The sequence below is a fragment of the Xenopus laevis genome, chromosome 4L (genome assembly GCF_017654675.1).
Source record: "Xenopus laevis strain J_2021 chromosome 4L, Xenopus_laevis_v10.1, whole genome shotgun sequence".
Lineage (NCBI taxonomy): Eukaryota > Metazoa > Chordata > Amphibia > Anura > Pipidae > Xenopus > Xenopus laevis.
In genome coordinates, this window is record NC_054377.1 from 51,267,934 (window position 1) to 51,556,291 (window position 288,358).

The 288,358-nt window shown below is 39.1% G+C and overlaps 10 protein-coding genes across 18 annotated transcripts; 3 read left to right on the forward strand and 7 right to left on the reverse strand.

Moving 5' to 3' along the window:
* Positions 1–268: 268 nt before the first annotated feature.
* On the reverse strand, positions 269–11,420 carry rnf166.L (ring finger protein 166 L homeolog). Its single transcript, NM_001096309.1, is given in 6 exon segments — positions 269–432; positions 852–959; positions 2,417–2,531; positions 2,696–2,808; positions 4,807–4,963; positions 11,199–11,420. Coding segments are annotated over 6 exon segments (726 nt in total). The 5' UTR covers positions 11,366–11,420; the 3' UTR covers positions 269–366.
* A 412-nt stretch (positions 11,421–11,832) lies between these two features.
* On the forward strand, positions 11,833–22,420 carry ctu2 (cytosolic thiouridylase subunit 2 homolog). 2 transcript variants are annotated; one of them, XM_018241483.2, is made up of 15 exons: positions 11,833–12,060; positions 13,179–13,253; positions 14,121–14,199; positions 14,976–15,035; positions 15,168–15,228; positions 15,755–15,864; positions 15,970–16,259; positions 16,428–16,563; positions 17,090–17,221; positions 17,305–17,396; positions 17,484–17,584; positions 19,467–19,623; positions 19,727–19,793; positions 20,887–20,942; positions 22,109–22,412. In XM_018241483.2, the coding sequence occupies exons 1-15, from the start codon at positions 12,002–12,004 to the stop codon at positions 22,167–22,169; spliced, it is 1,536 nt and encodes a 511-aa protein (XP_018096972.1). In that variant the 5' UTR covers positions 11,833–12,001; the 3' UTR covers positions 22,170–22,412.
* Positions 22,421–26,879: 4,459 nt separating this feature from the next.
* On the reverse strand, positions 26,880–123,369 carry piezo1.L (piezo-type mechanosensitive ion channel component 1 L homeolog). 4 transcript variants are annotated; one of them, XM_018241504.2, is made up of 51 exons: positions 122,515–123,369; positions 95,591–95,686; positions 87,290–87,412; positions 85,853–85,895; positions 85,135–85,279; positions 82,034–82,214; positions 80,027–80,240; positions 77,240–77,408; positions 74,854–74,949; positions 74,294–74,384; positions 70,585–70,676; positions 68,832–69,092; positions 67,433–67,544; positions 65,605–65,783; positions 63,422–63,570; positions 62,467–62,643; positions 62,279–62,379; positions 61,591–61,751; positions 59,591–59,767; positions 57,757–57,882; positions 56,572–56,772; positions 56,225–56,429; positions 56,019–56,123; positions 54,688–54,841; positions 53,268–53,511; positions 51,692–51,788; positions 49,577–49,745; positions 49,278–49,367; positions 48,868–48,944; positions 48,586–48,660; positions 47,796–47,899; positions 47,579–47,693; positions 45,645–45,716; positions 44,665–44,837; positions 43,621–43,733; positions 42,981–43,151; positions 42,350–42,608; positions 42,008–42,196; positions 40,468–40,642; positions 40,120–40,225; positions 38,976–39,123; positions 38,654–38,868; positions 36,378–36,536; positions 36,132–36,279; positions 34,812–35,000; positions 34,561–34,653; positions 32,427–32,599; positions 31,654–31,776; positions 30,915–30,994; positions 30,478–30,673; positions 26,880–28,494 (listed from the first exon to the last, which is right to left on the reverse strand). In XM_018241504.2, the coding sequence occupies exons 1-51, from the start codon at positions 122,576–122,578 to the stop codon at positions 28,245–28,247; spliced, it is 7,425 nt and encodes a 2,474-aa protein (XP_018096993.1). In that variant the 5' UTR covers positions 122,579–123,369; the 3' UTR covers positions 26,880–28,244. The 4 variants fall into 4 exon arrangements, with proteins under 4 accessions (XP_018096993.1, XP_018096995.1, XP_018096994.1 ...); XM_018241506.2 differs by having other exon boundaries at positions 62,279–62,382; positions 74,315–74,384; positions 122,515–123,368; XM_018241505.2 differs by having other exon boundaries at positions 40,486–40,642; positions 62,279–62,382; positions 122,515–123,368.
* A 13,455-nt stretch (positions 123,370–136,824) lies between these two features.
* LOC121403145 (lamina-associated polypeptide 2, isoforms alpha/zeta-like) lies at positions 136,825–139,023 on the reverse strand. The gene is made up of 2 exons (XM_041591038.1): positions 138,222–139,023; positions 136,825–138,127 (listed from the first exon to the last, which is right to left on the reverse strand). Exon 2 carries the CDS (start codon positions 138,121–138,123, stop codon positions 136,825–136,827), a length of 1,299 nt encoding a protein of 432 aa, XP_041446972.1. The 5' UTR covers positions 138,124–138,127; positions 138,222–139,023.
* A 16,727-nt stretch (positions 139,024–155,750) lies between these two features.
* cdt1.L (chromatin licensing and DNA replication factor 1 L homeolog) lies at positions 155,751–167,071 on the forward strand (the record flags this gene model as incomplete). Its single annotated transcript, NM_001088269.1, is given in 10 exon segments — positions 155,751–156,203; positions 158,325–158,465; positions 159,260–159,486; positions 160,220–160,414; positions 160,498–160,643; positions 160,756–160,859; positions 161,695–161,883; positions 165,141–165,287; positions 165,503–165,704; positions 166,007–167,071. Coding segments are annotated over 10 exon segments (1,863 nt in total). The 3' UTR covers positions 166,171–167,071.
* A 4,087-nt stretch (positions 167,072–171,158) lies between these two features.
* aprt.L (adenine phosphoribosyltransferase L homeolog) lies at positions 171,159–176,509 on the reverse strand. Its single transcript, XM_018241502.2, has 5 exons — positions 176,351–176,509; positions 174,681–174,784; positions 174,159–174,292; positions 173,313–173,391; positions 171,159–171,735 (listed from the first exon to the last, which is right to left on the reverse strand). Exons 1-5 carry the CDS (start codon positions 176,431–176,433, stop codon positions 171,593–171,595), a joined length of 543 nt encoding a protein of 180 aa, XP_018096991.1. The 5' UTR covers positions 176,434–176,509; the 3' UTR covers positions 171,159–171,592.
* Positions 176,510–181,285: 4,776 nt separating this feature from the next.
* Positions 181,286–200,262, reverse strand: galns.L (galactosamine (N-acetyl)-6-sulfatase L homeolog). Of its 2 annotated transcripts, XM_041589378.1 has the most exons (15): positions 200,069–200,148; positions 199,548–199,563; positions 199,250–199,373; positions 198,886–198,960; positions 197,366–197,468; positions 195,779–195,922; positions 195,604–195,670; positions 195,299–195,426; positions 193,411–193,550; positions 193,228–193,331; positions 190,878–191,014; positions 190,496–190,598; positions 187,650–187,771; positions 186,860–186,977; positions 182,437–182,906 (listed from the first exon to the last, which is right to left on the reverse strand). In XM_041589378.1, the coding sequence occupies exons 3-15, from the start codon at positions 199,371–199,373 to the stop codon at positions 182,820–182,822; spliced, it is 1,452 nt and encodes a 483-aa protein (XP_041445312.1). In that variant the 5' UTR covers positions 199,548–199,563; positions 200,069–200,148; the 3' UTR covers positions 182,437–182,819.
* Positions 200,263–200,342: 80 nt separating this feature from the next.
* On the forward strand, positions 200,343–205,523 carry trappc2l.L (trafficking protein particle complex subunit 2L L homeolog). Its single transcript, NM_001095239.2, is given in 5 exon segments — positions 200,343–200,386; positions 200,657–200,829; positions 201,118–201,205; positions 203,365–203,444; positions 205,152–205,523. Coding segments are annotated over 5 exon segments (420 nt in total). The 5' UTR covers positions 200,343–200,353; the 3' UTR covers positions 205,198–205,523.
* A 6,104-nt stretch (positions 205,524–211,627) lies between these two features.
* Positions 211,628–221,512, reverse strand: pabpn1l.L (poly(A) binding protein, nuclear 1-like (cytoplasmic) L homeolog). 4 transcript variants are annotated; one of them, XM_018241486.2, is made up of 8 exons: positions 221,397–221,512; positions 219,532–219,674; positions 219,297–219,450; positions 218,334–218,401; positions 217,484–217,590; positions 215,765–215,852; positions 212,099–212,223; positions 211,628–211,958 (listed from the first exon to the last, which is right to left on the reverse strand). In XM_018241486.2, exons 2-8 carry the CDS (start codon positions 219,604–219,606, stop codon positions 211,919–211,921), a joined length of 657 nt encoding a protein of 218 aa, XP_018096975.1. In that variant the 5' UTR covers positions 219,607–219,674; positions 221,397–221,512; the 3' UTR covers positions 211,628–211,918.
* Positions 221,513–228,377: 6,865 nt separating this feature from the next.
* On the reverse strand, positions 228,378–241,049 carry cbfa2t3.L (CBFA2/RUNX1 translocation partner 3 L homeolog; the record flags this gene model as incomplete). The annotated part of the gene is given in 10 exon segments (NM_001171986.1): positions 228,378–229,007; positions 229,754–229,944; positions 230,098–230,166; positions 231,038–231,242; positions 231,341–231,411; positions 232,141–232,376; positions 233,357–233,541; positions 233,768–233,857; positions 236,643–236,884; positions 240,901–241,049. Coding segments are annotated over 10 exon segments (1,668 nt in total). The 3' UTR covers positions 228,378–228,749.
* Positions 241,050–288,358: the final 47,309 nt, after the last annotated feature.

A 288,358-nucleotide genomic window follows, 5' to 3' on the forward strand; every position in this document is an offset into this window, starting at 1 on the left:
ATCGCAGTCTTTTCCAAGCTATTAGAGATGATAATGTCCTCTTACAGTTTCCTTGAATTGCTTCAGCATGGAAAGGGTGCATAAAGTCCCAAGTGTCAGTTCACTGGTCACACCCATTTCTGCACACTATACACCTCAAAACGCATTCCTTAGAGGTCCTCTTTAAATCTCCTGCATTGCACATCCACTGTGGCCTAGTACCTCCTCTGCTGATCAAAAAATGAAAACTTGCTAAAATGATTAGTAATTAAAACTTAAAAGGCATGGGGAGAAGGAAATGTGATTGCTATATTTTGGAAGGAATGTACAAGCCTCGGCTGTTGGTGGTAGCACCGAGAAGAGGGACATCGGGTGCAAAACGTTTTGTCAGTTCTCTGAAAGAGACAGAGCAAGGGCTGCTTGAAGTGCTGCTTCCTCATCAATGCTGTAATCCTAAAAATGACAAGCATGGATAGTGCAGTATGATTAATATTTGTTTTTGGCATCCTGATACAAAAATAAAACCAACAAAACTCTTCGTTGATTTAGCATTACCCTTAGCAGAATGCAAAAGGGTTTGGTGGTTGGGACCAATAAGAGACCCTGAGCCCCCATACACTAGTCCAAAACATTGGTCTGTTTAGGGTAGTAAAATATGTACAGTATATAGGGAAGTCTTTGAATACACACAAAGCTGAATTGTTACATGACTTCCAACTCAAAATAATTTCCAATGACTCCATTTCCTTAGTCTGTATTTTCCCAAAAATGCAGCATGCAGCATGCTTACTGTATTTGTTCAAACAGTTTGATTTGCTCAAGCTATAATATTTTATAATTTGCATGCTGAGGAAAAGGTGCGAAATACATACCACAAATGTATCATAAGAAAATTTATGTCGATGGAGCAGATGTTGGAGGAAGTTGGCACTCTTGTAGCTCGGGTCTCCCCATGGCATTGCTGAACAGATGGGACATACCTGCAAGACAAACAATGGTACAGACAAAAATGCTTCTAAATTGCAGCGAATAATAAATAGGAGCAGGATTTCTAAAGAACATCCATGTTTAACTACAATAACCCTATCTACTTAAAAAATCAGAGGAAGATTCTAATTCAGAAAAATATCAGACACTTTATCACAGTGTGCCATTTAGGGTCAGTCCACACGAGCAGATTCGGGAAGATTAGTCGCCCCATCGACAAATAGCCTCTTCTTTGTTTCCTTGTGAGGCAACTTTGGGCAATTTTCTGAAAATGAAGCACCATGTGTGAATTGCCGCAGGAGATTTACATTTTAGCCGGCGGAGGGCAGGGGGAAGGCAGTTAGGGGAAATTGTCGCCCAAAAAAGAGGCAGTTTGTTGCTGGGGCGGCTAATCTCCCCCAATATCTGCTCGTGTGGACTGACCCTTAACTGCTTGTGTTTATATTGTGTTTATATGCAGTCATTTTTATGACAAGGTTCCCCTGCAAATTCACCCAGTGGGAGTTCTCTTATTTAATTATATGACAGAGGTCTAGTGTATTGTAAAAGCAATGAATACTGTACCTAATACATGAGTGTTCAAATGCATCAGCCAGAAGTGCAGTTTTTTTCACTATGCCTCTGACCTCTGTACTGTGACTTTAAATTAAAATCACTGATAAAAACTAAACTGTCAATGCAGGCACAAGAAAATATATAAAAATTTTTAATTTAGCTATTAATAAGAGCAATTACAAACAAAGTTCTAAGCATTCCTATTACACGTATATGGAGGTTATATCCCCTAAAACACATACATATACGTTATAGCTTTAAATACATTAGAAGTCAGGACCGCCATCAGAAATCGCAGGGCCCCATACAACAACATTTCCTGGGCCCCGTGGGCTGCGCCCACCGCAAGCCCCACCTACAGGTCCGACCTCCCACCCCACAGGTCCGCCCCCCACCACACAGTAAAAAAACCAAAAAATATTGGTGGCTAGGGTTCCCACATGTTAATAAAAAATAAAAAGATATTGGTGGTCAGGGCCCCCCATAAAAAACATTTGTGGCCAGGGCCCCCATTAAAAAATATTGGTGGCTAGGACCCCCACATAAGAAAAAAAATTGGTGGCCAAAATTGTTGGCCAGGCCCCCCCCCACATTATAAGAAAATTGGTGGCCAGGGCCCCTTAAACGTCCATGCCTTCCCAAAGTCAGCAGCTCTCAGAAAGATGGGGGGCCCAGCTAATCAAGTAAGTGTGGGGTGGCCGGACCCCCTTACCCTACAACTTTCCCCCCTGTCCCCCCCTGATGGCTGCCCTGTTAGAAGTCGACACTATATATGCATGTGTGCTACTACATTCATATATACAACAATACTATCCATTAAAACTTCTGTTTCCCCAGCTTGGTTTAGAACTTACATAAATAGTGGTTTTACCAGACAATAATGTTTTGCGCTTACCACTTTGTTAGGGTCATTCCGATGATTCTCCATGCAGTGCTTTACAAGTTCCTGTTGGTCAAGGTTACGGGCTCCACAATATGGGCATACAAATGTGGACCGATTGGGGATATTGCTTAAGACAGAAGATGACACAATATACAAGTTAGAGTAGATCCCATACGTATTAAGACTCTTCTGTGCAAAAGAAAGTCCTGAAGTCCTATTACATTTTTTAGCAATTATAACCAAGAATCTAATGATTGAGGAAATTGTATATGAAAGAAACACACTGCATACCTGGGAATGGGTTGGGATGTTGGGAGAACTGGAACAAACTTTGGGCAGTTCGCCATCTGTTCTTGTACCTTAGGACATGAGGAAATGTGAGCTCTCATCTTTGCAAGGGTCACCTGGATTCAATACAAGATTACAGTCGATTAAAAGCAAATTCCTGCTGTACTTTATACAGCGAATTTCTGGCAAAAGGGTAATTGAAAGCTGCTTACTATAGACTAACACAGTGAGAAGTTTCTGTTGCAGTATATGAAAACAATTAGGTATTCTAGATATAGCAGAGATGTAATTAATTTTTTCAACATCTTTTTTGGCTGATTAAAAAGAAATAAAAACTCGTGTTGTTATTTACTAACAAATGTCTCCTTGTCTGATTCCAAGTCAGAGCTTTGCAATCCACATATGACAAATCTGAAAACAGCATGGTTACGCCAATTGCAGTAGGGACAAAACGTGTTTGATTGAAAAAGCACACTAATACACATTTTTGATCTCAAAATGTTATTAAAACACAATCAAACGTATTTGTAAAAAATAATTCAACATCCACTACAATTTCATTGCATGTTTGTGAAAGGATCAGTTCCCCCCTTTCAGTTTGTTGCATGGGGACATGGTCAGCACTGGTGTCCTAGGTTAGATTCCAGCTAGTCAATACATGCTAGAAGTCTGTACGTCTCCCTGTGTTTGTAAAGGTTTCCTACAACACTCCACAATGACAGTTTAATTGGCTCTTGATATTCTTGACTATAGTGTATGTGAATGCGATAGGAACTTAGATTGTAAGCTCCACTGAGGCACAGAATGACATGACTAAAGTCAATGACGTGCTGGGGAATATATAGGTGTGATACAAATAAAGAATTAAAGATATAAAATAAAGAATAATAAAGACAGTTTCTCTTTAAGTAAATAAGGATCATTGTTTGATTGAGATGTAATAATTGTCGCAGGGAAACTGCTTGCTGTTAGGGTGATGGCACACTGGGAGATTAAGTTGCCTGCGATAAACCTTCGCTACTGTGGGCGACTAATCTCCCAAAGTGTCTTCCCACCTGTAAGAATCCCAATCATCTGCGGGATGGCATACATATCACTTCAGTTTTCGGGAAGTCGGCCGAAATTTCCTTGTGAGGCAACTTCAGACGACTTCGGAAAACCAAAGCAATGCTTATGCCATCCCACTGGCAATTCACATTCTTGCCGGTGGGAAGGCACTTTGGGGAGATTAATCGATCACAGTACCGAAGGTTTAAAACAGGCGACTAAATTACCCAGTGTGCCATCACCCTAAAGCCTGGGGATCACTACAGATAAATGCCCAGATGTTTATCCAATAACTTAATTCTCCATGTGTGCAGCAATTATGCAAAACATTAATCTGGTTTATTTAGCAGAGTTAAGTATTAAAGAGATACTGACACCAGAAATGAGGCTATGACACACAGCACAAATCTATTTTTTCTTTGTTTTGTTACCCAAGTGACTAGTAGCTCTGTAGAAAACATACTGAATCGCCCATATCGATTTGAACCCTTGGGGGCACTTGCAGGTCAGGCAAATGTTATTTGGAAAGGCAATAGTCAACTAGCCACTTTACTAAAGGTGGCCATAGATGCAAAGATCCGCTCGTTTGGCGATGTTGCCAAACGAGCGTATCTTTCCCCGATATGCCATTAACAGGCATGGCTATATCGGGGGTAATCTGATTGTTCGGCCGTATGGCCGAACGATCAGATTACGATGTGCCATGAGCTCCGGCAGGATCGGTCGGGTCAAAATCAAACCTGACCGATCGACCAAACGACCGATCTCCGCCAGGCGAAAGATGTCGGCACACGCCACACACGATCCGAAAATCGTATGAATCCTCGATTCGTACGATCCCATCTGTGTGTCTATGGCCACCTTAAGAGTGAATCTTGCTGTGTAAAGGCACTTGACTTGCTTATCCAGTAAACAAATTTCTAAGGCCACCCAGTTCGATTTTATTAAAATTAAAAAATATAAAATGATTCATCTTTATTCTACTTCTACGTCATTTGCCATTGCTAAACTGAACTTTTTCTGACAAAGTTCTTGATGAGGTTAAGATAATAAATAGATAAACACACCTTTTTACTGCAGCCTCTGCATGGAGCTTTGTATGAAGAGAGTTGTTTATCTACATTGGAGGCTTTATCTACCTTCTTTGGGTCAAATGGCATGCGGCAAAGTGGGCACAGTGGGGAGGAGACCTGGAGGCATGGCTGCAAGCACTCACCACAAAACCTGCAATGAAGGGAAGGGAGGGGGACACAAATCAAATAATTAAATCAAAAATGCAATTCCAGATTACGGGTTAAACATAATAGATACAGTACGTCTTGGCATCATATACAGAACAAACGGGCTTAGAGTATATGTATCACAATCCAGCTTATATACCAGAGCATTTCTAAAACACAAACAAACCTAGCATAGGTTAGCTGAATAAAGCATAATAGATGGTAGGAAATAGACGGAGTACAATAGGATTAGAGGGCCCTACACGTGAGAATTTATAAACTAAAGGTTAGAGTCAGGCCCGGACTGGCAGTCTGTGGGTTCTGGCAAATGCCAGAGGGGTTGCTATAAGATGCCATAGAAAGTCACAGTGGGCTGGTGGGGGCTCTTTGTGCCACGGTGTACTAGGAATGCCAGGGCCTATATTGAATCCCAGTCTGGTCCTGGTTAGGGTACAATTGAGACTTTAGGATTTTAGAAACAACTTTGTGATTTATGATACAGCAATGATTGATTAATAAAGGTACATTGAATAAGCTTCTTTAAACAGGTGGGTCTTTAAGGAGCATTTGAAAGTTTGGAAAGAAAGAGAATGTCTGACAGCTCGAGGCAGAGAGTTCCAGAGAAAAGCAGAAGCCCGAGAGAAGTCTTTTAGACGAGAACGGGCAGAAGTGATGAGAGGAGAAGCAAAGTAAAGGTTGGGTGAAGGAAAGTATTTGGAGATCAGAGATAAAATATAAGGAGGGGCTTCATTGTCAAGGGCCTTGAATGTGAGTGTCAGTAGTTTGAATTTGAGATCAGAGATGAAATATAAGGAGGGGGCTTCATTGTCAAGGGCCTTGAATGTAAGTGTGAGTAGTTTGAATTTGATTCTAGAGGAGATTGGGAGCCAGTGAAGGGACATGCATATGGGAGCAGCTGATATTGAGCGGTGAGATAGAGGAATGAGTCTAGCAGCCGTGTTTAGAACAGATTGGAGTTGTGAAAGGCGACTTGTTGGAATACCTGTGAGGAGTAGGTTGCAGTAATCAAGGCGGGAGATGATAAGACACTGAATAAATGTTTTGGTTGATTCTGAACTGAGATATGGTCATATTGTGGCAATGTTATGAATACAACAAGATTTTGCAAAAGGATGTATGCTGAAAAAGACAGGATAACTCCTAGGCAGCATTCCTGTTTGGTGGAATCAAAGGTGGTGTTGTTTATTGTGAGTGATAACAGGGGAAGATCTTGGAGGATTTTGAAATATTTGGTTTCAGATGGAGCTGTGACATCCAGGAGGAAACAGCAGAGAGGTAGTTTGTAACTGAATGGTAAGTTATCACACTGGCACATGGACTGGCAGGGTAGGTGACAAAAAGGTCACAAAGTGGCTTGACTGTCTAGATGCAGTTCCTACACCAGCTAACCCCAACCCCTATGCCTGGCTGACATTATGGGGCCTATTTATCATACCGTGTATACTACGCAAAAATACCCTGATATTATTTAAGTACAGAGCAGATTTGGTCACTTTGAGAATGAACACATATACATTTCTCTTTTTCTTTTTTTTTTTAAAATATCATGGTCCCCCTTGTTCTTATTATGACAATATAATTGCAACTCTGTTGTACTGGCCTGGGTGTTTTGATATGTACTTGGGGGAGTGCATAAAAACACTGATGTTTTGGATGGGCTACTACCTGTATTAAGCCTGCTATAAAAGTCTGGTCATTGTGAAAAATAATTATTTTTGATGCCAGCCAAGCTGAGAAAGCAGTAGGGCCTTATGTGATTATGTGTATAAATTTTGTAACACATTTTTAATATAATCCTCGATGCCTTATTGATGGGTTTAAAGGACCAGTAACATCCAAAAATTAAATTGTTTTAAAGTAATAAAAATATAATGCAGTGTTGCCCTGCACTAGTAAAACTGCTGTGTTTGCTTCAGAAACACTACTATTGTTTATATAAATAAGCTACTGTGTAGCCATGGGGGCAGCCATCCAAAGGAGAAAAGGCTCAAGTTACACAGCAGATAAGCTGTCTGTCTAATGGTGTTATCTGTTATCTATCCTGTGCCATTTAGCCGTTTTTCAATTTCCGCCATTGCTACACAGCAGCTTGTTTATATGAACAATAGTAGTGTATCTGAAGCAAACTGATCAGTTTTACCAGTGCAGGGCAACACTACATGATATTTTCATTACTTTAAAACACTTTCAGTTTTTGGTGTTACTGTTCCTTTAACCACAATATCCGTATTAGTATGGAGGGTTTTCAGTAGACATCATTCGCTTTTAGTGAGATTAAAGTGTCTCAGAATAAATTTTGTGACATAGGCAGAAACAAAGTCATTTAAAATCAGATTATGACACCGTGGAGACCTAGGCTGAAAATGAGGGCACTCCATAAGACCTCCAGGTGGTATTACATTTGTAACTGATCTCTATGTCTGATCAAGTATTTTCCAAACTGGACTTCCCAGGTTTGTTTGATGTTTGACAAAAATGTTTTTTTTGTTCTTTTATACAATACATATAATTGGAGGGATTATTGCAGTTTGAGTGATGGTGTGCGGACAACCAGTGGGGCTTCCCACAGCCAGATATATTAGTGTATGCGGCCACATCATTCAAGTGGTTAGTGAGGGGCAAAGTTGTTAATTGTAAAGAAGGAAGCTCACGTATTGGGGAACTGAAGTCTGGAAATTCCCATTACTCACTGCATGGCCCTTATGTTTGAATTGGCGTGGAACTGCAGATCTTGAAATCGGTGGTCTGCAATATTTTACACTAAAAAGGGGAGGGGTTATTTATCAAAGGACAAATATTAGAGTTTTTTTATACCTCAAATAAACTCACAACTCAAATGGTTTCAAATTTAAGAAAAACTTGAAACAGTGAATTTGGGGTCAACAACCTGAAATCTTAAATTGATCTTTAATTGACCCTTAAATTGCTCTAATTGATTAAGTTTTCAGGCAAATCTCAGAAAAAACTTCCAACATCATGAAGACTATTAACATCTTCCAATGGTTCAAAGGACCTCTGCCATCGACTTCTACATGACCTCAACAGGTCAGGTTAACCTGAAAAATCGAATTTTAACTCAAAAATAACCTCAAAAAGATTTTCTTTCATTTAAAACACAACTTGTTCCTTAATAAATCTGCCTCTAAGTATTTGGCAATTTCAACTCATATATTTCATTTAAACATCAGTGGTTTTATGTACTTAAAAGGGGGTTGTCCACCATCCAAACACTTTTTTTAGTTCAGTTGTTTTCAGGTTGTTCACCAGTAATAAAAACCTTCCAGTTTTTATTTTTGACTGTTTTTCCAAAATTGAATTTTAAAGTTTAATGTTCTTGTCTCTGGTGTTTCCGTCTGAAAACTCAGTAATCCAGGTGCAGATTCTGAATGATTTGCTACATTAATTGATACATTTCTCAGCAGCCTCTGTAGAATATTAGCAACTACTGTATCAATTAGAACAGCCTTTAATTCTTTAAACTCGGGGATTCTGCTCAGCAGGGACAAAGATAAGAAATGTATCAACTAAATGTATCAATTTAGAACATTTACTACCCCCCTCTCTGCTCTGCTTCAGAAAGACACAAGAAGGTTAAAAATGAAACTTTAAACTTCAATATTTGAAAACCAGTCACATAGAAAATAGAAAGGAATTGCAATATTGGCATTATTGTTAGTGGATTTGCACATAAACCACAATGTATCAGAATTAATGACACTAGTATTTGCTTCATGATAATTTATATGCATACAATATGACTATGGCATCTACAAGTCTGACACTGAAAGTTGGACAGTTGGATTGAGGTTTAACATTTATTTATTACTCATTATGATATATTGTGTACATCATTTTGTGCCACTTTGTTAGGGATTCATTTTTAAATTTTCATTCAATAAATGTAATAATATATTTAAGAAAACTTGGCCCAGAACACTGATCTCAACATGGAAACTGCTTAGTTTTCGCACTAGGGTCCCCTTCTCAAATAAATCCCTGCCACAGACAAACCATCTAAACATAAGAATAGAAAACAATTCCCAAAGGCCTTAATGTAAATATCTAGACACATTAAGAATGCAACCTGTGTTTAATGTATGTGAATCCACTATCTTTCCCTGCAGTTTATAGAATTGTTACAGTCTGGAGTTCCACAACAGTCTGGATCATGGACAAGTTCCAGCACATTTTATGACTAGATTTCCACAGCAATTTATTACTTTTTAAATTAGTTGATACGTCAACTCATTATATGATCTACACCCATGATTAACAAAAGAAAATAACAAGTTAAATACATAAAAAAGAGACACATGGAACAACATGATCACACAATCCCCCTCTCTTTTATTTAATTGTGTAGACAGCACATGGGGATGGACATCAGGTCCCCCATTCTGGTGCACAAGCAAGATTATGAGATGATGCAAGGCTTGTCTTAATAACAGTGTCCACAAAATGGCTGCCTGCTTGCTATAATACTGAATTCCCAGACCAAAGGAAACAAGATTCAAATAATTTATATAGTGTAATGAAAGTTTATTTTTCTTGGGTAACTTGATAAAAATAGGATTTGGAATATTATTTTTGGGTGAAAGGTCCCCTTTAAGGAAAGTTGGAATGATTCCATTCTTCAAGAGATAGGGTTGCCACTTATTTGGAAACGAATACCGGCCTTCCAATAAATTTAGATTTTTTCCCTATTAATAACATTGGGGTCAAGCATAATTTTTACTGGGCAGTCCGGTAAAATACTGGCCAGGTGGCAACCCTACCGAGAGTGCTTTATCTGTGAGAGCTTCAATTATTACTAGCCAGTGTTGAGAACAACCAACTTTTACTGAATTTACCACAAATACAAACAGTGGATTCACTTCAGTTCTTTTCAAAGAAGTTGCTTTCTGTAAAGCCAAGATTGTAAGCTGTAGGTAAAATGATTTCATTCAAATACAGTGATAGTATGCGGCACTAAAAAAAAAGAAGTCTGACAGAATAATATGTGGGTTGATGGGTTGCGTTCCTTGCCCAAAACAGGACTGTCCTGCCTGTAGTTATCTAGCTGCTCCAATTGCCAGCATGAAACTGACTCATGGTGCTGTTTTTCTACTAGGGAGCAACAAGTGGGACCTCCCTGGGCCTATCACTATTTGGTAGCATGACATAGTGAGGTTACATGGGGAATGTATAAGGCACAGCAGCACTCTAGCATAGAAACAACCAATGTACCTAAACCCAAGGGGACAAAAGTAGATTGGCGTGTCATTCTTGAGACTTGAATGTCATGGTCCCAAAGCCCTGTGACACAAATTCTGTACCGTGCCTTTCCTGCCTAAAACACAGTGACAGGAGACCGTCCTGCCTTACAACCGAACACGGCCCAGCACAGGGTTGCCAGGTCTAATTTTCAAAACCAGCCAAAGTCAGCTACAAAACTAGCCAAGAAGCACTTCAAAAGTAGCCCAAAAATAGCACAATATGTGCAGTGAAAAAATGTCTTAAAATAAATGAATAGATGTGAAAATATGCCTTTTTCCCAATTTTCACGGATTTGCAAATTTTTCCGTGAAGCAAAATGGGAAAGATTTGCCGTCTTCACCAGTAACTACAGAGGGGAGCCCAGGAGCCTCAGAAGACCCTAATACAAATACAATTTCAATAACAATTGGTAAAACAGGTCAACCTCTAGACATTTTGGTGGACAGCAGATTTTTTGCCCCCAAATTTTCTGAAATTGAGGAAAGTCAAGGAAAATTCAAGAGTGATGGGAGAATGGGGCACAGAGCCAAACATGTGATAACTCCTGAATTCTACACAAGTCAGTCTCATTGCACGCTGGGTATTGTAGTCGTACATTAAATTTGGCAGTCGGCAACAAAAACTACATTACCCAACATGCACTGGGAGACGCAGGCTTGGCACATTTGGGCAAGAAAGGACCAAAAAGTAGCCCATCCTCGTACCTTGGCTAGTTTGTACTTTCAAAACCAGACTGGGCTTTAAATTAGTAGCCCAATTTGGCTGGAACCAGGCAACCCTGGCCCAGCAGCAGCAGCACGTTCGCACTAAGTATCCACTCAACGCGGTGACGTAACAGTGCAACAGGCTTTCCAATTACAATTGGAACTGAAGCATTCCAATTACATGACAGGGCCGGTGTGCGACGGGCAGTAAGGCAGAGGGCGATTTTATTGCCAAGGGCCCCTTGACCAGTCACTCACGTGTGTCCGCAGCTCCCGATCGCCACAGGCTTATAATAAACCTCCAGACAAATGGGACAGCCAAACTGAGTCTCTAAACTGTCTGCGGATGAAGGAGTCGCCAGTGACTGGTGAGAGTGATGTTGTCGGTGCTGCGAAGAGGCCACCAGGTTCCGAAACATAGCCATGACCGTGACAAGCCCGTTACCTCAGCGGCTGCACGACATAAACACAACACGTCATCACCACGCTACGCAGAAACATCATCGGCGCGACAAGGAGGCCTAGTGTCACCATGGAGATGGTATTGCTTAAACCGGCTCAGTTTACATCATTTTTAATGGGGAGCATCCCCGGTTATTCATTGTGGATAGGTGGGTTAAAAGGGGGAAACATGAAGCGCCGCGGTAATGTCAAATGCGAACAATGACAGGTTGAATAGTAGTGAAACTGTCTTCGCCATTTTGCTTACGGGAAAAGTGCTTTTGGACCACATATAAGCAGTGCCGGGCATGTCGCACCCAGCGCGGGCGCGCGTCCCCGTGTGCGCACGCCCGTGACATGGCCGGCCGGGTTGTGACACAACTAGGAATACAATGAGACTCTCCTTCTGGTTTTGAAGAAGCTACAATGGAATCTTTCTTGTTGTGCGGATCACTATTCATGGTGGAGTATAATTAGGGTTGTCAAAATAGTTTTTCCCCATAATACTATGACGTCTTTGCGCATGACGTCTTCTTTGCGCGACGTTCGCGATATAATTATCGTGCGCCGGAAGAAGCTGTCTGCTCTTGGTTTGCACGTTAGGAAAAGTACTTTTGGCCATGTGTGAGGAGGGAGAGACTTACTGTCCTGAAGTAAAGGATGCAAAACAAGGCAAAAGGTGAGATGATGATAGTTTCTGTTATTAGTTTGTTAGAAATAATAATAATCTAGGAAAATCTGCTGTGAAGTGATTTGTAGTTGCGCCAACCCTCATTCCTGGTACACAAAGTTGAAAGAGGAGAGATTCAAGTAATCCTAAACTGGCCATAAAGCAATATGTCTTAACTGGTGAACTTGAGTTTGATGTTAATGTTTTACTTTCTCCAGAAAGGGAAAACATAATCACAACTTCTGAAGGTTTCATTCAGTGCAGCACAAATCGAAGGGCCTTCCGAAGTAGAACTCCACCCAACAACTATTAAGCAGCTCTTCAGTGTTCATTCATTAAATATGTTGAATGGGTTTCAGGTTATTTGTAAAAGGAATTGCTGTTAGTTGCACTCCTGGCTTTGGCTGCTGAAACAATGTTGCGAGCCAGCAGAAAAGAAGTGACTTCTGGTACACGGTTTCAAACGTAAAACCAGTGAAACAAATGTGCAATACCTTTTAAACCAAAGGAAGTATTTAATTTATATTGGAAAGATGAATTAACATTACATTTATTTCATTGTGGGGGGAATTGTTTAGTGGAGTGCCCCTTTAACAAATAAAAAGATGTATATGGCCATCATTTATGCAAGGCCAAGCCTAAAGACTTAATCTAGTGTTAATCTCAATCTAATTTGCAGTAGACTGCAATTTGGGCAAACTGGCTGCATACTATACAGTTTGAAAAGTAAGGAGAATTAAGTGGATTTACCATGCAGTATCTGAATGGATATATTTGGTCAATACACTTTCATGAACTCTTGTATATCTGCTTGCTTTAGCTAAATGTATATTTAAAAAGAGAAACAATGTTTAAAAGATGAGCACGGGAAGTAAACTAATACATGGAAAAAAGTTAGTTTATCTGGTGAGTATCAATTATTGCAAGTATCCAAGATATTTATTGTTGCCCAACTGCACAGTGCAGCCAAATAATAGTTTAGATGTTTTGTATATCGCAAAACATCTAATGTGATACACCTTTAAGAAAACAAAGAATAATGTTATTCAATTGGCATCATTGTTGTCGTTATTTTGCTTATCTGTGTGTAAACAAGTTAGTGTGACCTTTTTTTTTTTTTTTTTTAGCCTTGGAAAAATATGTATGAAATGCAAGGAAAGTTCTGCTGCCCTTCTCATCCGAGCTGGAGATGCATTCTGCAAGTAAGATGTTCCTGGCATTTACTCCAGAATTGTCTTGTTTTGTTTTTTTAATACAGAAACTGATGATTGCAGTGCTGCTTCTAGAAGTTGCTCGAAAGTGGGTTCTTTTAGGGCAGCGCGCAAAGATTCAGGGAGATTTATCGGTCGGCAACAAATCACCTCTTCTTCTTGCGACTAATCTCCCCAAACTGCCTTCCCGCCTGCTAGAATCTAAATCGCTGTCTGGAATGGCCATCAGATCACTTCGTTTTCCAAAGTCAACCTAAGTTGCCTCACGAGGAAGTTAGGGCGACTTCGGAAAACGAAGCGATTCGAGTGCCACCCCCCCGGTGATTTAGATTCTAGCCAGCGGGAAGGCTTTTCAGGGAGATTATTCGCCCAAAGAGGAGGCGATTTGTCGCCAGGTGACGAAATCTCCCGAAATCTTTGCGTGTGTCTCAACTTACCTGTATCTAATATATATTTATCTTGATTCAGCTGCAGAGCAACAAATATTTCTGCAGCTGCTGTCATTTGTTATTATAATTGTCAATATGAGCTTTCACTGTGAGGCACAGAGGATAACCTTATGTGTGAGATGTTTCCCATCCCTTTAGATTGTAAGCTCTTGTAGACTCTTATCTTACTCCATCTCTAAATATGATTACAAGGGTTAAAGTCCCCTCTTTGGTAAAATATTGTACGTTTTGTGTAGATTAGAGACACTATATAAATAATGAAAAATAGACATTAGGTTTGAATAACAATAGCATTTAGGTGCTATCTAAGCAGGACAGAATAAGGGCTGAAGAGACGACTGTAAGAATGAATAGCAAAAAAATAATAAAAGGGCATTATCCGTTTTCAATATATTTATATGTGTTTTAGATCCTGCTTCAAAGAGTACTTTGTGCACAAGTTCCGGGCCACTCTTGGCAAGAACAGAGTCATCTATCCAGGGGAAAAGGTACAGAAAGTTTAATTCTGTATTGTATGCTTATAATTATGCACAGCCACCATTTGGCAGCACTGTACAATAAGTGGTTGTATACATCAAACATACAGGTTACATTTACTGGTATAAAACCAAACATCTAATTGGTTGCTGAACCTGGGCAAACATTGAGCCTTTTATTACATATACCACGGCTGTTGCCTATAGCAACCAGTCAGATTTTTGACACATGTTTGGGTGGGTGGGGGAGAAACTCACATTGCACTCAACTGAAGGAGAACAGAAATGGAAGCTGCACAGTACATTCATTGGCAATATGCAGTGATCTAAACTACCTGACCTTCTGGTGTATGTGTGTATACACACCGTGTTTTGGATGGTTCTCTCATTGATTTAAACGAGACTGCAATATGAATTGGAGAGTGCCTGAATAGAAAGATGAGTAATAAAATGTAACCATAAATGTGTAGCCTTAAAGAGCATTTGTTTTTAGATGGGGTCAGTAACTTCCCTTTGAAAGCTGGAAAGCATCAGAAGAAGGCAGCACGTTATTTTTATTAACACAGCTTGCCTTTCTGCATTATTCATATGCAAGAGGATGAGTAAACATGGCAACACTTCAGCTACACTTACCTTTGAGTGAAATTAAATGCACTTTTGCTTAGAAGAAAGGAAAGTACACCTTGAAGGCCTTTAACAAATATAGCTGTAAAGGAACTGCAGCACTTGTCTTTAATGTTGCAACCTTCCCTACTCTATTTTTTTTATATAATTTGTGTATCTTTTAGGTTCTCTTGGCTTATTCCGGTGGTCCCTCCTCCAGTGCCATGGTCCGGCAAGTTCAGGAGGTAATTGTTGACTTTGTTTTTTGCTTACCATTTTCACTTAGAGATATCTTAATTTTAATTGCATTTGTTCCAGATCTTTATAAAAGAAACCAATTGCTTTGTTGCTGAGCTTCTTCTATTTTTGTTTCTTAGGGACTGAGTCGTGATGCCCCTAAAAAGTTGCGCTTTGTTCCTGGAATCCTTTTTATTGATGGTAAATGCAGACTGCTATTTATGCAATGTATATACATGTTATATAGCAATTGTACCACTGGGTGTGACAGTTTGCAATTTCAGCAGTCTGATTGCCAGGGTTCAAATTACCCTAGCAACCATGCACTGCTTTTGAATAAGAGACTGGAATATGAATAGGAGAGGTCTGAATAGAAAGTTGAATAATAAAAAATAGCAATACATTTTTAGCCTTACAGAGCATTTATTTTTCAGTGACCCCCATTTGAAAAAAGGAAAGGGTCAGAAGAAAAATTAACTTAAAAGCTATGAAAAATAAATAATGAAGACCAATTGAAAAGTTTCTTAGAATTGAACAGTCTATGACATAATAAATGTTAAATTAAAGGTGAACCCCCCCTTTAATAGAAAACTCAGATCCACAAATACTGCCTCAAAGTTCACTTATATTGGTTTCAGCTGGTGATTGCCTGTGGGTACTTTGATTGCTGTAACAATGTTTCCAAATACCTAATGGTGTCCATATGCTTTATTTCATGATTGATTAGAAGGCACAGCATGTGGCATGAGTTGGGAGGAACGTCAACAAATTCTGTCTGAGATTTGCAGTGTCCTTCAACAGACAAAGATTCCCTTTCACATTGTCTCTTTGGAGCAGGTATGTAACTGGCAATGTAGAGGATAAATCGAGAGTGTTTTTTACCCTCAGCGTATTCACCATTGTTCCAGCTTACGTATCTATACATCTGTTATTCTTTACCAGGTTTTTTCCTTGCCAGGCTCTGTCCTGCAGAGAGGTGTGCCTGAACAGAGACCAAATTACAAGGAAGAAGTGGATCGTTTCTTGGTGCAGGAGCGGGAGCAAGGAGATGCAGGTTGTTCAGAAATGCTAGAAAGGCTTGAGGTCACTGACTCAGATTCACCTGGAAGTAGTGATAAAATGTACCAAAGTACATGCAGCCGTCCTCCTGATATGCACACCCAGAAACTAAAACAACTCTTTGCTTCTGCCAAGACATTGACTGCTAAACAGCAGTTGCTTCATACTCTGAGGTAAGAATAACACCTTCTATATTTTCCTGTATGCAGCTACCATTACCACAGCAAGATTGTTGTTGCACAAAACTGTTCTGTGTGTGTGGGGGGGGGGGGGGAATGTATTTAGTGTTTTTGTTACACCAGATCACTTCATTATTTCACTGGCTTCTTTTTCTTTTCTAGGAGCCACCTAATCTTGCATATCGCGCGGACTTGTGGTTATTCCAAAGTGATGACTGGTGAGAGCTGTACTCGTCTCTCTATCAGGCTGCTTTCCAACGTTTCACTGGGACGGGGAGCCTTTCTACCACTGGATACTGTGAGCTATTCTCAAATGAGGATTCTCCATCTTTCATTGTCATCCGTTATCTAAATAATGAAAAGCTACCCAGCATTGTGTTGCCTTACAACTAATTTATACTTACAAACAAGTGCTATGGATGAAGTAATAGTATGTACTATAGCAACAAAATTGCAACTACTCTACTGAATATTTCCTATACATATTCCACAAAAACACTTGCTGCCTTTTTTTTTTTTTTTGTTTCATTGTAGATCTAACAAACCCATAACCAGTCATTTAAATTTAAGAAAATCTGCTTTCAATCTGTCTAAATTGTATTTAGATATGCATTACATTTACAGAAACGTTTTCTAAGGGAAAAGGCATGTGCACTAAAAAAAATCTTACCATTTAGCTTTGCTGTCTATGGCACAGAGAGATTTAGGAAATTAACCAAGAGCTCCTTCATATCTAAACTGCTAAACCAGTGTATCTCTCTTTCATATCGGATATTCTTTGCCGTCCGCTTACTGTATCCCCTCTCATCTTTTCTGTGTTCAAGGGCTTCTGTGACAGCAGATATGGGGATGTTGATATCATCCGTCCTATGAGAGAATATTCTTCAAAGGAAATTGCCTACTATAACCGATTTTTCAATGTCTCGCCAATCTTCATCCCAGCATTGGACACTAAGGTACAGAAGGAAAATCTCATGGCTGGATACAGTAATGCTTAATCCTGCGGAACTGATTCAGATCTTTTGTTATTTTCTCTCAGGCTTCAGAGAATAGCAGCATTCAGCACCTTACAGAGGTTTTCGTCAACAGACTGCAGGCAGATTTCCCATCCACTGTGAGCACCCTGTACAGGTAACTCACAAATACATCAGCCTTGTGTATAATAATTGTGATATTATGGAAGTGTTATTAGTAACAATGCAAATCTGTATCATTTAGGACCAGTGAGAAGCTGAATGTATCCAAAATAGACGCAGACCAAGAGACCTGTGCAAAAGATAGATGCTTGTTATGTCTTTCCCCTCTAGACACTCAAGCGGGTAGGTTTCTTTTTGAAAAGTGCTACAACTGTACTGTTTTCAGTTGATGACGTCTTTCATTTCAGTGCGTATTACAGATGAACTTCATGCAATGAAAAGCAAATACTGCTTGTAAGGTTTTTTTCCTTTGCTGTAGACTTTTTTTTTTTTTATTTCAACAAATTTTTATTGAATATCAAGAATTACAGGTATGGGATCCGTTATCCAGAAAGTTCTGAATTACAGAAAGGCCGTCTCCCATAGACTCCACTTTATCTGAATAATCCACATATTTTTAAAAATAATTTTCCTTTTTCTCTGTAATAATAAAACCGTACCTTTTACTTGACCTAAACTAAGATATAATTAATCCTTATTGGAAACAAAACCAGAATATTGGGTTTATTTAATGTTTACATGATTTTCAAGTAGACTTAAGGTATTAAGATCCAAATTACCGAAAGACCCACTTCAGGAAAACCCCAGGTCCTGAGCATTCTGGATAATAGGTCCCATACCTGTATAGACTATTTTAAAAAGTTACATTGTAAAAACAATATATAAGGACACAGGCAGCTGGAATGCAATATGGAGCAATGTGTAAGTAAAGCATATGGATAAAAGAAAAGAGTAAATCACTTTTAGCTTTTATGTAGCAGTCTGGTAAAATCTAAAAAAGAGACTTCGGTTTAGTCAATAGGTATAGAGTATGACCATTAATCAACTGTGTGACTAGAAAGTGATAGTCCATAAATAACTAAAAGAGGAAAAAGAAACCAAAATCAGTAATTATAATACAGGTATAGGATCCCTTATCCGGAAACCCAATATCCAGAAAGCTCCAAATTACATAATGGCTATCTCCCATAGACTCCATTTTATCCAAATAATCCAAATTTTTTTTAAACAATTTCCTTTTTCTCTGTAATAATAAAACAGTACCTTGTACTTGATCTCAACTAAGATATAATTAATCCTTATTGGAAGCAAAACCAGCCTATTGGGTTTATTTAACGTTTAAATGAATTTCTAGTAGACTTAAGGCATGAAGACCCAAATTACGGAAAGATCCGTTATCCCGGAAAACCCCAGGTCCCAAGCATTCTGGATAACAGGTCTCATACCTGTAATAAAAAAAAAAATCCCACCGTGACTCATTTGTGCCAAACAACAGAACATCAGAGGCTAGGTTGTAGACTAAGCTAATCTACCAACATAATAAACAGATCAAGAGTGTCCAAGGCCATTGTCCAGTCTATTCTATATCTGAGAGATTCAATAGGAATGTTATAGTCTTTCAGGCCTTGGCAATTGTCCGTTTTGCAGCCATTATAATCACCGTAAAGAGCTGATAATAGAGCTGTAGTAGGATGCCTTTTTTATTATTTACATAATGAAGGAAAATGTAATTCTAAAAAAATTCCAGTTGTTTTAAAGTTATTTCTAAATGTTACTGCAGTTGAAAGGAGTGTTTCATATATCTCTTTATGTTCTTTAGTTCTGGGTTTTCAAATGATGAAGCAGGAGTCCGTTCTTCTCCAGGTCAGGAGGCTTCTGCTGCATTGTTTTAAACAGCTCGGCAGAGTTTGCATTTAATAGCAAATACCTTTACAATGGTACAACTGCTAAAAATCTGTAATAATTGTATATTGCTTAGAACTACATTTTCTTTCAATATGAAAATGTTTTGGAGTGAAGAACCCCTTTAAAGGGCTATGGGTTTTGGCTTTTTATGTTGGTAGCTGTATTATATTATAATAACTTCAAGCACATTACATAGTATGCTATGTCCTTTATCACTGGCAGTTTGAAGCAGTTGGGAGAATATTGTCATAATTAATATGGGAATGAATACTTCTTCATTAGGTACTCACTATTAAGTAATCTTTGTTTCTCTTGACAGGCAAGGCCTCTGCTTTCTCTGCCACGCAGCTATCGCATCACCTTTCTCAGAAGATTCCTATGAAATCAAATGATCTTGCAAACAATTCTGACAAGTCTTGCTGCCAAGGGGGTCAGGGCTGTAAAGAAGCAGGTTATGGGGACACCTGCCAGTCACGGTGCTTAACGTTTATCAGTTTGACAAAGTATTTAAAAAGTCTCTTTCAGATCTGCTGTCCTTTTCCCACAATTATCTCACTGCTGCCTTCCATTTATTCACAGGGCTCTCCAGACTCCCAGCTTTGTTCACATGTTATGCTATAGTTGCAGGCTTACAGTAAAGGACATGGTAAGCTATTTTTTGATTTACTGTAAACATTTGTTGATATTAAGGACAGTGATGGATTTATTTAGAATCTGTTGCAAAAGCCTGCCAAGCTTTAGTCTGGACACCCCTTTGGCACCCAACACAAATGTCAGCTGAGGCCCTTCTTGCTGGCATCATCATAGTTTAAGATTTCGGACAAAAAGGATAGTTATTCCTGGCTGCACTGAAGTTGTCAGACCGTTAACTACTGTGAGCTCTTGGGTGGTCTGACTAACTACCTGGTCTCTGCCAACCTACATCCAACAGCTCAATCCTGCAGTACCTCAACAAAATAACCGGGAAGGCATAATGTCAGAAACAGAAGTGCTGTAGTTGGATAGCAGATGGAACACTTGTTTGTAGAAAAAGATAGTGGGGCACTTAAAGGAGAAAGAAAGGTCCAATCAATGGGTGTTCTAAATGTTAGGGAATCCCCCCCCCCCACAAGGATTGTAATCACTTACCTGATACTCTGGGCCGGTGCTCCTGTTCGCAAAAAATGGCACAGACTCTTTCTTCAAAATCCCGCGGCCGACACATGCACAGTATGTAGTAGAGCTTTTCACTGCGCACATGCATGAAGAAAGGAGAAAGAGGGGTCGCTCACTTGCAAGTAACCCAGGCAGGTGCAGTTTTCTGCAGGCAGTAAGGACAGGATTCCATAACCAGCTTTGCCCTCTACTGCTCATTAATTTGCATATCTGAATGGCCTGCAAGTTAGGGGGACACTTATTTGCCTCCATCCTTCTGCCCCTCATGAATATCATGCATGCAAATATAAGCACACAAGCCTGCAGCAGTTAATTTTTATAGGTAGGCAGTGTTAAAAGTGCAAATAAATGGCCAACTGTTTATTTGCACATTGTCTTCCTGCTTGTCAATGACCCCTAGTGTTTTGAGCCAATAATGATTGCAGAGGCCTACTTTATGGCAGTAAACAAATATATTTTTCTGTTATGAAATTCATTTATAGCCATGAGCAATGTCTTAATCTCTTCTTGCTAAGAAGCCATATGCAAATATAACTCTTTCTGCTATGTGTACTTGACATTATTTTGGGATCTATTTCCAGCAGTCTCTTGATGTCTTACCCCAGTATGTGCTTCATGAAGCAGAGCACCGCTGTCACAGGTAATTCATTATACAAAATTCCCTTGATTTTGGCCTTTTCGTTGAGCTTTTATCTCGGATGCATGTAAAATTCCCTTTGGAACCCAAGGTGACATTTGTTTGGCTAGGGCCAGACAATTGCTGATACCGGCCTGTGGGAAAACGCTTCCCATCTGCTCCAGCCTGCCTGTACCTGGAAGCATTGTCTCTGCTCGGGTGCAGGCAGATTTTTGGCCTTAACTTGAACAATGTCAGATTCCCAAAAGAAATTTAAGACATAAAGGGGCCCATTTACTCGAGTAAAGGAATAGAAGAAAAAAAACTTCGATTTTCGAATGTTTTTTTTTGGCTACTTCGATCATCGAATTGGCACCTTCGAATCGAACGATTCAAACTAAAAATCGTTCGACTATTCGATAGTTGAAGTACTGTCTCTTTAAAAAAAAAAAACTTTGACCCCCTAGTTCGCCAGCTAAAACCTACCGAGGAAGGTCCCCATAGGCTTTCTAACAATTTTTAGGTCGATCGATGGATTAAAATCCTTTGAATCGAAGGATTTAATCGTTCGATCGAACGACTTTTCGTTCGATCGGTCAATCAAACTATTTGCGGTAAATCCTTCGATATTCGAAGTCGAAGGATTTACATTAACCCTCGATATTCGACCCTATGTAAATCTGCCCCTAAGGGGTCAATGAAGGAAACCCTGAGTTGGTTAAGGAACTCTCATGGAAAGTTTTTTGACTCCCGCTGGCTTTCCTTCATGACTGCTTGAGACAAAAGGTTTGAACATAAATCATAAATCTGCCCCTTAATTGTTATATGTGCCACTTACATGAATTTTCAGTATTATAAGTTTCTTTCAAGAATGTCACATTCAAACAGATGGAATTCAGCTAGGAAAATTTACTCCAGCTTTTTGATTAAAAATTGGTGTAGGGTGGTGTGCCCTTCAGATGTATGTAAATTTGTTGTTCAACACTTTTGTGGCCTAAACAAACATTAAACACTAAAGTCCTCTTCATCTTTACTGCCACTTTAAATCTGCTCTGTGCTGAGATCAGTTTCTAGGGTTGGCTCTGAAGCTCCAGAATTGAATCACTACAACCTACCAAACACACTCAACTGATGTACTTTCCTATGAAATGTCTGCTGTGAATCTGCCATGTGTGTGTTTTATTTACTAGGACTGAGATGAGGAAGGAGATACAGGAGTTTCTGCTTGATGAAGACGATGGGGACTCATGAACGTAATCTGCACCATTTGTGGTTAAACGCCAGGAACTTGATATATTGGCCGCAAGCTTCCAGAGACGGCTTTTAGGATACTGCGTTTTGGACACTTACCTGGAATTCAGACTTCAGTTGTCTGTGACGGGGTTAAGTCATCTTTTACAATAAACACAAAATTCAGCATCAAGTTTGTTTTTACTGTGCAATTTTAATTGGAAATGTATCTGAACTTTTATCTGAATAAACGGAATAAATATATATTGCAATGTATGATGGTGTCATGTATTTAGCAGAATGTCTGTTTTACTGAAATGATAAAGCTAGAAGGGCCATGTCACAGTAGGACTTCACTTCACTGGGCCAGGGGGGCAATGCTGTCAGTGCTTATACAGAGTGGGGCTCAAATCCACTGGGGCTCATTTATCAACACTGCGCAATTTTGCCCATGGGCAGTCACCTATAGCAACCAATCAGTGATTAGCTTTTTAAAGCCAGCTGCAAGAAGAACAATGAATGCAAAAATCTGGTTGCCATGGGTTATTACCAGTGTTGATATATGACCCCCAGTGGATTTGGAGGTGGAAAAGCAATAGAATACATTTCTGAGCTGAAACCCATCAGCTGTGCAGTGGCAGACAAATGCTGTGCTTGTTGGGGCAGCAGTACATATGACAACAAAAAAACACCTAGCATAAGGAATGAGCCCTAATGGCACGAGGAAGAGTTAAAAAAAGAATAATCTATTTGCTAAGAGGTGTCCACTATGAGCCAAGTCATTGTTTGAAGGGTTGAGCAGCTCCTAGTATACCCTTGATGTACATGGAGCAGTGAGGGAGGATCAAACTAGATCAGAGGAGCCAAATGAAACATTTCAATCTGTGGGCACAGACTGATGGCACAGGAAGATCAGGCCCGGATTTGTGGAAAGGCCACCAAGGCACAAGCCTAGGGAGGCAGGATTTTAGGGGGCGGCATGTCACGCAACCACATCCACATTGGTTAGTAAGTTTTGGGGCTGCTTCAGAAGATACATTTTTTTCATTTCCTATGCACCAATCTCCATGTAGACAAATGGAAGGGAGGGGTGACGAAGTAAATCCGGCCGTGAGGAAGATTGTTCTTGCATCCTCAGCCAGCTATTGTAAGCACTTAGCATTGTTTTATTGTCTTTTACTAAAAAGGTTTACTTCTGCCCCCCCCCCATCAGTTGCAGGGTCTGTTTCCTCTAGTTAACCCTGTCCAAACCGCATTTCAGTAACATGAGTTGTGAGTTTGTATCATAGTAGCTATGGTTGTGGAAAAAACACGAACTTCATCCTTTTGTCCTGGCAAAAAACGATGTAATTGCTAGTTATCTCTTGTTTAGCACATAAATTGCTGCTACTGTTCTCTAAATGCAAGTTATACACTAAATAGCAGTGTGTTGGGAGTTTCCTTAAATGAGAAGGATCTAGGGGTCTTTGTAGATAACACGTTGTCTAATTCTGGGCAGTGTCATTCTGTGGCTACTAAAGCAAATAAAGTTCTGTCTTGCATAAAAAAGGGCATTAACTCAAGGGATGAAAACATTAATATCCCTCGTTATAAGTCCCTGGTAAGGCCTCATCTGGAGTATGCAGTGCAGTTTTGGACTCCAGTCCTTAAGAGGGATATAAATGAGCTGGAGAGAGTGCAGAGACTAAGTGCAACTAAATTGGTTAGAGGGATGGAAGACTTAAATTATGAGGGTAGACTGTCAAGGTTGGGGTTGTTTTCTCTGGAAAAAAGGCGCTTGCGAGGGGACATGATTACACTTTACAAGTACATTAGAGGACATTATAGACAAATATCAGGGGACCTTTTTACCCATAAAGAGGATCACATACCAGAGGCCTCCCCTTTAGACTAGAAGAAAAGCAACGTAGGGGGTTCTTCACAGTCAGGACAAGTGAGGTTGTGGAATGCACTGCCGGGTGATGTTGTGATGGCTGATTCAGTTAATGCCTTTAAGAGTGGCTTGGATGATTTTTTGGACAGACATAATATCAAAGGCTATTGTGATACTAAACTCTATAGTTAGTATAGGTATGGGTATATAGAATTTAATTAAAAGTAGGGAGGGGTGTGTGTATGGATGCTGGATTTTCATTTGGAGGGGTTGAACTTGATGGACTTTGTCTTTTTTCAACCTGATTTAACTATGTAACTAATACACACTTGTTTTCATGGGATGGTCGACTCTAGACAAATGACTAAGAAGCTTCTAGAATTCTGTGGCCCTTGTACCCCTGGCCAATGCATTTTTCAGTGAAGGGGAGAACTTCCTAGAATGTAGGCTGGACATAGAAATGCTTTAGCAGCTTCTCAACAGTTCAGTGTTGATAAGATCAAGCAGGTCTGTATTGTTTGAAAGCAAACTTGCTTTTCTTGTGTCTTTATGGAGTAAAATAAACTTACATTCATTCTCATCTAGCTTCTCACTTCACCACAACAAGGCATCCAATCATTCAGAATTCTTGCCTTTTTGCTACATTACAAAGTTGTGTGTCTATAACAGAAATTAACAGAACAAATAATACACTTCCCCCTTATGTAACTAAAGGGATACAATTTGCTCTAATACAGTTATCCATAGCAACCAATAAAGAGATGACCAGTCAATGCCACCTGCTGATTGGCTGGTATTGTAGATTAGACCTATAGAAAACACCATTTATTACATAATTTCCTCACAGTGCAACACAATGTTTTTTATCACTGTATAAACATGAGCCCCTGGCTGCCCAAGCAACTTACATATAAATGATATGAGTTTCTGAAGTTTGCACCAGGAAAGGGTTATAATATATCATATTTCAATGTACAGGCCCTTTTATTGTTTAGTAACCAGTACTTTAATTAGGAGTTTCTTCTATGGTTTTACCACTAGAGAGAGCTATTCCCATGTTTTTCCTGCTCCCTATCATATTGCCTAGAAACATAGCCACCCCCTGTCTCTGTATTCACTAGGTGCCTTGTTCTAATCTAGGGAATGAGCTTTGATACTATAACTGTAGTGTCCTGAGTGGCAGAGAAATAATCCTGAATTGCAGCATTGTAAGGGTAATAATTACAAAAAGAAACATTTTAGTGCCTGAGTAGAGAAGTGCTGGTAGCCTGGAAAGTCACAGGATCTGTCTAGAAAAATACTTTTTCCAATGACTTTCTATCTGTCACTTTGTAATATTGAAGTGTAAACTGTCATTTTTTTAGCAGCCCTGGGAGGGGGGGGGGCGCGGACCCTGTAAACTGTTCTAAATTGATACATTTATTTGATACATTTCTTATCTTTGTCCCTGCTGAGCAGAATCTCTGGGTTTCATTACAAGCAGCTGTTAGAATTGATACAATAGTTACTAATACTCCAGAGATGCTGCTGAGAAATGTATCAACTAAATGTAGCAAAATTGTAACAGTTCAGAGTCTGCGCCTGAATGACTGAGCTGCCAGACAGGAACATTGAACTTAGATTTTTGAAAAACTGTAAAAAATAAATAATGGAAAGTAACTGAAAAAAAGTCTTTATTTCTGGGGAACAATCTGAAAACAACTGAACTTTTAACAACCCCTTTAAGACTTGCGAGTTTATTGTTAGGATCATAATTTCATATATCTATAGAGTTCTGATCCTGACCAAATAATGACAATATTGGGGGGGGGGGGGGGGTAAAACCTGAAAAGCTGTGTTAGAGCTACAATGGGAAGCTTAAAGGGATTCTGTCATGATATTTCTGTTAGCTGTAATATTGGTATGGAGGGTGTCATCTCAGTACATTGTGCCTGATTCCAAGCTTTTAGAAGGAGCCAGCACTCCAGGATGACAGCTATTGTTTCTTCCCATCTTGTACTTCAAGGCGACCCAGGTCGTGCTCCCACATAGTGGTAGACATGAGAATGGCACCCAAGCAGGAAAAAGCAGGGAGCAATTTTAGCAATGCAAACGCATCTTCAGCAGAGGTGTCAGGTAACTGCTTTCTGGTTAGCTCTTCATTGTGTTGCTGATGGGCTGCTGGGGGGGGGGAAGGGAGGGGGTGATATCACTCCAATTTGCAGTGTAGCAGTAAAGAATGACTGAAGTTTATCAGAATATGAGTCACATGGTTGGGGGCACCTGGTAAACTGACAATATGTCTAGCTCCATGTCAGATTTCGAAATTAAATATAATTTTTTTTCCCGCAACAGAATCCCTTTAAGCTCAATGGACAGTGTATTCCCATGATTATATCTGTACAGAGAGATACAGGTATATGAGTTAGAAACTCTGTTGCAGTAATGTGATTTTGATTCTGTCAGACACTCTCTGACATTAGACATATCACAGTGCACTAGACCCATTGTATTGTTTTAGCCCTTCTCACCTCCCAGTCCAACTCCAGTTTGTTCAAACAGAGATAATGAGCTCTGTAGAAAGGAGACCCTCTCGCCCCCACCTCAGGCTGGCTGATAAGGATTTCTATATATGGGGTTTGATAAATGGGTTTTCAGTTTCACACTGGTCAGCGCAAGAAATAATGAAGCCCATATATTTACTGTAACTGAATCAAACAGGAGGCAGAGAGTATGTACAGTATAAGCCTTAACGTGGCCATATTTGTTGCCTGGGGGACCATTTTGGGTGCAGATATCAGGTGGGTCAGCAGTCCACAGAGCCCCATAAACAGATGAAACTATATTTTAGGAAGAGTAAATAAAAAAGAATGGTCGGTCTCTCCATTGAAAGCTTTTTGCTACTCATTAAACAACACTTGTTTTTACTTCAAATAAGCTTTTTATTTTTTAATAATAAACATTTTTTTGCTTAAAAATCTCACTGATTTTGGATTTGTTTAAAAAAAGCAGGAGATTACAGGAGAAGGAAACCCAGTGTGTTAGGCATCCCCCAGTGATTACCATCTACCTTAGGCTGGTACCCACCATCATTCCTTCTCCTGGCTGGAGGCATGTGCAATAGAATCGTTTTTTCAGACTTTATCAAGGGGCCTATTTATTATTCTGTGTAAAATAGAATTCACAGAAAAAAAAGTTTCTGTAATATAAATGGCAAATTTATCAAGGTGTGTTTCATTCTACACTGTGCAAACGCCAGATTTGCCGCCGTTATTTTACGCCAATTCAGACTTTTGTAAGTACATCCTGGCGGAAGTTGCTCTAAGATAAAATGTGCAGGAACACGACAAAGCCTGGCAATGTGTCGCAAATTTTGTTGCTGTTTTTTACGCTGGATAATAACTCTGCCCCTAAATGTGCCCATCAAGGGATGAAGATGGTGGCACCATGAGCATCTGGAATTGACTCCAGGCTGGTGTATTCAAGAGGGCCACAGGAGCAGAGTAGAAAGTATCTTATTTTAGTCACATGGTGGTGCTGCCCAGTGATTTGGGTTTCCTATCCTGCAGTATTATTGCACATATAGTATAGTCATTGGCACAGTAACAGTGGGAGGAGGCATAGATACCAGCCATTTTATTGATCACCATCGGCCCCATCCATCTCCAGGTAATAAGGGCAAGGATGGATTTGGAACAGTGCATACAGTTTCTGCTGTAACAGTCGCTAAGTAAGGACTCTTCTCTACAAGGTGCTTGGAACAGTCACATGTAAAATGGCTCAGTTCATTTCCAAGAGAACCGTCCAGGTCAGTTTTTTTTTACTTTTTAAAGACATTTTTGCTTGAGTGAAGTCCTCTAAAATCAGGCAGCATTTATATATATATATATATATATTAAGTGAGAATCTTCCAGCCTTGCTGAGAAACACAGCCCACCTTGAGACACCAGCAACTGCTCTCCCTTTACATAAGTTAATAATATCGTCCCAAAGACAGCACTGCAAAATGTGCAGTTATTGTAAACTGAAAATACAAAGTGTTCACATGAGCAGTTACACTTGGACTTAAGTGTTGAGTAGAGGTTTAGAACCCATATCTTCCATTAGATCCAACTTGTAGTGTCTTTCTTGGCATATCAGCTTTAGTGCTTGACCCCACTTTCTCTCCTTTCCTGTAAGATTCATACAGCTCAGTGTTTTTATCTGTATTAGGTAAATGCTTCCCCTGCACCGGTATAGAAAGCCTAATCCTTCTCTGTAGTCCACTTGATCATGGTTTCTGGTGAGCGATACAGGAAGATGAGTTTTGCGTACAGTTCCTCTTCCAGTCCTAATTCCCCGCGCTCGCGCACCACATAGATATCCTGACACAGCTTGAGAATCCGATCCACACACGGCAGCTCCTCAAACATGATGGAGTGAGAGACTTCACTAAAGAACCCACGCACAAACTTCCCAACGACCAGCACAATAGACACATACAAACCCATGATCCTGCAACAAACACATTCTACATTACTGACCAACACAAATAGTGTACATGCATAGAATCAAATAGGTCACGAACTGCTTTCAATAGCTGTCACATCATTTCAAATAAATCTTAACTACTGAAAACTTGCTTAAAATTATATTTTGTTTTGTTATGCAAAATGTGAAGTTCCCCTTTAATTTGTGATTTAATTTAAAACAAACCATTTTTTACAGGAAGCTTAAAGCAGTGGTTCACCTTTAAGTTCACTATTACTAGGTTAAAGAATTGGTCTTCATTATTTAGTTTTTTTAATTATTTGCCTTCTGACTATTTCCAGCTTTCAAATGGGGGTCACTGACCCCATCCTAAAACAAATGCTCAGAAAGACTACACATTTAGGGGCCGATTCATGAAGGGTCGAATATCGAGGGTTAATTAACCCTCGATATTCGACTAGGAACTAAAATCCTTCGACTTCGAATATCGAAGTCGAAGGATTTAGCGCAGAAAATTCGATCGAACGATCGAAGGATTATTCCTTCGATCGAACGATTAAATCCTTCGAATCGAACGATTCAAAGGATTTTAATCCAACGATCGAAGGAATATCCTTCGATCAAAAAAACTTAGGCAAGCCTATGGGGACCTTCCCCATAGGCTAACATTGACTTCGGTAGCTTTTAGCTGCCGAAGTAGGGGGTCGAAGTTTTTTTTAAAGAGACAGTACTTCGACTATCGAATGGTCGAATAGTCGAACGATTTTTAGTTCGAATCCTTCGATTCGAAGTCATAGTCGAAGGTCGAAGTAGCCCATTCGATGGTCGAAGTAGCCCAAAAAACACTTCGAAATTCGAAGTTTTTTTACTTTGAATCCTTCACTCGAGCTTGATGAATCGGTTATTGCTTTTTATTACTCATCTTGCTATTCAAGCCTTCTTCTATTCATACTCCAGTCTCGTATTTAAAGCAATGCATGGTTGCTATGGTATAGCTAAATTAAAAACCACAAATGATAAAAAAATTTAACCAAATGTATATTGTCTCAGAATTTCACCCTCTATATCATATTAAAAGTTAATTCAAAGGTGAACAACCCGTTTAAAGGGAAGCTACATTTCCACTTGTTTAGCATAAAGCAGTGTATATACAGGAATGGCAGCATGAGGTCTGGATAAATGCTTATTTAAAAGGGACCAGTTGCAATAAACTGCAGTGGATATTTAATAAATCTGATTCACAACAGTTGTTATATTTTGTATTACAGTTATTTATAATTTTAACAAAATTGTATTTTTCCTCAACCCAAACATTTTCCCAGACACACACATGCTGACAGGTTTCACATGCCATGATTGGTTGATTTATTTGCAATAAGAGAATCCACTATATTGGGATTGGCCGAATCTTTCATGAAGGAGTCAATCAAATTCCGAACCAAGTCCTAATCCTAATTGGTGGAAAGGAAGGGTTTAGAGGAACCACTTTCCCACAATTAGCAATCCACTTGTTCTTGTGACCAAAAGTCACGTGATTTTAAGGGTTCAGATTCGATAAAATTCATCTGAGAAAGGCTCTGATTTAACTGACTCCGGGATTTGCCGCAATCCTATTTGAAGAACATCCCTGACAGAAAGCAGGGTTGTGTTTCTTGCAATAGGAGGAAATGTTAGATTGAGAAGACACTACTAAACCATTTATGGCTCAAAAAGAAAGAGAAATGTAAAAAAAAATGTCAGTGATCTATGACTAGAAATGCACCCCTTTTGTTGTGACGGTTTTGGTTTACAGATAAGCAGGAGTGCAGGGGGATCTTCTGTGCACTGGGAATTTACGTCACAAGGACCAAACACAGAGTAGTGTCAGTGGAATAACAAAAAAACATATCTTTTTCATGATTAAAACAATAGTAAAAAATTAATTAAAGCACAAGACCTAATTATTGAACACATGTTGAACATAGGGTGTGCTGCCACTTTAAGTCTTGTAAATTGTTTAGAACTTACCCATATCCAGCCAGGAATCCTAAGCTAGGAGGGCTGACCTTATCATTAAAAATCACCATCGGTAGTATGTTGCAGTCGTCTTTGCAGTCTTTCAATGTAATTACCCACCACTCCACAAAACTGCTGGTGCCATTTCCCTCTGCAACGCGCATCCGATTCAGCTGCACCTCCACATCCAGGTAACTTTCTTCCTCATCTGCCCAGAGAGAATATCTTTAACAAACTGGATAATTAAATGCTGCTTGTTACAATCCAGCAATACTCAGTGGTGCTCATTTTCTAGCACTTTTTCCCATCATTAATACTGGCCTTCCTATCTTTACTTTTATCTAATTAATAATATCAGCATCAAGATGTATAATGCCAAACTCAAACGCAGTGCTGTGAATGTCATGTGACAGCCAGAAAACGAGGTTGCTTGAGGTGCATCTCCTTACCAGGCTGGAGCTGTTTCACTGGATTTGCTTCTGGGCCATTAGGAGCGCGGATGTACTTTGGAAACAAGTGCTGAATAACGCTGTAATAACAAGTTACTCAATCAGTTTCCCACATATCTATATAACATATCTATAGAGCAGCGTTTTTTAACCTTTTCTTTACGTGACCCAAATGAATATGCTGAATCTGGTTTGTAATTTCTACACAGTATTCTTATGGCTGTTTAATGTTATAGGAAGAAATGTCACATAATTAAAGAATCCCTATCTGTCACCACTGGTAGAAGTCCTGTTAAGGTGGCCATACACGGGCCGATAAAAGCTGCCGACAGACCGAGTCGGCAGCTTATTGGCCCGTGTATGGGGGCCCCCGACGGGCTTCCCCGATCGAGATCTGGCCGAAAGTCGGCCAGATCTCGATCGGATGGGACTAAAAATCGTTGGGCCCACGATCGGATCAGCCCGATATTGCCCACCTCATGGTGGGCATATAGGAGGGAGATCCTCTCGTTTGGCGACATCGCCAAACAAGCGGATCTCTCCATGTATGGCCACCTTAAGGGCCTGGACTGCTCTGAAAGGGCGGGGTTACAACTAAAGGGGTGGGGTCTGACTGGATCAGGATGACATTGTGCTTGGGATGTGGCCAGGAAAGCATATGAGGACTTTAAGCTTTACTATGGCAGCAACTCATAATGAAGAATCACAATAAAACACCGTATAACATGTGGTAACTCACACAGGGGTATCTCGTACTCCTAGAAGAAGATCTGCCAGCTCCATCCTCTCCTGGCTCCCAGACTTCAAGTCTTTAGTGTGCTTCTCAGATGTGTGCTCAACAGTACCACCTTTTGCCAAGTCCCTGTTACAGAGACACACATTACACTTTTTACACTGCAAATAATTCACTCTACAATATAAAATTTCATTCCTGAATAGCGCATTTATTTTTAGTTCTAATATTGGTGTGTAGGCAGCCATCTCAGGTCATTTTGCCTGGTCATGTGCTTTCAGAAAGAGCCAGCACTTTAGGATGGAACTGCTTTCTGGTAGGCTGTTTCTCCTACTCAATGTAACTGAATGTGTCGCAGTGGGACCTGGATTTTACTATTGAGTGTTGTTCTTATATCTACCAGGCAGCTGTTATCTTGTGTTAGGGAGCTGCTATCTGGTTACCTTCCCATTGTTCTTTTGTTAGGCTGCTGGGAGGGGGGTGATATCACTCCAACTTGCAGTAAAATAGTAAAGAGTGTCTGAAGTTTATCAGAGCACATGTCACATGTGCTGGGGGGCAGCTGGGAAACTGACAATACCTGTATGTCTAGCCCCATGTCAGATTCCAAAATTAAATATAAAGAAAAAACAGTTTGCTCAGTTTGCTCAGTCCAGTGCAGAAGTCTGCTGGAGCAACACTATTAACCCATGATAGTATCACTTTAAGTAAGTCACTTGTACACAGTGATTTGGATGTAGAATGGACCATGGAAGCTCAATGAATTCTAAAACCCTCACCTCTGAAAATCCCAGGTAAAGCGCAGTGTGATGTCTGAGGATCCATTTTGTAGCTCCTTTCTCATCTGCTCACGGCTTGGAGGACTGATTCCCCACACAGATCCTGAACTTCCCTCAATTCTCGCAGTCACTATGTCCTCGTAGCTATACAATGTAATGAACTGCATGGCAGTCTGAAATAAGAACAGTGATATTGCTTCATGAAATCACATGCTGCCACTGCGACTATACTGAGGAAAAATCATGGCATACATTTTAACCATTATATCCCACATATGAAGATTATTATTTATTTCACACCTTCTATTCTATAACTTCTAATCCTGTCTTTTAACACATTCTCACCAATCAGAATACAGTTTAATGAATGCCCATTCTGTTCTGTAGCCCACCTGGCTGGCATTACAACTCTTTCTGGTTGCTAGGGTCTTTTGCTGATTAAATGATCTCACTGCCCAGTTGTTCATTTTAGGTTAAATTCTGTTTAAATCTACTTGACTCTAGCTGTCGGAGAGTCCTGGGTTCTATCCTGTGTCAAATCGTTGGGGAAGTTCCAGCACTAAACGTATATTATAAACTTACACTTGGGAAAGAGAGACTCCTGTGCCTGAAAATATTCAGTGCTCAGCACTGAATATAAGACTTAAAATGAAATGCAAACTGAATTCATATGTAACGCTGCATGAGTTTACAGTAGGTATTGTTGCACTGGTCTGACGATGGATAGCAGCACTGAAAACAGAACACACACACTACTCGCTGTCTCTCTAGTGTAAAGCTTTAGAAATATGCGCTGATCTTTCCAGTTAGGACTGTACTTTGATAAGTTACAATAGCTCTGCATAGTTATGTGCACTATGTACAGGTTATATGGGGTCAATTCAGAAATAACATTGTACTTTTTACAGTGGAGTGGTAGCTCATATAAATCAATCAGAATTTGGCTTATATAGTATTCAGGAATATGAAGAATAAGTGGTAATTAAAGCCTTCTGAATGAGCCCACGATCTGCAATATCATGACTCATGCTAAAAACCTCTAAACTGAGGCTAGTGTTTAAATTATAAAAGTGAGATATATATAACAAATATCCAGTCAGAAAAATGCCTTTTTTGTAGGAAGAAGTGTACCACATGCACAGACAAGTACCAGTTTGTATTCCACAGAGGGGGACACAGCACACTGTGAAATCTTATGGAACGTAACCTGATCCACAGCTGCTTTCTCACTCTGCACAATATAAACAGCCTTTCACTTCTACTCCTGTGAGTAAAATCATATCAGCACTGGGAGCAACAGCTTTATTCAATTAAGGACTGTATCCTACCATTTTCCCACACTCCTTAACTTACTGACTGGCTGTACGACAGTACAGGTATGGGATCTATTATTCGGAATGTTTGGAACCTGGGGTTTTCCAGATAAGGGATCTTTCCATAATTTGAATCACTATACCATAAGTCAGCTAAAAATCATTTAAATATTAAATAAACCCAACAGGATTGTTTTGCCACAAATGTGGATTCCCGTAGTTTAGTAAGGATCAAATACAAGACACTGTTTTATTAGAATAGAGAAAAAGGAAATTATTTTTAAATATTAGAATTATTTTAAAATAGACAAGAGAAATGGCCTTCCTGTAATTTGGAGTTTTCTAGATAATGGGTTTCTGGATAAGGGAAACCATACCCATGGATATTTTTAAATAGGTAATAAATGCAGAGATGTTATCGTTATCTGACAAATTTTCTAACCCCGATTGACTAATCGACCAATAACCAAGGTATAAAAATTGTCAGGACGAGTATTTGGAGCCCATACACTGTACTGCACTTTCGTGCAATTGTACAAAACTAAGTTTATATCAGCAAGTGCATGGCCAGCCTAATACACAATCTGACTAATTTTTTATTATAAGCATTTCCATTCCTCCTTCTCTTATAAATACTGGGCAAGCTTACACCTAGGTGCAACCCACAGCAAACAATGATTAGCTTTTTTCAGGCAGCTGCAGGTAGAAGCATAAAATCCAAATATCCGATGGGTTATTGCCAAGGTGCAAATGTGCCCGGTGTTTACAAGTGTCCTTCAGTGTTTTGTGGTTGTGAATCTTTGCATATTATTAGGACGTACCGGCTGTCTCTCAAACCTACAGGTGAGATTTTCATATTGCCATGAGGTAAATGGCTGGATGGACTGTTGTTGAGCGCTCATTGTGAATAGGGGCTGAGGAGTAGAAAGAAGAAGAAAAAAAAAAGGTTACAAGTGTAAAAACAAGTGCACCAACATTAAAAAACATTATTTAACATCTGCAATATTTTATTCATCCTAATTACTCACTGAACAATTCAGTTGACCACAGCCCACCACCATTCCTCACTTACCTCATAACCCCCGAGTTTAAAAGTAACCGTGACGTCTATAGGGTGGTTGACAACTCCCACCACCGAGCGCACCAACGACATGAAGAGCAGGGGAAACCAGATTATGCAGATAAGAAAGACAATGATCAAACCGCCCATTCCATATTTCACTATCTTCTTTTTCTTCTGCCCTATAGGCTGGGGGTATTTCTGCAAAGATAACATTGGATAAAAAGTCACCCCGGGAAAACAAAGAATATTAGAACATCTTACTTCCGTGCTGTTCTGAAATGGGCTTGATGAAATGTAGGTTAAACAAAAAACCTCAAAGTCATATTAAAAGTAGATTTAAAGGAGAATTTAACCCTTAACTAAAAAAAACCCTACCCCCCACCTCCTCCCCCCCAGCTTAGCTACTAACCCGGGGGAAATGCACCTAACTTGTTACTTACCTCTCGTTGCAGATTCAGGAATTGCAATTCACGGCAGCCATCTTCCGGGTCTTCGGTAATCTGAGACTGGCAAAGCGGTGCATGCGCAGTTGGAGCAATTTCGCGGTTTGCGACAACTACGCATGTGCCGAAATTGACTGGGGGGAGGAGGCAGGGGGGCCTACGTAGGGTAGGGGGGTAGGGTTTTCTTAGTTCTCCTTTAAAATATCACCATTCATGCAAATTGCAAATTATAATCCCAAATGGAACTCACACAATAACTTCAAAGTGCAACAATGTGTCTTTCCTTGAGATCCCAGAAAACATTCCATGATCAAAGCCCTTCTTCAAGTGCTCTAAACTATCCACACCTGGAATGTTTTTTCATATATTCTATATTTTCCCTGCTCAGCTGTATGATCACTGGTCTATATGTAAGCAGTAGGTCCAATTTAGACTGCTGTGTGATTCCAACACAGTCTAACAAATGACCCCCCCAAAATGTGTGTAGTCAGCCAATATGACCATACAATTGGACAGATCTGTGCAACATGGCGATCCACTTGTCTGGCTGAAATAATGCTATATTAATAAAAGTAAATATCCATTGCAAATTGGATATCACACTTTACATAATGCAAGTTGTTAATTACAAGGTAATGATAATGAGTAATGATTTAAGATTATTTTTAAATGATGGATCATGTGAAGAACTTTCGTCAAGCCAACAAAATTCAATTTCAATTTAGCTTTAAAGATCTGAATGAATAAACCATATCTACATGTTTAACAGAACATTTATAGAAAGTAAAACTTTATACTGCCTTATGTTTGGTAATGTTTCAACATCAACTTTGTAATGTGTGTAATTTTAATCACATGAGGAACAGTAGCAATAAAGGTTTTTTACCTTCTCAGTCTCACGGCTGCATTTGATAATGAAGATATTAGCATAGATGTCTTCCACGCACATCCAGTTGGACAAGGACAAGGTGGTATCAGTCCAAACCCAGTCCATAACAGCCCTGAGCTCTACTAGAAAGGGAACCATGCGAAACCTGTGAAAAAAATAGGAAAGAGCATGACATCTCTTCCAGGAGCATCACTCAATTAAAGCCTTAATGTCCCATGCTGTGCTTAGGTATCATTTTCTTACCCTTGAAATAGGAATAGGTTGAGATGGTTGTACTTCTTGGTAAGGAAGTTGCCCAGGATGCGGGTAGGATACCCACAGCGGATCTGATAGGCAGACAGGGCAAAGTAAATGCACTTAACGAAATACCAGAGCTGAGCCACTGTGTTCTGATTGAACATCCTGCAGGTAGAAAACAGCAGATAATTTATCATGAAGCAAAGCACGTAATATGATGTTACCCCCAAATTCCCCCCAAAATTCATGCACAGAACACCTCAATTACAACAATAAAGAGGTGCTCTCTGTTTGGCAATTCAGTCACATCTACAAAATGTCAGAAACAACATCTATATAATATTTGTTTTAATAACTAAGATCTCATTACAGTAAAATAATACACTAACTTACATTTTTGCAAATTTTTTAAACTTTTAATGTTTCAGAGGATTTAAATCACATTTGCAGGGTTTTAATATGAACCAACGTGCTTTATTACTGAAGCTCAAATCAAATTGTATGTGCACATAAATGACAAAACTTCACCGAAACCAGAAGGGGCCGACCCTAAAAACTTTTTCAGTTGCAACCTCTTCTCTCACCTTTCCTCATTTCTCCTTTAGCTACTCCCTCTTACAGGTTTCATTTTCCTTTCTATCCATTAGGTTGTACTTAATGAACAGAAAGGAAAACCAATGGAAATAAACTTTTTAAATAATTCGAAATTAGTATGAAATGAGTATGGAGTCAATCTACAAGTCGAAAAAATCTTCTCTCCTCCTTCAGGTTATGGTTGGTGTAAACTTAACATACAAACACAAGCAGCAGGTATGGCCATTTTCGAAGCAATACCATTGCAAACAACATACTTTGTTGTTAAAACTCCTCAGGACCAAATTTCCTATGACTGAAGAAATGGGTGTCAGCAAAAGTGTACTGCTTTCAGTGGCTTTTCCTTCCCAAGTGGAGAGCTCAATAGGCACACTCTCAAAGATAGTCAACATGTCATCCTAAATAGTAGGTTTGATATTTAAGGTAAGCACTAAGGGTACGGTCACACCTGGAGATTCGGGGAGAATTAGTTGCCGATGACTAATTTTCTTTTGGGCGACTAATCTTCCCGAACTGCTTCCCCCTGTCTTCCGCCTGCTAGAATGAAAAAACACCTCGTGAGGCAACTTCGTGCGACTTCAGAAAACGAAGCGCCGTGAGTGCTTTGCCACAAGCGTTTTTTCATTCTAGCAGGCGGAAGACAGGGGGAAGCAGTTTGGAGAGATTAGTGGCCCCAAAGAAGTGCTGGGCGACTAAATCGCCCCTAATCTCCAGTTGTGGCCTTACCCTAAGAGTTCACCACTGATATGTTCTGAAGATCTGAAAATCAAGTCCTTCTAGAGCAGAACTAGACCAGCAAGATTGCTGAAAGCATCTAGTGTCTCCTGAGATAAGCTTGAATTTGCATTTTAACATAATGGCATTCATAAAGAATTTGTGGCTCTTGATGCCTGGTACAGTATTTGTGTAGTTGAAGGGAGAACTTATGTGTAATCGGCTCAAATCATTTCCTGCTAGATTGTTCTGTTTCAGACACAATTTCAGGGATTTCAATTTAAGGGATTATTTGGTTTTCCTGGCCAGTATTAAGACTGAGCCAGAATTTTGCTAAAATTCCAGTTGCAGAGTTCTCATCAGAACTAAGGGAAAGGGATTTCTATGGATGATATTGTGAGGGAAAGTAGTCTCCCTATCATAATAAATAGCTGTGATTGGCTTCTTTATTGCAGTCTGCAATTTTTGTGTTTTTTGCCCAAAGGGGGATAGCTGATGTGCTCTCGTGAGTTAAACAGCACTCCCAGAAGTAGATGCACTCATTTAGAGATACTTTTATTTTGAGGGAACCAACAAACCATGTTTCTCTGGAGAAAAGGTGCTTACAAGGGGGCATGAATACTCTTTATAAGAACATTAGAAGACATTAAAGTCAGATAGCAGGGTTTTTTTTTTTCCCATAGAAAAGAGGAGGATATACTGCCCCTTAATGAAGCAAGTAAAAAAAACACATTATATATGGCTACAATAACAAAGTAAAAGTCCTGATTATCAGCTCAGTCGATCACTAAGATTCAATGCCATCAATATTTTTCTTTGGAAATCTGTGCATTAGAAATGATTACAGTGATTTGGCTGTAAACAACGCACTGTGTATAACAAATAAGATATGTTCTGTTGACCTTGTGACCTTGCACAAAGTAAATACAAGGGCTTGGATGTTGAATCAAAATTTTACAATTGGAAATGCTCACCGTTCTGTGACTGCAGGCAAAATAAAGAACATCCAGACATGTATCCCAATCACTAGAATAACTTGAAAGATGAGCTTTCCAAGCACAGTCTTCCGCAGGTACAGAGCACGATCTATCACCATGGTGGAAAACTGGATGAGGACCATAACTAGGAAAGCTTCTGGTACTTGGTCATCAGAGAGAGATGATGCAATGTCAGCAGCAGCAGAGTGTTTCTGGAGAAGACAAAGCCATGAAATAAAACTGTCCCCAATTCTGAAACCTAAGGTCTCTACAAAAAACAAAAATAGAAATGTGAGACAGGACTGCATCTAAGACTTACTCCAAAAGCCCAAAAACCAAATACGATGATCACAAAGTCAACCACATCTGCGAGGAACATGAACGCATAAACATCTGTTGCAGCACGGTCCTTAGTATGTAGAATATCATGGAAGAAACCTTTCACTGGCTGATATACATTCCGGACACTGTAACAGAAAGATTTATTAACCACAAATGTACTCTGTACCAGCATTGAAACAGAGAGAGAGCAATATAATAAAAATACTGTATGAACAATGCTCCATGTTCCCCATGTGATTCCTTCATAAATACAATATATGATAATTATAGTCAGCTCTATACAGATAATAGACACGTTTTTGAAAATAGATTTCTGTGATAATACAAAGAATGAGAATGCATGGGCTTGAACCACCCACATTCCCATAGTCTAACTCTTTCACACCAAATAGAAACAATACCACAACCAACTCCCATTTTTAATGTAACAGATAGATGCCATTAGCACAAACCTGTATAACTACCATATAGTCCCTCTAAATCTCCTTACACATTTTCACAAAGCGCAAAAATAGTTTAATACAAAAGACCATAATCCAAGCTTATCCCCAGCACAGAAACAGGAAAAACAATAGAAATTAATGTAACAATGTTTTATGGTTGATGTTCAAACTCTACTTAAAGAGCTGCACTGCAAACAACATAACTGCACAAAATGAAGGAAAGGTCCAGTGCAAAGCACCACTCGAAATTTGACTTATTGCAGACTACAACGACTCCTACTGTATGTAAATAATTGATATGTATTAGCCTCTCTGTATTATAGGAAGTCTATCTACCACAGAACCTGTTTCAAGACTTCCTATAGCAAATGGGCAGTATTGTAAACCACTCCAGATGAAGCCTCCAACACTTGCACTGCTGGAACAAGAACCAAAGGCCAAAATGCTCAAAAATAAACACACCCCCATATATAACAAAAGGAACTAAGTTTGCCCAGGAGCAGTAACTCATGGCAACCAATCAGATGTTGGCTTTGAAACATGTGACCAGTAAATTCTACCTGCTGATTGGTCGTTATGGGTTACTGCTCCTGGGCAAACTTAATGCCTTTTATTACATAACCCTAATGGGGCACTTTCAATAGTGAAAATTATTCCACCCAGCACCAGAAAACTCACATGCAGTTAAAAAACTGCTGTATCTTCATTCCCATCACTTTGATTCTGTGAGCAGATCTTCCTTTTCTCTTCTTCTGCAGATCTGTTGATCTCTCTTTTAAAGAGACTAAAAAAACAGAAGAACATTTAAACAAAGTCTTACATACACAACAGGGGTACTGAGAATTTCAAGACAAACAAAATAGTAATACAAAATAATAATATAGGTTTACATAATGGTCAGGCCTTTCCTTTCCTGCCCAAGATGCTATACAGACACATTTTTAAGCTATAGATATATAGAAATGAGAAAGGATTGACTCCAGCAAGTTGTAAATTGTACAATACATCTCCAGCTTATATCAGCACCTCTTTCTTGTACACTACCCTGGGACTCTTTTCTTTTGCGCTGACGCAGGGAGGAGCTGCTGCTTCCCGCTGGCTCTAGATCCTGGGATGTGAGAATCTCCGTTTTGCTCTCTTTATCCTTCCCTGGTGTTCTCTCTTCAAGGTCAAAGGCTTTACGATCCCATAGACCATAACTCTACAAATACAGGGAAGGAAGCAAAGTTACTGCCATGAAGCTCTGAACTATATTTGAATATGAACTGATTCACAAAAAGATACTTGTTTCAACAGTTTGCCATATTTAATCTACAATTGCTTCTTGAAATAAGTTACCTGGTGCAAAATCTCAGTGTAAAACAGTCAGGTAGAAAGATAAATTCCTTCCTATAGGCTGGTTGAACAGAATCATAGCTAAAATGGCTTCTTACCATAAGGTGATTTAGTGATATATATTTAAATGTGGTAAAAAGCTCATCCATTTGACCTTAGCTGGAGGTAAACATAAAGAAGACTATGCGGCATAATTCTCAAAAGGTGAAATATGGCTCTTGCATATTCATCAAATAGTGAACTCACTTTTTAGCTCTTAAAATCCCATAGGTGAATAGGCAGCAGTGGCATTTCCCTTTGGTAACCTTAGGTGAGCATTTTTTCACCTTTTTGTAAATATGCCCTTATGTATGAAGTAGATGCATTAAATATTCACTACAATATAATTAGGGGGTTATGTAATAAAAGGCACTAAGTTTGCCCAGGAGCAGACATCAATCAGCAGATAGCATTGACTGGTCAGTGGTTTAAAAGCAAACATTTTATTGGTTGCTATGGGTTACTGCTCCTGGGCAAACATAGTGCCTTATATTACATAAGTTTATTTATGGTGGGTTCCCTTTAAATAATAAGTAAACCTTTTGTTTTAAAATCCATACAACGACTCTAAAAAACCCCCAAAATGACACTGAGTCTGATGTCATTTCTAAGATAGAAGCTGAAAAATGCTGCAGAAACCAGTCACTTACTAATCTGGTGTGAAGCTCCGCCCCCTTTGGTGTAGTCTTCTTTGTCCTTTGAATAAGTTGGTCAGAGAGCTGTCTATTTGCTTGCTGCCTCCTGCTTCAATGGAAAACAGTCAGGCATCTGCAGTAGACAGTTCTTTGACCAACTTCCTGTTCAAAGGAAGTGACTGGTTTCTGTAGCAGGTTTCAGCTTCTATGTAAGAAAGGACATCAGCCTCAATTAAGGGAGATAGGTATGGCATTCTGGGGATATTGGATCATTTATGGATTTTAAAATAAAAAGGCATAGTTCTACTTTAAGGGACAGAATAGTTAGTGCCGAGTTGTGACTCAAGAGGCCATAAAATAAGCTGTAGTTACTACAGCATTAACTAGAGCACAACTTTTTTGCTCTCCATGCCAGATTCGAGGTGCATTTTAGGGAATAAACATGGTGCTACAAGTTAAGATATAAGGAGAATTTTAATTCAGCACTGGTTGCCACAGTTAAGATGCACTAGGATATTAATAGAAAAGTGATTTCTGTGTGTGTGTGATGTCTGTACCATAAGCAGAGAGCGATGAAAAAAGAGCATTAAGAGCTGGATCAGATCATATTTGATGTACGAGTCACTCTTCTCAAGTCCAAGGACACGCGGAGGAAAAAATGGTTTTCCTTCATTGCGTACCAGAATGGTATAATTATTCCATGGGAAGAAACCGAACTGGAAGAGGTATTTTATTACCACCATAACCTGTTAAAGAGACAGGGAATACATTTAGATTCATAATACATGTTGCAGCCCATTGTCTAAACAATTAAAGTCTCACATACAAGAGGAAAGAACAGAATAAAAGGCACCAAATAATAATGAGTATATTTTTTCAGTGCAAGGTAGGTGACATACCTCAGTAAAAATGATGGCAGTCATCCAGAAGCTCTTGCTGGGTTTGTGTATGGAAAGCATAGCCCACAGGAAGATGAGAATTGGGAGGAAGAGTGATATCAGGGAGGCGCTCACCATGTTGTTGAGAATGATAATGAAGTAGCAAAGCAGCTCAGAGTGACCAGCCACAAAGTTATAGAGGGTCAATAGAAGCCTCAGAATACGACTCTGAGACTGAAAGAAGTGCTGAGACTCTGACAGCTCTGGGAAACAGAGTGGCCTGTGGAGAGAACATGTAAGCATTTTCTTGAGTTAAAGTAATCTGAAAAAAAGATATCAAGGTATCCGCTCCCTATAATGTAGTAATCTCCAAGTCTGCATCATGTGGTCAGAAGGACTGCACAATGTTAGTGCTGGTCTCTCTCATCATGCTTATTCATGACCATCTAAATGCAAATTTCCTCTTATTAAGATTTGTTTTCACTATATCCTTTGTATTAACAAGCAACATACAGAAATGTGTTATTTCTTTAGCAATATAATAAACAGTATAAAAGAAGCAGCACACAATCTCAACCGGGAAAACCTAACAAGGAGCAAATATAGCAAGTCCATAAAGGGGAAATGGCAGAATGCAAGGATACCAGCACACCTGGAAAGCAGCAATTCACTAGCAGTACGAGAACGATGAGTTGGCTTGATTTCCTCAGACCCCCTAATAGAGTCCAAGCTGTTGCTTCGTGTGTTGTACCCGGTGCTGAGTTGCATAATATTTTCTGTACAGTCAGCTGTGCTGCAGGTAATCTCCTCTTCCTCACAGCAACTGCAGAAAAAAAACAATTCACACAATTATCCTATTTGTTATGTTGCGGAATTACAAAACTGTGATGCGCCATAAAACTGACTGTGGAAATGATGAGAGTTTCTCTTAAATACCCATTATTTGTTCTACTCTCCTATCCTATATGCCAAATGTGAGAGCAATCCAGGCATATTAATGTTTTAATAGATTTTGCTTTATCCTGGTGTAGCAGCTGTGCGGATATCAGCTTATAAAATGTGTGTGTGTTTTACAACAAGCGTATTATAGGGTTTTATATAGTAATGATTTGGCAATTTTTCTCCACCTTTGAACTGTGCAATACCTGCCATAAAATGCCACACTCAGATATAGCCCTAAGAGTGAATGATATCTTACCAAACAAGAAACGAAAACATACTGGTATGTCATTTACAGTCATTGAAATGGGGGTTTCTTAAAAGGGAGGGTTGCTTCTGTCACATGTACTTGCCTTGAAGTGATGCTTGTTGGAGAATCAGTTGTGGGAGATGATAACTTGGGTGCCCTAAGATCCTGCCCTGTGTCATATACATTTTCCAAATCCCTGCGCTTGATGTCTTCCCCCTGAAAAAAGCACAAACTACATTGTCAGTGTCACTAAAAATAAACAGCTCTGAATGTGAGTCTAGGCCCATAACAACTCCCATAAATATTTATACTATTTATTTATCATTTATAAAACAATATGGTACACACAGTAGCACAAAGTAGCATGAAGATGCATGCAGCATTTAGAATATTTAAAAAAAATTAATAAATAAAACAAAATGAGAACCCTCTACTATTCCTTTAAGGGTGAAGACAGGAGATTAGTCGCCCCGCTATTTATCACCTCTAGCCAGGGCTAATAGTCTACTCTGAATGCTTCCCCAGCCGATGCTGGGGAAACATATGCAGCATGAAGTTTCCCGAAGTTTCCTCGCAAGACAACGTCAGGTTACTTCAGAAAGTTGTGGTTTTGCAAATGTTTCCCCGGCTCTTCTCCTATCAAGCATACTGCGGGACTAATTAGGGCTGACTGTTAAGGATACATGCCATCAGAATGCCACCTTAAACTGTGGAGCCCTTAAAAAATAAAACTTTCTTTTAATAAAATAAATTGTATAAAAATTGCATTGCATCGGGACATCAGAAATAGTGGGAACTAATTGACTCCTTGCTTGCAATGGTTGATTCTCTGTAATATTTTTTTCTGCAACTGACTTATTTAAACCCCTTATTTTTGAAGAATTCTCAGTTACCAGCAGTAGCAAGACAAACATAGCTCAGACAAATTATTAAAACGCTCAGTTTCCTTGCTAACAAGTCTCTGTGCCTCTACCTCCTGACTGGTAGGATGCAGAAGAATAAAACAAGATATCAAATTTAAGTCAGCAACAGGCAAACTGATGTTGACGCAGCTGTGCAAGAGAAGTATAAGGCAATGCAATAAAATGACCAATGGTCTAAGTTTTTACAGCTGACCGGTTATGTCTTTTTATTACTAAAGACTCACCTTAGACAGTTTTTGAGTTATGAGGTACCTCTCCACCCACAGTACTGTGGACATATCGACATGCTGCTTTGTAAGGGTTCCTAGCCAATCGGTCAGCCCATCCACCATGGCAAGCAGAAGAACCCAGAGAAACTTCAACACATCAAGGATACGCTGTACCACATTACTTCCTCCTGTTAAGAACAAATCAGCAATGAATATTGCTAATGTAAAGTGTATTAACAAGCAGGTACTATGATTTTTAGGATAATATTTATAAATTCATATTTCCTGGACCAATGAAATGCAAAGTGGTTACTAATCTTTGTATATTTATACTTAAAAATGCAAAGGTTATACATACATTGTTCTTGAGCAGCTGTAGCAGTGAAGCTTTAAAACTTTTTTTATTTTTTTCTCGATTTGTGCGGATAGTGGCGAGAAACCAGCATTGCACTGCCACTGACCACCATTTTGGCTTATCATGTATGCTCAGCTGTACTCTATCTGAACCCTTATCAAAGTGTGAAACCAGAATGTAACAAGTTTTCTATTCATTTGTTTAAGATTTTTCAATGGTATATTTATCATGTGGTGAGAGCCCACCATTTCATAAATGTCTCATCCCCATATAATGCTTTGCAGGATTTGCAAGATTAGTTTTGCCGAATCACTGATAAAAACATTTAACGATGCAAATTACCCTACTCCATGATAGTTATAATGTCATTTTATGCAAACTGCACTCGTTTATTAACAGAAATTAAACAGTACTAAGCACTAATGTTAATAGAGGTATCTGAATTTGGCCACATTAAAAGCACTTTTTTTAAATGCCACCACGAAAATACTGATTTTTTTTTGTTGAATATGTAACATTTGGTAGAAAGGTCATAAGTTACAGAATTAAGGATACTTTTCTAGAAGTCCAAAACAAATGACAATGGATGACCTTTTGCCATTATGCACATCTTATCACTCCCATCCATACCACTGCTTACCTCTCTCCTCATTCAGATCTTCATCCTCTCCCTTCTCTCTTGGTTCCTGTGTATGAGACTCTGCCTCCCCTCCTGCGAATGAAATAATTATATAAAAAAAATAAAGATGCCATCACTACTTCCATACATTACAATTATATACACATTGTATAGCATATACAAGTACTGTATATGTATCAATAATCCTCATAAAATCTAGGGAAGCACCAAATGCAAAGATATTATGGCATATTATGAGATTCTATGCTGGAAAGGACCAATAATGAAAGGGCAGTGGCATAACTACCGGGGGAGCAGGGGGTGCGAGCGGGCCAGGGCCCGCACCCCCTCAGGGCCCCCGGCAGCTCGCGCACCACTCAGTTCTGCGGCCGTTTCCGGCCGTACGGAGGGGGCGGGGCCCGGCTGCACGTCCCACGCCAGGGCCCGCCCCCTCTAGTTACGCCGCTGTGAAAGGGGTTAAAAAACTGGCAGAGGCTATATAAACAAGCTGCTGTGTAACCATGGGGTTAGACATTTAACTTGAATAATACAAAAAGAATCATGTTTACATAGCAGATAAACTCTGTAGAATAAAATGGTGGTGTTCACAGAAAACAAACGAGTAATTTAACTCTCTCTCTGCTGAAAATAATAAAGGGGCATTGCACTATACAAATTCATTAGAGGACATTATAGACAAATAGCAGGGGACCTTTTTACCCATAAAGTGGATCACCGTACCAGAGGCCACCCCTTCAGACTAGAAGAAAATAAACTTTCATTTGAAGCAGAGTAGGTGGTTCTTCACAGTGAGGACACTGCTTTTAAGAAGAATGGCTTGGATGATTTCTTGGACAAGCATAATATCCAAGGCAATTGTAATACTAAATCTATAGTTAGTATAGGCTCAGTCTGTGTGTGTGTATATATATATATGCTGGGTTTCATTTGGAGGGCTTTAATTTGATGGACTTTTTTCAACCCGATTTAACTACTGTATGTAACTATGTAAACACCTCTATCATAAAAAAAATCTGTTGACAAGAAATAGCTTAATTATGAGGGCTCGGTGCTGGTCGACAAATGCAAATGTTTAATGTACAAAAACATAATAATCACTTTTACTGGTCCTTTAACAAGGTATTTTATCTTATTTGTCAATTACTAAAGTCACATTCTCCTTTTGGTTTGTACCAGAGCAAAACAAATCAGAACTCTACTGAGAAGCCCTCTGTATAACCAAACCAACTATAGTCTAAAATACTTTAGCTGGGGAGAGCTAGTTTCCTAATTAAAACAACAGGTAAAAGGCATGTTTAGAATAAGCCCTATTCATTAGAATACTCTTGAAGAACGGGGTATACTAACCCTTAAAATAAATTTGCTAGTGCAAGACACAGTTTTGTATGTATAAGGATATTACACTGCTCATTTTGTTCCTATGCATTCAGCTTGACTCATTCACTTTTGAATTTCCCCCTGGTGGTAGTTTACTGGAAATTTCAAGGTGGATTTTCAGGACCAGAGACTCTCCACTCTCCTGAGTGTCCCCTGGTATTAGATTTTACCCATTGTAGTAAGTTTCTAAAAACTGCACAGATAGCCCAGTGGAAAAGTCTTCAACCATATGTTGGTAAGGAAAACAGACAGAAGAGAGTGTTTTTCAAATTAACTATGTTTGGAAATTGGATTATTTCAATGTGTTAATATTTGAGTGCATGTTTTCATGTATGGGTGAGTGTTGCTTCAGGGGAAGAATTGCCTCAACAGCTACCTTCTTAGATTCAGTTGGTCAGCTCCAGCAGATAAACTTACTATGTAAATGCCAAGGGAACCATCCAGGACTGTGCCACTGGTAGATATTAATATGATCCCAGAAACTACAATTAAATGTAAAATATATTTGTTTCAACTAAGTAGCATTTCTGCAAATAGAGACACCTTTTCTGTCTCACCTGTTTCACTATTATCTACCACGACCATTTCCACCATTCCAGATCTCTGTTTCTGATGACTCTTTCTTTCCTTCAGCGCAGACTTAGCACTTGTAACCCATGCCTGGTATGCAAGCTGATCAAAAGGCAAAAGCTTGGTGTTTAATATATTTAATGCATTTAAGATGAATGCTTCTGTATTAGGAATGGGTTAAAATTATTCATTATTTGCCCCTACCTGAAAACCACTCTGCTTGGGTGGCCTCTGATCCTGCTCCAGTAAAGAATCTTCATCCTCTTCACTGTCCGATTCGAACAGAAAATAATCTCCTGAATGCAGCACTGTCAGAAAACATGCCAGAAAAGACCAAAACAAATTATATAAGAAAATGGTAAAAAGAGCTAACTGCTAACCTCTGACCCAGTGTCCCATAATATGTGACACTGAAAAGCAAAAGGCTATTTGTATGATAAATCCTCAGTTTTTGCTTGATCTCATTTAACCAGACTAGGATAGTGAACTGTAGAGATGCTCCATGAAGAATTTTTATATGGCAGCACAAAAACCTGTTTAAATTTAGAAGGTCAGGAGAAGTAGATGTTTCCTGTGCCTATTCAATTCTCATAATCATAATTATGTGTTTTTACTCTTCCAACATGAGGAGACAATGCAGTAATTTGAGAACATATGCATACCACCCAATTATTTTGTCTCTCCTCTGAGAAATATGCATACTACCCAATCTTTTCGTCTTTCTGAGAACAAATGCATTTCACCCAATGGTCCTGTTTAGACATGACAATCTTGAACAGTGGACCTCAAAAGAAGCATGACAGGTGTTGCCATTTCTGATGGATTGTGGCATAAGTGAGCATGCTCCAATCAGGTTGTTGGCTAATTGTCCAAACTTTAGATTTTAAAATGTTGGGAAGTATACATACGAGTTGATGGATTATGGCACTAAAATATCTTGTAATTTATGATAATCTAAAATGGGTTTCTGCTTGTAAGCAGCACCCATAGGTACCTGAGGCGTGGTCTAACCATTGACGGCTCCAATGGATCTTTTGCTTAGGGGACCCTTTCTTGCTGCCAGGCTCATCTGGAAAAGAACAAGTACATATTTGGGAGGTAGCAGCCTGGTCTGAGACACAGAGGCAGGTATCATGCAGACAAAACAAGGTCAGCATGAGGTATAGGCGAGGGACCAGATATAAATACAGTTAGCCCAATTGTATATATTAATAACAGCTCAAATCCTCTATTGACTTTCTTTCAACTTTTTAAAGCAATGGTGCAAGGAAATTACCTTCCTTTTCTTGATTGTTTTCATTTTGTCTCCTGCCTTCATGATACCGTTCTTGCTTTGCTCGAATCCTCTCCATTCTGTGGAACAAACTCGATCAGTTCAATTACTACCTTCACAGTTTCAGGATATATAAGCTTATTTGCTCTGCAAACACTACTAGGATCAAATGATATTTGACTGAGAAAGATGAACCCCCAACATGAGCTACCCCATCCAGAGATGAAGGATGAAACTACACTGATCAAAAATTCTCAGAGAAAATAACATCCAAGCTTCTTATCTTAGTGTTAAACAGGGACCAATGGTCATGGAAGGTGGTTTAACGTTCATTCATTATGTGAAGTGAATTCAGAAAACTGTGACTGCAACAAATACAATTCCACGCCATTAACCACCAGCTAAATTCTTACTGCTTCTTAAGCTGCTTGAGAGATCGTTTCTCGGATTCCTGGTGGAAACACATATTCTTCCTGATGCTGGCCATGAAGAGCTCAAAACCTCTGTAAAGATATGTTTTCTGGAGTCGATTAAATGGATTAAAACATTTAATGATGAAAGGCTACATTTCTTTATTGGTCATATTACAATTGTCAATGTTTTCATCACTGAAATATATATAGCATATTATGCATGTATTGTTTCTATCAAGTAATTGAAACATAGACATGCCTCTACATATAATAATAATGTCAATATAAAGGGCACCAACCTTGAAGTTTGAAGGGAAGATGCACAAAGGTCAAGAACAACATGACGAAAGTAGCAACTCAGAAAAACTCTTCGCTGTAGGAGGAGAAATAAGAAGCAGATGCTATCCCAAATGATTCCAGCCTCTTCCACTGGCAAAGAGCAATCCCGGTCTTTATCCATTTCTCGGGCTGGAGAAAAAGTTAAGCACTTAACCAAAGGCTGCTGTCTATGATGATTGGATGGTTCCTAACATAATGACACTACTCAGTGCTTAACCTTTCCTTCTCCTTTATATTCTGTTAAGCTTGAAATGTGTAGGGCTTTCTTTTGTGCCCTTCTTTTTTTTTCTTTTTTGTTTTTGGTGAGTCAACCTTCAAACTACTAAAATCATTTAAACATTAAATACACCCAATAGGATTGTTTTGCCACAAATATACTGTATATTCATGCCGCTTAGTTGTGATCAAGGTCAATCTTTTGTTTTATTATTATAGAGAAAAAGGAAATTACTTTTAAAAAAAATAAGAAATAATTGCTTAAACTGTAATAAATCTATGGGAGATGGCCTTTCTGTAAATTGGAGCTTTCTGGATAACAGATTTCCAGATAACGGATCCTATACCAGTAAAAGCTAAAGCTAAAGCATGTAGGTGAGATTATAGATCTGAAAGGCATGGGTCTACCTTTTTTGTGTAAATACATTTTTTTTGTTTTTTTTTAGCCTTGGGGGTAAATATTCCAACACAAACTGTGATATAATTATATTTACAGTTTGAAGCATAGTGGAGATCATAGCGACAGTCTGTGAAAGGAATGAAAACTTTGGAGGCTATTTTGACTGCATTTTGATTACTTCTTCAAAACATTTAATTTTTGATTTGGGACACATTTTTGATTGTTTAGTTTAAGGGGTACATTTATGAATGAATTCCGAATGAATTTCGAATTGATCGAATTTTTTTTTATGAAAGCAAATCCAACCAAACTCCCCTTCCATGATTTTAACTCATTTATCATATAATCAGCTCAAATAAGTCGGGTCGGGAAAAGCCTTGACAAATTTTGGGCTTAAGATATGATTTTAAATACTTCAAACATAACAACCATTGCCTCCCTCCCTGACATAAAGCCAAAATGATCACTGTGAATTAGGTTGCATAGTAGTGATTTTTGCTTGTTAACCACATGCAAAATTATTGACCTAGTACCAACATTTAAAAGAGAAATTGATCTATAACAGACACAGTTGGCCAGCTCCTTTACAGGTTTTAAGATCAATGTAATGGTGGCCTCAGGGAATGAGTTGGAAGAGGGGAGTGTTCTCAGATTGAATTTAAATCTACAAGCATGACTGGGGAAAGGAGCTCACTGAAAATATTATATTGAATAATTGTCAAGGCTAGGGACTTTTGCCTGAAGAGGTAGATAATATAGCCTCTTTAAATTCTTCTGGTAGAAATGGTTGGCCAAATGTAGTTCTCATTGCCATTTTTTTTGTTTTCTACTACTTCCCCCCCTTCATATATTTATGGAGATTGTTATGATTAAACCAGAAAAACAATGACAAATCAATCAGATATAGGTATAAACACAGGGGCTGATTTATGAAGCCTGTGTAATTTTTTTACCAAATTGTAATAAGGCTTTTCAAAGTAAATCATTAATTTCCACTTTAAAAGTTGTTCCAACTTGAAGTTCTTTGGCCCAATCCTTTCTTCTCACTTGTATTAAGCCATTTAGTAGTAAAAATTAAGGAAAGTGATAGTGCTTTGTGCTGCTGCTTAAAAGTGCTGAGCACGACCATACAATAGATCAGAATGGCATACAATTACTCAAGAAGTCACAAATTCCTCAAAGAAGAACACATTCTGAAAAATTGACACAGGTATCAGCTTTGTTAAAAATGTTCTGATAAACAAGGTAAATATTGCACTGGGATGATTCTGGATTCCTCAGACTGACATTTGATAAATTAGCCCCATAATGTTTGACATCCAATATTAAAGTGATAATTCTTTTTTAAATCATACTTTGTTAGTGACACTAACACTTCTCTTTGATGATAGTGTCAGACTGGAATAAATAGCAGTATATGAAGCCCTTTATTTCAGACTCTATTAAAACAAATACTCACGGTTGTAATAACCCTTAACTGTGCAAACGAGACTGAAGAGTTGGATCACCCAGCAGAAGTTGGTTTGCATTTGTTGGACAAATACACAAGACAAGAGCTGGAGACGAGAAGGGAGTTAAGCATAGAACAGATTTTTTTGGAATGCATTCTGTTGATATACAGTATTTGTTAAAAGTAATTTAATTTTGAATAGTGGCACAGACAAAATTGAGATAAGAGAAGCATAGAAATAATGTGATTTTATACTCCTGGTTCAATGGAGAGGGATAAATGGAGTTATGCTGAAAGCTTGCTTCAGATCAGTTGAGTACGCTATAATTCATCAAAATAATATGGATACTGTTTGGTCTTAAGTTCTGGCACGTACTGTTAGCTTAGTCAATATGAGGGCTTCTTAGTCTTGTAAAATTGCAACTGTGAGGCCACACTCTGCACTTTGCCAGCTAAAATTAAAGCCATATAGGTTAAGCCTGGCATGCCCATCAATAAGAGTGTTTTACTGGTATACAATTTACTTGAAGAATAATACTCAGATAAGTCAAATAAGTGTCCCTTAGTACATGATCTTTTTCTATAGATAATATAATGCAAATAAAATATACAGAATGGACTCTTGCTTGGGTATTTTCTGCAAGGAGTTTATATTTTCTTCCTGTGTCTACATAGGTTTCCTTCAGGTATTCCAGTTTCCTCCCACAGTCCAAAAACTGCTAACTGGCTCCTGATGAAATTGCAGGAAACACCCTGCTTGTTTATTGTGTCTATTTTTCATAGACCAATTGTGAGGTTGCTGATCCTCTAAAATTGTGCACAGGGTGTGCGATTTTTCTAAGTTGCTTATGTGGTCCTGATGAAATTGACCCATGTGTGTAAAGTGTGATAAGGAACTTAGACTGTAAGAGCAAGGGCACACTAGTGTTCCCTCTGCTTCTCACCACAATGGAAAAAAGTAAATGGGCTGAAATCAGCACTGCAGTTAAAACGACAGTTTCAGCTTGTATAATATAATGCAATGTTGCCCTGCACTGGTAAAACTGCTGTGTTTGCTTCAGAATCACTACTATTGTTTATATAAATAAGCTGCTGTGTAGCAATGGGGGCAGCTATTCAAAGGAGAAAAGGCTCAAGTTACACAGCAGATAACAGATAAACTCTGTAGGACATAATGGTGTTATTTGAAATCCACTATTTAACCTGTGCCATAAAGCCTATTTTTTTTTAAAATTTCCGTCATTGATACACAGCAGTTTGTTTATATGAACTATAGTAGTGTTTCTGAAGAAAACCGATCAGTTTTACCAGTGCAGAGCAACTGTACATGATATTTTCAATACTTTAAAACACTTATTTTTTGGTGCTACTGTTCCTTTAACCTCTTGATCAACCTTATTTTAGATGCATAAACCTTTGAAAAAACAACATTAACACAAATTAAATTAGATAACTTAAAGGAATTATAAATGACACGTTTTGATTGCAGCAATCAGTAATGTCTATATATGTCCATTATAAAAAAAAATAAACAGAAAACATGAAAAAAACTTCTAATGAATTTGCTAAACAAAGCAAGTCTCACCGCCAGCATGTTCTTGGACAGTACAACAGTAATGTTGTAGAGAATCAGGCAGTCCCAAAGAACCAGCTTTGCTTTCACTGGCTTTTGCAGAAGGGTTGTACCAGACAGGAGAAGGTAGAAACAGGACAACAAATATCCAAGGCCAAAAACACTGATGCGAGTGGCCCCTGTTATAAAGACCACAGCCAAGACAAACCAGAAGAGATACCGAAAAACTGCTACTTTTACCATATCCAGATAAGACCTGCAGAGGCAAAGGGCAAGGCTCATAAATATTATATACTATATATATCCTGATGGTGATCTCCTACAGATTGAAATGCGTCGATATATTTTAATGAGTGATTAAAATAAAATATACAATTTTATTTTCACGCTTCTCTAGACCTTCATTAAGACACTCTGCTAAGAACAAATGATGGCCAAACAGTGTTATACTAGCAGACTTCAAGAAATATTCACCAGTGAAGAGTACATGGACCCACACTGATGCCTTTATTTTTAAAAGAGAACTAAAGAATACAAAGGAAATAGCCAGAAATGCTGTAATTTATATATTAAAGCAGTCCAGGGTTTCTGCAGCCCTATAACAGTAATTATCCCTACTAAATATGGCTAAAATGCCATATTTAATTTACTGACCCTATTGCATCAGCCTAAAGTTTCAGCTGCTCAATAGCAGCAATGATCCAGGACTTCAAACTTGTCACAGGGGGTCACCATCTTGGAAAGTGTCTGTGACACTCACATGCTCAGTGGGCTTTGAGTAGCTTTTGAAAAGCTAAGCTTAGGGGTTGTTGCAAATTATCAAGCAGAAAATGAGGTTGGCCTGTAATATAAGCTGATGCTACAAGGCTGATTGCTAATTGCACTGGTTTCTGTGCTGCCATGTAGAAATTATCTGTATTAATTATTAATTATTAATCAGCCTTATATTGTGCCATTTATATTCTATGTGTACTGTATATTTTGAGTTGGTCCCTTAACTCAGCAAGTGACAGCAGCACAGAGCATGTGCAGTGAATCAGAAGAAAAGAAGATAAGGAGCTACTGGGGCATCTTTTGAGGCACAGATATTTACTGCTAAAGGGCTGTGATTGTCTTAGGCCGGTACAAAAACACAAAACATTATGTTCTACATTTCTAGCCTGCTTCTTTAGTTAAGCTTTATTTCTCCTTTAAAGTTGTCTACAAGAGCTTGCCATTTTAGCACATGTACTTACATAAAAAGGGGCAAACAGGAGGTTTTATGTATGGAAATTTGCAAATGGAAAGCTTTGCATTATTTCAGGTTATGGTGATAATAACAGGCTTTATAATAACGCAATCTATATGGCCACTTTATTTTAGATGTTAATAGATGCTATTGATGTCATGTTGTTATTTTCAAAAGTGAGCCCACAGCCAGAAAGATACTCACTTGCAATTGATGAAGTTTGGTACTGGGTTGGGCCTATCTTTTGGAGCTTCAAACTCTTCCACATTCTCCCCTGCCATAGTGTACCATTCTTCCTTCTTCTCATTAATAAACACCTTCCACTGCTGGGCCACCCCAATTAACAGAACAAAATCATCTACAAGCAAGAAGAGATAAGGAAAACATACAATTTAAGAAGAGAGAACATATAAAGACATGGGTATATATAGACATATATAAACATGGGCACCATCACAGATATTCAGTTCTAAATCGTAAAGCTACATAAACTATTTAGGACAACTAAAATATCAGCACTTTGTAAGACTTCACAAAAGAATATCCAGGTCACAAACATGTTATCCAATAGTCAGCCAACAAAATATGTGTGGTACATCAGTTCTCTAAAAATAGTTTGAAATTCACCAATCATTAATCATAATATCACTGCTGACTCATCTGATGTTTTCCACAGATACAAAAGTAAGGGGCCAATATAGTTATCCCTATACATACTGCAGGGTTGTTTTTAACTAAATCAATGCTCAATTTTAAAAGTAACACAATATCAGTTATCAATCTCTGTTATATACCGTACCATAGTGGCCATAAATAGTAAAAATCGAAAAATTGTAAACATACAGAAAGAATAAAAAAGAAAAGACCATTAGTTCTTAAAGGGGTTGTTCACCTTCAAACACCCAATTGCTTTCCGATAATTCACCAGAAATAACGACTTTTTTCAATTACTTTCTATTTTCTATGTGTTTTTTTAGTAGATCACTTACTTTTTGACCACACACTCACTGGAGGTCATGGCCACAAAGTTCCATTAAATAACTGAAATGTCAGCATATTATACTTTGCTGCTGCTGTTACAACACACAAAAGAGCAACTCCGCTACAGCAGAATCGCAGGGTGGGTGAAACAAAAAGGGGACATTCTTGAATCATCAGTTATAGGCTATGGGCCTTTTATGTGGACACTTTTCAGTGGGGACCAAGAAACCTGAAACAAGGACTGATGGAAACCCAATGCTGTAGGGTGAAGCAGAAGATCGATAAAGCTAAAGCTCCTAGTGGTGATTTGCTTCTGCAACTATAAAATTAAAGCAAAACCTGCTGCAGATGACTTGCCATTATTTTAAGCGCCAAGTTTACAACCGTGTCTTTGTGCAAGACGACAGAATTTTAATGGGAAGCATCTACTTAAATTTCCTGCAATCTGCAACGATACATTTTCCTCATAAAAGTTGTGAAGACAAAATATCATGAAGAGCATAGTCCTAAGCAGGCAAGAAACACTCCATCATCAGCTACCAGTTCTAACTTACTGATAAGGTTGACAGATTTGGGTGTAGTATAGAAGTCTGGAAGGTATAACCACTTTATCAGCGCAGAGTTGACAGGAACAAATGTGCCCCACCTCCAGGGATAATCTGGCAGAGAAAAGGAAAAGGGTAAGCAATCTGCATGCTGGTTCTCTTTCTAAAATTTAGATAGGATGATATGATTCCAGCAGTTACAAATGTCCTCCTACCTATACAGAGTACTGGAGGAATGCCCAGGCAGATCATGTACTGCCACAGCAGGAAAAAGATCAGGAACACACAGTATTTAGGCCATAATTTTGCAATGTTGACTCTCTGCCGTCGAGTAAGAATCACAATCAGCCAGCAACCATGAAAGATTACCATAAAGTTCATCCTCTGACCAATCACATTCACAGTCAGAAGGAAGCAGATCTAAAAATCATCAATAAAAACACAGAATGCCGTTAATACTTGTTCATCTTGGAAAATTAACATTCCTAAAATGTAGGTATGAAATAAACAGATTATTCAGATCTCTGTCTCCTGGACTCCACTCACATTCCTAAGAACTCACCTCAAGACCAAACTTATAAAAGGAATAGTTGATAAAATATTTGATACAGCTGAACAAGCCTTGGTCCAAGTGCTGTCTGTACACATCTGGGAATACAGCTTGAATGTGTGGCTTCTCAAGCTGGTATCGTTTACGGTAAAACTCCTGATGCCGATAAACAATTGCTTCAAATACCAAAAGTAGGAGGATCTGCAGATGATTCTGGATGGGAATAAAAGCAAAGCTGATTTACAGACCACAAGAAAGAGTTATCCACTTATAATATATATGAAGAGCTCTCAATAGCTTCCTCTTTTGGCAGTTACCTCCCTTCAATTACGAGTACAAATATTTTTTGTACCATCTCCAGGTTAAAACAGAAAACCACTACAGTTTTGTTAAAAAAATTAAATAATTCAGCCATTATGGGGGTTATTTAAGAAATTGTATGCTACTTGTGTAGAACCCATAGCAAACAATCAACAGGTAGCACTTGCTGCCAACTGTTTGAAAACAAATATGATTGGTTGCTATGGGTTACTAGATGTAGGAAAGTTAAAGGCTTTATAGTCACTACCCTATATGTTTCTGCAAAGAGTGAGGTGGTGAACCACTTCATTTGTCTTTATGTATTTATGAATACAATACAGATTCCGGGAAAAAGAAAAACAAATTCTGTGCACACAAGCTGAAATAAATGATAAAAACATAAGCCATTTGTATTAAAAGTAAAATATAGCCTGTTTATACATTTATTTGTAAACAGGAAGTACTAGAAGCATTTAATAAAGTAAATATTTAGTGCCCACCACATTTACATAGTAATGTACAAAAATCATGCTTCTGCGTGCCACTAAAAAATGTGTTTCCTGTCTGCCGTGAAAGTAAGCTATAGCCATTGCTGGGAAAATAGGGCAATATTCTAAATTAACCAGATGATATCACTTCTGTTGTACAGGGAACAAAGCCTGTTCCTGTAGGGAAGGATAACTACCCCTGTGAACTGAAGTTAAACATGCACAATAGATGACTGTGGGAACTTTGTCCTGGGTTTACCATAAAAGGCAGGTACAAGCCAGGCAAGCTGAGTGGACACTACTTCATTCTTGACAACTTTTAAGCCCTATATATAACTATCTTTACCTAATGCACAATATTCAGCATTTAAAATCCACTGAACCAAAATTAACAATGCAAAATAAATACCTGAATGTAACCTAGGTTTGAATAACCTTTTCGGACTCCAAACCAGTTTGCTGGATCTATAGGTGCTCTGTACAGGGTGGAGTCCAGAATCTCCTGCTGTAGGAGACTGGTGCTATTAAGAAGAGGCTGGAAAATAATTTGTAAAATTAGTGGATGACAGCTGTATACCAATATCAAGTGAGGCACAATACGCCTGTATCATGTATGTATGTATATATATTTTTATTTGTAAAGCGCTCCTTGAGGGTAAAGCACTGTACAACAAAATGTATCATGATGTTATGAAAATGCATATGCATATATTTCTAGCTGAACCATTCTATCAACTGTTGACTGCACCTACTAAGATAGATAGGACCTAGTTAGTAAAATCAGAAACTCTACATGGTAAGTCAAGTTTTTATCCGACTTTAAAGGAACAGTTCAGTGTGAAAATAAAAACTGTGTAAATAGATAGGCTGTGCAAAATAAAAAATGTATCTAATATAGTTAGTTAGCCAAAAATGTAATGTATAAAGGCTGGAGTGACTTTATGTCTAATATAATAGCCAGAACACTACTTCCTGCTTTTCAGCTCTAAGGGGTAAATTTATCAAAGAGTGAAGTTCCGCAGCTCTCAATTCATTTCTATGGGGTTTTGAAAGGCGTATTTATCAATGGGTGAAGTGAAAGTTCACCCTTTGATAAATATGCCTATAAAAATCCCATAGAAATGAATGGAGAGTGGCGGAATTTCACTCTAGTGACGGAACTTCACTATTAACTTCACTCTTTGATAAATATACCCCTAACTCTGAGTTAGTCAGCGACTTGAAGGGGGGCCACATGGTATATTTCTGTTCAGTGAGTTTGTAATTGATCCTCAGCATTCAGCTCAGATTCAAAAGCAACAGATACGACCCAAGTCTCTGATTGGTTACTGCTTGGTAACCAGGGTAACCAGCCAGTGTAAACCAAGAGAGCTGAAAAGCAGGAAGTAGAGTTCTGGCTAGTATATTACACATCCAGTCACTCCAGCCTTTATACATTACATTTTTGCCTAACTAACTATATTCGAAACATTTTTTATATTGCACAGACTATTTACCCAGTTTTTATTTTTACAGTGAACAATTCCTTTAAGAGACCCTGAGTTGTCAACTAGGTGGGAAAGGGGTAGGGCTTGTTTGCTGCCTTCATCCCAGTAAACAGAGGGTTTTGCAATTTTTGAATATGGGTCAGTCTTTTTTTCAGTCTTGCCTACTATTTCACAATATGTAAGTGCAGTAGTTTTACAGTACAGCAGCTATCAAGCTCTACACAGGCAGACACACATCAAATAAGAGGGTGCATTCTCCCAATGTGTAACGTTATTCCTATTAAAACTATTGCACTTAATAGATTTATTAGAAAAAGCTTCCTACATCTTCCTCTATGCTGCTTCACATGGCTGGCAATAGGTCCTTCTAGTTCCACTAATAAAGCCAAAGACATCTACAAATCACAATCAAAGCCTAGTGCCAGTATCTGTATAAAGTCATCAGGAATAGTTTAAAATGTCCAATGCTTTTATTGTTTTTTTACCAAAAAGTGCATTAGGCAGTTAATCTGAAAAGGGCTCATTTCGCATTTCCTTGAGATTAAGCCAGATTGCCATGATTAAATTTGTTTTACTTGTGATGATCCAAAATTTAGGCAAGTGGAAGGCATTTTCAGGAGATTTGTCACCCACAGTAGAACATATTTACCGTGGGCAACAAATCTTGTGTGCCAGAACAAGCAGAAACTGTATATAAAACTGGTGCAACTCTGTACCAATATATGCCCCAAATAGGCCATACTATGTATGACTTACCTGAGTGCAGTTGCTAGAGTACTCCAGGGGGTTGACAACAGTAAGCTGGTAAAGCATTTTGCAAACAATGATGATAGAAGTCCAGACGGTACAAAGACAGGAAGCCATGTGTTGGAATCGGGAGAAAGGCATAGCAAAAGCCCACAGGACCACAAACAGGAAATTCATCACAGATACCTGTGTAAAAAAGTTTTTTGCCACACATATCAATGAATTCTGAACTTATTCCAAACACTAATATTATATCAAGAACCATAGGAAATCCAATTTTAGAAATCCGAAAGAACAAGCAAAACTTGGTTTACTGGGGTTTCAATATGTTAGGTACCCCCCTCCCCCGTGAAATTTTTTTCCCTGGTGGCACTACATTTTGGGGAACAAATAACTGCTCAGAACTGCCATTTTAATGATCTTTCCCATTCATCCAGAGGGTAGACTAAGATGTTTATAACTACAGTAAAGTAAAATTCAAAAATGTAAGTTTAAGTCGGAAAAAAGAAATGTGAGGCAGTTGCATGGCATGATGCTGCACTACTTTTTTCTGTGTGCTCTACATATTTTCCCTTAAAGGAGCACAGGGTGCGAGAGGGAAAATATGATGTGATTGGTGTGCCCAAAACATGGCAAAATGTTTTAGACCAGCCACTATTTTTGATTTTCTCAGATTCTCTTTCATTTGGTATGGTACCTATGGATTGGAGAAAGATCTCAGCCTGGCAATTATAGGCCAGTAAGTTTGACATTAGATGTGATCTATTTGTATTTTGCCAAAGCGTTTTTTGCCTTCCTCTGAATCAACTGGTAGTTAGGCAGGTTAAAAAAAGTTATTAAAGGGGCAGATTTATCAAGGGTCGAAGTACAAAAAACTTCGAAATTCAACCGAATTGAAAAACGTCTAATTCAAATATCGAATTCGAAGTTTTTTCACAGAATTTGGCAATCCTACGATCGAATAAAAATCGTTAGATCGAACGATTTTAGCGTACGATCGAAGGATTTTTATTCGATGTGTAAAGGAAAAGTTTGTAGATGGTCCCCATAGGCTAACGATTTTTACTTCGAATCGAAGTCGAAGTAAATTTGATGTTGTAGTATCCTATTCGATGGTCGAAGTATCCAAAAAGTTACTTCAAAATTCGAACTTTCTGTACTTCGAAAATTCACTTGAACCTTAGTAAATCTGCCCCAAAATGTTGAACTTGATGGACGTGTGTTTTTTTTTCAACCTAATTTACTATGTTACTATGTACTATGTTACTATGAATATACTTAGTAATTCCATTCATAGGGGTTAAGCCAACAGAGACCGCTGTTACTGGATCTGCACATCTCATGAAATTTTCAATCCAAGACCTGATGGGATTGCATAACATTCTATCCAAATTGCCTCAAAGTGATGCATGTACAAATGGCTGGGTAGTAAGGTGTACAGCTGGCCAAACTACCTGACAAATAAATGCATGCATGCATGGCTACACTATACATAAACTGACAGATTCAGTGAATTATCATTTAGCGATAATTACGTAATTTTAAAAAGTGGGTTTAAAAGGGTAAAGGGCTGCTATTATCTTGTAATAACTCTTATATGTAATTATCTGTACAGCCTTGGTAAGTCATATCTATTAAAAATACGTTGCAAGATTATTATTGGTTATTCAGATATTTAAAGTGAAACTGAATGACACATTTCTAGTAATTATAGTAATCATGAAACATTTCTAGTAATGATAGTAATCATGCAATTATCCCTAACAAACCTCCAGTACACTGTTATTTTAGAAACGTCACCTATTCAGGGGGTGTGATCCTCCTATTGGTTGAAGTACCATTTACATTTCTACTCTAGCTGGAGTGTCAGCCCAGTAAGTAATCCTTCAGAGGTAAATTGGTTAAAGTTTAGTTTAAAAAAAAAAAAAAAGCATTGTTGGAGCTAGGCGGTTCATTGAACAGAATATTTCACTATAACTTTAATCCATAATTAGTACATTTACCCTTACCTCTTGCACTGCAACCCACACGCTATACAAAGCAACCAGTTTCAACACATGGAGTTCCAAAAGCCTCCAAAGGAAAACCTGTAGTCGGTGTAGCAGTTCAGAGAACTTAAAGAACAGGACAGAGAGGCGCTGAGTCACGAGGTCCCATTTACTTAGATCAGCTGTAACCATACAAGATTGATGATATGAGTGATATAAGGTGACACGCTAAGATATGCCTGTTTAAATCTGTTATTTAAAGACAACGGTACAGTAAGGGGTCTACTTATCATGCTGTGTAAAAAGTGGAGTGAAACTAACGGTTAAAATCTAATTGCTCATTGCCTGCTGTGGAGTTAATTATCTACACAATTTGAAGCAAAGAGAGAATTGCCAGGTTTCGCCACGAAAAAGACTCCAATGAGTGAAAAATATTGTCACGTAACAAAAAATTTTTGTTGCCCATTGACTTCAATGCATTTGGAGAACCTTTCACCGTTTCTTGCATTTTTGGCGAACCAAAATAGGTTTGATTCTCCCATCAATGAAGAATGCCTCTGGCAAAGTAAGCATTATAGCTGTTCCCACTGCAAAATGCAGTTATGTACAATATAAATGTTTTATTGACAGACGGATAAAAATGAAGGATACTTATCACAAATAAATGGAGTACTATATATATTTTTAAGCAAACTATTTTCCATCCCACCTTCATGTGCAGATTCTTCCTCCCCCTCCTCCTCCTCATCATCTGCAACACTGCAAGCACCAGCTTTCTCTTCTCTCTCTTCTTCCTCCTTTGGCTGTCCACTACTAGAAAGACATATTCTCATGAAAGAATTCCAAGCACCTACTTTACTTCTCAACAGCAGCAGAGTTAAGTTTAGCTGTGCATACCTCTCCTGGCTTTGGAAACTTCCTTGAGATGAGGCATGTGCCAAGTCTGTCATGTGCATAAATGGCTGATGAAAGTAGTGCAGCTGGAGAATGCAGGCAAGGAGGAAGAAGCCTGGTATAAGGATGCTGGTAAAAAGTTCCGACACGCTAAACATCTCCAGCCCAATATCACCCAACCTGTAAAATAAAGTACAGTGCTGGGTGTGGCAAAGTGATATGTTTACTGTTGATAGGGGTTTGTCAGACACAGACAATAAGTGGAGTAAATAGAGTGGACAAATGACTGGGAAGTAGGATATGCAGAAGTCAAAAGAGATAAGGATTGTGGTATAGCAGAGGAACAGAAAGGTTTGTATACATAGTGAAGAATAGACTGTTGCAAGCAGAAAATGATTGAGGAATTATTTATACATAGAGTTGAGGAATTATTTATACATAGAGTTGATCAACGAGGGATCCAGGCAGAAAGGAAATGGAAGCTAAACTACCAGTGGATATAAAGTTGACAACCTATTGCTTTATAGACACATTGGTGTGGTGGTAGCCAGCAGGAAATTGCTTTGCCCACACTGATGCATTGCAGAGTCCACAACACACAAATCCTCTAATCGTACTAAAAAGGCCTCTTTCTGCAATTCCACACAGTTATGCGATTCATATGGTTTGGGCTTCATGATACCAATCTTGGGTAAGGACAAACATTTGCTACATTATTATGCAGACACAATTACACTGCATTTCTGGTAGATGCACTTTGCATAATGCACCATGTTCTTAAATGAGGCTTAGTGTTATTGGCACTGGCCAGAAACTCTTCCTCTACTACTTAGGTAACCCCATGTGGCAGCTTTTAGTTACAAAAATAGAGGCTTCCATTTAGTGCCATGCAATAGGGAAACAAAAAAAGGAAAATCAGGGAGCAATGAGGATACTTGAGATTAAAGAGGGTGCATACTGCTCATCTGTAAGGTTGGTCAAGTTTTTCCAGTAAACAGGGAACTCTTCAAATTGAAAGGTGTAGATGGCGATAAGAACCAACATTGTGTAAGCTACAACTAACCACCAGAAAAAAGTCAGCAGCTTCCTCCACAAAGAGTAATACACCTACAAAAAAAGTAGTAAAAAAGGTTAATATTTAAATAGACACTGAATTTTAAGTCACTACAGGTAATACCCTCTACTGTAGGGCAAATAAGTCAATCCCATCATCCACAGCAAACAAAATCAGAAATGTACACTGGAGGCCTTATTTATCAAAATCCGAATTTTTCTATCTTAAGTCCAACCAAACTAGATTGGAGCTTATTTATTATTAAAAAGCACTATTTAATCAGATCAGGGAAAAACCTGAATTAATCGAGTGAAAATCCGAATCGTGTGATTTTTTTTTTGTTTTTTAGAGTTTTTTCCCCGAATCGATCGATTTTTTCTTTGTTTTCCCTGAAAAGCCAGAATTTTTATGATTTTTGGCTGAAAAGTCAGAAATAGTTGGATTTTCAGGCTAATTCCAGAGCAGACCACAGAAAATTCCAAATAGTATAGGGACATCTCCCATTGACTTATATACAACCTCGATAGGTCTGAGATGCCGGATTTTTAAATTCGGACTTGTTCCATCCTCTGGGTATAATAAATCTCGAAAAATTCGAGGTTTTATTTTCCACTCCAAATTTATATTACATAGTAAAAAAAACTTGAATTTTTCACGTTTTTGCCATTTAGACTTTAATAAATAACCCCCTCAATGTCATGTTATTATGGATGCACCGAATCCAGGAGTCGATTCGGGATTCGGCCGGGATTTGGCCTTTTTCAGCAGGATTCGGCCAAATTCTTCTGCCCGGCCGAACTGAATTCGAATCCTAATTTGCATATGCAAATTATGTGCGGGGAGGGAAAAATGAGTGACTTTTTGTCACAAAACAAGGAACTATAAAAATGTTTTCCCCTTCACACCCCCAATTTGCATATGCAAATTAGGATTCCGATTTGGTTCGGTATTCAGCCAAATCTTTCGCAAAGGATTCGGGGGTTCGGACGAATCCAAAATAGTTGATTTAGTGCATGCCTACATGTTATCAATCCTTATTACATTATACATAATATTATTTATTTCAATAAAAAAACAGAACATCAAAGACAGCTAATTGTTTAGACAACAGCTAGTCCTTCATCAATGACTTCTAAGATAGGAGTTCTATCAGTTTTATTATGGATGCAATAAAGAATCCAGAGGAATTCCCAGCAGCTTGATCGATTTTTCAATTTATCAAAACATTCTTGATTTTTATTAACTTTTTCCTGACATTAGGAAAGTTTTTTTTATTTATCACATTTATCAGCAGCAATTACTCCATATGTGTTCAATGCCTTTTCGCTTCATGGGATGGTAGTGCTCAGTGCTACACTATTGTCCACCTAAATTCTTGCTTGCAGATGTGACTCTTATGTGAATACAAAAGATTTAAAAAATTAATTTCCACACAGGAGCAAATAACTCCAGTGTAGATAATAAAACGGTTAATTTCTAAAGTGTCTATAAAAATAAATTCATTGGCTCCTTAATCGTTAACAATAATCAATTTGACACCTTTAATATGTATAAGGAGGAGAGAGGAATCATATGACACATTTACTTTGCCAATAGGTGTGGAAATGTTGAACAATGACTCTAGGATAAAAATAATAAATGCAAATGTAACATATTTACATTACAAAGACATGCACATCTCTACATATACAGAAAAAAAGGGTGGTGTAAACACAGTCAATCTTCTTCTATGAGCACTTAAACTTCAGCAACATGGGAGTAAATGAATTACATTTACTATTACATTTCCCATATATGCATATTAATAATATGAATTATTGACTATATATAGACAACATGATAATAATAATTAATATCCATGTTTCTGGTTATTTCAGATTCAACTAGACTATAAGGGATATTGGATTGGGAAATGTTGAAACAATCTACAAAATATATAATCTACATATAATAAAGTAAATAAAGTAAATAAAAAATAAACACAACCTAAATTATGAAGTAAAAGAACGAGGATTATAATAAAATCATTTAGTAGTACAATCACAGAAAACATGGCAATAGACAATTTTGAAGTAGCCATGCCTCACCTGAAAAGACACCAAGCAGAGTAGGAATAGAAGCATGTAGACTATCTTATATACTACCAGTCTGCCAGCAAAGCTGACCACAATAAACATGCCTCCACACACATAGATCCAGTATTTGGCATACAAGCTCTTCACTTGCTCCCCAAAACGTTTTAGCAAGTTATTTTCTTTGGCAGCATCTTGAAGAGTAGAAAGAGTAGAAAAGACAATGGTCTACTTAGGACAGTTTTGGATTCTTAAAAAAAAATCAAAAAATATGTATTTTTGCAAGTTTTATGCTCCGTAAATCCAGACAATTTTTCCACAACAATTTGTGTAAGAAACAGTGGGAGGGACAGATTCTTTAGACTCTCTGGGAGAGATTGTGTATATAACAGTAGGAGCAACCAGTACAGGACCTCCTGCTAAGGTGTAAAACCACAAATATGCAAGAAACAATTAACACACTGGGCTCATTTACCAACACTAGGCAAATTTGTACCTGGGCAATAACCCACGGAAACCAATCAAATCTTTGATTTCATCATCCGCCCCACAAACAGCTAAAAAAAAAAGTTAATCAATGATTGGTTGCGCAACGTTACTGTCTAGGTGCAAAGCAACACTGGTGAATGAGCCCCACTACAGAATAAACTATGACAATTATTATTTAGTGAACATGTATTACAAATAATAACATAAAAATGATAATGTAAACATAACACTGGCTTTAAAAATTGTTATACCGTTATAATACCAACCAATCAAAAAATCTAATTTCCAATTTATAAATATGTTTCAAAGGCTACATCTGTATTAATGCCTTCCTAATTTTACAGTTTTTGGGCATAAAATTAAAGGGATGTTTAACCTTTTAGTTAAGTTTTAGTATGTTAAGGGTCAAGGTACACTGGCAGATTCGGGGAGATTAGTCGCCCGGCAATAAATCTCCTCTTCTTCAGGGCAACTAATCTCCCAGAACTGCCTCCCCTGCTTTCCCGCCAGCTAAAATGTAAATCACTGGCGGGATATTCGTTTTCTGAAATCGCCTGAAGTTTCCTCGTGAGGAGAGGAGATTTGTCGACTGATCTCCCCAAATCTGCCTGTGTGCCCTGACCCTTAAGCAACTTTTCAATTGGTCTTTGTTTGTTTTAGTTTTTTTTATTATTTGCCTCCTTCTTCTGACTTTTCACAGCTTTCAAACGGGGGTCACTGACCCCATCTAAAAAAATGCTCGGTGAGGCTACAAATATTCTTATTCCAGTCTCTTATTAAAAATCAATGTATGGTTGCTAGGGTAATTTGGACCCTAAAAACCTAGACTGCTAAAATAGCAAACTAGAGAGCTGCAGAATAAAAGAAAAATAACTCAAAAACCACAAACAATAAAATAATGAAAACCAATTGCAAATTGTCTCAGAATATCAATCTCTGAATCATACTAAAATTTAAATCAAAGGTGAACAATTCCTTTAACTTCACCTTTTTATAGATATGTCCATGAAGGACAAATATAAAAGCTTTTAGCCCTACAGCACCCAGCATATTTTAATTTCTTCCCAAATGTTAATAACAGCAAGTAGTATGAATAGCCTCAAGCATGTTATCAGCAATCATTATGATAAATGATTATCACAAAAATATGCAAATGATATTGGTTCTTTTGCAAGACCAACCTACTGATTTCTAGCTACTGCTAAACCATTACTCCAGGAATCCTTGTGTTCCACATAAGTCTAGCCACTGGCTAGCGAAATGCTGGCTACAATTTAAATACAATTGAACTTCAGTATGACTCTTAAACAGAGTTAGACACAGGTTTGAACCCAAACATCTGCCTGTAACTCACCTGTCGCTGGCACAGTCACCTCCAGGAGCGGGGACATAACCTTCTTACGTTTTACAATCTTTTCTGTTACAAACTGGTGCAGAAGCAGCCAAAATGTCAGCGTGTAGAGAAGCTGACAGGGATATAAAAAGAAGAAAAACTCAAGCTGATAAATAAGCATACATGGTAAAATAAAGAATCATTTGCCATTAAGTTAACTAATTATACATTTTATTTCTAAACACAAAAAAAATTAAGAGATTTAAGATGAGCTCCAAAAACAGTTGTACTAGAAAAGTACATTAAAAAAAATCTATTTCATATTATCTAATAGTATTAGGGATGCACCGAACCGAGTTTTGGTCCTAATTAGTGACTTTTTTAAGTACAGTACTAAGACAGAAAAAGATTAGTTACATGTACCTAAAGCAGTAAATATCTGTGTAATATGCTCCATATGCTGCGTGTGGTTTAAGAAAAAACAAATATAATGACACAGTTAACATATATGATTCAACAGAAGTGCAAGTAATGCCTAAATAAACATTTTTATTACACTTATGTTACAGAACTGCTGTTCCGTTTCCTGTGCCTCTTAACTTAGAGCTCACCAGTGAAACTACAGGTATTATTTAGAAAGCTCAGAATTACAGGAAGGCCATTTCCCATAGACTCCAACTTAATCAAATAATTCAAAATTTTTATTATGATTTACCTTTTCTTTGTAGTTATAAAACAGTATCTTGTACTTAATCCGAGTTAATTAGATATAATTAATCCTTAATGGAGGCAGAACAATACAACTGGGCCACATTAAGTAAAGACCCCTTATAAGGAAAACTCCAGGTCCCAAGCATTCTGGATAACAGGTCCGATACCTGTTCTACTTTCCCTTGGATCAGCTACAAGGAATTGCCCCATAGGCCACCGGTTTTAAAAATGACAAAATAAGTACAAATCTTTGCAAGGTGGGCACCAATATATTAGCCAGTAACGACATTGTCTGATATATTGGCGCTCAACCTGCTAATCTCAGTTCAGAGCTTAACTAGAGGGAGCAGATCATATCGAAAATGTTTTTAATAGGCATAGGGATTTTTAAATACTATTTGTTTTTGTAAACAGGGCATGTCCACCTCACATCTAACCCTTCACCCCATTCCATCTTCAGTGCATTTATTTTAATGCATCTTCTTCAACACATGAGGAAGGAGGTACACTTTGTAATATTAGGATGGTCACCCTGGGCAGAACATTCCTCTAGGAGAAGCAGGTGAATTTTTTTTTCAACTACATATCAGTCAAATATAACACAAGGATTCGATTTTCATTTATTTGTGGTTTCCTTGAAGCATTTTAAGCAGTAATCTGGCCTAGCAGAGAAAAACAAGGCAGGGAAAGTGTTAAGTGAATAGGTTACCAGTGCTCCCATGTTCAGGCAGGGGTAAGGTGCGCGAACCAATCCCAGCTGTGACAGCTTCATAAAGCCAAGTTGCGTGGGAAGCTCTTCCTTCAAATCCATACTCCAGACATACTGTAGGCTGCAGAGGGTCACTCCATACAGCAGAATAAAGGGAGAGCACAGCATTGCAAACTGACTCCTGTTCCTCACCATCCAGATTATACATGCCCACAGCAGAAGAACAAAGGTCAGCCAGCTGTGATACGTTATGCTCCACACCTATAATATAAAGTCACAATATCAGCAAGCAGTACCCCATATCACTCTTAAAATTCACATTTACAATGAATGCAAATATGCCCATTAATTAAAAAAGACTGGAGCAAAATGCAATGTGATGAAGGGTGGGTAAACCCCCCCCCCGAAACGTTGATCTTGTTGGTGGCACAATAAACTTGGGTTAATCCCAATCTGCTTGATGATAAAGTGTGTGCGGATCCGTATTTTCCTGTATCTAGGCAAAGGAAAGCAACACTGTAGGAATCAGTAAATTTAAATTAGCAGATCTTAAACACAAACCTTAATACAGCTGGCTGAGCAGCTATAAAAGGAACCTGCTACTACCTTACTAATGTAGAAAAAAAAAAGAAAACTGCACTGTTATTTAGTGTAATAATATAATCTATACATACCACATAAGCAGACCAAATTCACTCTAACTCAACCACACATTTGATCTAATAACAATATATTGTGTACTTGGCTAGGTGTAAAACTACTGACTAAAATTGTGGTCTCTTATTAACTGACTTTCTGCTGCACTTCCTTTCCACAATGTTTTCCTCCTCTAGGAATTTAGTCCAATTTACGCAAAGGGGCACATTTACTTAGCTCGAGTGAAGGATTAGAAGGAAAAAAACTTTGAATTTCGAATTAACTACTTCGACCTTCGACTACGACTTTGAATCGAACGATTCGAACTAAAAATCGTTCGACTATTCGGCCATTCAATAGTCGAAGTACTGTCTCTTTAAAAAAACTTAGACCACCTACTTCGCCACCTAAAACCTACCGAGCACCAATGTTAGCCTATGGGGAAGGTCCCCATAAGCTTTCTAAGTATTTTTTTCTCGAAGGAAAATCGTTCAATCGATGAATTAAAATCCTTCAAATCATTCGATTCGAAGGATTTAATCGTTCGATCGAACGATTTTTCCTTTGATCGTTCGATTGAACGAAATGCGGTAAATCCTTCGACTTCGATATTCGAAGTCGAAGGATTTTACTTCAACGGTAAAATAGTAAATGTGCCCCAAAATGTCCCAAGCACATCTACTAGCTACTATACAAGGGAACTTTTTACATTGAGATGCAAACAGCTAGTATATTACACTGGCCCTTTTTCCCTTGTATATTCTGCACCATCATATACCTGGACCAGTTTTCTGTGACAATGACAGCTACAAAAATGTGACACACTGCTGCTACCTTTAATCTAATATCACTGCTCTATTCTTACGGAACCCCATTTTCTCCTAATAGAGCAATTTATTTAATTTAGATTATATGTATCCCCAAATACCAGCTTTAAAAAATGTACTAAAGTGCAAAGGCTATGTTAAAGTTAATGGCACACAGAGATTCTGTTACCTGTAGGAAAACTCATCTCTGGGTGATGTAGCACAGAGATGAATGTAAATCACAGCAAGTAAAACGTATCAGTTTGCATGAAGTTGCAAAATAGAATAGAAAAGTTAGCGTAAATACATACCATCATAGCAATAAGTGCACAGACATAGATTTGGCTCATTATTACATGAATCATCAGGTGAAATGATGACTGTTCCTTGGTTGCAAGCTCGTCTGCAAAAGAGACACAATTTAAATAAAACATGCCCTACAATAACTGCCTCTTTTCTTCACTCATATGAATTTACTAAATTACCTAAAATGCATGTTGAGTGAAAACTAGTATGGCTTACACCAATTTTTATCCCTTGTTATTTATATTGGGCTGGATAATCCCCTTAGGAAGTAATATTTAGGAAAAAAAGTGTTTAGTTACATTCTGATCACCACTAACTACTGTATGGGGAGTTTTATGGCATATTTAGGACCAAGACTATAAATATAACCATCAAATGCAGAGAATATAAGAATGCATGCTTCAGGGAATATGAACAAGTTCTCATGGTAAGTATGCGGAATATGCTGAAGTTACACAAAATACTCATGGGTTTGTGTGCATTACTTAACTAAAACAATTACAGCATGATTGAAAGGAATGCAGAAACCCATCAGAAATCCAATTGTGACGCATTTAACCAAAGGACAGAAGATGTGACATTTAACATGATCACTAACTAAACAACACAGGTTGAATGACAATATATATATATAAGACATGCCATTTTAGGGAAAACAAGTATGCATAAAATGTTTTTTTAATCTGAAATATGCTTTTCCCTGGTCCTCTCCTCCTCAGTACTACCCGGGATAGCCCCTAGCCCCTCCCATTGCCCTCTGTCAGAAGAACCCTCCCATGTAATTATCTAGTGTACAAGTATCTCTCCAGCACTTACCCCCAGCGTCCTTTGGAGCTCAAATTTTAGGATTTTTGTTAGGGGAGTAGCATGGGCCTGCCCAAAAGGCGTCCCTGGAGTGGGGTTTTTCCTCCATACCATCTGCAACCGATGGAGGTTTATTTACCCAAGCCGATACCTCAAGCTACTGCTCCAATCCACGGCTGTTCCCTGCTTGCGCAGCTTCACCCGCCTGCTCCAAAAAGCATCCAGCAGCTGAACTATGATTCACAGCATACTTGTCCTCCTATTAGGAAGCAGGTTGGAGGATGTGGAAGGGTTTTTTGTTTCTTGCCAGAGTTCAGCTCTTCCCCAAAAGAGAAAGTGTAGGTATCCCGAGAAGCAATCGTCAAGGGGAAAAGCTCCATCTAACACAAGGCCAAACACTTCAGGTTATCGGTCCTTTCGAAATGCCACAGAAGGGTCCAAATCGGCAGCTTGGAAAGGGGGTCAGTCCGGATTCTTTAGACAGAAAAAGAACAAGGGTACCAGAACCACCTGCCGACAGTTCTGAAGGTGGTGGTCCCCAGGAGCTTGCAGTGGGAGGAAGGCTTCTTCTCTTTCAAGACTCCTGGGAAAGATCCACAGACAACAAGTGGATTCAAAAGATAATCAGCCAGGGGTACTCACTGGAATTTCTAACCACTCCTCCACTACCGTTTTTTCGTCCTTCTTCTCTTCCAAAGAATGCTGTGAAGAGACATGCTCTCAAGGTTTGCCTAGCTCAGCTAGGCCAACAAGATGTTATAATCCCAGTACTGACATAGGAGATAGGCAGAGGAGTATACTCCAACTTTTTTCTGGTCCAGAAGGCATCAGGGGCCTGGCATCCTATACTGGATCTGAAGAAGGTGAACAGGAGTCTAAGGGTCCAGTGCTTCAGTATGGAGTCATTAGAAGCAGTCATGAATGCACTTTCCCCAGGGGATTGGATGTGCACCTTAGACTTTAGGGCGCTTATCACCACATACCAATAGCTTCCCGGGATCAAAAATACTTGAGATTTGCAGTAGGGGAACGGCATTGGCATTTGGTCTTTCGATAGCACCAAGAGTATTCTCAAAGGTTATGGTAGCTTTGGTGGCTCAACTGAGATGGAGGAAGATTCGCATTTTTCATTACTTGGACGACCTCATCATGATTGCTTCATCCAAGAAGCAGATGGTTCTCCACCGGGATCAGGTGATTTAATTTCTCCAGTCTCACAGCTGGGTTTTCAGTTGGCAGAAGATCCAATTGGACCCAACACAGAAGATTGTGTACCTAGGGGCAGGGCCCTCAGATTTTCAAGAAGATTGTGAGCCGATGGGGTACTCCAGTAATCGACCTGAGGGCAACCTCCAGGAATTAGAAGTGCAAGCGTTTTTTCTCGAGGACACCGGACCCAGGAGCTTTAGCAGTGGATTCACTGTAACAGACATGGCCCCAGGATTTATCTTAAATCTTTCCTCCTCTTCCTCTGATTATCCAGAAGATAAAGGAAGAAAGAGCGGAAGTGGTATGCATTGCTCCATGGAAGTTACCAGGGGACGATCCGGTACTGATGCAGACCCAAGGCCATGGTCTCTTACGGCATGGAGACTGAGTGGCAAAACCTAGAGGCACAGGGTCTATCATCTCAGGTAATTAAAACCCTCCTAAGATCCAGAAAACCCACTACTAACAACAGATATGGCAAGCTGTGGGAAATCTTCTTGAAATAGGGAGAAAGTCGAGGAATGCCTTCAACATCAATTTCCATATCAACATCCACACTGAGAACACAAGTATCGGCCATATCAGCTTTCTCAAACGTAAGATGGTCCCAGAATCCATTAATTATCCGTTTTTTCAAGGCAGCGGTGAGGATTCTACCAGTTAGAAGACCGTCCTGTCCACAGTGGGACCTGCAGGTGGTACTCAAGACATTAACAGTCCCTCCGTTTGTTCCCTTGGAAGAAATAACCTTATGGTGGCTAACCTTAAAGGTCTTGTTCCTTGTGGCAATTACATCAGCCAAGAGAGTAGGGGGAACTTTGAGCATTGAGGTACGATGCAAACAGTCCGGTGTTCTTTCCTGACAGAGTCCTGTTAAAATTTGGTTCCTCCTTTAAACCCAAGGTGGTTTCCAGTTTTCATCTTAACAATGAGATTTCCTTGCCAGCATTTCCCGAGGAGGGGACAAGCTCAGAACTGAAGGCCTTGGACCTGGCAGTTAATGTTAAAAGATACTGTCAAGCAACTCAGTCCTTCATAAAGGCAGACACACTTTTTGTGCTACCGGCAGGAAAGAGAAAAGGGGAGGCTGCTTCCACTACAACCATTGCAGGTTGGATTAAGAAGGTGATAAGGACACCAAATATATCACAAGGACGACAAGAGCCAGTGCCAGAGCCATCTTGCTTTGGTTCAAATGTTCTGAAATCAGCTATGGTGTCTCAATAAAATTGAAATGCATCATTAGACTCTTGTTTTAATTCCCTCCCAACATCCAAGAAGCTTGCTACATCCCGGGTAGTACTGAGGAGGAGAGGACCAGGGAAAAGGGAAAATTGTATCATAGTTACTGTAATTTTCCTTTCCTGGTCCTCTCCGTATCAGTACGTTCCCACCCCATGCAATGTAAGAGAAGCTTGTGACTAGACGCTGGGGGTAAGTGCTTGTACACTAGATAATTACGTGGGAGGGTTCTTCTGACCGAGGGCAATGGGAGGGGCTATCCCGGGTAGTACTGATACGGAGATGACCAGGAAAGGAAAATTATGGTAAGTATGATACAGGTTTCGCTTATTTCTTACACACATCTCAAATATAAATGTGAAAGATGAAAAGAAGCGTATTTGCATGAAACACTGTGCATGACTGATTTTATATGTGCGTTTGTTCAGACACAAGCCTCAAGCGGGTAATATTCTGTACCAGGTAGTTGATCAGAATTACTTTGGATCACGTGAACAGTGCAGTCTTGGGGATTAGCCTCTTCTTCAGTGTTCATCCTCTCAAGCATTGGCTAAACAAACAAAAAAGTGGGAATGTAATAGTAAAAGGGAAAAATCAATAAATACAATATATTATTATATATATATAATCAATATATAAAAAAAATGTAATAACAATTGTGACTTCTCTATTCAAACAAACAGGCATATAATAGGCATATTGGAACATTCTCTTCTTTGCGTATTTGCATGGAAAGGGGACATTTTGTGTAATAAAAACAAGACTGTGCCATTGCATTATGCATCTCTAAATATAGTTATACTTCGAGAAGTTGCCATTTTGGGGTGAACAAATTTTGGGACAAAGGTTATAGAAAATTCTGATGGTGGTCCCCTTGCGCTGGTGGCACCTGAGCAAATGCCCCTTTCGTTCATTTATTAAAATGTCATCATATTTTGGTGTAAAATAAAGAGTTTAAACTAATTAGAACGAGCACATTAGCTCAAATAAGGAATGAATGTTAATAAGAAGGCTCTTACTCTTGTTTCTTCTCCTACATTATAGGGCTCCTTTGGATCAATATCAGTCAACTCCAAATCATCCTGCTGAGATTTATGAAGGTCACACCCTGAAATCTAAATACAGAACCTATTTTTAAAATGGACTTTGTCAGACTTCTAAAGCTCAAACGGCGTTCTGTAACTTACTATAGTATGTAAGCGGTTAATGTTAGTTAAACCTATATACATCTTTCTTACATTGAATATAAGACAAGGGGACACACAGTGTTGGCTCTGCTGCTCTCGGCCTGGGTATTCTATTCAGGCTGAGAGCAGTGGATCCGCTCTGCGCCCCAACTCCATTTATTTAAACTCAACCACTGCTCCACTCCACTGTGTTCACCTGCACGCAAGCAAAAATGGTTCAGTTGTATGGAGCTGCAGCTGGGGCACTGAGCGGATTTGCTGAAAAAAATACACTGACAGAGCAGTGGAGCCAAAATTCCATGTACCCATGGCCTTACAGTATAAGTAAACCTTTAAAATAAGAGGAACTTTTGCAATATACATTTTATTTATTTTTTTAATTCTATTACGATATTAAGGGATACATTCAACATGAATTAATTTTGTTACAACAACACTACCTGTTGGTCATTTCCCAACCATTCGATTTCTCCTCCCATGTCTATCGCCTATAAGGAAGGCAAGGAGGAGAAATTGAGCGCCGCATGATGGATTGCCAGATCACCTTTTCTGAAGAGGAGCGCAAGTGGAGTTTCGGAAAGTTATTTCTTAATAAAGACTTAGCAATATCAAAGTTTAATTTGTCTTTGGGGTTTTTTTTTCGTTGTATACTAACGATTTTTTTTTTTAAATTATGTTACTGGTCCTTTAAGCACAAAATGAAAAACAGTAAAAACACTGTAAAACCAATAACTTGAATCACTGAAGTGATCAAAAAAAGCATGAGATTCTCCACATTATTTGCAAACAAAAAGGGGAAGATCATTAGACATAAGATATGTAAATACAAAAAGAAACAAGATGAAATGTTATTGGAGGAGTGCAGCGTTTCACAAATCTCTTGATTCAGAAAATGAAGAGCTGATGCTCCAAGAAGCCAAAGGCATTTAATTGGAAAATACTAGGGATGCACCCAATCCACTATTTTGGATTCGGGCGAAAGATTCGGCCAAATACCGAACCGAATCCAAACCCTAATTTGCATATGCAAATTAGGGGTTGGAAGGGGAAAACATTTTTTACTTCCTTTTTTTCTAACAAAAAGTCATGCGATTTCTCTCTCCTCCCCTAATTTGCATATGCAAATTTGGCTTCGGTTTGGCCTGGCAGAAGGATTCGGCTGAATCCTGCTGAAGAAGGCCGAATCCCGAACCGAATCCTGGATTCGGTGCATCCCCAGAAAATACATCCTTTTTTCCTTTCAGATACTCCAGCACCCATAACAGTTTCCTCAGGAACTGAAAAACGTCTAACTTTCTCAGTTTCCTCCCAGTATCTCTGTTCACATCTCTTATCTTACATTTATCAACCCGTCTTTCCCCTCTCACTATTTAAAGTTTAAACTGATAGTTCTTTGCAGCTCTACCATTCAAAGTATTCATTGGTTTTAACTACAAGTTATGAACACCGGCTTTTTCTAGCAAAACAACTGTCCCAACAAATCAGAACTTTTTAGTACTATTTTTGAATCCAATGTGAAAATGTAATAATAGGTACATACCAAAAGCAAACATCTTATTTGGGTTACTGCACCTGTGCTACTTATTAAATTAGATGTATTAGATGTCTTCTATACAGCACAAACATGTTTAAAGGGATCCTGTCATCGGAAAACATGTTTTTTTAAAAACGCATTAGTTAATAGTGCTACTCCAGCAGAATTTTCAAAAGAGCAAACAGATTTTTTTATATTCAATTTTGAAATCTGACATGGGGCTAGACATTTTGTCAATTTCCCAGCTGCCCCAGGTCATGTGACTTGTGCCTGCACTTTAGGAGAGAAATGCTTTCTGGCAGGCTGCTGTTTTTCCTTCTCAATGTAACTGAATATCACTACAACTTGCAGTACAGCAGTAAAGAGTGATTGAAGTTTATCAGAGCACAAGTCACATGACTTGGGGCAGCTGGGAAATTGATAATATGTCTAGCCCCATGTCAGATTTCAAAATTGAATATAAAAAAATCTGTTTGCTCTTTTGAGAAATGGATTTCAGTGCAGAATTCTGCTGGAGCAGCACTATTAACTGATTCATTTTGAAAAAAAAATTTTTTTTCCCATGACAGTATCCCTTTAACAGTGCTACTGTGGTTAGATTTTTGTTACTTGTATTTAAAAACAATTAAACTGTAACAATAATCACAGTTTTACCTTTATATGTTTATAAATCACTTGTCTCACCTTCTTTTTGTTAGAACGCTTCAGTTTCAGCATAGATATTACGGAGTAGTAAAGTAATAATAAAATTCCAGGATGGACGTACACTGGCCAATCAAGGTTTTGATTCAGAGGGTCATTGGTACAGTCTGTAACATTGGAGTGACTGATGATGTCATGCAGCCCAAATAACCTGCAAAGAAGCATTCTCAGTGAGAAGACCCTACAACTGACCGTGTTTCCACTTTTACAGTCATTGCAAACAATGTGAAATCAAACAAAACCAACATTAAGATTCCTTGGGCAATACAGTTGTCAAAAATGATTACCATATCTAACATATCTTGCTAAAAAAAAAAAACCTGTTATTTATTATTACAAGTTTTAAATAACTTCTTATGATTGTATGGGGTAATTGTGGTTTTATGGCAAAAATAACATGCATGCTTTGATATATATACTGATGATAGCAGTCACTTCTTTAACTAGGTGTTAGTTGAAGTGGTAAGAAAGCATAGCTCTAGTGAAGTTTATGATGTTATTTCAATAATGTTAATGACAACCTTTAGAAAGTTTTAAAAACTGAAATTTGAATTTTTGTATACATTTTCAAAACCTATAAAGGGGATGTATAGGGGGTTATTCATCAAAGTCCGAATTTATCTCAATATTTTCTGCTACAAACTCCGATCAAATCGGCTCGAGTTTTTTACACTTATTTATTACTACATTTTCCCGAAAATTTGTTTGAGGGAAAAAATCTGATTATCACAATTTTTACCCAAAAACTCTGAAAACGGGTTATTGCCGAAACCCAGCGTGCATCAATAAATCATTGGCATTTCTCCCATTGACTTATATGCAACCTCGACAGGTCTGAGATGCCGGATTTTCAGATTCTGACTTTTCCATCCTCTGGGTTTTGATAAATTCAAAAAATTCTTGATTTTTTAAACGTCAAATTTTATTTTAAAAAATCACAAATTTTTCGTGATTTTAGCATTTGGAGTTTAGTAAATAACCCCCATAGTGTAGATAATTTGCATGAGGTGATTCTCCATAGCAGAATTTTTCCAGTTACTCTCTATTTTAAGTTTAGTTAATATTGGAGTGTTAAGTTTAATTTTTCACCTTATTTTGTATTTCTAAAGCAGCTCGGGGGGGGGGGTTGCCGACCCTGTTACTGTTCTAAATTGATACATTTAGTTGATACATTTCTTATGGTTGGCTCTTGGCTCTGCTGAGCAGAATCCCAGAATGTTTCATTAAAGGCAGCTGTTAGAATTGATACAATAGTTGCTAATATGCAACAGATACTAATGAGAAATGTATTGACTAAATGTTGCAAAATTGTAACAGTTCAGTATCTAATTCCAATGTTGTTCAACCCAATTGTAAAATAGGGTATATGTCCCCTTTAATATTTGCACAGCCACCTATCACATTAATAACTATCGGGGGAATGTAATATGTTTAGCTAGTGCCAAAAACCTGTGCAAAGACACTTGCTAACATTAGCGACCATGTTTGTGTCCTTTTTGACCGATTACAGACCTCAACGACTTCATTGCAAAGTTTGCGACCAAATGGATTTTGCAAATGTTCACAGTGCATGTAATTAAATTTCACAATTGCAAAGTGTTTTTTGCAACAAAATATTTAACGAAACTCCAAAGCAGGTGTTAACGTTAAACCTTTGCTTAGTGATAATATGCAATGTAATATTCGCCAGTGACTGATTTTACATTGCGAAATATTCGTAAAGTTGCCGTTTTGATTACATTCCCCCTTATGTGTTCTGGGGTAGATAAGTATCATTTTTTTGCACCCTTCACATCTTGGCAGATTAGCTCCTGGTTGCTTTTTGTAACAGGTAGGGTAAACAGGGGCAAATTCGCTCCTTCCTTCAAATTCTAAGTTTTGGCCAACCTGTATTCATATCAGTGGGAAGCAGTGGCTAGAAGGAGTTATGTTACAACTAACAACAATATGCCACAGCTATAATGGCCAAATCCACTAGACAGGGTTTTACCTGCATATACAATGCATACCATAACTTAAAGAACTAAAAAAATATACAGAAATCTGGCCAATTAATTATCCCATGGTACACAGGGGGTGGGAGCTATTTCCTGAAATGTATTTCATTACCAAATGTGCTCCAATAAAGATTACAATTTAGGCTGCATGTATCATTAATACACAGGTATAATGATTTACACATACAGTATGGAAAAATTAACACAAGTAATATACATCCCCAAAATAAGTCCAGTAACCTGGCTACTCAGCTACATATAAACAAGGACAGAAATTATGGAAAACCCTAACTATAAGGTAAGGGCCAGACAATAGCACTGCCCCATTGAACTTCCGCTCCTGGTCTTACTGCACCTGAAAGCATTGTTTATTCTCGGGTGCAGGCAGATGTGGTTGATTCAGGCACCGAAACACAACATTTTGTATTTCGCACTTGAATTTGCCCACAGTTAAAAGGCTAGGGGAGCAGTAGGGCAGTGGATTCTCTGCCTGCGGAGAGTCCGCAATGTATTACATCGTCTGGCCCTAGCCTAAAGGTCTCTTATTTTAAACTAAATTGCTTAAATGTTATTTTGTTAAAATAAATTACCAACATTTTTCTTTTACAAAACTTCTCGGTCAACTAAAACAGACACATATGGGTTTCTAAAGTTACAGAAGACACAGGTCTAGGACTAGGAAACATACAGCACATGCATAATTATTTGACACCCACTTATATAAGCGAGTATACAACACAATATGGCTAATACAGTAGAAGTTGATACAAACCTTGCCCATAACTGGTCAGGATGAAACATTTGTTGGATGAAAGGTGTCTGATAAATATAAAGGCAGATCATATGACCTCCAGTGAAGAACCCAACAATGACACAGACAGTATTAAAGCCTAGCTGGCTTATAGGAAAATGGCAGGCCCACCATGTGCAGAGACCAATGAAAACCACATAATATGGGGCTGAGAAAGCAGAGGGCAACGTGATACCTGAAAGGATAAAAGAAGAGAGTTAAGTCAGGGATAACACAAGAGTTTCTGAATGCCAATTTTTGGCTGTGGATAATAGCTTTATATTAAAAAAAGGAAAATAAAAATAAAAACGATTGGCATACCTACACTAGTTAAACATTTACTAAATGTTTTAATAAGTAACAGGACGTGGCAGATGTCACAAACTGGCATCATAATTCATGGGAGGGGAGAAAACTGTTAAATATAAAATACAGTTACATAAAAACACTCTGCTGCAATAGCCAGGACTGAATGCAAGTCTATTAATCTATGCCACAAAGTTTGTTATAATGTATTTGTACAATCCTGGCTGATATTATGTTATAAATCATAAAATTTAGGGGGGAATTTACAAAAACATTTTTATTTTTAAGCAACTGTGAATACATTAATTTCCACAAATGTCAGTCATGATTTGAACTGAAAGAGCAAGTTCAGGTAAAAATTGCGAAAAGTCACAGAAACCATAAATTTTTCTACAGGTTTTAGCTGGAGTATGAATTGTTTGGAATTGTCGCAGATTTGTCACATAATAAATCATGCAAAGCTACGCTTTTTTCCAGTGACTTTTTCAGGTTTTTGGCAACAGAAAACTTAACCTGAAAAAGTTGCGGTTTAGTAAATGCCCCCTCTTGTTTATATAAGTGGTTCCGTTCATGCACACATGCTGACGGACGGACTTCCTGTTTTTAGCTTAAACCTCCTTGCTCCAGGCATGAGCATGCTCAGTTCGCTACTCTTCCCCCCTCCCTCTTTTCTGCTGTATTCTGAGCCCAGAGCTAAGTGAGCAGGGAGAGACTCAGGCAGGAAGTGATGTCACACCAAGCTAATATGACAGTTTCTATCCTAAACAAACAGAGAGAGCTTCTAGAGCTGTTTACTCAGGTATGGTAAAATATTCTACAGAATAAATATAGCATTCTAGCGTGCACTATTGCAGCTAATCTATTGGCAATAAAATGCCTCTGTAGCTTTCCTTCTCCTTTAACATTGTTTCAGAACCTTAATACTATACAGATTGATAATTACATAAGATATTTCCGTACATGAAGATAAACTCATGCATTCCCCATGTGATTCCTTGGTTGAGTGGAAGGGCCTCTCCAGGGACTCCACACCTTATCAAATTTGTTGGTGGTACCACTGGCTTCGTATGTGAGCTTAATCAAAGGTATGACAGAATCAACTAAGTTGATCCAGGAACAGGGGGTATTCTACGCCAAGAAATTATACATTTCTTGGCGTAGAATAATAGGGCCTGGAATCACAACCTTGCATGGGCAGTAGGCACTAGGTGCTCAACTACTCCCAGTAGACAGACAATGGGAGATAGCACCTATGTAAATTCAAGGGTGGTTGCAAGGGAGGCCATTACCTGAGACCACTATGTGCTTATTACTGGTCAAGCCCAGATCATGTATATAAAATTGGCCACTGGGGTTCTACACCTAGGACAGGCGTCATTGTCTCTTTTACCCATAGCCTTGAGTTTTAGTGGGGTTGTGTTGATGAAAAACTTTATACGGAATTTATCTGTCTGACGGGGCACCTTTTAGGTTGGCATCATGATTAGGAGTTAGCAGTTTTGATATCCATGCAGTATTAGATTGAGAGCAATAATTTTCATAGTTATACAAGTACACATCCGCTTGTGGCAACAACAGCTATATATCTGTATAAAGTGCTTCCTTTGTACCACCATGTTCACCACACAAACACTTAATCATCAAATTCTTCTTGTGGAAGAACTGAAATGCAATTAGCTGTACCTGCAAGAGCCAAGAGCAAGACGGCAAGTAATTTCCCCGCTGTTTCCAGAAGCCTGTGTGCTGCCTTCCTAAACCAGGACCCAACAGGGTTAACTCGTGACTGTATGTTGCACCCCACCTCATACTCTGCATCACACTCTCCACTTCCATCTATCAGGTTAAGGTCAGTCCTTTCTTCTTCCTGCAAAGTTCAAATATATGAAATTAAGAAGGGTTAAGAGATAAGGGGGGTACTTAGGATGTGCCCCTTCCAAATGTCAGGCATGGTTACTGGAGTCATATTTACAGAATATTTTATACCTCACATTTTGGTCGGTAGATAAGAACATGCTAAAATAAAGGTCATAAAACAGTTTTGATCCTTGCAAATATTTTATTGCAGTCTATATCTTCGTTCCTTAAGCAACATTCAGTTACAAAATTGTGGAATTCAGGCCCGGATTTGCGGAAAGGCCGCATAGGCCCGGGCCTAGGGCGGCAAAAAAATAGGGGCGGCATGCCGCCCAGCCGCATTATGGGGACGCGTGCATCCCCATTCATTTACAGCAGCTGCGCCGGCGTTTTTTCGCTGGCGCGCTGGGGAGGTGAGGTGGCCGCCTCATTGAAATCCGGCGCTGCTGGAATTACCATATCTGACAACAGTAGTGATCTGAGCAATATAACTCTACACTCCGCAAGCCTAATATAAGGCTTGTGTTAAAAATGCATTCTGTCTACTGTTCTGTTTAGAGCAGAAGAGCAGTTTTATGTTTTAGGACCAGGAAAACATCTAGGAAAATGTAATCTAGGAAAATGTAATATCAGGGAAATGTGTTAAAGCAACTTATTCTTTAAGTACTCAAAGGATATAAGCACAGGATTCAGTTTTATTTTAAAATATACTTACTGTGTTAATGACAAAGGTTAATCATTAATATTCGATAGCATTAATATTCCACTATGGGGGCATATGTCACATGCGCAGCCTTAAGCAATAAGTGACTGATGCATGACTGTATGAGGAGCAGACTAATTGGACTTAACTATATAGAGACAAAACCATGGAACAATATGCATATGGTTAGTATTTTAAACTTCGTATTAGACTAATAATAACGTTCACAGAAAACAAACTGTTTCGAGAACACCAGGACAAAACTTTGGTGTAAAATCCAGGAAAATATGGTCCGGGAAAAGCCCCCAGTGAAATGCATTAAGAATTAGTGGGAACACAAAAGAATGGTGTAAAATGAGAGAAAACTTAAAACCAGGGTATGTTAAACTGGGGTTTCATTTTCAGCACTACCGTAAACAGGCTTTAGGAAACATGACCTAAAGCAGTATATCTTTTAAAGTTGGAATGTCCAATCGGCACCACTTACAGTATAGTTCACTCAGCTAGAGCTGCTGGTTGTTCATTGGCCCATCACCCCATAGTTTTTAGAGTGTAAAAATAAATGCACAAAATAAAATAGTAAATGAATACTGTAAAAATAGTAAGACATGGAAACCCAGCAATGCACATTTTTGTGCCTTGCTTTCTTTAGTCTATATAAAGTCGAAAGTGAACAGTAAGGAGACAGAGATTCTCCTAAGTCTGTGTCAGACTGGTGAAAGGTCACTACTGTATTTCGTTTTCTGGCTATGCCCTGTTCTAAGCGAATTTCCAGCTCCTTTTAGTCACACAATTCACATCTGCCTGTCATGGGTCTGATTCCAATCTGGCATCTCCTCATAGCTACAGGTCATGATCCTGACATGGGGAAAGAAGCTCAAACCCCTCCTAACCAATTACACAGGGCCGCCAAGAGGGAAGCAGGGCTTTGCTGTAGCTCTGAAAACACTGCTTGTCACTCAAGTATGAAATTATAATTATTCTGTTTTTCTATGGTGCAAACATATTCTGCATCACTTTATAGAGACTACAGATCATTCACCACTGTCTCTGCCCCGGGGCAGATTACAATTTGAGTACCCTATTACATTCACATAAACAACGGACAGGTTAATCAGCAACAAATTAACCTTCCTGCAGGTTTTTGGAGTGTGGGAGGAAATATGGACCTGGAGGAAACTAACACAAGAACAAAATGTGTTAGACTTAAAATAAATTTTACAAATGTGTATACATTTAAATATAGCCCTGGTTAAATGCTCACTAGTAAGCCGAACACTGGTACAGCAGGCTTGAAAGTTAGAAACGCAGTTAAGGGAGGAAATAGGAGAAGGAAAAAACAAGGGACACATGACTGGCACAAGCTGTTCTGCCTTTTCCCAAGTTGCCAGTATCAATGTAAATAAATGCCTTTTATTCTTTGGACCAAACATAAGTAGAAAAAGAATGCAGAACATTACCCTTTAATATGAGTAGGAGTAGATGTACAAAGATAGAAGAAAAAAAAAATAGGATGGGATGAAAAAAAAGATAATTTGGAAATGATTAAGGAAGCAGACTTAAATATAGTTGACGCAGAGGTAATGTCAAAGACAATTAAAGCAGAAGATGTATAGATGATTATTAACATTCATAATGTTATTATGTAATAAATGGTGCAATATTTGCTACAGCTTTAATCACCTATAGCAGGAATGCCCATACATTACTAATGCAAGGTCTACTTTTAGTAATGTTGCCCCATTATGATTTATATCCATAAAAGCATTGTTAGTATTCTGTTCCTCGGAAACATTACTTAAATACTGATTTATGTGAAAATATATATTGCTATATTTAACAAACAACTATTTCTAATATAAACTTCACATAATAAATATCTGAACGAAAAGCATGAAATAGGAGGGTGATTTAGAGCTGTTTGTTGACAGTGTCTTGAGATCTACTGATCACCAGCTAAAGGTCTACTGGTAGATCCCGATTTACCATTTGTGCACCCTGACCTATAGCAACCAATCAGCAGGTAGCATTTAAAAGTTGTTTAAAAGCAATAAAATAAATACCTTTTTTGCTTACCTCAACTTAGTGCCTTTAATAATAAAATAGATCAGGTAAAAATGGATTTGAATGAGGGTAAAGACCAAATTATCTGGGGTAATGGTAAAAAAATGACAGGAGGGCATAAATATGTTGTTTTATCAATTCCCCATAACAACCCTGCGCCAACCTGCTCAAAATGTCCTGCAGACCTCTGTCTATTCTTCTTGGACACCAGGCGATTACACAAGCCCAGGCACACCGCTGACACAACAAAGATGCCAAAATCTGGGGACACCAGTCTCACTGTGTTGGGGATATCAGAAAGGTCCAACCTTTGGGGAGAAGAGGAGGGATATATCAGATTGTCATATGCATCCATCTGCTGTGTATATTTTAGTATAATACACAAAAGCCATGAATATCTTGTAAATTATATCCTTATAAACGGTGAGTAGTGATGTCATCAGTTATAAACCGTGAGTAGTGATGTAATTTCTGTCACATGACTCACTAAAATTAGTGTATTATAATTAATAAAGTACCCCCAGTTGTAAAGTATGAGGATATTATAAGTTACCTCGGAGTTCCATGACCTGTATAAAAACACTCGGCCTTCGGCCTCGTGTTTTTATATGGTCATGAAACTCCTCGGTAACTTATAATATCCTTATATTTTACAAGAGGGGGTACTTTATTCACTATATAATTGATTTCCAGGGATCTGATCAGTCATTTCTGTAATATACTACTTACACAATTTTTTGAAAGCTCACATATAGGTGCTGTGCAAATATGACATATTTCATAATACATAATGTTTTAATGCATTTCTTCACTGAACATGTGTCAATGTAATAGTGCATGAAGCACCATCACTGGCAGGTCTGAAAAGCTGCCCAGCTTACCTGGTTATGCCTACATGACGAGCCAACAAATTCCAGCTGCTGCCTGCAAAACAAAGTAGATGTGTCACCTAATGTTTATACTTTGAAGCTTCACATTTTAGGAAACCCTCTGGTAGGTTCAATAATACATAGCTATGGCATGTACACATCTTAGACAGCGAATATTAATTTCATTGACTAAGGTCTGCTCCATCACTCTCCAGCCCCAGGAAAGGGGAGTAGTGCAGCAATCTTAAGGTGGCCATAGACTTAAAGATCCGCTCGTTTGGCGAGCGGATCTTTCCCCGATATGCCACTAAACTGCGTGGCTATATCGGGGGTAATTCGAGCGTTCGGCCGTATGGCCGAACGATCGAATTACGATGCGCCAAGCGGCTCCGACGGGTCGGTCGGATAAAAATCCAACCTTCCCGATCGATATCGTGGGCAGATATCGATCGGGATGACCCGTCGGAAGCCGCAATACACGAGCAGATAAGCTGTCAAATCGGTCCAAACGACCGATATCGGCAGCTTTATCTGCCCGTGTATGGCCACCTTTACCCTGAGAATTGGTCAAAACAGATTTAAAGGAACAGTAACAACAAAAAAGAAAACTGATGTTAAGTAATTAAAATACAACGTACTGTTGCCCTGCATTGGTAGGAGTTATGTGTTTGCTTCAGAAACAGTATAATAGTTTATATAAACAAGCTGCAGAGTAGCCATGTGGGCAGCCATTTAAGATTAGGAGAAAAGGCACATGATACTTAGCAGATAAGTAATAGAATACAATGGTATTCTACAATGTGTATGTGTTATCTGCTGTATAACCTGTGCTTGAATCGCTGCCCCCATGGCTACACTACAGCTTGCTTATATAAACTATAGGCGTGTTTCTGAAGCAAACACACCAGTTGTACCATTGTAGGGCACAGTACAGTATATTTAATTACTTTAATGCACCTTCATTTTTTGGTGTTACTGTTCCTTTAATGGATCTGGTCCATACCTGAGACAGAGACTATTTTAATCACTACACTGTTTACATCGCTAAAATTCCCATATTCACAATAAATGCTCCTTTTGCAGCTGACTTATGCCATCTTTTTTAGATAGGCCTCAATACCACCTTACTAATTTAGTATATTGTTTAATATATTCCATTCAACATACAAAGGCATCAAATGTGCTTGTCTGACTACTGCCTTTGTAGTAAGAGTTTCCATCTCAACACAGCACCAAAATGTGCTGGCAGTTTATAAGAAGTCAGCAAAAATGTATTCTATATTTACGTTTATAGTAATAAGCAGTCACTGAAAAAGTACAGAGATTGCAATGGCTGCCAAGGAAATGAAATACAGCTTTCATGCTATGACAGTGAAAGGGGAAACATACATCAGGAGTATGCTCACATATTCCAGCTCTGATGTCTACCCTCAAAGATTCTGCACTTACAGTTGTACCCTAGCAGGTCATCCATTTCAGGTATCGTGTACAGGCAAACCTGGAAGCTGAGATGAGCACAGAGGAAGAGGATGCTGGTAGCAAGTAAAGCCTTCATGAGACGTCCTGTGTGATCTATAAAAGTAAACCAGAGTGCATATGTTTACACACCAGCTGTACACCGTACAAACAGCCAAAAAAATGTATTACAGCATTATATGGCACAATACCCAAACAGTTTTACTTTAATCTGACCAGCTAGGTATTTTGACCATGCCATTTTTGTGGCCACACTCCCTAATTACCATGTTCATTTTACAAATTTTGCAGGTTATGAAAGTTTGAACATATTTCTGTGGTTCTTATGTGCTATTAGAGAATTGGAGAATTGTCCAAGAGACCAGCTTATTTTAAATAGTTAAAAAAAATATTTGCTTATCTTAAATTGTTACAAAAGTTTCTCTGCAAAAATGATGCCCAAAATTTGTTGCACGTCAAAAAAAATAAGTTTTTTTGCTGCGTCACAACAAATTTTTTTTTGGCACACCAAATTTTCTTTTGACACGCAACAAATTATTTTTTTGCATGTGTAACAAATTTTGGGAATCATTTTTGCTGCGAAAAATTTGCTCATTCATCCACTAATTCTTACACATGGATGAAGTTCCATCATAGTATTTATATATGGTGCATAAGGTGATGACCTAGATCTGATTACTAGGTAAAACTCTTTCCTAATGTCCATTATACAATTTGGTGACTCAGCCAGATAGAGTTCCCTGGTGTTGAAAGATATTTTGTTTATGTGTAATGAAAGTGGCCGACATGTAAAAAAAAAAAAAAAAAAAATTGTTAGTTGTTCTTTATAAAGTCCTGGCAGTCCTAGGCTAAAAGGGCTCAAAAGTGCCAAACTATAAATAAAGTGATCCATTTTCAGAAAGAAGATCCACAGATTTTTATCCATTTCTGCGCCTACATTATACTGTGTCCTAACACAACAGACATTAATCAGGAGTCTTAATTCTAAAAAAGGACAGCCCAGGTTAAAGGTCTTGTCCTAAGACCTCTGGAAATATGAGCAATGTCAAGGATACTTCCACATGTTGCCTTCAATCCTGCAGTGGAGTGAATAGGTAAAAAAATGCCAGTGGATATTTTGCTTACTGTTTTATTATAGAGTTCATAACTTCCCATTGTACCCTTTGACAACATCAGAATAATAGTTATAATCAGTGTTAAAGGGCCAGTAACATCAAAGAGAAACTTTTTATACATTGAAATTTTTATAAGCTGATCAGCACCTACAAACAATTTATAGAATTTTATAGAATTTGTTTTTGTTCAATAGCCCTGTGAAGAGCCATGGATAGCATTTCAAACTGTTAATATTCCTGTGTAAGGCTAATGTCACACAAAGCAGTCCTGACCATGTGGAAAAGTAAGCAGAGAAAAAGCTGCTGCACTACGCCAAAAGCAAATTACACATTCTGACAAATCCAAAATGGGTAAATATGTATTTCCACTGCAAGCTACCTCCCCACAAAGCTTTGCTAAATTAGTGGTTTGAATTAAAACATTTGAAAATTCTAGAAAATTACCTCAAAACTCAGTTTGCAGGCTTGCAGCATCTTATCCCCCACAAATCATTACCATAATAAAATGTCCAAAATATGAAAGGGGTCCACCAAAGTGTTTGATGCCCACTAAAGCATTACCAAAGTATCTGGCATGTGGAGATCCCAAATTGTCATGGCAGTCACTTGAACTACAGCAAAACCAAAACCTTTACTCCATTTTTATGTAGGATAACTGCATTACTCGCAGAAAACAATATATTTTTGGAAAATACACACTTGCCAATTTGCAAGTTTTTGATTTGGCAAAGTCACACAGTTTTTCTAAAGTAAGCAAATTTTTGCAATATCTGAAAATGGACTCAAAGTTTGCATTTTACAGCATCTTATCTCCACATGTCATTAGGAACCAAAGTAAATGTAATGCAGAGACAATGAGAAGCATGCATCCAAACTATCAATCTGCAAAACGAGGCTAAACTTAAATAAAAATATAGCATGCAAAATGTTCACAGTAACCAAAAACAATGCAGAATACAATTAAAATCAAAATAGTTTTTAGGGCAACAAAAAATTAAGTGTGTACACATGGTTTGCATGTATCTGCTGCTTGTTGTCTGTTCATCCACCCTGGGGCAATCAGGCCCCAGAAGCTGCTTGATCTATGATTTGTGGTATTTACAGCATGTTACACAGCATGTGGAGAGCTGCATATTGAACACCCTCTGAAATTATACCTAGTGAGCATTCATTTGGCATCCTATACAAAAGACATGAGCTGATATGCATTGAAAAGTATGAAGTAGGTGGGCACCCAGGGGCTATGATATTTGCCGATCTATGCACTAGCTGTAATGTAGCACTACTGAGGGTGTCAGGTTATTTTTCCTGTTTTGGCCAAGCGCTTGGATCTTTTAGCAATCGTCAAATCTTTCTTATGTTGCAGGGGCACCTATGCTTGTCTGATTCATTGTGTCACACCGCACACCTGCAGATGCTTACACCACTAAGACTGGGTGAATTACATAATTTCCTCTGTTCAGATCCGAATATGTTTTTGCGTATTACCAAATTCTAAAGAGTACCCCAATGGGTCTCTAGCCATGCTGGCTCTTTAAGCTAATGAAGTTCTTCTAATGTCATTAGGCCACGCTTTGGCAGGTTGCAGTACGCCATCCAAAAACTTTGGGAAGCTCCCTCCGCTCACCTCTACTCAAATTGGGATGTTTTGTGCAGAGCAAAGTCTGCAGCAATCAATGGATGTTTGTTTGGTAGCTTAAAAATTTGCCTCGTCATCTATCCTCTGATATATCCCTCATCAGGTATATCGATGCAATTACAGAATGATCATTTACTTGTTGTACTACTAATTCAAAAATACTTCAGTCTTACTCAGTTTTCCATTCTTATGAACTTTTGATCTTTTATGCTGCTCTCCTTGTTTTCACCTGTTTCTCTTTTGTCTCCTTTCTTAACGTTTGCTCTGATTTTTTTGACAGCTTTTACTTTTTTGGCCTTAATCTTCACTATTTAATCAGACATGCCTGGGATGGTATCCTCTCTGCTCTGTAAATGATCTTTCAACTTTTTACTCCTCCTCACTTTTCTTACTGCCAAGTCTCCTCTTTGTATAATTCTTCTCTTGTTTAAATTCCACTCATAATTTTCATATTCCTTTCCTTATGCCCAAAGGTTTATCTTTGGTAAATATTATTTTCCATTTTTGAAGTGACCCTGGTTGCTCTACTGTTTTCCTGGCAGCTTCTCTCTTACTATAACTGAGTGTTTTCAGGTATGTTCATAACAAAACATGAACAAAAACAGAGCATATGCTGCAGTCCATGTAACACTCTAGGGGCCATTTACTATACCTTAGGGTGCAAGTGCTAGAGTACTAAGGTGCACCTCTTAGTGCTCACTAAATCTTAACTAAAGAAGTGGGCTAGAAATGTTGTGCATTGTGTTTTGGGCTTATGTACCAGCCCAAGGCAACCACAGCTCTTTAGCAGGGACAATCTGTGCCTCTGAAGATGCCCCCAGTAACTCCCCATCTTTTCTGCTAATTCACTGCACATGCTCTGTGCTGCGGTCACTTACTGAGTTTAGGGACCCGCGCAAAATATACAGAACACATAGAATATATGTTACAATATGAGGCTGATTAGTAATTAATACAGATAATTACTACACGGCAGCTCAGAAACCAGTGCAACTAGCATTAAAAATCAGCCTTGTAGCATCAGCTTATATTACAGGACAACCTCATTTTCTGCTTGATAATTTGTGACGACCCCTAAGCTTAGCTTCTCAGACACTTTCCAAGATGGTGACCCCATGTGAGAAGTTTGATATCCTGTCTCATTGCTGCTACTGAGAAGCTGAAACTTTAGGCTGGTGCAATAAGTTAAGTATGTAAAATATGGAATTTCTAGCCATATTCGTTTTTGGGGTCTAGTTTAAGAAGCACTTGTGTCCTGAGGTAAGCTATACTCATCCACACCACATTCTCAATCCACAGAGCACAAACACACTGTGCTAAGTGCAAAAAATATGGCTGATTGAGGACTTTTTCTGCATTTTGCACACTGCAAGGTAAATTATGCCTTCTGTCTTTTCAGTGGTCAACATGACAAAAAATTAGACTTGAAGAGGTCTTCATTCATGTAAGGATTCAGATCCCACCACATGCATATAAATATATATTATATATAATTGTATAATTATATACTTTCTAAAAAATATAGGCCTTCTTATAAATTTATGTCACTGAGCGAAAGACACCCAGGATGCTCTACTTTAGAGGGACTGCACTAAAATATACACTAACCAGCATGGTTATTTTTGAATGAAAACTGTACAGGTGCAATGGTTAGCACTGCTATCTTGCAGTGTTGGGTTCCTATGTTCCTCTGAGAAATCCAGTTTCCTACTATGTTCCTAAAGCTTTCAAGCAGATTAATTGCCTTCCGATTAAACAGACTAGTGTGTGGCAATGTCACAGTGACCATTGGGGCAGGGACAAATGTGAATGATGTATAAAGTTCTGCTAAAAACACTGGCGCTATTATGAATAAAGGATAGTTTTAGCTGTTTAAAAATGCCAAATGCAGTGGTTTAGGATTTGCAGGTGTATATTTTTCAAAAAGTTGTCTTTAATACAGGGACGTTGGCTTGTGGTACAAAATAAAATCAGTTCTGTACTCTGTCACCACCCCAAGATTTTATAGCATCTTTTAATACTTAGTCTGTTTAAAATAATGCTTTACCCTTGTAAGGAAAAGTCTCGAGCAGCATCTGTAGAAACTTATTCTTGGAACATTCCAAGAAATCAGGCTTGATAATGCTTTGTGGTACAGTCTTTTTGTTTTTACAAATGATTAAACAGTATTAGACGCGCCCTTAAATGGACAATATACTTATCAGTTATAAATTGTGAAATGATCAAATGTAAGTTATAATTTCTTGATAAGTAAAGTGATGGTATGCCATGTATGGGTGCTGCCATGTAAAATAAATCCCCTACTAATCTCTAATCCTTAACAAACATTCTGCCACTTTTATGACAATTGACCACATGAGGCTACAGTTTCCCTAGAGTCTATGGATGAGCTTCAAGGATTAAGACTTCTTTGGAAAAACACTCTATGACAATTTGTTTTACTTAACATGTTTAAAAGGAATTAATAAACCTTTAAAAAATGTATGTTCTGGTGATTTCCTGCAGGCAACAGCTTACTGCATGTGCCATTGCTCTAAGAATGTTCATTTATTTACTAGCATTAGAATTATGGCTATGAATACAACATACACAAATTGTTTGTACCAAATTGTAGTCATAAGCAAGAAGAAGAAAGAATTTAGAAAGGTGAAGAAAATTGCTTAGCAATGAGCAGAGAAACATCAGATGACTTCTCCATTCATTAGTTTAACAAATCACAAACTAGAAAGAGTCAAAGTTTGCAAGGGGCAGGACAATTCTTTCTGAAAGTCTCAGTCATCTACCCAAGAAAAAGCAGCATAAAGTTCTCAGCATATATGTAAATAAAGATGGGTTATGTCTGGCTAAAGACACAGTGAGTACCTAATATGCTGGTTTCCCACATCAGAGGATATCATATCCATAGTTAATGCTGCTTTCAACTGTCTGAAGAATACTAAGTTAAATCAAGCTGTAGGAAAATTGAGGCAGCTATGAGAACTGATGGGTTAACCCTGCTAATGGATTATAGCCAGATGAGACAGACCAGACTAATGCAATTGGGCCATGATTGTTTATATGATAATAAATACATATAATGTAAATGTATAATCTGTGATATTATTATCACATTCTGATGGTAAATTTGAAAAAAACAGCCTAAAAAACTATGACATGATGTTTATCACTGAAAAATCCTCTGTATTATCAGTTGCAAAATCTACTGAGCTGTTTATCCTGTGAAGACGGTGAGTCTGTGCAAAGATTTGTATGGGTGACTCTTCATACCTTTGCAGGTTTGCCTAAACAGTTTTATAACACTCAATATTTGCAGATACTTCTTCTATGTTGCTATTAATGTTTCAGTTTTTGTCAAAACATGGAAAAAAACCTCAAGGTCCATTAGCATGTATGTCTTTATCCTTCTCTGAAAACAAAAGATGTGTATTACTCTCTACAGTATTTTGTATCAAGCTGTTCAGGGAAAAGCATTTCTATTTCGGCTATTCATTCCAGTGGAACTGGTTCTTAGGGATGTCAGTTATGTCCCGTTATACTTCAACTAAATAATGTGGCCTACAGATATGAGACATATGCCTCCTAATCATTTCACATAGCTGTCTATTTAGGTCCTCCACTCTATGGGGCAGATTTATTAAAGGAAAACTATACCCCCCAAACAATGTAGGTCTCTATAAAAAGATATTGCATAAAACAGCTCATATGTAAATTCCTGCTTCATGTAAATAAACCATTTTCATAATAATATACTTTTCTAGTAGTATATGCCATTGGGTAATCATAAATAGAAAATTGCCATTTTAAAAAAAAAGGGCCGCCTCCTGGGATCGTAGGATTCACTGTACTCAGAAACATACCAACAAACCATACATGTTAGGTCACATGAGCCAATTAACAGACAGAGTTCTTCCACACTTCTTCCTGTTACAGTTAAAGTTGTAGTATTTCTGGTCAGGTGATCTCTGAGGCAGCACACAGACCATCACGAAATGGTGGCTCAAGGCAAGAGATGTAAAAGGACAATATTTACTTAATTATATATTCCAGTTTGCTAAGATTCTTTAATATGCCACTTAGTATGATATGAACTATCTGTTGCTTAAGTGTTCATTTTGGGAGTATAGTTTTCCTTTAAGGGTCGAATGGAAAATTTTTGTAATTTTTTTTGTGTCAAAACTCAAAAAAATTCAAATTTAAAAGCATCAACTGGAATGTAAAGTTAAATGTGAGATTTATCACATCTCATCCATGGAAACAGTTTTAATTCAAATATTCGCCACCTAAAACCTGTGCCGAGTTCATTTATAAGTCAATGACAGAGGTCCGTTGAACCATTTGAATATGTTAAAGGGGTGGTCCACCTTTAAGGTAACTTTTATTATGTTATAGAATGGCCAATTCTAAGCAACTTTTCAATTCATCTGTTCCTTTGACTTCCAGTGGAGTATAGGGCATCCGTGAAGACTCTCCATTCAGATCTATTTGTTGCTATTCTCTTGATCTCATTCCATGTTTTTCCCATCTTTATAATTTCTTCTTCCACTGATCTTCTCCATGTTTTTCGAGGCAATCCCCTTCTTCTTGATCCCTGTGGATTCCATTCTAGGGCTCTTCTTTCTATAGATTCCTCTCCCTTCCTGAGTGTGTGACCTATCCAACCCCACTTCTTTTTCCTTAACTGAATTTCTATTGGTAGCTGGTTAGTGTTTTTCCACAGTTCTTCATTTGTCACTTTCTCCGGCCATTTTATATTCATAAGTCTCCGTATTGGTTTTCATTATTTATTTTTTATTGTTTTATAGTTATTTGCCTTTTTTCTTCTGACTCTTTGCAGCTTTCAATTGGGCGTCGCTGACCCCTTCTATAAAGCAAATGCTCTGTAAGGCTACAAATGTATTATTATTACTTTTTATTTCTGATCCTTCTATTCAGGCCCTCTCCTATTCATATTCCAGTCTTATTAAAATCAATGCATGGCTGCTAGGGTAAAAAAAAACCTTAAATAATAAAAAATTAAAACCAATTGCAAATTGTCTCAGAATATCACTCTCTACATCATACTAAAAGTTATCGCAAAGGTGAACAACCCCTTTAATTGCCTTCCTGACATTCAAGGTTTTTTCGGAAAACTCAATTCAAATTTGATTTGAATTCAATTTGAATTTTCAGGTCGGGACTATTTATCGAATATTAGACATTCGAGAGATTTTTCATAAATAAACTCCCATTCAAGTTGTGAGGACTTTCAAATTTATTTGAGTAAAAAAAATGTACATAAATTTGAAAAATCTTTCATAAATAGCCCTCTATGTGTGCAACAGTGCCGGTAGGTCTTGTGCTCCTGCACGCAGCCCTACATGTTGGTCTATTGCTCTGCATGCAGAAGTCTACATAAGTTCATTTCTCTGCAGGCAAAAATCTGTAGGGATCCCTTCTCAAAATAAGAATGAGTAGCAAATGGTTTGCACCATTCATAAAATAATGCTTATGGATACTATGACTATCATAATAATGCCTTACCTCTCATGCTGCAGGCACTTGGTCCAGCAAACCATGGCAGAAGCAGCAGAAAAAACAGGTACACCAGTGACAGCAAGTTGTAGCGGAATAGACAGGCTGTGAAAAAGAGGGAGATAAAACATCAGTATCAGAAATTAAATCCATTCACATACTGCAGACCATATAATAATGGCAAACGGCTGAGCAAAGACCTTATGACAACAAGACCAGTCAGTAGTATTTGCTTTTGAGGCTGTAAAGCAGGGGTGTCTTATCTGTGCCCATGCACCTTCAGTGGTCTTCAGCTCTTATACAGCTAGACATCTAGCTGTGTAACACTGGTGTATCAGCCATAGTTCTAAAAACAAATAGGTGGCACCACAAATCTCACCCTAATTGACCTTCAAGCTATTTTTCCATGTGTTTCTAGGAGAACAAGTAGGAATTATTCACAGATGCAAGGCATTGGCTCAGTGGGTAGAACACTGCTGCCATGCAGCACATCTCCTCTGCGAGGTGTTGGTATGTTCTCCCTGTGTTTGTGTGGGTTTCCTCCCACACTCCAAAAACATACAAGCAGGTTAATGGATTTCTGATAAATGTGGCCCTACTGAGTGTGTGAATGTGATATAACCCTTAGACTCCACTGGCGCAGTAATTGATGTGAATTTGACATATTTTCATCTGTAAAGTACTGCAGAGATGGGTCAGCACTATATAAATACGGAATAAAGTGGGAAAACCAAAGTAGCTTTCAAACAGAAACTAAAACCTCACTTTGCTTAGTAATCACTGCTATATACAAAAATCTACATAGCATTGTGCACATTGAAAGGGAATGTCAACCCAAAAAAATAATTGTTTTGCCTAATAAAAGTTAATTCTAAGCAACTTTGCAATATACATTCATTACAAATGTTCTATGTCTCTTTTATTTGTATATGTATTGCTACTGAAAGCAGTGCTTACCTATCGCTTTTTATTCTCTGTCCTGATGGCTCAGATACAATGTAAGACAAGGCAGCTGATTAACAGACCAGTCTGTGCTGGGGAACGAAGACTTTAGCAACATTGTTTAAAAAGTAACAAGCAGGAGTTAAAGGAAAACTAAACCCTAAGAATGAATATGGTTAAAAATACCATATTTTAAATACTGGATTTATTGCTTCAGCCTAAAGTTTCAGCTTTTCAATAGCAGCAATGATCCAGGACTTCAAACTTGTCACAGGGAGTGACCATCTTGGAAAGTGTCTGCAACACTCACATGCTCAGTAGGCTCTGAGCAGCTGTTGAGAAGGGAAGCTTAGTAGTCATTGCAAATTATCAAGCAGAAAATGAGGTTTGCCTGTAATATAAGCTGATGCTACAGGGCTGATTATTAAATTCTGGTACTAGTCACACTAGTTTCTGTGCTACCATGTGGTAATTATTTGTATTAATTACTGATCAGCCTTATATTTTGACATTCATATTTTATGTATATATGTATTTTATGTGGGTCCCTAAGCTCAGTAGGTGACAGAAGCACAGAGCATGTGCAGTGAATCAGTAGAAAAGAAGACAGGGAGCTACTGTATAGGGGCATATTTGGAGACACAGATCTTCCCTGCTAAAGGACTGCCTTGGGTTGGTACAGAAGCCCAGAACACAATGTACAACATTTCTCTCCTTTAAAGTGGACCTGTCACCCAGACACAAAAATCTGTATAATAAAAGTCCTTTTCAAATTAAACATGAAATCCAATTTCTATTTTTTATTAAAGCATTTATAGCTGCTGTAAGCTCATTTAAAAATCTCAGATGTCAATCAAATATTGTCTGCCCCTCCTCTATGCCATGGGCATAGAGGCGGGGCAGACAATTACTTTCACTTTCCATTCAGCACTTCCTAGATGACACTGCTCTCCAAACATTCCCCCGTTCTCTTTACCATTTAATTGTGTAGCCAGGGCATGGGAATGGACATCGGGTCCCCCATTCTGGTGCACAATCAAGATTCTGAGATGATACAAGGCTTTCCTTAAAAACAGTGTCCACAAAATGGCTGCTGCCTGCTTGCTAACATTTTGAATTCCCAGACTGAAGGAAACACGATTCAAATAATTTATACAGTGTAATTAAAGTTCATTTTGCTTGACTAATGTGATAAAATAGGATTTTGAATAATTTTTTTGGGAGACGGGTCCCCTTTAAGTAAATGCAGCTTTCAATAGCTCATTGTGTTCAATTCAATGTGTTTTTACAAATAACTTTAAAAACACAGATTTTTTAAATACATGTATATTGGAAAGTTGCTATGAATTATATTTTATTAAGCATATTTTTATTTTGGGGTTGACTTGCCCTTATTTTGGTCTATACCATTAAGATAATATCAATCAACAGCACATTATAAAAAGCACCATCAGTAGTCTGAGGCAGTTCCAACACCCCTGCCCAAAATACAAAAAAAAATCAGCAAGGTCACAACCGGATTACTCTTATTTTTTCTAGATGTCACAAGCATTCTCAACTTCCTCTGCTAACTGTGATGAGACCAGGACAGCTTAGGGAAACAACTATGGAAACTCTTTTGGGCAGATCCCTGATTACATCTTGTATCTGTGTGTATGTAAATCTGGACACCCATATACTGTACAGCGGTGTGGAGTATATTGGCGCTTTATATAAATACGTGTTAATGATAACTGCAGGGTCTGAGTTCTGGCTCAACAAAGATTTAGGAAATTAATCATCCATAAAATCCCTGGCGTACTCTTAGTGCTATTCTGTCAGGAAACTGATAATGTTAGGGGAAATTACACAGCGTGCTCCTGGAAGGGAGGAATTTGTTATGATTATGTTTTAATGTTTTGGGTTTAATCATAGTACATTGATCTATTTCCTCACCTACAGAGCGATATGAAATATAGCATCTTACAGTAAATAACGGTAGTTCATGACTGGTTGAGAGGACTCCCAAACTTTACTTGCTTTTTCTGATAAAGTAAGCAAGAACTTGGGACACTGGATTTGGCAAAATCCAATTATCACATATACTGCAAAGCTTTTGATAAAGTGCAACATAAACATTTGCTTTATAAGGTGTGTTGGTCTTGGTAATGAACCCTGTAGTGGAGCCTTTGGGTTGGCTGGAGACCACAGAAATCACTTTAAGGAAAACCTCCAGCTTCTCAGCAAATGGACAGCTCTAAAGTATGCCATTTTACCACTGTCTTGTGGTGTGATTTATGTGTTCATTTCTTCTCTAGTGTTTTCATAGCCTTTCCCTCAGGATACCCACAGGAAATCTGCTTTGTGACTAAAATCAGTTATGCAGCTTGGTTTAATTAATATTTTCTGTTAGCAGAAATGTGTACTTACAAAAACCATAATGATCCACCCAAAACAGAGCAAGAATCAATTTTGGGTTAATAATCCCTGTTCTACATTGTAGAATAGACTGACAACTTGTGTACTGTGTAATGTTAAACATAAAACAAGATTTAGGAGAATGTATAGAGCAAAACAGGGTATATACCTTTAATTTTAATAAACGTTGAGTGTGTGACATTTCTGTAAATAGAACAAAAGGGGTGGCAGGAAGGTACAGTATGCAAACAGTCTACCTTTCTTATAGAGCTTCTCAGCTGTCACTCGCTGACACTGACACTCAACAAGTCAAGTCAGGCGCTAACTCATATTTAACATTACTTTATTTAGCATGTCAATAATCGTTAATTATATGCAACCAATTGTAGGAAATACCCAGCAACTTTATAGCTGTTGTCTATATTACAATGAAAGGAGCCACGTACAGAACATGAAAGTATTTCTTCTTTATTGTATATAATGCTGTAAGGTACAATTTGGGCAATCATAATATATATTAGGGATGCACCGAATCCCCTACTTTGGATTCGGCCGAACCCCCGAATCCTTCATTAAAGATTCGGCCGAATACCGAACCGAATCTGAATCCTAATTTGCATTTGCAAATTAGGGGTGGGAAGGGGAAAACATTTATGACTTCCTTGTTTTCGGACAAAAAGTCACGTGATTTCCCTCTCTGCCCCTAATTTACATATGCAAACTAGGGTGCGGATTCGGTTTGGCCGAATCCTGCTGAAAAAGGGCGAATCCCGAACCGAATCCTGGATTCGGTGCATCCCTAATATATAGTCATATGAAAAAGTTTGCGAACCCCTCTTAATTCTTGGGAGTTTTATTTATCATTCAGAGTAGCAACTTTCTTTTAATATATAACATGCCTTATGGAAACAGTAGTATTCAGAAGTGACAAAGTTTATTGGATTAGCAGAAAATATGCTATATGCATCATAACAAAATTAGACAGGTGCATCAATGTGGGCACCCCAACAGAGATATTACATGAATACTTAGTTGATCCTCCTTTTGCAAATGTAACAGCCTCTAGACTCCTCCTATAGCCTTTGATGAGTGTCTCGATTTTGGATCGTGGTATTTTTGACCATCTGTCGATACAAAATCTCTACAGTTCAGTTAAATTTGATGGCTGCCGAGCATGGACAGCCTGCTTCAAATCATCCCATAGATTTTGGATGATTTTCAAATCAGGGGACTGTGACAGCCATTCCAGAGTTTGTTGATATTGGGTTGAATTAATCCGACCCTCGACTTTAACAAGGGCCCCCTGTCCCAGAACAAGCCACACAGCCCCACAGCATGATGGAACCTCCACCAAATTTGGTTGGTAGCAAGTGTTTTTCTTGGAATGCAGTGTTCTTCTTCCGCCATGCAAAGAGCTTTTTGTTATGACCAAATAACTATTTTTTTGTCTCATCAGTCCAAAGCACTAAAACGGAACGCAGGGGAGCGCAGGTAAAAACACTCGTCTGTAAGAGCCCTTAGAATTAGCTACATCATAAAAGGACCCCCTCCTCTGAACTTTAAACATTGCAAGCCTTGAGAACCATTACATTTTTTGCATATCATAAAAGGCCATGATAGTGTGAAAACCACTGAAAGTCTGTCTCATTCCACTACAGAGAGAGAGTCAGTGGGGGTCATTTATCAACACTGGCAAAATTGGCAGTGGGCAGTTACCCATGGCAACCAATCAAATTGCATTCATTGTTCTACCTGCAGCTGATTGGTTGCTATGGGTTACTGCCAATGGCAAATTTGTCGATGGGTACACCCTGCAGATTTCAGGCCCCAAATGCGCGAGTATGCATTTCGGTGCTGAAATCCGCACACGTGCTGCACCTGGTGCTAGGTACAGACACAGAAGAAGGCGGGTGCCAGCGTGGGGGGGGGAATTCTTAACCTGCAGAAAAACACAGGCAAAGAATCAGCCCCATGTGACAGTCTTCTCACAGGAGTAATTTATCAATGTTCGAATATTTTTGCACAAAAACTCACAAATTCAAATGATACCTTCCAAAAACTCAAATGTTTATTTATTAAGCAGAAAAAAATTGAATGTATAACTAGGCAAATCTTTTTAAATTTGAGTATCCAAGTTTTTCTATGTTTGTAAACTAACAAATTTTATTTTTTTGAGCTTGTAAACTCATAAATTCAAGGTATTCAAGTTTTTTTCCACAATTGTTTTCAATTGAGTTTTTTATATTTGGATTTTTTTAAAAGTAAGTGAACATTCAAGGTTTTTTTAAATTGTGATTTTAGAAAGTAGAAAAAACTTCTAATACCTCATACATTACATTTTTGATAAATAAGCTCATTAATCTCTGGCTCAATGGGCCCCTTGGCTCTCTCACAGGTTCCCTCTCACAAACTGAGAGCTGCCAGACCCTCATCATCAACACCCTCCATCATCTGCAGATTTACATTTTTTTAAGGATCACAGCCTTTTAAACACTGTAATTATTTGGCTCAGAGTCGACCCTATCGCCTTTCCTGCCAGACACCACCTATTACCTCAATTGGCATCTCTGCCCTCTGCCATCACTTTACCTGACTGAAATTAACAGTTTACCACTAGGAAAAACTCTGCTTCTCTTATTCTGTGTATGTGTGTGTGTGTGTATATATATATATATATATATATATATATATATATATATATATATATATATATATATATATATATATATATATATATATATATATATATATATACATATACATACACACACATATATATATACACACATATATATGTTATGAGCCCCATAAGATATGCTAAAATTAACAAGCCATTTCCAGGGAGAGGGGAGGGGCTTTGAGCAAGTTCTCTCCCCTCCCCTCTGTAGAGGAATTAGGAATAAGGAAGTAGGAGACTAGAGAATGTAGGTGAAAAGATCTAATTTTTACACAATAATTTGCTGTAATAGTGGCTGCAGCAATGTCAAGGGGGACCTTTCCTACATATGCAGACCTTTAGAAAGTTGGTTGGGGGTTTCAGAGGAAATGTATTTTGTGGGGGGGGGGCAGCTGTGACCAAAACACAGGCATATTATCTCAAACAAAAGAGCAAGTTAACTTTCATGGTCTTGTGAGTCTTGCTTTTGAACACAAGCAGCATATGCAAAGAAAAAAAAAACATCTACAACCCGCCAACTAAGCTGCATGAAACATATGTGCAGAATACACACGGCCATAAATACAACCCTCCCTCAACAGATACTGCTCTGTTCCATAGATTATAATTTGATGGTCCTCGGCAGGAAGATGGAAAATTCCTGTCCAGCAGCTCCAGGAAGCGGCTTGCTACTAGTTTTAAACTCTGCTAAACCCACCCCTAGGAGCTCAGCCTGCTGCTCACAAACTATCTACATAACCAGACCCAAACAGCTGAACTGCTAGTTATCCCCAAGGAAACCTGCATAAAGCTTCCCACTAATATCTATTATATTCCTTTAAGGTTTCATATAGAGAGTGACAGCAAAGCTAAGAATCTGTGGAGTCTGTTTTGCGACCCACCATCTGCTTGAGATTTAATTGTGCATTTTTAATTACAACCGTCTTCTGTAAGTGGAGATTTTGATGTATTAAATAGGATTATGGAGAGCCACGTTAAGCAGTGTGAGTGCACGTTTAAGAGTTCCTGGAATACATACTGTAAATCAAAACATCTAATAACTAATGAAATCCAAAAAAAATTTCTAGCTATTGTTGTTGTGTGACAGCCTGAATATAGAATGTTTTCTGGGGTGCAAGCAGGAAACAATCTTGCTTTTTTCCGTCATCTACAGGATTTGTAGGCGGCACTGTTAGCTAGGAACAGCCACACCTCAGTGTGTGCACAGACCACATTTTTAAATTGGGCACAGTGGTTCACTGCACTGGGCTGTTGACAGGAAACCACAACAATGTGTCCAGAAACAGCTGCAGGAGAACTAAGCATAGGCACCTAATAAAAGGCTAGCTGTGGAGATAAGAAAATACTGGCTAAGTGGGTAAAAGCTGTTAAAACTAGACAGAAGCAAAAAATTAAAAACACAAACAGATTAACGTCGAGCTGGATTTTAAACCTGGGGTAGATACTGTACACAGCCTGTAAAATCTTATGGTTGAATGACAGCTCTATAAATGAACCCAGTATTAATGCGCGTCAATCATACATTGGCATTTCTCCCCAAATCAAGAGCCACTAAGTATAAACCTGTTTATATAATAAGAATCTAACCAAGAATGAAGTAAATGAGAAAAGTGGCAAATAAGTCACAGACCTTCCAGTGGGCTGACCAGAGTGTGTCATGCAGAAAAGAGGGGATGCAAAAAAAAAAAAAAACAGCAATCCTGGTTCCATGATGTCCTGGCCTTTATTCAGCACTAAGGTCAGACATATTTCCCTGGTGCTGCCGTAGGTGTGACATCCTCCACATTTGTGTGAAACTGCAGCCCTCTCGGAGCACTGTTTATTCAATGCTCTCCAGTCTGCAGCCCAAGGTAAATTACATTAGATATCAGGCAAAAAAGTACTATTCTGAAATCTGCCTATTTCCTATAATTCCTGTGTTTCCAAGCGAATCCATTTAAAACAAAGGAGGCCAGGCAAACATGAATTACAAAGATAAAACTTAACTCTAGAAGTCCTGAGACAGTCCTAATAACTTAAATGTACTCAGTTCAGGTGTGCTTCAAAAGCGGAATACAGGCTCTTTGCAGCCCCAGGTGAAAGTTGTACCCTCTGCCAGGGCAAAAATATCAATAAAAAGATCAATAAAAGGTAATGTTTCAGGCTACTCTGGCCCTTTGTCAAGCCTTGACAAAGGGCCAGAGTAGCCTGAAACGTTGCCTTAAGGCACTTTAGGTAAAGTTTTTCACCTTTTTCAATAATACCGGAGTGCTGCTGCTTTTATTGATCTAGTACTAACAACCTAAGTTTTACCATGGCCTAGAGTTTAGAACTACAATGCTACATCTTGAGAGTCAGACTTCTCACTCCACTTTTCGCGAGTTTTGCTGTTGCTTCCCTAATAATTAACCTGCCCACCAATCAGCTTACATCTGAATTACCTGTTATCACACCAAGTCTACCTGGGATTTAAAATATATATAAAATATATATAATATATATATATAATCCTTTCCCATGTCCCTAAGGGTTTATAGCCCATAGGTTGCAAAGTCACAAGCCTTATTATCAGCTTAATTGTTTTTTTGTGCTCTCCTTTCTACTCTCAAGAATGTGTTAGAAATGGAACAAACATTAAACGGCATTCAGGGTAGGTCTTCTTAGTTCAAAAAGGTTACAGGTACATAGAAACACTCATTTAACTGTCGCTCTAATCTAGATCCAGAGGTTTCCAGTGCAGCAAGTAATCACTTACCGGTATCCAAAATCTCACCCTTGCCTTCAGAAAGCGCCTCATAGTTTATAACATGGTTACAGATATATGAAAACATTTCTGTATCAGCCCAGGTTCGTAGAATATAAAGAATAGTTTTCATCCCCAATCTCCTCTAACTGACCTTCAGACGGAGCCCCTTAGCCACTACCAAGGCATGATTACTAGGCCAGGCTGTAAAAATGATATATGATGCCAATCTTACTAATAGGAAAGCTTGACAACTAACACAGCAAGGTTATTTACTGTTCGCATAGGGCCTGTCTAAAAAAGGCATAACATTCTGTTTTTGGACAGATTTATGCTCCATGAAGGATTGTGGTCAGGAGATCAATGCCAGAAAACTTGAGTTACATAGTTAGTTACATAGTTAAATTGGGTTGAAAAAAGACAAAGTCCATCAAGTTCAACCCCTCCAAATGAAAACCCAGCATCCATACACACACCCCTCCCTACTTTTAATTAAATTCTATATAACCATACCTATACTAGCTATAGAGTTTAGTATCACAATAGCCTTTGATATTATGTCTGTCCAAAAAATCATCCAAGCCATTCTTAAAGGCATTAACTGAATCAACATCACAACATCACCGGGCAGTGCATTCCACAACCTCACTGTCCTGACTGTGAAGAACCCCCTACGTTGTTCAAATGAAAGTTCTTTTCTTCTAGTCTAAAGGGGTGGCCTCTGGTACGGTGATCCACTTTATGGGTAAAAAGGTCCCCTGCCATTTGTCTATAATGTCCTCTAATGTACTTGTAAAGTGTAATCATGTCCCCACGCAAGCGCCTTTTTTCCAGAGAAAACAACCCCAACCTTGACAGTCTACCCTCATAATTTAAGTCTTCCGTCCCTGTAACCAATTTAGTTGCATGTCTCTGCACTCTCTCCAGCTCATTTATATCCCTCTTAAGGACTGGAGTCCAAAACTGCACTGCATACTCCAGATGAGGCCTTACCAGGGACCTATAAAGAGGCATAATTATGTTTTCATCCCTTGAGTTAATGCCCTTTTTTATGCAAGACAGAACTTTATTTGCTTTAGTAGCCACAGAATGACACTGCCCAGAATTGGACAACGTGTTATCTACAAAGACCCCTAGATCCTTCTCATTTAAGGAAACTCCCAACACACTGCCATTTAGTGTATAACTTGCATTTATATTATTTTTGCCAAAGTGCATAACCTTGATTTATCAACATTGAACCTCATTTTCCAGTTTACTGCCCAGAGTGACTTCAAATCTCAAAGATCATGAATCTACCCGAGTGTGACATACATCAGGTAGAAATAGGACACACCGGCACAACATGGGTAATTCCAGCAGGTAAAACCTTGCTCGTTTATTGCGGATGCAACGTTTCGGGGCGTGACCCCTTTCTCAAGTCTTTCTTTTTACATACATCAGGTACCCTTTATACTCATCTGTGACCGAAAAGCTCTAGGACCAACAAGGAATAATCTCTCCACAAATTACATAGATGTTATAGATTGTGCAGTATTTTTTTTATGTACACTTAAAAACAATTCACATTGCCATGGATTGTCATCCATACAGCAGCCATTGTGTGTTATTGGGGCATGTGTAGAAATTAATTAAATGAGGGAATAAAGCGATAATAAAATAGCATGTCAGATTAAAGTTGATTTCTTTAACTAAAAGGTACTTACTTTGTTATACCATTTATACAGTATCAACATGAAAACATTTTTTTGCCCAATTACATATTACCTCAGAATATCACTGTCCACAGCATAATAACATTTAATGTAAAGGTCAACAACCCCTTTAAACTATGGGTTAAGACCTGAAAAGGGGTTCCCATACTGTTTACAATGGGTCATCGGGATCTCTCTGAATGCAGAGAACTGTCCAGTTACAGTTTAATATAGTTATTAAAACTAGGCACATTACTAGTTCTAAACCAAATTTTAATAAAGCTGGTTCAGCCATTTACTTGGAGTTCCCTAAGAAAAAGGTTAAGGAAGATAGAGTTAAAATAAAGAGGTTATCTTCTGTGTCACTGGAGATGATGTAATAAGCCCTTATTTATTCTAGGGTTTACTTTCATCTTACAAACAAGCAAGAGGCCCAATGAGATATTTAGATATTCATATTAACCTTTGATAAAGTCTCTACCAATGCTAACAAACAGTTCTCCTCTCTTCACCCTGCCAATTTTTATCTCTTCGTTTCATAAACATTGTGCATATCACATATTGCAGTAGGAGTGCTGGTTTCCCTAAGCATGCAGAAACAGCACATCATCAAGAATGTTGAGCAACAGCATAAAAAAGAAACCCTTACATGTCTGGGTGGAATTTAGAAAATGTTGAAAATGGCTTGATACATAAACACAAGTTCCAGTGTTTGAACACTTGCCTAGGTTATGCTACCTGCTATGATTTACTGTGCACTAGCAGAAATTAAGCAAATAGTGGGTGGTAAAACACTCACAATATGCCATCCATTGATCCATACCTGGACCCATTCAATACACATTCATGGGCCAGCTGTGAGCTTTTCTAAAGCTAATGCAACATGAGGGCTGATCTTGGCCTGTGGAAAAAAATCAGGCAAAGAATCAGCCCCTATGTTGGCATACGCTTCCTACCTTGCCTGCACCTATAACCATTGCATCAGCCTTGGTGCGGACGCACACAACTGTTTGGGTTATTACTTATCATGTTTTAACTATAATATGGAAGGTAACCAGACCCAGACTCAGAACACACCTCCTATAAAATCCCACCGACACCATACAACTGGCCCTGCCAAATATCTATCCCTACAATGTCGCCTCACAATTGATGCAAATAGCGTGACGGTTTAGTATTCATGGTCAGACTACTACATAAAGAATGGGCGTTTTGTAAAAAGATGCCCACAAGAGATAAAATGTTATCACTTACTCAAGGGATATATTGGCTAACCTGACACAAACATACTTGTGATTCAAGTTCACTGAATTTGCGATCAAGCAATGAAAACACCACCACAAATGGAAAGTATCGTTGTTTAGCATTACTCACTACTGTGAAAGAATTACTCCCTACTTCAACTTTGTATAATGCAGGACATCACAGCCTAGAAGAAAAAAAAGGGATCTGGTGTATTGTAAAGATGATAAAGAACCATATTCTTAAATCCTTTGAACGGCTGAATCTCTCCAACTACTACCTTACCTATTTTGCCACTTGCAAATGCGCCAGGCTCTGTTCTCACATCTTCCCAGTTGTTATTCTGCATTTCACATAAATATTTGCATTAATACTATACAACCAAGATATATAAAAGATTGGATATGTAGGCTCTAAGGCACTCGAGATAAAACTAGATTAAATAAACCCAATGCTCCAAAATAGCCTGGCAGTATTGTATTGGCCAGGTTGTACAGAAGAAGCAGGAAGGAGACCTTAAAGCGCCTATACAAGGGGGCTCACTATACAAACATATTCTACACAGAGCCTATCTTACGTAGACCCTCATGCACGGACTGTTTAATTGTAATAGGTTCGCTCATTGCTCATGATGTTGTTCTTATTGCCCTACCTTTTTTAGTTTAGTATGGACCTGCCCAATGAGTTTTATTTATTGGAAACAATCAAATTAATTAAGGATATAATGGCCTTGCCAATCCCACTAGACCCTAAAGTGTGCCTACTGGTCATTTTAGAGAAACTCTACTCAGAAACATACACGGAACAGCAATGGTAAAGCTACTCTGCTGGGTTCAGAATAACATAACCAGTAAACGGTTGTCTACACAGAACCAAACACTAGCAGACTGGATATATCTTGTAAACCAAGCACTGCCATATAGAGAAATAATCTTCATAAATAGGGGCTGACCAGACAAACATGAAAAAAGTGTGGCACGTATGGCTTGCAAGTAACCATACCAAGCTACATTAACTGAAGCTCCCAACTAGGTTATTTAGAATTTACACTGCCCCTCTGAACGGTCATGCTGTTCTGCAGTGCATCTAAACAATGGATGGATTTATAAACTACACTATGGTGTACTTGTATGCTACCTTTAAACATTGTACCATAAGCAATTAGAAAATGTTACCCTTGCTCAATGTACTCTGCTACATTCCTTATACATTCCTTTAGCTTTAGCCTAATAGTGCTAAAACAAAATAATCTGGTAAAGGATTTGGTTGAAATCTGGGCACATCATTTTCAATGGATGTCCATGTTTAAAGGGACAGTTTCATTTTACAAAAAGTATATCACAACTAAAAATGTTAAAAAAGCCATTCATTAACCAATAATGGCTCCCAATTTACAGAGGCAAGTGTCAGAGTTGCTGGCTACCAGTTTTGGCCTCCACATTTATCAGCAACCAGAAGCATGCTCATTGTAATCTGATTCATGGTTCTAGCCTAGTATGCATGCTCCTGCCCACCAATGACTGTTGTGGATCCTAGGACCTAAGAAGTGATGCAGCCAAACATGGGATAACAGATTTGTGTAGAGCTGTGGAGATGATATGGTTGGGAAAGAGCAGGGGGACTGCAGGATTTGGGTGTTTTGCAGGATTTGGGTTTTTTGCAGATTTGGTTACAATGAACATTGAACATCCTTTGACATTATAGTAATGGACAGCCAAAGGTGTAAATTTTTCCCAAATGATGCAATTTAATCTTTCCATTTAAATATTCAAATTTAGTTTAGTTTAATTATTAGGTATTCAGCTGAATCCAATAACTATAAATGTAATACACACAAAAGATGCAGTAGGAAAATAAGGGCATACGCCTATAATTTTATGAGCAACGTCTTTATTTCCTTTGAAAAGTGTTTGTATGGAGTACATTTATTTAGTAACTTTAAAAAATGTGCAAACCTTGGACCAAATCTTCAAACTTTTGTTTAGATGATGTTTTCATTTGAAACCATGAAATGAAAGTCACCTGAAATGGTCTCCAAAGCATGGCTGAACTGAGAGTCAAAATAGGCCCATAGAAAAGCAAAGCATGGCTGAACTGAGAGTCAAAATAGGCCCATAGAAAACATTGGTCAATGACAGCTTAAAGCAGCCCCATTGACATTTGCAAGAGTTTCCCAACAGACTGGGCCTATTTACCAAAACAAAAAAAAATCTAATCCTAATGTGAAAAAAATCCCCATTTCATTCCTTGCAGGTATAGGACAATGGGGAAATTGAGCAGTGAGAAGGAGGGGGAAAGCAGACAGGCTTCACTAGAATTTTCTCTTATCCCCACCCCAAGTGCAAGAAGGAAAGGATCCCTGAACATAAACACACAAAAGAATATCACTTTTCATGTGTTACTATATTCCTCTGCTTCATTGTCCCAAAACACTAGCGGCTAATTCACTAAAATGCGAATAGGCGAATTGCGAATTCGCCAGCTTGACGTAATTTTCGCACTTCGCCAATTTACTAACAGTGACCCTGGCGAAAATTCACTAGCGATGTAGATAGCCTAGCGCAACTTCGCACCCTACCGCTGGCGAAGTTGTACTCTGGCGAAGGGGGGCGAAATACTAAAATTTCTTTTTTTCTGAACGTCATCTCCTTTGCCTGCGACTAAGTGTGGCGAAGACAACGCTGGTGTATTTTTGGGGGTAAGTAAATTTCCCCCTATAAGTCATAGACATGAACGTGATACAGTCATGGAAAAACGTGTTTTTTTTTCAAAATACATCAGTTAAAGGGGTGGTTCACCTTTAAAGTAACTTTTATTGTGTTATAGATTTTAGAGAATTTCAAGCAACTTTTCAATTGGTTTTCATTATTTATTTTTTATAGTTTTATAGTTATTTGCCTTTTTCTTCTGACACTTTGCAGCTTTAAAATGGGCTTCGTGGACTCCCTTCTAAAAACAAATGCTCTGTAAGGCTACAAATGTATTGTTACTTTTTATTACTGATCCTTCTATTCAGGCCCTCTCCTATTCATTTTCCAGTCTCTTATTCAAAACAATGCACGGATGCTAGGGTAATTTGGACCCTAGTTACCAATCGCTTAAGATGCAAATGAAGAGCACTACAAGTTGGGGTGATATCACCCCCTCCCTTCTCACCCAGACCATCAAAACAATGGTAAGGTAACCAGATAGCTCCCTGATAGATATAAGAACAGCACTCAATAGTAAAAATCCATGTCCCACTCCAACAGTTCCATAGAGTAGCCTGTCAGAAAGGAAAACAGTGGAGCTATAAACGCAAGGGGCTGCATGACAAGAGATCTGAATGAACAGCAGCCAAATTATAATGGTTTAAAAGACTGGCAAAATCAGATGTAGCTGTGAGTGGGTGAGAAGGAATGAGTTAAGGCAGGGAAATGCCAGGCTGGTGGCGGGGAAAGACAGGTACAAAAATCCCACCCACCCTCCCCTTTTTTTGCATATTTTGTGAAATGTCAGGAGTTTCTGTTTATGTTGTCATATTATCTATTAATAAGCAAATGTGGATGTATTCCTGCCTGTATTGTTATATTGTGGTTTCTATATAGTTATACAGTATAAACATGAGAGAGTTTGCATGTTATTAGTCAATTTTAATGAATGTCAAATGCTTGATCCAGGGAATGTTTGCGATCGCCATTGGGGTCTGGAAGGAATTTTTTTTCCCTCTTGAGGAATAATTGGCAGTGGCTTCAGGCTGGATTTTTTGCCTTCCTCTGGATCAAAACAGTGGATATATGATAATGTAGTTTAAGTTTTATTTGTCACAGCAGTGGTAGGACCTTGCCAGAGTACTGCACAGGTAAATTTAGAAGAGGGGAAAAGGAGGTTCTCTCCTGTGACTGCACAGTGGGTTGATTGATACCGACACTACTACTGCTTGTGCTAGGTGACAGCCTGCTTGGATTTCCTATCATCTACACACTGCAGATTCTGGACCGACAGCAGGGCTGCTGAACCTCTCTCATGGTGGGAGATGCAGCTCCTACTCGTAGCAGAGTTTGGGGCCATCCTCTCTGTAGGTAGAGGCAGCCTAAAGGTGGCCATAGACGCGATGTCGCCAAACGAGCGGATCTTTCCCTGATATGCCACTAAACTGCGTGGCTATATCGGGGGTAATTCGAGCGTTCAGCCGTATGGCCGAACGATCGAATTACGATGCGCCAAGCGGCTCCGACGGGTCGGTCGGGTAAAAATCCAACCTTCCCGATCGATATTGTGGCCAGATATCGATCGGAAAGACCCGTCGGAAGCCCCCATACACGGGCAGATAAGCTGTCAAATCGGTCCAAACGACCGATATCGGCAGCTTTATCTGCCCGTGTATGGCCACCATAATACTCAGTGGTGGATAGAATGACATAGTGCTGATCTCAAGTGAGGAGCGGCAGAGCATAGTAGCGATCTCTTATGCAATTCTGGCTTTGAATATTGCCTTGGGGTGAGGCTGGGGTGTGAATAAATGCTGTTTCTGACTCCTGGTGTCTCATTACGGTATGTAACCATGGGGTTCAATAGGATAGCTGAAGGCGAAGGGTCAATTGAGGAGTCCCCTTGTCAAGCAGTTCCATAGTGCAGCACTAACTGAAAGCACATGACCATGGGCGTCCACAGAGGGGGGCAAGAGGGGTCAGTGCCCCCCCCTGGGACCAGCAGACTGACCATCTGTTTATTCGGGCATTTGCCCTAGGGGCCGCTCTGTATTTTTGTAATGTGGGCCGCTCCTGATCTATAATGTTCATTTCAAACTGTGGGCTCTAGGACCGCTCCTCCGTCCCAGCTCCCACTGTGGCTCCGCCCCTTCCACTCGTCTCCGTTCTCATGCTGTGCTGTGTGCAGGCCTGCCTGCCTGCCATCAGGGGGGAACAAGGAAGAAAGTTTTGGGCCAGGCAGGATTTAGGCTCAAAGGGGGATTAGCCAGCCCCCCTTACGAGCGTGGACATCACTGATGAGAAGACGGAAGTACAGGAACTGATGTGGTAAGAAGGGGAAGCCAGCAGTCACTGTGCTTCTCAGGAATCTCTTTAGCCTGCACTCTGTCTCTCTCTACCCCTCTCTCTCTCTGAGTCTTTGTTTCTCTCTCTGCCTCTCTCTCTCTGTCCCTCTGTCTCTCTCTCGCTGCACTCTTTCTTTCTCTCACTGCACTCTGTCTCTCTCTGTGAGTCTCTGTCTCTCTCTGCACTCTGCCTCTCTCACTACACTCTCTCTTTCACTGCACTCTGTCTCTCTCTGCACTGTCTCTCTCTCTCTCTCTACTCTGTCTTTTTCTCTCTCTGCACTCTGTTGTTCTCTGCACTCTGTCTCACTGCACTCTGCTTCTCTCTGCACTCTGACTCTCTCTGTGAGTCCCTCTCTTTCTACAGTCTCTATCTGTCCACCAATGAAGTTTTTTTTTTAACTTTTATGGGGGGCCCCTATCCTAACCACCAATTGTTTTTTTAACTTGTATGGGGGTCCCTGGTAACCAGTGGGTTTTTAGTGTTTGTTTTATCTCCCATGTTTGTGTGGCTTTTATTACTGTGGTGTTGGGTCTGGGACTGTCATCTAGATTATGTAGGTACCCAGCAGAATGAATTGTAAAAAAAGAACATGTGGCTACATGGGGTATTTATGCATGTACTTGCCCCTGTGCTATCTGTTTGTGAGTTCTGGGGGTATTTATACATGTACGTGCCCCTGTGCCACCTGTTTGTGAGTTCTGGGGGTATTTATACATGTACTTGCCCCTGTGCCATCTGTTTGTGAGTTCTGGGGGTATTTATACATGTACTTGCCCCTGTGCCATCTGTTTGTGAGTTCTGGGGGTATTTATACATGTACTTGCCCCTGTGCCATCTGTTTGTGAGTTCTGGGGGTATTTATACATGTACTTGCCCCTGTGCCATCTGTTTGTGAGTTCTGGGGGTATTTATACATGTACGTGCCCCTGTGCCATCTGTTTGTGAGTTCTGGGGGTATTTATGCATGTACTTGCCCCTGTGCCATCTGTTTGTGAGTTCTGGGGGTATTTATACATGTACTTGCCCCTGTGCCATCTGTTTGTGAGTTCTGGGGGTATTTATACATGTACGTGCCCCTGTGCCATCTGTTTGTGAGTTCTGGGGGTATTTATACATGTACTTGCCCCTGTGCCATCTGTTTGTGAGTTCTGGGGGTATTTATACATGAACTTGCCCCTGTGCCATCTGTTTGTGAGTTCTGGGGGTATTTATACATGAACTTGCCACTTTGCCATCTTTGTGTGAACTAGGGTTGCCACTTGTCAGACAACCGGTATTTTGAAGGGTTGCCCGGGTCAAATTAGGGAAACTGTGCAGGATTCCCTTGATTGACCCGGCGATCGGCTGATCGCCGTGGCATAGCTCCACCCCTTGATGGCAGTGACACACCCACCTATCTCACAGGCCCGCCCACAGATGCCTCCTTGCCCCACCCTGGAAAATTTTCTGCGGACACCCATGCACATGACCAAGCAAAATGACCTGAGATGTCTGCCTACACACTAATATTACAACTAAAAAATATACACTTGTTGGCTCAGGAATTAAATTTTACATTTTAGAGTGAATTGCTTGCAGTGTCAACAGTGTAATTTAGATGCAAAAATTACACCTTAAAAATCATGACAGAATCCCTTTAATAAGCTGTCTGTAGCACTTGGACAGCTCTTACCTGATTGTGTGCTACTGTGTGAATGAATATACATAGGATAATGTCCGTGCATAAATGATATGCACATGATACACGGATTAGCTAACTGTAGCATATAACTCAGCTTCCGCTCTGCTACGCAGCGTGACTCACATGGCTGAATCAGGCATCACTCATCTCTTTGGAAATTTTAAAATACACCCATCCTTGTACATTTGAAACTAGAAAAAAATCATACAAATCCCATACAGCTAAAATATCCCAGCACTCACTTGTTAATGGCAGAAGTGCTTATGAAAACGACTCCATTTTTTTCTAATTAAGGCATACTGTACAAAGCAAACACTAGTTATTGTCCACTACTAATACACAGTTAATTTAATTATGTCTTCATGCACAGAAATAAAGTTAAAAAGTTAATTGGAAAAAAAAGAAAAGGCCTAAGTATGTCACTAAAAAAAAAGATAAAAAAAAATACAAAATCAACAGGCCCCTTGTAAACTGAATAAATATGAAATCTACCCCCATCACAGAAGAGAACCACTCCTCTAGCCTTATAAGCGTGGAGGCAGTTTTTCATTATTTTATTGTTTAGAAACTTTTTGTTAAATCTAGGACTTGGAGGGCCTGCAAACAAAAAAAATTACATAACACCTTTATGAAATGATGTTGCACAATAGTGAATGTACCCAAACTGAGGAGTGTTGAATGCAATGCCTGCTGCTTTTATTGGCAAGTTACTGAACCTTTTGTGTTTATACAGATGTTGGATGTCACAGAAAAAAAAAAAATCACACTTGCCAGACCTGTGCCTGTAAGCACACTTATTGGCCAAATGACTAATTATCTACTAGCTTTGCAAAAAGGTTGCTGGTGTGGACATTAACATTTCAAACTGATTGAGCCCTGGTTGCCTACTAGCCCCCCCCCCCGCCCCCCCAGCATTCCAGGTTCTCACTTACTGAGCCTTGGGAAGAACAAGTGTGGTTTGTGAACAGCACAAAGGTGTCTAGCAAATGTTTGGAGGAGTCATGCATTTTTCAGTGAAACCCTTGTCAGCTCTATGGAAAAAAGATGAGGCAAAAAGGAATCAAGCTTTTCTTTTCTTAGGCAGCATTCCCTCTGCTGCTGGAAGTTAGTGTAATTTCTCATCTTCATACCTTGCCCCATATCACAGGGGGTTTCCTTACAGACCAAACAACACTGCATCTATCTAGCCAGTGCATTAAAAGCACCTCCACATTCATGGCTAGAGTTCTAATCTGCCACCAACAATATAAACGTGGAGAGGCAGACACTCCTGGAGAAACACTGCATAACATTAGAAGCATAATTTATAAAAAAAAAATGCATACAAACACAATAAACTTCTCCTTTAACAATATTGGACCACATTTAGGGCTAAGTAAGAATAACGCCTGCTCTCCCCTTACATTTTCTTCTTTCCCTTTACGTCTTGGTTTCTACATCTGTATCAGTTGTTTTCTGTTCTTTACTAACACAAAGAACCTCTATGAAGAATCAGAGGTTTACTACACAACCTGGACTTTCTGTAAACATCTGTCCACCGACACCACCATAACGAAGCTCATTGTTTTATTATCCCCATCCGATTGTGCCAACCTTGTAGAAAGTCTTTTTTATGAAGTCACTTGTTTATGAAAAAAATGTTTTATACAAGAACACTTTAGCCCTAGGCATGTCACTACTGTAAACATGCTAGTCTTACTTAGTCTTTGAAGTCTCGCTAATACAAGCCGCCAAGCAGGAGTCTACTTAACCCCATTTACATCATTATTATAGCTGTACTAATTAGTCACACTTTTGAAAGGTAGGCATATAACCTCTTGTACTACCATTTGTGTTTCTGTGTAGAAATGTGCCCATTCACTTGATGTTATGACTGAAAAAGGTGGTCTCAACAGCTTGTTGAATAAACTTTGGTAAGAAATGTAAGTAACGCTATTTAATGTATTTGCTAAAGATACGGTTATCTAGATTTTGAACGCCCATCAAAGGAAATAAAATTGGCCACTGAAACAAATGTCACATTCTGTCCCGAATACCCATTCACTAACATATTTGCACTTTATGAAATTATATCTCAGGCTCCATTTATCATTAAGCTAATGTATATGAAGCTGTAAAACAAAGCAGAATTTCCTCTACAGCTGTCAAAAACAGTAGTGTTATTTTACAAAGATCCCTAGAGGAACTCTAACATTAAAAGAATGCAGCAAAAAAAAAAAAAATGAGTCGGTTTCTTAGAAAGCTAAAAATATATACTTTTTGCAAAAACAAGTTTGATAAAATTGCCTGTAACATAATGCAGTATTTATAAAATCTCTGGGGGAAAAAAACCTACTTTTTACCACAATGTTTTTTTCACACTACCCGGTACTACACAATCCCTGTATAAATAATGTTCGCCAAGCAAAACAATTTCGTAGCTAAAGTGACATAATAGAATGTATATGAACGGTGCAAAGTATGCATTTAAAGAGGTATCACAATGCACTCTACATATTGAACAGTAGATGGCTTCTAAACCAGAACTAAATACATATTTTCCACAATTTCGAATTCTGCAGCAATATATCCAAAATATTGTTTAAATTATATCTATCTATCTATCTACACAAATTTACACATACACATGGGGTGCTAAAAGTAGTAATATCTGTAGTTAAACACAAGCACCCATCAGGTGAATCACAATTATAGGATTTTATAAGAAGTGGTAAATAAACTACCAAATAGAGGCCCATCCTCTATTCAATAACAGTTTTTTTACCACTTAACATAACAGATGCATGTGACAATGCATACAAATGTCCATCCATAAAATATCAAACCAATAATGTTCAATGTATGTGTACACATCTAAATTCATCAGTAGAGCAATATTTTGCAGTTAAGTGTTCCAGTTTTAGCAATCATAGTTCAGATGGGGCTGCAATATGTGATAGGGCATAAATGAGTTCAATAAATTGATGTACACAAGAAATCATCTTTTAGTAACCACATAGTATAACCAAAGAAAGAAAAACAGAGATCCCAAGGTATGTGAACCCAAAATTAAAAGCTTCTCTAATGAAAGAAAACATCATTCTAAGCAACTTTGCGATATACTGTACTTTATTATCACTGAAACATTTTATCAATTAGATTTTTATTAATTTATGTACTGCCTTCCTGGTTCTGACTGCTGAAACAATGTAGCAGAGCTAAGTAACAGACCTACAGGAAAACAGACTCCTGAATGGTTGCAGTTTGAACTAGAAAACTGAAATGGATTTACAGATACAGGTATAGGATCTGATATCGGAAATCTGCTATCCACAAACCTCCAAATTACGGGATGCCCATCCCCCATAGACTCCATTTTATCCAAATAATCCACATTTTTCAAAACAATTTCCTTTTTCGCTGTAAAAATAAAACAGTTGCTTGTACTTGATCGAAACAAAGATATAATTAATCCTTATTGGAAGCAAAACCAGCCTATTGGGTTTATTTGATGTTTAAATGATTTTCTAGGGTATAAAGATCTAAATTACGGAAAGATCAGTTATCTGGAAAGCCCCAGGTCCCGAGCATTCTGGCTAACAGGTCCCAAACCTGTACTGCTTTCAACTGTAATTACTTTTACTAACAATTACACTTTTTCAACATTGTTGTTTAGAATTACTTTTGCTTTCATTACACAAAAAGAAAAATGTTTATGTAAAGCTCCCTTTACATAAAACTGGAAGGGCATATATTATGAATATTATTTAGATTAAAACATTATCTCCTTTGTGTTGGGGTGTAATGGTCTCCTGCACGTGTTCTTTTTCCATCTGCTTTGACTGCCATGCAGATGGGGAACGTAAAAAAAATTTAAACAATTTCAATTGTATCCAACGTGCCTGTTTTGTGCTTTTGTTTTTGAAATGCAGTACGCGTATAGGATCTATTATCCTGAATGCTTGGGACCCAAGGCCGAGTTCTACGCTGGTCCAATTTTTGAAACCCAGAGCAGATTTGGATCCACAACCCACATTTTAACCCGCATGGACCCACTACCTGACCCGCAACTGCCTTATCCACAACCCAATCGGCGACTTGCTTTCCACCATTTAACAGCTGTTGCAGAAAACTAAAGTAACATCATCAGAAGTGGGTAGGGACAGAATAATATTTTTAAAAAAAGAGTAAAGGAGTAAAATCCGCAACCAGACAAGTGACCCACAAACCTGCAACCTGACACTCAACCCGACACACAACCCACATTTATACACATATCCAAAAGTCCTACCAGTAACCTGCAGCTTACCCAAAGGTAATTGACTTGCTACAGGACACTAACCTAAAGTTAAGGAATCACTATACCCTAAATGAATACTGTCATGGAAAGAATCTTTTTTACAATGCAGAATCCTGCATTGAAATTAGTTTTTTTCAAAATAGCAAACAGACTTTTTTATAAAATATATGAAAATATATATGTTGAAATCTGACATGGGGCTAGACATGTTAGTTTCCCAGGTGCCCCCAGTCATGTGACTTGTGTTCTGATAAACTTCAGTCAATCTTTACTGCTGCACTGCAAGTTGGAGTGATATCACCCCCTCCCTCCCCCCAGCAACCCATCAGCAGAACAATGGGTAGGTAACCAGACAACAGCTCCCTGACACCTGCATTGCTAAAAATGCTCACATGCTCTACCTAGCGATATAAATGAGAACAGCACTCAATAGTAAAACTCCAGGTCTGGCTAACCCAAGTCACGACTCCTTCAGTTACATTGAGTAGTTAGAATCAATAACTTATCTGAAAGCAGTTCCATTGTGAAGTGCTGTCGCTTTCAGAAAGCACAGGAGCAGACAAAATGACCTGACATGGCTGCCTATATACCAATATTACAGTTAAATACATGTATTGGTTCAAGAACAACAATTTTAAATGATAGAATGAATTACTTGCAATGTACATAATGTACTTTATTAATAAAAAATTATACCATAAAAATCATGACAGAATCCCTTTAAGTCTGCTAAAAAGAATTTAAACGTTAAATAAACAAAAGGATTGTTGTGCCACCAATATGGATTTATGCAGCTTAGTCAAGCTCAAGTACAAGATATTGTTTTATTACAGAGAAAAAGGAAATCATTTTTTTTTAAGAAGGATTCTATGGGAGATTGTCTTCCTGTAATTCAGATAAGGGCACCATTGTAATTTATAACAACATTAGCAATTGCAACATAATCTCTGAACATGCGAAGCAAGTTTTATAAAACACAGAATGCCAAACTGACTTGATAATTCTTTGCATTTCAACAAAGACTCATAAGTGCTCATTTATGAACAAGCTATTCACAAAGGTTCATATTTACATCTTTTAATGCATTATTTAATTTCAGGATAGAGCAAACTGTGTCTTCCATATAACTTAAACCTTTTGCTTTAATACAACAGCTGTGTGTAGAAGGCCACAAGGCTGAACATATCTATGCAATATAATGGTTTCAGTTACAGCAAACAGCTTACATCTACAACTCACTTCAATTCATGCCGTAATGAGAGAAACTTTATGAGCCACACTCATTTTCCTTACGCCACATTTTTCCCAAATACATTCCTCAACTATGCTTAATGAGTGTGCAGCTATATATTGTTCATGTAGAACCTTACACTGCAGGAGAGGGGTTAAAGGTTAACAAATCAAACAGTTAAGGAATAGCTATGAGAGATGACATACATTTAGTACTACAGTGTTAGGTCAGTGTGCTGCTGCCAAGATGTGATTCACTGACTGAGTTCAGTCACCCTGAAGGCAATTATTGTTATTTCATTTATTAAAAGTACAATTCAAGCCTTTGCATGCACATTGATACATTCATTGTGACACATCCCAAAGTTCTCTGGGGGAGAGATCTATGCAACCACCATCACAATCTCACATGTTGAAACGTGTACCCTATTTTGGGGGGGGGGGGTTTAGGTGAGCTGGTCACCTAATCTTCACAGGTTGGCTGTAGCAAGCAATGGCAGTCAGCAGCATCAAGGGCAAATAAGGTCTTAAAAGGGGTGAAAAGATGAAAGGCGGCATAAAGATAAATAGGTGATTTATTCCAACAGGTCACTGACCCATAACACCTGACGCGTTTTGTCGTTTTAATCATAGTCTATGCTAGGGTAATTTGGACCCTAGCAACCAGATTGCTGTAATTGCAAACTGAAGAGCTGCTGCATGAAAAGCTAAATAACTCAAAAACCACAAATAATAACAAAATGAACCCAAATTGCAAATTGTCTCAGAATATCACTCTCTAAATCATACTAAAAGTGAATTTAAAGTTGAACAGCCCCTTTAAGAAACAAGTCTTAAGCAGAGGGGTGCTGTAACTGAACACCTCCCACTTTAGTCTCCCTCTTTATTTGGGAATCCTATCATGGATTCATTAGGGATCCAAGGCAGGCAACCCTGGTCATAGACTGTTACCAATCTGCCATTATTCTGTGGATTAACTTTACATTAAGCATAATGACAGAACAAAACTATTTAACCAACCCATAAACCCAGTTCTTCTAATGATCTACAGTGGGTTCATTTGTCAAATCGATCAATTAATAAATAAATCTGCCAAGAAATGTTTCCCAGGACTGTACACTAGTGATGTGCGGGTCGAGAATTTCTCGACCCGCACCAGACCCTAACCCGCCCTCTCCCAAACCGCACCAGATCCTTCCCTCTTTTTATGGACCCGCGGCCCTGCCCCAACGTGACGTCATAAAAGAGGCGGGGGCAGGGGGAAGTCTATAAATTCCGGCGCCAGAAGCCGGCAGTACTAGGATGCGGGCAGGGAGAGCAGGAGAAGAGCTCAACCTGCACCTGCCCGCAACCTGAAGGTTTTGTTCGGGAGTCGGCTCGAACCTGCACAACCCGCGGGTTTCGGGTCGGCCTGCACATCATTACTGTACACTGTACACATTGGCAAACTTTTGTATTAGAGTTTTTAGCGGTTTGGATGGTTAATAAATCACATATTTTTTGTGATTTAGAGTAATCAAAAAAAAAACCCCAAAAAAAATTATTCTGTACAAAGAGAAAATTACGAATGTTAGCAAATGGGCCCCTATAAGTCCTAAAAGCAGACACGAAAGGTAAACTTTCCATTTTGGATGGTACTTTGACACAGAGGAAATGTATTGAAAATATCTTCCAACTGGGTCAGTCTGTCCAGTCTGTCCAGCTCAGCAGCCAATATCTTGCCACAACAAAACATGTAACAACTACATTTTATTGTCTATTGTCTACAATCAGGGTAGACAATCTGCTATCCATATACACCACAACTGTGAATTATATGGTGGTGCCTAACCATTCCCTAAACATTTGGTGAGGGGTTACTGTAACTCCAAAAACAGTAAGCTAGGAATGAACACTCTCCAGTTAAACATTGGCACTTTATCCTTCTATTAACAGTCACAGATGTACCAAGGAATAGCATTTTAATTGATGTTTGCAAAACACCCTTACTCAACTATCCCCACTTTTCATTTAAAAGCAAGAGAAGAGCAACGCCTGTGATACAACCTGGCAGTGACAGACTGCCGCTGCTCAGAAACGTCACCACAATTGTTTCTGAGCAGCGCCCATTAGGCACCACCAGTTCACATCGCATTTTACTTCCAAAGACACGAGGGAACGCCTGTAAAAGGATCTGAGCAAGTTGGATTCAGATTTACACTGACTCCTGTGTCAGGTCGGATTTACAGTGACTCCTGTGTCAGGTCGGATTTACAGTGACTCCTGTGTCAGGTCGGATTTACAGTGACTCCTGTGTCAGGTCGGATTAGCTCACAGAAGTACAAGGGGGTTTATTTCTCAGCACCCTGATCATATTTATTTGGTTGCAGCCATTTGAATTCTTTTAGATTCATTTAAAGGCATTGTGACACAATCTGTAAGCTATTATAATCACTGACTCCCTGTGATCCGGAAGGCACAGCGAGAGCAGTTACAGTTAAATGGCAGGAGGCATCCAAAAACCACTACACCCACTGCTCTGCACAGTTTGAGATTCACTCCCAGCACTGGGGATATAAAATGGGTTTCCATGGAGTAAGATTTTCCACACAGGAAAGGGAAAGCTGCAGGTTTGCAAAGAAAGGAAAGGGAACACAGGGGCTGAATGCAGGGGCTGCAGGCAGGGGCTGAAGGCAGGGGCTGAAGGCAGGGGCTGATTGCAGGGGCTGAAGGCAAGAGCTGAATGCAGGGGCTGAATGCAGGAGCTGCCAGGACCCAGCACACTAAGTAAAGTCACATTAAATGAATGAGCCACAAGTGTCACTGTCACTCTGGATTCCTGATACCCAACTGTAGCCCTCCAAATGCATTTTAATTACAACTCCCAGAACCCCTGCTGTCAGGCTTTAGTCTGTCCTCTGTCAGCCGATGGATGTTGCAGATAACTGGCAGCTGGAGGGCCGCGGGTTTATATGAATAAAAGAGAAAGTACACGCCAGCACTAGTTTAGTCCACTAGTCATTATTAGCCCGTGTGTCCGTATGTACTCACCTGCCAAGAGGGAGCCGGGCAGAAGGAGCCAAAAGAGGACTCCGCACAGGACTTGCAGTTCCATCCCGCTTTAGCTCTTCAGTGCAGAGTCAGGGCATGGAGGAGCGCTACTATCCAGTCACGTGTTGCAGCAGGCATAACCCTTAGGGCCGGAGGAGCGCGGCTCTCATTGATGAGTAGTGAGTGAGTCGGACTCAGTTGAGGAGGGCACATCCAGCTCAGCCCCGCACCTCCCTCCTGTCCGACACTGCTGGGACAAACTTCGTCAAGTGGGGCGGCGCGCACAGGATGACGGAGCTTTCACTTTGCTCCACAAACACTCCCCCGTTAGCTGCTCCCCAATACACTGTTCCTGCTCCCCCAGGCTGCTCTGACTTCTCTGTGTCCTGCCCCCTCCCTTACTGTATGCTTTACCCACGCCAGTTCCCTGCTTCCTCCCAAACACACCCACAGCTCAGCGAGGAGAGGGGCACGGCTGGGCAATGGGCTGCTCCTGCGCTATCGGACTCGCCACTTGCCATTAGCTCCCCTTGCTGCCAAAATGCACTTGCCTTATGGGCACGGGGTTATGGGGCACCTGTAACATCCCGCATCGTTCTCATAACCCAACTGAACGCCAAACATTGTGCATTTAGTCTGGAGCTCACTGCCAGTCTAACACATGCCAGACCCGAGACCCCCCTACCCTGCCGAACAGTTCCAATGTCCCATGTCAGAGCGGTGGCCCTCAGTGATAGAGCTCTCTATCCACAGATATACCAATGTCAGACCCACGGGGCTGCTCAGTCAAACACGTTCATCTGTCCCTTGCCCCATGTGCTGTTTACTTTTCTCTCACTTTGTAAAGGAAAAATACATTCACCCCGTGACCAATGCACGACACGCGCGCCCTCTAGCGTCCGATTTCCTCAAGCGCATTCTCACGGCACAGAGATGACACATGCTAAATATATGGCGCACCAACTAGTTTAGCGCTTCCGGGGGAAAATGCTAATACAAGAATGAATTTCACTGTCTCCGACCATAAAATGGCAGACAGGGCCGGATTTACATTGCAGGCTCGCTGTCGTTCGTCGCCCTGTCCCCCTCCCTTTTATTCAATCAAATTTTCATCATCAGGACCAGAGTAATGGGGATTAGCCTACAGGATATTTCAAAAACTATTGTATCTCCTGCGCTTCCCCAGTGTTTCTGAACGAATGTGGGTGGGTTTGTGCAGCATGCCGTCCCCCTAAAATCCTGCCGCCCTAGGCCCGGGCCTTGGTGGCCTCTCCACAAATTCGGGCCTGATGCCAGATGGATTGCCATCGAACTTTCCTTCACAAAAGAACTACATGAAAGGCGGGCGTGTGCTGCCAGCTCAGTGACAATGCTGCTGCTGTCCTCAAACTCTACCCTTAACTATAAAGCAACTTGTTATACTTTTTCATACCTCCCAATTGTCCCTTTTTCGGAGGGACAGTCCCTCTTTTGACAGCTCAACCCGCAGTCCCTCATTTGTACTGGAAAGTCCCTCTTTTCTCTGCACTGAACAGCCAGGAAAAGAAACAAAGTTTCTCACTTAATTGGCTTTTAGCAGAGAGCCCAGAACAGCTAACAGGTGCAAATAAGATACTTTGTAACAATTTTGAGACACAAAAACACAGTTTAGAAAAGGAGAAATATTTTGAAACTTTCATAACCTGCCAAATTTTGTAAACCGAACATGGTAATTAGGGGGTGTGGCCACAGAAAGGGGTGTGGTACAAAAATTTGCTGCGCTACGTGCGGAAAATTTTTTTTGTCCCTCTCTTTACTTCCAAAATGTTGGGAGGTATGCTCTCCTAGAAATCAAATAATAATCAAACTGAATTATGGATGCACCGCATCCAGGATTGGGTTTGGTATTGGGTCTTTTTCAGCAAGATTCGGATTTGGCCAAATCCTTCTGCCTGGCTGAACCAAATCCTAATTAGAGTGCAGTTAGGGAAAATCGCTGACTTTTTGTCACAAAACAAGGAAGTAAAAATGTTTTCCCCTTCCCACCCCTAATTTGCATATGCAAATCAGGATTCAGGAATCTTTCGCAAAGGATTCGGGGGTTCGGCTGAACCCAAAATAGTGGATTCAGTGCATCCCTAATCTGAATATCTTCAGGCACAAAAACAGAGTGCATCTACTTACATGTGATATAACACTGACAGCCTTTGTGCTATTCCAGTTGCGCTATTCAAGTTATTGGGGTGGTTCACCTTTAAGTTAACTTTTAGGGACATTTGAGTTTAATATTTCCGGCGATGTTGTCCATAGCAACCAAATTGTTGTTTTTGTTTTCAAACTTGTAGGTGACTGTTTAAATCAATTTGCTGATTGGTTGCCATGGGCAACATCTTCAATTGGTCTTCATTATTTATTTTTTAAATTATTTGCTGCCTTCTTCTGACTCTTTCCAGCTTTCAAATGGGGGCCACTGGCACCATCTAAAAAACAAATGCTCTCTAAGGCTACAAATGTATTGTTATTGCTATTTTTTATTACTCCTCTTTCTATTCAGGCCCTTTCCTATTCATATTCCAGTCTCTTATTCAAATCAGTGCATGGTTGCTAGGGTAATTTGGACCCTAGCATCCAGATTTCTGAAACTACAAACTGGAGAGCTGTTGAATAAAAAGTTAAATAGCTCAAAAAACACAATTAATAAAAAATGAAAACTAATTGCAAATTGTCTCAATAAATCATAATAAAAGTGAACTCAAAGGTGAGAAACCAGTTTAATCTTATGCCCAAAACTGTAAAATCTGGCAGTCACGCATATTTATAAGCCTGTGATCTTTAACCCCTTCCCTGCCACAGCAGGTTGCCAGATAACATGCAATGCAGCACAGGAAAAGAAAAGGGCAGAATGCAAAATCTAGAGCCACACCAGTCCTCAATAGTCTATATAATAACAAGAACCCTGCAGGAAATTGTATTTATGCATTTTTATACAGCTAAAAGCATAACACAAGCAAAACTGGGATGCCAATTTGTCAGATACAAGTAAAATGGCCACACCGTGTTTTTAAAGTTGTGTTTGCTTAGTAATTTTAATAACTGGAGGGTGCCTTAAACGTTAGCATTCAAGTGATTTTAGCTTCTATTGTCATTTAATAAATAGGGCCCCTAGTGTTATGTTGACAGTATTTTAGTCTGTGACTCAATTTATTTTTATAAAATCGAGGATGGAAAAGTCCGAATTAAAAAACCCGGCATCTCAGACCCAAGAGAGAAGTCCCAATAATTTTCTGTTGTGCGCTGGGTTTCGTGCAATACGCCGAAGTTTCTGGAGTTTTCAGGCAAAAAATCATAAGAGATCTGTGTTTTCGGGTGAAAAATCCGAAAAAAACTTGAGAATCAGATTTTTTTTCCCGCAAAGCAAATTTTCGGGAAAATGTAATTATAGATAAATAAACAAAAAAAACTGAGCATCACATTCAAAGAGACAGACTACTACAAGCAATCATCCCACTAGAGGATTACAAAATCCTTTTCCAGCAGTTAAAACGCATTTCCAAGATTATCGATTTACTGTTTACTGCTTTATTGATATCTATGAACAAGTGTTAGCAGTTTTTTTGGATGAGCCTTTTTTATACAAGTGCTAATATGCCGGCAACGTTTGTAAAGAAATGTTTCTTTGTGATTCCTATCTTCTCCCCTTTCTTTCATTCTGTCCCCCCTCCTTTTTATTCTACATAATTTTTATGTGAAAAATTCAATAAAAAGAGATTTAAAAAAAAAACAAAAAAAAAAAACTTGACTTGAGCCGATTTGATCCGAGTTTGTAGCAGAAAATGTTGAAATAAAATCGGACTTTTATAAGTAACCCCCTAAGAAAGCAGAATATCCAGTTTGGTACAAGGGAGAGATTTTTGCTACTCCTGTCAAAGTGTCACATGAGGGAATATTGGGGGTTTGTGGCCTGGCACATGTAGGTTCACCACTGGTGTAAGGAGTTGTAACTACCTCTGATCCCAAGACTTTGGGGACTTTAGTTTTAAAATACATAAAAAAGGCTATTATTGTGGTAATCAGAGACTATTTTTTTTGTAGTTCTTTAACTTTTTGGTCTGCAGCTCTGCAGTTTGCCACTCACCCAAACTACAAAGCAACCTGGAAAATAAATAGGAGGCAATAGGCAATTACAAGTAAAACATTGCTTTACAAATCTTTATCACTAGCAGCAAGATGAAAAAGCTCCTTACTTTCCAAAATATAATTTCAATAATGCCTTTTCTGAGCTGAATATCCCTTTATTAAAGGAGAAGGAAAGACAGACGGGGGTGCCAAATGTAAGAGGCAAAAAAAAGACATGGAGATAGACAAAGTTAAGGTTTAATTGATAACTTTTATTGGTATACAGTTTTCATTAGTACAGTTATTGGACCTATTATCCAGAATCACCTGGGGCTTTCCGGATAATGGCTCTTTCCGTAATTTGGATCTTCACACCTTAAGACTACTAGGAAATCATGTAAACATTAAATAAATAGGCTGGTTTTACTTACAATAAGGATTAATTATATTTTAGTTGGGATCAAGTAAAAGCAACTGTTTTCTTACTACAGAGAAAAAGGAAATCATTTTTAAAATTTTTGATTATTTGATTATAATGGAGTCTATTGGAGACGCCTTTCCGTAATTCGGAACTTTCTGGATAACGGGTTTCCGGATAACGGATCCCATACCTGTATTTTATTTTATTGTTGTGATACATATATAAAGGAAACAATATACTGTAATATATCTCTGTACAGCATAACTGTCCATAAGATAAGCACTTCCTTCAGTGTAGGAGAGCATCGGAATGCCGTATGTAAAAATTCAAAACGTTGACCAATATAAATGCTGTATGGAAAATCAACAATAAATAGTCATTTGGCACTTGCGGGTGCCAAATGTTAGGCACCCCCAAGTGATTGTATTGACTTACCTGACACCCAGGGCTGGTGCTCCTATCAGAAGAAAACTGCACTGGCCTGGGGTTCTTCCAGTGAGTACCACATTGTGTCTGGTCTTATTTACAGTATGTCAGATTAGGTCTAATTTTTTAATATTGATATATTATCTGAATTCTACACAGCTGGTTTTAGTAAGCTTGCTTAAAACCCCTTTTGTGCTTGCACACTTTTTACTGCTTGTAGAAACTCTCTAACTCAGCTCATACAATATAAACTAATATAAACTTTTATTGTGAAATTAAAACAAATGACTAAATTCATGCCAAGGCTTATAATAACTTAGCATAGTGATACAATACAATGCAATGACTTCACAGATTCTTACATTTGGGATCTATGTTGTAGCACCTCCCTGCAATTTTCTGTTGTATTTCGGTGGCAGGGCATTTTAAAAAATGGGCAAACAAGGCATTTTCTAAGTGCACACCATGACATTCAAGCACGGTCCACATTATGTTCTAGAAGGGAGAATGCGGTGATCAGGGTAGGAACCTTGTGTATAGGAAGCAAGTATAACCTACATTGGCAACTTGTTTCCTTGTTGTTTCCATTTGACTATTCTGGTGTTGTTATCCAGGGAAGGTACACTATACTTGTATGTCAGTGTGCTGCAATGAGGTGTAAGATCTGCATAGCTGTCTTTTGTTAATAAAAACAAGTCTGAGTGTCAAAAATCTGGATCTTTTGGTCTTTGTTGCTTTATAGAAAGCATGGAGCCCATTAACTTTAAAGTGTTTAAAGTTTTGTTAGGTCTCCTTTCTTGCAACTTCTGCTCATTTCCGTTCATGTGGCAGTCAATAAAATAGTTTCTGTCTAGTATCTCTACACTAATGGAGAAAATCTTATAGGAACAGCAACACTAAAAAAATAAGTCTCCTAAAGTAATGAAAATATAATGTACTGCTGTGCTCAAAAACTGATGTGTTTGCTTCAGAAACTCTACTATAGTTTATATAAACAAACTGCTGTGTAGCCATGGGGCAGTCATTCAAAGCTGAAAAAGGAGAAAAGGCACAGGATACACAGCAGAAAACAGATAAGCTCTGAAGTATACAATGGGATTCTTCAAAACGTATCTGTTATCTACTCTTTGTCCTGTGCTTGAATGGCTGTCACCGTGGCTACACAGAAGCTTGTTTATATAAACAATAGTCAGTGTCGGAGGGGCCAGACCCAATGCTCTTTAAAAAAAAAAATTCCATGAAGTGCAGCACCCAGTGCACATGCGCGCCGAAGGGGGCGCCGTTTGCGCATGCACGCTGTAGGGATACTGGGGCCCCTGAACTGCAGTCCCGGTGGGCCCCAGGCCCCCCAGTCCAACCCTGACAATAGTTGTTTTTCTAAAGCAAACACACCAGATTTACCAGTGCAGGGCAACAGCACATTATATTGCCTTTCCTTATAAAACACTTTCATTTTTTGATGTTACTGTCCATTTATACTTTGGCTCTCACAGCCGTTCCCTCGATCCTACTGATGTAAACAATGCCTCGTGCACACTATATGCACTTCTATAGTCTGCTCCATCTGTATATGACCCTATCCCAAACAGGATAATTATAACTTAAAATGTGAAGCACACGTCTTAAGCCACCTGAATTTAGTATATTTTGTTTCCCTCATATGCTCTGTATAACTTATTTCTATAAAATTTCAATATTTTGAAAGATAAATCACTAGTGAAATTTTTCCTGGAACAAGGTCTGTTCCTCTTGTCTGGGAATGCAAGAGAAGCAATGGACATGCTTTAAACATAGTGAATTAACCAAAGAACTACACCTAGGTGGCCATACTGATTTTGTATTTATTTTGTAACTCTTATTTTCTCAAGTGTATTTTACCACACTTAGTGTATAATGGCACATTTGCCATATTCTCGGTTAATGGTAAATGTCAGTACAGTTCATTCTCACTGGATTAGCAGAAAGGCAAAAAAGCAAGTACAGTAGATCCCTTATCTGGAAAAAGGTTATCCAGAAAGCACCTAATTACAGAATCGCCATCTTCCATAGCGTGGCTTTTAAGCATTTAGTTTTTTTCAATGATTTCCATTATTGCATGAATCCATATTGGAGGCAAAAATCCTATTTAACAGCATTTTTTAACTGACATTTTAGCAGCAACTGATGAGGATTTAAATGACAGAAAACTTCACTTTTATGACAAACCCCAGGTCCCAAGAATTCTGGACAATAGATGCTACTTAGGAAGAGTCAAAATTTGCTTCAAAATAATATACAAATCAAAAAGTAGAAAAAGTGCAGAGTAGAACTTTGCCCACATGTGTTAGTGTATATCAAAGTGAGAACACTAGAACACTCTCATAGCAGCATACAGAGGTAAAGGCTTTTTTGGTGTCTTCAACTGTGCAGTTCTGGACTATAGGGATGGTGGGCTACATTAAATTAAATCCAGTCTCATAAGCAAGTTACCTCTTAATATACATAATCATCTATGGCTAATCAGGGGATTATTTTATTTATTTATTAAATAAAGCAAAAAATACAACCTTACAATTAATATTAATATATGAGGAAAATATAAAATATTCTCCATGGTAACATAGTCATGAGGTTTAGACCATTTATGACAACAAGTAACATAATGCGCTACATGTCTACTGAATCTGGCCCCAAATTCACCATTATTGGCTTATAAGGTCAAGGATCAATGCTGTATCATTTAACATGGCTTTAATCTAATCATATCACTTCAAAATCGAAACCTAATTTGCAAAAAAAGTTATTTATGGTTTGGTTTAAATGATTTTGATTTACAGCAACAGCTCAAGCATCTGACAGATTTTCCTAAACACTAGAAGCAGAGCCCATGACACATGCTGGAAACTGGAGAATAACAACTGATGATAAAATTCCCCTTAAAATACTTATAGTTTCATTAATGGCACAGTGACATTAAAAAATGTTAAGGACAAAATAAACTTTAAATCAGAAAAATTGAAAAATAGAAGAATATATATTTCACCTCCACAACCGGAAAAGATCTATTTCTTACTAAATGCCCATTAGCCCATTATGATAGTAAACAGAACAAATACCACTTGGGCACAAAGAGCTTGTATGTCCTCCCTGTGTCTGGGTGGGTGTAATGCAGGGTATCTCAAAACTCTGATGCCTGACTCTGTGCCGAGGGGTAAGTATAAAGTTAGGGGCATTTCCATAGGGGGCAGCTATGCTGGGGGGGAGGAGGAAGGAGGGCCTACGTGGCGTGGGGGGTAGGGTTTTTTTTTTAATGGTTTAATTCTCCTTTAACTGCACAAGGTCAGGGACTGACAGGGTCAAGGATCAGCAAAACAGACTTCATAAACTCACCCAGGAAAAGAGCATGGCACCTTTAAATATTTGAATTTGGTGCCAAGCGTGATTACGCCGAGCGCATCGTAGAAGAAGAACCGATGTGCGGAAGGGAATGCAGCGGGCGTCCCCCCTGGACCCCCCAGACCACCAGGCATCCTCACAGTGGGTTTTCTAGGAATTTTCTAGGAGTACTCTGCCTTCCTCCAACACTTACAGGCAGGTTAACTGGTTTCTGATACAACTGACCATAGTGTAGTGTGATAGAGACCTCTTAGACTGTAAACTCCACTTTCGGAATGGGTCAGCACTTTATAAATACCATGATATATATATAAATATATAAAACAAAACAGAATTACAACAGATAATTAAACACATATACAACATATGGTCCAAACAGGAGTTAGAGAGTTTCTACAATCAGTAAAAAGTGTGCAAGCACAAAAGGGGTTTTAAGCAAGAAACTTACTAAAACCAGCCGTATAGAGTTCACATAATATACATGTATCAAAATAAAAAAATAAGACCTAAGCTGTGAATAAGACCAGACACAACATGTCCAGCCGAAACATATTTTTAAAGGAGAAGGAAATGCTCTATTTACTTGGGGGTGCCAAAAGTTAGGCACCCCCAAGTGATTGTATCTACTTCCTGAAACCCCTGGGCCAGTGCTTTATCAGCAGAAATCTGCACCGGGCCTGGGTTCTTCCAGTGAGCACTACAGAGCGATCAGCTTCTCGCTTCTTCTTTCTTCGCACAGGTGTGCATGCGTAGCAGAGCGTAAAACCGAACTTTAACGAAGAAGTCTGCTATTTTGTTGTACACATCCAGTCACTCCAGCCTTTATAGATTACAGTTTTGGCTAACTGTATTAGAAACATTTTTTATTTTGCACAGCCTATCTATTTACCCAGGTTTTATTTTTATACTGAACAATTCCTTTAAGTAGCACCTGAGATGGTTCCTTGCATATTTTAATCCCTGTGATTGTATCTTTTAATATTCTGGACCAATATCTCAGTGCCTCTCTGCATTGCCACCAAATATGTAACATTGTCCCATTCTCACCACATTTTCTAAAGCAAAGCGGGCTGCAACCCGGATAATATTTATGTAGTTTAGCAGGGACCATATATCTCCACTTACTACTTTATACAAAGTTCCTTGTGCCAAAATGTTAATAGATCTCTTTGCTGTATTTTCCCAAATCCGCATTCATGATGCTTCATCTATTGTTATATTGAACTCCCTTTCCCATTCCCTTGTATAGGCTGGTGGGGGAGACGATGCTGAGTTTAATATTTCCTTATAGAGTATTGAGATTACCCCTGCACTATATGGATGACTTTCCTTCTCCTTTAAGGTGAACTCTACTCTACTAAAATTTTGCCTAAACGCAATGTTATTCTCTGTAATTATCTGTGCCTTGCTATTTCCTTCACTGCTTGTGAAATAATGTAAAGATCACTTTTCTTTCAGCCAAGACTCCATTTCTCAAAATTCCTTGTATGTTCTGCGAGTAAGGCTAATGCCACACTGGGCAATTTCTTGGTCTGTTCTTATATGTATTTTAACATACTTTCATTTCTGGCCAATGCAGTGGCCCCAGGTGCAAATGCAGTAGACCGTAGATATTAGCGGAGTCACTGTTTCTCAGCCTGCGCTTATACGCATGCCAAGAAACAGCCCAGTGTGGAACAGGCCTTACAGGTCTGTGAAGAGGAGAAATAGAATAACAGGAATCCTAGGCTAATTGGGCCATGCACAATAACTTTCCTGCACAAGTAAATCAGATACTGGTGATTTATAAGTTCTTGTTATCAATTTGTAATCTTATTTGTAAAAGGTCAGTTGTGCTCCTCTAAACATTTTATATTTTAAAGTGGGAGCGCGATGAGAGTCTGGCCACATAATGCACACAGATAGAAAATGAAAGCCTCTGCATGTACCCTTATTAAATACAAATGTATTAAAGGACTTTTTAAATACATTATATGCAAAATCTAACTAAAAGAATGCCAACCCCTTAGGGCTGAACTCCACAGGCGTCTTTCATCGGATCGCCTTGGATTGACAAAATGCAGGAGGCAAGTCAGATGAAGTTGCATGCAGCAAAATCTAACTGGACTGAATGAAAGTAGTAGGTAAAAACCACACAATAAGACTGCTGGATGAAGAAGCAGGTTTCTGCGTTCACAACCGACAGTTGTGTTTCGGATGGAATGTAGTTCTTACCTGCTACTTTTCATTCAGTCCAATTAGATTTTGCTGCCTGCAAATTCATCCAATTATTGTGTCCTGTGTTTTGTCGATCCAAGGCTATCTGATGAAAGACGCCCGTGGAGTGCTTTTGTGTGTCAGATCTACAAAACACATCCTACAATTCTTATGTTGTTGTGTGGGTTAAAATACACTTTTTTTTGGACTGATAATACAAAAATCGGATGTAAACTACACGTAAAGTTTTCCTTCCGACATGCGCCTTCATCCGACAAGATAAAAACGGATGGTGTCTGAAAAGGGAAAATTGTTCCATACTTACCGTGATTTTCCTTTCCCTGGTCCTCTCCATGTCCTCACTCTGCGGGATAGCCCCTCCCTCTCCTCGAAGAAGAACCCACCCCCTAACTGATAAATTAGGAGGAGTACCTCCCCTCGGTGTCTCGTACCAAGTTCTGATCACTCTAGCACCAATAAGGGAGGGAAACCTGGACATGGAGAGGACCAGGGAAAGGAAAATCACGGTAAGTATGGAACAATTTTCCCTTTTCCCTGGTCCTCTCCATGTCCTCACTCTGCGGGACTTAGCAAGCTGCCTGGCCCTGGGTGGGAAATAAAGAATTCACCATGACTGCAAATATGTAAATATTTATTTGGCCTCACTGGCCGATTTCAGAATACTAGAACCAAACTGGGAATAGTTCGAAGACCTAACATCCAGCTTGTAATGGGAAATGAAAGTGTTAGGTGAAGACCAAGATGCTGCCCTACAGATGACATCCAAGGAAATGCCCGCTTCTGCTGCCCACGAGACCGCTTGACCCCTGGTTGAGTGTGCTCTGATTTGGTTAGGCTCTTTGAGATTAGCCTGTGAGTAGGCATTCTTAATCACTTTGCATATCCATCTAGAAATTGTGGAACTTGCTGCTGCTTCTCCCTTTCTTGCCCCTCCAGGGAGAATCAAGAACCTATCTGATTTTCTTATTGTTGCTGTAGCTTCACAATATCTTTTGACGTGTTCTGCCACATCCAGCTCCCTTAATTCTGGATCTGTGTCCTGATTAGTGATGGGCGAATTTATTCGCCAGGCGCGAATTCGCGGCGAATTTGCGTGATTCGCCGCCAGCGAATAAATTCGCGAAACTCCCGCGAAAATTCGCGGAAAAAATTCGCCGGCGTCAAAAACGGGCGCCGGCGTCGGAAAAACGGGCGCCGGCGTCAAAAACGGGCGCCGGCGTCAAAAACGAGACGCCGGCACCGTTTTGCGAAGTTTTCGGCGAAGCGAAACGGCGCAAATTCGCCCATCACTAGTCCTGATGGGCAAAAGCAGGAACTACTATTTCATCCTTGAGGTGGAACGGGGATACCACCTTTGGTTTAAATGAAGGACAAAATTTCAATACCACTCTGTCCGAGAAAAACGTTGGACTGTCTTCCGAGAACTTCAAGGCCTGTAACTCCCCCACTCTTTTAGCTGAGGTGATAGCCAATAGGAACACCACTTTAAGAGTCAGGCACCATAGGGAGATCTGATTTTTTACTGAAAATGGGCCTGAGGAAAGCATCCTTAGAACCACTGGTAGATCCCAACTTGGACATGTTGTTCTCCTTACTGGAAGCATTCTCACTGCTGCTTTAAAAAATCGAATGATCAGAGGATGGAGGGCCCATCTGATACCTGATGTAGCAGAGATGGCGGATACCTGCGTTCTTAGCGTGCTTACACTCAAACCTTTTTCCATGCCTGCCTGAAGGATGTTTGATGCTGATATGGATTCTATTGAGCTGGGATTAACGAAGGTCCAGAACACATTCCACACCTTGGCGTATCGGTTACTCGTTGACGACTTTCTGGATTGTAGTAATGTCTGTATAACTCTCGAGGAAAGTCCTTGAGATTCTAACGTCTGCCTCTCAGCCTCCAAGCCGTTAGGGCCCAAGATCCTGGATCCGGATGAAAAAACGGACCCTGGAACAGCAAGTGGTCTGATATTGGAAGCCTCCAAGGTCGGTCTATCGACAACTGGATTAGGTCTGTGAACCACGGTCTCCGAGGCCATGCTGGTGCAATGCAAATCACATCCGCCTGATCCTCCCTGATCTTCTGCAATACCTTCGGAATCAGAGGCAGAGGAGGAAAGATATAGCCTAAACGGAACTTCCAGGTTTGTGTCAGTGCATCCACTGCCAGTGCCTTCGGTTCCCAGTTCCTTGAGAAGAACTGCCGACATTTTGTGTTGATTGAAGAGGCCATCAGGTCTATTGAAGGTTGACCCCACCTCTGGACTAACTCTTTGAAGATCTTCTGACTCAATGTCCATTCGTGTCTTTCTGCAAAGCTTCTGCTGAGCAGATCCGCTACTTTGTTTAGTGGACCTGGAACATAAACTGCCGTGAGGTCTACCAAATACTCTTCTGCCCATTGGAAGATGGGTTGAACTTCTTCCAGGAGTCCTAGACTTCTTGTGCCCCCCTGCCTTCTTAAGAACGCTACTGCTGTAACATTGTCCGATTTTACTTTTAGCCTTGTACCTTTTAGTTGTTCCTGAAAAACTAGACAAGCTTGCCGAATTGCCCTTAGTTCTAATATGTTTGACGGCAGGTTTGGAGACGGGTGGAGCCAACGACCTTGTGCCACTTCGGATCCTAATTCTGCCCCCCAGCCTTGGCCTGATGCGTCTGTTGACATTATGGTCCAACTGTCTGGGAATATCTTGACTCCCTTGTTCAGATTGTCTTGTTCCTCCCACCATAAGAGGGAAGATCGCAGCTGTGATGGCATCCTTATTGTCTGAGACTGAGATTCCCCGTCCCACTGTAGTAGGAATGACATTTGAAGAGGCCTCATCCTCCAATGAGCCCATGGAACTAGCCCAATCGTGGATGACATCATGCCCAGGATCTTCTGTATTAGACTGGCTGGAGCTTCTGGACTTGTCCTCACTTTCTTTGTTACTGCTCCCAGTGAATATTGTCGCTCCGCTGACAACGTAATTTGTCCTGACGTTGTGTCTATGGAAGCTCCCAGGTAAGACACTTTCTGCGACAGGGATAGGTGACTCTTGCTGTAATTTATGAGCCAGCCATGAGATGTTAATGTCTCCACGCATCGGTCCCTGTGCCTGTTCGCTTGCTCCTTCGATGATGCCAACAAAATTAGATCGTCTAGATAGTGGAATAGACGGATCTCCTGCCACCTTAGCTGTGCTACTAGGGTCACCAGGACTTTCGAAAACACCCTTGGGGCTGTGGCTAACCCAAAGGGAAGGCATCTGAATTGGTAGTGATTTTGTCCCACTGCAAATCGAAGAAACTTTTGATCCGAAGTTGCAATGGGAATGTGATGGTATGCGTCTCTGATATCCATGGTACACATCCAATCCCCTGGAGACATAGCCGCTTTTACTGAATCGATGGATTCCATCCTGAAGTGTTGGATCCTCAAAGCCTTGTTGACCCTCACTAGGTTCAGTATTGGCCTCCATGCCCCTGATGTCTTTCGGACTATGAAGAACCTGGAATATACTCCTGTTCCTCTCTGATCCCAAGGGACCTGACATATCACCTGCTGTTGTTCCAACTTGATGAGACATGCTTGAAGTGCCCACCGTTTGGAATTGTCCATCGGCATTTGGGATACTAAGCATCCCGAATATGGAGGACTGTTTTTGAATTCTAGTTTGTAGCCGTCCCTCACAATCCCCAGAACCCATCTGTCTTCTATGGATTGTTCCCAGGCAGCCTGAAATTGATGAAGTCTTCCTCCCAACGTAGGCTCCTGGGTCGCACCACCTTCATAATTGTTTACGGCTGTTTTCTCCCGCCTTTCCTTTGGACATGCGAAAGAAACCTGACTGACCTGCCTTCCAGCTGTCTTGTTTCGAAGTTTCTCTTCCCGCACGAAAAGGCCTGCGATCATATGGTACAAATCTTGATCTAGGAGAGGCTTTCCCTCTGAAAGATGGCCTTCCCATCTGGCGTTTCTTTTTCTGGGGAAGCAATTGACTTTTGCCCCCCGATGCCTTAGAGATCAAATCCTCCATCTTTTTCCCAAATAAGACTTGACCTTGAAACGGTAGAGAACATAGAGCCACTTTAGAGGCTGAGTCTGCCTCCCAGGCTCTAAGCCATAAGGCCCTTCTCGCGGCTACAGATAAGGACAAGCTTTTGGAAGCCAATCGGATCTGATCCACTGAAGAATTAACTAAAAAGGCCGAGCCCAGCTTTAACTCCTTTAGGCCTTCCAGAATTTCTGTTCTATCCCGACCTTCTCTCAGGGCTACATCTACATTGGCCAACCACACCTCCAAGGCTTTAGCTACTGAGAGGTTTGCAATTGCTGGCTTGAGACTTTCTCCTGCTGTGGTAAAAAGTCTTTTTAGGTCTAACTCCAGATGCTTATCCATTGGATCCTTCAAAGTTGCTTGATCCTCAATGGGTAATAAAGTACTTTTGGATATGTTTAAAACTGGAGCATCCACTTTAGGTAAGGTACTAAAGTCCTTTACCTCATCATCTTTAAAAGGATATAACTTATTCCCTCTAGCTAGCATATTACTGCGCTTTGATGGAATGTCCCATTCCGCTTTGATTAGGTCCATCACTTCTTGATGTAATGGAAACGTCTGTCCTTTAGGCTTAGAACATGGCAGAAAGGATGATGATGTTGAGGCCTGGCTTTCGTCCTCTAAGACCAAAGAAGCCCTTACCGCTTTTATAAGAGGCTGAATAAGGGCAAAATCAAATGAAGACTGAACTTCCTCTCCCTCATCTGTAGATGAACCCCGGTCTTCTGATGCTCTGGTTGCAAAGGTGTCCTCTGGATCTGGGTCAAAATCCAACTGCGGACTTCTAGAAGTAGAGGCTGTGGCCACACTAATCTCCTTTGCCACTGCTTCCTTTATCCAGGCTAGGATTCCCATGTTTGAATTTGCCTCGACACCTGAAGCAGTTATAAGGCATGCTTGACACAGTTTCTTGTCGGGTAATGGTGGCTCATTGCATCCCATGCATTTGGTAGCAGGAGCCAGCTGAGGATCCTCTCTTTGTTCTGAGATCTCCCTTGATCTCTCTCTTGATCTGGATGGCCTCATGACACTAGAACCAGATAAGAGATAGGATAATCACAAAGTGTTCCAAGAACAATTTACTGATCCTATAAACACTTTTTTTTTTTTTTTTTTTTTTTTACCTCAACCAAGGAAAGAAGACTTGTTTGGGGTGGCAGCTGGAACAAGACAGGGGGCAAAAGCAGCCTGCAAAAAATAATTAATACGAAAATCAGAAACCTAAGGCCTCTGTAGCAGGATTACCCCTTTCTCATTCCCCTAACCTACCTAGTCGGCACCCAGAGCTGATCCACACGAGAACAGGCAGCCACGAGGTAAGAGAGGAAGGCCCTGCTTTAAATAAGCCCTCCAGTTCCTGTTCCTCCCCGCGCGGCAGGCTCGTCCATAGAGCTTGCTATGCGGAAGTATGGCAAATGCGGGCCGTTGTCCCTGCTCCGTCGGAGCTTCCGGCTGACCCGCGCTTAGCGCCGCCCCTAGGTCTCGCGTGCAGCGCGAACATGGCGCTTCCCGTTGTCCGACTGCTTCCGCCGCGCCGAAGGTGCCGTAGGCCCTATCTAACTGCTGCCACCCCTCCTGTAGCCTAAAAATAGGATGGACTGGAGAGGATACAGTCCCCAAGCCGCCGGACGCCCTTGGTGAGGCAGGCCGGGTAGGCACAGGCACAGGGAGAATCAGCCACTGGGTCCCGTCAAGGATCACCACCTGAGGTAAGGCTGCCGAGGGAAATAAATATATAAAAAACCCTCTTCTCTGGGACGCTAACAGCAGCCCCTGCTTCTTCCCTTGAAAATTCAAAATTTTGGCTCCTGAATTCAGGAGCCAGGAGAGGGAAGAACCCAAAAAAGACACCGAGGGGAGGTACTCCTCCTAATTTATCAGTTAGGGGGTGGGTTCTTCTTCGAGGAGAGGGAGGGGCTATCCCGCAGAGTGAGGACATGGAGAGGACCAGGGAAAGATTTTTTTTCATCATTGAAATATATTGACTGTGGAATGTAAACGCATGAACTAAAGACTCCACCCGACTATATGATCCAACTTTACATTTTAGCCTAAGGGATTCAGATTCTGTAGCATCCTACAAAAGCTTGTGCTGTTGCGTGGTTTTGCACGGCGTATCATGGTGTTGCATGGAGGATCAGATAAAATCCCTTGTGTAGTCTTATTCTAAACAAAACGCAGTTTGCAATATATTCAAACCGGCTGCTTGGGCAATCACATTCTTTAAAATCTAGGCCCCCCTTTAATATTTTTTTAACTTAACTACAGTTCAAACATTCAGCATTGGAATTTTATATCTGCTGGTATATGTCAGCTTCAGCAAAATGATCACTTAATGATTTACTGATACACTGCATATTATGATCCACCCCTTTGTTTCTATAAAGAATTTTAAAAATGCAAATTACTGCCTCCAGGGGAGCACTAAAAAATTAAAATGTAGAATGCTGCTCTTCTAGAGCACTGTAATAAATTCAGTAGTTAAAATGCACTATTAATTCTAAAAATGGTTTCTATTAGTGGGTGCAATGGCCATAAACCTTAGAACAAGATTATAATCAGTAATTTAAACTGACTATTTGAAGATTCCACTAGGTTGCAACTGATTATTTTGGACGGAACTTTATGTCTTTGTATTTGGGAGATAATCACCTAACAACAAATTATTGAGGCTAAATTTCCTCTTATTTCTCATTCAATAGTTGGGCCCTGTCTCATTTTACACATTCTTTCTGCTATTCACCTATAGTTTCAAGGATATCTTAGTGTTTCACAAAATCTTCCTCCAGTCCCGGATTTCCTGCACGGGCGCCCCTAGGCCTCACTTTCATAGTGCCCGACCACCTATCTCCAGGTGCGTAACCCTCCCACTCAAGCACGCGCACCAGAGCACTGGGGAGCTGTACGTCTGAGGTGCTCCTTAGAATGTGACTGGGCAGTTTGCCACCTCTAAAATATTGCTACCAGGGCCTTTCTGGTCTCACAACGATTCCAGGCCTGTCTACCTCTAAATGACCCACAAGCTAGCTTTCTAGTGCATCAAAGACAGCATATAGACATTAAAGGGCATGTCAACCCCAAAATAAAAATTTCCCTAATAACAAAAAACATAATTCTGAGCTACTTTGTAATATGCATTCATTCCATGGTTTTTTAAGTTATTTATTTGTATATGTATATTTTTCTGGCCAAAGTGGTTGAGGGCCGATTATGGAAGTCGATAATGGAAGCCAGTGTTTACCACTCTGTTTTAAACCACACCCACTTTGAACCACACCCATGTTACTACAACCACACCCATGTGCTCATTGCAGGGATATCCCCCATATTGGAAAATTGTAAGTCATATTAAAACATACCCTTAAATCCATATGCCCCTCCTCTCCTGTGGATAACAAAGCAACCCAGCACATGTTTAAACACCTTAGGAACCCCTAACAAAAATTTCCAAATGCTAACAAACAAACCCTACCAAGTTTGCATCCTACAGGCAGGCAGCATATGGCACACACAGTGAACATAGGGCAGGCAGAGTATGGCACACACAAGGAGCATGTGGAAGGCAGAGTATGGAACACACAGAGAGCATACGGCAAGCGGAGTATGACACAAACAGGGGACATAGGACAGGCAGAGTATGAAACACACAGGCAGAGTAGGGCAAGCAGAGTGTGTGGCACACACAGGAGCACAGGGCAGGCAGAGTATGGCACACACAGGGAGCATAGGGCAGGCAGAGTATGCCACACACAAGCAGAGTAGGGCAAGCAGAGTGTGGCACACACAGGGAGCATAGGGCCTGCAGATTATAGTAAATACAAGGAGCATAGGGCAGACAGACTATAGCACACACAGGGAGCATAGAGAAGCAGATTACAGCCGGAGACAGGGAAATCTAACAAGACCACACTAAAATTAACAGTTCATACTGTGCTACAGTGACACAATTCTGGTGCCCCTCCAGCAGTTTGTAGGAGTGTAATCAGGTGAACAATGTGGGCACCTTCAGTCTGGGTCTGAGGTGTGAACAGTACCGTTTTAGGGGGTGAACAATGCAGGGGGGGGGGATTACATGTGTAAACAGGATCTCATAATCTGAATTTGAGGGGTAAACAATGCAGGGGCCAGTTAATCTCAGTATTGATACCCTTTAAAGGGATTCTGTCATGATTTTTATGATGTCGTTTTTATTTCTTTATTTCTAAATTACACTGTTTACACTGCAAATAATTCACTCTACAATAGAAATTTTTTTAGTCATAATATTGGTGTGTAGGCAGCCATCTCTGGTCATTTTGCCTGATCATGTGCTTTCATAAAGAGCCAGCACTTTAGGATGGAACTGCTTTCTGGCAGGCTATTGTTTTATTGTCAGGCTGCGGGAGGGGAGGAGGGAGGGGGTGATATCACTCCAACTTGCAGTATAGCAGTAAAGAGTGACTGAAGTTTATCAGAGCACGTCACATGACTGGGGACAGCTGGGAAACTGACAATATGTCAAGCCCCATGTCAGATTTCAAAATTAAATATAAACAAATCTGTTTGCTCTTTTGAGAAACGGATTTCAGAGCAGAACTCTGCTGGAGCAAGACTATTAACTAATGCATTTTGAAAAAAACATTTTTCTCATGACAGTATCCCTTTAAGCTAAGCAGTCACAGCAGGCAGACTTGTAGGGGGCCCCACAGAAAAGGGGGTCGCAGGCTGCCAGTTGGACAGCGCAGGCTCAGACTATTGATACAATTTAAGACAAGGCAGCTGATTAACAACGGACCTGTCTTTGCTGGGGAACTAAGACTTTTGCAACATTGTTTAAAACGTAACAACCACAAGTTAAGCAAATGCTGCTTTCGATAGCAATTGTTTTTAGCAATAACTTTAAAAGCAATGAACATTTTTAATGAATGTCTATGAGAAATTTGCTTGAAATTATTAGGCAAATGCTTTTTTTGATATTCAGAAGAAACTGGGGCAATCTTATTCCTCGCAACCTTATATTAAGTATTCATAAAATACATTGGAGCTGATTTACAAACATTCTAGCTAAAAACTGTGCCAGTGTAATTACCAATACCAATCAGATTTTTGTTTCTTTTTCTAACTTGTAGTAGAGCATTAAAAGCTAATTGTTGGAAGGTTGCTACTAATAACTGCATGGGCAATTTAGCACCTCTAAAATGAACCCTACAGAAATAATTTAATGCATAGCAGGCAGAAATTTTGCAGCAAAAGAAAGGAACAAGTAGCAGTTATTCATAATGTAATCAGTTGGTGGGAGTAACGGAGTAAACAAGGCAACACCTGTTGCCTGAACCAGTTTTTGCCTCTCATAAACTAACTGCCTTTGCACCTTTTTTTGCAGTGTGGCCTTTATTTTATGGTAATTAAGCAAGGCTACAACCTACCTCATACCGACACATGCTTTACAACACACCTAAACACCCATATATAAAAGCCATGGGCACATATATCATAGCACCTTCAGTACCAGATCTATCACAGTAAATTCTTGCCCAGCACACATAGGCAACACAAGCATGTACCACAGATAATAACTTACATGTTCAAGTAAACAGGAGAACTCCTTATCGTTTTTTTCTTTTGCTTTGTTAAAACCGGTTTTGCCTGTTCCATTAGATACACGTGTATATGTAATTTGTAAAATGATTCTAGACAATGCAGCTTCATGTTTTATTATTTAAAAAAATCCCTCATTTTTGCATAGTTCTGTTAAATGTAAAATGTAGAGTTTATGAGAAAAAATGGTTAAAACAGGTTATTTCTAATCAATATGCAGTAGGATATTTACATAGATCTTTCAAGGATAGTATAAAGGCATTATTAACACCAGTTAATCTTGGTATAGTTTAAGTATAGTTTAAGGGGCACATTTACTATTGGTCGAATATCGAGGGTTAATTAACCCTCGATATAAGACCGTCAAAGTAAAATCCTTCGACTTTGAATATCGAAGTAGCCAATTCGATGGTCGAAGTAGCCAAAAAAAAAATTCGAAATCCGAAGTTTTTTTCATTCTAATCCTTCACTCGAGCTAAGTAAATGTGCCCCTAAGTGTAACAAATTATAAATAATGTATTAACAGATACTATGTTTTTTTCTGATTATTACACAAAATGTATTTGTGCTACTACAGTCACGGGCAGGGAGAGAAGGCAGAAGAGCTCAACCCAAACCTTGACCTGCAAATAGTGTGCTGAGGTTGGACCAAACTCACCCAACCCACAACCTTACACTGCCGGCTTCCTGCTTCGAGTTTTATAGGCACGTGTCCACCCTGCCCCTTTTATAACATCTTCGGTGGGGCGGGTCTATAAATAGAAAGGAGAAGGCAGGTGCTGACAGGTTCAGGTTGGTTTTGGTTGGGTACAGATCGAGTATACCCTTTGGTCTGTGCAATGTTCCTGCTGTTTTCCAAGGCTATATAAATGCTATATACAGGGCCGGATTTGCCCTGAGGGCGCCCGGAGGCTGGCATCCTCCATCGCCCCTCCCTCTCAAAGAATAGTGCGCATACACATCCTATCTTCTTGTCGGCGCACTAGCGCTGAACGGCTAGTGCTTCAGAATCAAACAAATTGCTTGTGTGGCTGGGCAGCATGCCGTCCCTTAATTGATGCCGGCCTAGGCCCGGGTCTTTGCGGCTTTGCCGAAAATCCGGGCCTGGCTATATAAATGCTATCAGGAATATATACATGCTATCTTTTGAGATATTATTCTATCTAGTGTTTTGTATAATGGTTGATACAGTAGAGCAGTAGAGCCCTGTTATTACCTTCTGCCCATAGCAGGCAACATGAAGCCATTGTTAAACATTACCCTTTAGAGTTCCAGAGCATGCTGAGATCAACATTTCCTCCACAGACTGCCCCTATAATCCACTGCTTTTGTACCCTAGAAGAGAGATTTTCATGTATTAAGTTTCATTCAGAGCCCCCTTAAAGGCAAAGACACACGCTGTGATTCGGGGAGATTAGTCGCCCAGAAAAAATGAAAAACGCAGGCTGGATGACAATCGGAGCGGTTTGTTTACCGAAGTCGCCTGAAGTTTCCTCATGAGGCAACTTCGGGTGACTTCGGAAAACTAAGCGCTCCGAGTGCCATCCCACTGGTGGTTTCCATTCTAGCCGGCGGGAAGGCAGGGGAGGCAGTTCGGGAAGATTAGTCGCCCCAAAGAAGAGGAGATTTGTCGCCGGGCGACTACTGGTCTACCACAAGAAGGCTTTGTTGGGTTTGGGTAACTTACCATTTCCTGGGTGTGGCCTAATTTCAGTCACTAGAAGGTATAATGAGTTATGTTCATGTTGTCTGTTTCTAAATCATGAGCCCTGAAGAAAAAACATTGAGATATACTTTAGCTTTCTGTTAGCTTTTTCTGTTTTTATATTTTAGCATTCAGTGTTAGCAATAGGCCATTTTCACTTCTGGTTTCAATAACCCCTTGTTCTTTGAAACAACATCCCACTGACTGTAGTCTCCTGATCACATGTCAAGCCATGACATTATCACAAAACCAAGTACTTAATTTTTTGTCATCTTTATAACCAAGTTTAACATGAATTATTGTAAATATCACCAGTTTCATAAAAATATTAATATATACACTCAAGTTTTTCATGCCCATTTTCTGCATGTGACATTATGACTTGAGGGAAGATTTCTTTCAAATGTAGAGTTATGCGGAATGTGTTCTACTTTAAAAGGCAACTATAATTGTAGCATAATACTGGGCACCTGCTGCCTGCATTTGTTTTAGTTAAATCACACTGTTGTTATAATTGATACAATAGTGCTAATTGATACAATAGTGCTAATACTCCACAGATGTTGCAGGTAAATGTATCAACTAAATGTAGCAAATTGTAACAGTTCCCGAGCCGCCAGACTGAAACACCAGAACATGATCATTAAACTTTAAGCTTCAATTTTGGAAAAATGGTCAAAAATAAAAGATGGAAAGAAATTGAAAAAGTCTTTATTTCTGGTTAACAATCGGAAAAATTAACCCTCGATATTCAACCAATAGTAAATGTGCCCCTCTGTGCAACTGGTGGTCGTTTTTTCCATTGTTTTGCATTGGGCACTGTCTTTTTCATCACACTCAAGTTGAAGTGTGTCCCAAATTGAGACATTTCACATTCACAAGGTATATATCTTTGCAGACATATTGAACAATATTTATTGTGTGCTCCCTTGTATAACTCTGTACAATTTATTTTGGTTATTGGGTGCTTTGTATGTAAATCTGTATGTTCAGTGAATATACCCATTTATTGTTCAGTGTTGTGGAATATGTTGGTGCTTTATAAATACATTTTAAGAATAATAATAATAATCAGATACATATTCCCTGTGGTAAAGAAGGTAATAGCAAAAGCATGGAAAATGTATATTCTTAGGGGGCCGATTCACTAACTTCGAGTGAAGGATTCGAAGGTAAAAAACTTCGAATTTCGAAGTTTTTTTTGGGCTACTTCGACCTTGAATGGGCTACTTCGACCTTCGACTACGACTTCGAATCGAAGGATTCGTAGTAAAAATCGTTCGACTATTCGACCGTTCGATAGTCGAAGTACTGTCTCTTTAAAAAAAACTTCGACCCCCTAGTTCACCATCTAAAAGGTCCCCATAGGCTTGGCTAACTTTTTTTGATCGAAGGATATTCCTGCGATCGTTGGATTAAAATCCTTCGAATCGTTATCGTTCGATCGAAGGAATTATCCTTCGATCGTTCGATCGCACTATCTGCGCTAAATCCTTCGACTTCGATATTCGAAGTCGAAGGATTTTAATTCCTAGTCGAATATCGAGGGTTAATTAACCCTCGATATTCGACCCATAGTGAATCGGCCCCTCAATATCCAACTTTTTAAATCCAGACTAGATAACTACTTAGTAATAGAGAGGCCAGTGTTACTATGGATACTCTGGACTGTGTATTTACAGTAGTATATTATAGTATTATATAATCTCTTAATTACTCATATGTATACTCTGAAATCTCTTAATTACTCATATGTATACATACAACCTGTAACTACTTACACTGAACAGACATGTAGGGGCAGATTTATTAAGGTTAGAAGGTTGTAAATTCGAATTCCAATTTTTGAGTTGGATTTTTGGTCAAGTCTCAAAAATTCAAGTTGAGAATAATCCAAACTCGAATTTGAGATTTATCATACCTTGACCATGGGAACAACTCAAATTCGATAGTAGGCCACCAAAATCCTGCCGATTTCATGTAAAAATCCATGGCAGAGGTCCAGTGATCTATTTGAATATGTTAATAGCCTTCCTGACATTCAAGTTTTTTCAAGAGAAAAAAACTAGATTCTAGTTTAGTCGAATACGATTTGAGTTTTCAGGTCGGTAATATTCGTTCGAGTTTTTTCTTAAATAAGATACTATTTGAGTTTCGAGGTCAGTAGAGGTCATTCGAGTTCATTTGAGGTAAAAAAAACCCCTCTATAACTCGACCTTTGATAAATATGTTCCATAATATGCCCCATATGGTTATTATCTTTTTTTTTATTAGTATACTTGTGTTATCTTGTTTTGTTATGTATGCTGTGATATAGGGGCAGATTCACTAAGGGTCGAATTTCGAAGTTAAAAATACTTCGAAATTCGACCCTCGAATTGAAATCCTTCGACTTCGAATATCGAAGTCGAAGGATTTACCGCTAATCCTGCGATCGATCGATCGAAGGATTTTTCGTTCGATCGAACGATTAAATCGTTCGAAACGAACGATTCGAACGATTTTAATTCAACGATCGAAGGAAAATCCTTCGATCAAAAAAAGATTAGCAAACCTATGGGGACCTTCCCCATAGGCTAACATTGACTTCGGTAGGTTTTACCTGCCGAAGTAGGGGGTCGAAGTTTTTTTTAAAGGGCAAGTACTTCGACTATCGAATGGTCGAATAGTCGAACGATTTTTCGTTCGATTCGTTCGATTTCGTTCGAATTCGAACGAATTTAACCAATTCGATGGTCGAAGTACCAAAAAAATACTTCGAAATTCGAAGTATTTTTCATTCGAATCCTTCACTCGAGCTTAGTGAATCGGCCCCTTACTGTACTTGCTAATGTAAACTCGTTTATTATACTGTATAAATTACTTAATTTGCAATGCTTTGGATCATTTGGAGAATTCATATACTTTTATTTCCAATAACAATTATACAAAAAAACTGCCATGGGGAGAATACTTTTAAAAGGCACTATACTGTTTACTGTTGTACTGTATTTGCCTTTGGTATATAGTTGTAGTCGCCTACTGTTAGCTTTTTCTAAAAAATATTTTGCTTACAACTGCAATTCCCAGTAATTTAGTTGAAGGGTATGTATTTTACCCCAGGCTGCTGAATATCTGTGTTGCTTGTGTCCATATTTTCCCACCACACCTTTAACTTCTATTGAATATAGGTTGTGATAAAAGTATTCTGCTTGGGGGTTGTTTGTGAAGCTTGACCAGGATCCACTCAAAGCATACTTAATTAATCTTGTTCCTACTATGTCAAAATATATATTACACCTCACAGCTTTTGACCTTTTCTCCAGTCTGTGAAAAATACCACTATTAAATATAACTGTAAAAGAGATGCTGCAGACAGAAAGGATGATTAACGATGATCCTGGATGCAAATGCCTGAGCACTAATTGGTGCCAAATTCGCCTTACCATCCTGTTCTATGGCAGGCCATAAGTAAAGGACCATTTTGTACCTTGCACCTAACAGCACTCCTTGAATTATGTGTCTGAATGAAAAAGTGTTAGAAGCACAAATAAGGAAAATTATCTATACACTATAAAGAAGGACTGTAAGCTCTCAAAACATTGTCATTTGCATTATTTGCATAATTAAACAAATATATTGCTGTGTCTAAGAGGTGCTGCATTACAATGTAATCATTTCGTAAAGCAAAGCAATTACAATTTTTGAATTTTCAATTCATAGGCTTCTACTTTATAAAATAAACATTTTGTGCATAAGTGTAATTTTTTTTTTTATGTATAATGTCTTTACCTTATGTAAACCTAATTCACCACTGCTTGCTGAACCTAGGTTGGTGACCTTGCAAATGAGACAGCAACATGAGCCATAAAGTAAGGGCACCACTGCTCTGGGGCTTCAGTAGCTAATGCAAACATGCACTGTTAAAATCTTGGGCAGCTGCTATGAGAAGAGCTTCCATCTTATATATCTCATATACTCTTTACATATGTGCATGGCCTTGCCAAACAAATGGATCTTTATGTTTATGCCTAGCTTTAGAAAGACAGTGTGAACAGTCAAATAACCTCAATCAAAATTATCAGACTTATTTGGAGATATTTTATACAGTTATATATATAAATGGCATGCTCACAGAGATCTGTACTGCCTTGCTATAATAATGGATTGCATACAGCTTATACCTGCACTCTCTGGAACTGCACAAAGGCATTTTCTGTGACTGGTGTACACCTACTCCATAGTATAAACTGGAATTTAACCACAACCATGGGCAACGTATTAACACTTTGCACCAGGTTTAATATTCCATAGCATCCAATCTGCTGGTAGCATTTTCTCGTCATGAGTTTTATGGGCTACTAGACCTTGTGCAAACTTCAGATTCATTACAAAATATACCAAAAGTTTCATATATTTTAACACAGATGAGGGTTGTTTCCCCTTTTGCTCAGAATAAATGCTTGTACAACATCCTGTTAATTTATAGGGAAGGGAAGTAAGTCACAAAACATTTTATGTACTGTCTAGCACAGTGCTTTCCAACTTCTGTGGTACTGAGGGACAGAATTTTTCTGGCCTAATTGATGGAGGGCCGATAATAGAAGCCAGTGTTGACCACTACCTGTTTTTAAACTACACCCACTTTAAACCACACCCATGTTACCACAATAACTTTTAAAACCATGTACACATTTATGGTAATAGCACACCAAAAACCTAATGGTTGTTGTTCCCTGCAGGGAATGAAACAAGTTTATTACGTCATATTAAAACATAGCCTTAAATCCATATGCCTCCTTCTCCCCTGTGGATAAAACAGAACATAATTAAACACCTTAGGGGCCCCTAACAACAATTTACAAAAGCTAACAAACCCACAGAACAAACCCTACCAGGCTCATTTCCCACAGGTAACGTAGGGCAGGTAAAGTAGGGCATACAGGCAGCGTAGGGCAAAAAGAGTATGGCACACACAGGGAGCATGTGGAAGGCAGGGTATGGCACACACATGGAGCATAGGGCAAGCAGAGTATGGCACACCAAAGGAGCATGTGGAAGGCAGAGTATGGCACACACAGGGAGAATAGGGCAAGCAGAGTATGGCACACACGGGGAGAATAGGGCAAGCAGTGTATGGCACACACAGGGAGCATAGGGCAAGCAGAGTATGGCACATACAAGGAGCATGTGGAAGGCAAAGTATGGCACACACAGGGAGCATAGGGCAAGCGGAGTATTGCACACAAAAGGAGCATGTGGAAGGCAGAGTATTGCACACACTGGGAGAATAAGGCAAGCAGAGTATAGCACACACAAGGAGCATGTGGAAGGCAGACTATGGCATGCACAGGGAGCATAGGGCAGGCAGAGTATGGCTCATGCACACAGCATAAGGCAGGCAGAGTATGGCACACAGGGAGCATAGAGCAGGAGATAGGGAACACTATCAGGACCACTCTAAGATGAACAGTTCATACTATGCTGCATACAGTAACACAGTTCTGGTGCCCCTCCAGTAGTTTGCATGAGGTGTGTACATGTGAACAATGTCGGTACTTTCAGTCTGGACACAAAAATAGTTACCAGCTTGCAAACCCTGGCTCTCCAAAACGTGTATTGCCCGGTGCCCGGCCGAGAGGGCTTCGGAAACCCACAAACTTCCAGCACAAATAATTCCACCGGGACACAGGTCTTTAGTTGCAAGCAGGGATAACCCTTGCTAAATTTTTATTTGCGTGATGCAACGTTTTGGGGTGATAAATTTGTCAAGCATGATGCTTGACAAAGGGGATCACCCCGAAACGTTGCATCACGCAAATAAAAATTTATCAAGGGTTATCCCTGCTTGCAACTAAAGACCTGTGTGCCGGTGGAATTATTCGTACTTTCAGTCTGGGTCTGAGCTTTGAACAGCAAAGGGCTTTAGGGGTGTGAACAATAGAGGTTTCTCAGATGTGAACAATGCAGGGGGTTTAAAGGTGTGAACAATGCAGGGGCCAGTCAGTGGCGTAACTAGATATTACTGGGCCCCACAGCAAACTACTTTTCAGGCCCCCAAAATGTTTAGAGGTTGACTTGTTTCTCCAATATTTATTGAAATTGTATATAAATTAGGGCCTCATGGGGCCCCTATACCTCCTGGGCCCCCCTGCAGCCGCAGGGTCTGCTTCCTCTATAGTTATGCCCCTGGGGCCAGTTAATCTCAGTAATGATACCTTTTAAATTTTACACAAGGTAAGCAGTCACAGCAGGTAGGCTTTAATTTGGGGCCACACAAAGGGGGGGGTCACTGGCTGCCAGTTGGACAGCACAGGTCTAGCAGATAAAATCAAATAGAGGAACTTCATTCACCTGCATAAAACAAATTTATTTATTGTTTCACAATTTTTACATTTTCTAGAGGACCACAGGGCATAGGTACAAAATTGTTAGAAATTGTACACACTCTAGGACATAAATGGAGGAAAATACAAATACAACTCCATACAAAAGACAAATACACTTTCATGCTAATATCTAAAATCAGGCTGGCCAGTTTAAGAACAGACAGGTGGCAACCCTATGGCAGACTGTGTTCCCTCAATGCGGCACAATTGAACATGGTAAAAAATGATATCAACCAACACGAAAGTTAAAGTATTCCAAAAATGTTACAAGGGCACATATTATTCATTCTTGCACTATGCACAACGTTTTCTAAAAGTGTGCACAAAAAATAATATGTGCACACAAAGCCTATAATTAATTAGAAAGAACATCCACTACGCATAGGTAAAGTGAACCAAAAGAGAAACAAATAGATCACACCGATCAATTAGAAATACCCAGCAATTTAATATTCCCTATTTGTTATTTGCAGGCTAGTCATTTTGCTACAATATTTTGCCTACAGAAATAATGGCTGCCCCAACAGTATATCCAAAACTCTAGTAAGTATTTCCAAAAAAGACTAAAATATAACATAGCAATTTCGGCCTAGCTAAATGGGCAACTAATGAATAAGACCTAGTTTTTGAACAATATACACTTTCTGGATCTGATAAGTAAACCCAACAACTGCACAAATTGTACCTGGGAGTTTGTTTAAAATAAAGAACAATTTGCCATTGTGGGATATAATGAAGCAGCCAAGTTCTTAGCTTTGAAATGCAAAGTGTGTGATCAGAAAGAGTCATTCGCTGCTCACAGCACACTCAATGGTCATTCTTGAAAGCCTTCAAATAAGAACCATTCATAACAAAGTAAATTGTGTGTTCTGAATGCGTTGTACAAAAGAGGATCAGAACAGGTCTTTTGTCTTATGTCCTAATTTTTTTTCTTTCAACTTTTGTTTTGATATTTTGGGAAATCTCACACCACATTCCCAATTTTCAGGATCGGAACATCTTCGTCATATGGTAACTATATGTGGAATTAGTATCCCAAACAATATAATAATTTATAATTATGATATATCTAAGATGTAATTCTACAAGGTTGTTAGTTATTCAATTATAATTAAAGGACTGAAACATAATTACACTAGTATGTCACACCTGAGCAGTGACTCCATCCTGCTTCCTGAGTTTGTCCTCGCACTGTTTCCAGTGTAAATCTAAATGAGGAAAGTGATGCACCTAAGAAAAATATTATGGTGAAGGTTAAAAACCTAAGTAATGTTATGGAAATTAATGTTAATATATTTTAATGTATGTCAACATAAAATAGTACATTTATAAGAGGTCAAACATTAAATACATACTAATTTCCACATCTACATATGTACAAGTAGAGAGCTACAAGATACTGCTTTGCTGACAATAGTGCTACAATAGTGCTGCAGAGGCCTCTAGAGGTAAGATGTGGAAGGGATGCTCTTTAGTAATTTAAAAATATATATTTCCTTTATACATTGAATACACATTTTTAATTATGTCAAAAATATTTGACACTATAGCACCTCCTGTCAGGAGCTTGCTATTCACAAACCTGTTATCCAGAAAGCTTAAATTACGGAAAAACTGTCTTACATAGACTCAATTTTATACAGCTCATACAAAATTTTAAAAATTATTTCATTTTCTCTGTAATAATAAATCAGTACCTTGTACTTGATCCAAACTATAATCCTTATTGGAAGCAAATCCAGCCTATTGGGTTTATTTAATGTTTACATGATTTTCTATTAGACTTAAAGGTATACTGACACCAGAAAATAAACGTTTTTAATATCTATTATAACATTATCTTTGAATGCTATTTATAATTACTTTCTTACCCCCTTTTTTCCCTATGAGGGGACTGGCATATTTGTGCAGCAGTAGTCGGTTAGCATTAGAAACTCTAACTGACAAGTTGAGATTGGACAGTCAGTCAGGTTTAGGAACTTCAAGTAACAATTTCTTACAAAAGCAGAACTATCAGTGAAAACCGATCAACATTAGATTAATATTTTGAAATAACATTTTTTGTGTCAGTATTACTTTAAGGTATGAATATACAAATGATGGAAAGATCCGTTACCTGGAAAACTCCAGGTCTCGAGTATTCTGGATAACAGATCCCTTAGCTGTAAATGTTATTGCTGCAGAAAGCAGTGTCTGTGTGTCCTGTGCTGTTCTCAGCACTGTTTGTTTTAACTAGAGGTACCATTGAAAAAATGTAGCTGCAGTTAGGCTTGCACACACCTGTGATTTTCTTTCTTTTCCAGTCTGTTAATCACACTGGTGCATATGGCATTCTGACTGGCGGATAGGGTTGCCATCTTTTTAAAGTAAACTTACAGGCCAGCTGTGGGTGGCAACAAAAGTGGGGGGGTCTGTGACTTCATGAGGACAGGATGATGATGAAACGTGTGGGGCTATGAAGTCACAGGCATCACAGAAGGATTAGGGAAGGAGAAAAAGGAAGAGGAAGGATACATTTTTAGGGTTAAGGTGGCAAATCTGTGGTGGGCCAGGGGCTGATCTTTAGGGTTTTACAGATTTACCGGCCAGCCTCGGCCTTGGCAAGTGTCTTACCTGTTTAGAGGTAAAATACTGACTGGGTGGCAACTGTACTGGCGAAAAGATAACTACTGCAATATCAATGTTACAGGACCAACAGGGGAAGCAATAGCAAATGACAGATCCTGGTTTAAATAGTGATTACATTTTGGAATCAATTAATTTGCAATTACTTTGCAAAGGATTACATTTGTTTAGGATTGCATTTGCTTTTATTATGCAACATTTATATCAGGGTTTATACAATATAGAAAGCTCCTGACAGGAGGTGCTAAAGTATAATTATAATGTAACAACATACTAGGTGCAGGTGAAAGGAGTGCATAAAAAGAGGCAGCAGTATAACTGTAAAACTGTTTTACCAATTTTGTCCCCAAAATGCACCTGAAACGCTTGCCTTATTTGCCTATGGTTAGAGACTAAAAGTTTATGGGTCCCAGTGAGCAACAGCACTGTAATCATAAGGGATGGGTGGGGGGCAGGATGCAGACATGTCATTTAAAAGTGCAAGTTAGGGTGCACAAGTAGTACAGGCCACAGAAGGCCTTGTACTTAATGTCTACCTTATGGCTTTGAGCTTGCCAATGCTTCACTGTGCACCGTGAACTGGATTTTTTTATATGGCTCAAGGTGCAGAAAACAGTCAAGCCCTAGAAGGAAGTGTCCTTTGAATGAGCACTAAAGGTAGCCATAGGCATAGATGCACCATTCAAGTTGTGAGTTAATTCGAGGTTAAAAAAGCTCACATAGCTCTAAAATACGACCTTTGATAAATAACCCCCTAATGTAAATTATAAGGATAATATAAACAACTAAGAATTTTGTGATCAGTGAGCAGCAGGCTACGTTTGCATGCAGGGTCAGACTGGACAAATGGAGGCCCACCAGGTTCCTAACCTATGGGTCCCCTGCGGCACAAGTGATGCAGCTGTGCCAGCTCACATTTTTTTATGAGGTCAGGCGAATGGGAGCAAGTCTGGGCCTGGCGGGAGCCCATGAGGGACGGGGCCCACCGGGTTTTTTCCCAGTGTCCCGCCGGCCCAGTCGGACCCTGTATGCATGTCAGGGAACTGACGTTATACTCATTCGATTTTAAGCTCTTTTGGGCAGAAGATTTTTTATCTGTAATTTGTATGCTCAAATTAGGCACCCATGTATTGTATGGTGCTACAGAGTATACTGGTGCATTATCAATAATATGTGTTAATAATAATAATACAAGGCATAATAAGAAATTTCTGTATGTTATAATGTGTTTCAAAGTTATTCACTTTACGTAGAGAATACACAAAGTCCTATGACACGCGTGCCGATTTCTCTGCTGGAGGAGATACAGTCCCACTTTTGACAGCTCAACCCACAGTCCCGCATTTGTACTTAAAAGTCCCAACTTTCTCTGCACAGAAAAGTCAGAAAAAAAAACAAAGTTTCTAACTTAATTGGCTTTTGGCAGAGAGCCCAGAACAGCCACCAGGTGCAGCTAAGATACTTTGTAACAATTTCGAGATAAGCAAATTAGTAATTGTAACAATTTAGATAAGGAGGTCCCTTGGGAGTAGTTACACTCATAGCTTAAAGGGTAATTCACCTTCATTAGCAAAACTGTAATAACTGGGGGGGGAAAAAAACAAAGAAAAATGTTGAAACTTTCATAACCTGCCAAATTTGGTAAAATGAACATGGTAATTAGGGGGTGTGGCCTCAAAATGGGCGTGGTCCGAAAAGTGTCATGCTATGCACTGCAAATGTTTGTATCCCCCTTTTTCCCCCCAAAATGTTGGAAGGTATGCTATACCTGGGATTTATATTTTGCAACCCATATACCCTTGATAGGTATAGGATCCGTTATCTAGAAAAATTACGGAAAGGCCATTTTACTCCATTTTATTCAAATTATTATTTTTTTTTCTCTGTTATAATAAAACAGTAGCTTGTACTTGATCCACACTAAGACATAAACCTCATTGGAAGCAAAACCAGCCTATTGACCAGCCTATCTATTTATTTAAAATGCTAATGGTGGGCGCCCTACGACCCTTCTATGCCAAATGGGCCCACAGCAGTAGCAGACGCTGCTTCCTCAATCCTTATAATGGACCCGTCCCATGAAAGGCAAATAAGAGAAAGGTTGGGTAGTGGAATAACTGTATTAATTGAAAGCCTGAGCCTAAGTAAGCACATTCTATCGCAAACATTTGTGTTTCTGAGCCCCAGTCGTAGTCGTAGTAATTCTTCATTTCTTCTTCTTTATTAATTGAAATACAATTTCAAATAATATAATCACTTGGCTAGACTATCTTTATCCACATCATGCCTAACACAACACCCCCTCCTTTATGCTGAATGGGACGATCCAAATCCATATCACGTGATTGCATGGCCCGGGAAATCCGAGTGAAGAAGTTCTTTAGCTTCCGGACTAATAGCCAATCAAGTGCTGCTTGTGCGAGTGATCCCCTTGGTTTTCGCGCCGCAATTTAGTAGGATACTAGTATTGCACTCCGAGAGGAATGGCAGACATGTCGCAAATGCGAGTGACCGATTTTTTCTCTCAAAGCAAGCGGGGCACCGCTGCGCAGAACTCCAAGGGGCGGAAGGTAGAAGCCGTGTTGGAGACTCGCCGCGCTGTGACTCGCAGTAGGGCGGCCTCGGTTAAAGCCGAAGAGTTCCTGAAAGCCCCCTGTACCCCGGAACGCGCTTCTCCTACAGTGAGCCAGTGTATTGGGCCCAGCAGTAAGAAACGAACGCGCCAAGATTCGGACTCGGAACCGCTGCGGACTCAACAAAGACAGGGCAAGTCTGCGAGGAAAAAGCTAAAGCTTCCAGAGGGCGAACATGGAGGCTCAGTCCAACAGCAGGTACAGCCATTAACTCCTTAACTTACTCTAGGTACAGCGTAGACTAAGCGAGCGATACTTTCAGGGGTCACTTTGGCTCCTGTACAGAGAATCTTATTCCTTTCTAGGCTCCACACGAGGATTCTAATGGCAGCCTCGCTGGGAATTGGGGGGGTTAGTTGGAATGGACACAGGTAGGGCCCACCTGTATCTTCAGCCTGCACAGGAAACGGAAACCTGTGTTATTGCCACTACGCTGTCTATATAGATATATAAGGAGTTTTGATGTTTCCTCTGACTTCCTGACACACACTAAGTGCTCCACTGGGGCAGGGGCTCGTGCTAATGACGGACAACCTATAGAAATGGGCGGGCAGTGGATAGGAAACTATAAGAGAAGCATTTTTTAGGGAGTTTTAAATCTACCAGCAAGTACTTTGCTGGTCATTTTGTCGTGCCGTCCCCACCTGCTGGTTACAGTCTATACTGGTCAAATACCGACCAGTTTGCTGGTGATGCAGTGTGCCCCATGTACAAAATCTCTAACTATATTTGGGCATACACTTGATCTGCTTGTTTGGCAGGTTGTCAAACTAGGGAATTTTATTAAATGTTCTTTATATCACGCCACGTGTTTTACACAGTTGAAGGTTTACACCTGAAGGTCCCTGTTGGTCTCTCACAACGACTTTATCCTGGGCCAAATAACCTGCCTGTATGTCTTGTGTGTGGCGGGAAGTCTACACAGACACGGGGAGAACATACCAACTACTTGCAGATAGTGCCCAATGGAACGTAGGCCCTAAGTGATGCAAGGCAGATAACGACTTAAGGTGGCCATAGACATAGAGATCTGGGGCCAAACGATTGTATCTCTCCCCGATATGCCCACATTGATCGGATCATAATGGATACGGGCAGTCGGATCGCGGGACCGCATACACTCATAGATGTGGCCACAATCTGGTGGGATTTTTTAATCTGCCAGATTGGGGAAGCCTGTATGATGCCCCCACACACTCTGTCGGCAGCTTTTATCGGCCCGTGTATGGGGGCCTTAAGCAATAAAGGCTGTCTGGGCGAGGACCACATTAATGAGCTGTTGTGGTCCTCTTCCCAGCAGGATTTTTAAAACCTCTCTGATAGGCTGATTTCCTTCCAGATATCGTTTGACAAGTCCGTAAGGTGCAGATTAGGTCTGGAAGATTTGTTTTATATCAGGAAATCCACACCCTACTCACGTGAGGTAGAGTAAGATTGGTACTGCGCTATCCATGGGAAAGCTACATTTCCCTTATCTTTGAGTAAGTTGCAAGAGATAATTAAGATAGAGGCCAGGGATCATCATCCTGGCTGATGACTGCCTAAACCATGTAGCTTTCTCTAATCTCTCCCAAACCCACAGTTAATATTTGTATGCAGGAGAATCCTTTAGGGAAAGACTCTTTTTATTGATGTGCAGATGAGCCCATGTGTGGGATTGGGGTGAGTGAAGGGTCAAACTTGAAGCAGGATCGTCCTCTCCTTTGGTGATATTGCCGACCTCTCCCCTATGTTGGCTAATCCCACCCCATATTTCATCAGATGACACTCGTGTCAGGTGTGGGTTATGAAGCAGCAGGTCTTTGGTGCAGGTTTGGGTTACCTTTTTGACCTACTCATTGCCTACCTCCCTGTGTTCTAGGTTGCTTTGTTTTCTAGCTAAGCACGGATGATATGACTTTCCTAACATAGATCCAACACTGACAACATACTGATACATTAGAAAATAGTGAGCTTTCTAATGTATAACTTTACATTATTGGACTGCAAACCCTTCTATGAGGATCAGTGCTGAACAGAATGCATTGTTTGTAGCGCTTTTGATTCATGTAATTTGGTTCATCTAAAATCGCAAACTTCTAATATTGCAGAGTTAACTAGTGATCCACTAGGTAACGTTTTCTGTCTGAAATCAGTCTCTCACCACAAGTGACTGGCTGGCCATGCTTTTGAATTGAATAAAAGCTCCCTTATGCCTAGGTGTTAGGAGCATCTGTTCATTATTCCCCTGCCAGACTGCAAGGACTGCTTTGATATTTATAATAAAAAAAAATCCTTTATTTGATTATGCTGTAAATTAATACATTTTATATTGTTTAGCTTTTTAGTCCATGCAACAAAGTGGCTTTGGAACATGTTACACCTAGTTCGCTGGGGAAGAAGATTAAGGACATGGTCAACGTATCCTTATCTCCAAAGTTCAACGAACTTGCAAGAAACCCAACTACACCAGAGACTAAGGTATGGCTTGCTCCGATGCCACTGTAGAATGTGGGTCAGGCATGGTGGTGGTCATCACTTCTTGCCTACTTTGTCTAGTTAACAAGACTTCTTGGGTTTTCTTATACATTAATATAGTGTTCCTTGCTGACACCACTTATATTACAAACTTGTTTTGTGCTATACACCCACCCTTGTTAAAGAAGCACTTTTAAGATGTCTGGTCCGTTTAAGATACTTGGTCTTATCACAGGCACAGTATCCCTAAGATAGAACAAACTTACTAAGCCTAACAAACTGACCCCCTCCCCAGTGAATGCCTTTTCTTAATCCTTTAAAGGAACAACAAAAAAGTGTTTTAAAGTAATTAAAATATAATGTATTTCCCCACGCTAGTACAATTGGTGTTTGCTTTAGAAAGACTACTATAGTTTATGTAAATAAGATGCTGTGTAGCCATGGGTGCAGCCATTCAAAGCACAGATTGGAAAGCAGATAAAAGATGCACTCTGTAGAATACCATTGTATACTATTACAGAGCTTATCTGCTAAGTAACCTGTGCCTTGTCTCCTTTTTCGGCTTGAATGACTGCCTCCATGGTTACGCAGCAGCCTAGTTCTATAAACTATAGTAGTCTTTCTAAAGCAAATGCATAACTTTTACCAGTGCAGAGCAACAGTAACTGATATTTACTTTAAAATGCATGTATTTGTTGGTGTTACCTTATTTCCAATTTAAGTTTTCATTTTTAATGTTTTTCTCCCTTTTTAAAAGCCTTTTATGAATGTGTGTTCAAATAAATGCTTTTGATTAGTCACCAGCAAAGGAAAATCTCCTGGAACTTAAGTCCCGTTTGCAGAGGATTCAGGAGCTGGCACAAAAAGTTAACCTTCCTGCTGCATCTTCAGAGGGCAAAGTCACCATCACTGATTTGAAAGCAAGGCTCAAGCATGCTCAAGAATTAGATACAAAGATCAGAGCAAAGGCAGAGAAAACAGAAACACAGGCCATTGATCTTACAGAGCAACCTGCCCAGGAAAGGTAGGATAACTTGTTAATGTTCTTGTAATTAAAGGGGTGGTAACTTTCATTATGTTGTAGAAGAGCCAATTCTAAGCAACTTTTCAATTGGTTTTCATTATTTTTTATAGTTAGTTTTTAGTTATTTGCCTTTTTATTCAAATAGGCGTTGCTAACTCCGTTCAAATGGTCAGGGCACACAGGCAGATTCAGGGAGATTAGTCACCCTGCAACAAATCTCTTCTTCAAGGTGATCTCCCCGAACTGCCTTCCAGCTGTTTAAAATGTAAATCACCGGCGTGATGGCACTCAGAGCGATTTGTTTTCCGAAGTTGCCTCAAAAGGAAACTGTAGGGCGACTTCGGAAAATGAATCGCCATCCCACCGGCGACTTACATTTTAGCTGGCAGGGTAGGCAGTTTGGGGAATTTGCCAATGTGCCCTGACCCCTAAAAAACGCTCTGTAAGGCTACAATGTATTGTTACTTTTTGTTGTTGTTCCTTCTATTCAGACCCTCTCCTATTTATATTCCAGTCTTTTATTCAAATCAATGCATGGTTGCTAGGGTAATTTGGACCCTAGTTACCAGATTGCTTGAAATGCAAATTAAAGAGCTGCTGAATTTAGACAAATAACGCAAAAAACTTCAATAATAAAAAAAAAAATACTTTATTTTCAACTATGCATGTTAATATGCTATACAAGATCTAGGATGTATGTTGCAGCTTGATGTAATATTTGTCTTCATTTTAGTGAAAAGGCCCCAGCCTATCAACGTTTTCATAATCTCGCTCAAGATGCAGCTCCAGGGCTGACTTTGCCATATAAATATAAAGTGCTTGCAGAGATGTTCCGGAGTATGGACACCATTGTTGGAATGCTCTTTAACCGGTCAGAGACTATCACATTCTCCAAAGTGAAACAAGGAGTTCAAGACATGATGAGGAAGTTAGTAAAGCTTGCAGCTTAAAGCTACACTTTTTATTTCAAGCTGGATAAACCAATAATTTCAATATCTTTTGAATCTCTAGGCAATTTGAACAACGTAACGTTGGTCAGATAAAGACTGTGTATCCAAATGCTTATAAATATAGACAGGAAAAGAACATACCGACCTTTAAGGATGGAGTAAAGAAAACAGACTATCAGCTTACTATAGAGCCTTTGGTCGCGGAAGGTGGGTAATGGGTCTGTATGGGAATTTAAATGCTGCCCATTTTTGCAGACAGATTATTCTCTTTATATCCAGATATACTTTAGATTCATATTAACATGCGCTTTCCTTGCAGGTGATATGTTAAGTGGACGTCCACATCTTTCAGCATCACGTTTGTTGGAGCGCAAGCAGCTGTTTCACAGAAGTCTTACCAGTATAGTCAAACAACATCACAGGGTAAATTATTTAGCACTGGATGCTTTTTCTAGCTAGATTCTGTTTGCACTGAACTGCTAATATATTCTAGTTTCTTTATAGAAAGGTTGGGTACTCTGCATTGAAGGAACTGGAACAACCAAACTATATGTTAGTTTATATAATTTAGTTGCTGTGTAGGCATGGGGGTAGTCTTTCAAGCTGAATATTGCAAAATAGTAGATAACGGATAAATAATGCAGTATAATGTGTTTACTATGAACGGAGGTCAAAAAAACTTTGTTCTCTGTGCAGGACTACAGACTAAGGGGCACATTTACTTGGGGTAGAATATCGAGGGTTAACCCTCGATATTCTACCGTCTAAGTTAAATCCTTCGAAGTCGAAGGATTTAGCGCTATTCGTTCGAAACGATCGAAGGAATAATGGTTTGATCGAACGATTAAATCCTTTGAATCTAAGGATTTTAATCCATTGATCGAACAATTTTCCTTCGATCAGAAATTGGCTAGAAAGCTTATGGGGAACTTCCCCATAGGCAACATTGATGCTCGGTAGGTTTTAGGTGGCGAAGTAGAGGGTCGAAGTTTTTTTTTTTTTAAAGAGACAGTACTTCGACTATCTAATAGTCGAACGATTTTTAGTTCGGTTCGAAGTAGCCAAAAAAATACTTCGAAATTCGAAGTATTTTTTATTCTATTCCTTCACTCGAGCTAAGTAAATGTGCCCCTAAATATTTCCTTTATATGTAGTGAACAAAAGGGGACTTTTAAAGTGTATAAGCTTTACATATTCCTTGGTTTCCATATGTTTACATTTTTCTGTTTCCTCATGGAATTTTTCTGTTCTGTAATAGGTTTTCCTGACATCCCTAAATCCTCCCATGCTTGTGCCAGATGACAAATTAACCCGATGGCATCCACGGTTTAATGTTGATGAGGTGCTTGATGTTACGCCTGCTGAACTTCCGTTGCCACCACAGGTGGAGAGGCTTACAACTGCTCAAGAGGTGTTGTCCAAAGCTAGAGGCTTGATTACACCAAAGGTGAGTGGCTTTTACTCAAGTAACTTTCAGCTAACTTCTAGTCAGAGCTTGAAACAAAATACCATGTTTTGACTTGTCTTATTTCTTTCCAGAACAGAAATTGTAATTCTAGACTAAAGCTGGCCATACATGAGCAGCTTCTTTAGGCTGCTGATTTGCCGGTATATGGGTCTGAGATATCTATATTGGTTACATGTAAAAATCCCTTTGGGTGGATAATGCATCTGAATGTTGATGTGGTCATGACTTCTCTGAACGAGCAGATGAGTGTATGGCCATCTTAAAGGACCAGTAACATCAAAAAAATTAACAATTTGTTAGTATACATTAAAAAAAACAAGACAAATTAAACTTTAAAATCGTAAAGTGTATATTATAAAATAATTTACCGAAACTCTGCTTGCGCTCCTTCAGAAAAGGCGATCACATAGATCCATCGTCCATTGCTAGATTTCTTCTCCCTGCCTTCCTTATAGGAGATAGCCAGGGAGTAGAAATCGAGCGCCGTATGATGGATCGTCGCTCTGTCGTCTTTACTGAAGAGGAGCAAGTTTTGGTAAGTTATTTCTTAATAAAGGCTTTGCAATTTTAAAGTTTAACTTGTCTTGGTGTTTTTGTTTTTCAATGAATTCTGATTTTACTAGTCCTTTAATGCAGTGTTGTAGTTCACCCAAGCTCTTGGGAACCCAACAAAAAGGAATTTCAGGGTGGTGGTTGGGTAAAGGCTTGTCGTGAGAAACAAAACTGCTAGTGTGCCCTTATGATCCTCTGCACAGTCATTTTAAAGTAATAAAAAATATAATGCAGTGTTGCCCTGCACTAGTAAAACTGCTGTTTGCATCAGAAACACTACTATTGTTTATATTAATAACCTGCTGTGTAGCCATGGGGGCAGCTATTCAAAGGAGAAAAGGCTCAAGTTAAATGGCAGATAAGCTCTGTAGAACATAATGGTGTTATCTGTTATCCACTACTTAACCTGTGCCATATAGCATTTTTTTCAATTTCCGCCATTGCTACACAGCAGCTTGTTTATATGAGCTATAGTAGTGTTTCTGAAGCAAACGGATTAGTTTTACCAGTGCAGGCCAACAGTACATGATATTCATTACTCAAGACTTTAATTTTTGTGTTAGTTACTGTTCCTATAAGTTTGTTCTAGTTGTACGCTACTGTGCATGTGCTCTGTGCATGACACTGGGGAGGATTGGTGTGTGGCAAAAAATAGAACCCTGTGCACTTTCAACTAACTGGAGCACTGGCTCCAAGGTAAAAGGTTAGTCTCACAACATAAGTAATTATTTTTTAGCCCATTAAAATAACTGTAGGTCATAAAAGGTGATAAAACCCAGGGTAATGCCACTTCAACAACCCACTGTATCCTCTTATAGCTGACATGCTTAGAAATTTGCTGTTGCATTGGATGTGGCATCTCGTATGTATAAGCAAAGATGCAGCAATACCATTCCTCTTAAAGGGTTACTGTCATGGGAAATATCAAAATGAATCGGTTAATAGTGCTGCTCCAGCAGAATTCTACACTGAAATCCATTTCTCAAGAGCAAACAGATTTTTTTTATATTCAATTTTGAAATCTGACATGGGTCTAGACATATTGTCAATTTCCCAGCCGCCCCAAGTCATGTGACTTGTGCTCTGATAAACTTCAATCACTCTTTACTGCTGTACTGAAAGTTGGAGTGATATCACCCCCTCCCTTCCCCCCCCAGCAGCCAAACAAAAGAACAATGGGAAGGTAACCAGATAACAGCTCCCTAACACAAGATAACAGCTGCCTGGTAGATCTAAGAACAACACTCAATAGTAAAAACCCATGTCCCACTGAGACTCCTTCAGTTACATTGAGAAGGAAAAACAGCAGCCTGCCAGAAAGCATTTCTCTCCTAAAGTGCAGGCACAAGTCACATGACCTGGGGCAGCTGGGAAATTGTCAAAATGTCCCCATGTCAGATTTCAAAATTGAATATAAAAAATCTGTTCGCTCTTTTGAGAAATGGATTTCAGTGCAGAATTCTGCTGGAGTAGCACTATTAAATGATGCGTTTAGAAAAAACATATCTTCCGATGACAGGATCCCTTTAAGGATGAGCTTTCATGTAACACAGATACTTTCTGGATAAACAAATCATAACCTAACCACATTTTTAGTAATTTGAAACATGTGGGTGAGTCTTGCTTCTAAGGAACTTTCTATTTTGCAAATTATAGGGGTTGTTCAACTTCTTTTTTTTTTTTTTTTTCAAAATTAACAAGTGTAATATTCCTGTCTGGCAGCTCAGTAATTCAGGTGCAGACTTTTACAATTTGCTACATTAGTTGATACATTTCTCAGTAGCATCTGCAGATTATTGGCAACTATTGTATCCATTTTACAGCTTGCCTTTAATGAAATACACGCATTCTGCTCAGTAGAGACAAAGATAGGAAATGCATCAACTAACTTATCATTTAGAACTGTTTACAGATTTGGTGACCCTCCCCTTCCCAGAGCTGCTTTAGAAAGACATAAAAAAAATGTGAAAACATCTTGCATATAAAATAAAGTAATTGCTAATCTATTTCTGGTTAATAATTATAATGTTGTGGAAGGTGAACCCCTTAGCTTATAGTTGTGCCAGTAAACTAGTTCTGGGTCTGTCGTTGCAAAGTACTTAAAGGAACAGTTCAGCGTAAAAATTAAAAAACTTGGGTAAATAGGCAGCACAAAATAAAACGTTTCTAATAGTTGGCCAAAAAATTAATGTATAAAGGCTGGAATGTTTTTCAGCTCTCTAATTCTGAGTTAGTCAGCAACATGAAGGGGGCCCACATGGGACATAACTGTTCCGTGAGTTTGCGATTGATCCTTGGTATGATTCAGATTCAAAAGCAACTTATGACCCATGTGGCACCCTCAAATCACTGATTGGTTACTGCCTGGTAACCAGTCAGTGGAAACCAAGAGATGCAAAGCAGGAAGTAGAGTTCTGGCTACTATGTTAGAAGCTCATGGCAAGGTGAAACCAGACATCTGGGGTGACTGGATGTCTATTAAACAAATTATCTGCTCACATACTAGAATAAAGGGTTACATTGCTGGCGCTAGTAACTAATCTGCTTGAGCACCCTGTTGCTTTTTACTTTTGGTTATATTAGGATTATATATAACATTCTGCAGTATGTAGAGTGGCAATTTGCAGGTAATTCTTTAAGCTGTTGGATAGTTTACCCATTTTGACACATTTCTTCTCTTGCAGATGGAGAAGGCACTTGCAAACCTGGCTCTGAAAACAGCAGAGAATGCTGGGGAAACAAAAAATGTATCTACCGAGGAGACAAAATCCACAGCAACGACTTCCACATCAACTGCACTAAAAGGGGTTTCACAGTCTCTGCTAGAACGGGTAGGTTGAATTCTGTAGGAGGTGGAACATGAGGACCAGCTACTAAACTCTTGTTTATGAAGATCAAGTTTAACTTTAGGTTGGAGGCTCTCAGACTTTTCACCAAGACCTCATTTGTTTGAAGAATTAACTGTAATATATTTTTGCCCAGTTTGCACCCTGCATAAACTGACATTTTTGTTTTTTTTTTTTTTTTTTTTGTGTGCCAAAAACAGATACGTGCTAAAGAGGCTCAAAAGCTTCAAGCCATTATGACCCGCAGACCTCGGCAAGAAGAGCGTCTTCTCATGATGTCCAGGCTACCAGAACTGGCTAGAATCCTGCGCAATGTATTTGTGGCGGAAAAGAAGCCAGCCTTGACTTTGGAGGTCACTTGCAGCCGGGTTATAGCTAGCTGCCGTTCTTCCATGTCTCCAGGTGAGGAGGATTTTACATTTATGACTCATTAAAGGTCTATGTTATCAAGTACATCTTCATAAATCTAATTGTGTGCAGCTTTCACTAGGGTATTTGGTGCAAATAGGGTTCACAAACTAATTTTTTTCCATTTTAGGTCGTTGCATAACTTAAAATGAACCTTGTCGGGCGTTTGGAAATGTAAATGTGCTCTTATAATTAAAGGCACCTAATGCTATCAATGTGATCTTGATATTGGTTTTGTTTGTACTTTATTAGGCCTCACCCCTCTTAAAATGTTTTTTTTTTTGTTTTTTCCCTAGGTGAGATGGAAAAACACCTTGCTTTGCTATCAGAGATCCTACCGGACTGGCTCAGCATTCATCTAGTCAGAAAGGATACTTACTATAAACTGAACAAATCTATGGACCTTAATCTTATCCTTGAACGACTAGCTAAGAAAACAAAGGAAGAAGAGTCTCTCTAGTGTTTTTTTTTTTTATGCTGTATTTAGTGTTTTTAAAAATTTTAAATGTGCAATGTACAGTTGGCAGATCAGTGCAAACTGATAGTGTCAAACTGGTTAAGCTACTTACTGTTTGGATTAGTTGGCCCTGTAAGCAGGTGCTTTACTTTACAGGCAATAATGGTATATTTTGATTGTGCGTAAATCTTACATACTTTAAACACAATGATGGAACGATCAACACACTGTAGTAGTGTAGGGTGCTGATTGGAAGATTCCTCTCCTGCTTAAAGGTCAATATGGATAGTCGCCTATTACCCCATACAAATTATTGTGAGTGCTGCTGGATTTTTTCAACTATTAAACAGTGTTTCATCATGCTGGTAGTTGGTGACCGTGTAACATGACACTTGCAGTTATGTCACCAATACAAGTGCCTTACCATTAATGGCAGATGCAACCTGAGTTCACCTACCCCCCCAGGAAATTAGGTTTTAACCTAGATTTTTCTTTCTAGGAAGCTAGTGTAGAAAGCTGTGCAACCACTTTTAGCCTGCTTGAGTTAAGGCTCACAAATAAATCATTTGGTTATAAAGGTTTCCTACAAAGCTGCATTTTGTTCCCCAAAGCAGCAAGCATTCATTGATCCCATTAAGGGTGTTTAAATTAGAATAAAAAAATAGCCTTGCGTGTTACATGTGCATACATAATACATACGGTTATTTTTGTACCTACTGTGCTTTTGTAGTGCTTCTCTTTTTTTACATCTCTTATGTGGAATCTGGGATTACTTACTTTCCTGGAAGCCTTAATTGGAACTGCTGTTTTATGGAAACAAGATACAAATAGACTGTAACTAATGTCACAAGACATAGTTTTATTGCCCTGCAATATAGCCTCGCTTTCAAATGACATGTAATTTGACATTACCCTAATATACATAGTTCCGTCACCTTTTCTGTAAACTCTGCAAACAATAAGTTTACTTTTTTGTCTTTACTTAAATCATAATCTGTAAATAGACCCATTATGGTAAAGAATGTTTTCAGATTTTATACAGGTATTTCCCTCCCCCTCATTGGTTTTCCAAAGCAAGTTTTGTCTTTATCTTTGGATTAAACTTTTTTTACAATCAAGTTTTGGTCTAAATCTGTAAAAGTGATGTGTGGTGAAGTTTATTAAAACCGGCTAGTAAATGAATAGCAATGGATGACAAAACGAGATTTTTAAGATAAAGGTGGGGCTTTTTAACTATTTAATGAGCCATACAGTGGTGTGAAAAACTATTTGCCCCCTTCCTGATTTCTTATTCTTTTGCATGTTTGTCACACAAAATGTTTCTGATCATCAAACACATTTAACTATTAGTCAAAGATAGTCAAAGATAACATAAGTAAACACAAAATGCAGTTTTTAAATGATGGTTTTTATTATTTAGGGAGAAAAGAAATCCAAACCTGTGTGAAAAAGTAATTGCCCCCTGAACCTAATAACTGGTTGGGCCACCCTTAGCAGCAATAACTGCAATCAAGCGTTTGCGATAACTTGCAACGAGTCTTTTACAGCGCTCTGGAGGAATTTTGGCCCACTCATCTTTGCAGAATTGTTGTAATTCAGCTTTATTTGAGGGTTTTCTAGCATGAACCGCCTTTTTAAGGTCATGCCACAACATCTCAATAGGATTCAGGTCAGGACTTTGACTAGGCCACTCCAAAGTCTTCGTTTTGTTTTTCTTCAGCCATTCAGAGGTGGATTTGCTGGTGTGTTTTGGGTCATTGTCCTGCTGCAGCACCCAAGATCACTTCAGCTTGAGTTGACCAACAGATGGCCGGACATTCTCCTTCAGGATTTCTTGGTAGACAGTAGAATTCATGGTTCCATCTATCACAGCAAGTCTTCCAGGTCCTGAAGCAGCAAAACAAACCCAGACCATGACACTACCACCACCATATTTTACTGTTGGTATGATGTTCTTTTTCTGAAATGCTGTTACTTTTACGCCAGATGTAATGGGACGCGCAACTTCCAAAAAGTTCAACTTTTGTCTCGTAGGTCCACAAGGTATTTTCCCAAAAGTCTTGACAATCATTGAGATGTTTTTTAGCAAAATTGAGACGAGACTTAATGTTCTTTTTGCTTAAAAGTGGTTTGCGCCTTGGAAATCTGCCATGCAGGCCGTTTTTGCCCAGTCTCTTTCTTATGGTGGAGTCGTGAACACTGACCTTAATTGAGGCAAGTGAGGCCTGCAGTTCTTTAGATGTTGTCCTGGGGTCTTTTGTGGCCTCTCGGATGAGTTGTCTCTGCGCTCTTGGGGTAATTTTGGTCGGCCGGCCACTCCTGGGAAGGTTCACCACTGTTCCATGTTTTTGCCATTTGTGGATAATGGCTCTCACTGTGGTTCGCTGGAGTCCCAAAGCTTTAGAAATGGCTTTATAACCTTTGAAATTGAACTCAGGTGTGATAAACCACAGTTAAGTTATTTTTTAACAAGGGGGGCAATCACTTTTTCACACAGGTCCATGTAGATTTGGAGTTTTTTTTCTCCCCTAATAACATAAACCTTCATTTAAAAACTGCATTTTGTGTTCAATTATATTATCTTTGACTAATAGTTAACGGTTTTTGATGAGCAGAAACATTTAAGTGTGACAAACATGCAAAAGAATAAGAAATCAGGAAGGGGGCAAATAGTTTTTCTCACCACTGTATATAATGTACATTTCCTACAGGTGTTGGCAGGGGTGTCCTGTAATGATGTGCGTTAGCAACTCCCCATGCCCACTCTTATGCCACTGGCAGGCAAGCATCCTACAGAAATTGGCTAACAGGGCTAGGGAATGTGCTGCCAATGACTGCTTACAAGGAAGGGGAGGCTGCCACATATTAGACCAGTGGTCTCCCCACAAGCACTTGCAAGTAACCTGTTTTCTCCAACTCCTTGGGTGGTTTGAAATCTGGTTCTATTTGAATTCCTGACTTTGACAGTACAACTGGTTTTTATGCAACCAAATCTGGTCTCAAACAGAACCTCCCGTAGGCTGCCAGTCCACACAACGGCTACCAAATAGCCAATCACAGCCCTTACTTGGCACATCTAGGAATGCGTTTTATGGCTTGTGTTGTGCCCCAACTTTTTACATTTGGATGTGGCTCGTGGATAAAATAAGATTGGGACCCCTGCACTAGATATTAAAGGGATCCTGTCATGGGAAAACATGATTTTTTTTTTTTTTTTCAAAACGTATCAGTTAATAGTGCTGCTCCAGCAGAATTCTGCACTGAAATCCATTTCTCAATAGAGCAAACAGATTTTTTTTTTTATATTCAATTTTGAAATCTGACATGGGGCTGCCCCGGTCGTGTGACTTTGTGCCTGCACTTTAGGAGAGAAATGCTTTCTGGCAGGCTGCTGTTTTTCCTTCTTAATGTAACTGTGTCTCAGTGAGACATGGGTTTTTACTATTGAGTGCTGTTCTTAGATCTACCAGGCAGCTGTTATCTTGTGTTTGGGATCTGCTATCTGGTTACCTTCCCATTGTTCTTTTGTTTGGCTGCTGGGGGGAAAAAGGGAGGGGGGTGATATCACTCTAACTTGCACTTGCAGTAAAGAGTGATATGAAGTTTCAAAGAGCACATGTCACATGACTTGGGGCAGCTGGGAAATTGACAATATGTCTAGCCCCATGTCAGATTTTGCTCTTTTGAGAAATGGATTTCAGTGCAGAATTCTGCTGGAGCAGCAATATGAATTTTTTTTCCCATGACCGTATCCCTTTAAGATATTGTGTGCTTTTGGTGGCTTTTTATAAAAATAAATATAATGGAAATTGCATTTCAGTACAGAGCAGGGAGTTAATACTCTCCTGTAATCCCATGGGGTAGGTGTGAGCGGGGTTAAGTAGCGTGTGCAAGTAGGCTACTCCTCTTCCTGCAGGTGGAGTAAGGTCTGCTTCATTTAACATACCCCCCCAGTATTGATTATTTTTTAAAAAACATTTACGTTGGTTGTCACAGCTTACATAGAGGAAATTTAAATGGGAAATAGTAAGGAGCTAATTTCTGGACTGGTTATGGCAGAGGCGGGCAGTTAAAGGAACAGTTCAGTGTAAAAATAAAAACTGGGTAAATAGGCTGCGCAAAATGAATGTTTAATATAGGTGAGTGACTGGATGTCTAACATAATAGCCAGACTCCAACTTCCTGCTTTTCAGCTGTCTAACTTTGTTAGTCAGTTTCCCAACTGCCCCCAGTCATGTGACTTGTGCTCTGATAAACTTCAGTCACTCTTTACTGCTGTACTGCAAATTGGAGTCATATCAACCCCCAGCAGCCTAACAAAAGAACAATGGGAAGGTAACCAGATAGCAGATCCCGAACATAAGATAACAGCTCCCTGGTAGATCTAAAAACAACACTCAATAGTAAAAGCCAAGTCCCGCTGAGACTGATTCAGTTATATTAAATGACAAGGAAAGTCTAAAATAGAATAAGGCTAGAAATGCTGTATTTTGTATACTAAACATAAGCTTGCACTTACTGCACCACAAAGCCTAATCAAACAAATGATTTATGCTTTCAAAGTTGGCAACAGGGGGCTGTAATCTTGTAACTTTGTTATACATCTTTGCCTGACCCTGCACATGCTCAGTGTGGTCTGGGCTGCTTAGGAATCGTCATAAACAAAGCTGCTTGAATTCTGCATGGCTGGGAAGTAAGGCAGGGGCTCCCCCTGCTTTTCATAAGTATGATTGTTTTACCATGACCGTATCCCTTAAAGTTGTGGGAGATAAAATGTTCTTAATAAAGTTCATACACATACAGCTGGCACTATGTGTATATTTTGGTACTGGTGTATACAGGGGGCTCATTTGTCCCTATTATGAAAATGAACATTTTATTACATGTATTAGTTAAGCTATAAAACATTAAGGGGGACAAATATTAACTATAGTTATAATAAAAGAACCACAAATTGCCAACATACTCCGGAATATTAGGAGGAACTTTGCTTACCCAGGAAAAATTTATATTTATTTTTAAATCTAAGCTTTCAAAACATGCTAGGATTGTTATGCAGTGCCATGTCCGGAACAAGAAATAGCCTTCTAAATTCACATTTCTTTGTTATTGTGTAATATTGTAAAGAATGAAGATTCCACAAACACTAATTCCTTCGGTAAATGCAGATATAACCACTTCCTGTCCAGCAGTTGGTTACTATGGGGGGGGAAAGAAATCTAAAAGCTCTCTTCTGATTGGCGCAGGAGTTCACACACATCTCCGCCTTTCATTGTACACAGGTAGGCAAATAAAATCTGTAGTATTTATATGCAATAGATAAAAAACATAAGTCACAATTATTTTCATTTTTACACACAATCCCTGGAAGACTTTTTGGTCGAGAGCAAGGCAAGATTCCCACGATTCCACAGAACTTTGTTCCCTAGTCATATTGTAGCAGCGAGTGGACTGGGTAAGGCTTTAGCTTCTCTGCACCGTTCAGAGATTTCAGTTCTATTACAACTAAACACTCCAGGATCTCCGCATTTCTTCTTTTTATCAGCTCGCATGCTGCATTCATGGTGCCTGCAGTCAATGATAAATAATAAGAATAATGCAAAAAGGTGTCACAATGATTAGACTACATCAATCTAAAATGGCTAAATAAAAAGCAGATTTATTTTTAGGGGGTTATTTATTAATTGAAAAATTCAAGGGTAGTTAAAAAAAAACTCTGGAGAGGCTGATGGATTGTTAATTGATATGTTTGTCAGATCACATATCAAGATTTTGTAAAGGAAGCCTTCTGAATGACAAGCTGATACGTTTAAAATGGGACTAAGGAGGGAGAGCTGCAGATACGATACAGGTATGTGATCCGTTATCTGAAGACCGGTTATCCAAACAGTTATGAATTAAAGAAAGGCTGTCTCCCATAGACTCAATTTTATCCTAATAATCCACATTTTTAAAAATGATTTCCTTTTTTCTCTGTAATAACAGCTCCCAAATTTACATGGCAGGCACAGTTATTCTGGGACTGACTCTTAGGGGCCCATTTACTTTGCTCGTGTGAAGGAATAGAATAAAAAAAACTTCGAATTTCGAATGTTTTTTTTTGGCTACGTCGACCACGACTTCGAATCGAACGATTCAAACTAAAAATCGTTCGACTATGCGACCATTCGATAGTTGAAGTACTGTCTCTTTAAAAAAAACTTCGACCCCCTACTTCGCCACCTAAAACCTACTGAGGTGCAATGTTAGCCTATGGGGAAGGTCCCGATAGTTCTCAATCTTCTCTTCGTCCTTCCCCTTTGAGAGCAGAATTAAGGCAAAGACCCTCATTGACTCACACAATCCACTCCTCAGACAGACATTCATTAAACACTTTTGTTAATATCTGGACGAACAGCTCCTTAAAGACCTCAAAGAATTCTGCTGTAAGCCCATCAGGCCTGGGAGCTTTTTTGTTGTTTATTGTATCAATCATATCCTCCTCCTCCTCCTCAATATCTGCTGTCAAAGTCCAAATTTGCTGTATCAGGTCCTGGGGTCGCCTTCAAGAAGTTTTCAGTCCTTTCCCTTTTCAAAGTCTTAAAAATAAGCCGGCATAGTACGACCTTACAACCCCGAGGATACCCTCCCTGGACTTCTGCAAACATCCATGCACTGTAGGATAGGAACCAATCAGCAGCTAGGCCGACCTCATAGGGAACTGAAGTCTGTCTTCACCCGAGCTTCTGGCAGGGATGATTAGGACATGCCCACCACTCATTTGAAACATAAACTGTAGCAGATCTATAAGGAGCTACAATAAAGGGCCATTTTTAAAGAGAATATTTCCAAAGTAAAAACAGCACCATATATTATCCATTATTGCCTTCAAGATTAGTGGGGGTTCCACTTATCTTATGTGTCTCCTTTAACATTTTGTTTATTTTTTTTTTATTAACAGTTTGAGAAAAAGAGGGATTTATATCCTCCACATCCATGTGCATGAAGGGCAGCCCAGGTGTTAATTATACACACATATACATATATGTATACACACACACACGCTTTTCGTCTCCATCAGAGTGTGGGCACTATATCTATATTGACAGTATTTCACTAAGGAAGTCAGCCCTTGTATGTCAGAAAAAAAATATGAACATTTTCACCTCCAGTAGCAAGAAGATCATCGATAAGAACCACTTTCTGTCCAGCCTCCACTGCATCGCACTGCATTTCCAATTCAGCCTGAAGGAATGAAATGGACAAATGATTGGTTATGGACCCACATGCAAACTGTCACTCACCAGAACATCTTTACACCCCGAAATATGATTACACATTTGCAGAATAAAAATATAATCTGCGGCCTTCGATACAGCTGTATATTTGCAACACAAGTCCATAGTCCTCACTTCCTTGTCCTAAGCAAATATTTTTTAGTAGCTTTTGGTTTATCTGCCTTTGCATTTTTTATTTAAATGGCTATCTGGTCATCAGGGTCTCTCTGAATGGAATGGTTCAATTCTACCTTTTAGTTCTGTGCCCATCGAATTGGTGACCAACATATCAAAAAAATAGATCAAGGCCAAACATTTGATGTTTAACCTTGGTGAGTAAATACTGATCCAATGATCTCAAGTACAGGTATGGGATCTTTTATCCAGAATGCTCGGGCGTTTTCTGGAATAATGGTTCTTTCTGAAATTTGGATCTTCCTACCTAGAAATCATGTAAACATTAAATAATCCCAAGAGCCTTGTTTTGCTTCCTATAAGGATTAATTATATCTTAGTTTGGATCAAGTACAAGGTACTGTTTTATTATTACAGAGAAAAAGAAAATCATTTTTAAAAATGTGGATTATAAGTATAAAATGGAGTCTATGGGAGGCGGCCATTCCGTAATTCTGATCCCATACCTGTAGTGGGGTCTCACAAGCAAACACTAAAAAGTACTTGACCGCATCAGTGATGCTTCTGCAGCAAACTGTGGATTAAATCGGATTAAATTACCTTTCCATATTCCAGACTGTAGCTAACAGATTCTGTGGGACCAGGCAACTTTCCCTTCTTTCTTATCAACAAAAACCCAATATTGAATCTCTGAGCCAGCGATGGACCAAACAAAAATCCTCGAGAATCAAGCCCTGTAAGAACATTAGTTTCATTTATGAAAACATTCATTTTATTACATTAAGCTTTTTAAAAAGTAAACCAAATTATATAACAGATCATGGCAGTAACCTGGTTTTGCTCAGCAATATAAGCCATACAAAACCTTGAATTCTTTCAATACCCGGAAGTTTGTCATTATGTCCTCAATTTACTTTCCCGGTGCTTTACAGTCTATTCAACAGGCTGGGCTCAGTGCCGGGATTCATACTCGCGTATTGAGCTGGGCATGAAAAAAAAGCAGGCACCGGAGTGAAAACCACCCAGAAGGTAAACCCGGGGGGGGGGGATTTATCTGCATACATAGCAAATCAACATTGATTCAGGCAGGGGCAACTTGTAAAGATCAGACAAGTCTCTTACCAGCAATGACATCAATCTTTGGAAAATTTGCCCTCAGGTGTCTCTCGAAGAGATCAATGGCAGAGCAGAAAGCCAAAGGGTCTTTAAGGACAGGAGTAATATCTCTACAATAACATGGGAAAGAGCAAGGTGGTCAGTTTTGGAAAGGCATAAATAACCCAAACACCCTGAATCATAACAACAAATAATTGGTACAAACTGCTTTCATATCCTAGACCAGGGGTGCCCAATCTTTTTTTGCCCATGAGCAAAACTCAAATGTAAAAAGATTTGGGGAGCAATGAAAGCATGAAAAGGTGTCAAATAAGGGCTGTGATTGGCTAATTGGTAGCCCCTATGTGGACTGGCAGCCTACGGGAGGCTCTGTTTGGCAGTACATCTGGTTTTTATACAACCAAAGCCTCCAAGCCTGGAATTCAAATATAAGCACCTGCTTTGAGGCCACTAAGAGTTGGTGAGCAACATGATCCTTACGAGCCACTGATTGGGGATCACTGCCATAGACAATCCTAGACACCCATGTCCAGATTTAAACAGACCTTTAAATAAAAGGACTTTAAGGGGCAGATTTATCAAGGGTGGAATTTCGAGTTTATGGGAGTTTCTAAAAAAAACAAAAAACGACTAATCGAAATCTATTAAATAGGTTCAATAGGATCGAGCTGCAAATTCGAATCGAATTCGATTTGAATTTTTTTAAAAAGTCCACCCAACGACTCCAAATTGATTGTAGGAGGTCCGCCATAGGCTAAAATACCAATTCGGCAGGTTTTAGATGGCGAATAGTCAAATTTGAATTCTTAAAGGCACAGCACATGACAAATTTCGAATCGAATATGGACTATTCCCTAGTCGAATTCCACTAAAATAATTTCGAAAAGCGAATTTAAAAATTAGCATTTTCAATTTGACCCTTGATAAATCTGCCCCTAACTGTACTAGTTGGTTTCTAGACATATGTGAATACGGAAATGATCAGTCTGTATTGTATATAAAAAAAAAAAATTCCAACGTTGTGATCACCAACTGCGATCTTCCTCAGGGGAAGAGCGAAACGTCGGACATTTTTGTTGGAAATAAATCACTTTGGACAGTTGCTGTTGAGCGCAGTGCTGGTTTTTTTTTCAGTTTTGTTTTTTTAAATCAGGAAAAAAGAAGCAGCGTTGGATATCCATGGCAAATGGCAACAAAGTGATCCAGGCCTTATGTGCTGTACTGTAACATAATCTGTACAAGCTCCAGCACATTAGCTGTTAGAGGATCTGCAGGGTCACAGTTCAGATGGGAAATCTGAGGAAGCAGCATTTTTATAGAACTTTACCCTTCTGTGCAACTGCCGCAGTATTAGCCTTTTATCTCTATATACTTACATCCAGGCAATGGCTTCTTCCTACTATTATAAAGGAGGACAGGTTTAGACATATTATACATATTTACGCTGCACACTACAGTCTGACAGCACGAGTGTCTCATTGGAAGGAGAAGGCACAGACAAGGCCAGGGCTGTACATTGTGTGTAACACTGTAACGCTGCAGCTGAACACAGGACAGGCTCAAGCACTATTACTCCAAACGCTGCTCCGTGCTGCTTTAAAGCGAGGCTGCCGGTTGGGTCCAGCAATCCTGATAGTGATACCGCCCTGCTCTCCGTTTTATTGGTCCCGCCTTACCTAAAACAGATCCCAGGGGAAGGGAAATCGGGAAAAGCTCGAACCGCTCGCCGAATAATCGCTTCTTTCTCCTGATCGGACATAATCTGCTCCTCTCGTGTTGGAAGAAGTCCCTTCTGCGGAAGCCACGCGGTGACACTGAAGCGAGAGTGGGCAGGACCATCTACACACGCCCCTATTGTAACTGTAATGGTCTCGCCCTTTTTTTTTTCTGAGTGAGGGAACTGTGAGGACATAAACGTGTGTTACTTTGAAAATTGAGGAATGTGAGAAATAGGTAATTGTTCTACATTGTACATTGTTCTGAATTCTACACTGAAATCCATTTCTCAAAAGAGCAAACAGATTTTTTTATATTTAATTTTGAAATCTGACATGGGGCTAGACATAGTCAGTAGCGTCACTAGAAGGGGCGGGCCCTGGTGCGTGACACGCAGCTGGGCCCCGCCCCCTCCGTACGGCCGCATTTGTCAGTGGCGCGTGAGCTGCGGGGGGCCTAAGGGGGTGCGGGCCCTGTCCCGCTCGCACCCCCTGCTCCCCCAGTATTTCCGCCACTGCATATTGTCAGTTTCCCAGCTGCCCCAGTCCTGTGACTTTAGGATGGAACTACTTTCTGGCATCTCCTACTAAATGTAACTGACTCAGTCTCAGTGGGACTTGGCTTTTACTATTGAGTGTTGTCTTTAGATCTACCAGGAAGCTGTTATCTTGTGTTAGGGAGCTGCTATCTGATTATCTTCCCATTGTTCTGTTGTTAGGCTGCTGGTGATATCACTCCAATTTGCAGTACAGCAGTAAAAAGTGACTAAAGTTTATCAGTCACATGACTGGGGGCAGCTGGGAAATGGACAATATGTCTAGCCCCATGTCAGATTTCAAAATTGAAAATAAAAAAAAACTGTTTGCTCTTTTGAGAAATGGATTTCAGTGCAGAATTCTGCTGGAGCAGCACTATTAACTGATTCATTTTGAAAAAAAAAACATGTTTTCCCATGACAGTATCCCTTTAATAAGGCGCGGGAAGGGCTTTTGTGCTGCCTCAGGTCATTGTGTTTATAGGAGTCTTTTGATGAGGAGGCTGCAGACGCCTAACAATGATGACAGTCCCCTTTCTTATTTCTCTCTCTTTCTCTCTCTTTTTCTCTCTCTCTCTCTATCAATTAAACAAGTTGCCACAGTTAGTACTGGGCTTGAAAATACTGCTACATACCATCCAACATTTAAAAATTGAAAGAGGGACAAAAAGAACTGGCAGGCCAAGTTTAAACACATTTCTGGGGGGTTTAGGGTCAGTTTTTTTTTTGTGTTATTACAGTTTTACTAATAAAGGTGAATTGCAGTTAGTTTCCCCAAGAGACCTGCTTATTTTAAATTGTTACAAATGTATTTAAGTGCAGCTGCTGAGTATTCTGGGCTCTCTGCCAAAAGCATCTTATTCAATTACATTTCAGAAACATTGTATCTTTTTCTGGCTGTTCATTCAGTGCAGGATATCAAACAGATAGTCCAGACATTTCAGTAGCAATCCAGGACTGCGGGTTGAGCTGTCAAAATCTGGTGTGAAAAACGAGACAGTTGGGAGGTATGTGGTTATATTTACACAAGCAAACATACTAATAGAGTGAATGACTGTGGTTCATGTAATGATGTGGACAGTACTGGACAGTACTAGCCATATCTACCATTAAATCACCACTCTTGTGAATATAACAAGATCATAAAACAATATAAAAAGGGTGTACAATAACGAGTTCTGCCATAAAGTACTGTCAATGGTGCAGAAGAAAACTAGTATTTAATGTGAATATATGTTTGCCAGGGCCTGTTTGGAATCCCAGTCTAAATCTATCATATAACATTTTATCTGGACAAAGTTCTTCATATAGCACCAAGTTTTTCATAATTAAAATGCATTTCTTGGATACACATGGCAGAACCTGGTTAACAGCAACATTCCAGGTCACCACCAGCCCTTTATCAAGATTACCAAACACTGGGCAATTAATCCCTTTTATAGACAAGAATATTTCGTCACCTACTGGCAACATTCCGTTACTATGTACAATTCCCAAACAGGTTGATACAATGTTACATATTACACAATGTTACATTAACGCTTTATCTAGTTACACACCCAAATGTTTATCCAATTTCAAAAGATATCCGAAAGACATACAATTAAAAAACAATTTAAAACTATTAAGAATAAAAAATAGCAGGCAAATCATATTCCCTACTCAATCCCTGTGGGGTAAAGGTCTCCAATTTCCAACATTGCTTCCTTTCTCAGCAATATTTTGATGACAGTTAGATCCAATATATCTTTTAGGGAGGCTCCTTTTGAGTAGAACATGTATTAGAGCTCACTGTATTAATATCACCAGAAATCCCGTCTCTCTACATGTACAATTTGTGCCAAAGTCAGTTATTTTGTTAGATTTGTTTGTCCTGGAATCAGTTATTATAGAGTGAGCTCTAATACATCTGCTAGACTATAAGATATATGGGAACGAACGGCCAATGAAAATCTGACACCCAACTCCTGCATCAAGACAGAAGGAAGAAAAACAGATGCTGAGAGAGGGATAGTAAACATAACCTTGATTGTTTCAGAATTTTTTATTGGTTGTGTTTAGAAAGTATCTTATTTCAGTATGATGAACTTATATTACATTTTCATGATAGTTCCCTTTAAGGGTAGGACTCCACGAACGATTTTGTCGCATTCCGACGCGCTGCGACAAAACGCATGCGAATTGTCACATGCAACAAAAATAAGGTAAGAAATAGAATTGTCGCATGGTGTCGCAGCGTTGATCCGACGCGACACGACTGTCGGATTCTACCCGGAATGCCTTGTTTAAATAAACACCTCCACTAGAAGTATCAGGAGATCTTGTCCCCTGCTGGTGAAGTCATTATGCAAATGAAGGGCACACACTAACTTCCAGCAGGTGGCAGCACTACTGAACAACAGCTAACACAGAGGTTTGGCTGATTTGCTTGATAAGCAATCAAGGAATTTCAACTGAGCATGTGCGAGATTTCAGAGTTGCAGTTGGCTGGGAAGATATGGGTAGGAGGAGCCAGTGAAATCCAAGATGCCTGCCTCAGCTAGAACTGCAGGGGAGATAGGGGAGATCTTGCAGAAGGTATAGTGAGCTGATGATTTACATTATACAAACAATTCTGTTTTAAAAATCTGATTTCTTGAACTTTCACATAGTGTATTTACGTAGTAAATGATTTTGGTCATGATTGGTGCCCCTTTAAGTAAATTTGCCCCTAGGTCAAGAGAAGCTTAACTGCTATCCATTTTCTCCAAATTCAATTTTCAGTGAGCATATCATAGCCCAGTGATCCCCAACCAGTAGCTCGTGAGCAACATGTTGCTCCCAGTAGCCTCAAAGCAGGTGCTTATTTTTGAATTCCAGGCTTGGAGGCAAGTTTTGGTTTACCAGGTGTACTGCCAAACAATGTAGGTTGACAATCCACATAGGGGCTACCAAATAGCCAATCACAGCACTTATTTGGCACCCCAGAACATTTTTAATGCTAATGTTGCTCCCCAACTCCTTTTACTTCTGAATGTTGCTCACGGGTTCAAAAGGTTAGTGATCCCTGTCATAGCCTATAAGGTGAGGAAATACCTTTTGATAATACCTGGCAAAATGCATCGACTGTTTGGTGCCGATAGCTCTGAGTTGATCAGATGATGCACTCTGGATGGGAAATAAGGGAGCGCAGTCCTTAGTGTAAATCATCAATGACGTAGACAAGTCTTGGTACAGCCCTCACCCTGATACCCCATTTATAGTTTGGAAAAGCTGGGCATTTAGCAGTAGCATTCATTTAAATCTAGCACATGGTTACTTGCTTAAGGCAAAGCCTAACTTTTTTAGCACAGTTAGACAGACAATAAGAGGTTAAAGGGCCTATATATTGAACCTAATGTAATAATAATTATGACTATAAGGAGCTCATCATTTGGATCCTGTTAGGACTTCTTTTGAGGGTCACTGATATGGAGAAGCTAAGCTTAGGCATCCTTTGAAATCATCAAGAATAAATTTAGGTTTAGTAATCCAAGTTCTTCAATAAAAGCTCCAGTAATTTCCTCCACTAAATCCTGAGTGTCCGTGTTGGTAATTTATTGAGGCTTTTGCAGGTGGTTACCTACTACAGGGCCCATTTACTAAGAATCAAATTTGTTTTGTTCCACAAATATCTAAAATATCTATTTTCCCATTTTTTTAAAAAAAAGCTCTAAAATTTTTCATATCTAATAAGTGTAAAAACCACGAAAACTGCTAATACAAAACGTCACCAGGTAAAAGCTGTTGAGGTCCTACAGAAGTCAATGGGAGCTACATTTATCCTATTAGACCGTTTTAAATCAGTCTGGATTTAGAGGTTTAAGGATTTCTTTTCGCTAGGAAATATCCGAAAAACTAAGATTTTTAAGATTTTCAAGGAATTCGAATTTTTTAGTGCATCACTCAGTGTAATTTCCTTTCGTACTTTTTGGATCTTTCAATAAATGTCATGACATTCCTAGTTTTAGAGAAGCGAGTTTAGCCAAAAACCTCTAAAACCACTAAAATCTGACTTTTGGATAAATAGGCCTCCACATATTTCTCATCCCTTGTTAGCTTAATTATTAGGGATGGGCGAATTTGACCCGTTTCGTAAAAAATTCGCCGCCAGCGAAATGTCGCAGCCTATGGGCGTCAAAAATGTTTTGTTTTTTTTTTTGACGCACAACGCAACGCCATACAAGTCTATGGGCGTTATTTCTGCGGTGAAACAAGGCGGAAAAATTCACCCATCCCTATTAATTATACATGTGTGCATTAAAACATATCATTTATGTATGTAGAAATATCTGTTCCCTTATTATGTACATGTGTAGTGAATTTAACAGAGGAAACATTCTATCATTTTTCTTTTTATTAAAATCATAACCTAGTTGAGGAAGACAAAGAGAAAAAAAGAAGATGTTTACAGTGTCATACGCGACATGGACAAAGACAATAAATACAATTTACAGTTCCCATGATTTTTGTCAATTATATGCAGAAGGGTCTGTAATATATATCATATTCCCTTATATTAAAAGCCACCAAAGCTATACAGGTCACTGAATCCTCTGGTTTTGTCTAACACAGATTAGAGGGCTCATTTATCACCCATGTGGAAGGGTACAAAGTGCAAGCCATGGCACAGGCCTTTCCACTAAGAAGTGGTTCAGCCCTATGGCCAATGGCAAGGATAGGGCAAGCAGCAGAGAGAAGGTTTGCAAGGGCTTTCTGAATGAGAACTAGGGAGCGTGGTTTTGTACTCTAACACTTGCAGCTAGAGAATTTAGAAATCACCTGTGTATTAGATGACTTTGAGCCATAACCATATAAAATAAGCAGATGGTATGCTAAATGCCTTTATGAAGCGACTTTTCATATTCTTTATTTCTATTTCAATTGTCGATCTATGAGATCAAAAAAATATAAGCAGGGAATTAAACTGCTCCCTTTGGATATTGGAAGTAAAGGAGGAATTCAATGACCATAAAATAGGGTGACGTATGTGATACAGATTATATATAACAGTAGGTTCAATTATTTCGTACACAGTTAAAAAGTTAAACACAAGACACCATAAAGCATCACTGTGCAACAGGAATAATGGAAAGAATATTAGCTCACTGTGTTAACAAGTTAGGCAGCTACTGGTTGGGGAGCAAAGCTGCTGACTATGGGGGGTGAATTAAGTGCGAAGGAAAGATACAGAAGATATTGCCAATACATTAACCACAATAGTGCAAGATAGAACTATATATTTATTCTGTAGAATGCTTTACCATACCTGAGTAAACAGCTCTAGAAGCTCTCTCTGTTTGTTTAGGATAGCAGCTGCCATATTAGTTTGGTGTGACATCACTTCCTGACTGAGTCTCTCCCTCATAGCTCTGGGCTCAGATTACAGCAGGGAGGGGAGTAGGGAAGCAAACTGAGCATGCTCAAGCCCGTGCCCTGGAGGTTTAAGATGCAATATAGGGAAGTCTGATACACAATAGAAAGAAAGAAATCTGGTGTTTATTTTGACAGAGGATTTAGAGCAGCATTACTTTGAGGGTTTACTGGTGTATTTAAATAGACCTTTCTGATAAAGCTAACTTAGTTTTAACCTTACCTTCTCCATTAAACACTAATTTTCACTATGCAAGCAATAATGCTGAAGCTTTGGTCACTGCACATCCCAGCATAAAACACTGTATTCTTGAGACCACTGGAATATCCTTATACTCACAAAGGCACTTACAGTCAATTAAGGGGACGGAAATTGGGTCCACATTGGGTCTAACTTACACCCTAGAAGGAACTGCTATTCTAGATAAGCCTTATGGCTTACACAACCAATCCTTTTGCTCAGCTTGCGGATCAAGCACTATTCGCTGCACCAAGTTCTCACTTTAGTGAGGCCAGACGCACTTCCAGGGGTTGGACTGTGGGGGAGTAAGACATTTCCCCAGCTTCTCACATCCATGAGGAGACCAGTTCTATTAGATAAAAGAGAATAGTACACCAGAGCATAAAAAACAGGATAGTAAATTGTAGTTTAACTTTTAACTACACACATTCGTCTCTAACATGCTGCATACTTAAATATAGTACTGGTAAATGATTTTAAATACATAAGGACGCAGACTATTCACTGAATATAAATAAATACATATTATATATATATATATATATATATATATATATATATCTTTCATCATGCTAAATATATGGGGTATTAGCACTTTTTTTACTTTTTTTTTATTCTTATGCTTTTTTTGATCATTTGCTATTATAAACTATTCAATAATCCTTTGAGCCCCCTACCTTACAACATCTGTCTTAAAAAACATCTGTCTTTAAAAATGGCAGCCCTGTGATTGAGACCAATGTCCAGATCAGGAGACACTATCCCAAGAAATGCTCCATGTAGGGAAATGTCAGCCTATGTAAAATGACTAGAGGTAAACAGTTATGACCACCATATGGGGTTATTTTGATGTGGTATGGGGCTTGCCAATGTTATGATCAGAATTTTGTAACTAGAAACCCCTGTTTTTGAAAGTATAAGTACTTGCATAGATATTAAATTACTAGTGAGACGGTACCAGGGAATGTGCATTGATCAATCCCATGTCTTCTGTATGCTTTTAGCCAATTTGGCCAGATCAGTTGCACTTCCATTGTACTTTTATATTTTACTTGAAGTGCTCCCATAACTCCCTCTTTTGTGTCATTTACAAAGGTCCAAGCCTCAAGTGTTAGCGCACTAAAAGGAGCACAACCATACCCCTTAGTGCTCATTAAACTCAGCACTTGCTTTTGGAGCCTTAAATATTTGAAACAGTGCAGCCCTGGTAGACACAAGGTTGTCCTATCTTTACCTCTTGTCATAGGGCAGGTAGCAAGAATATGGCCCCTGCCAATGCTCCATAATTTGAATGTATGTGAGCACTGTAAAGTAAATGTGTTTATACAACTAAATCACATTAAATACATACATAGAACATATGGAGTTACATACATCACAACCAATACGGTACAAAAGGTGAGGAAGGCCCTGTGTAAAAGAGCTTACAATCTAAAGGGAAGGGAATAAGACACAAGGTGTGGGAGTGGGCAAGATCAGAATTAATGGGTGAGAGAGATTTGGTACTGTATGTGGTATTGCATTTGGTAGTTAAGCAGAGTGAGGGTAGGCCTCTCTAAAGAAGTGCGTTTTAAGAGATCTTATGAAAAGCAGGTTGGGAAAAAGACGGACAGACCGTGGGAGAGAATTCCAGAGGAGGGGTGCAGCCCTTGCAAAGTCTTGAATGGGAGCATGTGAGGAGGTAATGAGAGAAGAGTTGAGTAGCAGGTCAGTAGAGGAGCGTAGTAAGCAAGTGGGTGAGTATATAGAGATGAGATCAGAGATGTAGGGTGGGGCAGAGTTATGAAGTGCTTTGAATTTTATTCTGAAAGGTAGCGGAAGCCAGTGTAGGGATTGGCAGAGTGGCATGGCAGAGTAGGAGCGGTTGCTGAGGTTTATGATCCTGGCGGCAGTGTTCATTATGGACTGGAGAGGTGACAGTCTCTGGAGGGGAAGGCCAATTAAAAGAGAGTTACAGTAGTCTAGACGTGATATGACGAGAGAGTGAATAAGAATTTTGGCAGCATCTTGGGTGATACATGATCGTATTTTGGATATGTTCCTTAGGTGGAAGTGACATGATTTAATAAGTGACTGGATATGAGGAGTGAAGGACAGGGTAGAATCTAGGATAACCCCAAGGCACCGGGGAGATGGTGGAATTGTTAGCTATGATGGATACTTCTGGGATGTTTATGGTGTTGGAGGTAAGAGAACCATTTCAGTTTTAGAGAGGTTTAATTTAAGGTAGCGTTGCGACAAGTTAAGAGGTAGGATTAGGGACACCTATGTGCCTCCCCCCAGCCTGCTCCTTATGAATGCAAAGCTGCTGAGCTGTATTTGCACTCCATTCTGCAGAGTAAAGATTTGTACCCACGGTGTAAAATGTTGGGCAGTTTGTATCCCTTTTTGCACCCTGACCTGCACTCTGTAAATAAACCCCCAAAGAGCTCAACAATTAAGGCAGAGATAAAGTGCACTAATAAATCATAAAAAGAACTTTGCATAACACAGGCCTCTATGGGAGGATGGCACAAAATATATCATAACTCAAACAAAACATGTGAAAGCACTTCTGGCTTTGGAAAAAAAGCACAGTGACCAACATAGGTAATATAATTGCAGCATTAAGTGGTTAATATAGGCAATTATAGAACTGGGACTTACAGACATTTCCATTCACATAAGGCTACACTGTGCAGCGTTCTTGTAGATTGATATGCCTGTATCTACATAATAACTTATTGTATTCCTCCATCTCTGCAGGTTTTACACTGCCTGTGTGGTACTAGGCATTGAAGATTTACATCGGAACAATATATGTGATGCTTACGTACCAAGTGAGAATAATGTCCAGATTATCAGCCTGAATTGGGAAATCACTGCCATACCTATAATGCGGTACCAGTCGCATATCATGGGGCTGCTATTCATCTGCAGGGACTTGGCACCTTGTTAAATAGATAAAAAATGGGTGGCATAAAGAGGCCCCGCAGGACATCAAGCCCAGAAACTGACATTGACCCTCTAACTTGAAAAATATATTGCTTTTACTGGCAGCTAGCCTTCTAAGGAGTCTTATTTGGCTTCCTTGTGATCAACATTCAAGGGATTTGTAAGTTATGGAAGTCATATTATATGAAAAAATACTGAAGTATTTTAAGAGTCTGTGCAGCCACTGAGCAGGAAATAAAAATTCCTAGTTCTACACTTGCCCTGTATTGCCCACTAGATGGTACTCTACAACCATTTAAATTCAATTTCATTCCATTCAAGCACAGACATAAATGATCTACAAATAGATTATGCACACCATACCAGTTCCTAAGAATCAATATATGAAAAAGAGTTAAATGGATAAAAATAATGGCTTATTATGCCAAATGTTGGTCATAAGGAAGACTGCTAGTAGAGAAAGTTCTAGGTAAGACATTCTGACTGTGAGAGTATATGTGAGGGAGTAAGCAGGGAAGAGGCTCATGTACTTGTTTTATGTAAAATGAGCTTAAACGGGATTCTGTCATGATTTTTATGATAAAGTTTTTATTTCTAAATTACACTGCTTACACTGCAAATAATTCACTTCTACAATTTACTGTAAAATGTAATTCTTGAACCATCTAGTGTATTTTTTAGTTGTAATACTGGTGTGTAGGCAGCCATCTCAGGTCATTTTGCCTGGTCATGTGATTTCAGAAAGAGCCAGCACTTTAGTATGTAACTGCTTTCTGGCAGGTTGTTGTTTCTCCTACTGTAACTGAATGTGTCGCAGTGGGACCTGGATTTTACTGTTGAGTGCTGTTCTTAGATCTACCAGGCAGCTGTTATCTTGTGTTAGGGTGCTGCTATCTGGTTACCTTCCCATTGTTCTATTGTTAGGCTGCAGGGGGTAAAGGGAGGGGGTGATATCAGTCCAACTTGCAGTACAGCAATAAACAGTGACTGAGGTTTATCAGAGCACAAGTCACTTGACTGGAGGCAGATGGGAAACTGACAATATGTCTAGCCTCATGTCAGATTTCAACAGAGCCTGGTTTGTCATGCTAGGCCACATGATCTTTGCTTACACACTAATAGGAATAAGAAAAAAAATATTGTGTATCAACTCTCCTGTTTTGCAGAAGCCTGTGTGTGGACATATTTACGTCTTCTGCCCAGGTTTCAACCTTGTACCAGATTAATTTGTTCCATACCCAATGTGTCTGCACAATATATTGATACTACATTTTAAAAAATATTCCACACATTACCAAGAAAAAACAGAAGAGGGAGTAGCAGTTGTTACGGCAAAAATTCCACGCGTTATTTAAAGAAGGTACTCACCATAACCGCCAAGTCACACACGTTAAGCTGTGGTTCTCCTGGGACCATAGAATCCCTGTGCTGTTGGACCACAGAGGAAATCCTGTTTACTGCATCCTCATACTCGGTACTTAGTACACTGCAAAAAAGACCAACATGCAAGAAAAGAAAGATATATAAGCCTCTGAACTGATTTAAGCCTACATTATTAGGTATTAGAGAAAGATTTCTGCCTAATTATTACAGTAATTCAAAACATACAGAGACCACAGGTATTTCTTCCACAATGAAAAAAAAAAAGAATGCTGGTTCATATTTAGGTAAGTGACAAAATATTAGACAATGCACCAGTGCTGAATAAAAGCAACATGGGCTGCTGTGGGAGATCCTACTGACTTCTGCTCCCCCCTTCTCTGAGACCTGCTGAATATTCCCCTGGGCTGGGAGCACAGGTGTGCAGTGTATTTGCTTCATTTACTCTAATTGCCACTTTGGAGATTTGGAGGTTCCGGTGTACGGAGCAGCTGTGATACATGTCACCAAGGTCACATTCCTGATTCTGAGAATACCTGTGGGACAGGGGAATCTGGCTGCATGTCACATAGCACAGACCATGTACCAAGGGTCCCATTCATACCTGCCTGATGACTTTCACCATAAAATGAGGGCAATTAGACTGACTGTGTACAAGATGTCAGCAAACTAGCAATGAGGACCTGATCCCTTTCCCAGTTAGTGCCTTTTTCTGTCATTATGTTACAAAATCCTGTGTTATCACTACATAAGCAAGAGAAATAGTATAAGCACTGACCTTATAGAGTACTTCTCCCCAGGGTCCCTTCCCAGGTGAAACAGGAGAGGATTAATACTGTGCTCTACTTGCATATGTGTTGTTACTCCAGTAATATTCTGTCCTGGACAAAAATTAATTCCCTGCAATGATATCATTCATACAAGTTAATTTAGATCAAGAATTAGGCACATATTTACACAATACATATTTACATGGTTTAAGAGCAAAGTTACATTGCTACTGGTGACAGTAAAATGTATAGAAGAGCAGGTGTACAGAGCTGTGGAGTCGGAGTATAATGTCGGATAAGCCCTGGCAATACAATTGTGTTTTAACTGTTATCTGCTGTGTAACCCGTGTTTTTTCTCCAGCTTGAATGGCTGCTCCCACGACTACACAACAGCTTGTTTATATAAACTATAGTAGTCTTTCTGAAGCAAACACACGGCTTTTACCAGTGCAGAGCAACAGTACAGTATATTTTAATTACTTTAATACCCTTTCTGGTATCAGAGGAGTTGGAGGTACCGTAAACTGAGGAGTCAGAGTCGAAAGATTTATGTACCGACTCCACAGCCCTGCAGGTGTAGTGCATTGAATGTGGTAGGCCATCTGGGGTAGTCCAGCTAATGATACCCTGCAGATTCAAAGTAGAGTGCTCTGTGCTGTAATATTCATCAGGATCAATACGCAGAGTGCCATGAATTTCCAGAGCCCAGGCTCCATGCAGAGAGAATGGACAAGTTGCACTGCACTGATTACCCCAAAACAACGCATGGAACACGCCTGGAAACCCCTGATAAATGAACAATTTAATCAATTAACAATTATCTGTATTCTAATCTCATGTGTTTACTGGATACTCAAATTACATGCAATTGGAACTAAAGCCACATTATGTTTTTTTTGTAGTCTTGTTGCAGACATGGTGTTGCTGTAGTTGACTTCCGAGGTAAAGCAGCCCAGTGCAGCTCAGCAATTACACCCCATTCACTGCCTGATTCTGAGTATCCTGGTGTTGTTTCCCACCAGCGAAAAGGTGAGCAAGGTTGAAATAAGATGTTTATCTTACAATGCAAAGGGGATGTTTTACTTGAGACAGCATAGAGATGAAAAGGGATTGGCTGCTGTAGCTGGATGGCTTTCCACACATGCCAGTGGCTGGGGGGTTACTGGCAGTCTAAATTGTAAATCCTGATCATGATCTTATCAAAAACAAGTTGCTCTCAATACTCAGCTGAGAAGCAGCCCACTGAGGGATAGTTGGTTAGTGTGGTTAAAACAAAACAGTCAACCCTCTCACTCTTTACACGGCTAGCTAAAAACTGTTACAATGAATGTTCAATTAACTTTAGTCCATCCTAACACTAAGGCCGTCATCACGTCTCCTTTCAGGTATGAGTGCTAGACAAGGAAAAGGCTTGTAGCAATATTGTGGGGTGTAATTGCTTAGCTTGTTATGACAGGCTGCTCACAAGTAAAGTCCAGGAACTTGGTTGACTGCCTGAATCTTGTGGCAATAACCTAGCCACAAAATCTAAGTCACTGAAAAGTGCAATCATATTCAGCATTTTGGGTATGTTATCCCTGCAATATTTCAAAGTAAAAGTGAAATTGATTAAAGGCTATATTGCATTGCCATAATGATGAATTCATTACAGTCTGAACGCAAAACACCATATCTCCAATCCCATTGGATTAAATGGGATTTCATTCATCCCTTGCTATCCCTTTGCACTAGAATTGTCCCAATGACACAGTAAGAGCTTCAGTGGAATTAATAACAGAACATTAACACTTCATAAAACAAACCCAAGAGACACCTTGAACATGGATTTCTATACAGACGAGGGGTGACAATCCTACAAAATCTTATCTGCACTGCTCCCTGCCTTATTAGATACCACAGCAGAGGATCAGGAGCCGGGGAGCTTCGTGCATTTCCCTTTTACAGCCTGCTCCAGAGAAGAAAGAGCAAATGAGGTCTCAATGAGATTCACATCTTGGCCCCTGGAGATAAATTGCTCCATTGATTCTGTGTCAGTACGAAGACTTATCTAGACAGATCTCATATTATCCCCTGGAGCATTTTACGATTTATACAATAGGCCTAATCAGCAGAGTGGAATGATGGGCACACGTGCGTAGATCAGAGCAGAATCCTCTACTATTTAACAACTTACTCAGATATGATAAAAAAGATTAAAGAGATCCTATCAGTTAGCTCTGCAAACTATGATAAAGGAACAAGTAGCAATCTGGAGCATTTTGGCCGTTGCATTTTTTCCATGATAAGAGGCAAAATCATCCAGTCATTTATCTTCTGCCAGAAATACTATATATATCACCCCAAATTTAACCCTTAAGGTGAAAGCAAACAAGACATTCTTCACAATTTTACTCCAAGGGCTGTGGCGCTGGGATATTTTTGTCACCAGAACTTAATCCGCTCCAGCAAGGGTGACAAAATGCCTGGAGTTCCTTTTCCACCAACATTACTGTAAACTGGCAGTGGGAAGACATATGCATCGAGTAATAGCCCAAAGTCGCCCAACAAGGTATGATTTGGCTGCAATGGAAAGCATATATATGTAATGCAAATGTTTTCCCACAGGAGATTTACATTGGGAACTTTGGAAGTTTTGTCACTCAAGCTGGAGCAGATTAAGAAGGGGCACAAAATATCCTTGGGCATATTTATTAACCAACCAATCAGATGTGTCAGTATATAGGAGTAAAGACTGCAGGTCACTTGTTCTGGTTTATAATGCCTGTTTTAGTCGGTCACTAAAGACCAAAGCTAAGAGACAAGAGAAGGGTCCATGTGAAACCACTGGATAGGAGCAGCAAAGGCTACAATTCACCTGGGACAGTTCTTCCCACGAATTACTCCAAGTCCAGTAATGAGCCTTGTGCTGTCCTAGTCTGACTGCCATCAGCTCGTTGCCACGGTAATAGAATATTGGTCTGTAGCGAGAGAGAGAGAGATAATGAGATAGAAACTCCCCTGCCAGAGGACTTGCATTAACCCCTACAAAGATCAACAGCAGCAACCTGATCACAGATTGGCCAAAATGAGTGATGAATATAAGAGCGTGCTGGCTTGCAGTATTGTCAGCTTTTGGAGGCTGATGATGCAATATCTTCAATAAAAGACTAAGAGGACTATGCCCAAATAGATTTCTTGTGTGTATGTGTTGTACCGTGGGTTACCACCAACCAAATGGTAATGTGCGAGCTGTTAACCTTTCAGTCTCTTTGCTCTCTAGGATCACTGGTGACAGGTCAATGCCATCAATAGCTCTATCCCTTGGTATTTCTAGTCCAGCGAGAGATAGGCTAGTGGTGAAGAGATCCATGATGCTGCCCAGCTGATAGCTCACCTATAGTTAAAAAAATGTTGATCAGTGGAAAGTACAGAATCCCTACCACAATACAATACAATACAGAGTGGGGAACCTGGAAAGAGGCAGAACCAATAATTAAGTGATGCCAAGGTTTTTTTTTTTTTTTATGAACTAGAAAAGTTTCCATAGTCTGGACTGGGCAGTTTGCCCAAGCACTCCCTGTTTTGGCTATTGCCACTTGTGGAACACATAGGAGGATATTCAGAAAAAGACAGAGTTTATGAGGTGTTCCTTATATGTTCATTTTTTTAAAGAACATACAGAATAAAATGTAATAAGAAAGATCCAAATATCTGGGACACGCCTTTAAAAAAAAAAAACACGCCTAACATTTTGCATGTTTTCTCCTATTTTTTGGCACTAATATGGGGCAAAATAAAGTGGAGTTATGAAAACCATGGCAGAAATGAAGAGCCTTGCTACTTTTTTTTAAAATTTTTAAAATGTAACTTTATCTTTTGGAATTCACCCAATGGAACGAATATTTCCAGCTGACTGCTAAAGTATATAACATCCATTAATGCTACATAATGATGATGCCGCAGCAGCAGTACATTGCCTGTGAATTTGGTTATTATAATTTGGTGCTCAAACATTTCTGCGGTTAGGTTGTGGGCCACAACATTTATAAAGTTGGATAGCTCTGCTTTAACATATCCATTCTGTCCCCATTGAAGTTTGGGGAAAACAGCTGCTCCGTGCTGCCTTTCCTACAAACCTTGCAGGCAGAAGATTTTCTCTTTATCACCTTGCTTTCCAGAGACAATGAACCTTTTGTATGGAACTGCCAGTATCAGCACAGGCACGCAGATCTACACAGAAAGGTACTTCTGTTTTTTCTTTCCTCTGAAGCAAGAGGACAAAGTAGATACTTGTTTTCAAAATACCCTTTGCTGCCAGTGCGGTATAGAGTAAAGGTGGCCATACACTGTAATATTCGCTTGTTTGGCGAGGTTTCCAAACAAGCGAATCTTTCCTCCAACAAGCCCACCTTGGATGGGTGATATCGTGGTAATGCGATTGTTTGGCGTGAGGACTGCATCAGTGAGCTGTTGCAGAAAAATCAAGCCTGCCCAATCGACATCTGGCCAATTTTTGGTCAGATATCGATTGGGAGGACATGTCAGAAGGCCCCATACACGGCAGATAAGCTGACGAATCAATATAAAGGACTCAAATCAGCAACTTAAATTTGCTTGTGTATGGGGCCCTTAAGAAAAGCTAATTGTAGTGAATATTTCTTTCTTTAATGTAATTGTACACCTACTACACCTATTAAGAGTAGGTTACCTATTTCCATGCCAGAATGTGTCATTCTAGTGCTAAAGAAACAGCCAAAGTCCAAATGATTTTTGCCTGAAAGAGATTCACATCAGGGTGCAACTATTCAGACATGTGACAGTGACCAGTGCTGCCACAGAGCTACAGAGCCATCACCCCCAAGAGGAGAACATTACTCAAAAACATTGTCACAAAGTGACATGCCAATATATTTAAAAAAAATCCTTGAATATATTCTTGACATTCAGGAGAATTTTATAAAATAGGAGAAATATTGAAATGCTGCACCCATTTTTTTTTTATTTTTATTGAAATAAAAAGAGCAAAATAAAATAAACAGCAGTTTCCAAGACAGATCCTGATATGAAAGGTATTGCTAAGTTAACAACAGTACATAGAGAATGCGTAGACAGATAAAAGGCTAAGAGTACCACATTATCCTTGAAGTGATACAGAGAGAAATATCCAGTCCAAACAAAACTCCATGGGGCCCGAATATGGGCAAAGTTAATCTAAGTGCCCCATGTTTTCTATGGTAAGCTTAGTTAACCAGTTGCCACCAGGAAGAACATATTAGGGAGAGTTGCATACATCCAGTTCACAACAATATATTTCCTGGTATAAAATAGCAGGTACGTGTTCTGGGCATAGTTGACAGTTATATCATAATCTAGGATACCCAGGAGACAAGGTTTTAGGGATAATATGTGTGGGAAAGACAAGTCATTCACCAAAACCACTGTTGAACATAGTGCAAACCTTGTACATACTGTTTAAAGCTGTTATGTTATAGGGTCTGAATATTTATACTTGTTTCTTTAGGTTTATTTTACTGCATGATTCTTTAGTTTTAGACAATGTACATTTAGACTGATGAAAGCAACAAGGACAGAGACGTTTTTGCTCACCTGACCTGGAGCCACATGCCCTGGCCACCATGCGATACCTGGCACTCGCATGCCACCCTCAAATGTTGTCTGCTTTCCACATAAGAACGGACCATTACTGCCACCTGCAAAAATAAGCGTATGTGATACCTTTGAAGAGCTCCAGCCCAAAGAGATTTACAAAAAAAGGCTGGTGTTTCTTACCTTGCATTGGTGCAGAAATAAGAGCAGCCCCATTGTCAGATGTAAAGAATACAAATGTATCTTTAGCTATGCCCGTCAGGTTTAGCAGGTTCAGTATCTTCCCAATACTGAAATCAATCTCTCGCACTGCATCGCCGTACCTTATTGGGGTGGGGGTAGAGTTCAGGCTCTTTCAAGGGGTGTGTAAATGCATGAGATATATAGATAGAACAAACAGCACATTCATTTAAATATAGTTCTACAAATGTCATCCTGCAATTCACATGCATTAAAGGCAGAATGAAGTCTTGCCATCAGTACATGGTTATAATTAGGAATGTAGCAAATGCATAAACTTTGTACTCTGTAAAACGGGGATCCCCAACCTTTTTTTTTATCCATGAGTCACATTTGAATGTAAAAAGAGTTGGGGAGCAACACAAGCATGCAAAATAATTTATAGGTAATGCGACATAGGGCACTGATTGGCTATTTAGTAGCCCCTATGTGGACTGGCAGCTTACAAGAGGCTCTATTTGGCAGTCCACCTGGTTTTTATGCAGCCAAAATTGCCTCCAAGCCAGGATTAAAAAAATAGCACCTGCTGTGAGGCCTGTAGGAGCAACATTAAATGGGTTGGTGAGCAACATGTTGTCCAGAGTGTTAAAGTCACATGAATTTAGATTATCAGTGAAATGAATCTGAACTCTGAGCATTCCAGTCCCAACTAATTTAAATAACGCAACCTTATAAACAAGGCTCTGTACTAGGTCCCTTGCTTTTCAACTTGTTTATTAATGACCTGGAGGTGGGCATTGAAAGTACGGTTTCTATTTTTGCAGATGATACTAAATTGTGCAGAACTATAGGTTCCATGCAGGATGCTGCCACTTTGCAAAGTGATCTGTCTAAACTGGAAAACTGGGCAGCAAACTGGAAAATGAGGTTCAATGTTGATAAATGCAAGGTTATGCACTTTGGCAAAAATAATATAAATGCAAGTTATACACTAAATGGCAATGTGTTGGGAGTTTCCTTAAATGAAAAGGATCTAGGGGTCTTTGTAGATAACACGTTGTCTAATTCTGGGCAGTGTCATTCTGTGGCTACTAAAGCAAATAAAGTTCTGTCTTGCATAAAAAAGGGCATTAACTCAAGGGATGAAAACATAATTATGCCTCTTTATAGGTCCCTGGTAAGGCCTCATCTGGAGTATGCAGTTCACTTTTGGACTCCAGTCCTTAAGAGGGATATAAATGAGCTGGAGAGAGTGCAGAGACGTGCAACTAAATTGGTTAGAGGGACGGAAGACTTAAATTATGAGGGTAGACTGTCATGGTTGGGGTTGTTTTCTCTGGAAAAAAGGCGCTTGCGAGGGGACATGATTACACTTTACAAGTACATTAGAGGACATTATAGACAAATGGCAGGGGACCTTTTTACCCATAAAGTGGATCACCGTACCAGAGGCCACCCCTTTAGACTAGAAGAAAAGAACTTTCATTTGAAGCAACGTAGAGGGTTCTTCACAGTCAGGACAGTGAGGTTGTGGAATGCACTGCCGGGTGATGTTGTGATGGCTGATTCAGTTAATGCCTTTAAGAATGGCTTGGATGATTTTTTGGACAGACATAATATCAAAGGCTATTGTGATACTAAACTCTATAGCTAGTATAGGTATGGGTATATAGAATTTTAATTAAAAGTAGGGAGGGGTGTGTGTATGGATGCTGGGTTTTCATTTGGAGGGATTGAACTTGATGGACTTTGTCTTTTTTCAACCCAATTTAACTATGTAACTACTATGTAACTATGTAAGCCTTTACTTGTTTTAGTAAACGATTTTGTTTGTGTAAATACCATATAGAAAGCTGGGATGCAAAAGAAAAACCTGGAGTAGAAATCTTACAGGCCTCTGTTGCTAGTTCCAAGGAAGGGACGGGATGCATACACGGGTGCGTGGGTGGCATCAATAGACCAGTAGAGAAAGAATGGCTGCTGTGCCACTGCTTGACTGTAAATGAATTCCAGGGCTTCCTTTGAATGTAGATAAGAGTTAGATATTAGTATATAGCTAAAACAACTTTCATTTTACTAAAGGACTCTCATCCCTGTAATGGAAGAGAAACAGCAACAGCACGTTGTCTGAGGATCAATTATATTTACTGCTAAATCTATGGTGGTGTTTGATCCTAAGTTATTTGTATAAAATACCTGCAAGTAGATCTGGGTCAGATTTGACTCTCCAGTTTTATGATTGATGTTAAATTCTTCATAGTATCTTTAAATGGGAAAGAAATATTAACCACAAATTGTGTGATCACAATGAAAGTTACTGTTATTTAACATTTAGAGAAAGTGCAGTAAAGATGAAATATTATGTCAATACCTGCCCACCATGTTCCAGTCTCTGTACAATGGGATGTTTGGTATTTGCTTATTGTCATAAGGTCCAAAATGACAGTTGGCAGATCCAAACCATTCATCAAATCCATGCCTCAAAGGATGGTAACTAGGTCTGTGTCCCAGATGCCTGCAAAGCAAAACAAGCCAGTTACTAATTGTATTTGGTAATGTAATGTTTGTAAACTTTGTGATCCAAAGTTTCACAATAAAATTGGTTGTCAAAATCACATTCTATTAGAGGTACATTGAGTTTGGTTCAGAATTTTGCCAAATCCCAGTGCTTCTTGCTAGAGTGTATAGCCACACCAAATCTGCACCCTTAGAGGCAGATTTACTAAGGTTTGAATGGTAAATTAGACTTTTCGAAAAAAAAATTGGTAAAAAACAATTTTGAATTTAAAACCACCAACTCCAATTTGAATGTGATATTTATTACAGCTTGACCCTGGAAACAGTTCTAATTCGACTATTCTCCAACTAAAACCTGCAGAGTTCATGTAGAGTCAATGGCAGAGGTCCCTTGAACTATCTGAAGATGTTAAGATGTTAATAGTAGTGATGAGCCAAATTATTGCCAAGTTTCACTTCGAAAACTACACCCATGGACTCCAGTGGGTGAAAAAAAATGTTGCACGTCCAAAAAAATTTATGCGCAAAAATCTAGTTTTTTTTTTAAAGGGGTAAACTCGATTCGATTGAATTTTAGACTTTGAATTTTTCATAAATAACATACCATTCGAATTGTGAATAAAATATAAAATTTATTCGAGTTTAAAAAAATTCACATTACTCTTAATTCGACCTTTGATAAATAACCCCCTTGAAGTCAAGATTCTGCTTTGATTTGGTATTCAATTGTAGCTTTGGATTGATTATTTGGCCGAATCTAGAAATTATTCTCTTTTGTTTTTAAGTCAAATATGGCAAAGTTAATTTACTTGGGTGAGCAAATTATGCAATGTGAAGTCTGGATGAAATCAAGGCAATTCCCCTGCCTTAGATTTAAAAAAGGTCAGGAAAATTTCTGCAGTTCTAACACAGAAGGCACAATACAGCACCTAGTTTTAAAGGATAAGTAAACCTTAAAAATTAGTGAATGTAAAATGGATGAGGGTGCTTTTCTAAGTACTTTTGCAATTTACATTCATTATTTATTTATTTTTAATTCCAAGATATTAAAGAATTCATGTACTGTTTACATTAATGGATTTTGTTACAATAGCGCCACCTGCTGGTCATTTCTGACCAGTCTGACCACTTAGTAATCAAGGAAGTTGTCAGAAGAAAGAAAGAGGCTGCTACTTGGTGGTCAGACTGGTTGGAAAATGACCAGGTGGCGCTATTGTAACAAAATCCATTAATGTAAACAGTACATGAATTCTTTAATATCTTGGAATTAAAAAGAAATAAATAATGAATGTACATTACAAAAGTGCTTAGAATAGCATCCTCATCAATTTTACATTCTCTGATTTTTAAGGTTTACTTATCCTTTAAATATTACCAACGCCAAGTGTAAAGTGTTACAACATGCCATTAAAATCAGAAGAGGAAAGCACTGTGAAGTTACCATTTTCCAATGATCTTATTGACATATCCAGCTTTCTTTAACAGCTCAGGGAAGAGTATCTCAGAGTCTGAAATCCCACCCACTATCTCCTGTGGAGTATAAGCTGAAGAGACAAATATATATTCGTTATTTATTCCCATAATGTCTTGAAAAGGTACAAATAAAGGCTTGCAGCAAAGTAGCATATTTAAAAATAAGAAATTGATAACAGTTATAATGTTCTGTCAGTCCTACAAAGCACACACACACACACATATATATTATATAAAGCAAGACAGGGTAATTGACTCAACAACTGCTTTGGGCAGTAAATTGCAACAGTACTTAATACAGAGATGTTTGCAGGGAACCTAGCACCCTTAGAACCTAGCAACAATTATTTCTCTTACTGGACAAACCCCACTTGTTTTATAGCCTACAATCTTTTTGGAAGATATTATATGTGTGATGCCAAGGAGAAACACTAAAGGAAAACCCTATCATGCCACATATGGTGAAGGATCAATGGAAACCAAGAAAATAATCCCAGAAATAGAAATCTCTATAATAAAAGTCCTTCTCAAATTAATTATAAAGCACAGTCATTTTTTTGTGTCATTGGCCTAAGGCTCAGCAACCAGTAGAGAGTGCAGATTCATCAGAGAGTAGTTTGATATTCCCATGAAGTGACTTTTCCTCAGCCACAAGATTAATTTTTCATACATTACCCTAACAAAAAAATCCAAAGAGGAAAAAAGCTACCCACATTCCTAGTGGAAAAACTGTGTGTTCATCTGTATTGCCTGCCAGCTAACTGTGGCTTTGCGTGCATAAGGAACATGAACAAGCATGGGCTTGTTTTCCAGGGGGGGCCAAAGTCATCAACCAAAAGCAACCTACTTTTCTAGACATGGCTGGCTTTACATAGCAGGCGTCCCTAGGCCTGCTGTCATTCGTCGCCCTGTCGCCTCCCTTTTATTCAATCACATTTTCATCATCAGGACCAGAGCAATAAGGATTGACGTACAGTAAATTTTAAAAACTATTGTATCTCCAGCGCCCCCCAAATGTTTCTGAACCAATGTGGGTGGGGTTGGGCAGCATGCCACCCCCTAAAATCCTGCCACCCTAGGCCTGGGCCTTGGTGGCCTCTACACAAATCCAGGCCTGTTTCTAGATGATATCTGTATACAGATGGTAAGGTGATTCCAGGTTTGTACAAAATAAATGTATTAGCAAAGTCCAGAGTCTTATGATTCAGTACTGTTATTCATGGGGATCCATGGTTAAATACCCATATTAAATACTTGGGAACTCTTAATGTTCCATGTGTTCTCTGTGTACCTGCTTACACATATGTGTGGGTATGGTATACAGATAAGAGAAAAGCTGAAGAACTTACTACTGGTATTTAAGGTAGTAGATATGATATAGATTTAATTACTTTAAGGTGCAGCAAAATCATTTCAATAAAAAACATTGGATTTGTGGGTCTCAAACACAGTCATGGCCCCTATGAAGAAAAAAAAAAAGACACATACCATTTCTTGCATGGCTATTGGTCGTATAGAAGCCATTCCGAATGGGGAGACGCCCAGTCAATAAGGCTGCTCTTGCTGCAAAGCAATAATAATAATAATGTGTCACAAGATGTGTAAACTTTACAGTTGGCCATATTAGAGGCATAACAATCCTATATAGTTGAATTAATTTTTAAATGTTTTTTTCTAGTAGACTGGCGGTATGGGAATCCAAATTACAGAAAGATCAGTTATCTAAAAGAACGCAGGTCCTGAGCATACTGGATAACATGTCCCATACCTGTACTGTATTGGGTATGTATGCAGCATGGAGAGAAGATGAATGAGCTTTATTAGTGTGTACTTATTATTATTATTCACTCACATGGAGAACAAAGAGGATTTGCAGTGTAAAAATTTGGAAACAACATTCCCTCTGAAGCCATCTTGTCTAGGTTCGGAGTCTCTCTAGAAGGTTCGCCAAACACACCCAGGTCTCCCCAACCCATCTGTGATAAAAAGACAGATTACGAGTTGAAAAGTGTATGGGAAGTAGGAGTAAACTAAAACAATTGACAGCAAGGGCATGTCTGCTCAGATGGGTCACATATTGCGCTGAGTATTGGGAAATGCAGAGAATTAGAGCTGCTGACAGAAAGTCAATAAAAAGCCCAGTAACATACCTTTTACAGTCTTCCACTGCAGCAGAGAAAGGCCAAAGAAGAGATTATAAAGCTAAAGCACGAGAAAGACAATATATTGGAGGTTTAAATAAAGATTATTTTTTATCCAACCAGTCAGTGGGATAAAATAGCTACACTGCCTACATGTCTAATTGAATTGCTAAAGTTTAATCTTTGTGTCAGATATATATATATATATATCTATATATAGATATATATATATATTTGCTTGAATATCTAAAATATCCAAAAACAAGTGTATGCAGTAAAAAGGCAACAAGTAGATTGCTAGCATTGTGGCTCAATAGCTCAAGGCTATTTCTTTTTTTTCAATGGATGTTGGGCAGATTTACTATAAAGTTGAAATGGAATTGCTATGAAACTAGACAACTAAATAATATTTACAGGGATTTTCCACACAGTGGCACAGAAATGAATGAAAATGGCGCCCTGAAGCACATATCATGTAGAATGATGTCTTTTTGCTATGCAGACTGCAATAAAACCCAAGTTTTGCTCACATCGTCCATCAACAGCAGAATAATGTTAGGACGGGTCACGTTCATTCCTCCAAGCACCAGGACCGGGTTCAGAAACGCCAGCGCCAGCGAACACATTATGTACAGCACCATGACTGCACCTCAGAAGTTGAAGAAAGCGACCTGACAGCAAGAATCTTATGATCTAGTCATGAGTAGAACTGTAATGCAATTCCAGCCAATCAGGTAACAGTTTATCAGCTGAACGCGAGTCTTGACACGCAAACACGTCACTGGGAAGTGTAGTGCTTCCTGAAAGAGAGCAAGATGGCGGTCTGCGTAGCTGTAATAGCAAAAGAGGTTGGTATAGGATATTATTGTGTTTCCACTGGTTTGTGCAGCGGCATTACATCTGTGTTTAAGCATGAAGTAACGACTATAAAGTAAACTGCGGTATTAACGTCGAAGGGAAGGGAGGAATAGGTGGATAAGAAGGAGCCTTCAGGAATAGACTACACTGTGTATTATTATTATTATTAACATGTATTTATATAGCGCCAACATATTGCGTAGCACTGTAATAGACTGTAAGAATATATTATGCCTTAATAACTGTCTTCTCCTTTGCAGAATTATCCTCTTTACATCCGAAGTGTTCCCACTGAGAACCAGTTAAAGTTTCATTATACTGTACACACTTCCTTGGATGTTGTGGACGAGAAGATTTCTGCCATGGGAAAGGCAGTGGTGGACCAGAGGGAACTTTACCTGGGCTTGCTCTATCCCACAGAGGACTACAAAGTGTATCCTGTCACTTCAGTTCCCCACATGGGATATATTATTAATCCGCTATTCACATCTTGTCTAATCTTGCACTTTGCTTTGTTCTAAATGTTACCATTTTGTCATGGATACATATAAAGCCAAAGTAAACAACAATCAGAATCATGTTTTCTGCTTTCAGAAGCAGTTTAGATACTACACTTTACATACTATGCTGTACTGAAACGATTCAATGAATTTGTAGTAAACTTGAGTTAATATTATTATATTTTTTTCTATCGGAGCATGATTCCTTAACCTGTGCACAGATATGGCTATGTCACAAACTCCAAAGTGAAATTTGTTATGGTGGTTGATTCCTCAAATACTTCTCTTCGAGATAATGAGATCCGCAGTGTAAGTGATGAGCTGCACCAAGTTATTTTCTTGTATTAAATAAATATAACGTCATTGTGTTGAGTAACAAAATCAAAGAGAATGGAGTGCACTACAAAACTTTGCCCATGTGAGATTTAAAGCTCCCAGCAGGGGAATTCCCCTTGATAAAGGCACCCTTGCTGAAACGTTGGGGTAATTATACCGGAGAATCCGCTTTCAGGCTTATACATTTCTGTGGTAGGTGGTATGTATATGCTCTTTTTTTTTTTTTTTTTTAACTTGTATATCGTGTAAATATGATGTTTTATTTATTTATATCTATATATATATATCTATCTATATATCTATATATATATATATATATATATTGTGCACTCCACAATAAATAGTTGAAAGCCTTGGTGCTGGTAGAACTTACATGTATTCAATGAAACAAAAAAGACCGCACTCACAGGACTTATCATGAAAAAAAAGCCACAAGGGCTGTGCTTTTATTCCTCAACGTTTCGGCTATACATCAAAGACAGGGAGCTGCAAGTTTCACTTCAGTCACTGCACGATACTCTCAACAAGACACTGGGCACCTTTGATGTAATGTTGGTGGATTACACAGGGATATTGACCCTTGATTAACTTAAGGGGGCACTTGATTAACCCTTTAATACACGCTTTAGGTTTCTTCACTATTTATATACATGTGGACGCACTCTGATGACGTCATACACACTAATTTTGGCGCCATAAGTTACATGTTTAAAAAGACCTCACTTTGTGTTATGTTTTCACCTCCTGAGGACGGCTAGAGTTGGATAGCCGAAACGTTGAGGAATAAAAGCACAGCCCTTGTGGCTTTTTTTTCATGATAAGTCCTGTGAGTGCGGTCTTTTTTGTTTCATTATATATATATATATATATATATATATATATATATATATATATATATATATATATATATATATATATATATATATATATATATATATATATATATATACAACTATATGCTGGTGCACTTAAAAATCCAAAGTGTAGTCGTTGCCTGGGTGCTGGTTAAACATATGATACAGAACTTCAAGAAAGAACCTCACTCTCAGGACTTAATTTAGGGGGAAAAAATGTAGTTTATTACAATGTTTCTGCTCCTAACTCAAGCCGTCATTAGGAAGTGAAAAACACAACAAACAAAAACCCTCTTTAAAGGCCCTAATGGCGCCAAAACCCGCTCATGACGTCATCATATGGTGTGTACAATATGCCACTTACATGATTTTAATATACCACACTAATTACCATGGGTTTGACACAGTACTGGGGGCAGGTGGGTGTCGCTCACTAATGGTCACTGTAGCTATACTTTAATTTGATGTTTCACATGCACCTATAATCACGTCCTGAGATCTTGATACATTAACCACTATTATTGTACATACCATATGATGATGTCATGGGTCGGTTTTGGCGCCATTTGGGCCCTTAAAGAGGGTTTTCGTTTGTTGTGTTTTTCACTTCCTGTCGACGGCTTGAGTTAGGACCCAAAACGTTGTAATAAACTACATTTTTTTTTTGCACTAAATTAAGTCCTGAGAGTGCGGTTCTTTCTTGAAGATATTTATATATATATATATATATATATATATATATATATATATATATATATATATATATATATATATATATATATATGTATATGTGTGTGTGCACAAAAGCCATGAATATCTTGTAAATTATATCCTTATAAACGGTGAGTTCTGCTGTCATCAGTTATAAACGGTGAGTTCTGATGTCATTTCTGTCACATGACTCCATGAAACGTGTGTATTATAATAAATAAAGTACCCCTCTTGTAAAATATGAGGATATTAGAAGTCACCTCGAGTTCCATGACCTGTATAAAAACACTCGTCCCTCGGTAACTTATAATATCCTTATATTTTACAAGAGGGGGTACTTTATTCACTATATATTTTATATTAATCTGTAAAAAAGATTTTTTGTTTTTGAAATACCACACTTGTGTCTGATTTTTTGCAGTGTGCAAGATCTATTTATTCTGACATTTTGTTTAGTTAAACACAGTGGTAGCTCTCTATACCAAATTCTTGTTAAAAGAAGGAATTTTACTTTGCCTCCCTACATCATAATGAAAATGTTTTGTCCTTTTTTTTTTTTACCCCCAGATGTTCCGTAAACTGCATAATTCGTACACCGATGTGATGTGCAATCCTTTCTACAATCCTGGGGATTCTATTCAGTCACGGTAATCAGAAAAGCGAAAACATTAACTTTAACACTTATACACAGCTAAAAGAATGTAATAATGTTTTGTAGAAAGCCCTTTCCAAAAACACCTTTCCTGCGAGAAACAGTTTACATAAGAAAGAAGATTTTATCCATTTCTGTTATTTCACAAACTTCAGACCAGAATCTTAGATCTGGCCACTTTAGTGTTTTCTCTGAGAGAGGAAACAAATCAACTGTAGAAATAACCAGAATAAAAAAATTCACCACTTAACCAGATAAAAATATTTAAAACATTTGTTAAATGTAGGATTTTTTTACGTTGAGGGATGCATAAAAGCTTCAATTGAAATGTTTTCAACATACTTTAACTGAAGTGTGTGACAATATAACAGCCTGTATTCATATTAGCAAGTTGGTTCCTTAAACCAACCCACTTCCCTCTTGTGTACTTTTTAAGATTCAGCTTTTTTAATGAACCAGCACCCTGGGCTCCTGCACTGTAAAGATCGTGCAGCTCTGCAGGCTTAGATCTACATGTTAATGGATGGTGCCTAAAGTGTCCTCTATACTGTCCTGCACCTTTAGAGCAGACCTTGTTTTTTTCCAATAAGAAGAGACATTAATTTACACATCTGTGTTCTTATTGCTGTATAATGCAGACAGGTGTCAGAAAGCTGAACAACTGGGTCTGCATAGTGCCAGTAGCTCATAGTGCTGCATGCTGGATATTGTCATGTTGCTCTGACAAAGCTTAGCTGTGTGGCCAAGTGAATCCAGAGACTGGAGTCTAAAGGGAGCTCATTCTAACCCTGCCCTATTTTAAGGGGCTTGTTCATTATAGGTCGATTTGTGTTTTCCCAAAAAAAGTTTCAAGGGTAGTTTCAGTCAAAACTTGAATTTTCGGGGATAAAAAAAAAAATAGAATTTTTCGAGATTTATTATTCCCCGAAGCTGCAAAAAGCCCAAATCCAAAAATACTCCAGCTAAAACCTGCCGAGGTCCCTTGAAGATGTTAATAGCCTTCATGGTTTTCTAGGGGGTTTTCAGTGGTTTGTGAAATCAATTCGAGTTTTTTTTCACCGATAACTCGATCAATTTGAGATATAGAGTCCCCCCCCCCTCCGAATGCATTCAATTGAGTTTTTTACATTTGGGGTTTTTCATAAATAAACAAACATTAGAGTTGTGCATTTATTCGAGGTAGAAAAAAACCTCACAAACCCAACACGTACTGTTCAGAATTTGACTTAATCTGCTCCTGAGGGTATAAACAATATGCGTATACAGGTATAGGATCCCTTTACCAGGAAACCCGATATCCAGAAAGCTCCGAATTACAGAATGGCTGTCTCCCATAGACTCCATTTTATCCAAATAATCCAAATTTTTAAAAATGATTTCCTTTTTCTCTGTAATAATAAAACAGTAGCTTGTACTTGATCCCAACTAAGATATAATGAATCCTTATTGGAATCAAAACCAGCCTATTGGGTTTATTTAATATTTAAATGAATTTCTAGTAGACTTAATGCATGAAGACCCAAATTACGGAAATATCCGTTATCCAGAAAACCCCAGGCCCCAAGCATTCTGGATAGCAGGTCCCATACCTGTATATGCATTTACTTTAAAACTTTGAGTTAAAGACTCTCTTGACATGTACTTGTACTGTAATTTTACTGTAATTACTTTAGCTATACATATTTCTTTCTTTTTCTACCAGGGCCTTTGATAACACAGTCACATCAATGATGGTACCAGCATGCTGAAAATCGACCCAAACATTCAATGTACATTTGTGTTCGTGTAACCTTTGGAGAGATGAGGAGACCATCCTGTATTTTTAAAACTGGACACTGGAGTGTTTTTTACAGAAGAGTTCAGTCATCTTTTGTTTGCTTGAAAACTCAACAACAACAACAGACCTTCTTTCACAGTTGTCGTCCTCACTTGGCTAATTTTGTTTTACTTAGTATTAATCTTGGACTGTTGGATGGCAAAGGATCCTAAGGAGACTTCCTGTCTCAGTTGATTTAAGTTGTAGTAGTAGGAACTAGTATACTATATATTACAATAAAATAATACCCAAATTAAACCTTTTCTGTGTTTGATAATGAATTAATTGCTGTAGCACATGCCACAGTCAACAACACTTTTTAGGCTTTTTCAGTGCCTTCCTTCTCCATATATTCCCTGGACTTTATAAAGGGTACCAATAAGAAATGCCTCAGATGAAAGAAGTAGTCTGCGAACAGCGAAGGAATGTTCTGTACAAAGAGTAAAGTGTCATAATTAAAGTTGCTAAGCCACATGGCAAAATCTGGAACACCTAAAATGTAAGGAAAACAATCTATTTTGCAGCACCTGTATTGGGCCGCCAAGTACCTTTACCTTTGTCTATTGTTTTACCCCTGTCAGAGTGTAATTTCCGTCTTGGCTCCAGTATCTGGAACAATAGTTTAATAAAAAAAAAAAAAAACTTGTTCAGTCATTCAGGGGCACATTTACTAAGGGTCGAATATCGAGGGTTAATTAACCCTCGATATTCGACCCTCGAAGTAAAATCCTTCGACTTCGAATATCGAAGTCGAAGGATGTACCCTAAATACTTTGATCGAAGGATAAATCGATTTTAATCCATCGATTGAAGGATTTTCCTTCGATCAAAAACCCTTAGAAAACTTATGGGGAAGGTCCCCATCGAATGGTTGAATGGGCGAACGATTTTTAGTTCGAGTCGAAGTCGTGGTCTAAGGTCGTAGCAGCCTTTTTACTTCGAATCCTTCACTCGAGCTAAGTAAATGTGCCCCTAACTGTTGTTTGTTGTATGATAAATTTCCAGAGAGCTTTTAGTTAGTGCAAAGCAGTATATGTTGCCTGTGTTTCATGGATCAAGTTTAATGAGACACCGCTGTTTTTTTACCCCATTGTCATTGAGTACATGGTGTATCAGCAGATGAGAAAGGGACACTGATATTTTTCACTTAAATCTAAAATAAAAGTGGGGACGGTGACCATACATTATGTGACTACTTATATGGAAACAAACCATATGGCCTGAACAGCTGGCTACCATACAGATTGGTTAGCTTATGGCAAAATCAATTCCAAATCATTGGAGTGGTTCAAGGACAAAAAAGTAATTGCCCTACAATGGCCTTGATTTAAAGGAACAGTAACACCAAAAAAGTGTTTTAAAGTAATGAAAATATAATGGAATGTTGTACTGCACTGGTAGAACTGCTTTGTTTGCTTCATAAACTGTGCAATAGTTTATATAAACAAGCTGCTGTGTAGTCATGGGGCAGTCATTCAAAGCTGAAAAAGGTTAAAAGTTACAGAATACACAGCAGATAACGGATATACTCTGTAATATACAATGGGATGCTTCAGAACTTATCTGCTATCTACTGTGTGTCCTGTGCTTGAATGGATGCCCCCGTGGCTACACAGCAGCTTGTTAATATAGAATATAGATGTGCATCTATAGCAAACACAAAGCAAAAGAAGAAGACATGCTGCAAGGGAATCCATTACCCGGAGACAGGGGAACAAGAATTCGACTGCTGCTAGTGAAGGCCAATCCTGTGGTAGAACACAGTCAATCGTCAGAAGCACACTTAGAGGCTCACCATATTGCAGGAGTTATAGATACGAGTGTGTAGGTAAAAATCCAAATTCATTTAAATATTCTGCTGAAATAATTGTATAAGGACAAACACATTAAGCAGGCAGGGGAGAACACGTCTTAGCCATGATTGGCTTTATTAAAGTCTTTTTAAGCTTTTTAAGGATATCTGGACTGCAGCCAGCTAAACAACTGATTTTTTATTTATTTTAAATTGTAAATAAGATAGGCCAGCCGGCCAACTGCATAGATTGTTTTACTACACTGTGTTTTAGTACCAATGAAAATTTATTTCAATGTAAGTATAAAAACCACACAAACTTCCAATACAAATCTTTTCCATGTAAAAGCTGGCGATGTAGAAGCTGCAAGATTTTGGAATTGGGAGCAAACTCTGTGTATACAAATTCCTTTACCTAATGGTGGTGTGACCCCCTGATGTATGGCCATACCAGCCAATGTCGATTATGTAGCTAAAAGGGGCCCACTACTCACCAAGAAAAACTGCTTTATTGTGAATGGAAACAACGTTTCAGGGGGATTTTGTGGTTTTCGTCCTCTTTTTTTATTCGTTCATGCCTTTTATATTCTGTTCTTGTAATAAGTAGACATTCATGGTTCTTTAAATTAAGTGGTTGATAAAAACCTTTAAAACTACAAAAAATCTAGTTTTGCTAAATAGGCCTATAAGTCTTTGTCCTTTAATTAAAGTGTACAGAATTTTACCTTCGTACAAAGGAACATTTTTTTTTCTTTACACCTATTTAAAGGCTGATATATTATAAAAAAAAAAAGACAAATGGGAACGGGGGAGGCTGCTGATAATGGGATGTTTTGCTCACTACAGCATATAGGCTTGGGCTAGAAAGGAAACCAGTATCACAAGTTATTGTAATCTATTTGTAAGTGTAAAAATTGCAGCTTCCTTAGAGAAGATTCTAAGCTTGCACGTCCTGTAACATTTCCTGATTTTTGTTATGTGCAGCATTGAAACTGCAAAAAAAGAAAACCATGATTATGTTTTCACATTTCAAGCAAACTTTTACATAATGTACATGTATTGGCTATTTACAGTGCAGATTTGATGTACAAAATCCCATGCGTAGTAGCCCATCAAGTTGTTTCTTCCAACCTTATAATCACCTCTTCCGATACTGGGCTCTCCTTTCTCTGCTGTCAAAGGCTCACATCCAAACTCAGAGCTCCGGGTGCCCAGTGACATATTCACTGAGTGACTGTGATATTTTTTATTACCTTTATTATACAGTACATAAAGTACATTGACGGATCATTGGTAATGGCACCAGCTCCTAGATCTAAGGTTACCAATTGAATTCACTAGTTGGTGCCTGACAAATTGGCAGCCCCCACTGACAAACTTTCCTTTTCCTTCTTAGTGTTTTTAGAAGGCCCACTCTTAGTAAGTTTAGCAAGTCATTTAAATAGTTTATACATTATTTGCCTCTATTTTTTTAGCTCTTTCCAGCTTGCAATTTTTTATATGATTTTAGGGGTCACTGACCAGCAGCCAAACGTGATTGCTCTGTAAGGCTACAGTTTTGTTGTAATTATTATTTTTTTTGTATTACTTATCTTTTTAGTCAGGCCCTCTCATATTCATATCCCAGTCTCTTATTCAAAGCACAGTCTGGTTGCTTAGGTAAACTTAACCCTAGCAATCCTGAAATTGCAAATCAGAATATCCCTATCTACAGCATACTAAAAGTATTTTATTTACTTTGACTTTAACATACTAACCAGATGGAATATGTTATACCTGGGAAACAATTTGTTCAGGTTGAAGTAGAACTAAGTGACACAGGTTAAATAGTAGATAAGCTTTGTAGAATACAGTATACTTAGGAATCTTAACGCATTGTATTCTACAGAGTTTATGTTACCTGTACATTTTCTCCTTTTACAGATTGTATGGCTGCACATCAGCTTATTTAGATTTGTATTCATTTTATATTCTCAAGGAAAAAAAATGTGTGTATATATATATATATATATATATATATATATATATATATATTTGTGCTACTTGTGTGCACAGTGCTGTACATATGATTTTGTCAGTATGGCACTCCAGTTGAGTTGTCATCCGAAATATTATTTGATCCTGTGACCGCCAACAAATCTGCATTGGCTGGTTTTTAAAGAAACTTATTTAAAACAGCTGCTTTATAAAAATATAATCTTATGTAAAGTATCAGTAGTTCAGTGGAGTATAAAACAAAACATAGATTTAAAATCTTTTAATAGAATATCTGTATAAATAAGTCAAACCAACTGGACTTGCTGTGTTTTTTCCTTGAAGACGTTTCACCGGTCATTCAACTGGCTTTCTCAATTCAGAATAACTTGTAAAAATAACATTCTGCAAGTTATTCTGAATTGAGAAAGCCAGTTGAATGACCAGTGAAACGTCTTCAAGGAAAAAACACAGCAAGTCCAGTTGGTTTTTCTTATTTATACAGATATTCCATGACCTGGATGAATGAGAATCTTCACAAACATATCTTTTAATAGAAATTAAGCAAAACTAAGACAGGCCAGCCTCCCTAATTATAAAAAATGTAATCACACAAAAACCCAGCAAAAGGATCTGTTAATCTGAATGTTTAGGACTGGCAGGTTACTGGATAAGGAATCTCTCTCTAATTTAGATCACCATTTCCTTGAGAGATTGTTATTTGAGATGTGTGCTATATTGCAGCCAAAAGTTTTCTAAAATAAACAAATTTAGCTTAAAGGACAAGGAAGCACTGTTCCACTGGTGTTGCCAATATGTTGGTATCCCCAGGTGAAATAAGTCACTACAATTCTCACCCCTGTGCTCCTGTTAGGAAAAATGCACAGGGCCTGGGGTACTAATTAATGCAGTGCCCAGCTACTTACATATCCTCCAACACATCCCTCTTCAGGCTTAGACTCATACATGCATAGTAGAATAGAATATGTAGTAGAATAAGAGTAGAAAATATACCTGAATGAAAGGACACGATTATTTTAATCTCACAGGGTGGTGCATTTTATCCTTTATAAACATGGCTTTATATCACCAGAAGTGCAGACAGGCACATACACTTAGGGCTAGTCCACACGGGGAGATAGCGACGCGTTTGCGGTCGCGGCAACAAAGCGCCGCGACCGGCGCAGGCGACAGTTTTGTATGGGCGCCTATGTAAAAACGCCTGTGCTAACCACACGAGGCGATGCGCTTTTCAACAGTCGCCTGAAAAAGCCTGGTCGCTATCTCCCCGTGTGGACTAGCCCTAAAGGGGTTATTTATTAAAGGTCAAGTTGATTTTTACCTGAAAAAATTTGAGTTTTCAAGGGTATTTTTCAGTCAAAACTCGAATTTGCGGGTTAAAATTCCCTTCCCCCCCCCCCGAGATTTATTATACCCCGAAGCTGGAAATAACTTGAATCCAAAAATACTCCAGATAAAACCTGTCAAGGTCATGTAGAAGTCAATGGCAGAGGTCTCTCGAACCATTTGAAGATGTTTGTAGCCTTCCTGATGTTCGGTATTTTTTCAGTGGGTTTCCCTCAAAACTCGATTAATTTGAGCAATTCAAGTTTTTTTTTCACCAAAACCACAATCATTTCAAGTATTCAAGCTTTTCCCATTTGAGTTTTTTCATAAATGAGAAGCTATTCAAGTTGTGAGTTTATCGGAGGTATAAAAAAACCTCAAACTCAACCTTTGATAAATAACCCCCTATATGTACATTATACGCTGTATTGTGTAGCTTTATGCTACAAACAAAGCCACTGATGTTTAAATCAACATAAAAGCAGTTTTCCCTTACCTCTTGTAGCTGTGTGATCAACCAATATCTTTTTGTGAATTTTTTAACAATGTGCATAAAACAAGCAAGTTCAAAATGGGAAGGCCCATTTATTTAAGGGCGAATTTTAGTGATATGAAAGCTATTTTAAACTACGATTAAACTCTTTCTCTAAAATCATTAATGCCTTGATAGTTATTAAAAGATCCGAAAAAAAAAAGAACGAAAGGAAGAAAACACAAATTTTTCTAAAACCTCAAATTTTTTTAGTTTTTTTCATAACTACTAAAGAAACAAAATCCAAAAAATGTCTAGTCTGAATGGCTAAAAAAAAAAAAAGGTCAGGATCAGCGCAGCTCCCATTGACTTCTATAGGACCTCGACTGCTTTTACTTTTGTATAAGAGTTTTTGTGGTTTTTACACTTAATAAATCTCAACTTTTTTAGAGTTTTAGAGAAATGTTTTTAAAAACTTTAATTTTTGTGGGAAAAAAATCTGATTTGTGAAAAAAAAAAAAAGAAATCGGAATGTTAGTAAATAGTGTGCATACAAAATTTTCTATGTACTCCAGAGTGTGTGTGCAGTGGCGTCACATTTGTATGAGCATGCAGAAGTGTATAGTAGTAGGAAGTATTGACTAAAGGAACTCTTTAGGACTATTGTGCAGACTATACTTCACCTTCCTTCATTAATCTTCATAAACCTTCCTTCATAAATGTGGTGCATGGTATAGAATGTTTATAAGCAAAATGGATGCACTAGTATTTCTTTTCACAAGGCCTGAAAACACGACAATTGTTTATTTTAGTAACCAACGTAATGCAATACAATAAGTAAACATTAAATAGGCTTTTATAGAACAGAGCTATTGACATGCTGTAGTTTAGTAGCACAAAATTTCCAAAACATCCTCTTAGTGCCATCTGGGTTTTTCACAATATTAAAGCAAATTTCTTTGGCCAGACATACGGAAGGCATCCCCAGGTGGCAGATTAAGGCATGATGAAGCATGTTAGGTATATGATGTGCACAGAGAGTTGGTAGTGCTACAGGGCTCTTCTCATTCAGTATGGGTGATTCAAAGGGCCTGGTCTTCCACGACCTCTGAAGGGAAAATTAAATGGAAAAATCATGGTCCTATCTGCACTCCTCTAATTGGTCATCTGAGCATCAGAACACATTTTAATAGAGTTTTATTTTCCAAACTTTTTCCTATAATATAGAATATAACCGCTAGTACTGACCTGAAAGGCCTTCCTCTGGGCCTTTGTCCTCTCTGGTAATTGCCTCTGTTTCCTCGAGGTCTGCCACGGAATCCACCCCTGTCCGTGGTGCTAATTCCTGGCATGTTTGTTCTCTTGGGTAGAACCTACGCAGACAATGTTGGATAATATAGATGATACAGCAGCAGTAACTGAAATGTGTAAGGCTTAAATAAGAAGGAAAGCTATGGAGGCATTTTATTGCCAATAGATTAGATACAATAGTGCAAATTAGAATGCTATATTTATTCTGTAGAATGTTTTACCATACCCGAGTAAAAAGCTCTGTTTGTTTAAACTATGAATGTTTTCATTCATCCAGGTCATGGTATATCTAGTATAGGTAAATCTAAAAACAACTGGACTTGCTGAGTAATCAATGAAGACGGAGGATTTTCAACAAACACCATGTCCCTGTGTTTTTAAAACCTAGCAACACACTGAGACAAAAACTGGTACACCCAAAGGATCCAACACCAAAAGAAAAACAAAGCAATGTGGTATACGGAGTCCAGTGTAGCGAGGAGTGCACAGATCTATACATTGGGGAGACAAAACAACTGCTCTCCAAGCAAATGGCTCAGCATAGGAGGGCGAACTCTACAGGACAAAACTCAGCTGTCTTTCTACACCTAAAAGACAAGGGACACACTTTTGAAGATAGCAAGGTCCAAATCTTGGATAAAGAGGACCGCTGGTTTGAATGAGGCATGAAAGAGGCGATTAATGTCAAGGTGGAGAAACCATCCCTGAACAGAGGCGGGGGCCTTCGACACCACCTGTCTGCTACATACAATGCTGTTCTAACTTTTGTACCCTGGTGGTTTCAGAACACTTCACACATCCATTCATGCAACTCTCACAAGTAACACCTGTATCTAGGAGTTGCATGACACATTGGATAATCCTATCACAGTAACTACACAGAATCAACACCTCTGTGAATTTCTTCAGATGTCACCTCTTTGAAGAGTTACAATGTGCCATTGTGATTGGATCAGTGGAAGAGTTTATATGCCGAGAATTTCCCACACCAGTCAATTGAACTGAAGAAGCTGCTTGGATGAGTAGTGAAACGTCTTCATTGATTACTCAGCAAGTCCAGTTGTTTTTAGATTCACCTATACTAGATATCTGTTTGTTTAGGATAGCAGCTGCAGTATTAGCTTGGTGTGACATCACTTCCTGCCTGAGTCTCTCAATGCTCACTTATAGCTCTGGGCTCAGATTACAGCAGAGAAGGGAGGGGGAGGGGGAAGAGGAGCAAATTGAGCATGCTTACGCCCGGGGCAAGGAAGTTTCAGCTGAAGGCAGGAAGTCTGATACAGAAGACCATGTGTACACAATAGAAGGAAAGAAATGCAGTGTTTCTTTTGACAGAGGACTCAGAGCAGCACTACTTTGAGGGATTACTGGTATATTTAGGTGTACCTTTCTGATAAGGCTTACTTTGTTTTAACCTTTCCTTCTCCTTTAAGGTAGAATGCTAAGTCAATTTAGGCATTTTACATACTCTACTGAGTTATTAAAAATTCTTAGTACAAAGAAAGCTCAACTGCCTCCTTTTAAATATTTTTCCTCTGCCGAGATAAACATGTCAATGTCATGCTTTGTTTGCAGCGAGAATCTGCCTGCTTTTTGTAAAGTTGGCCAGATAGCAGATACTTTGCTAATCAGCATTTTCATTTAGAATCATACCTGGTGCAATCACACTAAATATTGATTACTGAATGATAAACTGGAGATGCAATGGATGGTCAGTTTGTTTGAAAGCCAATACACTTGGCTCACCAATTTTTACATTAAACATGCAGTCCATGGGTTAATTATAGATTTAATGGTACACTCCCTACTTGACTTCTGCTTAGACTAGACTAGAGATGGCATCAGTTCACTCCAGACCCAACAAAGCTTAAATGAAGACTAAAAAAAATGACCATCAATCTCCATTTGATTGTTCTAGAAACAGTTTATTTTCTCAGTTATATAAATTGTTAATGTATTGATGATATTAATCAGGAAATGTAATGTCAATTTCATTTTTATAACATACAAATAACATTCATAGTTCTGCATCTGACGAAAGGACATAACATTGTTTTTCTATGACCATTATTTCCCACATGACAAACCAAATATATGCATGGACAGTCTATAATTGCCTGTACTTTCAATTGTGTAAAATGTACTGCTATGTGCAGGGCAGCCATCAGGAGGGGATAGGGGGGAGAGTTGTAGGGGGCCCGAGGGTAAGGGGGGCCCTGGCCATGCCACACTAATTTGATTAGCCAGGCCCCCCATCTTTCTGAGAGCTGCTGACTTCAGGAAGGCATGGACATTTAAGGGGCCCTGGCCACCAATTTTCTTATAATGTGTGTGGGGGGGCCCTGGCCACCAATTTTGGCCACCAATTTTTTTTCTCATGTGGGGTCCTAGCCACCAATATTTTTTAATGGGGGGCCCTGGCCACAAATGTTTTTTTTATGGAGGGCCCTGACCACCAATATTTTTTATTAACCTGTGGGAACCCCTAGCCACCAATATTTTTTTTGTTTTTTTACTGTGTGGTGGGGAGGGTGGGCCTGTAGGTGGGGCTTGCGGTGGGTGCCTAGGAAATTTTGTCGTATGGGGCCCTGCGATTTCTGATGGCGGTCCTGGCTATGTGTGTCACTTTGGATAAATGTACAAATAAAAATATATAACAAAAAAAAAAAAAAAATGGCATGCAGTCATGAGAAGGAAAGCACCAAATCCACTATTTTGGATTCGACTGAATCCCCGAATCCTTTGTGAACTGAATCTGAATCCTATTTTGTAAATGCAAATTAGGGGCAGGAAAGAAAATTTTTTTTTAACTTCCATGTTTTGTCAAAAAGTCACATGATTTCCTTCCCAGACCCTAATTTGCATATGTAAATTAGGATTTGGTTCGGCCACGTACAAGGATTTGGCTGAATCCGAATCCTGCTGAAAAAGGCCAAATTCCAAACCAAATCCTTGATTCGGTGTAAAAAGAATGTAACAGTTTTGGGCTCCAGATAATGGGATTTGTTTGAAAATCATCACTGTATATATCGTCTACGAACCTATGAACTCACACGTTAAAGACACTCAGAACCAGAACAACTCAGCCTGAGAAAGAGGGGTGTGCGAGTGTGTGTCAGATTCCACAATCATTTGGAGACTTGCATAAACAGCCTTTAGTTCATTTCAGGGTCTTGGTTAAACAAAAAAAACTTGCAATAGTTTAAAATCAGTGATGTATCCATTTAAATATCTGTGACTTAACACTAGGGATGGGCGAATTTTTTTCGCCTCATTTCGCCGAAAAAATGACTCCCATAGACTTGTATGGCGGCTTGCGTCAAAAAAAAAAAAAAAAAAAACAACTAAATGGGTCAAATTCGCCCATCCCTATTTAACACCTCCTTTCAGACAGTAATGTAATTTAGTTTTATAAATACAAATGTAGTTTTATAATAAAACTAAATTGAAGTACTGTGTCTGAAAGATGATGTTGAGTAAATGATTAACCGACTATTACAGATATTTAAATCGATAGTTCACTGATTTTAAACAATTGCACGTTTTTTCCACAGGTTGAAATTCAAGCAAACTAGCATTGGAGGGATCTTTCCTCAAACATACCTTAATTGTCCGTCCTCGGAATACGGTTTCATCCATTGTCACTGCAGCATCTACAGAGTTCCTTTCTGCAAACTCAATATATGCATATCTAAAACACACCAACATAGTAGAAGGAATGAAAAACACATGTCCATCAAGTTCAACATTTTGTGTTCTATGAAACCTGCTTAAATTCCTAAAGGAAATAATAAATACCATTTGAAGCCTCTCCAGTTTGCCTCAGAGGGGAAAATAATTCAAACCCCCCCCCCTCCACGATCATGAGAGAGAGAATAAATTTAAAATATGTAGATTACCTTGGGAGCCCACCTCAATTGGATGGATTCTATTCTCAAGATAGCTTTAATTACTAGTACACTGGCCTTAAAGGAGTACCAAACCCCTTATTCATAAAACCCCCTACCCTTCTACCCTACATAGTCCCCCCCCCCTGCTCCCCACTGGCCTAGGTGTCAACTCCGGTAATTGCCCCTAAGTCTTTACTTACCTCTCTTTGCAGATTCAGCGCAGCGGAGCTCACGGGCACCATCTTCCGCGCTTCGGTAATCTTCAGTAAGTGAGTACCGTATCGCCGTATGCGCAGTTGTATCAATATTCCAGTCCCGAACAACTGCGTATGCACCGAAAGTCACGGAAATAGCCGAAGGGAAGAAAGAAGACCAGAAGATTATAGAAGCACCGGAAGATGGCGCCTGTGAGCTCCGCTGGTCTGAATCTGCAAAGAGAGGTAAGTAAAGACTTAGGGGCAATTACCAGAGTTTACACCTAGGCTGGGGGGGAGCAGATGGGGGGGGGGACGACTATGTAGGGTAGGGGTTTTTATGAATAAAGGGTTTTCCTTAAAGGCAGAACCACCAGATTGACTATAAGAGCAGTTCTTATGCTCTCCCACCAATAACTCCCTTTCAGATCTGTACGTTATGTCATAAGTTGTCACAAGTTCTCAATTCTGTGATTCTTTTGTTCAGGGTTCTGACTCTTTGTGAGTTCAGAATCCATGAAGCTCATTTCAAATAAACTTTTACCTCAAGTGATCTCCGGTATCTGAATTTCCACAACAATATCAACCAATACTTTTCATACCCTTTATCAGCTTAATCACTCTATTAAGAATTTTCTCTAGCTCAATACTATCCCATTTGTGCACTGGAAAATGCAGTGCATATTCTAGATGGGCCCATACCCATGGCTGCTCCTGTCATTTAATTTCAGCGCTCTCTTAGCAACCCAGGTTTCCAGAGCTCCCTGCAAGGATGCTACATCCTGGATAGAATTATTTGGCCTGTATAGTTTTGTGTCATTTGCAAACACACGATGCACTCCCCTACATAATTAATAAAAAATAGAGAACCCTGCAGTACCTCTCTAAGAACCCTCCAAGCAGAGAATGTACCATTGACAAGCATCTTCTGTACATCATACTTTAGTCAGTTTTCTATCCATATACAAACTACCAAGACCTTAGTTTAGTAAGTCGGGTTAATGCTGCACTGTTTTGGAATCCAAATAAATTATATATTTACGGCATCACCACTGTCCAACTTCTAACAATCATAAAAAGCATTTTTTTTTTAACATTCTCTGTCCTTCATGATGATTACTAATAATATTTTATTTTAAAGCCAATGTAAACTGGTACAATCACCCCATGACACAGTAAGTCTATATAAAATGGTAATAAGAATGTGTATTGCTATTTCTAGATAAATGGCAACTCACCCTTTTGGATGCCCGGAGAATTTGTCACATAAAATAGTGATGCGGTTGATGGAACCACAGCTACTGAAGTGAGCCTCTAGATCCTGGGCTGTACCTCCGTAATCCACCTAGAAAGAGATAATGTGTCATGTAAATACAGACACTATAGATCCCAAAGCAACGGCAGAGTGTGCTACTTAGGTTCAACACAACTCCAGATAAGTCAGTTACATTGGTCTAGTGGAAACAATTAGCAAGTGTTCATTTGTTGCAGCACACATGGGGAAACTTCAAGGACCACTTAAATCAGTGTTTTCATTTAAATAAGTCTATCTTTATTAATACACCCAGAAAAAACAGCATTGGAGGTCATGTCTCCCTTAGCTACGGACTTGGGGCAGAAGGACTGGGTCACAGGATCAACCAGGTAAACATATTTGAATCTACTGAACCTCCTTGAGTGAACACAGGGCTAGGGGCGGGATGCACGTGAAGTGAGCAGCCTTAAAACTATATATATGCTGTCTGGGCATAGTCATTAAGTTTATTTGTGCATCCAGTTCAAGTGCTGTGCATATGGCTTGACGTAGTTGGTGGAAACACAATCCCCTGACAGCCTGGTGTAGTGCTTAAAGTTGTTCTCCAGTCTAAGACTGATATTTACTGTATATGTAAAGATATACAATATAAAAAATCAGGTACGCTGTTCCTTGGTTTTACAGTTTACTTTTGTATCTGAGCTGTAGGTGGCAAATTGACAAAACTGACAGCAATTGAACCCAGTCTTCCCAGAATCACTGAGCTGTCAGCTAAGGTGAGGAACCACTAATAATGCAATGGCACATACAGTACACAGACTTGGCACACTTACGTTGCCAACATAAACTGATCGCTTGTCAATTTCTTTCTTCTCCTCTGCACTCAGAGGTCGAGGAGGACCTGTGTAAAGTGAAACCAGACAAAAAAATAATGCAAACAGGTAGCAGGCAGGCAATATAAAAATGGAGTATAGGAACTGTTTGTATGTAACTGTACTATGTATTCCAAAAAGATCTTTTTACAAGTCATTCTGAATTGAGAAAGCCAGTTGGATTACCGGTGAAACATCTTCATGAAAAACACAGCAAGTCTAGTTGATTTGACTTATTTCTACAGATATACCATGACCTGGATGAATGAGAATCTTCATAAACATGGGAAAGGCATATTTCACAACTATACAGGCTTCTGATTGCAGTAATAGACATTTTTGGGGGTGGGCAGGCCAGAATGGGGTGCCATTTTCAGGTCAGGCATAATATTTTGTTATTTATATACTTTATTTAATATAATGTTTAGTGGGGCATATTTAAGTCCTTCCATAGAAACAATAATAATAATAGAGCATCAAAACACAAGTGTAGCTGAAAAACCCCCAATATGATTTAATGTACAGAGTTATGGAACCTGCTCCCGGGGTGAGCCTATCCTTGTGGTGCAACTAAAGAAGCACTGAAAGTCAACGATCAATGCCGCAGTTGGAGTAACACGATTCATGCTCTTGTTTCCTACACTGTAGATATTTGGGGCAAAAGCTTTTTTTTTTTTGATTGCACAAGAAATGAGAATATGAAAAGGACTTACCCAATTTTACCAAACCAGAATTATATGTACTGGCCAAACTAAGACCATTTTTAATGTACCAAACAATGTACTTTCAGGAATATCAACGTTATCCTGAGCTAAAAGAATTATACTCTAAAAATCTTTCCTTTTTTTATATCAAAGATAAAACAGGGTGGTCGGGATTCCTAGGCATACTGATGGGCTGGAGGACTACATGCTATGTTTTTACCCTCAGTATATTCTCCTGCTGTCATCTTCGAATGAATCAGTTTCATGCAGGGCCTGGGGCTAACACCAATACTCTTATCCTGTCCAGATAACCCCTTCAGCCGCTCTGCCTCCTCCTCCATTTCTCGCACTCGCATTCTGATGGCTTTCAATTCCTGGCAAAAGTAGGGATAGTAGATGGGCTTTAAAAGGAATTTAATCTGTTGAAACTTTTTAAAATAAAACTTCTTACTAACAGGATCGTCCAATTCACATTCTTCAGCTCCATCCCCTTTGTCCAGTCCCGGTTCTTCTGAAACTCTCTCAGACATCACCCACGTCTCATCCCACAGGGAAGGCAAAAGAATGTGGTTTTCCCACACCTTGTTTTAATCCACACCTGAGTAAAATATCATACATACTAATGACAGCAGGGTGAGTAGTTCATGCAATTGTGGAATCCAGCTAAAACTATTAGGTATAACACACATTGGGGGTCATGTGTCTAGAATGGAAACAAGTATGGGATCTGCTATCCAGAAATGCATCATCCACGAAGTTCTGGGCTCTTGGGGTGCACCCAAAGTCAAATTTGGTTCATGGGTCAACCAAATCAAAGTCTTCTTTTGCAGAATTATTATGCTAAATCCAAACCCTAGACAGCTGGGTTTTTGGGGGGGGGGGGGTGCTTATATGCTTATACAAATTGTCAGTTCCAGCTGTTTTGGATTTAGCAAAATAAAATTAAATACACTACAAAGAATTGACCAAATCCTAAAATTCTGTATGGAATCCTTTATTCTGAAACCCGTTATCCCGAAAGCTCCGAATTACTTGAAGGCCATCTCCCTCAGATTCCATTTTAATAAAAGAGTTCTAATTTTTAAAATTTTCCTTTTTCAATTAAAACAATACCTTGTACTTGATCCCAACTGGGATATACTCAATCCTTATTGGATACAGAAAAACCATTTTAGGTTTAATTAATATTTAAATTATGTTGGTAGACAAAAGTTTGGAGATCATAATTATGGAAAGATTTCTTATCTGGGAAAACCCCAGGTCCCAAGCATTCTGGATAACAGATGCCATACCTGTACATTGCTAGCAGTAATATAACCATACCTTATACTTGGTGGTCACTAAATTAGCATAAATCCATGTTGGAAGCAAAAGAAATTGTAGCGATCCAGATTACAGAATCTGTAAAGTCCCAAGTCTCATACATTCCCGATAATGGATCCCCTACTTGTACATGCTGTTTGGCTAATTAGCAATTAATAAGCATTCTTATGGCATAGAAATGAGTGCAGTCTGTATCCCAGTCCAATTTTGAGTAGGCTCCTTAAAGTATGAAAAGGTAAATGCCGCAGCATATTTAATTCTGTGGATCTCTGCCACATCATTCAAGTATGGGGTTTGATCAGATAAGTAGGGATAACAATTCAAATCCCTACACCTGCCAGAGGGCTGCACCCAATGAGTTGAAATTAGCAAGGGTCCTGTCATTGCCTCATTCTCCCTGGGCCACAGCCTTTGCAGTACAGAGTCCACGTTTGGTTGATTTAATATTAAAGTACAATATCCTGTGTATGGTCTGATTCCCTGGGCCTCGTCTGAAGCTTTACTGATGGACATTATCAAAATATAATATATATATATATTCACTATAGAACACATGCATGGTTCTATTTCTATCGCAAGGAAGCTCAGATACAATACATGAGTTATTGGCAAATACAGACAAATACATTCTCAAAATGTGAAATCTTGCTGGAATACCTTTCTGTGAAAGGAAAATAAACACAGATTAAAGCTCACTTAAGTATACACTTACCTGGTGTGACTCTCCCAAGAAATGCTAATGCCCAAGAGACAGCACAGCAATACTTTTGGCCCAGTCCTTCAATAACCCTTTGTTTGCCAAGGCTAACAGGGATCCCTGCTTGACCAGAGGTGACTTATATGTTAACTCTGTTCTTTCCAAAACTGTTTAAACACCCACTCCATAGAATATAGTTTTCTGTATCTCTGTGCAGGAGTCTTTTGATGGTTTGCACCCAAAGTGCAACGTGGACACAAACTGCCTTAATCAAAAGCAAAGCTTCTTTGATTGACTCACCTGAAAGCAACAGGATTGCCCTTTGCCCCAGCTGTAATGGATGCTGGGAGTTGTAGTCTGACTATGGGTGGCTGCAGTAGTTTAAGGTGGACACCCCTGCCTTAATACTTAATTCTTAATACTCAGGGTCTTCTCTGTATTCATCCTTAAATCAGTGTCTTATTATTCTTAACATAAAGAGACTATTTCATGAAAGGTGCCTATATCAAAGGCATGCTATAGGGGTTTCAGGAAACAGCTCTACCCTGTACTATGTTTTTGTTGTAGATCCTATACCTATCCATACTAAAATGAACTTTGCATATATCAGGGATTTTACATTCAAGGGGAAGTTCAAGTTTATAATAACATTGTGCATGTTATATATTGATGTCATGTGTCTATTTCAATGATTATTTAAGTTGGTCTTTATTCTATATTTTGTATTTTTTTCATTGCGAGTCTTGCTATTTTGCTTCTCTCCCATCTGCAGCTTAAAATTCTGTCCTACTCTCAGGATTACAGCAATCAGACTGAATGGAGCTTGGTGGCATAGTGACTTAAAGGACTGCATCTGAACCATGATAAAAGTTAAATCTAAAGTGAACTACCCCTCTAATCTGAGAAGGATATTATTTTTGCACTCCATAATTGCATGTGTAGTAAAGCTCCTCTAGATGGCCTATTATTATAAGCACCTGATATGTAGCATTTGTGAATGTTCTCGTTCCAGCAGCCCAACAGCCACTGGTAATACTGTACTAAGCAGGTATTTTAGCCAACAATAGACTTTGAGAAGCTGCCCTGACTGATGAGTAGTTTCAATGTGTTTGGGTAAAAAATCATTCTCTTGCTATTTTAGGAAACCTTAATACAGGTATGCGATCTGTTATCTGGAAACCCATTATCCAGAAAGATCTGAATCACAGCAATCATAGGCACTTGATTTTCCTAGTTCAGGGCTGTATTTACGTCTGGAGCTACTCTAGGCACCAGACCTCAGCCCACCCTCGGAGAGACAGGGTACCCTACCTCTTAGCTCCAATGTTGGATTTAGCACAGTATCTAGGGCAACCTGGGGAGAGTTATTTGCCATATAGGTAAAAGAGGGCCAATCCCCAAAGCTGCCACCCCAGGGACAGGCTCTCGAGTGCCTAAATAAGGTCCTGTTTGTGTCATGATTTCAAGTCTTATGTTGAAGGAGTAGTTCATCTTAATTAATTAACTTTTAGTATGACGTAAACAGTGATAGTCCAAGACAGTTTGCAATTGGCCTTTAATTTTGTTTTTTTTAACTTGTCTCTTTGTTCAGCAGCTCTAACGTCACCTATAAACCTCAACATTTCACCTAGAAACCTCAGAATAAAAATTGAAGCCTCATAGAGCAATGGGTTGTTTTTTTTGCTACTGGCATCAGCGACCGCCCAACCCCCCCCATCCAATTGAAAGTTAGAAAGAGGCAAAAACAAAGGCATATAATTAAAGAACTCTAAATAATATGCTGTACTTTAGCAACCAGAAACCCCTTTAAATTCCAAAGTGGAGTGCTAAAGAACAAATAGTGAAATAAAAAAACATAATGCAAAAAAAATTTTTGTATTATATCCTTTTTTCCATTTGCAGTGAGCGTTTGTTACCTGCACATACCTAGGGTGGAAAACAAATTCAGCAAGTCTTTGGGGTATATTTATCAAAAAGTGAAGTAAGGGTAGGACTACACAAATGATTTTGGCGCGGTCCGACGCGCTGCGACAAATGCCTGCGACAAGTCGCATGTGATAAGTTAAGTGAATGCATTGTCGCATGGTATCGCTGCATTGATCCGACGCGACATGATTGTTGGATGCAGACGCTGCATGCTGCGTCTGCATCCGGCAGTCATGTCACGTCGGATCAATGCTGCGACACCATGCGACAATTCTATCTCTTTCCTTAGTTCTGTTGCATGCAACTTGTCGCAGCACGTCGGACCGCGCTGAAATCATTCGTGTAGTCCTACCCTTAGAGATTTATTTCTATGAGATTTTGAAAGGCGTATTTATCAAAGTATGAACTTTCACTTTCACCCATTGATAAATTCTCGTTTAAAAATCCAATAGAAATGTACGGAGAGTGGCGGAATTTCACTCTAGAGGATTGTGGCGACCTCTAACTTCACTTTTTGATAAATATACCCTTTTATATAAATCTGATATATATTTCTACATGTTTGATGCCTCTGAAATTCACTTCGTCAAGCTAACCTTGATTGGTTAAACAGCCTATTTATTTAATAAAATTGTTTTGTTTCCACAATCCTTGATGCATTTCCTTTACAGACAGTGCCAGGGAGCTGAATTCTATAATCAATATCCTCTGAGCAATACTTTATAGAAAGACAGAATTATGATTACTCCCATTTAACCATTTGTCTATACAGGTATGAGATGTGTTATCCGGAAACCCATTATCCAGAAAGCTCCCTATAATGGAAAGGCCATCTCCCTTAAACTCAATTTTTATCAAATAATTCAGATTTTTAAAAATGATTTCCCTTTTCTCTGTAATAATAAAACAGTACCTTGTTCCTGGTCCCAGTTAAGATATAATTAATGCTTATTGGTGGCAAAACAATCTTATTGGGTTTATTTATTATTTAAATTATTTTTTTAGAACACTTTGGGGCACTTTTACTATGGGTTGAATATGGAGGGTTAATTAACCCTCCATATTCGACCGTCGAAGTAAAATCCTTCGACTTCGAACATTGAAGTCGAAGGATTTCCGCATTTCATTATGGTGGCCATACACGGGCAGATAAAGCTGCCGATATCGGTAGTTTGGACCGATTTGACAGCTTATCTGCCTGTGTATGGGGGCTTCCGACGGGTCTTCCCGATCGATATCTGGCCACGATATCGATCGGGAAGGTTGGATTTTTACCCGACCGACCCGTCGGGAGCCACTTGGCGCATCGTAATTTGATCGTTCGCCCATACGGCCGAACGTTCGAATTACCCCCGATATAGCCATGCCGTTAGTGGCATATCGGGGAAAGATCCGCTCGTTTGGCGATGTCGCCAAACGAGCGGATCTTGGAGTCTATGGCCACCTTAAGTCCGAACGATTTGAAGGATTTCAATCCATTGATCGAACGATTTTCCTTTGATCAAAAAAAGCTAGGAAAGCCTATGGGGACCTTCCCCATAAGCTAACATTGATGCTCGGTAGGTTTTAGGTGGCGAAGTTGGTGGTCGAAGTTTTTTTTAAAGAGACGATTTTTAGTTCAAATCGTTCGTTTCGAAGTCGAAGTAGCCAATTCGATGGTCGAAGTAGCCAAAAAATACTTCGAAATTCTAAGTATTTTTTATTCTATTCCTTCACTGGAGCTAAGTAAATGTGCCCCTTTATGTTTAGAGAAAGATCCCTTATCCTGAAAACCCCAGGTCCTGAGCATTCTTGATAAAAGATCCCATACCTGTATTTCTAACGTGGGTCAGTGGATGCACATCTTTCCTACACAAACTCACCAGCCAGATGTCAACTCAGACAACTTGGTCCAGATAGAATCCAAATTCCTAATTAGTTTTCATGACATAACCCTCCCCACAAACCATACCATATGTTTTAAGATGTATAGAAAATGACACAAGCTGCACCCATATTAAACTTTTTTCTTTATGACACAGAAACAGAGCACAGAACAGACACAGGACCTGAATTTATGGTTACAGCTGCCACAGGTCAGACATAGAACACATTGAAATACCAGCATGCAAAGATACACAGCTCCACTCTGCTGGGGCCACCTTCAATGAGGATGTGTATATTACATGAATGCTTTACACAGGAGCCCTGCAGTGTTTTACTGAATGTTATTTTAGACATTATGCAATAGCAAACGGACGTGCCCCCTCCTTAGGTATTATCACTTGGGATTCATAGATAGATGAAACAAAATCTTCGCAGCACAGGTTGGCCTTGACACAAGACATTAGAAAGAAAAAGTCACTGAAATGCTCCTCAATCATTAACATGGTTGAATGGTCGAAGTCATGTGAAGGCCTTACTTTTGAGCCGTGAGAATCAGAAGTTTGAAATCAGTCCCAGTAAAGGCCACTCACAACTTGAGGCTTAAAAATCTGCATATAAACACCAAGACCAAAAGAAAGGGCATATAGGACAGGGCCACAGGCTACCAAGAAAGCCAGCCAATAATACATTGGCTAGATTTAGCCCAAGTAAGGACCTCTAACGATTGGACGTTTAGCACTTGACACCATTTAAACAATGACAATACCTGATCTTTGGGATCGTTAGATATTTCAGTGATGGAAAAAAAATCGAACCAAGGGGTGTCAAAGAGAAAAGAAAAAGGCAGCAGAAGCAGAATGCCATGCTTTGCACTGGTAGCAGTCAGTAATTTCAGCTATAAATTAAACATCGGAAAAGTGTCAGGGGCAGCCAATGTATCAGCACTTTTGTACAAATCGATTTAAATCATACTAAAGCAGTGATGTGTTTCATATTAATACAAAGTGCAGTAATGAGGTCTCTGGTTAAATGTAAAATTACCTTTAAGAAAGAGTGCAATTACTAGTTAACTATCACTATAGTCATCACGAAAATAGCTGATGCCAAGAACTGTCTAGATTTACTCTTTCAGATCTGTTCCTTCCTTCTCCATTAGGCTGCATTTATATTTTTGTTTGTGGCTGTAACTGTTACCAGTGAAACACTCCCTGACAGGACAGATGAAAGACTCAGGATGATGTACCATTGGTTGGCAATAAAGACTGAATAAGGGAAGCATTGGATTACTGACTGAGAATGAGACATATACATGGGTACTCACTAAGTGCCCCCGTGGCACGAAAACATTGACAAATCTTTCGTGGGCAAGTCAAATACATTTAAAAAGCTTTGTGAAGCACTACAGAGCTCCAGAGTGGCATTTAAGCCTATGCTTTAAAGCTAAAAAACTCCCAGGGTGCACAAGGTCACGGCTTAATGGTCCAGGGGTCAATTTATGCATTCATTAAAGCTGATTTTTGAAACCGCTTCCATAATCACATTTTGGTTTAATGTGGAGCATCAGTGACAATGCTTGAAGTGCTATGGGCAGCTATGAAGTTAATTAGAGGTAGTGTGGGAAAGCTAACATGGACAGTCACATACGCAGGTATTTGCAGTTTCTCAAATGCCGATATATTATGTAACCAAGTGCATAAAAGAGTAATTGATGCTAATTGTGTTTTTCCATTTATGCAGAGGTGCTGAGAACAGGTTCCAAATGTGTGGAATGGAAGTGTGGACTTTGGGACAGCAGAAATTCTAGGGGCATAGGAAAAATAACTAGCAGGCAACTGTAACAGTGATTTCTGCATGCCCCCTATTACACACAACAGACCTTCTGGTAATAAGTAAACAATACAAGAGGAGGGAGAGAGACATTTTTAACATGTTGTTTCTTCCACACATTGGCAAACTATTTGCCCGTAAAGATTTAATTAATTTGTCATTTTTAAGATGCTCCCTAACCCTCCTGTTTCTTAGCTAGTTACCTTACTTCCCATTTGCAATTCAACCCACAAGTGCAATCAGAAGCATGCAAGGATGTGGGGCAAAATGGTTTTGTGTTTCTGTGCTACAACATAGATCCAGTGCATGAGTAATACATCTTCTTGCTGGCCTAGAGAAATAAATAAATGTCGATTAGCATTTAATGCTAACATTAAGTTCTGGGGCATTGTCACAAATAAGTCAGTACAGGAAAGAAAAAGCTACTAATCCTGCCACATTCTGAGGATAGAGTGCAGCCAATCTAGGGTTTAGATATCACTTTGCATCTTAGTACCACAAACATGATTTAGAGTAGCTGGTCTACTCTGGCTGGTGTGAATTTGCCCTAAAGATTCAGGGGTTCATGGCTAGCAAATATTTGGCAAAGTATCAAACATTGTGCTATTTTTGGGTTTCTTGGGCATAAAAACAGTGTTCCTCAAATACAAGTAGCAGCGCAAGGATTGAGGTCATTTAGTCCTGGAAAACGAATCTGAATAACCAACCCTTTAGTTAACACTTTTACCTGGTGATATATCCGTGTGTGTTTGGTTACGGTTAAGTGAGGACTCCTGAAAGTAGATAACATGGTACAGAACTTATCATGTTTATCACCATTCCTATTAGCCAGGTGACTTAATGCACCATCTTGTACTATGCATACTGCAGTAAGGACAGATGAAATATCACTGCATGATACCCCAGAAAGTGCCTTATGATACAGCCCCCCTTTAGATTTAAAGGTTTCTAAAATGTCTTTAGGTATGGTTGGATATTCTGTTCCACATCCCCCTGGCTAATAGTTTCTTCTTGTACATGACTTATCCTTCTATATATCGATTTGTAGCTGCCTCCCCCAGCCATCAGTAGCCTTGCACATTTCATATTGCACTCATGTCCCCCTTGTGGGAATTATTTTGTTTGCTTTTATAAATAGAAAAAAAAAAAGGTTCTGTACAATTTTACCCTCTGTGGACTAATGTATGTGATCCAGGGGGTCCCTGTGATCGCCTTCCATCTGTTCCAAATGACGAGGGTATCACTGGCCACCATCAAACAATTCACAAGCATATCAATACTTAACCTCTTTAAATTAATCAGTACTAGCAGGGCAGGACAGAGATTCATAACATAGTCTTTTTGATAGGGAAAGAAAGAATGCCCCTGGTTGTGTTTTCTTCTTTGAGTAAAGCCTGAAAGAAGAAAAGCAAGCAACAGTCTCACAATGACAAGAGGCGTTTGCTGCACAAGAGGTAGAGGAGGAAGATGCAGATGTTAAGTGCAGCGCTACAGTGACCTCTCTGGAGAAGTTTTTAAGAAGTGCATTTCTGTTGCTTCCACTCTAATGCCACAATCTCTTTAGGCTTCCATACTCCCCAGTCATGAAACTCCACAATATCCTCTCCGTTGAAAGGGTCAAAAGGGCTTTGGCAGGGCTGGTAACGTTTGGAATAAATTATGTTTTTTTTTTTTGGATTCCTTTCGAGGTGTTCTTGGTGTTGGACATTTCTTGGCTGACTAGCAAGGTAGTTTCATTTTACATTTCTATTTTTGGATTTTTTTTTCTGTCATTTTAAAGCCAACAAATTCAAAGCAGTTATAGATAAGCATTCCCTGACCCCCATAAGTTTCCACATTCCCTTCATGTAAATCTTCGATCCATCTAGGAACTAATGTTTTCCAATGGTGTGAAACATCTGTTGACAACCTGGATTAAAGCCAAAAAGTTTTCATTGGTTGTTCCTCTACCAAAGTGGCAGTTGGGATTGTCTGTGGAAGGGAGAGACATTTGAATGACTAGTCAGTGTACTGCCTCATAGTTTACCACATGTGTTAGCGGGAGGCAGTATCCAGGAGTAGCGGAGTGGCAGGGGTTCCAGATCGGGAGACGGAGCTGCTTGCAGTGGGACTGGCCACTGGTGTGGCTGGAGTAGTAGAGGCTGGGGGTACATTGGATGGATGATTTATGGATTGACCACACACATGGTGATGTTTCTCCCAGTCCTTATGCTGGCAAAAGGAGCCACAGTATCGGGCAGTGTTGCAGCCGCTGCATGTTTCACTTGCTTTTCGTCCACAATTCCAGCAGCTCTACAAAGATTGGGAAATTAGTGTTACCATAGCTATGACATTATACTGATATAAAAGGCATTTCTTAAACATTATTTCAGACATGGTCACCAGCAAGGGGTGTAATAGCAAGGTGACCAGACACGGTAACATGGATGTGGACCAGGTACCCAAGCTTCAAACTTCTTTCCTCCAAATTATCCAAACTTCTCCCCTGGGTCCAGATATTGCACATCTACAAATATTTTGTTCAGACCCTACAGTCTCCAGAAGCCACTTAGGGGTATAATCATAAGGAGACCACTGGACAATTAATTGCTCTTGCTATATGAACTACTGGTGGTTTTACTGGCATATCCTAGCATCTGAATAAGGAGGAATTGTGTGCTCTGGTGTCCTGGGAGACTAGTTACATCTATGCAGGCAGGGTCTTTGGGGACAAATTCAAACTTACAATCGCAAATTTGAAAACATACCTACACACATTAAGCTAATATGAAATCAGTAACATAGGGCTCAATGTCATAAACATACTCTAGGTTTACCTTTGCACTAAAACTGCCGAAATTGTGGCAAAATTCATGAATTAGAAGCTTGCCAGCAAGTTGTGCTTTGCCTAATAAATGTACCCTTAAAGTTTTGCACGATACATTTTACTTTACTGCCCAGATAGCATTCCTCACCCCTGTTGCTTTATCTGTTCTTCACCATATCAGTTGCTATAGGTTTTTTTGCGGCTACATCCTGTTGAGCCGCTAGACTGTTACCTCACTTGAGTCTTCCTGCTGATTGATGACAGATGATGCGTCCTCTGATGCTTGGCGTTTTGCCTCCGCTAGTGCCCTTTCCATCTTGGTGCGTTCCAAAGTGATGAGATCGTGTGCCTTGCGCTCTGCTTCCGACACAGCTTTCTGAAGTTCTGACATAGCCTGTCGCTTCACTTCGTTCACCGCCTCCTCTGTGCGGGCAGAAAGGCAGCTCAGACAAAAGAAGCTTCGCACATTCAATGCAAAATATCAGTGTAGTTCATTGAATTGTAGTAAAAAAATATACAGGATATATTTAATAAATGTGTCCAATACATTCAGTTTTGGAAGGACCTAATGCTCACCTGCTTTCCTCCAGATCTCTTCAGGCATGTATCCTGCCTGAGGCCTGTGTAGCAAGTCCCGAGTTAGTTCTGGAACAAAACAGAAATACTCATATAAGAACTAAGACGTTACTACATCTAACACTTACCAATCTGGTCATGAGCACAGGGGGCAAATTCACTAAGATTCGTAGTTGCGCCAGGCGTAACTTCGCCGCACTTCGCCAAACTTCGCCAGGTGTAGTTTCGCCAGCGATCCGCAAATTCACTAAAATCCGAAGTTGCACTCAGGGGTAGCGTAAGGTTGCGAAGTTGCGCTAGCGTTGATTCGATAAGCGAAGCGAAGTTACGCTAGCGATGGTTAATTTGCATACGGCGCCAAATTCAAATTTCAATGGAGGAATATGTAGCAGCACTACAAATGCCTGGGAAACCTTCAAAACATCAAATACAATTTTTATTTTGCCCTACACATGTGCCCACTGTATAGTTAAGTTGCCATGAGTTAGGAAATGTAGGAGGAAGGAGGGGAGCCCCAAAAAAAATTTCGATCTTTTTCAGCCTATCACCCATAATATAGAAAAAACGCCAGCGTTTTTTGGGACTTAGAAATAATTTGAACTTTTTTTGAAGCAATCCCTTCGCCTGGTCTGAGGTGGCGAAGGAAGTCTAGCATAAAAGGTAGCGTTCAGTACAATATGTCCGTTGCGCAAATTCGCCAGGTGTAAGGGTGCGAAGTAACGCTAGCGAAGTTACGCCAGCGTTCGTTAGTGAATTTGCGAAGTAACGAAAATGCCTAACGCTAGCGAATTGACGCTTGCGTTAGGCGCTTCAGCGCTTAGTGAATTTGCCCCCATATGTCTAAGTATAGGTGCTTTATTCATATCTCTGTATTGCCATGAACGTATTAAATGACTCCGGCTCTACTCGCATCTGCTTGTTTCTATGAACAAAAGCTCACCAGTTGGGGAGGACTCTGTGCTAGAAGAGTTGTTGTGGTGTCTTGCTTGTTGACCTGCAGAGCTGGCAGTCTTTTTTAGATCCTCTGCATCACTGTAGCGTCGTATCCAGTGGTTCAGCTCTTCTCGATCTGCTTCTTGGCAACGACGAAGTACGGTTAGTGAACGCCGTGTTTTTTCCACCATGTCCATGATGCAGTTTAAAAGCTGTAAAACAAAATGAGAGACATTGGTCAGTGTAAGTTATATCATGGGTGGCTGCCATCCTCTCATCTTCCTCCTGACAAATTGAAACAGACACTCACGTTGTTGAGATGCTTCCACTCCTCTGCCCACTCTCGCTCCGTAAGTCTGTGGTCGATTACTTCATGGACAGCTGGGGGGCAAAATGTTGCCATTAGTAACCAGTCAGAAAGTTTTCCTTTATAATTGAACTTGGTTGACTGAGCAAAACATCCATATCTTTCTTTACAATGCGCACACAAATGTTGAATATAAAACATTTCAGCTGTGTATATTTTGTCAATCACAATCACAAGGCTTACTGTTAAAATGAATTTCGAAGGTTGAAAAGCCAAAAGAATTTGAACAAAAATGGCTACTTATCAATGAAATCATTCCATGATGTAATTTAAACAATACAACACGTTTCTAGCTAGGAACTCTTTATACATTCAGGAACCTAGCTAAAGCAACAAACACTATTATCCCCACAGTTTAACAATGAGCATTAATTTACTGATAATTAATGCTCAGTGTTCAAACACAACTGTTCCCTTTTATTTATAAAACAGATATGGTATGGGCTATTTCAATGAATCCCTCTCAGCTAGAAGTAATGCCCTTCTGTTTTTTGTCCAACATAAATGAAGTTATCAGAAAGAAATTCTTGCACTGCCTACGGGTACATTCTGTAGCCTACTGAATTGTGTCTTGTCAACCCTGTGGAAGTAACATAATTTGTTAAGTCAAATAAATTTACTTGATAGTTTATACTGCAATAGATGGATAGTGAAGTAGATCTGCACCACTATGCTTCCCTCTTGTGGTTGTTCTTTTGCTCTACATGGAAAGCACAACCATTGTTTTAACAACAAAATGTTACCTGTCTGCCGCTGACGCTCTCGCATCTCCCGTGGCTCTGTGTGTCGATAATGATGTGCCAGTACCATGTCCTCTAGGCGATAATGTTGAGTTGGTGGCGGAGTAGGGTGTGGTAGTCCATTAGAAGGAGGATGGGTGAGTCCATTGCTTGGGCTAAATCTCTGTGCAGGGCTTGTGGTACATGTGCGTTTGGCAGGATGGTCAGGGTGTACACCTTCTTGTGCAGTCTCTTTGGTCCTGATGCAGAAAGAGACAGAGGTGAGACATGAACATTTTATTCACACAAGGACTAGCTGGTGTGATCAAGATAAAAAATTGTGGCTGTGCTGTACTACAGGATATTTCCATTATATTACAAGAGAGCTTTATCAAGTTATTTTGTTTCCTGAGCAGTAACGGTCATTTAAATAGTAGAACCAGCTTGTTTCCAGCTTGGTATGGTACACAGAAACCACGCGCACACTCAGGCCCTTCGTAAATTAACGCTGGTGCCCAAGACCTAAGGGAGACGACACTCCCAATGGACCAATGTAAGGAAAAAAGGCCTGGCACACGGAGCAAATTAAACCGGGGTCCTACATACCAGGGGTAGGACCCCGGTTTAATTTGCTCCGTGTGCCAGGCCTTTTTTCCTTACATTGGTCCAGCTTGGTATGACCATTACAGCATCAAAGGTCACAACAGAAACAAAGCAAAGATCTTTGGATGAAAGAGGCTCTTAGCCACATTATTTCAGTCACGGACATGTCATGTGCTAAAATTCAGTGTCTAAGGAAGACAGTCCCTCCCTTCATCAAAAGTGACATTTGCTGCTGTAGCGGTCCAGTAAGGACAGGCAGGAGAAAGGTGAACAACATGTCACACATGTATGTTCATTTGCACGTGACCCAAGATGGTCTTTACAGATGGGAGGAGGTCCAAAAATATTTTGAAGTATTTTCAAGAAGTTACCCCCAATGAAGGATTAATAACTAATATCTTGATATAATGTCATAATATATTAATTCCTTCTGCTCCAGGCATGTACAATTCACCTGGCCTCTAACCTTGCCTTGTAAACTGTAAGCAAGTGCCAAAGTGAAGATCAAACACAAAATAGCAGTGTTTTGCATTAACCTGAATTCTGGCATATGAAAGTGTACAGGCATTAATTAATAACATAAGGCATTGCAACAAAAACAAGGCCTTGTAGTTATAGGAATGACAACGATAATTACCTGTCTGGGGTTCGACGCTTGCCATTCTCATTCACCTCCATGAGCAACTCAGGGGAGTCACTGGGGGAGCTACTTGAACTGGCATCAAGAAGAAGCTGCTCGTGCTGTGCCAAGTACTGGGCAGGGCTCTGCTTTGCTAAGCGAGCACAATGCAGGAGCTCGCGCTGCAACAGGGGAAGGTTAGCCTGTGGCGAAACATTGAAGAGAGTAATGTAGATTTCTTGTTACAGAAATGATGTCATTTCTGTAACAAGAAAGCAGGGCCCTTATTATTGTCTGGAGAATATACAATATTTTCTGAGCCCTATTCTATTACACATAGCACATGCCAGTTCTGTATTGCTGGTTTATAAATTCCCCTCCAAGTGCTGTGCATGTGAACTGAAAGGAAGATAAGTGAAAAGTACATACCTTTAAGAAGGGGATTACAAATGGCCGGAGAGGAAAGTTTGTGGCCTCCTGCAACTTTGAGTGGAACTCCTCAATAGTAAGTGTGGAATTCTGGGGCAAAAAACATGTAGATCAGAAGGCTTAGGCCACAAACAAAACATGCAGTAACTACAAAACACATTTATTATACATGCATCTCATTCTGCACATACTGTTTTACTTCTACAGACTTTAAAGAGTATCCAAATCCAAAAAATAAATTCATCTAAACGCTCAGTTTTTTTGCAGTTTACATTAAGCTAAGATGTGTCCTTGTGCAGTCATTATTTCTTCTACCATATTTGCTGTGTTACAGCATCTGTTTAGCTATAGTTTAAGTTCCCTACAGGTTCTGTAAATGTATTTTATAGCTGCACTTCTATTTCTGTTCTTTGAATAAAATAATCTCAATTTCAGGACAACATATTGTTCTGCATCAGAGGCAATCAACTCAAGCTTCACATTCAGTTACTGCACTGACACTGTGGTATTATCAGCAGGAAAATACAGCTTTATATTTCAGTTGTCACAATAGATTCCTATGTAAGATAACTGGATAAGATATCATTTTATCGATAAGATTTGTTTAATAAGGTTTTCACTTACATTATTGCCAGGCTTTAACGGCCTTTTAAGAGGAGCTATACCTTGTTTAGTAGTAGGGCTTTGGTTCCATTTGCCTTTTTTAAATCAATAAAGGACAGTGTCCCACTCACTTGTGTGAACATAGCAGGCAGTATCTATAATTTTGGATGTGCTAGGCAAAAAAATATAGGCCAAGTTGCTCATGTTGAAATACCATGCACAAATCAGTGTGCTTAGATTGCCCTGCACAAAGTGTGATTTTGAGATCGCTCTCACTACTGTAAATGAGGCCGTAGGGATAGCTTGTACAGGAGAAAAGTTGGCCTTTACTTTACATCTGTCATTTAGCAAGTGTAGCTTACAGAGCTCTTTTTAGTGACAACAATAAAATTTTGGGGCTGAGATATCACGTTACTGAGAGGAGTTAAAAAATATGCTCAACATGGTCTACCGCTCCCCGTTTTTACATGTTGTCCACAATTGTAAACAAGGCCCAGCATGTCTATATATTTGACATTTGCTTGGGACATGTGCAACTACTGAATTTGATGGACAGTGATCTTTTTTTTTCCAAGCTAAATTATAAGTAATTTGTTGCTAAATATGAATATTATTTTGCACTGACAGTCATTCCGAAGGACCCCATGTTAAATACATGGTGCTGATTACTAATGGAGATTTTTACATTTAAATCAATCAAGCACTATGGGAGCATCTATATTTCTCTTAAAACTGCTAATATACAGAGGAGGACTGTTCTGTGGCTGTATACACAATAAAAAAATGTTCACTTGCGTTCCATCTATTATCCAGTTTTTAATGGGTAACCTTTTGATAAAACAAAATACACATTTATGGCTCTGCTGCAGCTTTTGTTGCTCAACTTTCAAACACTTTTTTTCAATTCAGTTGTTTTTAGATTGTTCCCCAAAAATAAAGACTTTTTTCAATTACTTTCCATTATTTATGTTTTACCGGTTTCCAAAATCTAAGTTTGTGTCTCTGGTGTTTGAGTCTGACAGCTCAGTAATTCTCAGACTCTTAACTGTTACAATTTTGAAACATTTAGTTGATACATTTCTCAGCAGCATCTCTGGAGAAACTATTGTATCAATTCTAACAGCTGCCTGTAATGAAACCCAGAGATTCTGCTCAGCAGGGACAAAGATAAAAAATGTATCAACTAAATGTATCCATTTAGAACAGTTTACAGGGTAGGCGACCCTCCCCCTCCCAGGGCTGCTTCAGAAGGTGAAAAAGACACTTAATACTTCATTATTAGAAAAACCGTCACACATGGAAAATAGAAAGTCATTAGAAAAAGTCATTATTTTTGGTGATCTATCTGAAAACAACTAGTTGTTTGAAGGTGAACCACCCCTTTAACTTAAAGGATTGTGATTTACATCACTAATTGCAAGCCATAAGACAGCTCCCACCATGTCTAAAAATGAAGACATGATGGGCAGTGGGATGGGAAATAGCAAAGCAACTGTAAACCATGGCAGTCACCATTATTCTGCTAACAAAAAGTACTATTTATCTTACTGTCTGTGTATTCTAAAGCTGGCCATAGATGTAAAGATTTTTAAAAGATCCGATGAGGCCACGATTATCTCGTAACGATCGTACGATTGTACGAATTGTCCGTCAACTAAAAAGACCATTTCAGGCGATATTGCCAGGAAAACAAAGGGTAGCTGACTGGTTGTCCCTGCAAACACAGATAGATTGCACTGGGAGCAATAAAGATTTTTTAACCTGGCCGATCAATTTTCTGACAGATGTCAGCCGAAAAATCGTAAGATGTACTATCGTTTGAATCCCACTAACCTAATTCGAAGGATTGGTCGGACTTCGCTAAAATCGGTTGTTCGGCAAGAAAAATCTTTGCGTCTATGGGGACCATAACCCCTTTTGGCTCTGCTCTGTACAGTTGTATATGTGATGCTCATTGTTGCCTGGTAACACTGACTTGATGAATTGTTATTGTTTTTGTGTAATGCAATAAAGTTTACTTGCTATCATAGTTCACGGACTATTTATTGGACCCAAATTCAACTAAAAACTACACTTTAACAGGCTCTTGCTTCCATTCAAATATACATGAGTATACTCTAACAGTAGCACATGAGAAATCATGTAATGCCAGGAAGATATTTCCCATGACACAATTGTATTCTGCAGTTAATACATTTGGGCACTGCACATTATGAAGATGGCCACTGGCATTCATTTTGGTTTGGTTGAGTTTCTCTTTTCTCATACATACCACAAGCCCAAGCACCAACGTCCTCACACGTTCCCCAATCTCCGGTGAAATGTCGCTGCCAAACTGCTGTAGGGTGGTAAGAAAACGCTTGAGCTTGCTAAGCTGCCGTGCTCCGCAGGCTGGAGGGAGCTGCTGATTCGTTAGTGCAGCAGAGGAGGAGGCAGAGGGCCCATTGCTAAAACCATTGGGGGTGGAGGGTGCTCCGTTAATGGCAGTTGGAGAGTGACTGCTCCCATTCATGACTGCAGAAGACAGAAGAAACAAACCTGTTATATATATATAAGTACTACGAAATGTTTAAAATGCACATCTTAAAAGACAGCCTATAAGAATACTTTTTTGCTGCTCCTGCAGATTATTAAATTGATTTCCCTTTCACCTGCAATAATATGCCCTGTCTCTCCTTACTTTGCTGCATAGATCTTCTCACTTGTTACCAGCGAGGCCTGCAAGTCTCCTCTCATACAGTTGGATTTCTCATTGGACAGTGTGTACTTCCATTTCATTGCAAGGGTCAGCCCCTGCCTATACAGGAAAATCTACCTAACATATTAAACATAATTCAAGTAGAGGCCCGGCTAGTGTTTTATGACACTAAGGGGTATATTTATCAAAGAGTGAAGTTAATAGTGAAGTTCCGCCACTTCCCATTCATTTCTATGGGGTTTTTAAAGGCGTATTTATCAAAGGGTGAAATTTCACTTTCACCCATTGATAAATACGCCTTTCAAAATCCCATACAAATGAATGGAGAGCTGCGGAATTTCACTCTAGTGGTGGAACTTCACTCTTTGATAAATTTACCCCATAGATGGCTGACTGCCAGTTTCGATAGATTTGTTTGCAAATATATGTGCATTTACTTTAGGGCATTCTCTAGAAATAGGTCTATGTCTATTTCAGGCATAAATGCAGCAGATATAAAGCAGACACTTGCAAGTACTGGATATACTCAGGGAAAAAAATAATGATTTACTAGGAGAAAACGCTGCAAACACGACACAACATCTATGGGTATCCATGGTGGAACAACAAGTGTAGTTCTGACTGCACTGCTTTATAAACTTCATATTTGTAATTTAGACATAGCACATCACCACTACATCATCAACCCATATTTTTCCTATAACAATGATGCACAAAAATCAAACCGGCACTCTCTAGTATGATTCTGCAGGACCTGGAGTGTGCTGGCCACTTTTTGTGAAGCACCTAGGATCCTAAAGTATTTTATTTTTATGAGCATGATCAAATCCTTCTTATTTGCACTAATCCCAGTCTGGGTATAAAGCATATCCCCTTCACACATAGACATTTATATACAGAACCTGCACAGAACAAGAAAGTAACCTCAGTCCCAACAAAGAATGTCCACACATAACAGATCAATCCCAGCATCCCACCACAAGCAAGCAACCTAAACCAATGTCCGACCCAGTATCTCACTGACAGCTGAAGACTGAATTCAGCCATAACTACTACACCAAGACTGAACAGCTGGCACTATTAGCCTCGTGCACTGCTACTACTAATTCTACTAACCTCTATTTAAGGCTCAAGCACTATTGTACTAGTTCTATATACTAATACTCCATGAACAACATGTATGCCAGCCCCTTGCATTAAGTTATCCTCATGATTGCTATACAAAGTATAAAACAGTATTTGTAATAGCAGTGACAGCTCCACGTCTCCTAAACTTGTGCACATTGCCAAATATTGATATATTTTTCAAGCAACAGAACATACACCAATGTCACCACAATGCAAACCTATGGAAGACTCATGCATTACGAAGCTCACAGACACAGGTAAGATTGGCTTGAAAACTAGTGAGACAAGTATTCTGCTTAGAATGGGCACACATACAATTTGTGGTCTCACAAACATAGACAGACAACACAATGATACGTAGTGCCAAGCTCAGCAGCAAATGAACAACCCTGTCCTTGTCTAACAGGCACAACCACTAAATATGCCAGTCTCAGACACCTCATATTCACCTCTCACAAATCCTTACACACAAGCTCATGGGGCCACAATTGGGGCCCCATTCTGTCCAGTCAAGACTCACCTTGTAGAGAAGGTCCCTCTCCTGTGGCACAGTCAGTTTGCTAAAGGCTCAAACACACACTGGCATCAAGAGCAGGCTGGGGGGCGGCCCACGAGGAAGAGCCCAAAATAACCACATGCCCACAACTGACAGGTGGGATCCCAAAGTGACACAGTGCTGTGTGTGTTTGTATGTGTTAAGCATGTCTGCTTAGAGCTACGCTTGCATCTCTGCCGTGCACATGAATTTACTGTGCTATGGCTAGTCCATTGGTTTATGGTTTGATCATTGGATTTTTACTGACATAGAAACATACACAATATAACATAACAACAATGCTCATGGACTACAACAATAGCAAAACATTAAAGACAGGAACAAACACCTTTGTTCCTCTTTAGCTTAAAGTTCTTAAATGAGAAGCTTCCACCACCCCAACATCTAATTAAAGAACATCTGGTTTGAGGCTGTAGTGAATGAAGAGACATCCACAAACACACCAGCAGGCCATGACAAGGAAAAATATCCACCTGTAATCAGAGTCACTGTCATAAAAATCAAATGGGGGGGGGGGTTTGTTTGGAGGAAGAGTTGGCCCTCATAGGGCTTTTGTTGTTGTTTTTAACAATGTCATCTTTCACACAAGCACTAGCATCCAATACAAACCTATACAACAATAGGTTCTTTACCAGTTTGCAACCCTTTGTCAATAGCTACCAACTTGCATCTACATTTCATCATAGCCATAACTGGGTGCATATAATCTCCAACATTTGTTCACTTGAAAACAAATCAACTGCATTCCCTTCCTACCAAATGGGTTGGTTTTAGGGTAGGGCAGAGAGGGCATTTACCCGGGCCCCTAGAGTTAGAAGGGCCCCTATTAGAAACACACACACACCTGCTGATCCCTACACTCCCACCCAGTGGGAAATCTTAAGCCCACGTTTTTTTTTCACGCCAAAAGTAAATCATTTTGACAGTTTCACTCAATCTTTCTGAATCTGGCATTATTAACTCCAGGATAACTCAAAAAACATACACCAACTTCAACTGTTGCACTGCAGATTGGTATGTAGAAATTAGGTTTTCTGAATTCACAAAAGTGGCTTTCTGAAATGACAATTTAACTCCAAAGTGTACCAAACTGCCATATGTATGTTGTAAGGCTTTTGTGAATATAACATTCTTTTAACTCCAGTTTAACTCCAGTAATATTTCTTAATCCAATTTTAGTTTACTCCATTTTTGCAAATTCCTTGCTTAAAGACAACCATTGGCCAATCAATGACAATTGACAATTTAATTATCTTTGTGCTATTTACTTGCTGTGCCTAAAGGTGGCCATACAGGGAGAGATCTGCTCGTTTGGCGATTTCGGCCAACCGAGCGGGTCTCTCCCCGATATACCCACATTGAGGTGGGTGATATCGGGCAGATTAAATCTTGGGCCCTAGGGCCCAACAATCAGATCATAATGTAGCCAATATGGGTGGTCAGATGGCAGGACCGCATCAACAAATAGATGTGGCTATGATCCAAAAGGATTTTTAACCCTGCCCGATCGACATCTGGGCAACTTTCGGCCAGATATCGATCGGGAAAGCCCGCCAGAGGGCCCTATACTCGGGCCAATAAGCTGCCGACTTGGTCTGTTGGCAGCTTTTATCGGCCAGTGTATGGCCACCTAAGGTCCCCATAGACGCAAAGATTTCTCTTGCTGAACGACTGATTTCGACCAATCCTTCGAAATTATTGTGCAGTTAGTGGGATTCGAACAATCGAACATCTTACAATTTTTTGTCCGACATCTGTCAGGAATTTGATCGGCCAGGTTAAAAAAAATGTTATCGGTCCCAGTGCAATCTATCTATGTTTGCAGGGCCAAGCAGGCAGCTAACCTTTGTTTTCCTTTTTTAGTTTTAGTTTTTAGTTGATGGACAATTTGTACGATCGTACGATCGTTTCAAGATAATCATGGTCTCACTATGACGATCGGATCTTTTAAAAATCTTTACATCTATGGCCAGCTTAAGCCTCTTTTCAGCACTAACTCCCTTGTCTGTGCTTTATCTATAAATGTAAACTTGTCTGGTGATAAACCAGCTGGCAGACCCAAACAAGGTGACAATTTTTCCATCACAAACCTCCACTTTCATTCAACCCAATGACAAAGACATACCCGCAAACATGTAAATATCATACTTGTGCTTGGTGTAAACGATGAGCTGCGGGTGGCCCCTTGGCTAAGTGCAGGCGAAGGAGGGGGCATGTTGGCTGGGCTGGTCCGTGTCTGAGTCTTCACATCAGCCGGTGAGTCTGGCATTGTAAACGCTGTATGCTAGATGCTACCTGTAGAAAGAAAGAGAGATTAGAAGACTTGCTAGTACATCCTAAAGCGCTTAAAGGTATGCAGATTATCTTGTACACACACACTCACCTAAGGAGTAGGGCTTCTTCTTGGTAAGATAAAAGAGAGAGAGTGAAATGACAGGCCATACGGAAGCTAGGATGGATGGAGAGATTACCCTTCAGGTGGAGTGTAGAGTAGGGGGAGGCACAGGACAGAGAGCAGCAGCTAAAGCTATCCTCACACACCTGCTGCTGGGATCAGCTGCAGTCCCCGCTCCCCACCCCCTTTGCAATATTCTGCTATTATTAACCCTTGAATGCTTGGACACACAGCATTTCTTTGCCAGGGACTCAGCCTGGAGAGTTCACTACAGTTTGATAGTTGAGGACAGGTGTGTAGCAGCTGCTGGAATCTGTCCCAGTCTTCTATGTAACCCAGGCCAAGACCAAAGAAGGGAACGAAAGGGCAGGAGACAGGAGGAGAGTTCGTAGCCACGGGCTGCCCCAGTGCTTACGCTACAATCAGAAAAGGGGGAATTATATTATTCAGGGATGTCCAACCTGCAGCATTCCAGTTGCTGTTCAATTAGAACTCTTACATTTCATGTAGATGTTAGCGGGATGCTAAGAGTTATGATTCAATTATGTAACCCTGAATTATGTAACTTTTTTCTCCCTTACAGAATTTGTCATTTGTACATTTCTGTATACTCAATATCCTAAAATCAAGCCTGGTTATTATTACCCTATATGTGCTTGTCTGTGCCCCCCAGGACTGGCCTCTTCTCTGGGGCTGATCTCTAGTCTAGCAGCCAAAGAGGGAGCCGTTATCCCCAAAGGGATAGATATATACATAAACATTAATATGACGCATTTGCTTTGAATTTTTGACAGGTCCTGGAAAACTCCAGAACCCGCACCACAGGCTCCAGCCAGGAAATCTCCTAATATATTCGGATTATTTTTATTTTTCGCATTAATGGTCTGCAGCTGGAATCTTGTGTAAATCTGACATCTGGATTCCATCAGCTTGAATCCCTGGAGAAAGCCTGCTCTCACACTATGCTCACAACACTCTAGCAAAAATCCTACATAAAATTTAGTCACTGGTGGGTATGACTCTTTTACCCCTGTATACCACAGGTTAGCTGCAAACCGCAGAATAACATAATAAGGCGTAATAAAATTCCACATGATTTTATCTGTAGTGGTCTCATGTGCTTCCAGGTCACCAATGAGATCATGGTGTTTTTAGTACTATGTTTTAAAAAAAAAATGAGAAAAGGGAAAACTCCTTGGCAAAAGTTGGGCCAGATCTGTCTCTTGGAGATTGGGGCGACTAATCTCTGCGAATCTGCTCGTGTGGCCAGACCCTTAATGCTTCTGTTGTCTTGCAGGTGGCTCAGAGGTGCACACAACAGCTGCCCAGGCTGATAATAGGTAAAATAAAGGCAAATGCGACCTCCCTCATTAGCTTGTATCACTGCTCTTCTGGATGCGCCAGTAAATAACACAGATAAGACAGATGCAGCAAGTGAGATGTACAGAATGGAAAGATAAGAGATAAAAAATAATGCAGAAAGGGAAACAGAGCCAGGAAAAGAGGAAGCGAGAGAAGGAGAGGCCGTGAAACAACAGAGATGTTTGAGGAACAAACAAACCAGAAAGAGGAGGGTCCTTGCATGTGTCAGATGAAGGGTTAAATGTGCCCCCCCCAGCAGCCCATTCCCAGTTCTTTAAATGGCTGGAAATGCAGAGCAGATGTTGGAAGGCTTATCCCAGCCAGAGCCAGGCCTGCTCCTAAATAAAGTAAAGTATTCCTGAAATTCAGGGACAAGCCCCAGCCAAGAACAACTCCAGATAAGACCCTGAGACACGGGGCTCCATCTGGTCTGTGTTATGGAAACACTCAGTGCAGCTGGGAGCCAGAGACTCCCCTGAGCAGGTACAGGAGGAATGTGCATCTCGTACAATGGAGGCCAAGCACCAGAGCAGAACTCACACCTGCTCTGCCCCCCCTCTCCCATGAGCAAACTTTGCCTATCTAGGTGTTGCTGCAGTACAACTCACAACATCCAACGGGGTTAAAAAGTAAAATAATAATATTAATATTATAATATATCTATACTGTATAATATCCTATGCTAAATACACACCTGCACATTCTCACATCCCCTGTAAGCCACCAGAAATAGATTTCAGAGTTCTCTGCTGGGCTGTTTACACAAGTGGCTGCAAGTCACAAGGAAATGTAGCAAGCTGCTGCAACCTTCTTGCAACACAACTTACAGCCGAGCTCACAGACCAACCTCTGTGAAGTGATTAATCTGGCAAAGGCAAACTAAGCAATTTTGTGTCACTCACTGGTGTGGTGACAACCCCACTGCAGAATAAAATAGTGCTGGGGTTGCCGCAAGAACAACAAACTATTCATCAATACTATCACAGTAAAATGGCAGGTGCAATGTGTGCTAAAATTGATATTTTTATTTAAAGCTCCAAATAAGCAGGTGGCAACATGCCATATAACGTCTGTGCCCCTATTACTGATAATACCCCCCATGCATCATTCCTGCAGAGACTGCTATCTGCTATGTAGCAGACCTGCACAACGAAATATTCTTGTTTTGTAACAAAGCAGCACCACTAAAAATGCGTCTGTGCTACAGTCTGACATTGTTTAATATGCCCTTTATCATTCCTGTACAGGCCAATATCCAGTGTTTGGTCTGTAAATAACCAGCACAGCCACAGCTTGAATTGCCCTTATGTCATAGTGTCACAGACCCGCAGAGCCTAATAACTCCTCTATGTTACAAACTGTCAGAGCCTAATAACTCCTCTGTGCTAGTGACATGCTGAGCCTAATGTCATCTCCATGCAAGAGACCAATACTGAGCCTAATTTGCCCTTTATTAAGTCAAGGCTTAATATCCCCTCTATGATACAGACTGACAGAGCCAAAATATCCCTTCTGTGCTGCAGACACTGAGCCTAAAATACCCTTGCAGATGTCTTTCTGTTACATCATTTGAAAGCCAAATATTCCCTCCCTGATAACAAACATGCACATAGTAACACTTGCTTTTCACAGTATAGGCAAGCAAATCATATATGCTCAATGCCTGTGTGCAGACCTGGAAACTGTCAAAAACATTTTTAATTAAAATTAAAGCCTGACCAATTCTTATCTTCTATTACAAACTCCATGGGGGAGATATTATAAGCAACGATCATTTTTCTCATCAGAACCAGTCCCTGTTATTCCTTCGAGCCATATTTCCATGCAGAGGGAGCTATAACAAGTTTAACCACTTTGTGACAGCAGCATGAAAAAGCCTTAATGCCACAATGTATAGGTCCATAAATTGACAGAAGGACTTCCAGGGCAAATATTTCTTGCAATTCAACAAGGTAATTCTAGTAAAATGTACATTTCCTGTATATCATTTAAGTTATGTTTCCATGGGCTTTTACACTAGCAACAATATATTTGGAAAGCAAAACAACCAACATATTAATTTGCAAATTTAGTACTGTATATAAAAATAAAAACTGAAGACCAAATGTACCAAAAGGCTCTTTAGTACAGTACTAACGCGTAGAACCCCATAAAACCTCTAATTTAAATACATTTGCAGGAACCCATTTCCCTTCTTATGACATAGTATTGTTGTTTATGCCCCAGGGGCTCATCTGCACAAAGGTGACATTACACCTCTGTTCCACCTTAACCCTTTTGCTGCCCAGCAACTAAACCTGTGCCAGGGTAGAGATAATAGTGCTAATAGAGCTAGGAAAGCCAATCTACAACCTGAATTCATCCAACTCATAGATTTTTTATATATTATCCAGTAAATGTGTACTTGTGGCATACTTCAGGTTGTCCTAGAGCTCTAATACCCTCTGAGACAATGCTATATGGTACAAAAACTCTTCCTATATATTATTGAACAGCTTATTCCTGCTGCAGATTTATTTGCTGTGTGGTAAAAAACCTGCGCCCCTAGGGGCATATATGTAAAGCAATTCAAAATATTTTACTCTGAAATTGAATAGAAAAAAAGAGATGGGGAATAAAAGTTCTTTAAAGCATGAATTCAAGTCATGCATCGCACTGGCAGAGATAAGTAAAGTTAAATAAGCAAAGGTAATTGCAGTGTACTTTTTGTTATGCCAGACTAAAACAGAAATGTACACCACTATTTAATTTCACTTTCGACTGTTCAGTCATTTGAAATCAAAGGGATAAATTCAGGTAATAAAGAAATCCTTAATGTAAAGAGTTGTGCAAAAATAATGTAAAGAGCAACATCATTTCATCATCAAAATATTACACATGCCTACATTCACATCACATCTTTACATATCCTTATATGAAAATTTGTATATATTTTTTGCAAATCAGCTAGTTTATATGCCAGGAAAGTACATTTCATCAGTGGAATTATTCCGGCTTCTTTTCTACATTCTACTTTTTCAATAACTATACAGAGCAGAGCTTGTTTTATGTCCCCATCAAAGTCAAGCGTTTTTAGCGCAGTGTAGATAGGCCTCATTACTATCTCCAACTACTTAAGTCCTCCTCTATTTTAAAACCTGTTTCATAGCGTAACAGTGGGACATACTCATTTCTTTCATACTGTAGCACCTTCACTGACACACGCCTGCAAAGTCTCCAAAGACTCCTGCCTGACAGCACAACAATTCCCCAACTCCATGAAGAACCACAGCAAAGCAGATGAAAACCTCTGGTTTGAATGTCTTTAGAAAGAAATCACAGACGCTTCTGGAATAATTATATTCCACTTTCTGCTGATAAACAGAACTTTGAGCAAGTTATGTACAGTGCATTTTGTAAGTGTTCTGTAAAAGGAAAGCAAAGTGGTGTCTGCTTACTACAAACGGATTCCAGTTATATTACATGGGGGTTGCATGGCCTCCAATTTTGTTGCTGATCTTTTTCTGTGTAATATAGCTCCTACAATTTACGTCTCCTTCCTAATCCTGATAATCTCACAGCAAGTATTTTGGTCCATTAAAAACAAGGTTAAAAAATACTGTAAAAACAAAAATGATACTCATTAGAACAGAACATTTCCCTATCTCCACCCCCAAGGAGCTTGAACATCAAAGTGGATTTAAGAGGAAATTGTAGTAACTTAAAAAGAGACATCATTGTTCAACCCTTGGGTACCCAAAACACACCAGATGGCAGCTACAAATGGATAGGTGGGGTCCCAAATGCACAAATCCCAGTGAGCTACAAGGTGGTTGTGCTGATGTAGTTAGTCCATACGGTCCTGTTTGGTGATCATTTTCTAAAGAAGTCACATTAGATTGCTTATTGTTTATTACACTTCTCCATAGTGCTAGTCATTCACATGCCTCGCATTTGTTTATATAAACAGGTGAATTGTTTGATACCTCAATTAAAACCATCTGCCATGTAAATGACTGCCAATTAACTCGTCCTGTTTTAATTACCCCGATAATTGAACTTACTGTGTGTACAGAATGACATGGGAATATTAGACAGGCACTGCAATGATACTGGTCCAAGACCCTAAATAGAAAAAAAAATCACGGCATTAACTCATTTATGTACAGAATGAACATCAGGTCAGTAGAGTTTAGGCCAGTCTGAACCCAGTTTAGATGTGAAGGAATACCCCGTTTAAGTAGAATTAACACAGAATAGCCATCTTTTTAGGCTCTAATTTCACTGGAGAACATTAAGGGAACAGTGAGAAAATATCTGAAGTTTCTCTAGTGTTTGCAAATATCATGGTGACAACAACTCTGCACTTATTCATAAAAAGCTCTCACCTACTCATTAGGATTCATCAACTATTCCAAAAAAGTATAGATGCTCTTACCTACAAACCAATGGCAGGACAATAATTAGCCAATTTTCTTGTGTTTGCACCTCCACAGTGGATGCTGCAAGGTACAGTATCCAAAAATGTAGAGAGTTTCACAAGAAAGGATTAACTGCTCAAACTTTAGTGTTTATTGTCGACACATATTTTGAGCCCTATGAGTTTGAATAGTTCATTCTGCATTTTTGCCTTTCTTGTGAAACTCTTTACATTTTTGGATTCATCAACTATTCCCTAATGGAAGCAGCAGCCATATTGTATACAACATGAAGTACAAGGGCTGTGAATTGTTTGCAAAGGGGATCACTACACATCCAAAACATAGTCCTGTGTGTAAGTAACCATGCAGCAGTGAGTGGGTGAGGTGGGTTCCCTGTTGGGTGTGTATGGCAGTGCCTCCTCCTTTGTTTTCACAAGAACCAACATTAATAAGCACCTCAAAGGGAACCACAGAGACTGCTCAAAAAGCTGCAGAGGAGAATATGCTGGTTACTGATGTGGGATAAATCTGTGATAAAACAGTATAGTAGGAAATTTGATCTTTAATTATAGTGCTTAGGTAATAGCTTTTCTACTCCTCTTCTATTTGCTCTGTGAAGGAATGAAATATCCAAGGGACACTCTAACTGTGGCACTGCCAAATCTGTGTATGCTGATTTATAGTAAGTTAATGTTTTATATATACTAAACATAAATAAATACATACATATATTTCATACATGAAAACAAGTTTTTTAAAACTTCAATTCCCTTTAATCCTCTGGAAAGCACTGACTATTTTGAATGTCCATCCCAATTAGGTAACACTTGGCTTAGCCTGAGGATTCTGCAGGGAACAGTACATTGCTTACACATGGAACTGGATTAAATCATTCTATAAAAATGTGCTGGAAACCTCATTATTATATCTATGTTTCAAAGCTGTATTTTGCTTGTACCTAAGCTTTTTTCTCAGTTAGCAGTGGGTGCTGGGTCTTAAGCAGAACCGTAATTGATGTTTGTCACAGACCTAAGCTAAGAGCACTAATTTGGCGGTTTGGTATGTAGAACACGTGTCAGGGGGCTCACCGCTGTCAGTCCCATGGGTTCTGGAACTGGACTAAAAGGGTGACTCAAGTGCTTTAAGGAGGGGTTGGCAGAGTGCTGATAGGAAATGCTGACATATTTTCATGGCTGCTTTACACTATTTGCTAACTACTAAAACCCTGCATATTCAACTAACTTTAGTAAAGGGACATTTAGAAACAATGTGGCTATAATGAAGTAATGTATTGCTTGATTGGAAAAGCATTACATGTGAAGGAAAAACACGCTGGGTGACAAGGAATTGTTTGGAAATACAGTTTAGAGTAAAAGTGTCCTCATATTCTAGGCCTTAATTAAAAGGAGCTTAATGCCACAGTTATGATTCTATGGAAGTATTTATATACAGTATTTGGTTCACTTCCTCCGAGGATTCCAATGATATCATCATTGCAAATAGGAAAGCAACAGAATCTTCTATGTAAATACTAAAAGAAGAGCAAACTTTGCACACACAGCATAATCTATCTAGTATCCAACTAGCCACTCATCCTCAGTTTCAATGTAGTAATCTTCGTTTTCAGATCACTGTAAATGATCAAGGCATTCCAAATTCTGTAGATGAGAAGTATACCCGTATGGCCATGGTCAGAGATCTTAAAGGCAGAGACCAGGAGTTATTGCATGGAAAATCTGTAAATTTGACATCTCCACTCTGCATTGTCAAAACATGAAAGCTATGAAAATAATTTTTTTGTTGTAGACCTCACTTTGTTTACCTGTGGTACATGAAGGGTGCCCTACATCACCCTAAATGATGCCCTAAATCGTTCACCCATTACATCCTGGACTTACTTTTTGTTTTATAGCTATCATTTCTTTTTTCACATGTGTATAGGGAAAAAAACAGGTCTGCAACTTAATATGTAATTTATAGAATGTACTTGATGACAATGCAGTTGACACAGTGCTTAAACAGACTGTATGCACAATGCTGTAACGTTCTCCCTGTCTGGAATACATTTTTTAACACCTGCCATGTAACAAAATGTGATGGACTTTATTTCCACCATAACAACACTGTGGAATATGCTGAAGACACACACACAAATACTAATAATATGCAGCCACTACTACCCCTAACATGTTGGCTGTCTCACTTATAATGTCCTTACAACTTTGTGGGAGAAATTCAATAAAATGTCGCCAGGTGCAATTGGTGTAAAAGATAAAGTCTACATTTTTTCATAAAATATCACAGAAAAGAATGGAAGGGAGGGTAATGGTGCCCCCTAATTTTTCCTTACAACTAACGTTCTCAATCAGTTTGGTGTGCAAATTTGGTAGCAGTGAGATTATTCATAAGAACTGTAATATCATATTATCATGACATCTTTGATGGAAATTTTTAAAAATTTCTCTACAACTAGTGACATTTAGTCACCCTAAATTTTTTTGTGGATGGTAAGAAAATTCCCAGATATATAAACTAAACAATATCCTTTCATTACGAAAACATTATTGCAATTAAATCTATGGCTGAATGGATAAAGGGAAATCCGTACACTCATTCTTGTTAGTATGTATATCTTACTATGTATAATGAACTCACTAACATAATACTGATAATAAAATGGAAGACAGGATCTTGCCCTGGTTAAATCAACAATAATTTCGAATGCTAACCAAAACTAACTGATATTATTAGTTAAAGAGCTAAAATGTATCCTAAATTATCTTCAAGATGGTATCAAAAGCACTATATTCATTTTGTTTTCATTTCTATTTGTTTTAAGGAGGCTATTTCGAGGATGACGAATTTTAGAATTATCTCAGCCCATGTCTACTTTAGATCTGTTTATGTAGCACTTTAAATAACATTTCTTCACCACAGGTTACATATTAACTCATTTAAGAAAATACCCAGTGGCGCCTCTAAACATCTGCCTTAATTTTTCTTATATTCCGCAGCAGAATAAAATCATATTGCTGGCCTGCAGAAGCAGGGAATTCCAATTAATGTGACTTCAAGTGCCACAATCTAGTGAGTCCAAGAATAAAATAATCCAAGGGAAGCATCCCAAGGGTTTCTGCTAAGTAGCAAGGAGACAAGGCACCTATGAATAGTCTGTTTCCTACTATCTATTAGGGACATGCTAGTTTTATGGTAAGTATAAGTATAGTATTGTAATACATACAAGCTAAAATGACCTGTAGAACATACCCTTAGTGATGTCATCACTTATAATAACACTTACTGATGTCAGTTGTGTCCCATGGCATTAGGAAATAGCATACCTTAGCATACCCTATTGTAACTTTGGCCTGTAGTCTTGTGCCTCAGTGATTTCTAAAATCCTTATATTTTTCAAAAGACGGTGGTCTGTTGTAAGACTGATCCATAGCAGAGATGTTAAAAAAGGTATTTTAACGAGCCTGGTTCATGCATTATCCTTGATCACATCCCTAGAGAACATAGCAATGCTTTACATTTTTGTAACTTTGGCCTGAGGTCTTGTGATTTCTAAAATCCTTATATTTTACAAAAGGTGGTAGATTATTAATATGTAAGGCTGATCCATAACAGAGATGTTGAAAAGGGTATTTTAATAAGCCTTGGTCATGCAATATCCTTGATTACATCACTAGTGAACATAGCAATGCTTTACATTTTTGTAACTTTGGCCTGCGGTCTTATTCCTCAGTGATTACTTAAATCCTTATATTTTTCCAAAAGGTGCTACATTATTGCCTATATATTGTAAGACCGATCCATAACAGGGATGTTGAAAAAGCTATTTTAAAGAGTCTGGCTCATTCATTATCCTTGATTACAACACTAGTGGATATGGCAATACTTTACACTCAAAACTCAAAGTACTATAAATAAGCTAATATGAGCAAAGGAGGACTCTAGTAAAAAATAAACAAGTTAAAATAATTATCACTGCGTAAAACAATGGGATAGGTTATTTTTTTTTAGTAAATGCTGGCTTAAATTATTTAAACCACACACTATACACACATATATATACAGTATATATCTATATATATATATAATCTTTCCATAACAGGCAGGAAATTAAATTAAAGATTACAGGCATACACATTTCCTCTGTGCTTATATCTATTTCTTCAGCTATATCTTCCATTCAAGCTTGGCACTTGCAGCAATACCCCTGTCACAGTCAACTCCTGTCAGCCCCAGAATCACTGCTTGCACTCTGCGTTGCACAGGAATTCCGCAAGCAATACACCGGCAGCATTAAGAAGATTACATGCTGCATTGTTAGTGAGAGGACAAAGCTAGTTGCGAAGAAAGGGAAACAAATTGCATTTAGCCCAAATACTGCCAAGAGTCATATACTGTATCTATTGGCTGGAAAGTGACCATTAAAAGCAGTTTGTTTCATTCCTAAAAAATATGTTTTTTACGTTGTCGTTTAAAACTTTTTAACCTTAAGCAGAGACATGTTATAAGATGAAGCCTATTGGTGCTTAGGGAACTAATCTTTATACCTGGATGTTACATCCCAGTGTTTTCTTAAAGGAGCAATTTAAATCATACCATCATCCTGTGGAAACTAGAACAAATCTTAATGACAGCCATTCCATATCCCCTTTAGCAAATCTGATTGCCAGCTCAACTGTCCTTATATATTTCTTTCCAGTTAATTTGCTTTCCCACGTTATTAACCATGACATGCCTTTGAATCACAAAATGATGCTAAAAATCAGTTTTTCTGCAAAAAACAAATTCTGGGATCTAGGATCCCTGTGCCCCCGATGATTCACAGCACAGATGGCATTTCATTCTTTCTCCAGTGTTATTTTTTTTTTTCTTGACATTTGGTGCTCTGGGTGTGGAGGGCAGCTTCATTTTTAGTGAAAGCATGTGGTTATTAGATCTTTTTTTTTTTTAGCAATTTGAGGAAATGAAACCCCCAGCCTCCAAACAGTATTATACATTTTCTACACTACGTACAGAGTCCTAAGCATACACACACACACACACACACACACACACACACACACACACACACATTGCCTCCCCTTCATTGCTGACATTTGTCAGTGGTTTGTGGGCATATGGATAGAAATACAGATTATACAAAGGATTTAGTTTAGGATCCTGTCTCAAAAGCCATGGATGTACTAAGGAATCTTTAAAAGCTGTTTGTTAAAACAGAAGGTAATAATACAGCACTGCGCCACAGAATGAAAATATCACAACTTCAGCTATGAAGAATGTAAGCTCTGTGGGACACAGTATTGTCTGGCTGGTAGATAGATAGATAGATAGATAGATAGATAGATAGATAGATAGATAGATAGATAGATAGATAGTTAGATAGATAGATAGATGATAGATAGATAGATAGATAGATGGATGGATGGATGGATGGATGGATGGATGGATGGATGGATGGATAGATAGATAGATAGATAGATAGATAGATAGATAGATAGATAGATAGATAGATAGATAGTTAGATAGATAGATAGATGATAGATAGATAGATAGATAGATAGATAGATAGATAGATAGATAGATAGATAGTTAGATAGATAGATAGATAGATAGATTAGATAGATAGATATTACATGATAAATAAGAAAATAAGCCATGTGAGTGGGTAGATGACAGCATGCCTGTGCCTGTGCTACTCACCGTCCTGTAGTCAGGCTGGAGGTCAGTGATCAGCAGCAGGAAGCAGATGCCACAGGCAATGGTCCCAGCAGAAGTAGATCCACCATATCACAAGCTGAGCTGCTGGTCCAAGCCCAAGTCCCAAGGGTCACTTGCAGCAGACTGTCCCTCCTCTATATGGGTCGTGTCCTGGTCGCCAATGACTCCTAATCTCTTCTGACTGATTCCCAGCTGTCACTTTGTAACACAGTTCCCAGCAGAGTCGTGACTGCCAGGTGCCCGTGCCGCAACTTCTGTCCTCCCTACATCACTCGGCCGTTCCAAGTTCCTCGTAGTAAATCAAGGATAAAGGTCTCGCGACGGAATGTGAAAATAGGGTCCCTCGACACCAAGACGAGGGGTAAAATAGTGGCAGTCCCAATGTTAAGATCCTGAGCTTGGATGCTAATGCAGGGTTCCCACGCTGGAAACGTCCTTACAGTTTGTCCCGATGCCCAGCTGCCTGCTGCTCCTCTGGCTCCCAGCCTCACACTGTCTCTCAGCCTCACACTGTCTCTGTTCTTCCTCACCTCTAAGATCAGAGCTCTGCTCCAACCAGTGTGTGTGGGGGGATCGCCTGTAGGGGGAGCTGAGCCTCCTTTTCCTGCCTCATTAACCCCTTCCTTACACGTGCAACAAAGACCGGAGTGGACAAGAGAAGCTGTTACACTTTTTTAGGCAATAGAAGGTCTGATATGTAGGAATTACAGGGGCATTCCATGGACTTGACCAGGTCTGTACTAGGAGTCAAATAGGCCCTGGCATTTCAAGTCCAGAGAGGTCCAAACAGCCATCACCACAGTGGCTATGGCATCTTACAGCAGCCCCTCTGACATTTGCCAGAACTCAAATTGCCAGTCCTGGCCTGTGCTAGGGACGGGTTGCCTCCTTTTCTGGAAAAAAATACCGGCCTTCCTATATATTTATCTTTTATCCCTATTCATAATATTGGGATCAACCATCATTTTTACCGGCTAGGCCTGTAAAATACCAGCCTGGTGGCAACCCTAGTCCGGGCCTGGGCTAGGGTTGCCACCTTTTCTGGAAAAAATTACCGGCCTTCCTATATATTTATCTTTTTTCCCTATTAATAACATTGGGATCTACCATCATTTTTACACTAATTTACACTAATACCGGCCTGGTGGCAACCCTAGTCCGGGCCTGATCTAGGGTTCCCACCTTTTCTGGAAAAAAATACAGGCCTTCCTATATATTTATCTTTTTTCCCTATTAAAGGACCAGCAACATACATTTTTTTTAAATACATATGTTTGTACATAATGAAAAAAAAAAAAAGACACATTTAACTTTAAATTCACAAAGTCTTTATTAAGAAATAACTTACCGATACTCTGCTTGTGCTACTCTTCAGAAAAGGCGTCAGGGCGACGATCCATCTCCTCCCTGGCTATCTCATATAGAAGGCAGGGAGGAGAAATCGAGCACTGCACGAAGGATTGTCGCCCTGTCGCCTTTTCCGAAGAGCAGCGCAAGCGGAGTATCGGTAAGTTATTTCTTAATAAAGACTTTGTGAATTTAAAGTTAAACGTGTCTTGGTGTTTTTTTTTCGTAATGTACAAACACATTTTTGTAAAAAACTATTTTTATGTTACTGGCCCTTTAATAATATTGGGATCAACCAGGCAACCCTGGCCTGGGCTTGACTGATCTCTGAAACTGACCATTATTACTTCAGTGATCAGAAACCAGCTGTCAGCGACTGCACTCTCTTGGTCTCTAACAAACGGGTGATTTTTCATGGTTCGAATGATAAATAGGCGATATCTGTATGTAAGGTATAAGCGTGGGCCTTTTCTCGCTTTGCGGCTAGTTGTCGTGTGGCGTGCTACTATAATATCTCTCGAGAACTTACAAATGTTGGTATCATCCTTCCTATAGCCTATCCTATTTTTCTCTTTCTTCCCTAATAATAACATTGGCATCAAGCTTAATTTTTACTGTCCAGTTTGGTAAAATAGTGGTCAAATGGCAGCCCTATGAGTAGGGTTGGCACAAGGCCGGTATTTTACCAGCCTGGTGCCACCAGGCACTTTTCAGCTATAACTGCTGCCTGAGGTGGCGTTTGGAATGCTGCCACCCCGCTTGTCTTGTTTACCTCGAGATTGCCGGAGGGGGCCGCATCGCTTGCACACAGAGCGAAATTGCACTCTCTGCCCTAGAAAAGCCACATTTCTGGTTTAATAACCGAAAATTCTGCTCCGCCCCTGGTAATTTCTGGGGCGTTGCCGCCTGAGGCAATTTGCTCGCCTTGCCTCATAGCAGAAACGCCCCTGTTGATGCCAATGTTATTTGGGAAAACCGTAAAAATATAGGAAGGCCGGTATTTTTTTCCAGAAAAGGTGGCAACCCTATCGAAGAGGTACAATAATAAAAAGTGACAACTAGATAATGTACTATCTGTACTATCTACATCATAGATAGCTCAGTACAAGTTGATCCAGGGACTGGTCCAATTGCCATTTTGGAGGCAGGAAGGAATTTCCCCCCTCTGAGGCAAATTGGAGAGGCTTCAATGTTTTTTTTTGCCTTCCTCTGGATCAACTGGCAGTTAGGCAGGTTAAAATAGAGTGAAAAGGTTGAACTTCATGGCGGTGTGTCTTTTTTCAGCCTAACTTACTATGTTATTTACATCGTTTTTCTGCTGCATTGTCCAGGGCTCCCTCTTTGCTCACTTCAACCAGAAGAGGGTTCAAAATAAAGTAAACTCATAGTTAAAACTGAAAGACATTTTTTTTAAAAGTCCAATGGGATTGCTTTACAATGGAAATTATACATGTGATTAAAATTAAAGCTTCTTGTGAAAAAAAATCTAAATCTAATGAAATAACAGGGAAAGCCTTATGATATCTGAACTTGAAATAACATCTGTAAATAAAAAAAAAAAAATCAAAATAATAACTAAATGTGCTGTTAAGGCGTGGAAGAATTAAGTTACCTTTGCCATAAACTGTCTGTTTGCCTGTGTCACACTGTCCCTGGAAAGCAGGGCCTGTCACTTTGACCTGTCACAGCTCCATATCTCCTTGCTACCCCTGTGTGGCTGCAATTATGGGCACTTGGAAGATACAATTGAAGCCTTCTGTTAGAGTGACAGATTGATGCAGTCCTCAGATGTGTCCCATCACAACACACACACTCTGGCTCGCTCTGCCTTTTAATTAACCCCCTTCCCCCCTTTCTTTTTATTTATTTATTTTTAATTTTGCAAAGTAATGCAGTGTCAGCCTATTGTGGGGAGTAAAGCTGGTCAATTTCACTTCTGGTTTAGGCCCCCCAAAGACTTACTGAATAGTACAACATGTCTCTTTTTAGGGTTCATGTACTAAGGAGGCTCAGTACAGTAGAATCTATTTTGCATTTTGATGGAAGTCCTGCTGAATTAATCTAATCTGCAGTCAAGTGAGGATAACAATCGAAAGTAGGAATGACATATGGCAGTCCTTCATTGGTTGTTGAACTACAACTTCCAGCAGCAGGTGGTTGAGGCTGATGTTAGATTGCCCTTTGACATCCCTATTCCAGCAATACCTTAAAATAAATAGAATTTCAAGATACACTAAGGGCCATTTAAGCAAAGAGAATGAAGCTAAAAAGCAAATCAAGGATGTTAGTCAATCCTATGTAAAAAATAATCGACAAAAATTCCTTTGGTACAGGTATGAGACCATTATCCAGAATGCTTGGAACCTGGGGTTTTCCAGATAATGGGCCTTTCTACTAGAAACTCATTTAAACTTAAAATAAACCCAACAGGCTGGTTTTGCTTCCCATAAGGAGTAATTATATGTTAGTTTGGATAAAGTACAAGGTACTATTTTATTATTACAGAGAAAATGAAAATAATTTAAAAAAAATTGGATTATTTGGATAAAATGGAGTCTATGGGAGATGGTCATTCCATAATTCAGAGCTTTGTGGATAATTGGTTTCCGGATAACGGAATACCTGTAGATGTTTTATGATAATATAACAGTTAATTTTACAGATATAAATATATATATATATATGGTAGACTAGCAGTGCATGGGCCCTGGTGTGAAATTTGGGTTTAGGACACCATTCTTGTTAGCTGGAAACTCCCACTGCCCTATCCCCATCATTTCCTTTTCTAGCAAACTAAATTCTACCCTCATCCGTGCCCCCTAAAGCTCTGCCCCTGAAATTTTGGCTCATATAACACCCTCTTTGATATGAACAGTGGCTTTAGTGGGGACCTTAGTGGCAGACTAAAAAATATATAATATATCAGATGTATTTTCTTCTAAAATGATCCTGAAACATATATATTCATTGTTGTTGCTTAGTATAAGGTTATTTATATTGCTTTCTTATCCTTGTGGAGGATGAGAAAGCAGTAGAAATGGACCAATGGTCTGTGACATTATTTGACCACTTGCCTCTCAGTAAACCCAAAGAAAATAATTAGAAATGTGAATTTCTAATTGCAGCAGTAGTGCAATACAAATGGATGCCTGGTACAGATAGCGAAAGTCTTAAGGGCATATTTACGGAAGTTAAGAATCAAGATGAATTTGCAGCTGTTCAAACTTTGTTCTAACTTATCAACACTTTGCTGACTATCAATAAAGTTTTTAATACATTAATTCCTAGTTATTGTCTGCTGAATCAGCCACAAGTATGACCACTGTACACACTTTCTGACTAGGGCTATGTTTGATATTGAAATGGGAATGCTAACCTACAAGGTAAGAAGTGTATCAGCTTTGATATAGCCCTCTCTAGAGGCCAAATGATCAAAAAAAGCCCAAATGGACCCACCACTTGGGGAATCAAACTCAAAGAATGGTACCAAAAGAAAGAAACGATTCACCATTGCTGAGATTGGAACATGTTTAATCATGCCATTTAATCTTATGGCACCCTAAACCAAGATCCAACCAGTTTAAGGTGTCTAGGAGGTCAAAGCGCATCTAATTTCACCCTAGAGGCTATAGTAAGGCCCCATACAATCTCATGGATGGACGCATCAACATTGGGCATCCGAATATGATGAGATGAACCTTGATTGATGGTTACAAACACAAACAAATTTATTATTACTCCTTTTGAATAATTCACGGGCATAAAATGACCATATGCATTAACCTCTACCTTATGTATACAATTAAAATGACATTTCCTTCCCTGAAATAAGGTTAGAGTAATGAGTTGTAGCATTTGATATTCAGTATCTTGCCACTTGGGATATTAATAAAAAGAAAATCCTGGCTAGTATCCCACAGTAGAGAGGTCCCTGCAGTATTCCATTCCCTCACAGCTGACAGCCTTGTGCAGTCTCAGATAAGCACAGCCAGAGCTGCTGATAAGAGTCTGTTAGTATACGATATACAGACTTCTGAACCCTCCGCTTGCCTACCAGATATGTACCGGCCTTGTGTCAGGAGCTAGTAGTAGGACTTGCCATGAATGTGTCCAGCAGAAAATCCTTTTTTCTTTCAGGGCTTCAGCAGCACAAAATATTCAGGAAATTCTAGTTATATGAACTAAAATAAATAGAACATTTAATATAGATTAATATATTAATTAATAAAATCATACCTCAGCCCAAATTACTCCTAGTTAAAAACTGATTTGAAACTTCTTGGATACCAAGTATCTAATTGCATTAAAATGTAGGTTTCATTCCTTACAATTGCTTGGTCATTAAATATATAATGTGGCATATTTGGTAAACCTATAATAAACCTGCCACCAGATTTTTCTAACCATCATAATTTCTTGTTCCAGTCTACCACACTTTGAGAATGATGAGTTTTCTGCAGCCCCCACATGTATTGTATTAGATTCAGTGTACTTGTGCGATTCTGAATCTGAGATTCAGCACTAACTGCTTGCAGTGTAGTAGTCTGGCTGAGTGGAGAGGAGTGGCAGATGCATTTGACATTAATTCAGAGTTCCCTTGGTGTCTATGGTCATTGTGGTTGGACTGCAAAACCAAAATTGTTTTTGTGAAGAAAGCACTTCAGCTCTGTTGGGCCAAACTGGAGTATGACTTTCCCACCACAGGGGTCAGTGGTTCTGTAGTGTAATCCTGGCAGCCAGCTTGGGTAAAAGACTGTGTTGTTGAGCAGTAAAAGTCTGACACACACAGCACTATGTAAGAAAATATTCTACACAATCCTGACCTCTTTACCAACAGCAAGCAAAATATTGACATTTCATACCATCAATGCATTTCTCTCTCTTAAAAGTCAGCTGCATTGTTCCAACCCCAAAACTTTGCACCTGAATGACCACATGGTCACATTGCTGCTTATGGAGATTCAAAGTGCACATGAAGACAAGTGGTTTCATTCCTGTGACATGTGACTTTGCGGCTCTTTCTCCTGAATGTGCTGCTTATTAGGAGGGCAGTGAAATGTGTGTTGTCCTCTTCAGGTCTTGATGTTTCTCTTTCACAAACTGGCTTCCTAAACAAGAATTGTAGAAAGTAATCTTAGTCTCCCAAGATGTTTCTTGTCTTCACCATGATTTCTATATTTCCACCATATTCTTTTGCTTTCTTCTGGTTTAGGAGTATGATTGAATGTATGTTCAAGAGCAGCCTCCTACAGCACACCAAAGTGACCACACAGGATACCATATATATATTTATATACAGGGCAGCCATCAGGGTGGGACAGGGGGGAGAGTTGTAGGGGGCCCGAGGGTAAGGGGGGCCCAGCCACGCCACACTTACTTGATTAGCCATCTTTCTGAGAGCTGCTGATTTCAGGAAGGCATGGATGTTTAATGGGCCCGGCCATCAATTTTCTTATAATGTGTGGGGGGGGGGGCCTTGCCACCAATTATTTTTCTCATTTGGGGTCCTAGCCACCAATATTTTTTTATGGGGGGCCCTGAACACCAATATCTTTTTATTTTTTATTAACATGTGGGAATCAATTGAAATCAATTTAGGTCGCACTCACTTGTCTGCAACTTTGTTCACGGGTGCACTTTTCCCACGTATCCTTCCACATAAATACGATATTTGTTAGGAATTCAAACGGGCAGCACTCCATTAAAATAAAAGCCTTTATTTTTCACATGCAGGGCAACAGCAGAGCTCTGCTGTTGCCCTGCATGTGAAAAATAAAGGCTTTTATTTTAATGGAGTGCTGCCCGTTTGAATTCCTAACAATTAACATGTGGGAACCCTAGCCTTTACTGTGTGGTGCGGACCTGTAGGTGGGGCTTGCGGTGGGCGTAGCCCAGGGGACCCAGGAAATTTTGTCGTATGGGGCCCTGCGATTTTTGATGGCGGTCCTGTTTATATATATATATATATATATATATATATATATATATATATATATATATATATATATATATATATATATATAAAAAATATAAATATATATATATATATATATATATAAAAATATAAATATATATATATATATATATATATATATATATATATATATATATATATATATATAGACAATTACAAGAGTCCTCAGCACTCAACCCATTATCAATATATTTAAGACAGAGACATTTTGTGCATACTGCTACTGAAAAATGCCTTACCCTTTAAACAAAACAGGGATTGTTTGTCCATATATTGCAATATATTTAAGATGGCCAACTACGTCAAAGTCATCCCATATCTGGCCAGTCCTATGCTCAATTTTCATCTGATTGAATCAGATGAAAATCAGATGAAAATTGAGCATAGGACTGGCCAGATATGGGATGACTTTGACGTAGTTGGCCATCTTAAATATATTGCAATATATGGACAAACAATCCCTGTTTTGTTTAAAGGGTAAGGCATTTTTCAGTAGCAGTATGCACAAAATGTCGCAGTCTTAAATATATTGATAATGGGTTGAGTGCTGAGGACTCTTGTAATTGTCTATATGTATTTTGTGGTCACAGCTATGTGAATATGCATGAAAACAGCAGAGATCATTCTCTGTATACACTGTATGCTGGCTTTCTAATTGACCAGAGGCACCAATGGAAATATTTTGTACAGGGTTCTATTTATTGAAAGGTCAGCCCTGGTTTCCTAATTAGCTTTCACTTTATATCCCTGCACACCTAGGATAGGCTAATCAGATTAAACTGGAAGTGTTGCAGAAATCTATTGAAATCATAATTTCACAGCAGAGTTACTTTTTATATTTTCTTGGTTAAAGATATCTAGTCAAAAATTCTTCCCACTTGCCCTTTCTTTTGATATACCTCTGCTCATTCATCCAATCTCTCTCTCTCTCACTGTTTAATTTATTTATCAGTTTCCTCATCACTTTCATATGTCATTCACTCAGTAAGCGTATTCCACATTTAGTCTCTCATTCACTAACTTGCCTCCCCTTCACTCCATGTTTCCTTCCAATAAATGCTCTCTCTCTGATTCCCTGGCTGGTTCCCTCTGGCAGAGCAGCTTGCTCTCCCCCCTCCCTCTGTGCTCTGGCCGATTGCTGCAGGTTTGTTGTGTGAATGCAGGGAAAAGATAAGGGGCTCAGTATGAGAGCTGTGCAGTCTTCTCAGCCGGGTGTTAGTGGATATCACAAACTGCAGATGGGGCTTTGTGGGGCACATCTGGCAGCAACATCACCTCCTCCCTCGGCCACATCCATTCACATCACACCTCACCCCCTCCAACTCTATCCAGCTCTACCAGCCTAATTTTCTTATTATCTTTCCTTGGCATTCTCTGTAGGGTGCTTTATTTAATATAGGCTATGGCATCAGCATGAAGTAGTTAACTGTGCAGTTCCCTAATCCCCGCCATGTAGAGAAACTGGAGACACGTCCAAAACCTTTATCATAGTCTTTAGACTTCTTGGGTGCAAACTGCTATTTGTAGTCTACTATTTGGCCAGGCATCCCTGGTTCAAATTCATTTTAAAAATGTATAAAAATAGATCCACCCTAATTTGCCATGTCTGGTCCCCCTTAGGCTAAGGCCACACTAGGCGATAGCGCCGCGATTTGACTCGCGGCGATTTTTCGCCGCGACTTTTAAGCCGCAATCGCTGGGGAAAATTTTGCGCTGGCGTCTATGGGGAATCGCGAAAAATCACCAGCGTAAAAACACACGCGGCGATCTTTTCTCTACTGTCGCTCGAAATTGCCTCGCTAGGCGATTTCGAGCGACAATAGAAAAAAGATCGCCGCGATTGCGGCTTAAAAGTCGCGGCGAAAAGTCGCCGCGAGTCAAATCGCGGCGCTATCGCCTAGTGTGGCCTTAGCCTTATAGTGCTTTGCCCCCAGGGGAATTAGCCCCTCTGTTTGGCAACCTAAGTGCTATCATCTAGGTCATTAACCCTTTCATTTCGACCCGCTGTATGATATATAATGACAACTTACTAATGACAACAAACTACAATTGTAGGTCTCTGATTAATCCTGCACTGCACATTTAATGGCAACAAATGCTTTCACAAAGAGAAACCAGCACATAAAACGTTAAGTCAATGTTTTTTAATTTGTTAATCCAGAGAGCTGGTGACTAATATTCTTAAATAATTCCCAAAGGATTAAATGGACCAAACCTGTCATCAACAATAAAGTGCCATGGTGAAAATGGTGAAAATTACCTCCTCTGAACACATTATTATTACATTCAGAGCCAGCTACAAATAAGCATCCCACCATCAGAAGTTAAAAAGCCTAGGATCCAAAGCAAACATTTAATGGTAAGCATCAGAGAAGGTGGGATTGGAGTTCCGAATCTCGAAAAGTATTATAAGGCTGCAATTATGGAGCAGATTACAATGTGGAACCTCCCAGTAAGTTATAAACATTGACTATATAGAGAATAGCAAGCAATAGCTCATTTAACATTGCAACAACAGAGCGTCAGACAGAGCGTCAGTATTAGTATTAGCACAATCATCCAACATGTACCAAACTACCACCACAGCGATTTGGAGTCAAATTAGAACTAAAAAAACACATTCATGTTTTCCCAGCCAAAGGCACTTCTATCAAAGTGTACAAGTAGTCAAGCAATAAAAAGATAACCACAGCATTAATTGCTTGCAGAGTGCTCTCCTCATTTCTTTACAAATCAAGTTACAGATATCAGGATACCGGTGACCTGATCGAGGAAAGTTGCACCCTTTTCCTGAACCAAGCGGGCGGAGCGTTTTGGGATATTATACTTTCTGCACTTCTATCAAAGTTTTTGAAACAATGATTCCAGGACTTAGGGTAGGGACACACTGGGCGATTTGGGTAGATTTAGTCGCCTGGTGACTAATCGCAGCGACTTTTCTCCCCGAATGCCTCCCCTCACTCTGCGCCTGGATAAAATGAAAAATCGCCTGTGCTAATCACACACGGCGATTCGTTTTCCGAAGTCGCCCGAAGTTGCCTCACGAGGAAACTTCGGGCGACTTCGGAAAACGAATCGCCGCGTGTGATTAGCGCAGGCGATTTTTCATTTTAGCCAGGCGCAGAGCGAGGGGAAGCATTCGGGGAAGATTGGTCATGGAAAGTCGCGGCGATTAGTCGCCAGGCAACTAAATCTCCCCAAATCGCCCAGTGTGTCCCAGCCCTTAGCCTTAAAAACTGGGAGGATAAATGTTTGAGAAACATAGTACATTTATTGGACCAAAATTCTTTGAAATCATTTGAAGGTTTACAAAAGGAGTATCAACTACCAAAACATGATCTGTACAAATATCTTCAAATCCAGCATCTCCTACTTCTAAACCTTAAAGATTTGCCCCAACATCAAACGGTTTTTGAAACCCTGTGCTTCAAAGCAGCCCGACAACAGAAAGGCCTTTCAAAAATGTACAAGATTCTTTTTGATTAATTGAGGACAGATAAACCTAACCACATCCTGAGATGGGAACAAGATCTGGGCATGGATTTCATGATGGAAATTGGATTCAAGCTGCTAATTCATCTCTTAAATATTCTAAATGCATAAATCATGTAGAACATCAAAGAAAAATACTCTATAGATGGTATAATACACCAACTGTTCTCCATCGAATGTTCCCTTCAGTATCTACAGCATGTTGAAGATGTGAAATAAGGCTCACTATTCCATATTTGGTGGGCATGTCCCATGCTGACCCCTTTTTGAGAGTAAGTTTCAGAGTTACTAAACCAGGGTACCGGTATACCTACTAGATTGACACCATCTCTAGCCTTGCTCAATCTTGGTTTACAAAATGATCCCTTCCAATTTCAGAAAGTAGTGTTTCACATACTAATCATTAGGCTTCTAATTCCCAGAAGGTGGAAATCCGTCCATATTCCAAGTCTAGAAGAAGTAGTAAATTTAACAGACTCAAATTTATCTTATGAGAATAAAGTGCTTCCACATTCTCTTTCAACTAAAGTACAGAAAAGCACCCACCAAATATTACAGACCTGGAAAGGCAAACTGTCTCAACAAACAGAAGTTAAATGGTTTTACCCTGCACCTAGGAATTGTGGCTCGTCCTTTGCAAAGAACTTACATGTCATCACCTCAGTAAAGATATTTCTTACTTATTTCTAAAATGGAACACCATAGATAAGTGCCTCCTCAAAGCTTCATTATATCTAAATGATAATTCCAAACAGATATGTTTATGTTTACAGGCAGTGGCCAAAGTAGCATACAACAGACCCTGCAGGGGATGGGGCCTAATGAATTCAGCTTTTGATATGATGTAACTTTCTTAGACATACAAAAGCAACTATGAAATAGCTATTGTTTTTGACTCCAACATCTGAAGTTCAATACCCGTAGTTATATCCCACGTAGCTAAAATACGAGACAAGCTTCTTTATACTGTATGTCTCCCTTTGCTTCTTCTCGGAAAATTCCACACCTTGGTGTCTGGTATCATCACTATTTCCCAACCTACATCATTATAATTACATTTTATATTTAAAAAGCTTTAGTTTCAATATACCTGTATACTATAAAATGTGGCCAAGTGTTGATCAGGATATATGTTTCTTTGTTGTGCTATATCAGACCTGAATGCCACATGTGTGAAACAAGGCTGTCTCTGGTTAAGCCACCTGCCATCTGTCCGCTGCCGGACCCTGACCACATATAACCCATGTCCCAGGCAAACTCTTTCTCATCTCCCAGCTGTCTTCTCCTGTCCCTGTAGCTCTATGTCAATACAGATGTGTGCACGGCCCTGTGTGTCAATAAATACTATGCCTTACTTGTTTTAACCCTGCAATTCTAGTATCAAAATTTAGTCGTCAATCTCTAAGCTATGTACTGTAAATGTTGATCAGTGGTGCAATTGGGCCTCTGTAAATTCACTGATAAAGGAATACGAGATAGTTATTGTGTGCTGAATAATGCAGCCAGGATGCAATGCAGAAAGAATGGGCGCCCTTCTGGGGTACACAATAACATATATCAGGGATATAGGTAAAAAAAAGTCTATGGTTTTGGTGGTATGCTGAAACATTACCTTTTAACAAAAGCGGAAGACTTGCAGGGTTGCAATGGAAATATGTACACTAAAAATACAGTTATGCAGTCTATGTGTCATGTACATCCAAATGATCCCTTGTACACTGCTTGTAACTCCCCCAGGTCCTTCCTCTCAACTTGCAGTAGTGATTAGTGTAACACAACAGATGCAGCTGAGTGCCCGGCCCTTGCAGATGTTCTACTTTCACAGCCCCCACACTAAACGCAGACTTCCCTCTTCATCAAGACGTGAAAAAGCTCCACAAAAGCAATACCTGATATGACAGCATAAATGTACTAGGGAAAGCACACATCTTGGTCATACACTTGAACATCCACTCCTTTGGCAAGGTCGTCAAACAGATTTTTTGCCTAATATGCTGGACCAAACCAGGCTAATCTAATCGGTTGGCCTGATAACAGAGGCCAATGTAGACCTGTTGGGGAAAACATCAAAACACTGATTCAGGCAGAATTTTCAAACCTGCCCTATAGATGTCTGACCAATTTTTGGCCAGATGACTTTTGGGGAGGAAGTTAGCGAAGGCGTATAAACAGTGGCAGATAAACTACCAATTTAAATCTGTAAACCAAATTGACAGATTAAATCTGCCTGTGCATGGCCACACATACAGATTTAGGAAACTTTATTTAACTTAAGATGGCCATACACTATAAGATCCGCTCGTTTGGCAACATCGCCAAACTAGCAGATCTTTCCTCGATATGCCCACCAACGGCAGTGCTATATTCTGAACGTTCGGCCCTATGGCAATAGGAGCAATGGGCTCTGACGGGTTGATCGCCTGAAAAATTAAATCTTCCCGATCGATATCGTGGCCAGATATCGATCGGGAAGACCCGTCGGAAGCCCCATATTAGCTGCTGAATTGGTCTAAAGGACCGATATCGGCAGCTTTAATCTGCCCATGTATGGCCACCTTTAAGCTGGCCATACATTTGGAGATCAACTCTTTTGGTGTGGTGTGCCAAACGAGTGGTCACCGTGAGGTGGGCGATATTGGCTGATCTGATCATGGGCCCTAGGGTCCAACAATTGGATCTTAACGAGGAGAAAACGGGCAGTTTTGATGTGAATAATAAACTTGGCCAATCAACATTGGGCTGACTTCAGCCACATATCGATCGTGGAAGCCCTTCGGGAGCCCCATACACTGGGCAATAAGCTGCCGACTTAATCGGGATTTTTTACTCTGCCTGGACGCCTGTCGGATGGCCCCACACACAGGCCAATAAGCTGCTGACTCGGTCTGTTGGCAGCTTTTATCGGCCCGTGTATTGGGGCCTTTATAGACTTTGAAACTATTCCAGCTCTAAAATTAGGTCACTTAATTCAAAATTTTGTATTTTGGAGCTTATTTAACAATAGGCGACAACTCACAAAAGGAACATTTCACGGTTTTCTATTAACTTGTATGGGATTTTAAGGGTCATATTTATCAAAGGGTGAATTCTCATTTTCACTGCCACAAAAATCCTGTGCAAGTGAATAGAGAACTGTGAAATGTAACTCTAGCAAAAAGTGGGAAGCTCTTTTTTTTTTACCCTTTGATATATTTTCTACATAAATTTAGCTAGAACATACAGTATTGGTTTGTTTGTATCTATGTTTTTCCACAGAGTCAGGGAGAGAGTAGCCATATTGTTGTGTTTCAACCAACTGTTTATCTTTGGGGCGCAATGGTGTTATGTTTTGTGAAGATCACGCTATCAGCAGATTGCAGTATCCACTCAAACCTAATCATCATAACACAGGTTTTGAACAGTCTGCTCCACCAACCTGTTCACTTTTCTCTCCACAAATTATTGTCATTTTGTAAGGAAAACAAACAACATGGGCGATAGTTAGATTAAGGGATTTTTAAAATATAAGATTGGTTTCAGTACTTATTTTGGGTTCTAGTTCTCTTGTTGTTCTTCTTGATGTTAGGATTGCTATTTAAAGGCTTTCCATTATGGTAAATAGAAAGAAATGTGGCCCTTACTTATTCTCTACCCTAGTCTGAGGTCACACTTGAAGGATGCCTCAGTGTAATAAGAAGGCAGGCTGTTCTGGGTACTTGTAATATAAGACACAGAATTCCACTAACTGCAGGACCATTACTCACAGGCAAAACCAGGGATATGAGAAACTGTATTAATCATTCATGAAAGTGTAAAATTCTTCAGTCAGATGGCCTGCAGATGCTATCCCTCCAAATTATAGGTACAAGTCATGTAATAAAGCTCTGAAACCAACGATTTTTTTCTATTTTGTTCAATTATTTATTATGATCTCATCTTCACTTCTCCAAATTAATAATTTCCAGGCTACTGGCTGACATAAAGTGGCGTACACGAATGCAAGCCTACTCTTAGGATATGTACCCACAGGTATTTGCTTTGCAGTGGACATTTATGCATTCTACTGCATGGTAAAGCAAGTGTTAACTAATTTCAATCCACACTATGCCGACTGCACTTTAGGTATAGACCCACAGGGCTGACAAATCAATTAACACGTGCATTGCCTTGCAGTGGAATCCATAAAAATCCATCCCACACAGCAAACACAACTTAAAATGTATTTGGTTACAACACACCAGGCATGAATTAAAGCTGGAAGTGCATCCTCTTCTTGTTTCCTCCTATCGCAGCACATCTTAACTGCTTACTGGAGCATGCACTGTGTTACAGAATCTGTTTAGGCTGGTCTGTCAGCAAGGGTGACTTCCAGACCAAAAGGGGCTTTCCCTGGAATTTTGGTAGACCGGTCTGTTTCTACATTTTTGTGATTATGTTGTGTCTTCACTTAATGCTGCGTCTGCATAGCAAAATGACCTTATGGGATGGTACAGGAATGTAGTGGTGCCAAAATGTTTATGTAATCTGTATCTACACATGATGTGTGTACATGTTGTGAAGCAACATTACAATAACAAGAGGGGATAATGAACCACTTAATGGAAGAGAAAGATAGCAACAAATAAATATTGAGGCAGTCTTAACTAATGGACGGTTAAAAGCTTTCATTCAGAGGAGGCAGCCACATTGCATATGCCTTAAATAAGGAGGAAAGGCTAAATAAAGGAAGCATATAAATATATCAATATATGTTAACTAATATGGGTCTGAGCTTTCCTTTTCCACAAATTCAGACCTTATTGGAATGCAATATTACAATCATTGCATTGTTTGAAGTGAGACTTGCACCATGCCTCTAGTCTTCAGATAACAGTAAATAAAAGTTCATTAAAGTTTACATTTGTTTACTGGGGGTATTTGAGGGTATTTCGTAGCTCAGTCTAGATATAGGTCTGACTTTATCCTGGTGTTCCACAAATCATCCTTGTATCAGTGTAGCAGTTTAAACAAGGTTGTTAGAATTTTGGACCATTTAGATCTACATTTAATAGATTGTACTAGTCTGATCATCTTAGTGATCAGGTGGATTCACACTTGAAGGGGTGACAAATTCCCCCGCCTGCCCAGACCCCCTCTCCTGATCTGCTGGGCCCCCAAAAAAACCAAATGGTAGTTGCTTGCGCAGGACTTTGCCCAAATGTTTGGAGCCCGGTGGGCCCCTCAATGTCCAGTCCAACCCTGACTAGAAGCTGCTGGCAGTAAGTATAATTATACGTAGTTGCTGCTAAGTATAATACCCAATGCCATATCTCTCACTTTGCTAGTTACTGATCTTACCCAACACTGGGGCTCATTTATAAACAGTGGGCAAATTTGCTCCTGGGCAGTAACCCATGGCAACCAATCAGTAGCCAGCTGACTGAAAAAAGCTAATCACTGATGGTTGCTATGGGTTACTGCCCAGATGCAAATTTGCCCATTGTTTGTAAATGAACCCGTTGTGTTTCACAGCCCCTTATGCTTTTAGATTGTATGCTTAAATGATCAGGACTGTCTTGTATTGTACATAACAGCACAATATGCTGCCCCTTAACAAATATTTGTTCACAATTAATAACAATTGGTTGGGAATTGCACTTCCTCCATTGCCACACATTTCTCTACAGAAGCATGGAAATGACACTAAAATTGCAGTTTATATATAGTCAGGTGACTTTTACTCGAAAAAAGCTATTTGAAACAATAATATAGTTATACATATTTTTTATAAGTCAGTTACTCCAACAAAAATGTGCATGAATAAGACTCTAAATAGCACAAATCTATGTCTGGGAGAGCCAAGAATAGGGAATATACAACTGATAGCTATAATTATTATTATAGCACAGTACACCTACAGTGCATATGAAACATATTTTACTGAAACATCTGGCATGCAAGTCCACAGTCTTTTTCCCCAGAGAAATTAACAATCTGTTCCATTTGTAGAGCTCCATCCACAGAAGCATATACTACTACAATTCTTATTCTATAGGCAAGGTTTGACCATTCTGCTTAGCATAGAAAACATCAAAACAACAAATACTGCCTAATTATAGTATGAGTGCAGTACCAGAAGAATGAATAAAGGGTGAGAAAATAGAGACAAAATGTGTTCTGTTCTAAGAAAAGTTGTAGCCAGTTGCAATTCGTAAAATGCTCCAAGGGGTCCGTTTATGGTAAAAATATGCGCACAAAATATAGACAAATTTGTTGCTGAATATGTTTTCGCCAGTTTACTAACCTGCGCTAAATATAAATTTGCGGATTTTCTTGCGCAACACTATGTTTTCCCCAGTTATTGTATTTGCTGAAAATAACGATACGTACACATTAATGCCTGGTTTACTAAACAGCGAAATGTACGAAAGACAAAATGAATGCCAGAATATTCACAAATTTTTACCGCCATCTATATAATTTATTTTTTCACCAGAAAATTCTCAAGGGGTCAGGAAATATTCCATAACACCTTGTTTTACCCATCATTCTGTTCCTGTTGCCATTCCTAGCAGGAGAAGAGAGGATAATCAAAGATGTTTTGGATTATTCTTGTCTGCTGCTTTATTATGACTAGGAGGGACCAAAGACATTGTCAGCCTAGATTAAACTACATTTATATGATGCACACAGAGTTATTGGTAAAACTTGTTTATGAATTGTATTTATATGATTCTATTGGCAGGGGGTAAGTCTTGTGACTGGATGTATTGAAATGTGGATTTATATCATGCATACATGTTTGATTGGGTGAATCTGTTTACTGTGTTGTTGATAAAATCTATGAAGTTTAGCAGTTTTGAAGATACATATCTGGCTATGAATCACACCATAATAAACGGCATAAAACAAAACTATTTTATAGCATAAATATTTGCAAACTTAATTTGTCACCAGAAAATTCGCTAAAATTACCGCTAGTGTAAGCTGTTTTTTTAACGTATTTACCGCAAGTGATCGCAATGACTTCTGAGTGAATCGCTGTTTAGTAAACGTAGTCGCTGCAAATATTCTGGTGGAAAAATATTCGCATTGATAACATGTGGAAACTTAAAGTCAAATTTACCGCACTTTAGTAAACGGACCCCTTAGTTTCTAATATGAAGAGAGCCAAATATATTACAGAAACATTAACAGAAACCTCTGCAATATGCTCTTACCTATTTTATTTTTTATGTACAGTAGCTCTTAATAATACCACATATAGACCATATGCTTATTTAATATTTATTCTGAACACTTGTCATTAAGCCAGGGCTAGGCAGCTTTGACTTGTGTGACGATTTGTAGCTTTCCAACTATAGTTTTAAAACCAAAGTTTCTTTTTTAAACCGGATAGGCAGTATTAAAATTCATATTAGAGCCATGTAACACCTCTCATTTCTATTTCTGCATGTCTTGCAATAACATATTCACCAATTGGAGAAAATGCCCCAAAGTCATATATATATATATATATATATATATAATATATATATATATATATATATATATATATACATATAAGGAAAAATAGCTGCACTCACTTATTTGAAAAAATACCTGGGTGCACACTGCAGAAAAGTCACATAGAGTTTTATGTAAAGCAACTTATGGTGAAAAGAGATAAAGTCTATTTATTAAACCAATGTTTCGGTCTTCCAAGGAAGGGTTTCAAGGAAGACCGAAACTGGATATAAAATATATATATTGTACTGCACTCATTGGGAATACTTGTGAAAAAATCAAGATTTATTTGAAAAAATCCAACGTTTCGAACACCAAGGGGCCCATTTACTTAGTTCGAGTGAAGGAATAGAATAAAAAAAACTTCGAATTTCGAATGTATTTTTTTGGCTACTCGGCTACTTCGACCTTCGACTTCGAATTGAACGAGTCGAACTAAAAATCGTTTGACTATTCGACCATTCGATAGTCGAAGTACTGTCTCTTTAAAAAAAACTTTGACCCCCTAGTTCGCCACCTAAAACCAATGGAAGTTAATGTAAGGGGAAGGTCCCCATAGGCTTTGGAACAATTTTTAGGTTGAAGAAAAATCGTTCGATCGATGGATTAAAATCCATCAAACTATTTGCGGTAAATCCTTCGACTTCGATATTCTAAGTCAAAGGATTTCAATTTGCCAGTCGAATATCGAGGGTTAATTAACCCTCGATATTCGACCATAAGTAAATAATGAGAAAGAGCACAGTTGGTGTTCGAAATGTTATGGTATTGTGTTACTTTATTTACCTTATTTACCAGCACCGGGGAAGTTGCTAAACAGTTTAAGGGTGTGCTCCTCCAAGTATATATATATATATATATATATATATATATATATATATATATATATATATATATATATATATATATATATATATATATATATATATATATATATATATATACACATACACCTTGAGAAAAGTCTCTGTTGAATTTGTTCATCACCAAAGACTTGTGAGTGCTGTGTAATATGATGTTCTATAATCTACAGACTCCTGCACCCAGGCATGTAACCTTGTTTAATGGAGTGCACACTTTTGGCTGATATATATATATATATATATATATATATATATATATATATATATATATATATATATATAATTTATTTATTTAAATTGAAAAGTTTAACTGGTAAGTGAAATGTTGTATATATCTACTGCAGAAACAAAAAATATTGCAAATGTTAATGCACAGATAAGATTTTATTTTACCAACATTAAACCATCATCATCATCATTTACAGTATTTATATAGCGCCAACAAGATACGCAGTGCTTTACCTAAGTTATAACAAACAGGGAATAAATGGTGGATAACAAACAAGGGTTACAGAGTACAATAGGATCAGAGGGCCCTACAAATTAGAGTTTACAAACTATAGGTTAGGGTCCAATTAAGACATTAGGATTTTAGAAACAATTTTGTGATTTATGATACAGCAATGATTGATTAATTAAGGTACATTGAATAAGCTTCTTTAAACAGGTGGGTCTTTAAGGAGAGCTTGAAAGTTTGGAAAGAAAGAGAGGCAGAGAGTTCCAGAGAAAAGCAGAAGCCCAAGAGAAGTCTTGTAGACAAGAATGGGCAGAAGTGATGAGAGGAGAAGCGAGGCGAAGATCAGAAGCAGAGCGGAAGTTGCGTGAAGGAGAGTATTTGGAGATCAGAGATGAAATATAAGGAGGGGCTTCATTGTCAAGGACCTTGAATGTGAGTTTTAGTAATTTGAATTTGATTCTAGAGGAGACAAATAGGGATACTTTTGCATATGACTACAATCACCAATAGTCTATTTGGAGTACAATTTGATGAAAAAACACCTTGCCAACTGTTACACAAGGGGGACGGGGGTGATCTATTATGCTTTGGGTTTGTGTGACAGCCAGTAGTGCAGGAAACATTGCACGTGTACAGAAAAAATGCCATGAATTATCAGCATATTTTGGATACCAATGTGAAAGTCAGCCAAAAAGCTGAATAGGGGATGGTTTTTTTAAGAAAAGACAATGATCTAAACATAGCTCAAAAGCCATCATGAACTATTTGAAGAAAAGCAAGCTAAAAGTTTTGAAATAAACCTCATAGTCCCCTGACTTAACTATCATTCAAACCTGTGGGTTGATTTTAAACATGCAAGAACACCCAAGAAGATCTTGGAATTGATCTGTAAGTAAGCGTGGGCAAAATCCTTACAAGATACAAAGGGCATTTACAAGCTGTGATTTGTGCCAAAGGTTTAAGAAATAGTGACTTAACATGCCACGATTACTATTTTCTTTCTCCCTATGTTTTGAAGTTCTTAGCCTCCCCCAAACAAATATTTTACCCTCTAAACTTGTTTGGGTTTCAAATATTGGAAGGTATATTAAAATAAGTTATTGTTAGATTGATTTTATTACTTTCCCTCCCCAACAAAATTCTGGCCAACTTCTATTCACTGCTCTGGTAGCAGTGCTTCCTAAAAATCTAATATTGTTAATATTATACATTATTGCTATGCAACTTATGAAAGCTTGGTGGCCCCCAATGGGTTAATAGGGAGAACCTGCAAGAGACAATAGAGGAACACAAGCTGCTTGTGATGGATCCTGAAACCATTCAGCCTCTGTCTGCTAAACTCTGTATTTTTAACAACATTTTAAATGGTGAGCAGCAGATTAATAAGGTTCCAGTAACAGGCTCTGCCGTCTGTATTTATTCTATCTTAAATGGCACTTTGTCAGGCTGCGTGGCTGGGCCCTGCAGAGGCGGATTGGGGATGGCACATACTAGGATTTGGTGTTATCTCTTCACAACAGGCTTCATCCTCTGTGTTATCAGCCCTGTGCAGCACTGCCTGCCTCTTAAAGTGACGGTAACCTTCTCACCACGCATTATTCCCCTCTCCGTCTTATTTCCTTTATCAGAGGAAACGCAGCGAGCCTGAAATTTCCATTTTTTATCTCTTTTATTTACTTCTCTGTAATGTCCTTTGGAGCATATTTTATTTTCATCAAGACTTTGCCACTGATGACCCTGAGCCATCCCCCATGCTCCCCCCCCCCCAAAATGATCTGCCTCTAGGATGTGGACCATTCTCCAGAAGAGTTTAAGTTGCTTGTTCTTTTGCATGGATCAGGTCAGATCACCAGAGACAAGAATTGTGGTTCAGGAACCTGTAGCTAGTGGTGCAGCTATAGAGGAAGAAGACCCTGCAACTGCAAGAAGGCCCTGGTGTTACAGGGGGCCCAGTGGGGCACTGATTGATAAACATTTCCAATATGTCTTGCACAGTACCATCTAGTTACCCCACTGCCTGCAGAACATTACAGACAGTACAGTCACTATATAGAACTAGAATCTCTAGCCTATGGAGTTGCTACATTTACTGGAAAAAAAATATTACGCAAGAATGTGGGTACACATCGTTGAACAGTCTTGAATATGTAGGATCTTTGGCCATTGTGGCTGGAGCATCTTATGCATCAAGATAAGTATTAGAATTCACAGTGGCCACTATAATGTTTTGCCGATAGACACATTTATATATATATATATATATATATAATGCAAAAAATACACCGCACTCCAGGGGCTTGTGAAAATGCAAAAAGATGTGGTTTATTCGACGTTTCGGCTACCAAACCGGAGCCGTCATCAGGAGCTCCTGATGACGGCTCCGGTTTGGTAGCCGAAACGTCGAATAAACCACATCTTTTTGCATTTTCACAAGCCCCTGGAGTGCGGTGTATTTTTTGCATTATGTGATTATTCCTCACCTGCACCCGGGTAGAAGCTATTTGGTTTTGTGTGCACCATTCCCTCTAGTTTTATATATATATATATATATATATATATATATATATATATATATATATATATATATATATATATATATATATATATATATATATATATATGTATATATATATATATATATATATATATATATATATATATATATATATATACAGTATATATATATATATATATATATATATATACAAACTACTGGATAGGTGCACTCAGAAAACAATAGAAATGCCTAGGTGCTAGAACAAATATCAATATCAATATAGCAACAGAATGTAACAGAATACTGATGCACACCAGGATTTTTCTTTTAAAAAATAGCTTATTTTATTTAAAGTAAAGTAAGTAAGCTATTTTTTAAAAGAAAAATCCTGGTGTGCATCAGCATTAAATTTTTCTGTTTTTCACCCAGGTATAAGTTTGTTTAAGTGTGTGCTCAAGCCTTTATATATATATATATATATATATATATATATATATATATATATATATATATATATATATATATATATATATATATATATATATATATATATATATATATATATATATATATATATATATATATATATATATATACATAGATATATATATATATATCCAGCTTTGTATTTTTACTGGACATGTATTGTTATATATTCTTATAATACACAAAAGCCATGAATATCTTGTAAATTATATCCTTATAAACGGTGAGTTCTGATGTCATCAGTTATAAACCGTGAGTTCTGATGTCATTTCAGTCACATGACTCATTGAAATTTGTGTATTATAATAAATAAAGTACCCCCAGTTGCAAAATATGAGGATATTAGAAGTTACCTCGGAGTTCCATGACCTGTATAAAAACACTCGGCCTTTGGCCTCGTGTTTTTATATGGTCATGAAACTCCTCGGTAACTTATAATATCCTTATATTTTACAATATATATTTATTCACTATATATTATTACCAGGAATTTTACATCTAAGGCATAAGGATGGTGCACAGGTAGCACAAGACTTACAGGACTTTTAGTCTTCAGCACTGTCTAACTGGAATTGTACCAACTGCACTGCTGATATTGGGAGACAGGGCCTCAATCCACTTTAGAGCATGGTTTTAAGGGTTAGGGTTATTTTAATGTATATAGGCATGCACTAAATGTCCTTTAAATTATATAATTCCAATTGGATTATTACTTCTTTGGGTATATTCAGGTGGCAATCACACCTTCTTTTTTTACTTTGTTTGATTTAGTTTACTATCGAGTAGCAATATACATGATGTTTGTGATGATTCATGTGATGCTGTGGTCGAAAGAGCCATAGGCCTTGCACTGCAGGCAGATACACCATCATTTTAATAAACCACTGCTCATGTGATTATTAGAGTTATAGTTCACTAAAGAAACGTAAAGTCACAGGATGCATATTCTTGAAAAACCCAATAATACTACACGTTATAATAAAATAGTTGGTTGCAGAACATCCAGGAGATTAGATATAAGTCTCCTTCAGCTAATTTAGCTATGACAGATGAGCACTTATACAGACGTGTTGTAATACAGAGTTTGAAAGAAAACAGAGACCTTGGCCTATACAATATGTGTCCTCCACCAGGGTGACACAGACAAAAAGGGCCATATGGCTACACAAAACTAGTCAAGCAGCCGTGTTCCATAATGTTGTGAGAAAACATAAGCTTCTGGCAGCACAGACTGAAGGATTTGTCCTAAAATAACATAAAACAGCAACTTCTGCAGACTTTTTCTTTCCAAAGCTGCCCAGGACTGGGGCAAAAATCCAAAGACACATGGCAGGTGTTTGGTAGTCTGGTGTCAGAGTGAATCTCGGGGGGGGGGGTGCAGGGTAGCAACGCAGGAAGAAGAGAGCGATTGAAATGAGCTCGCTCTAATCGCATTACACTTTAGCAGCGTCTGTCGTCTGCCATCTGTTCCCTATACCAAGAGCGTCAGAGGTGTGCATAGAGAGGGCGGGGGAGGGCACAGGGAAATGTACCGGAGCAGAGGGGGCTGACAAGGACAGGGGAGGGTAGAGGAAATTCAGAAAGTGTGAGCACTGGAATGAGATTTCAGAAAAAGGAGAGCAGTGGTCATTCCCATTCTGACCACAGTGACAAAGATGCTTTAATCTCATCTGTGTTTGTCCGTGTCACTGAACTGGACTGTCCCTTTATGAATGTGCCCTTTTAATAGACCATGAGACATTATGGACACACACACCTCGAGTTCACCCATAAAGTCATTTGTATTTAAGTTCTTAATGCTATTTTAAATCACAAATTTTCTCTGACTTTTTATGTTAAGAGAACAGATTTTGTTATAATTTATAAAAATTGTGTGTGGTGGAGGGGAAGTTTGCATTGGGTGAAATGACCGTACCACACTAATAAAAATGGACACTTGTTGATGTAGCAGAGAAATGTGCAGAAGGGGCAGCATGTGCAGAGTGATAAAATGCATGTGTATAGAGCAAGGGCCTGCAAGTCCCAGAGTAATGTCTGCAAGTGGGAGCAAATGAATGATGCAGTTGCACACCTAAAACTATTGATGGTCACTAGACACAAAGTACAAAGAAAAGCTTTAGAATGAAAAACTGGATTAAAGTTGTTAGCAGATGACAAATGACTGTGCAATATGGCTCTGGTTGATTTTGAAGGCATAATTAAGACATACAATTAAGGATGGATCAGTCATTATGGTTTCCTCTACAGTAATGCTACTACAGTAAAAGCAACTGATATTTAGTTAAAAGGAAAACTTAACTGTCTGAAAACAATAGTGGTAAACCTTGCCAATCTTACACCCTAGATCCTAGGTGTCTTCTTGCTTCACTTTTTCTCCACCCCCTTCTTTTCTGTTACCACAAGTCAAGTGTCCCTCTTGCCTTCCTCACTGCACACACAGTTAGACGAATCCTCTACCTGGTACTGGACCCAAGTGCACATACTGTATGGTCAGAACAATCTCTTTCCATATAGGGTACATGACTGTTTAGTAGCAGATAGAAATGTTACCTGTTTTTATTGATACCTGATTTTAGAAAGATACTGAATCCAAAAGATAATATAAACTAGCCATACACAAGGATGTTCAAATGCTATTGACTGATGGCTGCAGTGACTTCTTTCATGTACTATTTGCTAACACTCCATTCTGACAGGTGCACATTTTCAGTTTAGGGAGATTGACTGCAATCCAACATAACTGGTCTATAGGAGCTGTGCCTTAAGATGATATACATGCCCAGCTTGGCAGCATGGTCAAAATCAACCATTCAGCTATAACATATAGGCATATTTGAGACGTGCAAACATTGGCAGTATAAGGACTATCTCTGCGACATATTAAGTGGGAAATATTTTTCACAGGGTATGCTGTTTAATAAATATACATGTCGGTATACTGTATTCCCCTTGTAAGCAAGGAACATCGTTGCAAAGCAAAACCTTTTTGGTTCAATAGTAGTGTTGGTGTTAAGGTGGGTAACAAAATACATAATTTAAGGCTTTCAAGTTAGCTGGGACAGCCAAAACATTTATAAGGTACTAGGAGGCCAATAAATCATGAAAAAAAGCAAGCTAAAAAGGATTAATAAAGAATAAGACACTTGAATTCATAGCAAATCATAATACTATGAGTTTGTGCCAGCATGGTTTTATGCGTAATAGATTTCTTTTTATGAGAAGGTGAGCAGGGACCTCGATTCTGGGATGGCAGTGGATGTGATTTCCTTAGACTTTTCTAAAACATTCGATACAGCGCCACACAGAAGGTTACTGGTTAAATAAAGGAATGTTGGCTTGGAACATAGTATTATTACCAGGATAGAGAACTGGCTAAAAGATAGATTTGAAATAGTGGTAGTACATGGAACATTTTTTAAGTGGACCAGAGTTGTTAGCGGAGTACCACAGGGTTCTGTACTTGTTCCTTGCTTTTCTACTTGTTTATTAATGACCTGGAGGTGGGCATTGAAAGTACTGTTTCTATTTTTGCTGATGATACTAAATTGTGCAGAACTATAGGTTCCATGCAGGATGGCAGTGTGTTGGGAGTTTCCATCTTGGGGGTTGTCTAATTCTGGGCCACTAAAGCAAATAAAGTACTGTTTTGCATAAAAAAAGGGCATAAACTCAAGGGATGAAAACATAATTATGCCTCTTTATAAGTCCCTGGTAAAGCCTCGTCTGGAATATGCAGTGCAGTTTTGGACTCCAGTCCTTAAGAGGGATATAAATGAGCTGGAGAGAGTGCAGAAACGTGCAAGTAAACTGGTTAGAAGGATGGAAGACTTAGATTATGAGGGTAGACTGTCATGGTTGAGGTTGTTTTCTCTGGAAAAAAGGCACTTGAGAGGGGACATGATTACACTTTACAAGTATATTAAAAGACATTATAGACAAATAGCAGGGGACCTTTTTACCCATAAAGAGAATAACAGCACCAGAGGCCACCCCTTCAGACTAGAGGAAAATAACTTTCATTTTAAGCAGTGTAGGTGGTTCTTTACAGTGAGGTTGTGGAATGCACTGCTGTCTGATTCTGTTAATGTTTTTAAGACGGGCTTGGATGATTTCTTGGACAGACATAATATCAAAGGCTATTGTGATACTAAACTCTATAGTTAATTTATGTGAGTGTATGGATGCTGGGTTTCATTTGGAGGGGTTGAACTTGATGGACTTTGTCTTTTTTCAACCCAATTTAACTATGTAACTATATATGTGCCAGCAGTAACACCAAGAATGTATGATGTCACTGCAGTCCAGACAGCAGAGGAGAAGACTTGAGGGCAGTTGCTACTGATGACCTGATCAGCCTGTTGCCTTTTTGATTCTAGGGCGATAAACAAAAAGCATCTTCTAAAACGAGACATATAGTAAGTATAGTATAGTAAGTGATGCACAAAAATCAATTTTTTTGATAAGACAAATGTAGAAACTCAAAGCCAAGGTCTGTGCTACTAAATCAGTTGATATATTTTTTAAACTAAATATAAAAAAAAGAATGACCTCTCTTTATCAATATATACTTAAATGATTTTGGTTATGACAACGAGAGGCTGTAAGCAAGGCTTTATTGGCACAATTCAATCTGGTCCAATATGGGCCATGTCAGCTGATGTTTGCCAAGATACAGAATTTCCAATTTCAGATCAGACATTGTTCAATATAATATATGTATAAAATACATCTCAAAAATAACTATTGCTTTGCATAATCAGTTCCTTTTCTCATTGCTGATGTCATAAGTCCTGCACTTAAACCCTTTAAACACTTCAGTTCCAGCATTTAACAGCACCTCAGAAAAGCCTCCTGATGATCTATATACCTCTCAGACTAATTGTTTCCTCACTACACAATCATCTGTTTTGTGTCTAGGATTGTAATTAGCTTCCTTTTTATCATTCACAGAGGAGGAAGAGAAGAGTAGGTTATGTAGAGGGTTGACTGCATAAAATATTACTTCTATGAGATTAGTGTGTTTCTCTATTTATATGTGTAATGTAACAAGCTGGGACATTTTCTAAAAAAAACAAAAAAAAACAAATTGAGATGAGTGAACCAGGAGACAGTTTATGGGTTGAAAGATGCTTTATGCAGTTCTGGGCCATATAAGGTACTTTCTTGGCATAGTAATAAAATGTGAGAAGGTTAATATTAGCCTAGTAACTAATAGCAGCCAATCAGCATATAGCATTTCTGGAAAGAAATGATTTGGTTGATTGCTATGGGTTGCTAGACCTCGGCAAACTTTGCATCTTTTATTACTATTCTCAAATTAGAATACAGTTCTCCCAAGCTGCCATTGGTTTAAGTGTAGGAGTCACAATCACTGATCTGCTGTTAAATCATCTATGCTTAAGTGGTACAATTGCTGAAATCCGACTTCTGTGCAGTAACCAAGGCCTAGGGGGGTTATTCCCAAAGGTGGAGTAAAGTAACACTGGAATAAGAAGAAATATTGGATTAAAATTCTTGGATGCTTTTGCAGTACATTGTCATTCTTTGTACCACCACTTGTATTAATCTGGAGTACCATTTAAGAATCACATAAATAAAGACAAATAAAGTTGATATAAATGTTTTAGCGTTATTAAATCAATTTTGCTTTTGTCAAAAATGTAGAGTTTAGAAAAGATTTAGTTAAATTGACTCTTAAAAAAACGACAAAATATTTTGCCATAGCTTGGCTTAAAATTCGGAACCTTAATTTAAAGGGGGTTTGAGTTAAAAAATACATTTTGGACTTTTAACCTTATTTATAAATGTAACTGCTATTGAAAGTAGCATCTGTCAGTTCCTTTCTCTTTTATGCCCTGGTGGTTCTCATCTTTGAAACAGTGTAGCAGAAGCCAGCTGATTAACAAACAACAGCAAAGGCTGAATTCTGCTGCATTGTTTCAAATGGCAGAATGTAAAGAAAAGGACCTGATGTAAAGAAAAGGACAAAAAAAATACAATATTATAATATTTTGACATGTGCACCTACATTGTAAAATGCAATCTGTCAATCCAACACCATCCAACAAAATCCCCAATGCAGTTTAGCTTTTTAGGGCGCTCCAGCAGGCAATGTGGAGCAAAGTGCCCGACAACACCTGCTCCTTCGCATTAGTTGGAATGGCTGCATATAAAAACACATTACATGCAGTGAACTTGGGTAATCATTAAAATGCCCTGTTCCACATTTTTGGACATTTATGCAGGATCACCGCAAGTTATGTGCTTTACATGCTGGATACTGCCATTCCAGACAATGTGAAGGAACAAGTATTGATGGGCACTTCATTGCCAGAGGGAGACAAGCTTTCCCGCCAGGCGGCCCTGTGTGGATTCAGGACTGGATCATTATCACCCCCCATGGCATTGGGTTAGTTGACATCTTTACTGAGGCTTATGCAGTGTTATTTATGTTAAAATTTCCGAGTTATATCCCCAGCATGACAAGCAAATGCTGCCATAAATACGGTGCAGAAACTAAAATCTGTAACATGTCAATTCGAAGAGGTGCACTTTCACAAATCAAGGTCTATTTGATAAGTAGAAAAAAAAAAACAACCGTAATATGTACTTTCTGCTGTAGCCCTGGGATAAGTAAAGGGTACCATCTGGCCTCTTGGCCATTTGCTTGGGGGCACACAGATGTACTATATAATAGCTGCAATAAGCTGCAGCACAGAAGCAATCTGTGAAATCAATGCTAGCACCTGATGTAGCAATGTAGTTAAGCTTTTTAGTAGGTATACCCTAATATGCTATATATAGACCAGGAACTATTAGTATTAGACTGTGACCTCAGTTAGAATCTTTATGGTAACATTACAAATGACACCACAAGTTACCTTGGCAATCTTGTACCAGAGTGTGTCCACAAATGGGCCCTGTCGTCCCTTTTGAAAAGACGTTAAATAAAAGGCTGCTGCACCTTCTGTAGAATAACCAGTCTCCAGTCTATAGAGTGTGTATGTCCATTTCATAAGTGCAGCAATTAATATTCCAGGTTAGTCTTCAGTCTTTCATAATTCTATGTAAACAAATTGCAGTATGGCATGTGGAAAACATAGAGGAAACGTCACATTTTAAAATAGAACTGCTTTTTGTTGTTGATAATGATTTGTTGAATTGCGAGCAATCATGATCTAAATACAGACTGTCAAATCATGCCCTGAAGTGGTGGGCAGATGCTAGCTGCCAATTTCTATCATTTAAAGGTGCCACCATATTCTGTAGTGTTGCACAGTCATGGAGAAATCTAAAAACAAAAATGAGATTTGGAGTGACACAAATGACAGCAAGTGTTCTTTTAAGAAAAGCTCATTATGCACAAATGTAAATTATAAATATAGACCTGGGGTATTACAGAATACATTAACATGATTGTTATTGATAGTGATGACAGCAACCTCTACAACTAGCCACATTTATTTACCTGCAGTGGGCTGGAAGTCCTTTGTGTTCTTATAGGGCCAGCAAAAATCTTTCACAATATAACATTTATAATATTTCCTCGTGAGGCAACTTCGGGCGACTTCAGAAAACGTATTGTGCCAAGTGCCATCCCGCCCGTGACTAATTCGGGAAAATTAGTCACCCCGAAGAAGAGGAGATTTGTCGCCGGACGACTAATCTCCCTGAATCTGCCTGTGTGCCCTGACCCTTAAGGGGGTTATTTATCAAAATCTGAATTTTATTAAAAATAGTCAGAGCAAACTAGAATCCGAGATTTGACCTTATTTATTATTAAAAAAAAAAAACAATTTAATCGGGGGAAAAGCGTATTCTAATGCAGACCACAGAAACTTCCAGTTAAGATAGGGACCTCTCCCATTGACATATACAACCTTGGCATGGCTGAGATGGAGGATTTTCAGATTCTGACATTTTCCGTCCTCAGGCTATAATAAATCACGAAAAACTTTTGTTTTTTTTTTCTACAAAAAATTCAGATTTATAGTAAAAAAAACTAGAATTTTTCAAGTTTTTTGCATTTGGACTTTAATAAATAACCCCATTCCTGTCTTCGCCACCCCGAGGACTCTTTGCGCCGCAGGGTTCTAGCACACGGCAACGTTGTGCCGCAGGGTCATACCACCCATCAAATTCTCATGCAACTACATGCAGAAGAGTCATGCTTGCACAGAAACGCTGGGGATTAGCGCCTCTTAGAATGCGGCTGGTTGGCATGCCGCCCCTACTGTCTTGCTGCCCTAGGCCTGGGCCTTTGTGGCCTTACCACAAATCTGGGCCTGCCCATAGTGTATATGATAATAAACTAGGGATGCACCGAATCCAGAATTCGGTTCGGGATTAGGCCAGGATTCTGCCTTTTTCAGCAGGATTCTGATTTGGCCGAATCCTTCTGCCCGGCCGAACCGAATCCAACCCCTAATTTGCATATGCAAATTGAATATGCAAATTAGGGCCAGGGAGGGAAATCAAGTGACTTTTTGTTAGCAAAAAAAGGAAGTACATTTTTTCCCCTTCTCACCCCTAATTTGCATATGCAAATTCGGGTTCAGATTAGGTTCGGCCGAATCTTTCACAAAGGATTCAGGGGTTCGGCCGAATCCAAAATAGTGGATTCGGTGCATCCCTATAATAAACAATTTAACTTTCATTACAAAATAATTGGGGAGAAAATGTAGCACTAAAAAAATTGAAATGCATAATCCTTAGCTGGAGGATGGAATGTGCAGTGAAAACATATGGGCAGTTCAATTTCCAATCAATCACTGAGTTTTTTTCCAATATCAGCATTAAACCAATAGTTTTTAGTGTTGTCTTGTGTGCACATGAATAGGCCTTATTATTCAGAGTTGCATTTTTCCCTTTTCTGATAGCACAGCTGAGAACTACAAGAAAATAACAACAAGCTCTCTTATTGTTCTGATGAAATGTGGATCAAGGGTTAGGTTTTGTGCTGCAAGGACCCCTCCTCCCCACAAGTATTTTATAACATTATATTAATCACATTATTGATGCACAACCCACAAACTGTGTGTAGCAATAGCTTATGGGTAGGGATGTCTGGTATCACCCAAACTCTTTAGTTAACCAACTACACCAAGGGTCAATTAAACTCTGTAACAGGTTCACAGATTCACAATTACTATTTTCAGTATGTATGAATTGCTCCTCATTTAATGCTATCTTGGTGAAAAAATATCAATTGTTATAAAAACAAAAACATTTGGTGATTCCAAACTTAAGTGTTCACCCCAAATCTCACCCTAACTGATATTAGCTGTTCATATGAGTATGTAGTAGAGAAAGTAAATATTTTATCAACCTTCAGTCTGGGCCCTTCCAGCCACTGTTCTGGTCACCCCTTAATTGCCTATAATTGGTACATACCACCTAAGGTAACTGCATCTAGTGTCATTGCTCAGGAGTGCTATGAGAGATACATATAAAGGATGCTTTATTGTTGGAGAGGGTATGCTGTTGTTATGATAGCAAATATGTCATACAATTTAGTAGAACAGTTCTACTAGATTAGTGTTGTACAGTACATGTATTTTTCATAGGCACAAATGTATTTTTCTGCTCCTGGGATAGATTAAAGCCAATTTTCTATGTCACAATTTCTATGACATTATGTGAATGAATGGGTGGATTGATATGATAATCAGTCCATCTTGGAAATATAAATGACCATAACCTTCCTTTAAATGCCTTCTGTGGGACATATTACAAATCATAATTGGTTTTGGCATGGTGGCATTGAATTTACTGTTCCCAGCAATTTGCATGTATGCTGTGGAAAGGGCCTGGCAGTGTTGGCCTGTCAGTTGCTATCTAGAGGGCCCACATAATGGAAGGTGTAGTAAAGCATTTGGCACTGTGTTTTGGTTTTAAATAGATTGCTTTTTCCACTGTCTCCTTTGTATGCACTAAAATTTTCAGTGTCAAATATTATTCTTGTAATTATAAAGTTCTGTGTCTTGCAAATGCTTTCTTTAAGTCATATAAGCTGCATTTGTTATCATTGTCTTGGTGCAAGATAGTGTCCTCTATCGCCCATTAATTTCCTTCTACATTTTACAAATTAAATATTACATTTAAAATATTACATTTCTAGCAGTCCAACACCCATTCACGTTAAGAGGTTGTATATGAAGTATCCAGATGCAAATCTCAAGGCAGGGTGCTTATAAAGCAATTCATATGCCAGGGCTGGATCCCAAAAGAGCTTCAGTTTTGTTTTGTGTTCTATTTCTATGGTACATAAACCCAGATTGTTTTGAAAGGAACAGTATTCTGAATTCTAACTTGAGAGACCAGTCTGCACATTGATCTTAAGTGGCACATGCTCTATGTTTATATTACAATGAAGGTGTTTCATGAGAACAGGGAAATTGGTAAACAAAATCATGACATTCATTTCAAGGCTGCTTTTCTTTGATTGTAGTGCTAAGAATGTTTTGATATCACAGAGCTAATCTGTATACACACAGGGTACCCTTGGTCTAATCTGTAAAGAGAAGGAGCACATTAGATTCTCTCATCCATGGCAATATTTTTAAAATAGAATTCAGTATATAGCCAAGAAATTGTTTATGTACATGACCCAGCTTTGAGAGCCTAATGTAGAGTTTATAATCATTCTGATCCCCCCCCCCAATTGGGGTAATCTCTAATTCAGTTGTTAGCAGAGTGCAGGGCTGGACCTCCTTGTATGGCTTAGAGTGGTTACATGAGGGTCTAAAGGTGTGTAAAGTTTACAAATGGGAAGCATATGCATGTGTTCTCATAAATATTTTTTGAAGCCCAACTTCAGTGTTAAATACAGTAAAAGAACCTTTGCTGGGTTCAAACATGTTACATACTGTATGGGAGTCTTTTGCCTTCCGTCTGCTCCATTTAGGCAGCCTAGAGGTATAGACTTACCTTGTTCGAAGGTTCCTGTGTCTAGTGATGTCAATTACACTCAGCTGATCTGAGTTAATTGGCAGGCGCAGCCAATCCCTAGTGAACTCCCAGCAGAGAGCCCTGTTATAAAAGAGAGAGCCCTGATCTTGGTTTAGCCGTTTCCAGTTCCTAGAGGTCTCCATACCTATTGGTTACTGGGTAGACTCCCCGGTATGTTACCTGTTCCCTGTACTTGATTTCTCAATCAATTTGCCTTGAACTTTGGGATCCCTACTAACTGGACTTTGTTTTCTAGCCAGTAAGCTTTTTTTTGTTTTTCCATTTTGGCGTTATTAAATTCTGTTATGCGCAAGCACCCAACCTGCCTCATTTCCAGTCTTCTCCCTCTTCTACTAGAGCAGTGGCCCCTGTGATCACATTGTGGCACTGGTGGTCAGTTTGTGGGGGGATTTTGGGCCACTGCACGTGACAATTACGATGAGAATTAGTAACACATATTTGCTGTCTTATATATCCTTGGCTGAATATCTAATGAAGCAGTGTTTACATATATGGAAGAAAGGAATAGTATCCAGTAGAGATGAGTGGTCAAATGGTTACTTGTGATTATGAAATGTGATTGCTATTTCTAAGAGTTTGCTTTGCTTTGTTCCTATGTAGACACCTATGCATCAACAGGGACAGTAAAGAATCCCACTGGTAGTAAAAGATAATGTATTATTAAACATTCATACATGCTTCACAAACCCATTTAACTTTGGTGCTCCTCTCTTTTAATACAGTAGTATACACAAGGTCATTCAGAGCAATGTTCTGTTCTCTCTCTTACCTGTGGCTCTCATACTTTCTCTTCTTTCACCTCTTCCTGAAACAGCTGCCAGTGCTTAATTAAAATCCAAACAGCTCTAAATCCACCTGGTGAGGAATTACGACTAGCCAAATATCACACGAGAGGAGCTATTAACTCAGTCGCTGCTCTGAGAGTTGTACAGAATTTCTGCTCACAGTCATAAAAAGTAGAAACCAATTATGAAATCAGACAGCAGTCAGCTCTTCTAGGAGTTCTGGGTAATTGTTAGGTTTGGCTACTGGTAAGTAACTGCCAGGTAGGAGCCTGTGTGCTAACTAACCTGGTATACAAGATACAAGCAAGATATGAGCAAGATATGCCCATTTAAGATTGCTCACATTTTTCTGCACAAGCAGTGTTAATTGAAACCCTATGTGAGTTTACTAATCACATGGGGTTTTGTGCCAAAAAAGCTTGGCAATCTTTGTAAGTTTTTCTTTGTTAAAAAGCCCTTTTCGGGGAAAACATATGAAGTTTGATGAGGTTTTCTCTGCATAAAGTCCTGCTTGATTTGTAAACTCATGAGAGGTTTAATTAAAGATTACTCTTGCCGAAGAGCTAGAGCAATCTTAAATGGGCCCTTTAATGAACAAGAATGGACATAAAACAATATGTAGGGGAACTGAGAAACAATAAGTCCTGTGGTTGAGAGTAGTGGCAGGCAAATGCAGAGTTCAGTAACAGACTCGGGAGTCAGGGCTGGCGGAAGATAAGCAGTGTCCAAAAGACAGGCTGAGGTCTGTGCAGGCAGCAGGCAAGTGGAATCAAGAAACAGGCTGGAGGTCAAACCAGGGAATCCATAGTAAACAGTGACACATGTAGTTAACAAGAAGTCGGAGGCAACAGGGAGAGATATCAGATGCCTGAGGGGTTGCGGGCCCTGGCCCAATCACACCCCCTGCTCCCCCGATAGTTCCGCCACTGTTTCAGATTATATTATAGCCAGGTTATGTAAAAGGATATGAAAATGAAATCACAGGAATCTGATATTGTAAAACAATTTATTGTAGGCTCATTGAATACACCTTTGTTTCCTAATATGTAACACACTGAAGGCCATACAGGATTGCTTGCTGTTTATTAGTAACAAGGTTTCCAACCAAACATTTCAATATTCTGTAGAAATACTTGATGTGTGATTTTTATCTTTGTAATATCATTTCAAGCAATTTCCTGTTTTGCTATGTGATGTACGATGGACTTTACATGGAATTTTGTTCACATTTTGTAAATTTTTTTTAATTTTTTTGTGATGAACAGTTGCTTTCCATTGATATAAGCAAAGTGTGGGGAGGCCCATACTTTTGTGATGTGGTCTCCTTTACTATCACAACCTCAAGTGTTATGCTGCATGGAGAATAAATGGAGAATACTT

Coding starts and splice junctions, on each gene's coding strand:
- ctu2 (XM_018241483.2), top strand. CDS start 12,002: ATGTGTGAGGAGGGAGAGACTTACTGTCCTGAAGTAAAGGATGCAAAA. Junction 16,564..17,089: donor CCTTTCTACCACTGGATACT/GTGAGCTATTCT, acceptor TCTGTGTTCAAG/GGCTTCTGTGACAGCAGATA. Junction 19,624..19,726: donor GGGGACACCTGCCAGTCACG/GTGCTTAACGTT, acceptor ATTTATTCACAG/GGCTCTCCAGACTCCCAGCT.
- piezo1.L (XM_018241503.2), bottom strand. CDS start 122,578: ATGGAACTGCAAGTCCTGTGCGGAGTCCTCTTTTGGCTCCTTCTGCCC. Junction 47,694..47,795: donor CCAAGCAGAGTGGTTTTCAG/GTAGGGGCAAAT, acceptor CCTTTTGATCAG/CTTGCATACCAGGCATGGGT. Junction 39,124..40,119: donor CAGCAGTTTTTTAACTGCAT/GTGAGTTTTCTG, acceptor TTTCTGTTACAG/TGTCCGGAATGTATATCAGC.
- LOC121403145 (XM_041591038.1), bottom strand. CDS start 138,123: ATGAGGCCATCCAGATCAAGAGAGAGATCAAGGGAGATCTCAGAACAA.
- aprt.L (XM_018241502.2), bottom strand. CDS start 176,433: ATGTCCGATCAGGAGAAAGAAGCGATTATTCGGCGAGCGGTTCGAGCT. Junction 174,293..174,680: donor AAAGATTGATGTCATTGCTG/GTAAGAGACTTG, acceptor ATGTTCTTACAG/GGCTTGATTCTCGAGGATTT. Junction 171,736..173,312: donor TGATCTTCTTGCTACTGGAG/GTGAAAATGTTC, acceptor CATTGACTGCAG/GCACCATGAATGCAGCATGC.
- galns.L (XM_041589378.1), bottom strand. CDS start 199,373: ATGGGTTGGGGAGACCTGGGTGTGTTTGGCGAACCTTCTAGAGAGACT. Junction 191,015..193,227: donor GGCATGTGGCTCCAGGTCAG/GTGAGCAAAAAC, acceptor TTTTAACTATAG/GTGAGCTATCAGCTGGGCAG. Junction 187,772..190,495: donor CGTGGGAAGAACTGTCCCAG/GTGAATTGTAGC, acceptor ATATCATTGCAG/GGAATTAATTTTTGTCCAGG.
- pabpn1l.L (XM_018241486.2), bottom strand. CDS start 219,606: ATGTCTGAGAGAGTTTCAGAAGAACCGGGACTGGACAAAGGGGATGGA. Junction 217,591..218,333: donor GATCAGTTTATGTTGGCAAC/GTAAGTGTGCCA, acceptor ATCTCTTTCTAG/GTGGATTACGGAGGTACAGC. Junction 211,959..212,098: donor CCCAGAGGAAGGCCTTTCAG/GTCAGTACTAGC, acceptor TTTTCCCTTCAG/AGGTCGTGGAAGACCAGGCC.